This window comes from Dermacentor silvarum, chromosome 6 (assembly GCF_013339745.2).
Source record: "Dermacentor silvarum isolate Dsil-2018 chromosome 6, BIME_Dsil_1.4, whole genome shotgun sequence".
Classification (NCBI taxonomy): Eukaryota; Metazoa; Arthropoda; class Arachnida; order Ixodida; family Ixodidae; genus Dermacentor; species Dermacentor silvarum.
The window spans coordinates 182,238,796-182,491,687 of record NC_051159.1 but is presented as its reverse complement, the minus strand read 5'-3'; the positions used below and the strand labels follow the sequence as shown (position 1 = coordinate 182,491,687).

The window sequence follows — 252,892 nt, the reverse complement described above, 5'->3', positions numbered from 1 at the left end:
AAGAAGTGCGCGTGCTAACCGCCCCGCTCGATAGCTGCCTCTCGCTGCCGTTTTCGCCAGAGCCCCAGCCGCTCCCAATAAACGTCGTCAGCCCCTTTTGAAGACCCGTGGCAAAGTGGTGGAGGTGCGGGGTATTTATCACTCATGCCACAGACTCCTCCTGGGAGCAGAAGCACCAGCCCTGTGTTAGTCCATACTCCCGTCCATCGGACCAGCCGCAGGATCCGGGGACTGCCCCCTGAAGACACCGTAGTGAAGCTGCTTCAGACTACCCCAACCGGTATGGAACGTGCAATGACGAACCGGTATACACTTCAGAACCCACTGGTGCCGAAGTCGTTCCATGGCGACGTCTTCGAAGACGTCGAAGACTGGATGACCGACTTCGAGCGCGTCGCCGAATACAACGAATGGGACGACGCGACTAAACGTAGTAATGTCTACTTTTGCCTCGAGGACGGCGCGCGTACATGGTTTCAAAACCGTGAGGAGCAACTGACGTCGTGGCGCGAGTTCCGCCGTCATCTACTGGACACTTACGGCAGTCCTGATCGCCGCCAACGAGCCGAACGAGCAATTCAGGTCCGCGTCCAACTTCCCAACGAAAGCGTTGCCGCGTTCGTCGAAGATATGACGCGAATCTTCAGACGAGCAGACCGTGGAATGACCGAGGACAAGAAGTTGCGTCACCTGATGCGAGGGGTGAAGGAGCAGCTCTTCGCTGGTCTGGTGCGCAATCCTCCGAAGACTGTCGCCGAATTTCTATCCGAGGCGGTCAGTATGGAGAACATGCTTCAGCAGTGCTCTAACTTTTACGAGCGGCAAGTGAACACGACTACGGACATGTCGACGGCCATCGGAAGCCACAATGACAACCTTCGAGACCTAATCCGCACCGTTGTGCGCGAAGAGATACTGAAGGTCTACGGCACCCCACAAGCCACGGTGAGCTCCATTGCGAGTGTTGTAAGAGATGAAGTGCACCAAGCGCTCCGGTCCACCGTTCCTTTTCCTAACACCGCGCCTGCACCTTCTGTACACCACCGTGCGACCTACGCAGAAGTCTTGCGACAGCCTGCTTCGTCCCCGCCGCCGTTTGTTCAGGCCGCTCATCCGGTTGCACTCCCACCAGCCCAACCGGTGCCATACATCGAGGAACGACGCACGCCTCCACCGTTTCCCCGTGCCGCTTCTCCGGTTGTGCTTCCGCAAGAGCAACCGGTGCATTACGCCGATGATCGACGCATGTCCCCTCGGAAGTCAGACGTTTGGCGCACTCCGGATCGCCGTCCTCTGTGTTTCCACTGTGGTGAGGCGGATCATTTGTACCGCCAGTGCCCATACCGACGCCTCGGGTTGCGGGGCTTTTCCACCTATTCGCCGCCACCCCGACTGGGCCAACGACCTCGGGACATTGAGGATTATCTGGCTCAGCAACGCATGCCACCACCTACCGGGCGGCAGTCACGCTCGCCGTCGCCGAGGCGATTTTCACCATCGCCCCAGCGGTATTCGAGCGGACGGTCGCCAAGTCCCCGCCGGGAATACTAACTACAGCGACCTTTGGGGGCGAGGCCGCTGGCAGTCGACGCGCTGAAGACCTCCGATGGACGCGAGTAAAGAAGGGTACCGGTCCGACATCAACTGTAGCTGAATGGAATGACCGGCTTTCGCTCGACATACCGGTGGTGATCGACGGTTACGCGTTTAGCGCTTTAGTGGATACCGGAGCGGACTATTCTATATTAAGCGGGAAGATGGCGACGTTTCTGAAGAATGTAATTACCCCTTGGCATGGCTCGCAGATTCGTACGGCTGGCGGTCACGTCGTTAATCCACTGTAATCCTGCACAAGAGTTCGAATTCGAGGATCGACATTCGTGGCGAGTTGCCTTGTCCTACGCGAATGCTCCTGCGACGTCATTCTCGGAGTTGAGTTCCTGCAGGAATACGGCGCTGTTATTGACTTACGGGGAGGTGTAGTCACCTTCTCAGCCGACCAAGCAATCGACACAAACGACGACAAACGACGTGACGACGCGCTACGTGTTTCCGCCGAAAGTGTTACGCTTCCTCCACGAGCCAGTGTTCTAGTCGAAGTGATGTGCGGTGGAATGCGCGAGGGTGGAGTGGTCGCAGAAATTAACTTAGCGCATTTACTGACGCAAGGTGTTTGTGCGGCCAGGAGTGTGCTACAGCTTCGTGATGGCCGATCTATGTTGCTAGTCACCAACTTTAGTAACGAGCATCGACACCTCTTCCGCGGTACTTCGATAGCGTTTGCCGAAGAAATAGAACACGTTGCTGAATGTTTTGCCCCTGAACCAGTGAGGCTGGCTGACAAGTCACTGGGCACCGTCGACATTAATCCCGAGTTATCTAACGACAAACAGGCAGCACTGCACGACCTCTTGCTTGAATTCAGGGCATGCTTCGCAAGCTCGTCTAAGGTACGCCAGACTTCGGTTACAAGGCACAGGATCATCACATGCGACGACGCACGCCCGATACACCAGCAGCCTTACCGCGTGTCGGCAAAGGAACGCGCAGCGATTCGTACACAAGTACAAGAGATGCTTGAAGACAGCGTGATCGAACCTTCCAACAGCTCATGGTCCTCTCCGATCGTTCTTGTCAAAAAGAAAGACGGAACGCTACGCTTTTGCGTCGACTAGCTATACCGGAAGCTCAACAACGTAACTAAAAAGGACGTGTACCCACTGCCACGTATTGACGACTCGTTAGATAGACTGCGCCGTGCCCAGTACTTTTCGTCACTCTATTTGAAAAGTGGATACTGGCAGATCAAGGTAGACGAACGAGACCGCGAGAAAACTGCCTTTGTGACTCCCGACGGCCTTTACGAATTTCGAGTGCTCCCTTTCGGTTTGTGTCAGCCCCAGCAACTTTCCAGTGAATGATGGATACTGTCCTCGCTGGATTGAAGTGGCAGACTTGCCTTGTGTATCTTTACGACGTAGTTGTCTTTTCCGAAACATTTGAGTAACATCTTCATCGCCTGCGGCATGTGCTAGAAGCGCTCCGATCGGCTGACCTCACGCTTAAACCAGAGAAGTGCCACTTCGGTTATGAAGAGCTCAAGTTTCTCGGACACGTCGTCAGTGCCAAAGGAGTTCGACCCGATCCCGACAAGCTTACCGCTGTAGCAGCTTTTCCTCCTCCTGCTGACAAGAAGGTCGTCCGACGCTTCCTGGGCTTGTGTGCGTATTATCGCCGCTTCATCGACAACTTCTCGAAGATTGCAGAACCCCTGACTCGCCTTACCAGGGATGACACGCCATTTGCCTGGACGAATGAGCAACAGGCGGCCTTCGCTGAGCTACGCCAACGCATGCAGTCAGCACCCGTCCTGGCCCATTTCGACGAAGAGGCTGACACCGAGGTGCATACTGACGCCAGCAACATCGGCCTTGGCGCAGTACTCGTCCAACGTCAAGACGGCATTGAACGAGTAATAGCCTATGCTAGCCGCTCGCTGTCCCGTGCCGAGGCGAACTACTCTACTACAGAAAAAGAGTGTCTCGCGGTCATCTGGGCGAACACGAAGTTTCGCCCGTATGTCTACGGCCGTCCCTTCAAAGTGGTGACAGACCACCATGCTCTATGTTGGTTGGCGAACATACGCGATCCTTCAGGACGGCTGGCACGGTGGAGCTTGCGGCTACAGGAATTCGACGTCACCATAGTTTATAAGTCTGGCCGCAAGCACGAAGACGCAGACACGTTGTCGCGTGCTCCCACCGAATCTGTCAGTCGACAGTCAGAGGACGACGACGGCTTCCTGGGCGCCCTTACGACGTCGGACTTGGTCAAATCGCAGCGTGACGACGCTGAAATTCGACCTCTCATGGACCACTTAGAGGGCCGTCAAACAACCATACCACGCCATCTACGTCGCGTCTTGACGTCCTTCTGTCTACGAGACAATGTGCTGTACAAGAAGAACGCCCGCCCGAATGATAGAGCCTACCTCCTAGTAGTTCCCAAAGACTTGCGGGACGATATTCTTTTCGCTTGCCACGACGAGCCTACATCTGGCCACCTCGGCCCCTCACGAACGCTTGCTAGAGTGCGCGAGATGTATTACTGGCACGGATTTTCGGCAAGCGTCAAGCATTATGTGAAAGGCTGCCGCGAATGTCAGCGACGAAAGTCACCACCCCTGAAGCCCGCCGGGTTATTGCAACCCATCGAACCTCCTCATAAGCCGTTCGACCAAGTCGGCTTGGACATTCTCGGGCCTTTTCCTCTGTCAACCGACGGCAACAAGTGGGTGATTGTCGCCACTGACTATTTAACCCGCTATGCCGAGACAGAGGCGCTCCCACGAGCCACGGCTTCTGAGGTAGCGCAGTTCATGTGTCACATTGTATTGCGCTGGTGCCCCAGCCACTGTTATCACAGATAGAGGAACAACGTTCATGGCACAGCTCATGGCCGAAATTTTTCAACTAAGCAACACCAGGCATCGAAAGACGACCGCTTACCATCCGCAGTCCAACGGCCTTACGGAGCGATTAAACAAGACCATCACAGACATGATCTCTATGTACGTACATCGACGTCCAGCACAAAACATGGGATCGTATCCTGCCTTATGTGACCTTCGCGTATAATACCGCCGTACAAGAAACAACGCGCTTCACACCATTTCGCCTTGTCTACGGCCGCGAAGTACAGACGATGCTGGACGCTATGCTTCCGTGCCACGACGCCGAGCACGTAACTACTGGCGCCGAAGAATTTGCTCAGCGGGCTGAGGAGGCTCGCCAGCTCGCGCGGCTGCACATCGGTGAGCAGCAACACGCAGATGCACGGCGCTATAACATCCGTCACCGGCAAGTGCGCTACAGTCCCGGAGACCAAGTGTTGGTGTGGACCCCTGTTCGCCGCCGTGGCCTTTGTGAAAAGTTGCTCAGCCGGTATTTTAGCCCCTACAAAGTGCTCCGCCGCATTAGTGACGTGAACTATGAAGTCGTTCCAGACAGTGCGGCGCAAACACGGCGTCGACAACCACCTAGTTCTGACGTAGTTCACGTCGCACGCATGAAGCCAGCCCCCTTTTGAAGACGCGTGGCAGTATTACACTTAGCAGCAAGCACCATACTTTAAGTTATATATAATGTGTGAAAGACACAGTCGCTGTTATTGAGAATGTCGACTCATCCTGAGCGTTTTCCGTTTAGGACAAGCAACTGATCGTGAGACCTCTGGAGCCAGCGTCGTCACTCGTCGAAGCACAGACAGGTACCACGCAGAAGTCATCAGTACGCTGTACGTGTACCCTATCTGCTTGGTTTGACGAGCCAATCAGTCATTTCTCTTTTCTTTTCCCGGACGCTTGCGGAATGTCTGCAAGGAACTCTAAACCGTTAAGATAAACCATTGTGACGCCGCAACCTGCTGCCAAAAGCTAGGGCCCGTACTCGCAAACCTTCTTTTCCGTAAGAGCGTGTCCTCATTGGACGGCGTTTGAGCACCCACCTCTGAATATGAGAACCTCTGTGATAACAATAATATTGCCGCAGAAATGGCCAACCGCTGGCGGCCATTACGTAAGAGCAGCTTTTTAAAATTAAATGCTGGGAGTTTACGTGCCAAAACCACGATATGATTATCAGGCACGCAGCAGCGGGTGACTCCGGATTAATTTTGGCCAGCTGAGGTTCTATAACGTGCAACACGGGCGTTTTAGAGCGCAGCTCAGGTGCCCGTTCCGGCGGCGAGCGTCGGCGTCCTACCTTGTAACCGCGCGAAGCGGGGGATGAAAAAATGCGGTGAGAGCGCGAGGGTGCAGTGGAACCATGAGGCGGACGAGAGTATGGCGAAAGAGCCTGAGAAGCAAATGGTAGTGCCGCGCACGAGGGGCTTTGCGGCGACGATGGCTACGAGATGGCACTAGAGTGGCGCGCGTCATCTGTATGGAAACATGAGCGGAAGTTGTCTGCGGCGGCTGCTGTGCTCCCACGCGACACCCACGCGCTTCCTCTCGCGATCTCCCGATCAGCGAGCCAGTCGCGCCACCCTTGGCTCCGTTTGCAACGTGCCGCACGAGACAGATAGCCCGGGTCAGCTAATATATCGCGAAATGAAAACACGTATACAGCTGCGTTCAAATTTCGCATTAGAGAGCATCGTAATTGTCTGTGAATTTTCGCATTTCGCCCCCATCGATATGCGGCCGCGGTGGCGGGTATTCGATCCCTCGGGCTTAGAACAGCGCAACGCCATATCCATACGCCACCACGGTGGGTGAGCAGTTTTGCGGCAATGGGTTCCATAGCCGGCTTCGATAAAGATCCAATTTGAAAAACTGCCGCACTGCAACGAAATGAAGTTCGCTGATATCACGCTCGAACAGCTCAGGTGATTAAACTCAATCCTGTGCCCTCCATTGGCCACGGCGCCCCTTATTTCTGGCACACAGCTCAGAAACAAGTTGAGAGTTCGACGAAAATCTGTGCAGATCCCTTGTTCACAAGGGCGGTGATTGAAATGTCTCCCTTTGTTGTTCGTTGGCTTTACGGTCTTTTGATGTCGCTGTGCGCTGTGTCGTTGTCAATGTTTTCCGATGTGAAGAGAGCGGGAAATGCAGGAAGCACTTTCAAAATGCCCTTTCATTTCAACATTATTTAGCATGATGAGCTCACCAAACTTGCCCCGGTCGGGCGTGTCATGAAGGACGGTGATGTGCTAATCAATCGTTTCGGTCTGCAGTTCTTGTTTCCGCCGATTGAAGCACGTTGCGTTCTCTTTTGCTTGAATGAAGTGTTATTCGAACTTTCCGTTTACCAGGTTATAGTTCGTCACATCCTCTGCGGAAAGTGAAAACGTGTTGAAGATTTGCCTCACGTGTCGTCGCATCACGTTAGAGTTCGCACTTGAACCTCCGGGTCTTACCTGTTGAGACCGGGGGCGGCTTGCACGAGCGTTTAATAACGAAAATAATTACGAATTTAAAAACGCGCAATAGTGCGGACCACGGTGACCGTGGTGCGGACTATAGGAGTTGTCGAGGAAACATTTAAGGACGCGTTCTTAAATTCGTTAATATTTTCGTTATTAAATGTTCGTGGAATTCGAATATCCAGGTCGGCCATTCTCACGCTAGGTCAAACTTGAATGGTTTGCCAACTTGAATCCCGACAAACTAGCTGATGCCGTTTCGGTTAACACGGATGTTTCGAGCCGGCTGAAGATGATGAGAAGGAGCAGTTTTTCGAGCAGAGCGGGATCCCACTTTTTACACCAAGCGATGGGCTCGGAGAGCGGAAAATTAGCTCCCTGGCTCATGGCGGTGGTTGAAATGTCTCTCTTTGTTGTTCGTTGGTTTTACGGTCTTCTGACGTTGCTGTGTCGTCGTCAATGTTTTCCGATGTGAAGAGAGCGGGAAATGCAGGAAGTACTTTCGAAATGCTCTGTGATATAACAGTTCTTTTATTTTTTAAAGAAAATGTCTATCTTGGCGAGTTACCGCCACCCGCCGTGGTTGCTTAATGGATATAGCATTGCCCTGCTAAACACGAGGTCACGGTGTCAAATCACGGCCACTGCGGCTGCATTTCGATGGGGGAGAAATACAGAAACGTCCGTGTACCGTGCTTTGCGTGCGCTTTAAGGAACCCCAGGTGGTCAAAATTAATCAGGGGTCCCCACTACGGCGTGTCTCATAATCAGATCGTGGATTTGGCAGCCCCAAATGTAATTTAATAGTTACCACCACTTTTCCGTAGCAGGTACGCTAGCTGTCTCTAACGTCTGTTTCTCAGCCTCTTTAATGGGCGAGGATAGCGAAGTCTAAATCAACTATAAGTACCACTGGTTATGTGCCACTGGGTATTTGATGACTATGATAATTATGGGGATTGAAGCGATGAGAAATATTATTACGATGATGACGATAACTAATTAACGGAGAGTTGGAAGGCAGTTCAACCTCTAGTTGACGTCGATCAAACGTTTTCGCTCCAGCGCGGCTCACAGAATACCAAATTAAAACCTAAATAAAGACTAAATAATAAAAATAAATGATAAAAATAAATAATAAACACTTACGCAGAAACGCCACTGGAGTTGTCTAAGTATGCGTAAGCATTATGCCACTTGCTCATCTCCACGCAGCCCGGTGTCATTATCAATCTTATATCAAACTTGATCCGACCAGTATAAACCCTTATCAACCCTTATCCGTCGTTATCAACCTTATCGCTATCGATCCAATCCTTGTCAACCTTTATTTGTCCTTGTCAATCTTCTCGGACATGATCCTATCCTTATGAAATCTTATCGGTTCTTGTCAACCTTGTCGGACTTGATTCGACCCTTATCAACCGTTATCGGTCGTTACTAACCTTATCAGAATTGTTCCGACCATAATAAGCCCTTATCGCTCTTGAGCGCCTTCTCCGTCGGCGTCAAACCATTATCAACCGTGATGAGACCCATAGAACCCCTCATCACTCCTTATCCTCCAAGTTATCATCATCAGCCTGTATTTATGTGAACTGCAGGACAAAGATCTCTGCGATCTCCAATTACCCCTGTCTTGCGCTAGCTGATTCCAACTTGCGCCTGCAAATTTCCTAACTTCATCACCCCACCTAGTTTCCTGCCGTCCTCGACTGCGCTTCCCTTCCTTGGTACCCATTCTATAACTCTAATGGTCCACCGGTTATCCATCCTATACGCACACATGGCCTGTATAGTTCCACTCATACAGTTTCTCACTATAACACCTAGAGGGTAATCTGGCGCCACCGTCTATGCGAGTTTCTTAAAGGGCGATGTGCCCTCATGGGAATGATGGGATATGTGTCTGCGAGGCTTGTGTTGGCTGGTGTTGTACGAAGCTTCGTCTAAAATATGGCTATGGCTACACAAATAACGCGTTCTTAAAATAAAATTAGAGTGTACTAGATTGGGGGAGTGGGTCCAACGGACGCCTTGGTAAGCGCCGAGGATGAAACAAAAAACTTGGAAATTGTGGCGGCGCTGCCGTCGCCTTATTCTGAATCTGGCCAATAAACGTTGGCTCCGGCTGTTTTGGCAGCGCTCATTGGCGGAAGCGAGCTCACGGATTGAGTAGCTGTCGTCTGCTCGATGCACCATCGTTGTTGCGTCGTTTGCATTCTTTCCGCCGCTGTTTTTCCATTTTATTTACAATAGATCGGCGGGGAATAATCTCAGTGTTACCGCCACCGAGTATCCGCCTGTCAAACCTCCATGCAGCTGCGGTAGGGTTTTCGACGCGACAAGCGTCCGGCCGGCGAGCGGGGCCGCTCATTCGGGAGAAAGTGATGGTGGCGCCATCTGGATTTTCAATAAAAAATGCCTTATTGCAGAAGCCTTCGTTGGATCTACTCCCCCTATCTAGTACACTCTAATGCGGGACTGGACCGATGTTCGAAGACACTCTGGCGCCGACTTGGAGAACTGGGTGCCACTCGGTCTGTGCTGTCCTTCAATGAACTTCCTTGATGCCGCTCTACAATGAGTCTTTGACGTCAACTTAGGTAACTAGGTATGTGCCACTGGGCTCTCTACAATGACGAAAGAGATCCTCTCCATTGATATAGCGGATCGAACCCATATCACAAGGGTTCCTCACGAACAGCAACCCGACGCATTGGGAGGCTGCGCCACAATGCACTGGTTATGTGCCGATTTTCCATGGGCGCCTTTCACGCCAACGCTTTAGCGAGCTGAGCCGTGAAATCACTGGGTATGTGCCGCTCTTCAAAAATTGAAGGACACTTTGTAAATTCCAAAGTGTGTTCGGCGAAAGCCTGTGCCCATTCGACTGACTACCGCCGCATGCGCATTCGCTCATTCTTCTTCTGGCGTTTGGTATCGGGGGAATCCACATTCTTGGGGCGCTTCTCCGAACCGCTTGCCGTGGAATCATCACCGGGCCGCTTGGGAGCCATCCGACTAACTCGACTGCTGCAATGAGACGTCTGACGAAGGAGCGTTGCCGCGCGCGCCGCTGTGCCATCTCGTGATTACTGAGAGAGTGTGAGGGGGAGAGGCCACAGCTGGCACCGTTCCGGGGCACGGACGGACGGACGGACGGTCGGACGCCGTGAGTATGAGCCATTAAAGGCTTTCGCCTTAATAAACCTGTCACCAACTTGCTCCACTGAGTATGTACCACCGATTGTGCGTCCAAACGAGGGCACAATTCTCAGCGTTCGCAGGCACCGACACGCCACGCCTCTCGCCTCTGAGTCCACGCGCGTACTTCTCGACAATGCCACTAGATGGCGCAGCGTGTCCAAAAAAAAAAGAAGCGCGAGAGAGGAGCCTGGTTGCCACATGAAGCGTTTCTCATCGCTAGTACGCATTGGCGTGCGATGCATGCATTTCGGAGGCCGCGTGCAAGCTTCGCTCCGGCTGCGCTAGATGGCGCCGAGTGTTCTTAGGGAAACGCGAAAGAGGAATCCCGCTGTGGGACAGGCCTCGTACATAACTCGTTTCGACGGTGGCAATCTTTCTGTCGCTATATTGATGCAATGCTAAGCGCATTACTATCTTTCCTGCACGCCGATGAAACATGAGTAAATGATTTGTATATTTGCTTATGTTCATTCGCTATCTCGTTTGTTCGTTAATTTATTCATTCATTCATCCTTTCTTTTCATTCTTTCACACTCGCAGTTGGGAAAATGCTGCGACACGAGTTTCCAATCACCACCTCGATAACCGACTTGACTATCAGGTCGCCCACGTTCTGCGCCAGCGTGTTCGTCCTCATCAGCCTATCCAGCGTGCTGCTCCTGTTCGCGCTCTTCATGCCCACTCTTAAGAAGCTGTTTGACCGCTGCTCGACCGCTGACTGCAGGCGAGCGACGGAAGAGCTTGAATTGCTCATGGACGCCGAGGTGGAACCGTGCTCAGACTTCTACCACCACGTGTGCAACAAATGGCTCGCCAAACACGCAGACGGCATGGACCTCGCCCACGTGACGCTCTCAGATAGTCTCAAAAACGCGCAACGGTTGCTCCTAGAACAAGATCGCGAAACAGACAATAATCAGTACGGCCTTTCTGCAACTTCCCAGCTTGTCGCTGTGTTCGTGCCTTGCTTCAAATTTATGACGTCATCGGCTGACATCGTAGACAGGAACCTGGTCCAGACCGCCCGCAGCAACCTAGATGTGCTGCTGTCGAGAACTGTAAATGAAGCGTTGCAGAGAGTTGTTCAACTATCCCTGCTTAGAGGAATCTCCACCTTATTCCACGTAAGCGTTGTGAGACATAATGGTGAAAATGCAACCCTGTACATATCTCAAGCGGTACCGTTAACCGAGAAGCTAAAGGAGACGACGCACAGCGCCACTCTGCCACAGTTCTTGGAAGAAATCTTGAACGCTGCCGCTCACGCCCTGCCCGATGCTATTACGGGTGATGTCAGCACCACTGCCTTGCGTCTAATTGACTTCGATAAGGATGTGTACGCCGTTGAGCCTGAAGGTATGCTTGTGAAAATGGCGGCTGTTTCAAACCGCTTGGCTAAGCTGGCTGGAGGTGACGACTTCGTTCGTCTCGTTAACTCGTTGTTGCCCGAAACGTGGAAGCTGAGTAACAACTCACTGGTCTTTTGCACCGGGCTCCACTCCATCGAGTCAGCGCTTGTCTCTTTTCGAGGACAGTACAAACTGGGACTGCTCTATATCTTTGTGCACGTCCTTGTGGAGATCGGGCAGTTCTACGATACCAAGCAGCTCCTCCAAAAGAAGCCCACAGATGCGAAGAATACCTGTCTCGAAGCAAGCAGGGATGTCATGTCACCGCGGTTGTGGTCTGCAGCTTTCAACGCTCTCACAATTCGCGGGAGCGCGGCAGAGCGGGTGGTTGACATGTTCGAACACATCCGCAGGCTGTCGTCGCTCCTGCCGTTGCTTTCGGGCATGGATGAGGAAGAAAAACGACATGTGTTGTCTGCGCTGTCAAGCGTGCAGCTACTGCACCACAACGTCTCGTCATACGCGCATTTTAATGACAGCGTGAGCGTTGGCTCCGTGAACATCTCCGCAGATTTCGGAATTTTGTACCAGCCTCTCAAAACACTCGAGTCATCGCGGCGTCTGGCCGAACCACCTTACATCGAAGACGTTCTTCAGAACCGCTATGCGATGACGAGCGACGCCACCTATCTTCGCCTGCTGAACGCGGTGGTCTTTCCTGTGGCACTGTGGCGCCCTCCCTTTGTGTACTCGGGCCAAGTACCCGTCGAGTTCGACCTGGCCACAGCGGGCACAGTGCTGACGAGAAGCGTGTTCCAGGCCAGCATGCCGTCGGCTCGAAGTGTTGTCACCTGGCGCACAGAGAACGTGGCGCACTTCGTGCACTGCGCAGAGCGCGCGTCGCACCTGCACGGCCCACTCAGAGAGCTGTCGCCAAACCAGGCGCTGGATTTGTTCGCGTGGACGCGGTCGGTCAGGATCGCGCACTGGCTCATGACAGACCACTACGAGGTGCTGCGGAACACGACGACGTCCGAGTATGACCGGGACCTGGCGCAACGGACGTTTTTTCGGAGGTTCTGCTTGTCCACCTGCAATGCCGTCGGCAATAATGACAGCGACGTTGACGCAAGATTACGCTGCCTGTTTCCCATATTAAGCATGCCGGAATTCTTTAGTTCCTTCAGCTGCGTTTTTCCAGAGGCTGAAAACCTACGTCGTTGTCTTGATTTTGAACATCACTAGCATTTATAGCACACCCGAACGCACTAGTGCACCCAATTTTTTTACGCACCCAAGTTTTTTACGCACCGAGTACGCTAAAAGCTAAACCAGGAATGACGTGTTCATGGCACATTGCTGGTTTCGAACTAGTTGTGTTGTGTGCCTGTTATCTTCTAAATCAAGGCTTAAGCTGATAAATTTCTCCTACACTCCGTGCCAATTGTGGAGACTCGTAATCATGTGCTATAGCCTTATAAGAAGGCATTAAGCAAAATGGACGAACAAGTTTATCATCACTTCCTCTTCCAGGGGTCAGGAATTATCCCTGTCCTGTGTCACCGTCTATTTCAAAGCGAACCTGCTGCTTTTCTTTTTTTTTTTTTCTTTTTTTCTTTTACAGCGAAAGCTGTATATGGCTAGGCGAAACGAAAAACCGTTCGTCCCATGTTTCGCTAAACGTCCCCATTGGCTGCGCCGTCAGTTACGTCGTTCTCTACGTCGCACCCAAGCGCGCGCGCCATTGGCAGCACCGTTAGTGACGTCGTTAGCGAACGCGTTCCCGCCATTGCCACGTTGACGCTGCTCTGCCCGCAACACCTCCTCCTCGGCTCGCCGTTGTCGCATGCGTTCGATATCTCGAGTTTGCTCGGCTGGAGTGTACTAGAATATTACACTCTAGCTCGGCGTCGTGGTTAGCAGCATCCGCCCGCCATTGGCGCTTGCGTTCCACTTCGCAATTTCATTGTGGACGTTTCGTCGCAGCCGAAGTACAGTACGCTGTAGCCGAAGCCAAAGTGCCGCCCGAGAAACTCCCGCTGAAAGCGGGCATTGGCCCCGGCGAACGCGTTCCCGCCATTGCCACGTTGACGCTGCTCTGCCCTAAACACCGCTTTCTCGGCTCGCCTTTGTCGCATGCGTTCGATGTCTCGAGTTAGCTCGGCGTCGTGGTTAGCAGCATCCGCCCGCCATTGGCGCTTGCGTTCCACTAGACACACAAATATGTAACCAATAATTGAGAAACGCTTCAACACAGCGTCGGGATTAACCCGCTGCTAAACACCGGGGCCGCACGTTTCAGCTTCGCTGGTTAACCATCGGTACGGAGTGCTTGGGCGGTGTGGTTTTTTTTTTTTTTTTTTGCTATTGCTTTTTTCTCTTGCTTTTAGCTGCTGCTGCTGCTGTCTTGCCAAATAGCGCAGACTTAAAGAAAATCGAATTTCGTGCCCCGATCGTCCCCCAGCACAGCCGCCCGATGCTCTAACCATTCGGCCACAGTCACTTATTTTTTACAGCGAAGCTGTTAAGGGCTCACTCTTCGATGGTCGCGTCCAACAATATAAAAAAACACTCTCATTGGTCGTATGCTATATATGCGAGTGAAAGCGCGCGAGGGCGAGGGACGAGCGCTTTCACGAGGAGCGAACGCACGGCGGAGAGCAAACGCGACGTCCCAGTGGAAGGGGAGCGGCGGGCGAGGAGGGCATAGAGGCACCCTAGACTGTGCGTGTGCGTGCCCGCTCTCCCACTGCGGCCCATGCGCGCTGCCCTGCCGGCCTCTGCCGCCTGAGCCGCCAACTCTCTCTGGGTACCAGCCACTGTACTCTGGGCTCTCGCCCGCCTCTCCCCTAACAATGTCGACAACGGCGTTTAGCCGGTTCCATCAAGTAGCCAGCGTTTTGAAAGTGGTTGTGTGTGGTCACACAAACAACACGCACAACTGCTGTCGACGACGTCGGTGTTTTGCCCGCGTTCGCACCGAACGCGCGCGGCGTTGATGACGTGTTTATGAAGAACGTGCCAACCTTTGCCGTGCAGCCTATGGCGGTGTACCGCAGCGGCCATGGTCCCTGTGGTCAATATATAAATGAAAACCACCGGATCATATATATTTCTCATTCTTTAATAGTTCAAATAAACAATTACACCATCACATTTTAATAGTCATATAGCGAAATACATAATTCCCACCATAGTACAGCTTCGTTGGTCTTTCATCTCCACCCCAGTGGAAGGGCTGACAGTTATTCTTGGTATTTAACTTTTACACGAAAATTTACGTGCCTAAAGTATACGGGGTGATCGTTTTTAGGTTTTACGTAATTTTCAAAAATCACCTGTAGCAGATAGCATAATTCTTATCTTTCAGCTGGATTATTCGAAGAGACGGACCTAATTAATTAGCACGAGAAATCGTAACACATACTCACGAAATTTTTAAAAAATCGCTGATTAACTTAATCTTGCGGCGCATATTGGAATTTACGAATTGTAGCCGGTGACCTTGCAAGACGTACCCACTTGAAATTATTTCCAGGATGACACCAGTTTCGAGATATTATTTCACAAAGTGTGGGACGAAATGATGGGCGTTTTAGATACTTTTGTGGTTCAATGCATAAAAGAGCGTTTTGGTAAAAAAAGTGGAACAGTGCATTTTTACGGCGAGTTTAATGACGCATATCTCCAAACTGGTGTCATTCTGGAAATTCATTCCAAGTGAATACGTCTTGCAAACTCATCGGCTCCAATTCGTAAAGTGCCATATCTGCTGTATTGTAATTAATTTTAAAATGATTAGTGATTTCTTTCAATTCGATGACTATGTCGTCCGTCTTCTGGTGCAAGTATAGTCCGCCTTTTTTTTTTTTTTTTTTTTGTCGGTGTGGTTCCGCCCTTGGTGTCATGCGCAGTACTGCCTGTGGCAAGGTGTAAATATGGTCACATTCTTCTCGCAATAAATTGTTGATAGTTTGCGCTTCGTGTGCGTAAAACGTGTTCCTCCTTTTGCCCATGCTGTTTGCGGGCAATGCTACACGTTCTTATGGAAAACCAACAAGCCCAAGTGGAAACCCTACTATATATAGACAGCCTCTCCGAATAAGACTGTAATTATGTAATCTGCAACAGGCGATTTTTAAATATTCCGAAAAACTTAAAAATGATCACCCCGTATGCACGGGGGCCAGAATAGCCGGAGCCACGTCTGCAAGTACAGAACAACCACTTCACCGTGTAATTAGCAAAGGAAACAGTTCTCCAGAACAAGGGCAAGCAGATGCACTTCATAAAAAGAACATATCAGTCCGGTGAGAAGTCTCCTCGATCAGTTGAAATACTTTTAAGATTATGCCTCAATCGCACGAATACTTCTGTTGTGCCAACGCCAATTAGCTCTCGCCGAGTGTTGATGATGACGATGATGATTTCCATAATACGGTAAAGCCCCTGGAGTTTTTTTTTTTTTTTTCGGGGGCTTTAAACTACGGCACATATCGATCCACCCTGAGGACTGGCCAATAATAAGCGGGCTGTGCAGTTAAAATTAAAAAGAAATTAAGAAATACAGGCCACCGTAAGAGTTGTCACATTGCGTATAGCACCGTGCACGGTTGCTCGAGAGCACGCGCGCCAGTACGCCAAAGACGCAAGAATAAAATGGGCAAATTTATAGCATATATACGAGTAAGCGCTTCACGAAAGCCTTCACATAGATTTCCGAAATGTGCGGTGGAATTTTTTACATACAAGGAGATTCTCAATTTCGGATTTCATTTTTTTTACAAATCAAAAATATTCTAATTGAAAAAAGAAAGGTTGTCAAACTCGCATAAGGGGGATGGTAGGCACATACGGGACGTCAGATATTTTTGCAATTCTCTTAAGTTTCTATACACAACTTTTTTCAATTACAGGCGCTTTGCAAAGGCATTCCTCATTGTGCATACCAAGTTCTATCTAAAAAAGAAAATATTGGGAAAGGTTATCTTATACCTATACATTTTTGTATGTATTTCAAGGAACATTGAAAATATAACTAATGCGATTAGTGAGTTGAAACTTCTGTCAACTATTGCGCACAAGCAGCACTTTTCGTGAACTAAAATAATAACATTCCTATTGTAATTCGCTTCAAAATATAATTTTAAAGATTGACATGGGGATATAGGGACAATTTGGCAAGAAACATCTTTTCATTAAAGAAATCTAATCAAGGTAACATAATGTTTTAGTTCAGTAAATACATTAGGTATATTACAACAATCGGCCAAAATCTCGCGCTGAAATGTTTATTTAGTTGCGGAGGTAATGTTCCGTTTGTCAGCAAAAACACTGTTTTCTAGAAATCGCGTTTAAATTTTCGGTTGTGAACAACAAAGCCCACAACTCACCAGGAACATAATTCCTCGGACCATTTACCAGTCATTCTTTTGCAATATCCTTCCTGGCAATGAATGGATGGATGCAAAACTTTAATAAAAGTCCTGAGGTACGCGGCTCAGCGCGCAGCTGGCCGCTGCCACGTTGGGACAGTCAGGCCATGCCTGACCGCCGTAGCTGCTTGGATTGCTTAGGAGGAATTGAGCTTGACACCATGGGCCTCGCCCTCATGAGCGCAGCTTGACCATGTTGTTGACGCAGGGTATAGCATAGCGGTTTCCGCAAAATATTTACTCTTTCTTCGTGTATGATGAAAAATGAGGCATTCCTGTCTTCTATGTCGCATGTGAACACGACAATTATGTTTGTATTAAAACTTTAATGGCGGATGCACAAACAAGCGCGCTGCTGCCAACGGTCAGCAATGCCATTTTCGGTGAATGTTCAAAGCTCTGAAAATCTGAGATCAATTACAAATCCACCAATCTTTATTGCAAAAGCAAAAAGACAACTTTCTTTTTCATCTTTCTAGCTCTTTTGAAGAAGAAATAGTTGTGTCGAATCGCGATGAAACCCAGCCGATTTTTATAGGGGCGTGCACGGTAACATTGGTGACAATCTGAAAACACTTTTAATTCTCGTTCCGGCATGAAATTTGAGAATGTCATCGTCAGCCAATTTTTATATCCACTGCAGGACGAAGGCCTCTCCCAGTGATCTCAAATAACCCCTGTCTTGTGCTGGCTGATACAAACTTGAGCCTGCAAATTTCCTAATTTTATCACTCCACCTAATCTTCTGCCGTCTTTGACTGCACGTCCCTTCCGTTGGCACCCATTCTGTAACCCTATAATGGTCCACCGATTATCTGCCCTAGCATTATATGGTCTGCTCAGCTCCATTTTTTTACGCGCAAGCGTACATGCCTCATTTCTCAATTCGGTGAAATTATGTTAGTCGCCGCGAGGGAAGCGAGCGCAGGAGGCACGTGCCTGGAGGTGAAGAGAATCGCGGCGGAGCGCGCTAGGTTGACTTCCTCTAGCATTTGCTACGGGTTCTGTGTGCGCTATGGACGTACCGAGTTTGTTTCGTGATAACATCGCCCCGCGCCGTGATCTGTATGTGCGAGTGAAAGTGTGCGGTCAGCCAATCTCGCGCGCGCGAGGGAGGAAAGCGGGGAGAAAACGCGCCGTCTTCTGTCGCAAGCAAGGCACCAGGGGGCGTTCTACTTCGGCGGCTGCATAAAGAACATATATATATACATATAACATATATACATATAAGAACAATGATGACAGAAAAATTTAAAGAACGAAACATAGCATGTGCTCAATCAGGTGAGGATGGACTAGTCAGTGCAGTGGCTCCACTGGCACAAAGCAAGTGGGAAAGGGCAGAGAAGAGGGTTCCTAGTAGCACGTCGACAGGTCCTGATGGCATCCCAATTATGTTGATAAAGACATTGGGCCCAAAATCTAAGAAAGCATTAAGAGAGGCAGTGAGCAAAATGATAATGGACGGTAAAGCCCCTGACGGGTGGAGACTGAGCAGGATGAGCATGATATATAAGGGAAAGGGGGACAAAGCCGACATAAACAACTACCGTCCCATAACAGTGACGTCAGTGGTTTACAGGGTGGTGATGCAGATTATAAAGGACAGACTGCAGGCATGGGTGGAGAGCGAGGAGGTGCTGGGGGAACTACAAAATGGGTTCCGAAAACAAAGAAGGTTAGAAGATAATCTGTTCTCATTGACACAGTGTATTGAAATAGCAGAAAGGGAACACAGGCCCCTATGGCTTGCCTTTCTGGATATCAAGGGAGCCTATGACAGTGTAATCCAAAAGGATTTGTGGGACATACTGGGCACTCTAGAGGTGGAAGATGGAGTAAGAAATCTTTTAAAAGATATCTATAAAAGTAACAGGGTGCTTATAAAATGGGAAAACAAGGTATCTGGGCCTATAGAGATACAGCAGGGGCTTAGGCAGGGGTGCCCTCTGTCACCTCTGTTGTTCATGCTGTATTTACAAGGATTAGAGAAAAAATTAGAGAGGAGCGGACTTGGCTTCAACCTTTCCTATTTCAAGCAGGGAGAATGGATTAAACAGTCTTTACCAGGACTGAGGTATGCAGATGACATTGTACTTATGGCTGACAGCAAGGAAGACTTGCAGAGATTAATGGACATCTGTGGTAAAGAGGGAGATAGCTTAGGTTTGAAGTTTAGTAAAGAAAAATCGGCAGTCATGACTTTTAATGATAATCAAGGCAGCGAGCATAGGATACAGGAGGTTACGCTGGAGGTGGTGGATAAGTACAAATATCTTGGAGTGTGGATAAACAATGGGGCTGAGTACCTAACGGAACATGAAAAATATGTGACGGCTAAAGGTAGCAGAAATGCAGCTGTGATGAAAAATAGGGCACTGTGGAATTACAATAGGTACGAAGTGGTGAGAGGGATTTAGAAAGGGGTGATGGTCCCTAGTTTGACTTTCGGCAATGCGGTCCTGTGCATGAGATCAGAGGTTCGAGCAAGGTTGGAAGTTAAGCAGCGAGGGGTAGGTAGACTGGCTCTGGGAGCACACGGAAATACACCAAATCAGGGGGTACAGGGTGACATGGGATGGACGTCATTCGAGGGCAGGGAAGCCAGCAGCAAGATAGAATTTGAGGAGCGATTGAGAGAGATGGCAGAAAAGCGGTGGGCAAGGAGAGTTTTCAGTTATTTGTACATGAGGAATGTTGATACAAAATGGAGGAAGCTGACCAGAAAACTGTCAATCAAATATTTGGACTGCAGGAGGGGTGCAAACCAGGAACCAGCGGTTAAGAAAAAGGTTAAGGAATCAGAGAGGGGGCTGTGGAAAACAGGGATGCAGACGAAATCAGCACTGGGAACATACCGAACTTTCAAGCAAGAAATTGCCAAAGAAAATATCTACGATAATTCTAGGGGAAGCTCTTTGTTGTTTGAAGCCAGGACGGGAGTATTGCGGACTAAGATGTACCGAGTCAAGAACCAAGGTATAGACACGTTGTGCTGTGCGTGTGGAGAAGAGGAAACGGCTGAACACCTCATACTTTTCTGTAAAGGGCTTAACCCTACAGTGCAAGGCAACGGGGCTGATTTTTTCAAAGCATTGGGGTTTAGGGACAGTGAAGGCAAAATAGACTTTAAGCGGGTAGAAATAACCAAACAGAGGTTATCTGATTGGTGAATAAAATTAAGGCAGGGGTGAAATTTCACCCACCACAAAGTACAAATTATGTTAATAGTCATGGCTAGGTGGCGTATGCCACCGCCCGATTTAAAGGGTTCAGCCTCATCCATCCATCCATCCATGCATGACTACCTACTTCGGCGGCTAAATAGGTTAATAGTATAGTGTTCTAGAATAGGGGTAGTGGGCTCAGATGACGGCGACGCTTGAGGCCCTTGATGTCGCCTCCGAGAGATGGCGCTACAAACATTCTCACCTGAAACGTTTTGCAGTCTGGCGCGTACGCTATGCGGGTTATTTCACTGCATAGCGTAAATCTAAATAAGTTCTTGCTATCTGTATTACCGGAAAGGCGTCAATTCGCATTTTGTGCTATATATATAACTTTGCCATTGTGACTGCGACGGCTCGGGAGGTGTTATCGATGACCTCGCGAGTGCATGAATTTGGGCGCTCGTTCGCCACTAAAGTGGGCAGCTTGCGGTAGTTTGTAGCCGTTACTGTGACGATAATGTGAGCGCGATGATTCGTTTACAGTACTAGTTATCACCGTGTAATCGTCCACTGCGGTCCACTAAGGCCAGCGTCGAGCTAGCGCCGCTCTCATTAGCAGTGGACCGTTGCCCAAGCTGACCGCACTTGGTCAAGTTGCGGACAGTTTTCTTGCATCATAAATGCATATACACGACGTGTGGGTACACATCGCCGGAAAGAAAAACACGGCGCATCTATTTATGAAAAATTGTTTTCCTTAAACTATCAAACAAGCTTATTTCTAATTGTATACAATAATTCGAGCAATCATTTTAGCGAGCAGGCGGCAGTGCTCATTGAGCGCATAAAATTGCTTTTATTTTCGAATGCACTTTCAAGTTCATACATTTTATTAGGAACAGCATCGAAACAAAAACGATGTAAAATATTGTTGCAGCAGTGAAAAATAGGCAAAAAGGAGCCCAACCGAAGAATACTCGAACAACTGCACAGATTCCAAAAATATTACAAAGCTCCCTGTTAGTGCATGCAGGAAATATTTCTGTTTACAACAATAACAATGTATACAAAAAAAAAAAAACTTTTTTTTTTCACAGAGCACACACTAGATCACTTTAAGAGCAAGCTTAAGAATATGCAGTACGGCGAAATGAAAAAAAAAAAAAAAAAAAAAAAAAAAAGCTCTTTGCCGTGAACGACGTGAACGAAGTCCCTGATTATGTAACGCGGTTCAAAGTGCAATTCGCACACGGCACATGTTTGGTCAAGCTTCTTTTCTTCACAGTGTAAGTTCCTTTCCCACTGTTGTCTCCTTGTGGGACGCTGAAAAGAGACGCCGAACCTTCGGCGAGCCTGCCCGGCACCCTGGTGCAAAACAATAATTGCGCCGGCGACTAGGCAGTTTCTTAGCGCACCGTAGAACGAGCACAAAGGATGTCCGAGGACGTTGCAGAGACAAGTCGACGAACGTTGCACTTTACAAAAACAATCAAAATCAAGTCGATTCGCGTCCTCGTGTGCAGACTGCAGCAAGCAAATGGCAGTGACAGGAGCGCACGCGCTGGCACGGGTCTTCAGGTGGAACTAGCTCCAGCGCCCCTAGCGGCCTCCGGCTCCGGCGACATACGCGGCTTCAGCTGGAAGCGTGCGCCGCATAGGGCAGAGAGCACACTACCCAATATTCTAGCACACTGTAGTTAATAGTCATGCTAGGTGGCGTATGCCACCGCCCGGTTTAAAGGGTTCAGCCTCATTCATCCATCCATCCATGCTGCGTATGGCGCGGCCGCGCGAGCCCTATCTTGAAAGCGATCTGCGATGAATGCAACTTTTCCCAGTCAAAGGACCCCCTTCCAGCCAACCGGAACGCCCATGCATTTCGTCGGACACTTTGAAAATTAATATCTCGGAAATGGTTCTGTCCTGAGAATTCGTTCGAAGTGGGTAGACCTTGTGAACTCAGTGGCTATAATTCGTAGATTGGCTATAATTCGTAGATTGAAAGATGCGCCGTAAAATAATTAATTGAAAAGATAATTAGCATAATTGTGTTAATTATTCAATTAGGCGTTTTGATTTCTCGTAGAAGTAATGGCCGCCTCATCGAGTAATTTAGATCAAGAATTATAATTGTGCTGTCCACCACAGGCAATTTTTAAATTTGGTGCAGCTAAAATGAAACGCGGTGCTCGGCAAACCGTGCGGAAACCGTAGCGGAAACGTCTGCACTTGTCGCTTACGATGGCAGCGCCGTCATTGCATTATTATTGGTATGAAAAATTCTGCGGTATCTAGTAGCAATGAAATTAGCGTTACTGTCGCTGTGTGTTGGGGCAAATATCAAAAATGTTTCCTATATAGCTGCTATAACTCTTTTCTAGGCGCCACAACACTCTTGACGATCATCATCGATTTGATCGTGAAGGCTGTTAGGACTCAACGCGCCGAGTTCAGGACCGCATCGAGTTTCGAAAATTGACGATCGTGATGGCCAAGCGGCCCTTATACTGGGTGCGCTGCTGTGTGCCCGGCTGCAACAAAGGAGCATTGCAGAGGGAGCAAGGACGGCCTCTGTCCGTGTTCCGAGTGCCTCGAGATGCTGCGGCCAGGGAGGTGTGGGAGCGGCGGCTCGAACTGGTACCTGGGTCACTGCGGCCTGACAGCCAGCTGTGCGAGATGCACTTTGAGCCCGGCCAGATCTGTCGCGACTACGTGCACGTCATTGGCGGAAAGGAGGTGAGAGGAGAAAAATTATTACCCGCGTCACACGCCACACTTTCGACCGCGGTCGAAATTCTGAATCGCGATCGACTCCCTTCCGGAGCTTGCGCGAATGAGCCAATCGCGATCGAGAATTTCAATCGCGATTGCCTTCCTTGCACAAGCTGAGGAGCTATTCGTGATCGGTGCTCGATCGCGAACGAAAGTGGCCGTGCGACACTCGCCCACGATTTTGTCATAACGCAATTGTGTCGTCACATTCCAGTACGACTACAAAGTACTACTGCTTTCTTGCTTTCCTTTTTGTACAAACTTCGGGTGTGTATAAAGATGGGTAAACACTTTCACTTTCACTTTAATTTTGTACAATAGCGCTTAAGGAAGCACAGTGGACGAGAGAGAAAGCACCATTATACTTACTCTGGCATTAGGAGTACGTACACAACAGTTCTATCGTGCTTCTGCGCAGCAACGACTGTGGAACAGCGTGCGGTTTTGGAGGCTACCAGGTTTATTGCCACGAGTCAACCTCCAATAAACTTGTCGTGTGTGCAGGTCTTCACTTGAACTGTGCTGCAGTGTACTGGAAAAAAGTGAACACAGTAAAATCATCATTAAAAATGTGGAGCTACACAGATTGCGAGAACTTGCGGTCATGAAATATTTCAGTTAGTTCCCAGTCAAATGGGCACATTTAGAAATGAAAGATCATACACCATTGCTGCAGCTACATTTTGACGGGGGTGAAATACAAAAACGCTTGTGTTTCTGTATATAGGTGCACATTAAAGAATCCCAGAGTAATCAGAATTAATCTGGAATTGCCCATTATGATGTGCCTCATAATCAGATCGTGGTTTTGGCACGTTAGGACCCCCCCAAATTTTATTTTAATTTTTTTGCATACACTATTTCCTCCTCGTAGGCGATATTAGGAACTTAATATGAAAACTGTCGGCGAGATCAACTGCGGCTTGGTATCATAAAAAGGTCAAAAAGGTCAGACGATGTACATATGTCAAGTTGCCATCAAGTGTACAAACACTGTTTCGCTACTTTCACCATGGAGTTGCCTGCGCTAATTACTTTCTTTTTAAAATTCATCAGGTGATTAGTGCACGTGGTGAGGTGGTCGAGGATGTAGTACACATGTTGCTGGATTGCCCCCTTTATGCCCAGCATAGGCAGCAGCTATACTACTGACTTCTGCCTCTGGGCAACCACCTATTGGGCAGTACTTGGATCATGACCAGTTACTGGCCTTGAAAGGACAGCTTTCATTGCCGTGCAAGGATTCTTTATTAGCACGGATGTTTTTATGTAGGGAGTCATGTTCATTGTTCTCAATTTGTTTCCTTGCCTTTTTCGCAAGTATGTGTTAGCGTTTGCAAGTGTCCCATTTATCATTTTTAAGCAAATTTCTTTTCAATAGGTGAAATGAAGTAGGCAGAAGCTTGCTTCTTCCAATCTTTCCAGTTACACTGCAATTAATCCTGCCTTACCTATGTACAACACTAGCAGATTAGCCTACTCATGTAACAATCCAAAGCAAACTAGAGCATGGCTTGTCTTGCCACAAGTAAATGGAAGTAGGTAATGTTGCATTTGTGTCAGTGCCTTGTGAAAACATTTGTGAAGTCACAGGATTTATGTGAAGTTGACATTGATGTAATCTTGCATTGTGTATGGAGTGTGGACATATTATTTACCTAGGTGAGGATCCCACGTGGCAGGGCAGCATTGCTACCTGACACTGTACCACTGGCACCTAGTAAACACTGTGAAGAGTGCCCTGATCCCAAAAGGGTTCAGCTAGGCGATGACCCGAACCCCATGGATGAGGATGTGGACAAGCTTTTAGCCCTTCGCCTGCCCTCCAAATACTGGTCCTGCCTACGCTTCCACAACTTCGAAGGAGCTGTGTTTGTCACATCGTCGTTTAATCCTGCCACAGCTGACTTGGTCACCGAGAAGATGGTGGTTGTGCAGTGGACTGCTGATGAGAAGCAAGAAGCAGTGGTGTGTGAGACGTTGGTACGGGGACGTCGCTTGGGGGACGTGGTTGTGGGTGACCTGTGTGCTATCCAACAGGCACTCTGTGTGGTGGACGCATTGCAGCTCTGTGCAGGCGTGGGTAGCGTCAAGTATGTGCTGGAGCAGTTGGGTGGCCGTCTGACGGCTCACTTGGAGCGCAGTCTAGTGGTACATGGAGACACCTACTTCAGCAATGCCTGTGTGGCCACTGTGGAAGCCGTGGGTATGTGTACACGCTGACATGCCATTTGCCATACAGTCAAACACCTTTATAACGAAGCACTTGGGAATTTTGAAATCCTTCATATACACATCACTTTGTTGTAAAGATGGCACACAGTACTGCTTGTAATAGAGCACGTGAAGGAAAGTCAGCTGAAGTAAAAGTTTTTTAACAAGCTTTCAAGCTAAACTTAGTGAAAAAAGTTACTAATTATCTTGTGCACACTTTGTCCGACGTAATGTGTGACCACAGATGAGCTCATGGCATTGAGGTTTGTGACATGCTAGTTCTGCTTATCAATGTGTTCAGCCTGCTGGCTCCTTTTCTTTTTTTTTTTTTTTTTTGCATCAAGGTTGAGATGGAGGGTGAGGGCTACCACAGCTACTGCAGTCTGGACTCTCCTGCAGAGTGTTTGTTGTGGTACTGACCAGCGCTATGCGCAGGCAGCGCTACTACATGTGTTCATAATGAAGCAACTAAATCAGATCTCGGGGACACCTAAATTTCTTCATCGTACAGGCGAATTCAAGAGTGATCTTCCCTGTTGAGACTTTCACAATGCATATAAAATGTAGGAATTCGGTTGGGAGATACAAAGTCCTTGTTATACAGGCCATTTCATTGTAGAGGCATTTGACTGTATGCATCAGTAGCGCACCCAGGATTTGTGCCGGGGGGGAGCAAGCACTTTGCATAATATGCAATTTCCTTGCTTTAGCCAGAGGAATCCAACAGCAAATAAAAAGCCTAATGATTATAATAATAATGACACCAAGGATGGTGACGATGTTTATTTCTTTAGCATTTCACTCAAAGTAATTTAAAAGTAAATGGATAAATACAAGACAATGATAGAGTTTTTGTTAATCAGGAAAATTGGACCTCAAGCCACCTCCTAAATTGTAATGACAATGTGAACAGAGCAATGTGAACAGAGAACAGAGCATTGAAGGTACACGTTAGACTGGTGGGGCTGGACGCGTGGTGTGTGTGTGGGGGGGGGGGGGGGGGTTTACAACCCCCAAAACCCCTCCTGTCGGTGTGCCACTGGTGTGCATCTAATGTAGTATGTCATCTACCGATGTCATGCGAGCAGGTTTGCATCAGCAGCTGCATATCTGACAACTCTACTGACTCTTAGGAGCAGAATTTTGTTTTAGGGCCTTAAACATCTTACAGAAATATTGAAAAAGGGGTAAATAATAAAAGATTATGCATAACATCTGTAACTTTAACCCCACAACAAAAACATACATCACATTTTCGTATTAACTTACATTTTGCATAAAATCATTAAATTGTTTACGTGAGTCTTGAAAAAGTTGTATGTACAATTCAAAGTGATGCAAAACATACCTTCTGACATATATATATAGCTGACACAGTTTACAGTATTTCAATATCCGTTTTCATTAAGATGTTACTAAGATACAAACTAAGAGCATTCAAATAGCAAAATTTCCGAATGAAATACGAATATTTGAGAAAAAAATTACCTTCAAATATAGAATATTTTCTCATGTCTAAACTAAGTGAAATATAAAGTTTGTGTGGAGCTGGCCTGGTAAAAGAACACAAGGCCTAGTTACATTATTTGACACATTCATGCAGTACCGTTTGGAACTCAACGTCCAGTCAGCTGAGGACATTGTAAATGAAAAAAACTCTTAACCTTGCATTCGGCCGCGCAACGCATGAAACAGCGAAGCTGGGCGATCGTGGCCCAGCATTTAGCGGGCCACGCTAAATGTGTTGCGCGAACTTTTCATCTTATTACTCATGATGATGATCATTTCTTTTCGTGCGTCTCGGACTTGCGACCGTCACTGCGCGTTGTACAGCGCAGCTTGCAACACCGACACTGCGTTCCAAGAGACCCGCACCGTGAATGCGTCTCTCTCTCTCTCGCTCTCATAGGTCGCAAAACCTCTTCACCTCGCAGAGCACGAGCGTACGAACGAGCCAGCTGTGGACGAAGATGACGACGCTCGAACACAATCATATGGTTCGCATAAATGCATGTTCTGCAAGCGTGGCTGGCAAGCGTGGCCTAGTGGTTACGATGCTCTCTTTGGGACTGGGGGTTCGCGGGTTCGAATTCCGCCTCGGCAAGGAAAGTTTATTTTATTTTCTTTCTTAGTAGTTTCTTGATACACACCACAAAATACGGCTGGTTAAACAGCTTCGCTGGTAAAACTGCTTTCAATTACCTGATGCACCACGACAATGACAATAATAAATCAGCTCAGTCTCTTCATGTGCACGCAGATCGCTGTGTTTCTTGAAGGAGGGAAGTATGATACTAGAGCCCCACATGTTGTTTTAAAGGGGTGTAAATATGGTGAGACGGGTTAAATAATAAATTGCTTAACCAAAACTGACACAAATTTGTACACAGGCAGCCTAAAAGTGAGGAATTCTTATAGAATAACTGAAAATCATCGAGCTCTGCCTCGTGTATTCATCCAGTACCTGGTGCACACATTGTTTGAACGCTTTCAGGTGCCGATTAATTCTGTTGATTAAAACATATTTTCGCCACATTTCTTGCATATTCAGATTCATAAAAAGTGTACAGCTGTAGAATAGATTAAAAATTTTCAATTCTTTAAGGAGTTTTATCAAGTTTACGTAACACGGACTCCATGCAAAAACTCGCCACAGGAACATCAAGTATGATAACATGAATTATTTCATGTCCAGCAGGCCTGAAAAACACCTATCCAGCCACTTGAAAATAATGCCTGATATAAAACATTATGAAAAACGAAAGAAGTGAACCTGCTACATACGGGGGGACATACTCACACCGAGCAAGAACACCCAATCACATACCGTCACACTCTCTTTGATAAAACATTTTGCACATCTTATTCAAACTTGCACCACTATTTCAACGAGAAGCGTTTCAAGCTGTATGCAACACATTTTAAATTTCATAACCATCTTGGTGCACACAACTGTGTACACAGCACCTGAAACGGTTAAAGGGGTTTAAATATGGTGAAGCTGGTTAAATAATGCTTAGCTGAAATTGACACAAATTTGTATATAGGCAGCCTAAAAGCAAACAATTCTTATTGAATGACTGGAAATTATCAAGCCCAGCCCTGTGTGTTCGTTCAGTAGCTGGTGCCTGTGTGCAACAACCGCAGCTTTTCTGCAGAACTATTTGGAAGAGTCTTTGCATGGCATTAAACTCTCTCTCTCTCAAGTCTACGGTGGATGCTATCCCATACATTTAGGCAGAAACAAATATTCAACAATTTCAAAGAGGTAATTCTTGAATCAAATAGCAGGACTATTTGATTTGTTCGAATATTTGCAGACCCTTATTAAAAATATTTTCTTTTAATTTCCAATTTTTGTGAATGTGTAAAAATTAGATTATCTTCTATCTATATAATGTTTAGGATGAAAAATCTTTTGCTCTTATTCTCCCTTTAAAAGCGTGTGCCTCTGATGTTTGCAGGTGCATCATGTGGTCCTTGCAAGCTGGCCAGGAAGGCTGTTTTGACGAAGAAGTCAGCGCTGCTCAGGAAGAATTTTCTTGTGTCATATGTGGACAGCTCTAGAGACACTAAGTGACGCAGAGATGAGAGACTGTTGAGGCCATGCCTGCAGCAGCAAAGTCATGGACAAGACCTGCCTCATGGTTGCCTTTGCTTGTCATTCTCTCTGCCACCTGCCCAACTGGAGTGGACTGTGAAGTCATGAACAAGAGTGCACGATTTTTGTGTGCTTTGTAAAAAAGATAAAATTGAGTGCTTTGAGAATGTGCGTATTGTTTCTTATATATCGACAGAATACACACCTAATTATTTTCCTGTATTGGTCTGCTTTGAGGTTCACAGATGTCATTACAGGACATTGAAAAAGGCACTTGCAGAGTTATTTTCATCACTGAATGGAGTATTTATGAACACTAATGATGTGTTTAGCTGGCACTGAAAGAAAACTAGTAGTAAACTGTTTTACCTTCGGCCCTGCCTGCAGTTGCACGCGGGAAACAGAAGTGCTTTTCTTATAATGGGTAACCACTGGACCAATTTGAAGTTTGTCACCTTTAACGGAACAGGTTAAATTCTAGTGACTGCTAGGGGCAAATCTTTTTTCTTTTGGGTTCTCAACTGCTTTACAAAAATTGTTGAAATAGGAAAATTTCGAGCAAATAAAAGATTAAGACACTGGCCAAGTTATACCAATATTTTGTGAATACCACTCCAGAAAGGCTTTGGTGAAGATGTGATTGTACATAAACTATAAACTAGTACATTATATTTGTCCAGTTTAGATCCAACAGATGGGGCTTACAGTACTGCAACATCTATGTCTTGAGCCATCCAGTCTCTTGTAACCAACAGGATCAAGCTCCAATTGTCAAGCAAATGTGAATGCCCTGTGCTTGATCACAACAGAAAAAAGACAGGCATTTGAGAAGCACATCAATGGCATGTCTGCCGCCTGTATCTCGCCCACATGCGCAGCTTTGTTCCTTGCCATCACAGAAGGAGCCAAACGTGTTCCCACCAGGTAACTGCTTAAAGGGAATCAGTTTATATTGGTAAAGTACTCCTGAAGAACTACACTTTCGTTGATGTCGCAGTACTAATAGGCTGATTATTGAAGAGAAAATGACATTCAGAGTTTCATTTCTGAATTTTGCACCAAAACCTCGGGCCAGCATGCAAGTGTGATGTCACGGAGTGCAAGGTATTTTTTTGCATATCTGCTATTAACGTTCAGTAAAAGATCTTGAAATTTCTCAAGCTTAAATCTTGCACTTTCATCCTTTAAAACATGATTTAGTATATCTCACCGATAAAAGTTCAACTAGGTCCGAGCAGATGGTGTCAAAATCCACGTCATGGTGAGTGCAGGAATCTCGAGGCAGTGTTGCCACCTGCCTTTCATTCTTGCATCATTTCTGGCTTAAGCGTCTCCTTGCGGTAAGAGTGGCTTTTTTGGAATTGTGAAAAAATGATTTACTAACAGAGCTCGCATAATATTTCTCTTTGGTGGTTCTTTAAGATTAAGTGATCGATTTTAATGCCACAAAGGCAGCACTGGGCCTATCAGAGACTCTACTAGGTCCCATTGTAAACTTCGGTTATATGCTGGAAGTTGTAGAACGCCATTTAGGGATAATTGTACTAAAATAATTTTTCATATGGTTTATTGTTGGAGAATAAAGAAGAAATTGAATGCCCTATTGCCATACTGCCAGGAGGCGAGTGCAACTGCCAACAGAGACACTCTCTCCCTTTGCCTCTGCTAGCCTCGGCATTCGGCGATTTTTCCCTGCCTTCTATACCAGAGCCGAGGGACCATGTCACGTGATGGAACCTCACCTCCCCTTTTCTATATATATATATATATATATATATTTGCTCTGCAGCATATTTCCAGTGGAGGCATGCATGTACCGCATTGGATGAATAATTGCAGCCACGTATCATGGTGAGTGACGTTGCTAGCAGTGCATTTTAAGTAGAGGTATTTGTGTGTGTGACTCTGGCTGGGAATGAAGCTTTCCTGTGAGGGAAGGTGCACAGCATTTGCTCAAAAATTTAAGCTGTTTTTGCAGCACGCAATGTTGTAATACTTTGCATACACAATCGTCAGCGCGAGGTGTATATTCTGTGCTTGTCTCTTTAATACAGCCAAATCTGGTGAGGGGTCCTTTAAGGGCTCAGAATCAATTTCGACCAGCTTAGGTTTCTTAACATGCACCAAACACTCGATGCATATGCATTCTTGCATTTCACCCCCATTGAAATGTGGCTGCTGCAGCCATGAATCTAACTCATGACCTCATGAGAATGCGACAACTGAGCCACTGCTGTGGGTAAGACTCAATGAAAGCAGGCCTCCCTTAGGGTTGCCAGGTCGTTGCTCATTTTGGCTTCGCCCTTGCACCAGATATAATAGCTCATCGACACAAGCAGTGCGTAAAAGTCGAGGGGGGGAGGGCTCAGCCCCCCCTCGGCAAGTCAACGGTAGCACTGCGGCACCCAATGCGGCACCCAAGCGTTGCAGGTGATTTTATTACCAGTAGTGCCTTGTGCGGGGCAATTTTATATCTCCAATGTTTCAATTAAAGATTTAATCGCGATTAATTGGTTGTGTGGCATGAGCAAAAACAGGGAAGTAGGTATTTCATACATTTCCCCGAGGCAGTGCACATGATGGCGGTCACCACCCTTGTCTGACAAGTAATTTTTGCACAGCATCTGTTTCATGAGTCACCTGAATGTAACGCTACCTGCTTGTGAATTAGTGAAGGTTCACGTTGGTTTCTTTAGTTTACCAGTTAATTTCCATTTCTTTAGTTGTGCATTATGAGTGTTTGCTATGTTATACCAAAGACTCGATAAGGAGGAGGGATGTGCAGTCATAGGAGGGGGGAGGAGGGAGTCAGGTGAGCTGCGTATCAAACTCAATCGGAGCTGCCGCTGCGCGCGGTCCGTTTGAGCATGGCCGCTCGTGCCCTGTCCTGTCCTGTTCTCGCGCGCCTAGTGTAGAAAGTCGCGTAATCTCAAGTCCGGGGACATGTTAAAGCTAGAAGCAGCTTGAAGCGTTTGTTCGTCGCTGCTGCCGCTTTTCTTCATGCCATTGTTCCGACAGCGAGATTCCGTGGTAATCGAGTAAGATGCGTTTGTTTGCCTGTGCGCGCAACACCATCCTTGGCAATTTATTTAGTAAGCGAATGTTTAATGAAATTTATACGGCCTATAAAACTGCTAACCTTACTTTTTATACCTTGAAATAATGTAGGTTTGGGCATGTTGGTGCTCTATTACTGCATCTAGCACACAACAGCAAGACAAGGACAGAGTTTAAAACCGTTTAGGTCGTGCAACGCTCGCGTAATACGGAGGTTGTAGGTTTGGATCCCTCCAGCGGCATGTTACCTTTTCCTCCACATTCATTTCCCCTTCTTTGTTCTATTCTAGATATCAATTTCAACCACGGCAGCTGATTTCATCTACACTTTCCTTGGCCTCATTGTCTCTTGGATTTTTATGGCCGCGATTAACAAGATTCGAGCCCCTCGGTTTCTCTTCCTCTCGTGCATATATATATGTAAAACGCACGAAAGATACCTTTACGACGTTTCGGCAGGTGGTCCTGCCTTCATCAGAGTAATCACTCTTCTGACGAAGGCAGCACCATCATAAGCACGTCTAGGGCAAAGAATAGAAGCACGTAAGAAGAATACCAGGATGTTACTGACCTTCTGCCGGTGCCCAGCCTAAGCGTCAGTAAAATCCTGGTATCATGTGATTCAGCGCTTCACTGATGTGTATATGTGTGTGTGTATATATATATATATATATATTGTTCAAAAAATAGATATCATCACTCTTGATGAAGGCGGGACCCCGGCCGAAACGTCAGTAAAGTCCTGTTATGGTTTTCCTACGTGCTTCTATTTTTTGAACTACTTCTGTGCCGGCTCCTGTGATTCTTTGCTTCACTGATATATATATATATAAACACAGGGTGTCCCAGCTATCACGCAGCATGATTTTAAAAAATGAGGAATGGCCGCTCGAGGCACTTTGCGCGGGCTTCTTTCACGCTCGGAAAAACACATTTGTGTAGCACGTATTGAACAACAGAAAGCTGTATTGGGAGTTTTCCATGTTGTTCTACAATTTTCTCATTGACACTTTGATAATTAGGACAGTACTTCTTGAGTTAGATAATTACAATTACCTAATTAAATCTCAGTAACGAAAAAATTACTGGTGGCTTCACCACTGTACTGGAAACAATGCGCACGTTTGCTTCGCGTAACGCCGTTCCTCATTTTTTAAATCGTGCTGCATCTGGACACCCTGTATATATGAACAAGAAGAGAGAGAACTGAGGGGCCCGATTTTTATTAATCATATCGTAAGAAGTCAAAAAACACAGACAGCAAGGACAACATAGGGGAAATCGCATGTACTTACTAATTGAATTATATAAATTCTTGGAAAGAAATGTGGTTGAAAAAAAACTTGCCGCAGGTGGGGAACGATCCCACGTCTTTGCATACGCATGCGATGCTCTTACCATATATATATATATATATATATATATATATAGTGGGTGGGCGCTGCACTGGTTGCCGCCCTATGAGGGCCCCCCCTCCCCTGAAGGGAGGCTTTATGGGCCCATTAACATTTGCGACTAGGTGAGGTCGCGTGACCAAGTTAGTCGCAAAGCGACCAGTCGCAAGTAGTCGCAAATGGTCGCTTTTCTCGAAATGCGATCGTTTTGGGCCAGTCGCTCACTGCTCGATTTTTCAGTCGCGTGACTGCAGTCACAGAACAGCTCAACCAATCAGATGCGAAATAACAGGACGTCCATATACGCTGACGCTTATTTTACGCGGCGATGACATATAAAGCAGAAGTGAACAGCATATCGCGAGACATTTCGGTTTAGCGACTTGTCCGTCGCATTTGTCTGTGTGAACATCGTTCGTCTTGAGTAGCTTTCTGGTCGCCAGTCGCAATTGGTCACGCGACCTCGCCTAGTCGCAAGTGTGAATGGGCCCTATGTCCTGGACACAAGTGAAAGACGATGGCGGGCATGACACAAACAATCCACTAGCCGAGCCTGTGACCAATTGTCCCTCCTGACAAGGCCCTGCGAATAACCTTTTTGTACCAGAACAGCAGACACCAGAAGTATGCAGCAGCACCGTCACTGAATGAGAGGATTGTACTGCAAATAGAGGCTTGGGAATGTATGGCCCTCACTATATTGCGGAAAAAAGTGGAATCCTCTTAATGGCCTGATACTGCTTTGCCAGGTTCTCCCTTCCTGCTCGCCTAGTGGCTCTTTCCTCATATTGTATCTCTTTCTGATTACTACCCCTTTCTCACTTAGGCCAATAAGCAAGCCATCCTTGAGTGGTTTATTTGTTCATTAAAAACTTACCACACTGGCTTGGGGGGGGTGATAGTGATCTGTTACTGAGCAGCAAGAGGTTGTGGGTTCGATTCCCAGCGACAGTGGCCACATTCCAACGGGGGCAGAAAATAAGAATGCACTCATTTCACCAATCTTTTGGGCACACATTAAAGTACCCCAGTTGTTCAAGCACTATCCAGAGCCCCCCACCTATTGGATTCCTTACAGCCTGCGAGTTGCTTTCAGAAATTAAACCCCAAAGTTTAATTTCTCAATTTCACAGATATTTGAATAAAATAATTGGCGTTGATCCTGTGCTAGAGCTTCCGCTGGTGGCTGCACAACAAATTTTCTGCAGCATCGTTGTGACTGACATGCCTTACATTTTAACATTACTTCCTTTGCAAAAAAACAAATTAATACAGGCTTCCTTTCATCAAGCAGAGAATTCTACTGGGTGAACAGGCACACACTTAGCTAATTAAAAGTGCTTTTTTTGACTAGTCCTAGTTGACTGAACAGAGAAGCCTTCCAGTAATAACACAGCTTCCTATCATGCCACCTTTATTCCTCCCCGGGTAAAAAATATATTGCCCTTGAAAAACAGTGCAATTTCAACTGACAAAGCTTCATTATTCAATTTTAAAATTAACTTAGGAAACATGTTGAAGTTACAGAATTAAAGCTGGACACTTTTCAGTCGGTTTATTTAGCATAAATCAAGACTATACTCCATTTCATGCATTGTGTGCCATGCTGTGGATGCTGCCAAAACATTTTGCATTGCTGCATTTGCCAGCAATTATGTGAAATCGTTGTTTAATTAGGCTCAGTAGTGAACGAATGAAAAAAAAAAGTTCGACGCCAGTAATGGGCTGCTTCAGATCACTTTGCTATACATTGCTTTTTTTTTTTCATAAGTGCAAGCATAGGCTGTTAGTATGCAGCGAAGCATATACAGGCCGAGAGCTGCACCTGTTTTGCGGCATCACATGCAATTTACAGCAGAAGTGACAGTTGGGCGAGTTGATGCGACGCATTCATAGTGAAATATGTAGCGCGCACAATAGACAAGGACGCAGGTGGACGCACAAGCGCTCGTGTGTCCACCTTCAATGTGTCCTTGTCTATTATGCGCGCTACATATTTCACTATGAACATGTAATCTAATAAATTCGGTATGACATTCAGAAGATGCCACACAAAGTTCATGTGAGGCGAATTTTGAATTAGCAATAAAAAAATTAATGAAATATTTCAGGGCAAGGTGTCATACCCTTTTGATTCAGAGCTGCATGCTTAAACCCCTTGACCACGAAATACTAAAAGCGATATATTTTGATAAATGAACTTCATGAGTAGCTTTCACAGCATTGTACGCTACATATGAAATGGAGTGCTCGAGACATCTGTTCTCAAAATGTGTTATGTAGTAACTGAGTTGCATCCAAAGGTTTGCGAGGGAGGCTTGTTGTGAATATTTTAACTGGGGCTAGTCTAAGTGCATATTTGAATGTAAAGCTCCTGGAGCTTATTTAATGAACCTGATCATAAGAACTATGTTTTGCTGATGTCAATACTGATCAGCTAAAGATTGATGTATGCTGGCTGTAGCGATTCTGGCTGTGCTGCTCGCTTGAAGTCAGTGCAGCATTCCCATCATTCTTGCTTACCACACAAGCAGCACTACAGCGAAATTAGCAACATTGCTTCTGCAATATATATCTCTACACACAGAACTTATAACGCAGCTAGTATCTCGCTCCTTCAGGCGCTTACACTATGTCGTACGAACTTCATACGTTAATAGACAGTGCATTTATCTTGCTCCACACTGCAGGCACATAGTACAATGGGAACGTCCCCTTCTCAGAGATATGGAACAAATATTTTACTCCCACCAACTCGTGGTGTACGTGGGAGCAGCAAGTTTTCGGTACATTCAAATCAAGAGTAGCACCAGAGAGAACACCCCCTGCTGCCACTCGCAGACGGAGCAGGCTTTAGCCTTCTTCTTCCTCGTCACTTTCTTCAGCCAACACCTGCTCGTCGCGCGGCAACTGCGACGTGAACTCATCCAGCGGCGGCCGTGTCAACCCCAGCAGGAACGCCCGGTGACGTTTGCTGGTGTCCGTGCCTTGTCGCGGTGGTCTACGCTCGTGCAACGGCGGCGCAGCGCTACTTGCCAAAGGCCGGCCACCGCCGGCCAGTGTAGCAGCAACGTAAATCGCCTCGAGACCCGGCACACCGTCCAGACGTCCCACCAAAGGCATGCCCGGCTCGTCGAGTTGCAGCCGTACCGTTAGGCCTTCGTAATATCCTAGCGCCGCACGCAGACCACGTAGGCATACTGTCAGTTCGGTAACGTCACCGCTACACTGCAAGTCGTCTAGTTCAGCAGCTTGGACGCTGACGCTAGTGCGAACAGAACGCTGCGTGTCGGCTCCCTCCAAATGCGTGAAGACGTCGAGCCGATCAGGTGATAGCCTCAGCGTCACTTCAGGCACGTTGATGGGAAAGTTGCCCAGCACGTCGGACAGCAGCTTGGCTTGGCCGCACACGCTTCTCGCATACGAGTCGGCGCGGAACGAGAACTGCAGTTCCTCGTACTCAACCAGCGGCAGCCAGAAGCGCTTGGTAAGACCGCGCCGATAGCGCAGAGCTATCAATGCCTGATCGCCCGTCAACTCGACTACGCATTCTTCTACTGTCCGGTCGAGCGACTGCACGGACCGGAAGGCCAGTAGGCTTGAGCGCGCGCTCAGTTTGCCCCGGTAGCCCTCGCTCCTAAATTCGCTGGTGCCGAAGAAACTCTGTTCAAAGCTGAAGCACATATACGAGCTCCGAGAGGCGCTGAACGCTTTCAATGACAGCGTCCTGTCGTCGGCGATCACATACACTTCGTCGCCGATCTTGGTCAACGTCTGCACGGCGCGGCCGAACAACTTCACATTTGGTCCCGGAATGGTGTACTTCATGGCGTGAAAACTCTACGGTGGTGCTGTCCTGCCTTTGTTGTTGCTTGACCCGATCGTCGTGTGTTTATCCCGTGTCATAATAACTAGTTGAAACTAATTAAACTTCCCGAAAGCCATCCTAAGCGCGGCCAGGCGCTGGCGCAAGTAGGCGCAAGGCATGCAGTTTCGAGTTCCCGCGCTATGATCGACTTCGGCTTGAGTTGGATGGTGTTCTCATCGCAACTTGAAAGAAACTTATTATATTTACAGAAAAGACGTGCTACACGCCATAAAATGGCCCTTCAAGAGTGATGCGGCTTAAAAGAATAATAAGTGAACGCGTCTTTAGTAAGACATTTCATTGGTTTAGAGTTTTGACGTAACCAACGACCAAAGGCCATCATCTGGACGGCAAAAGTTCGTTCTTTATTCTATGTGGACGGGGCTCCTCAACGGGAATGGCTAGGGGGCCCGACCGCGTTGGCAGTAAGCGAAAGCGCGACTTGAATTAAACTTCGATGTGGCAAGATTTATGGCGGGGGCTGCCAAACTTGTATCAAAGCAAGCTCCGTAAGATATTTTATGTCTTGACGTAAAGGCGCCAGCAGCCAGGCGGCCGACGGGCGCCAGCTGCAGACTTCTGTCGATGTTCTAAAATTTCTTACGTTCTACGAGCTCTTTTCAGTGACGATGTGTGCTTTTTAATGACTTACTGTGATTATCGGCAAAAGCGGAGTGCAGTACATCCACTTGAAGTCGAGTGTCACCGCCAAAAATGTTTACGCGCGCAGCGAAGGAACTTCTACGCAACACTATCAGCAGTGTCGACCACCACAACAGGGTAAGCTTGAAGTCAACGTATGTGCTGAGCACGACCTGAGAGATGATCAATCAGACGGTTAGACAAATGTGGGCACCCGACTGCGCGTAGTCCACCAGAATGGCGGAGAAGAATGTAATACGTTGTCTGGCGACGTCGTCAATGTGTTGATGTCAAGACGCTTGTCTGCGAATCCAACAAGGCTTGCTTAAACGCTCGGTCTTGTATATCGCATGGTAGTAGTACGCCACGAGTCATTACCCGCTATAACTACCATAACCTACAGGTGTCTCGGCTTCTCAGAATCTAAATTCAGATTGCGTTTAGCCACAAAAACGCCGGCCCGTATTCATTTACAGAAGGCAGCCTTTCGAACTATACGTGCTGAAAATGACACTCACTGCCGTGTATGTTTGTCTCAAATTGAACCAGCGAAGGTTGTGGATTGACCACTAAGCCCTTTCCGGCCCATCCAGCGCATATATAGCAATACAATTATCTTGTAGGTTGTGACAGCAGCTTGTAATCACACACCCTTGAAACAGTTGTACTTATTCGCAACGCGGAGTGCAAGCTATTTGCACAGGTGACACTGTAAAAGTTCGCATTAATGATTAAAAAAAAAATCACTGAAACTACACTTAACTACAGCATGTGTACAGCTCGTTTTTATAAAGATACAAAACAGTCAAGTGAAATATGAAGCATTCACTGACGACTGTTCCATTATAATTTCAGATAGTTTCAGGCATATTTCAGTGACCTAAACTATAGTGCCTAGAATATACTGGCACTATATACTGGCCAGTATATTCTAGGCACTATACCTAAACAGTTATGTGAGAAAAGGTATTCATTTCTGCACTCATGCTATGAGCGAGACAAATTGCATGATTATACAGCTTGGTGCTTCTAGGTTAAGAAACTGTTAAACTTTCCTGCATGCTTAACCGGCTTAACTTACCTTACTGAGCTCAGTGGCTATGGTGTTGGGCTGCTGAACACGAGGTCGCGGGATCGAATCTCGGCCACGGCGGCCGCATTTCGATGGGGGCGAAATGCGAAAACACCCGTGTATTTAGATTTAGGTGCACGTTAAAGAACCCGAGGTGGTCCAAATTTCCGGAGTCCCCCACTACGGCGTGCCTCATAATCAGAACTGGTTTTGGCACGTAAAACCCCATAATTTAATTTAATTTTTAACTTTCCTCACTCAATGTCATAAATCAGGTGAGGTGATGCCGTACAAGCACTTACTGTGTCGTAAAAGAACGTTCCTAGTACTGAATGTTGCCTCATACTGAAATCATTCACGTGATTTTTTTTTTCTTTTTGTATAGAGCGCAATGAAACACCCGTGAGGGATTTTAGATGACTCCATTCAACTGGAATGTTTTTCAAGTGAAGTTCTAGTGGACATGTTTCTTGATTTGGCTGCACATTGTACGGAAACAGAAGAAATAGAACTCAATGGTTATCTTCAGTGTCTACTTTCTTTGCATATATATTTGTTGCACTAGATGAACATGGCTTTGTGGTGCACAGGTTCTAGAAGAACAGGAGATGTGGCGTCAATGGGAGCTGGAGAAGGGCCTCACCATGATGGTGTCAGACGAGACTCTGCGTGCACGACAGCATCACAGGCGATCCCCCAAGCAGTCCTCGAAGCGTCGCCGGTCCCCCCAGCAGCCACTGCCAGCTGTTAGCAGTAGCTCTCAAGATAGGTCAGTCTGCTTGGCCAGGCCCACTGGGGAAGTGTGCACTGACATGTTTTGGAAAAGCATTGTGCAGTTTTATGAAACTTTATGGCATTTCTTCCCGGCTAAAGTTTGGTGCTTAAGTTTTCGCATAGCTTGTGGCCACCTGTATTGCTGCTGGTGTTGGACACAGCTTGAACCATTGACCCTGAGTGCATAAACTAATGTAGACTTGAAATGTCTACGCAACTTGTATAATGCAAGTATCTTGTTAAGTGGCATGTTTCTGTGCCAAATAAACTGGAAACCAGCATCATCGGGTGCTCATCGAGTGTGCAGTGCACAGATAAGCCACCTACCGATGTTCACTCAAGTAAATGTAAGTTTTCTTTTGTTGAAATTGCTGGTTAAGGTTTCTCTTAGGGCATGACCAACTAATACCGTGTTGTGTTGCAGTTCATTTTAGGTGGGCCTGATTTGCATAACTATACTTATGTACGAAAAATCTTAGGACTAACGTTAAGAGACAGGAAGAGAGCGGTGTGGATCAGAGAACAAACGGGGATAGCCGATATTCTAGTTGACATTAAGCGGAAGAAATGGAGCTGGGCAGGCCATGTAATGCGTAGGATGGATAACCGGTGGACCATTAGGGTTACAGAATGGATACCAAGAGAAGGGAAGCGCAGTCGAGGTCGGCAGAAAACCAGATGGGATGATGAAGTTAGGAAATTTGCAGGCGCAAGTTGGAATACGCTAGCGCAAGACAGGGGTAATTGGAGATCGCAGGGAGAGGCCTTCGTCCTGCAGTGGACATAAAATATAGGCTGATGATGATGATGATGACTTATGTACACATGTGTTAGAGTTAATGCCTTTACAGGTAATCCCTTTACAGAATACCGGAAAATTGGAACTGTGAATGGCAGTAGCATTGCTGGTCACGACATCTTTTGTCACTTTGTCCATCTAGAATGTCCGTGTCAATGCATTTTAAATGTTTTTGTTATGCGAGTGTTCTCATTGAAGGAAAATTATAAAGAACTGCATGTTGACAATTATGTCACTACCAATACTTTACACCAGCAGTAAATGGTGTTAGCTTTGTGTGCTACCAATGGCGGCGCTGCAAACGGCGCTCCCATGACATCAGAGGGAGGACTCGCCTTTGTCGTCTGCTATGCTCCAGCTAGAATAGCTTCATTTTTATGCGTTTGCTCGTACTCTGGCTGTGTGCTCGCGTAGCACGGCGCTCTCCAATCACCATCTGTATTTTTTCCTAGTGTTAGTTTTATTTTTGCCAGCATTATGAGGACAACAAACCTTGTAAATTAAATGTATCTTCCATATAACCGCCCAATGTGATCGCCCAGTGGCTCTGACGTAGTGCTGCTTAGCTCGAGGTCGCTGATTCGACCTCTTCCGTGGCGGCTGCATTTAAATGGGAGCGAACTGCAAACACGCTCGTGTGTACTTAGATTTATATGCACAGTAAAGAACCCCAGGTGGTCAAAATGAATCCTGAGTCCTACAATACGTGCCTGATAATCACATGGTGGTTTTGGCCCGTAAAATGAGAATTTTTGACGTATATTTTTATAGTTCATATAACCACATATGAACTCGTGAATCAGTCGTAAAACATTGCGCTGAGCCAGTAAATGAGAGTCTACGCAGCTTTCGAAATGAAGCACGATCGCAGGGCTTATGCGCAAAATGTTGCATTGACAAAGCAGCATTCTAGAAGAATGTAACTTGGGGTTGCAAATGTAAAGCTTTTCCTGAGAACAAAAGTCTCGTTATATTACTGAGAAACAGTTTACCTTGAACATTAGTGGGGCACTACACGCTATCGTTCTCAATTGCCGGGCATGCTTTGCAGTATTTTCTTGCATATAAATCTGATTACCACTAATGTAGAAAAAAAAGATGTTTGTATAAGTTAGCATAATAGTATTTTTGATCAATGCACTTTCCAACTACCAGAGATAGATTATTTTATAAGCGTAATAATAAAAGTATTATGTTAAAAAAACGCAGAAAAGCTTGTAAACTTTTCGCTTTTTATATGCCCCCCCTCCTCCTCTGTTCTTCTTTTTTTTTTGTATGTTTAGTGGTTTAGCAATGTATTCGGTATAGTTCCCAGCAAACCTAAACTTATAAATTTTCTTGTTTTAGTTTTGAATAAGTATGACCCACTTACAGAGCAAAATATATTGGAAACGGTGATCTAAGAAAAAATTGTCACCTTTGTTACGCGGTAGCATTAGTTATCATCGCTGGACGAATCTAGCCCGGGGAATGTGCATGCTACCCACGGTAGGAGGACTAACATGCAGGGGTGAGCTATGTCACGGTGGAAGTTAATCCTTTGAAATTAAAAATTGTACTGCAGCACAAGACTACGTAATTCTGTTTTGCTCACTAATTTTGGCCGCCCTGGTATCAGACATTCCAGGTTACATTTTACTGCAATGCCGCTAAAGCAGTGCATGCATTAACGTACTGCAGTGACCACCTAATTTCTTGAGAATGGCATAAAACTTCTTTCATTATATGCTTAATGCGTTGGGCAGCAACAAAATCTGAATGTCCATGGCAAACACATTGGGCGACCGAACACGCAGCACACACTGAACAGACACACCATAACAGCGCAGGCACCGTAGCTGAAGGCCAAATCCTGCAGTTCATTGTCAAAAAATGACCGACAAATCATTATGAGTGCACCATGAAAATGGAACAGCAATGACAATAAGCCGTGTGCATACATGCATACGCACGTATGCACACGGAGACTAGCAGATGCCAGGAGCAATCCACACAGAGTGGTGACGACTATTCGGCTCGGTTTCATAGGGAGTCGTGTCCTGGAACATTCCGTACATACTGGTCAAAAAACCTGCAGGCTCTCTTTTCAAAAACTCGAGCAGAGCACGACGGCCGATAGCTTCAAGTTGCCTTCACGTAGCGAGAGTGCGGCACGGCAGCGGAGTCCCCCATTGACGTCACACATGAGAGGGCGCCACTCGAAGATCTCGGGGCAAATATAACTTGGTGTCCTCTCTGCTTAAACTCTGTGCACAAGGTGGAGCTACCAGAGTTGTTGCTGCTGTCCACCTTTGTGCTAACCTGGTTACCTCGTACTCCGCAAAGGGTCTCACGTTTACAGACACGCTCTCTACTTATTGAAACAGGTGAATATATTTTCTGAGAAGCTTTGTTGATTAGATAATTTCACCCTTGTGTTCACACAGTCCAATGAATTGTTTTGTTGACAGTCAGTTGACATTGTGATCTGAAAATAAGCCACTTAGTACTTCTTTGTGACTGTCTGTGTTTTCCTTCCTGTCTGGTCTTATGTTTGTGTGGCACATAGTGCAAGAAAAATGAACTTGCAATATGCACTCAATGTTCTGAAGTGAGCTGCACCAACTGTAAACAAAGGAAAGACGTAAACCATAGTTTGTCATGTACTGCCATGGTGCAGGTGGGGCCACAGTGGCTATCGGGAGCTCTACCCTGAAGAATTCAGCCCCCCAAGACACAAGCGGCATAGACGGTGAGCACCGCTTTTAACTTAGCTGCAAAAAACTGCTGCTTAATGGTAATCAAGGGAACAAGTGTTCCGGCAAATTTATCGATGGACATGAAGTGCCGATCAGTTTAGGCTGATTTCAAAACACTGTTTTCTATTTGACGGGGGGGGGGGGGGGGGGGAGGCCGATTATAGGTAGACAAAATGAGTGTCAAACTTAAGGCTATCTGAATTTTGTGCCCAATCATGATGTCGGCAATGCCAATGGGCCATCAAAGATTACTTACTATTTTTACATATTTTATTTACTTTCTTGCACACATACCTGTTTTGCTGTAGAATGAATTATGCTTGCCCCCAAGCAGGCACTGTGAAAATGTGTGATGTCACTGGGTGCAGGAATTTCAAGGCTGTCACCAACCTCCCTTTGCCTTTTGTATCCTTTCTGATACAGCGAGCCTCGTGTAATGGCAAGACAGTGCAATATGGTAGATATGCTCCACCTATCTACACGCTAAACTGGGCGAAGACAGAGAAAGAAGACAACAAACACACAGTACCATGTGTGTGTTGTTTTCTTTCTCTGTCTGCGTCCAGTTGTGCCGCACATGGTAATAACTTATCAGTAGGCATAAATGTTGACACCAACATAAGCTATAGTAAATATAGTAAATGTATTTCTGGCTTTCTATTTTTCGAAGTGTTGTACATTTCTTAACATTATAGTCTAATGCAATATCATCAGATGTCACCATCAGTGTTGCTGTTTCCACCTATGCTTTGTTAAAGCACATTATAGGCCGACTGTAACGAAATTTCACTTTGGCTAAATTGGTTATGAATGAGTCTATACACCATTGAAGCAACCTTGGTCAAGCCTTAGGGCTGGTAGTTGTACATTTTCTTTATTAGCAGCCTCTAAACAGGACCTAAGCTGACAAAGCATGCACCTGGTGGTTAGGGGCCATGATGCAAGTACCAGCATGTCACCTTTGAGATTAGGCAGCGAGGACATGCCAAGAAACCACGTGTTCTAGGTTATGCATCACTTCTGGCATGCGGTAGTGTCGGAATTTTTTTTTTTCTTTGTTAAGTTTCATTGTCAAGAATGACTATTTTTTTAAAGCTTTTCATGAGGCTAGCTCATATTTCTCATATTTCAAACGGAAAATTTTGCACGAAGGCTCTCTATACCTACACTATCTGAAACTGGATTTATGCAGCCAGAAATTTCTCCGCATCTGGCCTTTAATTTGGCCCATAGCATTTGTGACAGCCTAACTGTGCCCTGGCGTGCAGGTCCTCCAGCCACCACAAGAGGAAGTCGAGTCACCGGAAGTCACACCACAAGAAAGCCTCCTGCCAGGAAGGTCGTCGCAGTCGGTCACGCCATCGTCACCAGCGTAGAGACTCCTCAACCAGCAGTAGCAGTAGTAGCAACAGCAGTAACAAGTCTGACTCCTCAGACAGTGCAAGCAGTAGTGATGCTGAACTGGTGTGGGAAGAACGCAAGACTTGAACTACTCTGGCGTGGCAAAAGGATACGCGTGTAACTGCTACACATGTGGCTCTATATTGCTGTGGCTTGCAAGATGATGCCAGTGCAAGGCTTAGCAAGCCCAGTGGTCTGTGTGGCTTGCTGTGGGCCTGCAGAGTGCAACCAGGTTTTCTTCATTGTTCATGAGAAACAGTGTGCTGTCCCTTCTCTTGAAAGCCCTTCAAGTTTGCCGTTTTTGTTCTCCCTGTGATCGAGGATAACAGCAATAAAAAAAATAATAATAAATGTGCCGTACAAGGTTTGGTTGAGGATGACATAAGCAGGGCCGGTATAATGTAAAACTATTCCAATCTTGTTTTATTCACGTATGCGGCAGCCTATCACCGATGGTTCGTCGCAGAAAAGGCAAAACTCAACAGCCTCATTAGGCGAATACATAAACAAGCACTAGGATTGCCGCAACACGCCAGCACAGACCTCCAGGCTCCTTCTCAAACTGGGATTACACAATACCCTCGAGGCACAACAAATATCACAATACGAGCGATTGGCCAAAACTAAGCCAGGCCGCCAGATACTCGAGAATCTCGGCATCTCTTACCACACCCAACACGGCGACAAACATGACATACCACGCGATATCCGAACTAAACTCACAGTTCCACCGATACCCAAGAACATGCACCCCGAACACAACGAGGGCAGACGCGTCAGTAGAGCCAAAGCTATGACTAAGATTTTTGGTCACAACGAGGAAGCGGTCTTTGTCGATGCAGCACGCTATCGGGACCGTCACCGCTTCGTAGCTGCGGTCGTAGACCACACACACCAATGCAAAGCAAGCGCATCAATCGCCACAAGACACATAGAAAAGGCGGAGGAAGTGGCTATCGCGCTGGCGATAGCTCACACCAATGCCTTGTATATCATCAGCGACTCTCAAACGGCCGTGCGAAACTACGCCAACGGCAGAATCTCCCCTGAGGCATTGCGGATCCTTAATACAGGCAAAACTTATGAGGCAGACAAATGCGTACAAATCCTCTGGATCCCAGCCCACACACCTCTAGATCAACCGGAGTTCAGTCCAAACGAGGTGGCGCACAACGTGGTTCGAGGTCTCGCGTTCCGAGCCGCGTTCGAAGAAGCAGCCACCCGAACGGACACCTCCGCGGTGGTGTGGGAATGGGACGATCGGCTCACTAAATTCTGTGACATTACTCAACATTATCGAATGCAAAGGCGTGAGTATCCACCACCTCACCCCAAGCTCAATCGGGCCCAGTCTGTTCAATGGCTGCAGCTACAAACACGAACATACACGAACCCTGTAATCATGAACCATATATACCCCGAATTATATGCAACCAATCTATGCCAGTATTGTAACACCAGAGCCACACTAGATCACATTCTATGGGCATGTCCAGCATTAATCAGCAATACTGGGGTTGCGGCCTCCAATGAGGGCCTTCGGGCACGTTGAAGACTGCGCTGCTCAGTTCAGGCCTGGACCAGCAACTGTGGGCTATCCAGCAGGCCGAGGAAGCTGCCGGGAGACACGGTCTCTCTGCTGGCTCCTAGGTGGGAACCCAGCCCAGCAATCTGCCAGAAATCAATAAAGTTCTTCTCTCTCTCTCTTACTTTATTCCAAATCGGCCATTAGCCCTCCGTGATAGGTCAAAGCCGTTTTGACTGTTTGATAGCCGTTTGACCAATCACGGAGGGCTAATGGCCGATTTGGAATAAAAAGATTAGAATAGTTTTACGTTATACCGGCCCTGTATGCATATCGCTACATGTGTGGAAGGACCACAACACTGCGGTTAGCGAACTACGCTAACCTAACCTAAACATAACCCATTGACTCTATCTTCCCATTTGATACCGTTTAGACTTGTGTAAGCACCGCACTTTTTTTCTTCACAATTTCGACAAGGTGTGGCCCTTACACGGGGCCAAACCTTTTAGCTTGATCCCGTGTAAAGGCCGCTACTAGATGGCTACAGATACTAGATGCCACTACTAGTTGGGAGTGTGACCCTTACATGAGTCTATATGGGCATGTCAAGTGATCAACAGCGGTAGAACAAGGAAAGTCACTGGAGTCAACGTTTTGGCGAGGTGACTTGTCTTCGTCACGGCTCTGGCGAAGACAGGTCCCCTTGTCTAAACATTGACTACAGTGACATTTCTTGTTCTGTTAGTGTAAAATCCCTTCAAGCCTCCATCTTTCTTTGTTTGTCTTATGTGCATTTGCTATTCTGTCATGTTCCTACATCTTGCACTGCATTTAGTTGAGACAATCATAAATTTAGCGTTTCAAAAGAAATCCGAAGTTTATTGCATGAATGTGCTGTTCATACAGTAAATGACATGCATATCACATGCATCATCATGATGTGTGCATCCACTTGTATTGGAGCCATCATTAGCCACAAAAATGGAAGACGAGTAGCAATGCTGGCTTGAGATTTCTGCGCCAGCTCCCAATGATGCCATCAAACGATTGCACCGCATTCCAAGTAAGTGAACTAAACTCGACAATTTATATATATATATATAAAAACAGTAGTAATAAAAAAGAAAATACTGACCACCTTCTCTGCTTAACAAATGCAACTAGAATTTTTACAAAATCTCTGTCTAGACTGATTTAGCGTTTTTAAGGTACCGCGATACGATGCACATGCTAAATTCTAAGTCCCTGTAATAGTTCCATACTTGCACTACTAAAGAGAAATCTAGTACGTACCTAGCGCCTGTGTGTGCCACAAGAATGGCTGTTTACCTAGCACAGAAATAATAGTCATTGCATGGATTTGCCTAAATTTGCTGTGTGGCCACAATTAGTCTCATGAGTTCTACCATTCCATGGCTTGTTTTGATCAGTGCAAGCAAAACAATTATGCGCGGTGAGCATTACTGTACCAAACATCATCTAGATTTGGTGTCATACTTTCTGAAGTGCTGTTATTTATGCAATGAAATGAATTGATCATGAATTTAAAACACTTAAATGTTACCAAGAAACGTTGAGAGGCTAGCATGCAATACATATGAGCCCCGAAAGAACGAGCTACAATATCGCAGCCATTCCACTCTGTGAAAGTGGGCTACCAGCGGAGCTGTTAAGAAACCATACAAAGATCACTGTGCGAGTAAATAGAAAAATGAACGTTTATTGACAGCGCACAACTCTGCGAACACGCACAATCGCTACTAATAGCGACTCGACCTGTCGAGGTGTCCAAATTGAAGGGTACCAAACGTCTCGAGATGCTGGCTTGCCCACAACAAATTCTTTAGGGTGCTGCTTGTCGATGCATGAATCCGTGACGTAATGGTTTTGATGTAGGCCGCTTCTGTGTTAGAGGTCCTGTGCTTGAACCTTGCCAGCGGATGATTTTAATAATGTTTATGTAATTATTTATTACAAAATACTTTGTTGAAAATGACGAATTTACAAAGTTGCAGAGACATTTCAAGCCAGAAGGACGAACTTAAGGCAAATCCATGTACTTCCCATAATTCCCATGCTGGCTGAATTGCAGCTCCCGTAGACACTAGCGCCAGAGTTGCTTCTAGTAATTATTGTGTGTGTATTGGCTAGTTTCTTAGCTTTCCTCTTGCTACGCCAGGTGTCAGAACATGTCTTACTGGTTTGTATTGCCTCTGCATAGAAGGCGCGGACATTGAAAAATCTATGGGAGGGTAGTCATATACAGCTCTGCTGTAAAAAGCTACAATATGCTTTTTAATGAATGTACTCCAAATCCCCCCCAAAAATTCCATGCCCTACCTAACTCCCGTTATGGCTTAACCATAGAAGCCTATCTGGCTCTCTTTTAAGTAATCTTGGTATAAAATTTCATAACCCATGGACATCGGTAAATCAGTTCTGTGGAAACTCGTAGAACTGAGCTACATTAAGTATCAATAGTTTGGGTTAAATTATATTCAGTTTTACAAGCTGGCAGGACAGTTTTATAAGTTGGCAGAAGATGAATAAAATTTATTTACATCATAAGATTGATAACTGTTTTTTCTGTGCATCTTCTGTGTCAGCGATAAGAGCACTCAAGGAAGTCTCCAAGTTGCCTTTAAATGGCTTAAAAGGTGCGACTTCCTGCGACGTAAAACTGAACTTGAATGTACAGCTCGCACACGAACACCTGGTACAAATGTGCTTGTTTAAGCCATAGGTGTGTTGCCTGCATGGAATGTGACATTTTAATGGCAACAGCCTTTATACAAATCACTCGCAGCTGATTGCATAGGTTTTTCCACGGTTATAGGAAAAATGGGTCTATAAACAAACGCTTGATTCTAGAAGGTTCGAACTTGCGACTTTAGTTGTCAGCCTGGTATCCCAACCACAGCACCATGGCAGTACCATTGAAGTTGATTGATGGTTATATAGTTGGAACACCTTTTGCAGCTGACTCGTGTGGCAAGGCAATGAGATGTGCCACTTTATAATTGCTTTGTGGAAGACTAGAGCATGGCACTACAAGCACTAGAACACTATGTGCGACAGTCAGAAGGCAGATGTGTGCTTTCATGTTTCACACAGGACTAGTGTCTGGTGTTGTAAGCACTGGACTTGTATATGTGACATTGAACAAACAAGGTATAGAATGCGCAACAGTGAGAAGGCAAATTTTTTTGTGTGTGCAGCAAGATCTCTTGTGCGATGAATAATAAATATAAAAGTCAGTGAATCAGGCGTTTCTGTACATCGTAATATGATACCAAATGATACCAAATGCATTGTGAATACTGCATTGTCGAGTGCTCGTATACTTGGAGGAACTGTGGTGGGTGCACCTTGGCTGTTGCCGGTCCATACAGCTAGCTCTCAAAAGCGAAGTCTCATTGCTTATCGTCATCTGTACTCGGTATGTGCTAACTGTACTATTTTAAATAGCCTTCTCATTTAAGTATTTGTAAAGGGGAAATCTCGACTGTCACAACTGAATTATAAGGTTTTTTTCTGCATAAATGCTATGTTGTAATATAGCGACATACTATTGCAGCCATTTTACAAAAAAAATAAAAAATCAATGTATACAAAAATTTTAAAAAACATTATCAGTATGGTATAGAGCACACACAGAGGAATGCCAAGAGACAAATCTTGGAAGAAAAAATATGTAGTATTGAACATACAATGAAGCACCTTATTTTCTGTGTATCACAATGCAGAGAAATTAATTATAAAAAAGATGAGCATATAATGAGCATGCAGCGCAATCAACAAATACACGGCTGAAAGTACATTGCAGAAAAATAAAAAGACTGAGAAGATCCAAAGAAGTAATGAAAGTAAAACCATTACAATAGTAGCCATTCACTCAATGAACTAAGTTTGTGCTGATGCACGTCAAGATTGCATCGTAAAAACAACAGTATAAAAAATCATAACAAATTAACACGATGCCTAGCCTAACTATGATGCATGCGCACTGCTGAAGGTTTGGCTCACCTCACCGTTCTTGAAGACAGCTCAGGACACTGAACACTTCGGAGGTCCGCAGCTGCTTCACAGAAGTAACAGGTGTACTTCTAACCATGATACAGATTGCGCACAAGTGTAGATGTGCATGCAGAATGGCCAGTGCACAGCCTTGACATCGACTTTTGCTCTCAATCTGCTGAACACCAGCGCCGCATCCGCACTAGGCAACAGCACGGACACTCAGTTTAAGCAGCATACGTGCATTACAGAGAAATAAGATGTGCACCATGAAATGTAACGCTAACTGAACTGACCAAACAACCAAATTTGGGGCTTGTCGTTGATCATGCTTGCTTCTCGTGCTAGTGCTGCTTGACCAAACAGCTTTAGGAGCAGTACGCAACGCACCAGGCAGGAAGTGAGGCGGAAGCAGGCGCCGTATGTCAAGACTGAGCTGTAGCTGCTGGGGCTGCTACAGCTGCAGGCGTCTATGTAAAGCTCCTATGTGTGTGAGAGGGAATGGGAAAGTGCAGTGTAGGTGCAAGCGTTGTGCTGCTGATAACGCATCGGCCGCGTGGTTCCGTGCTATTTTTTGTAGTGAGAGCTACATTGGCCGCATTGTTACCGTTTCGCTGTGGCCGCATTGCGAGCTGAGCCGTTGCCTAGCAACTGCCGTGGCGTTTGTGCTTTGCCGGCATTGCATCGTATACTATATAGAGGGGTGGCTTGGTGGATTCGTCGGCAGATATGGAAAGTGAGTTGGAGAGACTGAAAGAAGCCAGGCTTCGTCGTCGGAACAAAACCAAGAGGAGGCAGCGAGCTGAGGAGATGGAGGAAGAAAGAGCCGCACGCCTCGAGAAGCGTCGTAAGTACAATGCGGTCAGGCGAGTGCATTCAGATGAGGATGGTTCGTCGTCTAGTTCGGCATCTCGGGCCAGGGCCACGGATCAACGACGGAATGAAACACCAAGCTAAACAATAACATTAACCGTATCTCTCGCTATGCACACCTAGGCATAACTGAGTTAAGCCACAGCCAATTTTTTTACCCTCTTGATACAGCCGTTTAAGTACGGTGCACGCCGCTTGGAGAGCTGCTATTGCCGTGATTTTAGCAATAGCCCTTTTCAAAATTAACCATACAATTGGCAAAACAATCAGAATCACTTGGACTCAATCGCAAAATTTATTTTTTTGCATAAGGCTCACAGAAATTCACTCGCCAAAATTATACTCAGCTGGAGTCAATCAGCCTGACTCACTCAGTCTCAGACTCGCAGGTCAGTCTGAGTGTGAGTCGAGTCATGAGTCAGTTTGCCGACCTATGCTTCTCAATTCCTGGCTGTGTGCCTAGACTTGCCTAGACTAAGAATTTTTTTCATGTCTCTGATGCTTTGGGAATTTCTCTTGGTTGTGTAAATTTGGGCTTGTTGGTTTATGATCTTTGGGTTGTATAGCGCAGACAAAACGACCACAAAAAGAAGAACAAGACGACACACAAAGTGCAATTGTGCTTTGTGTGTCGTCTTGTCCTTTTTGTATCCGCCGTGGTTGCTCAGTGGCTATGGTGTTGGGCTGCTGAGCACGAGGTCGCGGGATCGAATCCCGGCCACGCAGCCGCATTTCGATGGGGGCGAAATGTGAAAACATTCGTGTACTTAGATTTAGGTGCACGTTAAAGAACCCCAGGTGGTCCAAATTTCTGGAGTCCCTCACTACGGGGTGCCTCATAATCAGATCGTGGTTTTGGCACGTAAAACCCCACAATATTTTTTTTTCCTTTTTGTGGTTGTTTCGTCTGCGCTATACAACCCAAATTTCTCTTAGTCCTTCCACAACTGCAAGAGAAGTTCATTTTACCATAATGCATCCGCACACGAGTTGAAGCTCTGCAACTTCACCAACATTCCACCTATGTGGCAGTACAGTGTGTCTGCTGAACCGGTTGCTGTGCACCACCCATACTTGTTGGCAATTATTGCTCTAATGTTTCACAGTCTTGCAGTTTGTTATAAGGCATATTTTTTAGCAACTTCTCAGTGTAGGAATTGCTAAGGAGTTACTGAAGTGCAGTAGCTATTACAGTCAAGGGTGTTACTGTGTTCCATTTGGCAAACACAAGGTATGTATGTGTAAATAATCTTGTGTATCCTGCTCACCCTGCTTGGACTTCTTGTCCACGGTATTTTTAAAATAAATAAATAAATAATGCATCAAGGTAGTGCATCAAGATGAAGCTTGTTTGATTGCTGGGGCCCAATCAAGAGGTGCTGTAGTGGAGGGTTTTGGATTAATTCCGACCAACCAGGGTTTCGTTACGGTAATCCAAGATATGGTAACAAGCATCTTTTAAATGCGAAGCATTTCTTGCCGGCGGCGTCCACACCCGCACTGCGCATCCTCCTCCCCTTCCTCTCCTTGTCTCATCTCCTATCGGCATCCCTCCTCCCCATCCTCTCCTTGTCTCATCTCCTCTCCTCTCGGCATTCCTCCTCTCCTCTCCGGATTGCCTAACGAATGGCAACACCTGCGGCTCCGGCGCGATAATGCGAAGCACCTTAAAGTCAGCTTAGGTTAGAGGCGCGACGGTAGGCGCTGCATACTCCGCTGGGGGGCGCCACTGTAGCTCGTGGTATAATGACGCGCGCGCTCTCCGCTCCTCTCGTTCTCCTCCCGCAACGCCGCGATGAGTGCCACGGACAGCTCCAGCATCAACGCCAGTGTCAGCGCCGTGGTCGACCCCATGGCTGCTTCGCATACTACTCAGGGTTTCCCTACGGGAATATGGTGTAATTTTTTTCTCATGTTCCCAATGAAGTATAGCGGCAGTAGTGGCCAGGGATTGAATCCAGAAGCAGAAGGACACGGCCACCACGGCAGGTGAGGCTCACTAGTGAACATGGGAATTGTGTTCACAAACATGCGAAAGCAGACAAAATAGAGTTGCAGATGTGCGGGTCTTTAATACAATGATTCCAAAAGTCGCCACAGGTCCCAGGTTACAAAAAGATCATTCAGGCTGATCACATTGATTCAGTTAATTGGACAGTTTAATTGCATAACCATAGTAACACAACCAAAGTGGCAACTCCTACCAGCTCACACGCTACAGATCTGGGTCTGCTATTTACAGATTCATATACTAGCTTATTATACACAAACTGATGTACCGCCTGTTTGTTGGGTTGTTTACTCAGGCTTATCCCACAGATAAGAGATTAAGTAGCAATTGTTCACTTCTCCAGCTGACCTTCTTGTGTAGTTACAAGGCAGTAATGTGCTAATTAACATCAAAATGGCATTTCTACAAGTTGACGCCATCAACTGGCTCAAAAACTGCGAACTATAGTGAATTCTATCTCACTATACTGCAAACCGATAAATTTGACATGTGTAAATATATTTCGCCACATATGAGGCACTGACCACGGTGAACTCTGATGTTTCAATGAAAACCAGCAGGAAGGTAAAATCCCAAAGGCAACAGCTCCCTTGCATCATGTTTATTTCTTGCACTATCATATTCAAATATTGAAACCTTAACCTTTTCAGCATTGGGAGAAAAAAAAGTCAGGAACATTAAAAAATCCCAATTGATATTATTGATGGATACTGTTTGTACACGAAGATGAGGAAACTTTCAACTGCATAGTGTCGATTGATCAATTTTAATATTTTACTGATCTGTCAAAAGTGGACTGTGCTGTGCCTTATGAAACTGTCAAAAAAAGAGTTGAGGATTGGGCATTCTTGAAAAATGGCATAGTCTACGCTTATGAAGATGGCATTTCTAAGCCTAAATTTTGTTAACCTTTCCCATATTGTAGGAAAGGTTGCCACGCGACTAGCTGCTTGAGGCACTTTGCGTGTATTCGCGGGCTTCTTTCACACTCGGAAAAACACTTTTATGTAGCACGTATTGAGTAACAGAAAGCTGTATCGGGAGTTTTTTGTGTTGCTTTACAATTTTCTCATTGACACTTTGATAATTAGGACAGTACTTCTCGAGTCAGATAATTAATTACAATTACCTAATTAAATTTCAGTAACGAAAAAATTACTGGCGGCTACTCCACTGTACTGGAAACAATACGCATTAGGTTTGCTTCGTGTAATGCCGTCCCTCTTTGTTTAAATCGTGCTGCATGATAGCTGGGACACCCTGTATGTATTTATGTGTATATATATATAGTTAAAAAAATAGAAGCATGTAGAATAAACATAACAAGACTTTACTGACGTTTCGGCCGGGGTCCGTCCTTCATCAAGAGTGATGAAGGCCGGCCGAAACGTCAGTAAAGTCTTATGTTTTTCCTACGTGCTTCTATTTTTTGAACTACTTCTGTGCCGGCTCCGGTTACTCTTTACTTCACTGATATATATATATATATATATATATATATATGATACACATAGAACTACTCCTTCAAACTTAATAGAATAAAAAAAAAAGAAATATTGCGTATTTATGCAGAATCTGTGTCATATCTACCAATGAAATATATAGTAACCACAACTCTGGAAATAATTTTCATGAATTTTTTAAAAATTATGTATAGTGCCAACTTGTCACACAACAAACAAAAAGTTAACACATAAATTGACAGGCTATTTTGACAATTTGGACACTGAAAATCAGCGCACAAAAATACCAAGCTGTCCGACTGCTCTTCACTGGCCCACTTTAATGCTTTAAACGAGAAATACATTTGTGTTGTCTGCAAGGAAACCATTCATTTCTCTATCATACGTATGACGTATGCAGGTATGGGTCGTATTGTGGATCAGGGCAGATATTTGTTTCTTTGCGAGATAACTAATTTAGTGGCTGTTGTGAACAGAGGAAGAAGTGCACTATAACCACGCGCACAGGCCAGGGAAACGGGGTTCATCAAAGTAGTCGCACTGAACAAACGTAACCGGCGGACGCGCAGTTGCTTGCGTTCCTTACAGTGGCTAAATAAAATGCTTTTACAGGTGACTGTTTTTAGTGCCATTATTATCATGACAATAAAAATTTAAGCAGTGTCGCAATAAATATTATAGCAAGGGGTCTGCTCTCTTTCAAGAGATAGTGACAACAGTGGCAACAAAGAACTCGCGGAAGATAATGAAGGAGGCATTCTTCTGGCTTGCGCCAATCTGTGTAGGTTTGATAAACACTATGTGAAGCAAAGAATAAAATAAAAACAAATACTCAAAAGGTTCTGGGCTAGGTATTGACGTTACCAATTAGTCAATCGAGGGTGATGAAATGAAATTTCGAGGGAACTTGTAGTAGATGAAACTGCAAGGAAATGCACTCAAGCGGTACAACAAAGTATCAACTTTTTTCAATAGCTCATAACTTTTCGTAGCTTTTCTGGAATTAAAAACGCCCTTCTATATGGTCACAAAGTACACCCGCACTGCACGGTGTATCATATATGATGTGTGCGAACTTTTGCTTACAAAATTGCAACTATGGTTTTCATAGAAAACTGATGTTTGTTTGGGCACATCTAACCTAAGCAAAAGTTAGATTTTTTTTTTACAAGGAAATATGAATTCATGCAGTAAGGGGTTAAGAAATTATGCTGTCCTTCTGGCACCACGAAAAGGCGCTTGGAAAAACAAAGTGCGTGAAATGTGAAATGCTGACAAAATAAACAGGTGTAGCTGTGTTTCTCATTTCCAACAGATGCCGCTACTGTCAAACATATCAGATGAAGATTCCTTCGTCTTGGATTGTTGGCGCATTTTATGTCACACCAATCACAGCACAACATTTCTGTCACTAAATGTTGTGCATTGAATTTCGATCAGACAGGCTGAACACTTTTGTATGCATCTGTTGGAAATGCAGAACTCTGGAAAATCCATGGAAGCAAAACGACAATGATAATGCAATGTGAACTGATGCTTCAACTATGATGGAAAACTGCAAAAGCTGCAGCAGGCATGACTAGCTGTAAACCAACACTCAGTAGCACTGGGGGAGGGAAAAAAAAATGCAGCTGTTGTCTTGCAGGGTCGCCTTCTCTGCCAAACGATGTAGTTCAGGTTACCCACATGACAGTGCATAGCAGGTGGCAGCTCATACAAAAGCAGACTTCCAACCCTAGTCCTTTTGGAAGCGCAACACCGCGTTTGGTGAAATTATGAGTGCTGCATTCTGCTGGCCACAATAACAGCGATGTACAGTAAGAATTGCCAGTAATATTGGTACAATTTAGGTTTATTTTCATTGTGAGAGAAGGGTGCGAGTACTGTACTAGAATTTGAAATATCACTGAATGAGCAATAATATTTTAGAAGGTATTTCCTCTGTCATTTCTTGCAAACCCCAGAAAAAAAGAAGTATGACACCATTCAAGGACAAAAGTTTAAACACCAGCACATCCAGCATCCAGAAGTGTATGGCTCGATTCTGACTTCACAATGCAGCATCAAGTGGACGTATTAAGCTTCTCGAGCCACATGTTAAGGACTAATCTACTCATGTTTTTAAAAAACATGCCCTTGACGAGTAAGGTTTGCGGCAACAACCTTCATGAAAATATTAAAAAAATCTATCTTGTCTTCAGTACAGAAAGGGTTAAGGTTTGTACAAGGCACCGAGGCATGAAACTTCACACAATAATCACTCGGAGGAAGTCTGTTGCTACTGTGCAGGCAAGCACAAATGTGGCTTGTATAGTGGGGACTCCTCCAAGTATCCCCATGACTTCCTTTTTGAAAGCTGAATTTTTATCATCAATATACAGCAATGATTAAGCCTGTAATGCCCAACATAACATATATACTGTATGCTATACTAAGCCTCAAAAACCTTATTTAAGTGCAGGAGACTTATTTAGCACAAAGCCCATAGCTGTGTTTTTGATATGATGGAGTGAAGTTTCATCTGTGAATAGTTAAACCAAATATGAATTACTATGCTTATGAAGCAACAACTCAAATAACATTTAATTTTTTGTACCATAAATAAAAGGGAACAATCTGTTCCAATTTTCTTTATGTAGAACTGTGTTTGGGCATAATAGGGTTACCATCCAAATGCCATCATTTGACTGTTTTCAAAGCTTCTTGGTGAATAAACATGCAGAATATCTTAAATGACTTGCAACAGTAAGTTCATTACTGCTAAAACATAATCCAATTTCATGTTAACTCGAGATACTCTTCTAAATGTGAACCATTAACTGCCAAAAGGAAATGGGCTGTGATTTAACCAGGCAACAAAACTGAATGCAGCGGAAAGCTTTAGCTCCATCAAACTTCAAGATTTTTCTTTTCAAGTACACGTGAAGTGCAGAAGTATTCTCTTCAGATATTTTCGCAGAGCATTTTAGCAGAAACCATGCAGATGCACCCCAATGCCCCCCAATGCTCTGCTCAATTAGGGCAGCTAGAATTCTATGTACCACTTATGGTATGAGCATTGTGTGCTCGCACCCTAGTGCTTCTGCTCAGTGGCTATGTGCAAATTGTTAGGATACAGTGGTCTTAGCGGAGCAGATCTAAAACACTATGCTAAATATGTTTGCTACAGAACTGCTGAACAGATCTGATGAACATTAGTGCCATTTATGAGAGAAAGCTGAATTCTACCCACTATTGGAAGCAGAATTCTTTATTTAGGGTCTCGTATGTCTTACAATGTTTCAAAAGATTGAAATACCTATTTGAAAAGAGTCAAAGCATCAATTGTACAACTCAAACTGTGTACAGAAAAAAAAAAAGAAATAAAGAAAAATGTTGCAATTCTGTAAACTTTATTATTAAGCACTACATTTCATACACAGCAGGCAACGCTTGCATTTGCGACAAAAAAGTGCATCCTATTTGAATGAAATATATGGGTGTGCATCATGTAATTTGATGTAATGTTAAGTCTCATACTTTTTATGTCACAAAATATGACAAAATTATTACATGGAAAGTGTTGTATATCTGAACATATTTACCACCAAATGATGGAGTGACAAGTTTTCGTGACCAGCAGCCACAGCACACGGCTTGCGTTTATGACCAAAACTTAGCATGTCACACACTGGAAGCGCCAAGGTGCACAAATACGTGACCCCTCGGCCACAAGTTGTAGTTGTAATATATATGACATATCTATTCCGTAAAAAGCTCTGCAGATCAAAAACAACCACGCTGCGAAACGCGTGGAGCCTTCTATGAACACACTACTTGCATAGCTTCTGCAGCATTGCCTGCCAAGTATGAAACGGAGTACTATAGTGTTTTTAAAGCTGAGAAATACGACATACTGGCTTGCAGTTTATGTGAAATAATTGCGCTGTTTACACTAGGCTTTAACATGTCATACTATTTATAAATATTCATATAACTCGAAGGAATGCACATTTTTTCTGTTTTGAACATTTGATGCAAGTTACACAAGCTGTTTGTGCTGCGGAGCTATAACTGTTAACTTAATGCTTCAATTCTGAAAAATTTCAATTTTCGGTAGAGAAAGTGAAGGTCTAAATAAAAAAAATTTGCGTCTAACAGTCTGTAGACAAGCTTTTTATTTTAAAAGCAACAAACTTCATAGTAATTGTTTCAGTGGATAACTAGCAAGTGATTTCTCCACTCCCATATACAGGAGCACTCGTGGTTAGGCTACCTACCTCATAAAAAAATTTTAAAAAGAATAATACAAAGCACCAATGTGCTTTCAAGCAAGCCTCTGGCCAAGTCAAATAAAATACATTCACTGTACGTAACTCCAGTGGGGTGGTTGAACAGTGCCAAACTGCCCTCCAATAATTACCTGTGTGAAGCTCTATGCTTCCAGCCAGTCTGGGTTTCCACATTTACCAAAGAACGCAGCCTTGCTGGTCATATAGTTTGCGGAGCCCTGCTTAAGAGCTCATGACCAGGTATTTTGCCAACGGGAGACCACCCCGTTTGATGCACGGCCAACTGGTTTATTTGCTGTCATTAAATTAAAGAGAGAGAGCAGACACATATAAAAAAAAAAATAAGAAGAACTATGTACAGCAGCAGTGGGGTGTCAGTGCCCTTTCCCCTCCTCTGGGCAAGGTATCTACAACTGGCGAAGGGGCGGGCATGCAGTAGGCACTTGTGCTTTTCAAAAATAGACGGGCTGCGCCTGAGCTGGCTGCGGTTCATCATGCGGGAGCTCGTCCTCTGCATCCAGGTCGGTGGTCGGACAGTGGCAGACTGCCTCTTCCAGTGTCTGCACAGCGGCCTCGCGACAGCACTCGGCAGCCATGTCGTCATTGGCCACTGCAATCACACCTGCATAGTGCACCAATTAGCAGGCGCATCAGGGAGTGCAGTTTCAGACTTAAGATTGCAATAGTGAGAACAGCTTGTAGAGACTTCAAACAGCTCCGTCTGTGCTGCACTACACAAAGACAGTGTGGTCACCAGGCTTTGGCACAAGGTCTCGTAGAGAACATGGCCTCATCATCTTCCAAAGGCAAATGAAATGCGTACCTCCATCCTCCTCCTCTGTGCATGGCACCGGCTGTCGGGCATCTTGCAAGCGTGACAGCTCCAGGCGCAACCGCTGTCTCTCTTGCTCCAGCTCAGCAAGGCTTGGCTGCACACAGGCACAGTCTAATCACTCTACAGGCACGATCGTACTGTCACTGTTAGCGCTAGAACAGAGAGTACGGGTGAAAAACTGGCTCACACATTTCATTCCATCCCTGCAAGTTCTACACTTATTGTCTGGCACCACTGCAGGTGAAGCATATACTTCTGATTTATCTTTGACGAAACAGGCAAATAATACCACCCAAATGTAAACTAAGTGACAAAAATTTGATCGGAAATGAGAAATTGGTTTAAAAGAGTCGTGCATACCTGGTCAGCTTCTCTAGCCTTAGTCCCATGTCTGCGCTGTTTGCCATATCGTGTTGTCACGCCAACAAGCCCACTTAACAACCATATTGCAGTGTGCATGTTGCATTCTGCAAGCACAGTAGCCATCACCCTACATATCTGCTTATGCTGCATGTTAACTAGATTTCTGAAACAATGTCAAGCATACCTTATGATGTGCCTAAGAGTTTAATTCAGCTCAAGAATTATTTTTGTAAACTTTCGCTTAATTAAAATGACCCCATGAGAAATAATCGACGGATCTCACGCATATGTGGGAATCGGTTAGAAGCGAAGCTTTCTTTCGTGTTTACTTGTTCACTTCTCTGTAGCTCAACATTCCTCACTCAATGCACACTCTGGTCACATTTTGTTTCTTTGCACTGGGTTGCTTTTCAATCAATGAATCAATCAAATAAATTTTACTTTCCCGCATACATGGTGGATGTTGCGCTAAAAGGTACATAAGTAGATTGACGTGTCCCAAAAGACCCCACAAGGCAAAAGCAATCAAAGAGTGTATGCATAGTACAGCACAATAGTAACTAATACTCGGCAGCCATGAGGTACGGTTCATGCCGACTCCTCTGTTGCCTTCCTGCCTCTTGTCTATTCAGGCACATACCCGGTAGCCCGAGCTGTATAACTGGCAAGACAGCAGCCGCCACCAGCCACAAAGTTGAGGGGAACAGGCAAATATTAAGCAGATTTTTTATCGTGTACTGTAATAATGGCTTCTAATTAGACAGTGTCAGTGGTCCTGGTGACTCTAGAATTATTATACTGTAGGGACGACATCTCTACAGCCACCCTTTACATCAATCCAATATATTGATCTGGAGCTGTGGCCTCTGTAGCCGATTTTAATCCAGGTTGATCACTTTTGGGAATAGTACAGTCCCCCCCCCCCCCCCCCCCCGAACCCGGTTCTGCGAATCAGTAGTTCATTATACGTGAATTCGCCCTTCAAAATGCGCAAACAATAATGACACTAAAGCTGGCGTCAGCAGTTACAATCCAAAGACCACATTGGTCTGAAAATCGGATTTTCAGTTATCTTCATTATTGTGCCTGGCACTTTGCTGCATCTATCTGCAAGTTTCATTGAACACATCACCTAAAGATTGAAATGTGGCATGCTAGTAGCTCTTTTAAGGGGAGATGTAGGCCTTTGAGCAAAGATTTTTTAAAATCTTTATTCTTTGAGGTATAGCACTGGAAACTCATATGTATATGTAATTCTTTGTGCTTATTTCAAATATGAGGTCCATTTTTGTTTATCTCCTTTGGTTCCAACTTTATAATAGTGTCCTTTAAATATTTTCTGCACAGATTTGCAAAATATCTTATGCTTATATTTCTCAAAATAGGGTATCAATGAATTTTGTATGATTCAAGGAATGCCGTAAGACCAACCTTATTGCTCTACCTTACCTAGAACATGAGTTGTGTGGCTTTGAAGTTGAAACTCGAAGTGTTTTTATGGTGTTTAACTTTGGAGTCTTGCAACTCGTGTTCTAGTTAAGGCAGAGCAATAAGGTTGGTCTTACGGCACTCCTTGAATCATACAGAAGCCATTGATACCCTATTTTGAGAAATCTAAGCATAAGATATTTTGCAAACCTACGCAAAAAATTATTTCAAAGAAGCTCCTATAAAACTAGAACCAGAGGAGATAACCAAAAATGGACTACATATTCAACATAAGCACACATCATTGCATATATGTACAATTTTTCAGCACCATATCTTGAAGAGTAACTTGAAGAGAAACCCACTTCCCCCCTTAAAACGGTGCCTGACTGGTTCGATTGATCACCTGCTATTCCGAAACTACAAGTGCAACTGCTGTCATTTTTTCTTCGAGAGCTTGTGATATATATTTGACTATCATGGGGACACAAATGGATTCTGCAAACAACATCTGAGCATTCTAGTCGGACGGAAGCGGGAACTACAGTGGCATGCTGGCATTTTGCAAAGATCTTGCCGTTACAGCTGCAGCATCAGCCACACACACACCGAGAGCAGTGAAGTTGCATTTGTTATGTCACTTTGGCCAAAAAAAGTAAGAAATTCGAAAGCTATAACATCATCATGAACCGTTATTAGCAATAATGTAAACGAAGTGTAAACAAACTGTGATCTCTTGATAATGAGGTAGTAACCGCTGACTCTCTGCAATTTTGTGTGGCAGTGATGTGTTGTGCCATGCTCACAAAGACTTAGGCTGCAAGAATATCGACGGCAGCGATAAGATGGCAATGCTTGAGAGTCCAATTCGTGGTCCAAGTTGTCCAAACAGGCGGAGTACATGCACTGCCGCACGTGCAGTGCCGTGCACCCGGTTTAGATGCGCTTCTGTGCTTCAGAACTTTGCCTGCTCCCACCTTTTACAGCGACCGGGTTTGAAGTGTTCATTGTAACAGTGCAGCTCTCCTGAAAATTTTCTTTATATCGGCAGGGTTGGAAAATAGTAAATGTAGTGAAATGTAGTCATTATAACCAATAGATTGTTATATCTGGAACCGTTATAAGTGGGTTCGTTCGACTGTACTTTCATTTTTGAGAAATGCCCGGCATGAAAACGACAGTAGTGGGATGTGTGCCATTCATTTTAGCACATTCGGTTCATCATCTTCTTTCTGGGGTTTTATGAGCCAAAACCAGTTCTGATTATGAGGCGCACCATAGTGGAGGGCTCCGGATTAATTTTGACCACCTGGGTATCTATAACGTGCACTACAATGCAAGCACACGGGTGTTTTTGCATTTCGCTTCATCGAAATGCGGCCAGCGAAATGCTGCCACCGCGTCCGGGATTCGATCCTGCGATCTCGTGCTCAGCAGCACAACGCCTTAGCTGACTGAGCCACCACGGCGGCTGACATTCGGTTCAGCTGAACTTATCTAATGAATGTGCACCAAAAGTGATAGACAGATACTACATAGACAGACTACAGCTAGAGTGTACTAGATTGGGGGAGTGGGTCCAACGAGGGCTCTGCGCTGAGGCATTTTTAATGGAAAATCCAGGTGGCGCCACTGTCACTTTCTTCCGAATGAGCGGCCCCGCTCGCTGGCCGGACGCTTGTCGCGTCGGAGACCCTACCGCAGCTGCATGGAGCTTTGACAGGCGGATACTCGGTGGCGGTAACACTGAGATTATTCCCCACCGATCTATTGTAAATAAAACGGAAAAAGAGCGGCGGAAAGAACGCAAACGACGCAACAACCACGGTGCGTCGAGCAGACGACAGCTACTCAACCTGCGAACTCGCCTCAGCCAATGAGCGCTGCCAAAACAGCCGGAGCCAACGTTTATTGGCCGAAGATACAGAAGAAGGTGACGGCAGCGCTGCCACATTTTCCGTGTTTTTTGCTTCACCCTCGCCGCTTGCTAAGGCGTCCGCTGGACCCACTCCCCCATTCTAGTACACTCTACTACAGCTCTTGGTCAGGCACAACTTCAGCTTAGGTGCTTTCAGCTGAGGTTTGAAAGCAATAGTTTCCTTCTACTTCCCTAAGGTTTCGTGGTTGGCAGATGGTGATCTAACACCGCAGAGGTTAACAAGAGTTAGGAGGAACAGAGTAAAGAGTGCAGCAATGGTTCGGAGGAAGAGAGGAAGGCATGTGATTGGTTGGCACAGGCAATGATGTCACACACATGAAAGCAGGAGAAAGAGGTGCCACAACCTCTCCACAACGAGGCCACAACCTCTCCACATGAGAAACGCAGCAGGCTAACTGGAAAACCATTGCTGACTTTGAAAATCATCTTCTACAGATTCTGCCAGAATATTTAACTGAGCAAAGCACTCACAGCGAGCAGACTGAGGTAACGCAGCAGTGGTTGTACAGAGGACAGCAGGCGGTGAGGGCATACCCCTGGACGACGAGCTGCACCTACAGGAAGACAATGACCTCAACACAGAGGAACAGGAAGCAACCAAGAAACGAACGGCATGACATCACATTCTATTGAGCATGCCGATACATGAGAATGGTGGCTGTGACTAATAGCATGTTACGGTTCAAAGCACATGGTATGCTAAAGAAAATGGTGTGTTTCGTTTACTAGAGTGCTACTTTTCCCTCTGTTTTTACAGAAAACTATGAGAATACAGTAAATACTTGAAAATTTGGATTTCACAGGACCGGAAAACATGTATGGATTAACTGAATGTCGAATTATCAAGGGTATCAATAAAACAATAAGCAAATGCTTAATACATGAACTATTTACTGAATGAATCAACAAAATGCTGTTTGTTTTTTGCACAAAAGCAGTTCGGAAGCTGCAATTCTTGTCATCTCATGAATGATTAGCGCTTGCAGCAGCCAAGGCCTTCACAATACGGCCACAGCTTGAGCCGAGACAGGCTTTTTGCTACCGCATGCACCTGCCGATTATTTTTTCATCAGTGAGCTGGTCACCAACAGATCGTCCGTCCATCACGATGTAGCCGGTGCGTTTCATCCTCGACAGCTTCGGCCGTGTTTGTGACACTGTGCGTAAAGCCAAACGAAACTACCATTTGCTGCAACCGCTGCGGACGAAACCGCAACCGCTATTGACGCCATCATGGACGGCGAACATTCAGTTCAGAAGGGACGCGGCCGTTACACACACTGAGTTAAAATGAAAGTACTACGTATTTGCCAGAATCGCTCTGGATGAAACTATAGTCGCTATTGACATGATCATGGATGGCAACTACGCAGTTGTGAGGACACGAGGTCGGCGCAGCGTTACGCATGCCATTAAGCGCAAGAATAAAGGCTATAAAGGCACAAATAAGCACAAAGCATTCAAGCGTTCCTGCTGTTAACGTAAGATTTCCACTGATGACTATTGCGATGAGGACTGTGTCGCTTCATTTCGGTTGGACACTAGCACCATTTTTCCTCATCTGTGTCGCACATTTGTGGTGCTCCGAGAGTTGTCCAAATGAACCGATGTGCGGCCAAATGCGTCCGAATTAGCAACAGTTTGATTGCATTAAGTAATGCATGCGCCTGCCAGTACCAGAGCACATGACTGAATGATCCGATTTTCCGAATTAACAATGTTTTATCGTACTTTCATTTTACACGCTGACCCTGACCGTTCAACCTGTCCCAATCCCATGGCTCATTGATTGCATGTCTAGACGCTGCAGTATGACAGACACTGCTGTAGATATATTTCACTGCAATATGTGCTATAATAGATAACAACCAAAACTGTACCATAATCATGGTATGGAATCCATTCGCTGTTCCTCAAACAACAAGGAATGGAAGTACAAGACTTAGTGCAGTCTAATTTGAAGGTACATCGAGCAAGATTTGATGGTACATTGAGCCTGTAGCCACATCATTTTTGCTACTTTCACATTTATGAAAGTACTTTTCACAAAGGTGGCTATATCCTGTTATTTTTAGAAACTCTGGATGCTTCTGTGTGCGCCCTGCGCAATCAAGAAATAAACTCTCCTGTAAGCCACCCTACTTTTTCAACCATGGCAAGTTGAGTGATAGGGAGCAGTATATGTAGCTATCCCAGCGCTACACTGCGTGGTGAAATGTGTTACTTGATACCCTGCGAAGAAGAGGATTCCCAAACAATTGTGTGCCTACTTTCCATATGTACGGTGACAAGCTACACACCCTGAAAGAGGCACTACATTGGAGCAATTGCCTACAAGGCCAATCCTGCCTGTTTCAACATCATCATCCCCAGTACCTTGTCATTCCCACATTGCGCTGGCAGCCGCCAGATTAACAATGATCAATCATACATGCCAGGCTACCAACCTTCAGGGCTTGAGGCAGCAGCAACGGCATCCTCCTCTGTGACGTTCATTGCCTCATTGATCAGCACCGGCAGTTGGTTCGCTGCACCAGACAGATGCAGAACACAATCATCAGTCAGCCTCCAACAAAATATTCTTACACATGTGGCTCGCATAAGACTGAAGACAAGTTACAACTTCTCCGATTCCCAACAATGTCAAAGCTCAAAAGAAGACATCTTTCCAAGTCAACAATTTCATTAATACTAAAATGATTTTATGAGTGCTCAGGTGGCAATTTCACATTTATCTTTGTGCGAATACAGCATGCACTCTCATATTGTGCCCAAATAAATTTCTTTTTCCGCAAGAGCAGATGCCAAATTAACTGGCAACCAGAAGTGCAAACAGAATTGTTGGCCCAACCCCCCTTCCGCCTTCCTCACAGGCAGGAGACACCAAAGAATCTGAGTGAATATATAGATGAACAGTCCGAAAAGGTGAATTACCTAGGGGTGTGTGAATATAAAATTTTCAATTTCGAAGTGAATTCAAATAATGAAAACCAAGTGCAAATCAAATTGAATATTTTTCAAATACGAATACTATTGGTTTTGCAAGAATGCAATTTTTTTCACCACCCAGAGGTACACAAAAATTTGCAAGTTTATAGCACAGTAACTAATATAAAGAAAAATAATGCTTTGCAGTCAACAAAATTGTCTAGTACAACACTTTTGCTTAACAATATCACAACTGCAGTTGCTTAATGTTGTGATGAAGGAAGGACAGCTGCTTGACATGTTTGGGAAGCAGCAACCACCCTCCTGCACATCACAATTCCTTCAGACACCGAAAATAGCCGTTCAATGGACACACTAGTGTCTGGTATTGGCAGGTATCTCTTTCCAAGTTGAGCCAACAGTGGGCAACATGCTTACACCGCCACTCACACGAATCTTCTTTTTGGCCCAACATTTTATCATGCACATACCTTTCAACCTGTCCTTGTGGCATTGAAAATTGCTGCTGGTTTATGAGCATATCAAAGTCTTTCCACAGTGCTCACGTGGAAGAAGCTTTTTCAGGAGCTTTCGTTGTTGAGGACATGTCTCGGTTGCTTGGTGTCTGTGGTACTCAACTACTGTAGTGCGAGTGTCTAAAAACATTGCCAAGCTTGCTACTCGGTCAAATTTGTAGTTTCGAAACGGTCCTTTTAGGCCATTAGCCAGATTAGTAGCAGATGCAGAGGCCTCCACCTGACGGCTGGTGTCCAAATGCATGAAGAGGCACTATTGTGTCGGGTAGCCATAAGCACCAGAAGTGGTGCCCCCCTTTCGACAAGCTTCATTGCATGACAAATAATATTTACCGAAATACAGTCTGCATTCTTCGCCACATGACACGGTGCCGTGTCATGTGGCGCAAAATCTTCGCGATTACGTTTAAACCGCAATTACACATTGGTGTGTACAGTTAAACCTGTAAAAAACGAAATTGACAAATTCCCGAAAAACTTCGTTATAAAGAGGAGTTCGTTATATGCAGGTTCGACACGAAAATTCAAAAAAAAAAAAAAAAAAAAAAGCTTACCGTATTTACTCGATTCTAATGCGCCCTCAATTGTAACACGCACCCGTTTTCCGTTCTCGTTGAAGCACTCATCCTTGGAATGTCACACCAAGTACCGGATGCGTGGACGCGTGTCGTTTCGCACAAGCGCGAGGCATCAGAAACTAAGAGCGAGCGTCACGATGGCGTGTATAGTGTTACAGTAGAACCTCGCTGTTACGTTCCCGGGGGCTGCGTTTTCCCGGCTGTTACGTCAATTTCGGCCGGTCCCGGCACAGCTCCCATAGAACCCAATGCATCGGTAACCCCGCTGTTGCGTCACAACTGTGGGACCGTTCCCGCATCATACGTTGCGAACTGCCATCCCGCGCCGGACCGAGCGGCCATTTTGACTTTTCATGTCACTTGGCTTGGTTGCTTGACGATGGCATTGGCCGCCCAAAGTGCCAGGGGCGACACTTATGGCGTATTTTCAGTTTCCGCCAGCAAAAGTATGGCCCTTGAGATCCGTATTTCCTATCTAAAGATGATGTCTAATGACGCGTTGTGGCCCTAAAATTGGTTTTGGCTCATAGATGTTCCGTGTAAAGTCCAAAGGCGATAACGCCGTCGCCGTGCGCCGTATGCTGTATGTGCGAGTGAAAGCGTGCGAGGGGAGCCGACGACCGCGTCTAAATCTCGCCCGTGAAAGAAAGAAAAGCAGGGAGGAAGCGCGCCTTCTTCCGTTGCGCTCGAGGCACCGGCGAGAAAGCGAGGGAGGAGGGATAGCGGGCAGCGTTGTGCTCTTAACTGCGTACTGCATGGCAGCACGTGGTCACATGGACCGTATCTTGAAAGCGATCTGTGTTGGGGGCAGAGTCTACGCAGTGTAGGTGCGTCGGCTGCTCGTAGCTTTGTGTGTACCGTGTGTTCTCGGCGCTCAGTTTGCATTGAAGCGATAGACAACAGCACGAAGGTCACTTAGCTCGCTTCTCCAGCGGTGCTTAAATTCCTCACGCCAGCGTTTGAGAGCGCGTGTCCACGCTCATCGAGTGTGATGTATTCATGTTTGCCTGTGGGCGCTGACACCATGCTTGTTAATATAGTTAATAAGCGAATGTTTACAAGTGTATACGGACGATAAAACTACTATTTTTACTTTGTATAGCTGTCTACTAATTTTCTATCGCAATAGATACTTCGGCTGTCAGGCGAAACTACGACTTTTTTTCACACATAAGAATTAAAATAATATTGTGTGCAGTTCAACACTACTCCCCATTTCTCAATTTTTCCTGTTTCCCGGCTCTTGCGTTTCCCGGCTCTTACGTTTTTTTTTTACGGTCCCGTGAAAAACGTATCAGCGGGGTTCTACTGTATCCTTACTTCGTATAGCTGTGCACTAATTTGCTTTCCCAATCGCTGCTTCACCTTTCGGGCGAAACTGCTACTTATTTTCTGGCCAAAAATTTGTAAGCATTAAGTTTTGTTAATGCTTTTCTGATATTTGATATTCAATTAGGCATTCCACTTTGTTTTCTTGATTTGATTCGATAGTCTATTCGAAATCTACTATTCGATATTCACACACCTCTAGCTTTTACTAGGGTCATGACACATCCAGATGACGACAAGCAACATAAACCATTTATAGTGCGACCTCCCTGACATGTATGTCCATGGCCCGTGCACCATGACGAAAAAGAGGAGAAAAAATTCGACACTTAGGGTTCACCTTTATGACTGGAACACGATAGCGTTCAAAGATCCCTGACTGGTTCTCATGCTTCCTGGCAACTCCAGCTTATGTAACCGCAATGTTTACCTGCAAATGCTGGCAGCGAACGCTATGCACGCAGGCAAGCTTTCTCGTTCTTTTTTTTTCCCCCGCACGACAGGCGCAGCCGCTGCCGCGGATGTGAGCACCATCTGGATGGTGTTGCAAGGTACCGAGCAGGGGGCGCCTCTCCCACTACAAAAGAGCTCAAACGTCAGCTAGAAAAGGCGTTTGTGTTTGAGTTCCCACGATACAGAATTTGGTTTTCAAATATGGTCAAATTACAATCAGACGATATCATGTCTGCAGGTTGTGTTTAAGTCGTACTTTGGGAAATTTTCTGAAGCATTTGACTTTGAGAAGCTCAATTAGTTCAGTAACGCATATGCGCCATGCGGGGCCCGCACTGTTAAGGATGATTTTTCTCTAACAGACGCCGCCGTCGACACCGGATTTTCTGTGACACGGGTCCTTAACGCTATCGTGTTAAAAGATGTGGCACAACAACAGCCCTTTGAGTGAAACTCTCTGTCCCCTCTCCTCCCCCTATTATGAAGGACTTTTAAAAAGTTGCACCTCACTCCATCTGTCATTAAACCCATGATGAAGGAACCGAGTGGTTCCGCAACAGGCCTAATAAATCCTCTTCTTGGTTGCAGTCACTCTAAATTCCTAACCTGGGGGTAGCATTACTGTGTGAGTTGGTAAGGACCCAGTGCTATGTTAGGTGGCACAGGATCAAGAAGCAGTTTACACGGGAGGCTCTCACCATGATAAGTGACTTGCAGCAGAAGCTCCATGAGGCCCTTCTCAGCATTCATCTCTTCGGAGATCTGCAAGGTGTGAAGACAACGCCATTATACGTTAGCATAGCACAAGGCACTCTGGTGATCATGCCATGAAACACAGCAAATTTGTAGCAAACCATCTTGACAGTCTTGAGAAGCATAATAGACTTTTATAATGTTGCTGGATCATGTGGTGCGTGCTACACATTTTTAGTCTTAACTCTCTTTTTGTGCCCTTCGCTTACCTGTGCAAGGTGGTAGCCAACCTGGGCTGCCTCTGGTTACCTTCCCTGCCTTTCTAAACGTACTGTCTCTCTCTCTTGCCCAGCGTTTATTTTAAACTTTGCAAGTATGGGCTGCACTAATGGTGCCGACTTGCGCATTAAGCAAAAAGCTTTTTCGACCATTGACAAAATCCGGGCATTGAATAGAAATGAACAAAAACTATGCGTCAGTAACAAGAAGATAAACCACGCTCTTAATGGACAAACCTTCTTAGCGTGGGCTCTCTTCTTGTGTGAGAGGATGTAATGCCCAAGTGTCCAAGGATGTTAAGAGAGAGGAGTTCTAAGACTCAACTTCTCATTTAAAAAAAAGCAGGCAGATCCCACGCCCTGTGGGAATCGATGTTATGCGAAGTAGTGCGGGGAGCCTACCAAGTTAACAAAACGACCATGAGAGCCCCAATACGTAGGCGGCTCTTTCATGATCTACATGGCACGCATGTCATGAGTCCCTTTAGCTACACCTAAGACACCTTAAGGCGAAAGCCTTAGTCATACTAATGACTATGACTTCTACCATCATCCTTTAGTGTTTCCTTCACTTAGTGACCACGCCCGAACCCATTTCAGTGGTTCTTGAGTGTTAATCTTTTTTTGCTGAATCAGTCATTTTTGCTCAGTCATGCTCATGACTATGATTTCTACCATCATGCTTTAGTGTTTCCTTCACTTAGTGCTTACGTCCGAAGCCATTCCAGTGGTTTTTGAGTGTTAAATCTTTTTTCGCTGAGTCATTGTCATTTTTGCAGAGTCATGCTCATGAATATGACTTCTATCATCATCCTTTAGAGTTTCTTTCACTTAGTACCCAAGTCAGAAACCATTTAAGTGGTTCTTGAGTGTTCATGTTTTTTCACCGAGTCATTGTCATTTATGCTGAGTCATGCTTAAGACAATAATTTCTACCATCATCCTTTAGTGTTTCCTTTACTTAGTGCCCATGTCCGAACCGATTCCAGTGGTTTTTGAGTGTTGATCTTTTTTCGCTAAGTCACTGTCATTTTTGCTGAGTCATGCTCATGACTATGATTTCTATCAGCATCCTTTAGTGTTTCCTTCACTTAGTACCCATGTCCGAACCCATTTCAGTGGTTTTTGAGTGGTAATATTTTTTGCTGGGTCATTGTCATGACCTACATGACAAGCATGTCATGACGTTTATGTCATGACCTATCACTTATATTCCTCATACACTCCTGTCATACTATGCCAATTTTGGTACCTACCAAGTTAACGAAACGACCATGAGAGCACCAAGACGTAGGTGGCTGTTTCATGACCTACATGCCACGCATGTCATGACATTCATTCATGTCGTGACATATAATTTATGTTCGTCATATACTCTTGTCATAGTATGCCAATTTTGGTACATACAAAGTTAACGAAACGACCATGAGGGCACAAAGACGTAGGCGGCTAGATAGATAGATACTGTTAAAGTAGCAAATGTTCGCCAAGAAATGCTTCGCATTTAACATGACACCCATATACAGTAGAATCTCCGAGATACGAACCAGGATACTCACTCAGAAGTCGATATGCACTCGTTAATATTTTTTTTTCGAGTTATGTACTCACTCACACCACTGTTAACTCACACTCAGCGACACTCACTCAGGTTCCTATTCGTGCCCACACATACTTGCCATTACTCACCTGTATTCATATTCGTTTTGATTCACACTTACCAGCACCCGCTAATACTCACACTCACAGGCATGCACTCATGTCCACTCACACTTGCAGGCACTCCCTCATGTTCCTGCTGGCACCCACACAAACTCACTGTACTTGACTTTCATTAATCCTCAGGTTAACACTTTCATTGATCCTCAGGTTAAGCGGCACTCACTGCTCATACCCACTCACCAGCACTCATTCCCACTGGCACCCATGTCCAACCACACCATTCATCATCCACTGACTTGATCCCAGGTATGTGAAACCAGCGCGCAAAGAGTATGAGTCCATGTACTCATGAGTGAGTATGCTGATCTATGTAGGCTTAGATCCCCAAATTATGCCAAATAGGTTTGCAAATATAGTACAATCAATGACCAATTTTTCAGATGTCATATTTTTCAGACATTCCCGACAATTCAAGTGCCTTCGTGGCACTGTCCCATATCCCGTATAGCCAACGTATAAGGACACCTGAAAGTTCTAACACTGAAACCCTTTGGTGTCAAAATTTTCTGACTTTTTGCCATGACTGCAGATCCAAAATGTTTTTGTCATTGAAAGGAGTTGCTGCTGTCAGCACTGGCGCCGACTTTGCCTTCGTTATCCTTGCTGATGGATTCGAAACGCAGAAAGCACTACCGTAGGTTGACGACGAAAAAGAATGTCGTCATCATCAAGCAAGTTGAGCGCGACCGGTCAGAAGCAGACGTGAGCAAGATGTTCAGCATTGCCAAGCATACGATTTGAGATTTCCTCAAAATGAAGGTGAAGGTAGAGGCAAAAGTTACAATGTTGATCTCAACTCTGCTGTTGACATCCTTTCAAACACATGGAAAGTGGTGACAAGACAAGCTTTGCAACTGTTTTCGCCATGCGGGCTTCATGCTCTGCACTGAGACGGCGACGTCATTCGAAGGTAACGACAGCTTGCCGGCCAGTTCTCTTCCATGGACTTTGTGATCGACTACCTATATGCCGCTGGTGTTGACATTCCCACCGAGATAATATTTGAACGATTCTGCGATGCTGACAATGAGCTCGACCTCTGTGCAGAATTAACCAACGATAAAATCTGTCGATCACTTGTTTGAGACGATCCCGAAAGTTAAAATGAAGAATCAGTGCCTGTGCTGCCAAGGAGCTTTGAATTAATGGAAGCGGTGATGATGCTGCTAACGGTGTACAGTAATGACATGACCCTGGCCAAACTTAAAGCAGATATTATTACACGTGAGTGAAACACTGTGCGAATTGAATTTTTCAACCGACTAGGGCAGTAAGAGGCAGCGTTCTGACTGCAGCTGAAGACTCTAGTTGAAGAGTGCCAGCTACTTTGAACGGCACCCTTCATCAGCATTTGTTTTCCTTTTCTTTTTATCAATGGCAATTTTCAGAGCCATCTCAACGATGCATTGACAGAGCTGCAGTGGTGTGCTACTCAGTCCTTGAGCCTCTCCGTACGGGAAATACCCATGAAATAGTGTTTTTTCTGCATGCATTAGCTTTCTCAGATGTTTTTGTTATCCTTAGGCAGTCTGTAAAATTTGGCATTGACTGTACCAGCCAACACAACAAAAGAGAGAGACCGATGCCCTTCACAAAATATTGTGCGTGTATAAATTCATCCAACAAGGAAAGCAATTATGGAGGTTTGCCATTTGCACTGTTACAGCTGGACTGATATGCGAACTTATCCAGTGGCTAGTTTAAATGTAAATGCTAAAATCGAGCTTCAGAAATGATGCCACAATGAAGAACCACACGGTCCTTTGTCTGCAAAAAAGACAAGAAAACATGCCGCTTGCCTCAGCCATGTGAACATAGTCTTCACTGGGAATTCGCAGAATCTCTGCAAGCAGTGCCTGCTTCTCGGCCAGCGCTGAGAGCACCTGTTGATCCTGGCGCCGAAGTCGCTCTGGAGCAACAAAGGAGTGACCATGGTCGATCAAACACATCAACTGAGATAACATACCTGCACCGAGCATGCAATAACAGCGGCCCAGTTAAAATTTTATTAAACCCCTCCAATGCAAAATTAGTAGAAGTGTGTTTAGGACAGTAGAGCAAACAGTCGTTTTACACTAATTCTTTAAAGTAGTTTACATAATCATTAGTTGACGAGCACTTATAGAAGTGTGATAATGCAAGTGGGAACACTTCTTGTTATCAGCAGTCCCTTGTCATAATGTGATTACCATATTCATCATCACAATAATGCACAGGTTCTGCACATGCCTGAAAAAGACGCTATCCATGTGCTGCTGCAAGACTCCAGTTTTATACTTACATGGATGTAAATGCACAGCTGTGCTTTCCCGGTAAGCAACAGTGGGGGGCAAAAAAGAAACACACACACACAAAGGAAACAGAGAATGGAAGGCAATCTTCAATTTTTGGTGCAGCGCTATGAGGATACCATAATGAATGCTATGTACACAATAACAACTCCTTAGTGCAGGGCAAGTGCTGATATTACTTAGTAATATCAGCCTTGCAGTTGAAGAAAAATTCGTCCTGGTCTGGGACGAATTTTTCTTCAACTGCGAGGCTTTCTTTCGAGGAACCTGGTTGGGTTTCCATTGTAGCAAATTGCTACATTTGGGTGGATGTCTCAGTTTCCCTTTAACGTATGCTCTTTGCACATCTGATGCAGTGTTGGATATGCATAATGCACAAAAATGCAGACCCACCAATGGGAGTGAGCACAGGTGTGGCCGTTTCGCAGGGAGCACTGGGCACTACAACCACTTCTTGGAAATCAACAAGGGACAGGCCACCCTGGGCCACCGAGGGTGTTGCCACTGGAGCACCGGCTAGCACCCCTTGTTCTTTGTCAGGGCCCTCCTCCTTGGCAGGTTCCTCCTTGTCGCCCCTCTCCGACTGTTCTGCCACCGAGGCTGGGGGTGTCGTCTCCTCCTCCTCTCTGCTGCCTCCTTCTTCCTTGTCCGTAGGCACCTCTTCTTCCTCATCCTCATGGCCTGTCGCACCAGTGCTGGAAAAAGACAAGCGGTCACAGCAGAACAACTAGGGTTAAACAAAGGGGCCACTGGTAGTATGTAGCACATCGTCAAGAATTATAATGCAGACTTTTTCACAAGCAAGAGCTTGGATACAGGAAACCCCCCCAAGCTGTCAAATGTATATTACATGACAACATGCTACAGTCGAATCTCGACAATTCGAACTCGAAGGGGCCCGAAAATTTGTTTGAATTAAAGGAAGGACGTATTTTTGAAGTATTCGAGCACCATAGCACGATGCACGAACAGTGCGAGTCGTGAAATATCACGGCGCGCAAGCGCATAGCGAGCGCAACCGCCCACGCTGGCCAACGCTCGGTTCCCGATAACGGCAGAAAACGAAACTTCTGGGAGCGGACGGTGCTGGCATGGCGACGGGCGGGCGCACGGAGACCGTCGAAGGTGAGGGAGGAGGGTGGCAGGGAAGCGGATTTGGCCTCGGCAACTCCACCACTTCGGTGGCTCCCCTCGCCCTCTCTCTCAACCCCTTTGCAGCTCCCTCACCTTCGACTGTCTCCGTGTGTGCGCGCCCGCCGCCGTGCCGGCACCTATGGTACAGTCGGTCCGGCGCAGATTAGCCCGCTCCCTGAAGTTTCGTGTTCTGCCGTTATAGGGAAGTGAGCGTCGGAGCAATGTGTCGGAGCAATGCCGGTCGGAGGTGCCGCCGCGTTATTTGATGCGCTGCTGAGAGCATTGTCGGTCGGCGGTATGTTTGAATTAACCGTAGCAAATCCTTTGGCGTTCGAATTACCGAGCGTTTTCACCCATTGAAATACACATAACTTTAATGGGACCACAGCGTCAGTTCGAATAAACCGGCAGTTCGAATTAAGCGTGTTCGAATTAACGAGATTCGACTGTATATGGCAAGTCAAATGCCACAGCCTGTGTGTAACCTTCCATCAACAGTGGCAAATAGTGCCAGTCTGTTCATGGGCTAATGCCACCACAGCAAATAATGCGCCACATCGAATGGCACACTGAATCAATGAAAGATTGGCAGTTACAGGTTGCAGACTGTGTGTGGCCACTCAAGTGCTTGTGCAGCATGTCCCTGTGATTGTTAACGGACAGGTGCTGTCACGGCAGATGGCAGGCTGCTGCAACTGTCACCCAGACCACTTCGAGATCAAAGGCTTGTGGACTGTCTACACACAGCTAGTTACATTTGTGCCCGTCAGCATACACTAAGGCCTGTCCGCATTAAATGCGACTTACTGCACTGGCATTGCAGATCATTTTCTGCAATTTCAAGTCTAAAGGTCCATTTCAAACCATGTTAGGAACCATGACTAAACATCATGCAGGGATGTGAACTCCAGGCTTCATGCGATTAAACCTTATCATGCAGTCAAGATACAATATGGTTCTGTACAGCAACTTTGGCAAGGGTTCAACTTTTCCCTGCAGTAAGCATCAAGACGTTTGCTGTGCATGAAAGGATGCATGTACTGAGTATTTTCTTTACAGTGACAGGCAATATGTAGCCAGAACAAGGTGTCATGTAGCCTGTGCGCTACCATGAGTCTCCCTATCTTTGGTACAAAAGATGAGTGCAGCAGGCAGAAAACAAGAGAAAGAAATTATGCATGAAAGAGAAAACCCCCATACTAGCACAGCCCACACACCAACGTGACGTGGTCTGTTTCTTACATGCTCTCGTGCTTTTATGTTTTTTCCAGTGCAGATAAGCCATTCTCACAAGAGACTTACTCAAGCACTGTGGGTGTGTCATCCGAAGGTGTCTCAGGAGCGTGCTTGCTTTCGTCATCGCCAGGGGGCACATGTGCACGTGTGGCAGCGACGATGTGCTCTAGCCACCCACGTTTCTCAACGGCCGACGCGGCAGCGAACTCCCACATGGCACGCTGCTCAGGTTCGGTGTCGAGGAGGAAGAATGCACGTGGGTCAGTGGCAACGTCACGGGCATGCAGGTGCCGCAGCCGCATGACGGGGCACTGTAGCATGCGGTCCTCTGCCGTGGCTGTTGGCAGGCTCACGGAGTAGAAGCGCAGTGCCAGCCGCTCACTGCCGTCTTGGCGCTGAAGAACCAGCAATAGATCCTCTAGCAGCACCAGCTGGACATCAAGTGGCTTCTGACGTGGCAGCCGCATTGTTAGTGCACCCTCATGCACCAGTCGGTGCCGCTTGAGGTCAAGATGCCTGTAAACTGGGCTCAGAGGGTGGTTCTCCACCTAAAAGGGATCCAAGGGTGCTTTCCTCAACATACAGTAAACACTCATTAACTCTGATATCTCAAAATATTGATTAAATCGAAATTTTATTCTGGCACAGTGTCAAATGCATGTGTTTTTCACCCCTTGCCTCGAAAAGCTTTTGCGGCAGACAATGGATATCTCAAAATTTCAACTGAGAAAATACGAAGAAATAATTATTACCAAAAGATTTTCACACTTTGTGCACAGCAGAGATATTGCCAAAAAACTGAAAACAGGGCCCTCGATCTTGTGGTGGTGCCTTCCGCTAGATTCTGTGCCACTTTTATCATCCACCGTTCACTGCTGGCCGATCCAAGTGATAAGGCGAGCGCAGTGTCGCTCTGACCACACAGCACAAAAGCGCAGAAAGGAATAGCATCATAAAAGGCATCGCTACAAAATCGCAACCCTGAATTCCGCTGCTACAGCAACTTCCGATTAACTTCCGATTGATCAAGGTTCCACTGTATTTCGTTTAATATGGTAGCTGTAAATTTTCGTTTCAGAAACCTGCCCGATTTGCACATAATGTCACTCTAAAGAACAAAATCCAGCATCATAGTTCTTCCAAAACGTCGCCTCATTCTAATCACCCAGCAATTTGGAAACTGTGAGGACAGCCGCCATTCTTCTTCAAGAGCTTGTGTGATTATTTTACAATCGGTGGGACTTGAATTCTTGAATTCTGGGTACGAGAACGAAGCATTCTAACAACACCTCATAGACAAGTTTTCTACGAGGTGTTGATTCCAGTTGACTGGAAGTGTAAACTAATGCAGTATACATGCTTATACCATTGAAGGGTAGAAAGCACGGGCTTCACAGAGGTGGGCAATTTAGGCGGCATAACAATAAAAGGAATCCATGCACTGAAATGTATGCTAGCCGCAGTGAGAGTTTCACGACAAATTTTCCAGAGGTGGTAGGCATAACTTACCTGTCTAATTAATTCTGTGCACTACTATGAGTCAAAGCTATGTCGTTTAAGCCAATCAAGAGGTATAGCAAGAGAAAGGGCTAGTCCACTAGCTGCTGCTAAACTCCCGAGCGCACTGCCCCAGATTAGCAGAGCACGATGCGTGAGCCTTTTATCTTTCTCCGAGATGCATAGCTGATACACTTTGGCTTACAGAATTCATGGCTGTTTTTTCATGGCTGTTGTTGCATTAGACAAAGTGCGCAAGGCGTAGTATAGGTGCAGAATGCTTCTGCATTAGCAACGGAAGGCCCAACTGTCAGCAAAGTGAACAAGACCTTGTCCAAGGCGCTCTTGTCCAGGCGCCGCTGAAGCTCAGCCAAGCGGTGGGTGTTCTCAGCCTCGCGCACGGCCTGGTTGACGTGTGCCAGGATACGCTTGGAGCACTGCAGGGCACGCTGCAGCTGGGCATGCTCAGTTGAGCCCAGGGCACTGTGCTTGGCCACGTTCTCAATGAGCAGTGGGTACTTGGTCAGCCGCTGGAAGCCTGCCGCAACCAAGTCTTTCAGCTGCAGCCGCCGACACAGCGGGTGCATCTCTGCATCCTGCATGCAAGTAGTCGCCATGTGCCGTGTTGTTCATCAGGGTGGAATGAAAATTATACAGTGCACCAGTACGTAAGGAACAAGCCACAGAAAACAATCAAAGGCCTTGAACTGCCTGATCAAACCAAGGGACATTATCCTTACACACGATACTCACACCTGGACTGATCCTGCCGCAGCCTAGCTAAAGGTCAAGAATACCATGTGGGGACCTATGCAGTACTTACCTTGTCCCTTTGGTCATGGAACTAAAGGGGCACCTAAAAGGAATGTTAAGATGTATTAGTAAATTATGGTTCTAGAATGCTGAAAACCTCATTCATAATGTGAGTATAAAGGCTTGGTAAGCCAGAAAATATACAACAAAATACAAGCAGTGAGGCCCTTTTAAAGTTCTTATACCAGCAGCTTCTTGTGACATCATGAATATTGCAAGCATCACTCCTTGTTTAACCCTTTCCCTACCATAGACGAGCTGGGCTTGTCCACGCTGAAACAAGCGCTTGCGCACAGCTGCCTTCAAGCTACCCTGATAAATTTTGCTTAGTTCTCTTTGGCTTCAACAGATGGCGCAGTAAAAAAATAAAAACACGCTCAAAGCTTGCATATTGGTTGAAAAACGTTTGGATTCTGGCAACGGGGATTTAAAAATGGCGTACTCTGTGCATGCATGTGTCTACAATGGCTCCGCTCCGGAAAAAATGGGGGAACAAAACGTTTGTTTGTGGACGTTTTGTTGGACTCGGACAGTGAAGAAGAAGTTTGGTTCTCCTCCGAGAGTGGCAGCGACGATACTGAACAGCATATCTTCTCGTAATCATCGGATTCTGACGACGACAGCGTCTCGACGTGTGGGCAGTGGACGCCGATAGATGTAAAGAAACCCCCATTGCCGCCTCCTAGAACCGTTTTCACGGCCGCGCCTGGCATAAAGGTACCCGTGACAGAGGATGGAAACTGTGCGTGGTATTACTACAGAAAGTCGGACAATCTCCGCTTTGCAGTGTAGTCAAGCCAACCCTCTCTGCATATCAAAAAATATATATATATTTTGCGTGTATCTTACAAATAAAGTGTCTTTAGGGATATATTTTGGTTGTTTCACGATACGTAAAATTAATTAGGCAAATAAGAAAAATCGGTATTATTGTATTATTTTTGACCAAATATCTCGGTAGGTAAAGGGTTAAATAATTGCTTCTTGAACAAGGAGGACTCCAGAAAATGTCGCAGTTTCGCCCGAAAGGTGAAGCATCAATTGCGATAGCAAATTAGTAGAGAGCTATAAGCAGTAGGGATAGCAGTTTTATCGGCTGCATGAACTTGACACATTCGCTTATTAACTGAATTAACATGCACACGCACGCACAAGCAAACATGAAAAGACTCGATGACCGCAGACAACCACTGTCAAAACGCGGGCGTGGGGAAGAGCGGCCGCCGCAGCGAGTGAAGGTTTGTCAAATTTTTCCCCCGCTGTGCGTTCGCTCTCCGTGAAGGCTTTCTTTCACTCGCACATACGGCGCGCGGCAACAATTTTATCGCCCTTGGACTTTATACGGAACCTCACGGCGACGACGATGGCAGAAATCCATTTGAAGTGTCCATATAATTGCTATCGCCATAAAAGAAAACATACGTATACACCTACATGTACGCACACCCACACACACTAACACAGTAGACTTAAAAAAATATTAGGCTTTCTTGGTCAATTTGATCTTGACCAAAGGTCCCAGCTAGCACCCATACATTTCTATGGGCCAAGACTGATTATTCCGATCCTGAAATTAGCCCTCACTGGATAATTTGAACTTACTGGTCATCATGCACATAGCTATAATCAGTGCTGGCATGCCTAATTGCTGTTCCCTTTATTAAGAGTACACCATACTGTACACCTTGATTCCTAGGCACCCGAGTTAAAGATAGCTTGCTACATTCTCGTTATGCAATGCTAAAAGACTTCCGAGCATGTGCAGCACCTAATTTTCTTGGCAAAAATTTGTAAGCATTAAATTTTGTGAAAATTTTCTCATATTCAATTCGACATGTGTCTTTTATTTCTTCATTCAATTCGATTCGAAATGAACTATTCGGTATTCACACTCCCTTAGTTTATTATAAAGTGCAAGTGCGAGAAGATCCTATCGCACCTCGTGCCCTGTATGCTTTAAGTGCACTCGTGCGCTGTATGCTTTAAGTGCAAGTGAGAAGAGTGCAAGGGTTAGCAGAGAAGGATGGTAGCTTGCTGAGCACAGTGGCACAGCTCGTGGTAATGCAATCAAGCACGTGCAAAAACAATGTGGGGGGGGGGGGGGGGGGCATATTGCCGCGTCTCCTTTTATAGTGTGGCCGTGGCTACGCATAGGCTATCAGTATGGCAGAGAGCATACGCAGTTTGCATGCCCTGTTTTAGAGGTAATCTGCCGTGTTTGCAAGGAGTGGGTGAGCTGAGATGGTGTATGTGGCATTGTGTGCTGTAGTCTTGTGCGTTTACTAATACTGAAGGTTGCATAATCTCAAATTTTGGAGACACTGTGAAGCGAGAAGCAGACAAAGAATTTGCTCCCTGCTGCCAGCGCTTTTCATGATAGGGTCGTCCCACTGCAGACAACAATATCAGTTGTGGGGGCAGACAGGACCTGAAAGCGCCACTGGCTTTGCTCCGCACAGCCGATACGAATATATTGTCAACACAGGATTAAACCGTACCTCTCATTGCAGACTCTCAAATTCAATAAAATGACTTTTTTCTTCCTCATTAAAATTTTCTTTTTTTCCGATTTCCCAATAATTAAGAAAATTTTGCGGCCCAATCCATCAGCGGCTGTACTTATTTTCATAAAAGATTAAAATTTAATATAACGAAATTTTGATATAATGAAGCAAATTGCCGATTTTATTGACTGTTAATATCCAGGTTTAACTGTATCTCTAAATGTGATCACTCAAGAATACCGCCTTGTGTGCTTGGCATCTGGGGCTAATAAAGTGCAAATGGCGACGATGATGCACCACTTTCAATGTGACAGCTCATTTGGGAAAGGAAGTACCTCTTTTATGAAAATTCTTCAGGTCTCGTTTTCTCTGATCGTGATCGTGGTAAAATACTGCAGTTCTCTTTTATAAATTGGGCGCACAGTACATTCACGTGCACTTCTATTTTATTACTTTAAAGGGGCCCTGAAACACTTTTTGAACACAGTAAGAACATGTTGCTGATCAGTTGTAGAGGCTGCTGGGAACATGTAAGCCAAATTTACCGCACTGCATACAGCATGGGATCTGTAATCGTCAAACACAGTGAAAAATCACTGGCTCTCACTTCCGCAATGTTATCATGCAGCATCATCGAAGAAAGCAGCTGGACCCCCCAACGGTATTGGATGATTTCATGATCGTATGAGCATTCTCAGCAATGCATAATTGGCAATTCTGAGTTAAATCAATGAGAATTATATAGCATATATTCCGGTGTATAAGTCGTGGTTCTTTTCTGAATTTTGCGTCGGTGCGTTTTATAGAACGGTGTAACATGTATTTTTTTTCTCCCCCCTCCCCCCCTTCCGAGCACTACGAACCCTTTCGCCGCTGCAACACTCAACTTTAGGCTGGGCCTTTACCCTCTTGGCTTCTCTGCTGTGTAGCTTCCAGCTCGCTAGCGGAGATGAAAAGATAGAAACCGGGGTATCGGTGCAATACCTCCATTTATACTAGTTGAAAGATTCGAAAAAATTTTGCAGCATGACATTCATGAGACCATGTCCTCATAGTGAGGCCATTATGTGATTAGTTATAAAAGTGTTTCAGGGCCCCTTAAGGTCTGTGAAAATTGGGTGCACATTAGATTCGTGGGCACATTAAAATTGTGCAAATACGGCAAGTGACTGACCTAACACTATCGGCTTTGGACCAATGTCACCATTTGTGATCGTCGCTTTAGGGCCAACTTCATCGCATGGCCGCTGTGGCTTGCCAGTGTGAATAAGCCCTTAAAGCAACAGCTGCGCTGTATGTATCGGTTATTCTGCCCTCTAATCACATGGCTACTGGTTCAAATGTTCTGCAATGCTGATGCAAAATGGCTCATACTACTCACAACAAGGAACTGCGCCAGCTTTTGGTCTTTCTTCTGCCTCGCCTTCAGGGCCTCCAGGGCTAGAGACTGGTGCTGGCAAAAGGTAGCCACTGCCTGCTGGAGTCGCTCGCCAGATTCACCATCCAGCTGTGTGGGTACAGAAGGGTACCATTCATCACCACACAGTTGCTCACTAAAAAGGCACACATACAAGGCCTCTCTCAACACACCAAAGTGACTTCCATAACATCCTAAGCCGTCATTCCCAGTGCCAGCAGACACAATTCACCAGAAAAAAAGGGTATGTGATGTCTCTGTGTAATAGCAGACAAGAGCTCATTAGCCGACTGCTCAGAATAGCTTTTGAATAACCAATAGCCAACATGCTTTGTAAAGGTTTGCCTACAACATGTGCTTGCCACTCTATGATGGCATACAAAAGCTTTCGTAAGACACAAACACAAGTAGAAAGTAAGATCTGACTCGTGGCCACTGAAAGCTGTCCCTTTTAGGGGCGAAGCTCCTTAGGGTGTGGGTCTGTCCCTCCTCTGTAGTATGTAGTAGTAGTAGTAGTAGTAGTAGTAGTAGTCGTCGTCGTCGTAGTAGGTAGCCACGTCTACTTTTATGAAAAAAATTTAAAAATTCCGAAAGTTGTGTCCGTAGCGCGGAATCGAACCAGGGACCCCTCGCTTCCGAACGTGCGGCGCTAACCACTACGCCACGAAGCGCACATGGACACATGCACCACGATGACAATAAATACCCAACATTAACGAAAGACAGCGCGTTTCTAACGCGTTTGTGCTAGCGCGTTACGGCCCGTGTAAGAAGCTGGTGTAAGACGCTGTGTCTCCGCCTTACCCCTGTATTCATAAACGCTCCTCGACTTGAACTTGACTTGTCACCGCCCTGGGCAGCGCGTTCGAAACGCGTTGAAGGCAGTGGCAAGTGAAGTTCAAGTCGAGGAGCGTTTATGAATATGGGGGTTATACTCTCTCAGCAGTCATGTGATGGCGTCGGCAAACGCGGTGCACGTTCCGGCATGTGTAAACAGCTGCGTAAGACGCTGTGGCCTCTCCCCCTTACTAGAGAGTACTGCACGTTTCTAACGCGTTTGTGCTAGCGTCCCCTTAAGCGGGAGATGGTGCAATTATAATGAAGGGCGCTGTTATAAAATAGGAATGACGTCACATATGGCGCGTTTCATTAGTGGAAGTCAATCGTTCGATTTAGTGCGGCGAGACTGGGCGAATTACACGGAAGATTCACGGTTTACCGATGATTCCCTCCGGAGCTTCGCCCACTCATCATCATTCACCCCGTGGATATGCGGTGTTTTCTTTTGCATGTGTAGCCTGAGGCACAATGCCCTGAAGAAGATTTTTGCAAGGATGGGCAATTTCACAATGTAATTTGTGAATTATCATTTAATGAAACGTGATGGAGTGACGTTTTGAGTTATTACAGTAGTCTATTAAAACTGACTACTACTGAAAAATTTTAACAAGCTCACTACTGACTTGCGAGTAAACATCTCATGTGGAGATGGCTATCTTGCAGTTCATTTTGTAGATTTTACCCTTTAATGGTCATTGTCATACATGTACAGCGGTGAACAAACGTTAACATGCCTTCTTGGAATGAAGTGCCGTATAAACATGCTGCGGAAGTGCAGCAGCCTTCTGTGACTTCTATAAAAAATTGGCATTGTGGTGCTGCCTTTCGGCATCTATCAAATTGAAAACTGATTTTTTTTGCGTCTCTTTATAGTGTCTGCCACCATGATAGTTTGGGAGTATTCCCACTTCACTCAACGTACTGCTGCATGCCCACCCGCCACTTGTGCACTTCGTAATCTGCATTCTTGTGCAGGTCGTTTCAAGTTAAGGACGTCGGCAAAATCGATTTCTATCTCATTTAGCATCACTCAGCGCGCCACTGCAAAATGCTTGCCCACATGGCTCTCCCGGCAAGCGTAAGATTACTTTGTTTACAGGTGGCTGCTCGCAGACCAGCAATGCTACCACATATGCATCTCTTTTTGCGAGGAGTGAGAGTAGGCATGTGCAAACATTCAATGTTTTCGAATATTCGACTGAATTTTACTCTATTCAATATTCACTTCGGTTCGAATTGTAATATTAGAACTGAACGAATATACAGTAGAATTGCGCTAATTCGAACTCCAAGAGGAGCGGAAATTTACTCGAATAAAACTAGAGTTTTAACTAGGGAGACTCTCCTTTAAATATAGTGCCCGATCAGTTGTGTGGCACATACGGTGTGCAAAACCAAAACCGTGACTGGGATCGCATAGGAAAAGTCTTATGTTTCCTCCATCAGTCCTTGATGACATCTGCTGGAAGAAGCCTAGGTTCTGCAATAAGTCCAAGTGCAATGAGATGGCGCCAATGCAATAAACGCGTGCGGGTGAGCCGAGAGAAATGGTGGCTTGATGCGCGCCGCACTCACGCGTGCCCAGTGTTGGAGGTGCTCACATGGCAGGCCTCGCTGTCGCTATAGGTCCCTGGGGCCTATCATTCTCTAATGATCCCCGTCATTTTTCATTGTTATGGCCCTTGGTTCGAACATGAACTGGAAGCTTCCGCACCGCTGTCTTTGCTGGGATGGCAGTCTCCGTGCGATACATGATAAATATTGAAAATGAAATGGCACGTTTCAAAACATGGGCCCTAGTTGTGTCAAACTCATTTTTAAAACATAAACATAAGTTGTGTGAATATTATAACATTTGTAAAAAATCAATTATGCTAGTTTAGGCATGCATACAACAATAAAACTAGCCCCCCCCCCCCTCCCCCTATATATTTACAAATTTTATAAAAAAAACTTGTCGCTTTAGTGTCAACTAAAAAATTATTTCTTCTGTTTCTGCAGAAGAGGTCGCCACAAACAAGCAGCCATCTACAAAGCCCCGAAATGTCGCTTAAATAAAGCTGTTTCCCTCCTCCTCCTCAAAATAAGTCACTCTGAAGAATTTAAATATGCAATAAAAGAAATATGACTCTGGGGGGATGCTTTTGTTTTGAGAAAATGTGACCCTTCAAAGGGTTAAAGATAGTGCAGGTGATGAACTCGCACAGCACGTTCATCCAGCAGGAATGAGTTTCCTGTTTTCGAAGGACCTCACCCATGAAAGAGCAAACGCAGCCGGCTTGTGAACTTGTCTCACTACTTGACCATGAAACTATGGTGCCACTGCTGTGTTGCTTCGTTTAGGAAATGTCTATACTAGGCCACTCAGTGTGCTTAACTAGCTTTATCAATGGTTCAGCCCATAGTTGACAGCAGTTTTGCATTTCTAACAGATGCAGTAGGCAGGCACTTAATGCAATCACATTAGTACACAAAGAAGACTGCAATGTTTAGTGTCCATCGAACAACTGAGTGGCAACAAACAAATTGAAAACAAAAAAGTAAGTTCCAAAGTTGTTGGTCAAGGTCATGGTGAATTCACTGCTACGCTTTAAAATCCATCTTTACAAACTGCCCTTTTGCTGCCACATCATATCAGTCGAGTGGTTGCCCCATATGGTACATACATTCTGCCCTGTAATCCCAGTTAGGACACAACTTCATGTGCACAGAGACTTTGTCCAAAGCATCGCCCAGTAAAGCACAGGGGAGGGAACCAACCATGGCAAGCATCATCGGGCCAATGTCGCCGATGAGCGGCTCCTGTGCTCGCCGCCGCTTCATGAGGGTGCTGAAGCCCTGGTGAATGCGCAGCAGCTCATCCAGGTTGGGGAACAGCCGCTGCAGCAGCTCGGGGGCCAGCAGCTCCTGCTGCTGCAAGGGTCGCCGAAAGATGCGCTCAAGCACTTTCAGCGTGCGCACGTGCGACCGTTCTGTGTGGAAGAGCTCATTGAGCACGTCCTGCCGCTTTTTCTCCTTGGGCTTGAGCTGCCGCAGCGCTTCGCGGCCCAGAGCAGCCTGCCAGTCTGGTGGCTCCAGGTCCCACTCCAGGTCAGAGTCATCCAGGGGACCCAGCGGGGGTACCTCCCCACGATGCACCGCCTCCCAGGACTGGCTTGGGCTCTCCAAGCTCCTGCTGGCAGAGGCGGCACCCTTGTCAGTCAAGCAGTAATGCATGTTTGGGCTAGGTGGTAGCAGTGTTAGTAACTCAGCAAAAAAGTAACCAATTTTAGCTAACTTAATCACCTTAACGACAACAGTGCCTTCTTGGAGTCTTAGCAACTTTGTTAAATTTCCTCACAGGACTTTGGCTAAGTTCAGTGCCTCGTTCCAATTTTATACCAAAGAAGATAGATGCCATTTGTCATTACTTCTAGAGACTTACCAATGAGCTTATTAGGAAGAGATCTGTGCACATCAAAGCTGCTTTTCTATACAAAGCGCAACCTTGAGATCTGATTCAGTTCTAAGAAATTGGAGGAGATGTTCCCCTCCTTTTCACATTTCAACCATTGACTTCGAGTGATTGGGTGTAAGACCCCTGAATAAGCTAAAGGGAGCAACATTCCCCCTCTCCTGGCCTCTCCTTTTTGCAGTGGTCAATCGCACATAGCAGTCCAATTGGCACGATCATGAGCAACTATCATGGCATTGGTATGGGTAATGGCGTGGACGCTCATGCACGTTTCCGCAGAAATGGCGGAAAATGGCGCCAGCATAACCACGTGGCTCCACTCCACCAACAGGAAGGCGTCGATAAGCCACAGATGTCCTTGCCTGCCCTCACTCACAGCTTGGACAGCAAGATAAAAGAACGTCCCTATCTTCAGTTTTATTCAGGGGGCTAAACTTGGTGCATCTATTCGTACCCCTTGACATGAAATTTACTTTTACAAGTACTCCGAGACCAAGGACACAATGCCCAGCACTGCACCGGCGATCTTCCGCTGACGCCTGCCAAAGCCAAAGTTGCCAATCTGGCACAGCATGGCACAATTTCGTTCATTTTTCCGCTTTAGACGGAATTTGGCAGAGCAACTTGATTGAGTTACAAAATTGTGCATTCGGCGCAGGATTCCCACTCCTGCATTAAGAGCCTTGAATGAAATGACTAACACTTCCCAGGATTCACAAAAGAATATGCTTAGAGCTATTGCTCTGCACTTGATACTGCTGGAGCATATAAATCGAAACTTTGCCACACATCTCCTGCTGACTTGATTGTTGTAACAGTACTAGGCAAAGAAGGCCCTGAGGTTAACACAGGTGCATTAGAATGACATTCTAATATAGCAGCAACTAGCAGCATCAGTGTGTGGTGTGTGGAGTGCACGACACGGTGCAGTGGATGGAGATGACAAGGAGCAGACGACAAGCAGTGCGTGTGCGGAGGCGAATTCCATGCTGGATGGAAAACGACAACGTCGAAGACCGTCCGGCATGTGAACACGCGGCGCAAGAGGAAAAAATGAAAGAAAAAAAGGCATCCAATCGCAAGAGACCACGAAGCTTCGCACGGCCAATGAGCAAACGACGAATCGGCCAGAGCGGCAGAAAAGCGAGGCGCGCTGGCAGAAGAGAGGGGGAGTTCCATCCAGAAAGCGACGCCAGGAGAAGGTCGGCCACCGGACCGGGAGTTGAAGACGGGCCGTCGGGTTCCATACCCGAGCCACCAGGACTTCACCCGACCGGGGCCTCCTGCCAATGCGTTCCTGGGCGTCTCCACTCAACCCGATCGTGAACTGATGCCCGAGGCTGGCGAGCTTCTGCGCCGGTGGGCAGAACGCGAGCAGTTGGGCTTCGGGCCCGAGTTCCACGCCCAGCTGCCTGGACAGAACGCCGCCGCCGTCTATCCATGCTGCCAAGCCACGCTCTGATCGTCTGTTCAACAGTCCAACATACCGACCTTTGGTGAGACCGACGCCGCTTCTCTCGTTGTCTCGTTTCCGTTTCTCCGCATCGCGACTGTAGTACGCACTCACACATGCGGTGTTGCATCCCGAATTGGCAGGGCGCATTCTTTGGTTGTTTCCATTGAGGCAGGCCCTTTCATCAGCGTCGCCCAGACAGCGACAGTGCCCGACACCGACGGTGACGGACAAACAAGCGTCTAAGCATTCTTTGGGTGCTTCCCCCACTGCCACCCCTTCCTCAGCGGCCGCCTACCTGGCGACGCGGCCCGACACCGGCTGAGACGCGATGACAAAGAAGCTCACCTAGAAGCGAGCACAACCACCAACTTCGTGGAATTACTACCGTGGGAACGGCGACGATCTCGGTTTCCCAGATGGCCACGTAGTTGCGGCAAATGCGAAGGCGAGGGTGCAACATTAGAGGCGGAGTTTAGTGAACAATACGACCGCTATGATTGGCCGCATCAAGGTCATCCGATTCCCTAGTCGAGTCAACTAGGGAAGACGACTGTTTTATAAGCGGACACCTTGGGTGCAGTGGAGTGTCCTGACGTGCTCTGATATGTGCTCAGACATGTAGTGAGCCGAGACTTTCAAAGTTCTCCCCCATGAAGTGGGCTTCCATATTTGGAGGCACTGCAAATATGTAGAATAACCCCTTTTTTTCTCGCTATTACTCCCGGACGTACTCATCCCTTTGGCTGAAGGATCACCGGCCTAAACGCTACCCGAGTCCCAACAGCGGCCTGCCTGAACTTGCCTGCTATCATTAGCGTTCTAGCTCTGAGTGTGTTTCTTCTTGCGAGTTTTTCATTGAGTGTTTGTTTTATGGTTTTCTTTTCGTTTTTAGTTATATTAAAAGTTTTGTGTGTGCGTTCTACAACAAACGGCTTTGTCCTCGATGGGGTTCTCGGAGGCTCCACCTAAGCCATTAAATAAAAGAACCTGCATCACAAATTGCCTTGCCACGGCATAAATCTCTGCCATGAATCAGGGATCATAGCACTGCTCACAGGATCCAGAAAGCTGCAATTGTCAACAGCATATCACAGATAGTAAGCAAGAAGGGTAGGGCCCTCACCTGGTGGACAGGCTGGAGTTGGAGGAGCTGCCCGAGTTGTTGAGGTTGGTTGGCTTGTCATCAACGTCCACATCGCTGCATAAAGACACACACACACACTGTGGCCAGACTCCAAACAACTAATCAGTCTGCATGAAATAAAATGCAACTGTCACTATGTGACTGCTTTTATGATGTCAGCATATAAAGAGGTGATTGACATGCTGTGGCCATGCAGCTCACGATTTAACACAAACAATGCTGGTAATTCTCAATCATTGGTCTAAACAGAACAGACTACACAAGCGGTAGCCTGCAGTTTTAAACGCACCTCCTTTTTAGTAAATTGTATCCGTAACTGCTAATGTTTTCGAAGCACAGAATCACAGAAAGAAAAAACTTGACCACAGCCAATGCATCCCTCAAAAGATTCAGGGGATGCTTTGCCATTCAAATCGCTCCAAATTTTTGGTCACAAGCAAATTGAACTTTCTGCAAGTGTCCCACTTTTGCTATCAACTGTACAGGCAGGAACAAAATAATACAGGATCTGCGAGCACCTGACAAATGGCACTCTTGTGCCAATTCATGCTTGTGTGCCTGTCCATACGCTAACTTTTTGCCAGCTTGGTGTAGGAATCATGATGATTGCAGAAGATTACGCTAGGAAAGCGCTGTCCTTTTCAGTATGCAGAGTGTGCAATGCATTGTTGCACGTCACAACGGCTGAAACAAACCCTGTTCGCCTGGCGTTATGTTCTCCAATCATTGCAATTCCTACAGCAGGCTAGCAAAAAGTCAGCGTACGGACTGGCGCATAAACATGAAAGGACACGCGTATGCAATGCGATGTCTTGACAGAAGTTGCTTGCTTCCTTGCATGAGTGCAGTTTGACACACGCTCGCAAATCCCATATTATATTGTCGCCGCCTATACACGCACAAGGTTCTTGCAGGTTGGTTCACCTTTCTTAGTTTATTTCATCATTCCATTTTTCTTGCATTAACGCCTTTTCATACAATAAGGGATTCAACATATGTACACAGCTTACCATATATATATATTTTTTTCTATTCCCATATCTACAGTCACCCAGAGGGCACATAACACAACATGTATTTTTGGCATAACAAAAGTGCAAGAAATACAAAATATGACAAAAAGACGGTCATATGTGAACCAAGTTTCCTAGTTACTGTAAGTTCTTTGTCACTGAAGGGCCCCCCCCCCCCCCCCCCTATTCATTTAACTACAATTAAAAATGTCCAAAGTAACATTTTCCACATTTTATTATACATTATTATCTGTTCCTTGAGCTTTCTCTCATGCAAGATCCCCATGTACCCCTTCTTTCTCAAACTAAACACAGTCCACACAAAAGGTCAAAAGTAACACTACATACTGTACAATGTTCTAGAAAACACATGATATGCGTTCAAGTTTCCACCAGCGGTTGTGCTGTTACATTTGAGATGGCGTACAGTGGTTTAAGAGCAAAGCAAATGCAGAGCAAACCAAGTTCATCAAGAATAAAACAGTGGCATGCACACTTACCTCTTAGACCTTGGGATGTTGGGGTCACTGCGCTTGCGATAAGATGGCCGTGTTTCCCTCTGTGCAAAACAGGATAAGATGCCGTTAGCTAAAACCCCATTTGATGTCGTCAAGACTTTTACAAGCCTGCTCAGCAACTGCTGTGAAATGTGTCTGCAGCTCACTAACAGCACCAAAATTTCTAGACTGCAATCCTGCCAACCCGTGAATTTCGAAGTTCATAAAAATCTGGTACACACGACACCTATGGAGGGAGGGAGGGGGGCAGGTATTACATATGGTTTATTAGTTTGCCTTAAGACTAAGAGGCAGCTTTAGCTTGGGGGCTCCCATCTAAATAAAAAATATCTTGGTATCCATATTACAACAAACTTATCATGGAAGACGCATACAACATGTTACAGCAAAAGCATCTAGCACACTTGGTTACCTAAAACGAAACCTACGTGAAACCCCTTCAACCACTCGTGAAATAGCGTACAGAACCTTTGTTCGTCCTAAGCTCGAATGCTCGATATGATCGTCATAGTTTGGCTGCACTCAAAACACTTTGGCTAAGTGGATCCTCATTCACACATTTAAACTGATTGTGTATAAAATGTTGATGTGTTTGCTTTACCCTTGTGTACATAAAACTGTTGATACATAGTTGTGCAAATTTTTTCTACACATGTATATTTACACATCTTTGTTAGTGTATGCTTGTCTTTCAGTAGTAATGTTTATTACAACCTGCTGTATAACTTGTTCATTTCTTTCACTATGTTCCCTTTTCTGCCCCTCCTGCTTGGTCTTCGGACTGCAATATGTAATAAATAAAAATAAAATAACTCAGGAATATTTAATAAATTCTCTCGAATCTGTTCAAGACTGTGCCGCATGTTTCATCGCGAAAGATTACAGTAGGCATTCTAGTGTTACTGCTATAAAGAAATCGCTATCACTCCCATCTCTTGAATCAAGAAGGACGATAGCTCTGCTTTGCTTACTGCAGAAAATCACTCACAGTCAACACACAACTACATTACCCCTTCCCGACCATTTCGCACATCTCGCCACTTAATAACGCACACAGTTTCCCATGTGTGTTTGGCCACACAAATGCATTTAATAAATCTGCATTATCTCTGCCAATAGCAGCTTGGAACAAACTTCCAAGCCACATTGTTGAAATGAATAATCTCGAATCATTTAGAGAAAGATTTAAAAAAAAATTATTGCATAGTCATGCACACACGTTGTTTCATTTGTACCATGTGACTTAACTGTCGTCATCCTCGCTTCTTGCAAGCAGTTTATAGGTATACGTGTGTTTGCAGTTCTTTGCCAGGATTTTGATGAGCCATGCGCGTTTCTGATCGTCCATAGTGTTGTTGTTCATTCGCTTGATGTTAAACGGTGTCTTTTTTCAGTAGTTTGATTTGTTAGCTATGTTCTCCTGTTTTCACTACATGTTTCTCTTACCCCCCTCACGCAATACTCCAGTTGGAGCCTGTGAGGTATGTGTATAAAAATAAATAAAAATACATGGGAAAGGAGAAATGGTTTTTCTCGGCAACCATTGCACCAAATTTGATAAGGTTTGTTGCATTTAAAAGAAAAGTTATAATCTAGTGACTGTTGGAGGCTGTCAATTTTTGAATGGACATTGTTGTAAATTGCTAATTTTTAAAAAACAAAACTGTCAAGTTGACAACTCATAACTCAGCAATGAAAAACGATATCACAATTATGTAAACTGCATTTAATAGTACACCTAAGCGGACAAAATTGATTTATTATACATGGCTCTCAAATAGACCACTAATATGCGAGTAGGACTTTGCAAAATCCTTGTAAACAATGTAACAAATTCACGTAACATATAAATTAATATATCACATTTATGCATCACATTTGTCCGCTTTGGATGCTCTAACAGATGAAGTTTGCAGAACGGCAGAGCTACGAATTTGTAAACTTTGTGCTTCCATTTTTTTTTTAAACTTATCAATTTTTGAAGCTCCTTTTAAAAATTTGGGCCCTAAATAAAAATCTTGCTTCCAATGATCACTAGAATTTAACTTTCTCTCGCAAGTGCAACAAATTTTACTAAAATTGGCTTAGTGGTTACCTCAGGAATGTGTTTCTGCGTTTTACATGTATTTGAATAGGCGGCATCAGAGTTGGGCCCGAGCTAAAGCTTCCTCTAAACACACATCTTGCATAGGATACATACACACTTTGTTTATGCTTTACCTTTAGATGTAGACCACAAGGAGAAAAAGCTTGAAATAGAGTGACAAGCAACACACTGTTTATAAATCACAGTGACCTTTTCAGCAATTCTGCTGTTGGCTATTTAACCTTCAATAACTTGTCTGAATAAACGTTCTCAAAGCAAGAACCCCTATGGTGCCCTTACATCATCAGAATACTTCCAAGGGTATGTGTGGTCAGAAACAAGCAAAATGTTGAGCGGGTCTTGTGTGCAGTACTAAATATCCGTCTGCAATCATTACTGTGAGGAATTGATGATGATATTTGGTGTTTTTTTGGCGCAAGGGCCAAATGTGGCCAAAGAGCGCCAAGACAATGAATGGTATGTTTGCCATGATCAGTGGGTTCCGATGGTAGGATGCTATGTGGCTGTAAAGGGGCCTAAGAGCAAATCGCGGTATATAAGCGTAAAACATATATCGAATAGAATTATGGCAGTGACGTGTGGAGTGATCTGTGGGTCGTGAATGTATGAGAAGTGGTCATGGTGCTAAAATTAAGGATATAAAAGCAGCACAACGCCTACCGAAGGCCTTTGTGAACAAAGACAATGAGGCACGTGCTTTCTTTAATAAATTACCGCAGCAGTGGCCTCTGCAGAGAGGCCGTGCTACACTGTCACCTGGATAGATAACACGGAAATTATGTATGTCTTTTAAAAACGCGAGAAGTGATTCATATTTAAAAAGAGGTTCATTGCCCAAAAACATAGAAGGATGTAATGGGAGATATTGCCGTGATGGTAATGGAAAATGTTTTTTCCTCCGAGGCTCCAGTTCAGGGCACTGTAAGAGGACATGAAGTACACTGAGTGGCTTGCCACATTCATCACAGACAGGCGGATCGCCACCGGACAATAAGTAAGCATGTGTACTGTATGTGTGTCCTATCCTGAGTCTGCAAAGTGTAACCTGTGTGCGGCGTGTCTTCAATTCTGGTGGCCAATGAGCGAGATGAGGCTTGATAGTGTGTAATTTGTTGCCCGTTTCTCTGTCCCACAGACGTTGCCAGTAGGTCCTGACCTTTTTCTTGATAAAGGGCTTTAGGTCCATTACAGGGACGGCTATGGGTGAAGTGGCAGCGTCTGTATGAATTACTGTGAGGAATTAATCACTGCAGCATTATCACTGTGATCCTGTGGAACCTCAGCAATACATCTACACCTCAAATTTTTTCCTACTTGTACCCGCTGTACGTTGGGTTTCATATTTTTTTCAATATGTCCAACCAAAGGTTTTTGCATAGATATTTTGCAATTTTACAAATATGTTTTTGCAAACAAAATTTATTTTTGATGGAGCATTATTAACACTGCAGAATCCCCAAGTTCGTCAAATTTATGGAAAAATTGAGCAAGTTGGCAATTCACTTGTAGCACAGCAGCCCGCTACCACTAGCCACTAACATCCCCATGAAATCAACAGTGTACTTGAATATCACCACTGTTTAGCACTCAAGGAAATCGGAGTATGAACTATTGCACAGATTAGATATGTAAAGTTGTTTATGGTGTCGCACACAATATTTAATCTAAATGTACAAGCCTTGGCCTTAGTTGTTTTGTCCTGTCATCTGGATAAAAACTTCAAAATGGGAACGATTGGGCATTTACAAAATACAATATCGCTCGATTGTTTTGAAAATGGTTTCCAGGCATAGTCTATGACGAGCAGTCAGGGAGTGCAATTTTGCATTACTAGAACAAATACAATACAGTTAAACCTGGATATAACAAAATTGACAAATTCCGCAAAAACTTTGTTATAAAGAGGATTTCGTTATATGCAGGTTCAGCAAGAAAATTTGAAAAAGAAACGCTTACTGTTTTTACTCGATTCTAACACGCCCTCGATTGTAACACGCACTCATTTTCCGTTTTCGTCGAAGCACTCATCCTTGAAATGCCACACCAGGTACTGGATGCGTGGACGCGTGTCGTTTCGCACAAGCGAAAGGCGTCGGAAACAAAGAGCGCGCGACACGATGGCGTTGTAGCGTCGTATAGTGTCACCTAGTGTCAGGCTAGTGAAGTGAAGCGCAGAGACTTGCGCAGTAACCAAAGAGTGGCGCTGCCAGCGCGTAAAAAAAAAAAAAAAAAGAGAGAGAGAGAACGTTTTTTTTTTTTTCCTTCGGCTACATCAACTGCAAAAGGAGAGTGCCGGCTTGGCGGTCTAGGCCAGCTGCAGCAAGCGGCGGGATCAGGTTTGAATGAAGGGAGGGGGAAAGGTCACGCCCGCGGCGGCAAGATCGCCGGGTCGAGGGATGAAGGCCTGCCTCGCGCACACGTGCGCTCACTCTCGCCTCGCAGTCGCCGTGAATTCGAGCGCACCAAGCGCGCCGCCACCGTTTTGCATTCCGTCGCAGCGGAGAAGGTGCTTCCGGTTGCTGCTCACGCAAAAATGACAAAATTTTGGGCGAAATCTCTACGTTGTCGGCAGGGGCAATTCATTATTTCGAGGGGGTCTCCCGCTGCCACTTCGTTACGTAGAGGTCTCAAATACATGTGCTTCTGTGGAGTAATGGCGGGGAAAAGAAAAACTTTGTTATATCCAGGCATTCATTATATGGAGGTTCGTTATAAGCAGGTTTAACTGTATTATGAATATTTCTGAAGTTAGATGCAAGCTGTCAAGAGATTTATCTCCAAACCACAGAAAAAGAGCATAAGAAAGTTCACGCTGCACACTTTGGTTTTTATACTCCTCTATGTGCGAGTTACATTTGTAATAAGACCACTATACACGCAGGAAAGGATGCTGCTGAATCCCTGCTTTTCAAGCACACACCCTTTAATTATGAAACAGACCCCAAAAGAAAGTCCATATATGACCACAAATCCCAAGGCATACAAATTATGAAGAGTAAATATTGTTGATCAGCTCAAACCATCGCTTGTTTTGGCACAAACTCACACCTCTAATTGTGCGCTGTGACAATGCTCTCCACAGGCGACAGAAAAGCCACTGAGTTATCATGCACATGTGAGAGAGAGAGAGCATTAAGGTGACCTGTTGGTTTGAATTTTCAATCATGAAAGCAAAAATTTCGATGTTTACAAAATCACATAACTGAAAGACCTCTCTAACGGAAAAAGAGAAGACACTAGGGTCAAAAGAGAAACATTGATCCAGTGAGCTGCCATATTCATTCCTTCTTTAACTTGATGTACCACATGGTAGTATCATGCATCATTCTCCTCCAGTGGTGATGGACAACACATGCAGAGAGTGTGTGTGCATACATAATGCCCTAGGCTTCCTTATGAATCCACAAATGAATTCTGGTGTTTTTACATGCCAAATCAGGATTTGATTACGAGGCACGCCATAGTGGATGATTGATACTGACCACCAGGGGATCGTTAGCGTGCCCCCAATGCACGAGGCATGGGACACGGGTGCTCTTGCATTTCACCCCCATCGAAACACACAACCTCATGCTTAGCAGTGCAACACCATGGCCTTAGCACTAAGCCACCACGGCAGGTCTTTACCTGTCCGTTTTATGAAACCAGGCACTTATTAAATAGGGATTACAGCATCCCAGTTGTATTACCTTTGCCTAACACTAAAGAAAGACAAGGAATACATCAAATGCTGCAAAGCATAAGGACTGCAATTTTGTAGCAATGCCTACCACTCAATTCTATGCCACTTTTATCATCCAACATTCGCCGCCGACTGTTCTTGTTGATAACGCGGGCGGGACATCGCTCTGCCCACACACACACATACAGAAAAAAGCTGTGATTTGCTGAGGCTGCTCCAACATTAGGCACAACCCTCTCACGTGATGGGAGGTATTATTCTATGGCGCCACTCGCGGATGACGGTCATGCCAGTGCGTGGGAACACGCGCGCGGCTGAGAATGCCCCAAACCCCCCGGTTTCGAACCCCCAATGTGGCCCGCACACTGTGCTGGAAGGTGAAGGCAGTCACTGCCGGGTCGGCTTTACCTTGTTGTGCCTGGTGTCGGAGAGGACGCGTCGGCCAGCGGGTGGCCGCTCGGCGCGTCGCGACGGCATCGCGGGACTGGAGCCGCCGCGGACCCGCCATGCGAACCCAAGGTCGCGCCCCAAATAGCGCGCCCTGGACGCGGGCCAGCGGCCCCGCTTCTTTCGCCAGGTTCGGCTGCGCAGCAGCACGACAGTGCATGGAAAAGTGCACGGTGCTGCCGCCCTGGCGCGCGGACCTACGGGGGCAGCGCGCGACAACGTCGCAGTTCTTCCAAGCCCTCTCGCCCGATAATCTCAGGAATCGCTGGAGAAGGCACACCAGGGAGAATATCTCGGGCGCGGTGACGCTGTCCAAAGCACCGTTTCAGGGGACGAAAGATGATTGTGATCGGTGATCCGTCGATCTGCGCAATGTGCGTTCGTGGGGTGGTAGAGACGCTCGCGCGGGGAAACGCCGGCACGCGTTACGGCGACCACCAGACACGCAGGATGGAATAGGCACTGCGGTTTTGACAGCTCAAGTGGGTAGGCCCTCGTGATCAGAGAGTTGCGTATAGTATGAAACGCGATTATCTGCACACCGATAATTGCTACGACACTACGTCAAGACCTGCCGGCCTGTTTAAAGTCCCTATATAAGAAAAGTACCGCCATCCTTTGATCAACGCCGCTTCGCTCTCTCCTCCGATTGGACGATGATAGCGCGCGCTTTGACTTCTTTATATTTTGTTTTTCTTTCCGCCTCAGAGCCATGTTGCAAGTCGCTCTGCGCAGCCGCAGTCTACGGCGGCGGCGCGCGCCCGGCCTTAAAGTTTCAACGTGGACTTTCTAGGGCCGCCACCGTCGACCTGCTTTCGCAAGCAAAAAATAAAGAAAAAAGCAAGCGCTTTAAGAGAGGAGACGGCGGAGGAAAGAGTAGATGGCGGTACTTTTACTATATAGGGACTTTAGGCCTGTTGACGCCCTTGAGCCCTCTGGCATGTAACAGAGATCGTGACGTCGCCGTTAAGATCGACGGCGCCAAATGCTTAACGGCCTCCAGCGCTTACGTCACCGTCTGGCAGTCTAGACAGCAATGCAAAAAGAAGCCATCTCGGCGCGATACACCGTTTGCTGCGCGCCCCATCATCGCCGCGCTAAGGAGTGTCGGCGCCAGGTCAAGGATTGTCGGCGCCAAAGGTCAAGAATAAAAAATCTTGTGTTTTACTTGCCAAAAACCACAACCTGATTATGAGGCACGCCGGGGTGGGGGACACTGGATTAATTTTGCCGTGCACCTAAATCCACGCACACGATCGTTTTTGCATTTCGCCCCCATCGAAATGCGGCCGCCGGGGCCGGGATCAAAGCCGCGATCTCGAGCTCAGCAGCGAAACTCCACATATCCACTGGGCTACCGCGGCGGGTAACGCGAAAGCTCACCGTAATCCAAGGCCCACTTTAGTGACAAACGATTCTACTTGTTTGATGTCACCTTAAAAATCGTATAGAGCGCAGTCCGTTATGGGTACTATAGAGTATGGCGGAGCGTATGGTTCGTAGAGCATATATTTGCTCGGTAATGTGTCTCCGCCCAAATGCCGCTAACCACCTTATAAGTATATTCGGTGCACTGCTCCAATACGCGCACTTTGTTGATAGGCGCAAACACAGAAAGGAGAGCCAGGACGCCTTATTTAATACCCCCCGTTTCACCAACCGCATTACCATTCCGAGTCGATGCTAAAAGCGAAGAGGGCAAAGAAAGTGCGTGTTAAAAAAAATCGAATTTAAAAATAATATGGAATGAAAATTGCTATTAACGATTAGTATTGACTTAATATCTCATTCTTAAATTAGAAAATCCTATTTAAGTATTCTTCCCGTTTATACCCACTGCCGCCCGATCGCCCGTAGTGCCGCAATATGCACAAGGAAGGGTCGCCCACCAGAGGCGGAAGAGACGAGAGTTGTGCCGTGTTTACACGCGAACCTGCCCGCATACACACCGTAAGAATTACGCTGTAATGTACTTATATAAACGCAAATTTTGAATGAATGCGCAAAACGGTCGATTTGTTTTTCGCAGCTGGTTTTCTAGCATTTCGTGAAAGTCAAATTGCCCTAACGTGCCCAAAATTTTTTTTTCCGCTCAAAATATTTTGGGAAAATACTGTGCCAGTAATGATTATATATGTATAATTTTTCGGTTTTTTTTTTAGGAGAAATAATTTTTCTCGAGCGCCAAGTTGGCGTGGATTGACCCTACACAAAGTATATGGAACGTGGCGATGCGCCGGGTCAATTATACGTCCCCGATGCTTCGGCGCGAGGACTACGCATCCGCGCTGTTTCCGCGAGACACAGCGCCACATTACGTTAGTTGCCGCAGAGCCGCCGTTACAACCTCGGTCGGCCCGCTGGAGGGCGAAACCGGCGCGGAAACGACCGTACCGAGGGCATCCGTGGCGATTGCCGAGCTCCCGCGGTGGCACTACGGCACACACATCGAGGCAAGCCACGGCGAAAAGCTGCAGCGGCCGGCGACGCGGTTTATTCACGACGAGCCCGCGGGGTTCCGCCCCTAATGGCGTGCAGGGAGGACACGCCCTCCGCGGACGACATCACGGCGGGCGAACACGTTACAACAGAGGAAGGAGAGACGTAAACAGGCCGGCCATGGCGCCAGATTAATTCTGAACGCCGAGTTCCATACAAAAATTACACGATGACAGCGTGGCACTGTAATCCCACTGCGGGACGAGCCTGGCCTCGTGTATCACACACAGCAACAGAACGTGGCTGCAAAAAGACCTGAGAACCGATTTAATTCATCGTGCACTTGAACAAATTGGCGTTTGTTACAGCAACTGCGGGTACTCTGATTGCGACCGCGTATTCGAAACTGCGGACAGCGTTCCGAAGGATTACGAACCTCCGTCCTCGCGGCAGTCAAAGCTCCCGATTTCCCTCCAGTGTGCGTGCAACTCAACGCATTCGAAGGTACCTTCGTAACGTACCCCGGTGGGTACGGCGCAGAGGCGGGATAATGGGTAGCACTGACAGGAGACGAGAACCGGAGCATCTTCAGCCGTGCACCACCTAAGGTTCTGAATAAAGGAAGCGGTTTGACACATCGGCCGTCATCAATAGTTCCTCTCCCGTAGCAACTTTGCTAGAATAAATTCACTTCGAAAAGGAAGGCAGTCCGTGCTGCGAGGCCTTCATTCTTTCAATGAAAAGCTCATGATGATGATGAAATAAACTGTATTAACGAGATAGAGCCGGCGAACATGTGTGTGTCGCCCTCAGGTGAGTGGCTTCCTTAGCCCGAGATGCCAAGGCCCTCGGCTGTTCGCTTCGCTCGGTCGACCAGTCGTCGCTGGTCCGCAGGTTCTCCCACCGCTATACAGTTGACGCTCTATTCAATGGAACCTCCATGACACCGTTGCACTGCCTAACCATATGATATAGCGTATTGTGTATACCGCAGAACTTACAGTTGTATTCGTATAGTGTGAGATTTATCTTGCGCAATAAAGTGGCGTGTGGGAAGGAATTAGTTGGGAGTCTTCGGAGCTGCATGGCCTCCTCCTTACTAAGCGCCGGTTGATATGGTGGGTATTTCCTTCTGTCTAATCTGGAAGTGTTCTAGAATGTGCCTGTGTCGTTCTGGGACAGGCGTTGGCGTACGATCACCTCTCGGGGATGCCTGGTCGGTGTAACCTCAGGCAGCAGGATCATCCGCTATGTTTCCCACAAGGGAATCGTGTCCACACGATATGTATGTCTGGTGGGTAGCGTAGCTTGAGTGGTATATTGAGTGCCACGGTGGAGATACAACCTTTCTGAACATTCCTGCATGCTGCCTGCAAGTCTGTAAAGACTAATTTGTCCCTCATAGGTTGTTGTCTGCCTATTCTGGCCAGTCGACGTCGCTCACTCAGTATTACAATGTTGCTGCAGTGAGCTTTTTTCTTTTTCCTTTTTTTCTGTTCTTTCTGTGACGCTCACTGCGTGCGCCGTCTTGCTCCGACGTATATCGCGCGCTATCTTTCTCATTTATTATCGCGTCTTCCCGCGCTTCCGACGCCGGGCAACGACACTTCAGAAACCCATTTAGGGCTCGCACTACCGCGAGAAACAATGAGAAGACGTTGTGTTTTGCGGACTCGGCCTTTTAAAGATAGCCGATCTCATCGGCCTACATGTGGTCCTGGAAAATGCAAACGTGAAGACCAGACATCCGTGGACGATGGCGTGCCACGGCTTCGGAAAAAGCGGAAAGTATGTATACATGTTAATAAAAGGACTGTGGCCGGCACTTGCCGTTAGCCCCGAAATCAGCTGCACGGTGCATTCGGCTCCCGTGGCGGTTGCTATTAGTCCAAAAGGCAGACGTCTCTGGCGTCGTGAAAAGGTATTGCTCGTGCCCCTACTTGAACGTGTCACGACAAATGAGCCACACATGGGCAAACCGAACAACCGGCAGCTAAATCGCGCGTTAGTGCTATGCGATGGCGGTGTCAGTTCCGTGCGCGTCTGCCGTGCCGTGCCGTGTGAACGGTCCGCGCTTTACATGTCCGCTTTCAACGAAAGGACAGCGGGTGGAGGCGGTTCGGGAAGTTGTAAATCTTTCGCAAAGATCAATAAACAATTTCGCTGTGTATTCCGTGAGTGCGCAAGCCCATAAAGTCATGCGTAGTGCAAGAAAACATTGCGTGGGCGCACCGCCCAATTTTTACTGCCTGCGCACGCACGGTCCTCTCAAGGCTCCGCCGTTTTCGAAAGCGCGCGCTATCGTTTATTGATACGTCCGTCAAAACAAGAAAGCCAAATAACTAACCCAATCGACCTATGCAGCATTGTTCTGTGTGTGCCATCAAACACACCGAAATATTCTGCCGCTGTTTTCAACCTATACACGAAATACTATTGAAAGTTCCGTTTGTTTCCAGCTCGGACAATGTCCGAGTGTTCTGGCGCGCTTTACTTTCAGTATTGTGTTGGCCTGGCATTCAGACATCATCTGCAGTAGTAACTTCCTCAGCAACACTACGTGGCTGCTGAACGACATCCTTTCTTAACTCTTTCGTGGAAATGCCAGCCGAGCTATCTATAAATTCTGACCTCTTACTTTCTAGAGCGTTTCCTTTCCTGTTTATTACAATCACGCTAGTTTTTTTTTTTTTTTTTTCCCACAGTGTGATTGTACCGTGATGTTGGGGGAAAAGCTGCCGGACAGAGCGCACACGCCTGAGCGACACAGGAGAAATTGTGGATTGCGTCATAGATTATATCCAACGTTCTATAGCTACACCGATGTACAATATACAAATTCTTAAGCCTACCGACTTCGACCTGTATTTACTGATGGAACCGAAACCGCGTACAGACAAATTGCTCAGTTCCGTCTGGGCACTCCCTCAGCGCCAGGAATAGAGGACGACTAGAGGACGTCGCACAGTCGACGACTGTCCCGGCTGTGCCCCTTTAGCCCGGCCGTGTGACTGCTCACGGGGGACCCTCATGAGAAGGAAATTCACAGAAGAATAAAATTGGGTTGGAGTGCTTACGGCAGGCATGGCCAAATCATGAATGGGAGCTTACCACTGTCGTTGAAAAGAAAAGTGTACAATCATTGCATTCTACCGGTATTGACATATGGGGCAGAAACTTGGAATTAAGTTAAAGAAGAAGCTCGAAAACAAGTTAAGGACAGCAGAAAGAGCAATGGAACGAAAAATGTAAGGCGTAACGTTAAGATACAGGAAGAGAGCGGTGTGGATCAGAGAGCAAACGGGGATAACCAATATTCTAATTCACATTAAGAGGAAAAAAATGGAGCTGGGCAGGCCATGTAATGCGTAGGGTAGATAACCGATGGACTATTAGAGTTACAGAATGGGTGCCATGAGAAGGGAAGCGCAGTCGAGGACGGCAGAAAACTAGGTGGAGTGATTAAATTAGGAAATTTGCTGGGAGAGGCCTTCGTCGTGGGGTGGACATAAAAACAGGCTGATGATGATGATGCTACTGCATACGGTGGACACTGGCAAGCTTACACCGCAACGGAAAATGGAAAGCCTCGACCGACCGCATGCTGCACGGTGGTGGCAATTATATATATATATATATATATATATATATATATATATATATATATATATACATATACAGACAGCGAGTTTAACATACCTGACCTGACCAACGTAGAAGTGCACACATCTCTGCGGCACACGAACATACTGGTTAATCAACACTGAGTCAAGTCAGGTTTGAATACTGCGGATACAAACTCGATTGAAATGCAGCAAGCGCAGAGCGCGAACATGCCGAAATTCAACGGCGGGAGAGAGCGGAGCACAACACTGATACGATCTACACAGGGAATGCTGGGCACTGTGAAGGATCGGATGCCAGTATAGTACTATTTCCTTTCTAAGAGGTTTTGGTACACAAAAAACAATACGGTGACCGCGCGGAGAGTGAACATGTGTAGGAATCACGTTGAAATCCTTGGTCTCGGTGGACGCAACGACGGCGTCACGTCGGTCACACGTCATTCTTGAACGCGCGCTATGTTTGGCGCACTTTCGTCAGGACGATATTCTGACAGCGTCGTGTCGGTAAGACAGAGCCGCTGTAAAGAAACGCCGCGCGCGTTGCCTCGCCGACCACGAAGATCTGCCAAGCTCGCTGCCTTATCCGCTGCAACGATATTAGATGATCGGAAAGATACACCTCACGCAAAGAAAGCTCATGACAATAGACGACAGACGAAATCAGGCCACGGCATGCACTTGCGGACTCCGCGACGAACGTGTGCCCCTAATGCTCACCGCTGAGTTGTTACCTTGACTAACAAGTACAGGTAACCGGTTTACGGGCATGATCTATTGCTTCGCGCCGCACATATACGTACACTCCCAAAGACAGACACGTATACACCCTAACGCGACAGTTGCGATCTCGATTTCCAGAATTTCCAGCGCGAAGTGTTGAAAGCACCGCTGCAGAAGTACCACTCTTGCTAGCAAGAACGAAGAGGAACGTGCTGCTTTCCACTGAACAATGGGCACGTTTTGGTCCTACTGAGAATGTACGAAGCACACTAAAAGCAAGGCGCACAGTTGGGACCGGAGTGTGTTGTCACACGATCCTACTATTTACCCTCCGTTTCACATGTCGGATTTTGACCAATTCCTTATGGCGAATGTTTCCGTGTATTATGCTTCGTTTCGCTAAAACCATTCAGCCTGTTGCGAGCTGTATGAATGACCTGCGTCAGTTTTTCAAGAGCCGAATTTAACGAGTCGTTCGCACGGTGTCGGGTGCGGTGGCTAACCACGACAGCCAAGGCAGAGGACAGCTATACGAACCGTTTATCGTGTCAAAATAGTTTTTCTTATTCGTTTTCTGATTAGCTGTCACGGCTCTGACCTCCATGACGCTGCGCGATTTTAGTGACGTGGAGCGCACATGCAGTCTTTGTCAAAAGTTTGAAGCCACTGCGTTCGAGACCGGACCCATACCGTCGGAACACATGCCGACGCCCACCATGGACCCTCGACGGTTGAGAGAGGCAGTGCTGTAGAATGTTGATTAGTACACACGTTACTAATGTGACAGAACAACAGTGAGACATGCTGCTGCACACTCCCGTGGGCCGTGCTTCGGAGCGCGGGCTGGAGCGTTGCGACAGCACCGCGGCGACGGACCTTGCCACTCGTGAAGCGACTTCGAAACGTTTTTTACAAGGGCTGTACGCAATACAGCACACTGCGCCGGCGGCGTGGTGGTATCGGTGCTCACCAGGCTGAGCGTCCGGCGCATGGCGACCCGGCGCAGCGTCTCCGGCTCCCCGACCGGCATCGTGGCGGCGGTCCCTAAGAGCGGCAGGCACACGCAATCACTGAGGAGCACCTTCCCTCACTGGTTGGAAGTCGTCGCCCGGGGAGACCGCGAGCGATCTATAGCGCCCGCCGCGCCACCGCCGTAGGGAAGACCTCCCCCATTCGCCCCGCTCATCCTGCCACAACGGAAAGCACCACCTCTCGCAAGCACTTCCAACGGTGGGCGGAGGCTCACGGATAAGCCGCGTCCCCCCAAAAAAACCACTTCGCAGACCTTCCGATTTTGTTTATGCGATGGTCTACTAGCAGCGGTATTCTCGAACCCCGTGTGACCACGTGCACTCCTCCCACATGAGGTTTTCTTGCCCAACGCGAGCAGGGCCATTCGCTAGTCAGTTTGAGTGAGCCCAACCTGAGCGCTTACGTGAAGTCGCTTCTGGCACGGCCAGGTTTAAGCTGTTAAACTGTTTCGGCACGCTGCTTCGACGCGAATCAACAGTGTGCGAGCAGAACACCGGTCCAAATTGACAGCGCGCGTTGACTCAACGTGACCGGACGCTCGTTTAGCCAGACCCACTAGAGTTTGCGTAATTAAACTCGACCCGATTTTCTCTGATATTGCGAAATCCAGGGTTCTTCTGCGAGTACTCGCGGAATCCATATCCAGTGTCCGTGTGTAGCCGTGCGGCTTTTACCTATAGCCACGGGGGAGATACAGAAGCGCATGGCAACAAAAACATTCCGACAGGAGTTGCCTCCCCAGCCATTTCGGTGACATGCTGTAGTCTACACGCTTCGCAATCAGCTGCCCACATTTCGGAACGCTTGGTAGCACTTTCGACGCACTTGTGACAGCAACTCAAAAGCACGATGCGTATGATGGCTCCATAATGCTGCAGTGTTCTGAACGTGCCAGACAAAGCTTATCCGCGACTACGGCTTACGAACCACGACGAACACGGAAGTAAGCAACATGCGTCAAGCTCGCACTTGAATCGCGAGGCGAATGCCTTCTCACCACCATGCACGATCGCATTCAGTAAAGGCACCCCCTTTACTGCTCAATTTTATTATTTCCCAAACGAAAACGTAGTCGACGCATGCATAGTGTATAGGCTCGCCTAAAAAGGCGCATCTTGCATTTCCGGCATTATTTAAGCGCTTAATTCTATGAGAAATGTTTTGTTGCCGCTCCGGTAGTAACAAGGTTTGTCATGCACCTGACCCTGTGGCGGCAGCGCTGTGCCCCACCCGGCGTTCCCAAGCTCGGGGAAGGGAGGAGCTGTCTCTTCAATCTCTGACAGTGATCAACCAGTGTATGCTTCTCACGAGAGCATGCGGCTCTTTTAACAAAGGTAGCGTGAAGAAAAAAATTAATAAAAACGATGCATAGAAAAGCGTTTTAGATTGAAAAGTAAGCTGACGTTGCCAACAATAACCATCATCAATCTCGCGTGCATTTTTTAAAAGGACATTAAAGAGGGGGAAAAAAGTCATCGACGATTACGATACTCCCTAGCATGAAATTGGGGTGACGCGTGGAGTGGGTGACGCGCGGGCGTTCACAGCAGCCGCCGCAGGCAGACTTCCCAAACGACGCGCGCTACTCTGGCGCCATCTCGTAGTCGTCGTCGCCGCACTGCGCTTCGCACGCTATCGCCATACCCTCCCCACCTCCGTTTTCCTTCTCGCGTCTTTCATGCCGCTCCGCGTTCGTTCTTTCATCCTTCGTTGTGCTCGTTCGCTCGGTTACGCCGACGCTCGCGGCAGGAACGCCACGTATACCTGTATTAATAAAAATTATTTTTCTACGATACCAAGAACGCCACTCTTAGCGCGTGAATACGCTTGGTAAGCCAGAAAGGCGCAAGAAGAAAAGACGACTGGCGCCGCTGCCGCCATCAAGTTTCCACACCGAATCGCCTGATGTTACGTATTTTGACGGGCGTCAGCTAACGCCTAGGTAATTTATACGGGGTGATCCTTTTAACGCGACAGCGTTAAGGGCCCCATGTCACAGAAAATGCGGCGTCGGCGTAAGCGCCGGCGTTCGCGGCGGAGAAAATAATTCCGAACCAACCCAACCACGCAGGCCCTCCGCATGGCGCAGAGGCGTTAGTGAACTAATTGAATTTCTCAAAGTATAATACGTCAAAAAAATCGTAAAGTATGACTTTACCACAACCTACAGGCATGATGGCGTCGGATTGTAATTTGAATATACGAGAAAACGTAATTCTGTTACGAGGAAACACAAAAAAACAAACCCCTTTTCCAGCATTTCTATCATTCATACAGCCGCGTGCCCCGGTATGTTACTTGCAGAAACACCATCCAGATGGCGCTTGCCTCCTCAGCAGCGTAAAACGGCAGCGGCGCGCAGAGCGGAAGACAGAGAAAAAAGAAAGCTACAGTTGCCGGGAAGCCTGAAAAGCATTCAGGGATCTTTGAATGCTATCGCGTTCCACTCTTAATTAAAAACATCCTCCAAATTTTTTAAGTTTGCCGGAATTTTTAAAAATCGCCTTTTACAGATAACACAGCTGAATTATTTAGAGCCGGACATGCTCGAGAAATCGAAACACATATTACTAGTATAAACAAATTCGCTAATTAACTTCTTAATCATTTTACGGTAGATATTGAAATTTACGAATTATAGCCGGTGAGATTGCAAGGCATATCCACTTGGAATGAATTTTCAAGATGACGCCAGTTTGGAAATATGCACCACCAAACTCGCCGTAAGAATGCACTGTTCAACTTCTTTAACAAAACGCTTTTTATGCATTGAAGCACAAAAGTAACTAGAACTCCCACGCATTTCGTCCCACACGTTGGGAAATACCTTGAAACTGGTGTCATCCTGGAGATTCATTTTAAGTGGACACGTCTTACAAGGTCACCGGCTACAATTCGTAAATTGCATTATGTGCCGTAAAGTAATTAATTGGAAGGTAATTAGGGATTTTTCATTAATTAGTTGCAAGTGTTTTGATGTCTCATCCTAGTAACGTCCGCTTATTCGAGTAATCCAGCTCGGGGACAAGAATTATGTTATCTGCCATGGGCGATTTTTAAAAATTCCGCAAAACTTAATCGGTATGGGAGGACTACATTGTGTTCTAAAGGGGCCAAAGAAGTTTCGAGAACATTTACCGAGTCAACACAGCCAAAATAGGAAAAAGATACTTTGAAATCCGTGGCGTCTCACTGACATAAATCTGCGTTGGGATTTCCGCGCGAATTTCAAAGAATGGAACTTCGACCTTTATTTTCTCGCCAACAAGCCCAGCTGGTTACTCGAATAATCAACTTCGCGAAATTGATAAAAAGAGTTTTCACAGAATACTTTATCAGTTTAAACTTATTTAGGGTCTCTTTAATGGTGCGCTTCCGGTACTTCCTGGTCACCAAGGGCAAGCGTGAATATATATGTAGGTAACAATCTTACAGGCCCTCGCATGTGCAACCTCCGCAGCTTGACAAGCTCCGAATCTTTTCAAGCCAAGGACGCACCAAGAGCAGTTTCGACGACGCCCGTACAGACTACTTTCAATTGTATACGACACCATATTCTGTCCTGCAGCCGGTTCGCATGTGGACCAGAACGCTGTCGCAGCGGCGTGTAACTATTAGGCGTGTCATACAACAGGCAACTGACGTCAGAGATCGCGTGTCCTTGGCGCAGCCGCGGTACTCAGCCTCGTAGGTGACGGGCGGATGCCGGCTCAAAACATTTCCCCACCAGTCAGTTCACGCCAGCGGCCTTCGACGGCGCGCAAACTGCAGGCGACTGCGCCATCTGGGAGTTTCCGGGAGACCCAACGTGGTGCCAGACTTTTAGGAAGCGACAACCGCAGCCCCGCTTCCATTCAACGCTAAAGCCACCACTAAAATATGAGGGCCATTCTGCACCATACTCTCGCCTCGGAAGAGTGCCCTAACTGCGCCAGCGTGGCAGCGGTGGGAGAAGCCGTACGTACCGCTTTAAAAGCACGACGTACCGTGTTGACGCGAATACAAGAGTCATGCAATTCTAACAGCTGACACATCTTCTGACGACTGCGTTTCCGTTAAATGTAGACCGAATGTGTGCACTCAATGTAATACCAAGCTAGTTTATCTGTAATAGCCAAGGCGAGCCTGGTGTTTTAACAAAAATCGGTTCAAGAACCAGATACATGGGATGCGACGGACCTTGGACACGAGTCACCGACGTCCGAACTGAAGCTACAATATATTTTCGTTCCATGAAAACAAATCATAGAAAGCTGTTCTGCCTGTAAATGTGAGCGTGACCGTAAAAGAGCCGCGCCCTATAGTTTCCAGTGTGTAAGAGTGGGAAAGAAAAGGGAACCCCCTTCCGTTTTCTTTCCCATCCCCATGTGATGGTGCTTGTAGCTGCGTCAGTACGGTACCCGACGGCGAGCGGACAAGGAAACGCGGTGCTGTCCCACAGATGAAGGGAAAGGAGTACAGATAGGGAGAGTTTTTTTTTTTTTTTTTCGTCCAGGCACGTCGTCCCCCATCGACGGGCGACCCGATCAATGGCGCACGTCACGGGCCCGCCGCTGTGGCCTACTACTGCCGGCCGCAGCAGCCGCCGGTGCTTGCGCAATCCGGAGCGCATAGCGCCCCCAGCAGCAGGCGGAATCGTGCTATTGTGCCACGCACGCGCGACGGCTTCCACCCACGTAGGCACGGCCGGCCTCACGCTGCTTCGGCGTGGCTTCCCCGCCATGGCGGCCTCTGAATTCGTTTCAGGGAGAGGGCTGCGCACACGAAATGTTCAGCAGATGGAGGCAACAGCGAAGACGCGACGAGAAACTATAAAGCCTTCGGGATTGGCGAGACTGCTCGGTTAAACCCTCCCCTCCCCCCTTTTCTTTCCGTCTTCGGTCATTACAGGCCTGATGGAAGGCCACCTAATGAAGTATGAAGGGAGTACCAACCATAGTCTGCCCACATGTCAAACAATGAGGGCTCGAGAGGTCAGCTAAGCCCTCCTCCGTGCGTATTTTTCCTTGTCATTACGAGCCCGCCTTTATTGGAAACCGAGTGCCGGCTCGTCTTCTCTCTCTTCTGTCATTATGGCGGCATTCCACAGAAGATGTAGCGGTCGATTGCAGCAAGAACGCGAAGGGAAAAGAGGGACAGGCGGCGCAAGAAATCTAGAAAGTGTTCACCAAGAGAGGTTTTTTCTTACATAATTTACCTCAGTAGGAGGAGGCCATATACATCACAGAAAAATGACTGTCTAAAATTTTAAGAAAATTTGTTCGCTCCATATGATGCTGACAATGAAACCTCAACTGCCAAAAATTTAGACAGAGGAGATGAAGAAAGTCATTTTTACCTTTAAAATTTCAATGTTGCACCCCCACCAGGAGCAAATCAACTGCATAAAGTGTGACAAAATTACTATAGTATTCAAGAGGATTCCTATTGGCCGTCATGCTAAGGTGCACTGCCCGGAAATTTGTATACCCTTGTCAAACGGGCAAACTTAGCGTCACTTTGAGAGAATTACACTTGGCGTTAGTGTTTACCGGAGTCATACGCAAATTTAATGACACTTTGAACCAGTGCACTTTGCCGTAGCGAATATAACTTTGGTGGCGTGCTGCTGGGTGAAAGAGGAAAGTGTAAGGGATAAATGTATAGCAAGCCAGCAGCTTAGCAACGACAATAAGGCGTTTCTTGAATGCACCAATTTAATGAGAGTAGGTGTGTTGCTAATTGAAAATGCAGGGAAAGCAAGGGAACAGCACAAGTAGCCACCTGAAATGAGGCTTGTGTCGGAGGTGCTTCCGTTTGAAATGACGCCCGTGCAATACGTTCGCGTGGTCCCGGCGGAATTCAATGAGTCGGGTGCTTACGGGTTCTGACACATTTCGAAAGAAACCGAGAACGCAAGTCGTACGCACATCTGGGTGACCCATGCTAGGGAGTGACAATGCCCGAGTGGTGGCGGCTACTGCGCGTTCCCTTTTTTTTTTTTTTTTTCAGAATGTGCAGAAAGGTAGCCACTGTTGGACACTACAGGTTTTCTGTCTTTGTCGACCTGTTGGAGTTTGACGTGGCTGAAAGAAGACAGTTGTCACCAAATGCGAGGGAAAATAGGCAGTGCGTGAACCTCCCGATTACCATGGGTTGTCCAGTGTTGTTTCTTTGTGCATGTGCCTTGTTACGATTCACTTTGAGCAGCCATGCCCAGAACAAGTGCAACCGCATGGGAAATGGCGTGCCTAACGATCTCGCTCGTCAATATGAACAGACGTATCCGTCGCGTGGGTCCGAGGAATTTGCGAAACCTGCCGTGCCGCCTTGCAACCAGCTCACCCCGCTACGACCACCAACCCCCGCTACGGCAACCAACACCCGCTACGGCAACCAACCCTCACTACTTCGTCTGGTTTGCCCTGACGTGTCCTAACAAGGCCCTCTGCAGTGGGGGCACGAGAGGAGAGACTCTGCCCCAACGCAGATAGCTTTCAGGATACGACCCGCGCGCCCGCCGCCGCGCAGTACGCAGTTGATGCCAAAGCACAATACAACGCCGCCCGCTATCCCATACCTGCCAACCTCAAGACTTTCAAATTCGTAAACTCGCGACCGGGGGGGGGGGGGGGGGGGGGTGCACGGGAATTCTGCCGAGGAGTACGACTTCAAACACACTTGGAAGTACTGATAGTATCTAGTACTGACGAGGCTTCGAGCACGCCATCACACTTCGCAGCCTCTACGGCTACAAAACACCGGAGTGCCGGAGTCGCACTGCGCCCGATGCAGCAGCACGTCGCACAAAAAAGCGAGGCCCACAAAACAGGTCATACAGTAAAAGTTCGTTAATTCGGATTTCACGGGACCGAAACAAATGTCCGAATTAACCGAATGTCGAATTATCGAGGGTATCAAGAAAACAATAAACAAATGCTTACTACGTCAACACGCTCTTATTTGCAGTATGAATCAGCAAATTCTGTTTCTATTTTGCATACACGCAATGCGGAAGCTGCAATTCTCTCGTCATCTCGCGACTGATTAGAGCTCGCAGCGGCGAAGGTTTCGCGACTTCCTTCACATTGCGGCCGCGGCGCGCGTCTTCATCGGAGACGGGCTTTTCACTAGCGCGCGCACATCCCGTTTATTTTTTCGCCAATGTCGCCGGGTCGCCGCCCATCGCGATGTAGACGGTGCGCCTCTTCCTCTTCCCAACCGCAATCCCTCTCTCTTCATCCTCGACAGCTTTACACTGAGTAAAAACGAAACTATTGCTTACCGCAACCGCTGTCAACGTGATCATGCACGGCGACCTTGCGGTTCTGAAGGCGCGCGGCCGACGCACGCATAGTCAAACCGAAACTACCGTTTGCTGCAACTGCGGACGAAACCGCTGTCGATATCGACGCGATCATGCATGGCGACTACCGAGTTATGAAGGCACGCGGCCGACGTGCGTACCGAGTCAAAACGAAACTACTGTTTGCCACAACCGCAGCGGACGGAATCGCGGCAGCTATCAAGACGATCATGGTTGGTAACTACGCAGTCATGAAGGCACGCGGCCAACGCGGTAAACGCAAGCTAGGCACGAATAGGAACAAATAGGCACGAAGCCTCCCGGCGTTGTTGTCATTCCAGTACTCCGTCGCTTCGTTTCGGTGGACGCACCCGCCGTGGTTGCTCAGTGGCTATGGTGTTGGGCTGCTGAGCACGAGGTCGCGGGATCGAATCCCGGCCACGGCGGCCGCATTTCGATGGGGGCGAAATGCGAAAACACCCGTGTACTTAGATTTAGGTGCACGTTAAAGAACCCCAGGTGGTCCAAATTTCCGGAGTCCCCCACTACGGCGTGCCTCATAATCAGATCGTAGTTTTGGCACGTAAAACCCCATAATTTCATTTTTTCGGTGGACGCTAACGTTGTTTTGGCGCGGTCCATTCATGTTTCGGAGGGTGGCGTGGCTTAGAGCTATGGGCGCGGACCATTCGTGTTCGGAGGGGCGGAAGGGCAACGGGACAGAGGCACGCGAGGCTGGCGATGCGGAGAAGGATGGAAAACAACGCGCGGCGGCGTGGAATGGCTCAAATTTCTTTCTTTCTTTCTTTTTTTTTTTTTTTTGTCTTTTCACGGAGTTCGTATTCCATTCCCTGACGGCACGGACACTGAGTGAAAACTAGAGTGTACTAGTGAAAACGAAACTACTTTTTGCCGCAACCGCTGCGGATGAAACCGCGGCCGCTATCAACGCGATCACGGATGGCGACTACGCAGTTTTGAAGGCACGCGGCCAACGCGGTGCTATGCGCGCCGGCAAACGCAAGAATAAAAGCTTTAAAGGCTCAAATAGGCACGAAGCGTCCTGGCGTTGCTGTCATTCCCGTACGATTTGAACTCCGTCGCTTCGTTTCGGTGGACGCTAATGCCGTTATGGTAGAGTACACTCTAGTTATAGCTCGTTTGCGTCGCACATTTGCGGCGCTCCGCGCTCGCCGAGCACCAAGAGTTGTCCGAATTAACCGATGTGCGGCCAAATAAGTCCGAATTAACGAGAGTTTCATTGCATTAAATAATGCAAACGCCTGCCGGGACCAAAGGACGTGTCCGAATTAACGAGCTTTTACTGTACTCGCGAAAAAAGCCTAGCGAAGGTGACAGGCAAGACGACTAGCCACAGAGGCTCCCATACCGAAACTAGTGTGTACTAGAAGCTTCTAGTACACTCTACCGAAACTGTGCTTGCCGCATCGACCCGAAATCGCCGTCGTCTCTGGGGGCGCCACTTACGTACAGGTGGACCTCTATGTTGAGAGTAACGACAACCAGTGACTTCCAGCCGTCGTCAGGTAGTCCAACAATCCGATGACGAAGGCAACGTCACAGATTGAAAAATCTCCTTACTCTGCAGACAATAAAGATTACGGCGCATACCTCCATCTCTATGCGCCCCTACGTAAGTGGCGCCCCTACCCACCAGCAACGGTGTGAATTTATTAAAAATTTAAAAAACTATTTCGCGAATATAACCACTTTTCCGTAAAAATTGAGCCGACATTCGTAAAATCGTATCCCTACCCCCTCGCTCCCTCGCCGGTGCCTCGAGCGCAACGGAAGAAGGCGCGCTTCCTCCTTGCTTTTCTTTCTTGCACGCGCGAGATTTAGACGCGGTCGTCGGCTCCCCTCGCACGTTTTCACTCGCACATACAGCATACGGCGCGCGGCGACGGCGTTATCACCCTTGGACTTTATAGGGAACATCTATGAGCCAAAACCTACACTGCCAAGCCTCTGCCCCAACGCAGATCGCTTTCAGGATACGGCCCGCGCGCCCGCCGCCGCGCAGTACGCAGTTGATGCCAAAGCACAATACAACGCCGCCCGCTATCCCTACCCCCTCGCTCCCTCGCCGGTGCCTCGAGCGCAACGGAAGAAGGCGCGCTTCCTCCTTGCTTTTCTTTCTTGCACGCGCGAGATTTAGACGCGGTCGTCGGCTCCCCTCGCACGTTTTCACTCGCACATACAGCATACGGCGCGCGGCGACGGCGTTATCACCCTTGGACTTTATAGGGAACATCTATGAGCCAAAACCTACACTGCCAAGCCTCTGCCCCAACGCAGATCGCTTTCAAGATACGACCGCGCGCCCGCCGCCGCGCAGTAGGTAGTTGATGCCAGAGCACAGTACAACGCCGCCCGCTATCCCTACCCCCTCGCTCACTCGCCGGTGCCTCGAGCGCAACGGAAGAAGGCGCGCTTCCTCCCTGCTTTTCTTTCTTGCGCGCGCGAGATTTAGACGCGGTCGTCGGCTCCCCTCGAACGGATCTCAAGGGCTATACTTTTGCTGGCGGAAACCGAAAATACGTTATAGTTGTCGCCCCCGCCCCTTAGGGCGGCCAATGCCATCGTCAATCCACCAAGCCAAGCGACATGAAAAGTCAAAATGGCCGCTCGGGCCGGCGCGGGGTTACAGTGTACTAGAAGGGGGCAGTGGGCTTACTCAGCCGCTCCTCTGACGCAGTCAGCGTCGCATCCAAGAGGTGGCGCCACTGGCAACTTCAATGGAAGCCTTGCTTGCAGACGCTTTGATTTTCCTTGCGTTTCTGGCGGTTCAGTTCGAAGCAGTTCACACTCTTATTTGTTTTTAGTTTTGGCGTACTTGACAGTCTTTACATATCTTGAGCAAGCACTATATTTGTTTAGGCCACATGATATTTGCCATATTAGAACCTTGTGGAAAAGGAAGACGGCAACTCTTGGGCAATTCTCTGCCTATCCTAACTCTTAGACGTTTTGTGCAAAGAGCTCGTCGCTGACGGATGTTGCTTATGCGGAAGGGGCCTTCGAATTTTTCGAATTATCGGGCAATCGTAAAAAAAAATTGAAAACGGTTTCATGCCGTGTCGACCTAATGTAAAATTTTGTCAGACAGAAAACAGTGCGTGCATACTTCCCAGCTGGGCTCAAAAAAAAAAAATCAGGCATGCTAATTAGGTTTGTGCCTTTGCTTAGCCAAAATGAATATGTATATATGGCTTAAATATTTCATTGTCCCACTTTAGTTGTTCCATGCTTCACAGTAGCCTTCTGCATTTATTATTAACCATCATTACGCCGGCACACATTTGTTAAATCAAATCAGGTTTGTTTTTTCCATAAAGAAATGGAGGGAGGCCTGAACAAAAAGTGAAAACTAGTTCACGTGACAAAGGCTCCGGCCTATGCTCATGTACAGTTATATAAGGGTAAGCAAAATGAAGTTAACAGGGCTGTTGCTGACACAAAACTTTTATTTGCAAGAAGTACAGCAAGCCATTGTTTCATGCACTTCAACTCATGTGCAATGGTTCAACTTCAGTTGCTTGGCCCTCTGCCGCTTTCCTGCCTTGTCACAGTTAATTCCTTTCACATAAGAATGCAGACGTGTGACAATGTAAAAACTAATTATTTTAGCTGTGAGGCTAAGAGCGTGCACATTGCAGCCAACTTCGAGGGAAAGCTTACTCTTAACAACTTCCAGCATATCCATAACGCTGTCAGAGTGTAGCTCACTCTGAGAGAAGCCTTCTGTGAAAAGATCCTCTAGAATTTTCACAAAGCCGTACAGCTGACTGGAGGGATAAAGGAGAGGCCTCCTTGGTCACAGAAGTTTGTTAGCCGGGCAAGTTGAAAACTTTCGCCTGGTGGCGTCATAGTGAGCAGCTTTCTGCATTCTTGGCATTTTGTGCTGGAAAGGACAATACACTTCCGCGCAACATAGCCCGCAATGTGGTAAGTGAGCCTCGAGTCGCTTCTGGCCACGTGCTGGTTATGGTCCTTTGAAACCCGCAGGCCTGTGCAATGCTGGGGTACCACGTTTGTGTGGCCTCTGTGGCAGTAGCGCTAGCAGCAGTTTGACTGCACTCATTTCTGTGACCTGATGCTTTGAGAGAGTCAACTTCCAGTAAGGAGGCCAGTGTACCTTCTTCGCAGTTTCCTTCACTAACTGACCTAACTAGACCATAAAAAGAAAAACAATTCACAGTGATCAGGAACTACGTTGGAGTTGAGCACAAAACGTGGCTCGTAATGGAGCTCGCATACTGCGCTCGTGTCGTCCAGGGGAGGTTCTATGGAGATTCTTTTCCCGCTCTTTCCGCCTATTTTTATTCTTCGGGACGCCAAACAAGGACAACTTCGGCCCATCCTTCACATAAACATAGCCTGTTTGGCACCCAGGCGCGTAACAGTGGTTTTGTCGATGCCGCGGCATGGCTCAGTTACTGCAAGGCATACTAATCTCGTGCAGGTTATGTGCGAAAAAAACACTGAAGGAAAAAAAAAAAAAAAAACCCACGCGACACGTCCACAGGAAAAAACAACGCAGCTCAGCAACTCCAACTAATATGATCGGGCACTGGGCGGGCACTAGGCAGCTGCGCCGTCGCACCCACGTTCCATTGAAACCGACGCCAGCGCCGCCGCTCGGGCTATTGGAGAAGCTCATATTTGTGACATTCGTGGAGCCGCCGCATCGCATAGCCTCCGCCAGAGAGTAAGTCCACTGCCCCCTTCTAGTACACTGTGGCGGGGTGGCAGTTCGCAACGTATGATGCGGGTACGGTCCCACAGTTGCGACGCAACAGCGTGTTTACCAATGCATTGGGTTCTATGGTAGCTGTGCCGGGACCGGCCGAAAACGACGTAACAGCGGCGTTTTACTGTAACACTATACGACGCCATCGTGAAGCTCGCTCTTCGTTTCCGATGCCTCGCGCTTGTGCGAAACGACACGCGTCCACGCATCCAGTAGCTGGTGTGACATTCCAATGATGAGTGCTTCGACGAAAACGGAAAGCGGGTGCGCGTTACAATCGAGGGCGCGTTAGAATCGAGTAAATACGGCAAGCGTTTCTTTTTCGAATTTTCGTGCCGAACCTGCATATAACAACATCCTCTTTATAACGAAGTTTTTCGGGAATTTGTCAATTTCGTTATATCCAGGTTTAACTGTATATATGGCGATTGTAAAGGAGGAAGAAGACGCTTAATTCTGCAGCCCTTCAGGGAGCACGGCGCGTTCTGCGCCGTGCTCCCTCGCGCACTTTCACTCGCACCTACAGCATACGTCGCCGCTGACGTCAGCATTTCATCGCCGCTGACGTCATACAGAACCTCACGGCGACGGCAGAAATTCGCTTTGAGTGTCCATATAATTGCTATCGCAATAAAATGTGCAGCATGCTCCACTTTAGCTTGCTGTGCATATGGATGGCTCACGCAAACTGTGACCGTTCGTTACTGGCAAAAGCAGATCGCTACTGTGCTTCAAGAATGCGAAAGGCCTTCCAGTCTGATATGCCTTCCACAAGAAAGTATTGATGACACTCGATCATTTCACTGAGTGGCGCTGCGCATGGGATGCTGAACTGGAGATGCTGTGCCGCTGGGTTTATCTTCTCGAACACAAAGGCTTCCCGCAAATGACCTTTTAGGATTCTGCGAGCGGCCAAAATGAATCTGACCCAAGCCTCCACTTGGACAGATCTTTACATCAGTATGAATTTACCAAAACCACCGCATGCCACATCTGCATTTCGCGGAAAGAGCCACTGCGGCAACGGCGCACAAGACTCGTTGCTGTGTGATTTGCAGCTACTCTCTGAACGTGTTTCATTCATGCATGTACAGTTACATGCCAGTGTGAACGGCCTTGAATGTTCTGAAAAGCTGAACAGCACTTTCGCAACTAACAGCGTGTATGTAGTGTCGGCACTCACCAATACAGAGGCCAGAGGGGAAGGGTCGAGAACGAAGGGAATATGTATCGGCTGCGAGGCGTACGTACGTTGAGTCGTTGCTGTGTGATTTGCAGCTCCTCTCTGAACGAGTTTCATTCGTGCACGTACAGTTACATGCCAGTGTGAACGGCCTTGAATGTTCTGAAAAGCTGAACAGCACTTTTGAAACTAACAGTGTATACGTAGTGTCGGCACTCACCAATACAGAGGCCAGAGGGGAAGGGTCGAGAATGAAGGGAATATGTATCGGCCGCGAGGCGTACGTACGTTGAGTGCTGAGTGGCACGCAGGAGAATGGCGGACTTTTTAGGACAGTCAAAAAGCAAGGACAACTGGTCCCAAGAGAAAGTTTGTTCCGAAACCCGCCACACCAGTCCACCTCTCGTTGCCCACATATGACGATCAGCCGTTTAAATGGCACATATTGTAAAGGACACGTGGCCAGGCACGTTCACGCGCGATTTGCAGTACAAGTGCGCTGATGGCGGCACAGTGTATATCCATAGAGGCTTGTTTGCATCTATTTCTACCTTTTTCAAATAAAACGTGCAACATGCACTTAGACGCTTGCAAGGCAAACCACGGTCTCCTGTCTGGGTGATGCGGGCTTTTAGGGTTAGCATTGCGAAAACCTTTCCGCAGCGCGAGCGACTTGCAACATTCGTGAGCAAAAAATAAGCCTACATTTGTGCAGTCGACATGGTCTTGGAGAAGCAAATGGGTAAGTTCCGGCTTTTCATGATCTCAGGAAACTGTCAGAGAAGTGCGGAGATCTCAGATAAGCTTCACATGTTTATATTTTATATTTTGAATTATCAATATATCGAACTATTTCGCGATTCCCGTCGAGTTCTATATATCCGGGATCGTCTGTATCACTGAATCGAATAGTGAATGCTCGAATTAATTTGATTTGCAAATTGAATATCTACTACTAGATTTTTTGAATATTCATAAATTCAGTGTCGAGACCCTTGCAGTGCCACATGTTGCGTGTGGCGTGGAGCCCTTTGTGCTTATGCCGCTGTCATGAGTCGGACGTCGGCGGTATATGAAAAAGACGACGACGAAGATCGCGGAGCGTTCCGAATGGCACGAGCGCTCGAGGCATGCGAACCGAGGCGTGGTCGAGGCAGAAGCGAGGCGAAGCAGCATTATCGACGTGGCGCTTGGGCTGGAAGGTCACTTCGTCAGCTATGCGCTGGCGACGGGAGAGCGGAAGACCCGGCCACGAAGCTCGTGACGCTGGCAAGGCCCAGGCGCAGCTGTAGTCCTCGGAGACGTCCGGGCGAAGCTCCTAGGACCAGCTGCTGCTGCTCACGGTGGTTCCAGTCTTCTTCCCGAGAATCCCTCTTTGTCGGCCAAGCCCGTTCAACCGATAATCACCGTGAAACCGGGTCGCCATGCCGATCGACATAAGGCGGAGAACGCTTCGCGAAGCCTAACCCGGCGAGTGACAGCCGCCCAAGTGAGCGTTTAACTTGGTTTTCGTCATGAAAGAAGTTCTGAGCACACCATGGACAGGCTGCACTGGCTGACAAAGTAGCGGATTTCGTCACTGCGAGTGTGCCTTGAAGTTGGCCCGATGAGGGGATTGCACACGCAGTGGCCGAACACCGCAAATTGTATGGCGGTACCGCATCGGCTGGGTCTGCCTTTGTCGGTAACAAGGTTTTTCTTCGCGTTGACAGGACCTATCGAAATGGTAACGCGACTTAGACAGGAAACGGCAACAAAAGCAGTGTGTATTTCGTAAAGTGCAAAAGCATGTGCAAAGATTGGGCTGATTAGCCACCAACAGGCATACAGATCATGTTGGATATGCGGCGATAAACATCACCACTGCTTAAACAGCCGTCAATCTAAACCAGAACGTGTGATCTCGGGACAGATCGCTGATTAGCCACCAGTACAAACATACTAGCGGCAAGCAGTCCGCGATGGCTTGCTGCCCACTACCACATCAGTCAGTGGTGAATTTTCATCACGGCAACACTGGCTAATTAGGCCTAATCGGCTCACCTTCGTCAAGGCCGTTTCACATGATGCGATTTTCATCGCACCGGAAGTGCGATTTCCGTCGCATGCCACGAAAATCGCAGTCGCAGTGCCAACTCGGCGATTTTCGGCTGCGACCAAAGCGTCGCAACGTCACAGCGATCGCTACAATTTTCCGTCATAATTGAGCCAAGAGCTATTTCGCGGTCTGTTTTGGAAAATGGCGTCTCGCTTAACAAATGTGACGCGCGCGGAGGTGGATTGCTGAATCTGGTACGTACAAGAAGAGAGAATAAAAAGCTTGTGCCGCAGATTCCATTCTCCCATTTCTATGCATTCGTTGACGCGCTACGTAGCAAACAAAGTGCATTTTCACCTTTGCTTCGTATGCTGTAGACACACCTATGCAAGTTCCCCATACTACAAGGTGTTCGATCCCCACGAGATGACATAGCCTTTTGGGTCGTCACAATTTTAATTTGTTGAGTAGCATACAAAAATTGCAAGTGCAGAGCAGTTTAAATAACTGCAACCTCTGCAAGGGCAAATGACAAGGCAACAAAGTACCCGAAGTTTCAACATTGCGCTGAATGCGCGACTGTTTAGCTGCATTCTTTTCCTGTCGGTTTTCCACACGTGTAAACTTCCCGATGCATCTTGAAAGATTATCTTGCCTCACTTGCTTATTAAATTTGACATGCCAAGCGTGCAGGCTATCATAATGAATTTTCTACGACAGCATATTTAACTCCATGGCTTGAATAAACAGAGTCAATTTGTTTTCAAATACTCCATGCACGTTAAGTTGTATCTTCTCTGATGGAGAATTCTTTTTTTCCTACGCAGAAACCAATAAACCTTGAATATATTGCGGACATTTTGTCCCATTCAGCCCGAGCGACACATAGAAGGCACATGAGAGAACACACAGCATTGAACAACCAGCTCCGAACAGCTGTTTACGTACGTCATGCATAGGAACCGCCGTTGCGCACTCCAAAACAAATTCAACTTCAAAACATTTTATTGCGATAGCAATTATATGGACACTCCAAAGCGGATTTCTGCCATCGGCGTCGCGGTCGCCGTGAGGTTCCGTATGACGTCAATGGCGATGAAATCATCGCCGCACTCCGGACGCTGTATGTCCGAATGAAAGGCGCGAGGGACGCGCGCTTTCACGGGGAGCAAACGCACGTCGGAGAGCAAACGCGCGTTCTGCGCCGTGCTCCCTGAAGGGCTGCAGAATTAAGCGTCTCTTTCCTCCTTTACAATCACCATATATAGAGAGGAAACGCGACATTTTCCGTCCCGTGACAGGCCGTGGGGGGATGGGAGGGAGCCTCCCTCTTTGTTCAATAAAAGTTTTCACCACCACCACCCCCAGAGGCATCGGCAACAGTCACCAACGCCGCGCGCATTCGGTGCAAACGCGGGCAAAACGCCGACGGTGTTGACAACAGTTCTGCGCGTTGCTGGTGCTGCTGCATGTCCATGTTTATACAGCAGATCAAAATACTATCCTTACTCCGTATAGCTCTCTACTAATTTGCTATCGCAATTGATGCTTCGCCTTTCGGGGGAAACTGCGACAATTTTTTAAAATTACAAAACACACATATTATTTCGTCCTAATAAAGAGAGGTCAATTATCGTATAACACGCACGTCTTTTTCATTACATTAAAAGAATTAAGCGGCATGTGAAGCAAAGCCTGGCAGCAAGCAACCCTGGGCGTCACATCAGCTGCATTGCTGAAATCACAATCATGTGAATTGAGCCCTCAAAAAATCACATTGCGACGCGTGTGACCGCACCAATTTTTTTTCGCTCCAGTCGCAGCATGTGAAACAGCCTTCAGGCGTCGATGACTTAAGTTACCGTTTGGTGCCAAATTAACCCAGATCTATTAACAAGAGCTGTGTGACACTCTGAAAGCCAACAAACCACCTCGCAAAAGAAAGCGAGTGCACGGAATGACAACAAAGTTGTTCACGGCGGTCATCTTTGCAGCACACCTTACGGCGGCCTCTTATTCCTGATGCCGTTCGTAGACGCACATTGGTTTCTTTTGTAGCTTTGAGCAACCCGCCGCAAGACTAGCTTTGGATTTACACAGCGGGTGTGAAAGTTTCATGGCCAGTTGCATGCATCTACATGGACAGCAGATGAACAAGGGAGGGCGGTGGGGGCAAGCGTCGTGCGTACTTGCCATGAGCCTCCAGATTTCAGAATCTTTGACAGGTGGCAAATCACGCCGAACTAGACAATGAAATGGCGCGGATGGCAGCTTCTATTTAACATCGGTGCTGGCTATGGGTGGAGCAGTGACAGAGTCTAATGATACGCGGTTCTTTCGTCTTTCGTGCAGATTGGCATTACGGTAACCTAGCTGCCATAAAGACAGGAAAGCCCCTGAGTATTTTGAAACAAAACTGTAAAGCAAAGCTTTCTATGCAATAAATAAAAGATTGCTGCAACACACAGGTCCACTATTAAACTGAGAACCTCATTGATATTCAGTACAACAGAAGGTCACTAATTCATTAGTTTCAGAGAAAAAAAAATCACTTGAGCCTATTTAACAAAAATTGTATTGCTAAAAAAATTTTTTAAATATTTTCAATAGTTGCAGATACTTGACCTGAGCTGTAATCAGCATTGGCATGAGCATTGGCAGAAGAAGGCACCCTGCTCCCCTTGCACGCAAGGGAAGTCTGCACGCTTCCTCCTCACTTTCCTCCCTCGTGCGCGCGAGACTAAGCCACCGTCATCATCGGCTCACCCTTGCAAGCTTTCACTCGCACATACAGCATATGGCATGCGGCGACAATGTTATCGCCCTTGGACTTTATGCGGAACATCACAGCGATGGCAGAAATGCACCTGGACCTGAAGTGTCCATATAATTGCTATAGCAATAATAAATGTAGACCGTACTGTATATCTTGGTTTCTATATACCTAAGTTGCTGATAGCTTGCTATATTCTTGTTATGCAATGCTAAGAGACTCACAAGCATGTGAAGCACTGTATTTTCTTGCCTGAAAGTTGTGATGATGATGATGATGATGTAGAGTGTTTACTGGCGCAAGGGCCAAGTATTTGTAAGCAGTAAATTTTGTGGAGAATTTTGTTTTGAATAATAAATTTAATATTCCGGGGTTTTTTTGTTTTTTTCCGTCACTTGATTCGATATTCGATCCATAATCTACTACAGTCAAACGCCTTTGTAACAAAGTGTTCGGGTCATCTGAATTCCTTCGTTATACAGGTCCTTTGTTGTAAAGGTTGCGACTTGTACTGCTCACAATAGAGTAAGTTAAAGAAGCTTAATAAAAGAAAACCTTTATTTAACATAAATTCAAAAGAGACTTAGTGAAATAAGTCGCTCATTTTATTGTGTGCACTTTGTCCAATAGAATGTGTGACTGCAGCCAACCTTACTACATCAAGGTTCTCAACATGTTCTACGGCGAAACGTAGGAAATGCCAAGGTCCTTTTCGCTCTAGCTGGCTTTGAAGACCTCTTTGGTAGTCACTTACAATTACATTATCATATCATCGTCATTCGCAACACACAGTGATTCCTGGAGTAGTGTGACAGGGCTACTTCTGATATTGACAAGCTCGACAAAATGCATCACTAGTGCTATTGCTATTGCACCGAGGTGCTATTGCTTGCACAAAGCGCACCTCGGTGTCGTCTGCGAAGGGCAGTGGTGGCACCTCTACATGGCGTTCATTCTAAAGCAACAAATGACCCGTCGGGGACGCCTCAATTCCTTCGTTGTACAGGAGTTCACCATGCATATGAAACATAGGAATTCGACCAGGACATAATCGATCCTTCATTATACAAGTAATTTCGCTGCAGAGGCATTCGACTGTATTCGGTATTAACGCACCCCTAGTTTTTTTGCTTAAAGGGACACTAAAGGCAAATACTAAGTCAAGCTAAAGTGATGTATTAGTGCACGAGTATCTCTAAAGCGTCAATATTATCGTGAGTAGAGCCTTAGTAATAGAGAAATTAAGGTAAATGCAGGACACGATTAGCGACTCCCGCGGGACATTCAAGTACTCGCCCGATGACGAAGGCACTCCTCATTTAAATTCTGTCACTAGTACCCAACCACTCGTTATAAAAACATCATTGTACTGTATTATAAGAAGAAAAAAAATACTACTTCACCAGTTCTATTACACTTTTACAAAAAAGAACTAACTGACATTACACAGTTGACAACGACGCGGGTGGTGAAAAGGCTTCGTGTTCGCTCGACTCTGCGCCGCCCGCACTTTTGCGTTTCAGTTTTTCTGTTATCGTGTAGTGTTGCGTTTGTTTGTCTGGCTCGCGAACCTCGCACTAACTGCAAGTAGCAGAGAATTCCACTTCCATGCGACGTCGCGGAATGCCTGAACGGTCTATGCCACTTTACCAAAATCAGCTGCAGCGGCGCACCGTACCGCCATCTGTCGGGCGCCGTTACACTCACCAACGGCAGAAAATGGCGTATGCAACGACACCACTCCTCGGTTGGCGTGGCGAGTGATTTGAATTGCAATAAAGGTATTTGGACCCTTCAGATCCAAGTTTCTCGTAAACTAAGTCTTTTCTTTGCACGAGACAAGCATTTTCAGGTTTCTGGAAAGGTATTTAAACAGTCCACGTCAACTTAGTATTTGCCTTTAGTGTCCCTTTAAGTTGGGTGATCCTGACAATAATAGCCGCCTGTTGCCCAAACAAATGTCAAAAGGGCATAAAAATAGAAAACCCACTGAATTGACAAAATAAGGGACGGGTGTGTGTTGTTGAACAACTAGGTTTCTCCAGCTTGTGATAGGCTCCAAGTCACTTCAAGCATTACCATCCATATTCACAAATGGCTCTGGAATCGAAAAGATCTTCCTCAATACAACCAAGCGAAGTGCAGTGCTGCCCTTTGACTGAGGAGAACTGCTGCTCAACAACATCTTTCAGCAACTCTTTTGAGAAACAGTCCTCCACTCAGGTGACCCTGTCATTCCATTCATTTTAGCTGAGTACAGTAAAACCCCGGTGATACGAACCCGGCTGGTACGAATTTCGGTGTGATACGAATTCGTAACATTCCCCGGCCGAAATACATTGCTCACAATATGAAAAAAATCGGCTGTTCCGAACGTGTTGCTGCGCCGCTACGGATCATACAAACGCATGAGCAACAGCGGCGGTGGCCGAGCCAGCGTGGCCACCGGCACAGACAAGCCGGCACAGCGGGATCTGGGCGGGATCCATAGTCGCCAAGCAACCGACTACATCACGCGGCTGCGCAATCTCTCATTGGTCCCCACGTCGAGCGGACCGGACCATATCGCAGTCTAGCCGATGCTTAGCGAGAAATTAGACGAGGACCAATGCTGCAACGACGACCGCGGCGCAGCCCCGACGGCCAAAATGCTCCCTGCACTCGACTTGCTCAGGCGTTCAGTGACGTGCGAAAACATTCCCAAGATCACGTGCGCGCACTTATATGCCTTTCAGAAGGGGATCGTTGAGGATTTGGATAAGAAGAAAGCATCCCGTTGATACGTTTTTCAAGGGACCGAGAAAAAAAAAAAGAAAAAAAAAGAAGAAAAAAAGCCGCAGTTTCGCCCGAAAGGTGAAGCAACGGAAACGCAGCAGCAGCAGCGAGCGAATTGACCTTTGCGCTGTCTCTCGCTTCAACGCGAACTAAACGTCAAAGGCACAGCGCACACGAAGCTACTGGCACTACGCGCACTTTGTCAACATCGCAGGTCATTTTGAGTCCGCGCGGGCGCGCACTATGCGCACGTCGCAGATCGCTTTCAGGATACGGCAGTAACGGCACCCGCGCGGGTGCGTCGTATCTGCAACGTGCCGGTCGCTTGTTGCAATACGTGACCGCCACATTCAAACGCAACGTAACATGCCGGTACATTATATATTGGCGAAGTATCACGGGGAACGCCCGGTTATTCGAATGCGACAGCGACGACACCCGCCAGAGAGCAAACGCTTCCCCTCAACGCCGCGCGGAGAAAAAAAAAGGGATCCGCGGCGTCACGCCAAGGTCGCCGTTTCTGCGTGGCGCTGCAACACGTGTGTACGTGCCAACGTCTCAGACAACGCTGCGGCTGCAGCGCAGAGGAAAACAACGGCGGAGGCCCAGTTCGGCCAACGCTCGCTTCGACGGCAGAAACCGAAACTTCAGGGAGCGGGCTAAGCGGCGCCGGGCCGGTGGGAGCGGCGGACGCGCACGGAGACAGTCGAAGGTGAGGGGGCTATGAGGGTGTTGAGTGGAAGGGAGAGGGGAGCCACCGAAGCGACAGAGTTGCCGAGGCCAAATCGGCTTCCCTGCCGCCCTCCTCCCTCACCTGCGACAGTCCGACGCTCCTCGCGCGCGCCCGTCGCCGTGTCGCCTCTTCCTCTTCACAACCACAATCTCTCTCTCTTGCCGTGCCTGCGCCGCCCGCTCCCTGAAGTTTCGTTTTCTGCCGTCATCGCGAAGCGAGCGCGGGCAGTTTCGTGGCCTTCGCTTGATATGTGCTTGCGCGCCGCGATATTTCAAAAATAAGTCCTTCTTTTAATTCGAACAAATTTTTGGGCCCCTTCGAGTTCGAATTATTGAGATTCGACTATACATGGAAGTTAATGGGATTTAGGTCGGGACCGCGAAACGCGACGTAGCAGCCGCGAAAACGCAGCAGCGAGGAAGGTATCAATGGGATTCCACTAGTATTAGAAATCTTTTCTGGTAAAAATAAATTCATTTTTCTTGATATTGTGTATGTTTTGATGATACGAATTTTGGGTGATACGAATATTTCACGCGACCCCGCGAGATTCGTATCACCGAGGTTTTACTGTAATTGCTAAAGAACATCCCTACCATCCACTTTCTTGGGTTGAGGCGAAGTGTTGAGGGGAGGAACATTCTAGACTATGTGGCAGTCCTCCAGTGTGTTATCTTTATGGACTGAACAAACTCTAAGTACTCACCCTTTGGCGAAAGCTCTCCGAGCGCCCTACAGCAGTGGCAGAGTTCTTGCGGGACGCCCTGCACAACACCAACACAAGCACCTCAGGACCGACAGGACCGACAAATGGATTTAAGGGACCTCCCATCTTTTATGAAAGGTGTGGAATGTGTTTGGTACTAAATGAGAGCTATCTAAAAAAATTTTTTTGAAGTGCATATTCAGCACACATGTTGTAATCGATCTCATGCAAAGCTTTCATAAAGTAGTTTATTAAACGCTATGCAGTGAAATCTTGTTACTATGAACTTCATATTAAAATTTTTTTTTGTAGAATAACGAATGTTGGAAAGTTCTCCAGCCAAAAGCCAATTGCCTTAATGTAAAAATGTTTCCGTACTGAGAATTTCAAAACACCGAATCTCATTTGAAATAAGTGAAATATACTTTTTCTGTGCTAGCAGCAGCTCAAAATAATTTTGTAACAGAAAATATTGTGTGAATTTGCGTCATACGAGGCCATTACACATTTTGCATGCCATTAGTACCACCATAATCATCAGCATTACCAGCCTTATTGTTATCACCTGCAATAAGGCTGGTAATGCGTATGTACCATGAGTATGTACCATATTTGTACTGTCTCACACATTCTTTTTCGCGCGCGCTCAAGTCTTTATGTAACAGCATATAACATAGGGGCCCCTTCCACAACTCCTGCGAGAGTTATAGGGCCCCACCTTTATATCATACCCAATGTACAAATCTTCATGTGATTAATAAACTCAATTCAATTCAATAATAGCTGCTTCACTAAACACAAACTGACACATCAACGCTGTGAAGACAGGGATTATACCTATTGCATCATTCACAATAGCAACAATTCAACTGTAGTTCTTTCTATCTAATGAAAATGTTTTGATGTCTGTATCCTCTGCTTTTTTTTTGCAACCCAGTTATAACAATTATCGGTTCTAACAATAGAATTTCCTTGGCACATGGATATTGTTATAAGTAAGTTCAACTGCATATCCTCCGAGAAAGGCAGCGTGAGGAAGGTTGTGTCATGATCTTGATGATGGCCTATGCAAAAACTCAGTGTGATGTAGTTGCTCACTGTACACAGCTTTGATTACAGTTTCAACAATGAAAAGCTCTTGTGGAGGTGACAAGCTGCATTTTTTTGCCCTTAGGCCATTGTTCAAAAAGACTATGTAACATGCACACTCATAAAATGTGTTGCAAGACCCCTTAACCCTTTCGGTGTTAATCTTTTTTCGAAGGGGACGCACCCCCAGTGTCATGTTTTTTTCAGATTCAGTGAAACCTCGATATGACAAAGTTGGTAAAATCAGCAATTTGGTTCGTTAAACCGAAATTGCTTTACACTGAAATTTGACCTTTTGTGCAAATAAGTAGGGGTGTGCGAATATCACTGAATCAAATCGAATAGTGAGACCTTCGTGCTTGATGCCGCCCATGCAAGCGTTTTACTTAGCTTTCGGTACAAAAGGAGTGCCGGACTTATTCTCTGCAAGCACACCCCTACGTCGGCCTGACCTACACCACCTAGATAGCACGGGCCTACGCACTCCGATCTATGACGTCATCTACCTGGCCCGAAATTTCCATTGCCAAGGCTGGTGTGACGAAAGCGATGACGTCAAAATCACTGTTGCTTACACGGGAGCATCCGCATTAGATTCTATGGCAGCCGGGCCAGTTAGCATGACGTCATGGATCGGAGTGCATAGGCCTTGTGCTATCTAGGTGGTGTTGGCCTGACGCAGAGATTGCGCCCACACGGCGCGGCGCCGCGTCAGCCGAGGCTGCCTCTGTCGGTACAAGATTCAGCCGGATCGACAGGACCAATTGAAATGATTTTGTGACAGAGACAGAGGGCCTGGCAAAAAAAAAAAACGGCCCGTATCTCGTAAGGTGCAAAAGCATGCGCTAAGGTCGGGCTGATTAGCCGCCGATAGGCAAGCAGATCGTGTTGGATAAGCGGTGACAAACTTCACATCGCTTCAACAGTGGTCGATCAAACCTGCACGCGTTTTCTTGGGTACCATCACTGATGAGTCACCTTTATTAACATATTTGCGGCAAGCATTCCGCGACGCCTTGCGGCCCATTACCACATCGTGAAACGACAAATTTTTTGTCACAGCCGCACTGCCTAGGCCATTAGGCCTAGTCGGCGCTGCTTCATTGGGCACTAGCTACTAAAGTTAAGGTTTAGTGCCGAATCAACGCAGATTTATCTGCCTTAGCCGCGCGACATTCAGAAAGCCAACAAACTGTCTCGCAAACGAAAGCGAGAGGCGGCATAAATATGAGACGGGAGAGAGAGAGTGAAAGCCGCGGCCGCTGTCGAAGCAATCGTGGATGACGATTACGCAATTATGAAAGCCCATGGTCAACGCAGTATTACGCACAGCGGTAAACGGAACAATACAGGCTTTAAATACACAAATAGGCACGAAGCGTTCCAGCGTTGTTGTCATTCACGTACGATTTCAGCTGATGACCATGGCGATGCAGACTCCACCACTTCGTTTAAGTTGGATGCTAGCGCCGTTCTTGCGCTTTTGACACACTCCTCGAGCGCCGAGCTCCGAAAGTTGTCCGAATTAACCGATGTGGGGCCAAATAAGTCCGAATTAACAAGAATTTGATTGCATTGAATAATGCATATGCCGGCCGGGACCAGAGGACAAGTCCGAATTAACCGATTTTCAGAATTCACAAGGGTCGAATTAACGAGGTTTTACTGTAATGCAATGCAAGGAGACCCCCAAGCATGTGCAGCACCGTATTTTCTTGCCAAAAATTTGTAAGCATTAAATTTTGTGAAAAGCTGTTGGATATTCGATTCGATATCTGGTAAGTTACTGATAGCTTGTAACATTCTCGTTATGTAATGCAAGGAGACCCCCAGGCATGTGCAGTACCATATTTTCTTGCCAAAGATTTGTAAGCATAAATTTTGTGAAAATCTGTTGGATATTCGATTTAATATCTGGCTTTCTTTTTTCTTGATTCGATTCGAACTCTACGATTCGGTATTCGCACAACCCTACTGAAATAAGTAAAGTCACCGATAGATTTTTCTTACACGAAAGGGTCCGAAAAATTTTCTGAATTATAGTGCAATCGGAAAAAGCAAATTTAAATGAGGAAAAAATTAATTTCATTGAATTTGGGAATCAGCAACGAAAGAGTTTCATGCCGTGTTGACGATATCTTCACATTGGCGGTACAATCTGAGAGTATAGCCCACAGTGGGTCAATACAGCTTGTGTTGCAACAGTGCTTAAGGCCTGGAATTCAGGCTAGCAGTACTCTATAAATAAAAAATTTAAAAGAACACTACCATGAAAAATTCTGGCAGCGGCAAGTCAATGCTTTGTCTGTGTCTCACTTCAACGCGTCTCCAAAACCCGCAGATAACGCAACCTCGAGTACTAAACGCATGGGAAGACAGCGCACACGATACCACGCTGTCTTGGCGCGTCCCCTCCTTGCACATGTGGCAGATCACATCTAAAACAGGGCGTGTGGGCTGCGTATGCACACAGCCACACTGACAGTCATGCACCGCCACAGCTGCACAACCTGCGAAAACATGCATATCTTGGCTACTTACCCCTTGTCGAGCAGCTCTGCAGCACCACCCACCACGGCAGCTTCGCACTCATCACCGGTTTCTGGACGACTCCGATCTGCACCAATTGTGGTACCTTGCATCAGCCCCTCCACAGGTACCATGGGGAAACGATTAGGGAACACATTTTGTCCCAAGATAGAGTCAATTATGGCATTCTGTCCCATGTCTAAAATTATTTGTAAGCATGAAATAATTCTCAATTTATGCACTCCTGTGTTGCTATAGTAATAAAGTAGAACCTTGTTAATTCGAACTCCAAGGTGAGTACGCGCACGGAGCGCTTTCCTGCTCTTCTAAAGGGGGGAGCCCTGAACCACCTCTCAGGCTCTGTGAAATAACATAGACCACGGGTAGCATATGCTGCAGTGGAAATCTCAGCCAAATTTCGCTGCCGTACGCGGTGTGTGGAGCTCGCAAGCGGAGCGCAAATTCACCTTTCTCTCAAACGCTCTCATTTCAACAGAAGCCATGATCCTCACTCTCTTCTGTGTGTTTTATTACGTAATAAAGCATATTCCAAAAGGCGGCTGCTATTGGTCGCTGTGGTCGGCTACACCGCGGGGTGCCACCACGAGTCCACTGCCTGCTCACTGTGGACAACCGCGTTTGGCTTACGTTTAGCGCGTTATAGGCACCAAAATCGGAAGTCGTGACATCTACGTTAACTCACTGAGGACAACCGCGTTTGGCTTACGTTTAGTGCGTTATAGGCACCAAAATCGGAAGTCGTGACATCTACGTTAACTCACTGAGGACAACCGCGTCTGGCTTACGTTTAACGTGTCATAGGCACCAAAATTGGAAGTCGTGGCATCTACATTAACATCCAAAATGAAATTTGAACTGCGCACCTCGGTGACATTTCGAAGGCGGAGCGTTGTGGCCCCGCCCCGCTCCACTGTAGCCTTCACAGTGCAAGGCATTGAGGAAGGAAGGGGAGTAGAGTGGAGGCCGTGTTTATTGCCAATAAGTCCGCTTCTGATGAACGCATTGAAGTACTTTTTGCGGCAAAGTATTTCTGAAATAGCCTATTTTCACTTCAAATATCTTTCTCCACTTCGATAAAACTTGGTTCAGGGCCCCTTCAACCTGGATGGGAGAGGAGGGCGCGCAAGATTCCCACGAGTCATTTTTACAGCCGGTAGCTAGCAACACATCACACCTTTGCCTTTGCAAGCAGTTCATGGGAGTGAGATATTTTGTATGAAATAACTGTTGCATGGCTTTTGGAGTACGAATTCACTGGAGTTTTTCTCTATTCAAATACACAGGACTATGCCAGGACTAACAGAGCAGTCTTAATTATCCGTCAATTTGAAATAAGAAATTTTGATTTACTGGCATTTCACTGTATTACAGTAGAACCCCGCTGTTACGTTTTTCACGGGACCGTAAAAAAAAAAAACGTAAGAGCCGGGAAACGCAAGAGCCGGGAAACAGGAAAAATTGAGAAATGGGAGTAGTGTTGAACTGCACACAATATTATTTTAATTCTTCCGTGCGACAAAAAGTAGTTTCGCCCGACAGCCGAAGTATCGATTGCGATCAGCTATACAAAGTAAGAATAGTAGTTTTATCGTCTGTATAAACATTTAACATTCGGTTATTAACTAATTAACAAACATGGTGTCAGCGCCCACAGGCAAACATGAACACATTACACTCGATGAGCGCGGACACGCGCAGTTAAGTGCCGCTGCCGAAGCGAGCGAAGTGCTGTTGTCTATCGCTTCAACCCAAACTGAGCGCTGAGAACATGCAGCACGCACAAAGCCACGAGCCGCCGACGCACCTACACTGCGTAGAATCTGCCCCCACGCAAATCGCTTTCAAGATACGGCCCGCGGGACGGCGCGCCGCCGCGCAGTATGATGTCAGAGCACAACGCTGCCCGCTATCCTCCCCCCCCCGTCGCTGGTGCCTCGAGCGCAACGGAAGGAGGCGCGCTTCCTCCCTGCTTTTCTTTCGCGCGCGAGACGCGGTCGTCGGCTCCCCTCGCACGCTTTCACTCGCACATTCAGCATACGGCCGCGCGGCTTCCCTCGCACGCTTTCACTCGCACATACAGCATACGGCGCGCGGCAACGTATGCTGTATGCGCGAGTGAAAGCGTGCGAGGGGAGCCGACGACTGTGTCTCGCGCGCGAAAGAAAGCATACGGCGCGCGGCGACGGCGTTATCACCCTTGGACTTTATACGGAACATCTATGAGCCAAAACCAATTTTAGGGCCGCAACGCATCATAGACATCTTTAGATAGCAAAAGCGGATATCAAAGGCCATACTTTTGCTGGCGGAAACCGAAAATACTTAATAAATGTCGCCCCCAGCACTTTGGGCGGCCAGTGCCATCGTCAAGCAACCAAGCCAAGCGACATGAAAAGTCAAAATGGCCGCTCGGGCCGGCGCGGTGTGGCAGTTCGCAACGTATGATGCGGGAACGGTCCCACAGTTGCGACGTAACAGCGGGGTTACCAATGCATTGGGTTCTATGGGAGCTGCGCCGGGACCGGCCGAAAACAACGTAACAGCCGGGAAAACGCAGCACCCGGGAACGTAACAGCGGGGTTCTACTGTATTATATTGAGTGCCCAGTGCATTCTATTGTTCTGATCTGTGTACAAGAACAAACTATGAAGAGGCAGACTAAACGTGTTGTTCCCACCTGACTATGTTGTGCCCACCAGCAACATTGAATTTATTCTGAATTTACTGACAACTTTGAGGTCTGAGAGTACTAAATTATTGATTCGGCATTATGCTGCCATCTGCTAGCCTCTTAATTAGCTCAGATCGTATAGCGACTACACAGAGAAAGCGTTGGCCCAAGCTTTAATCACTAGTGATATCTTTTCACTTTTTTTTTCTCAATGCCAAGTTTACTCTTCAAAGTCATTGAATTGCCTTTATTCGTAGCACTCCGCTAGAGTCGGGCAGATGGCAATTTTCCCATACCTGGAACTTAATCCACCTTGCAGGTCTCCGCAGAAACTGTCGTATTTACTTAGCTCTGTACAATTATATAGAGAATATGGTGTCCTCAGGTGCCTATGAGTTAATGCGAGTAGAGTATAAAGTCAAAATGAAAATCTGCGAGCATGCTTCTCAGGCTAGGTCTTAGCAAATCATACAGGCAGTGTGCTCACCTGGGTCCAGGGGTAGCACGGCCGGGTCAAGGGAGCCGGTCCAGTCCTCCACGGAGTGCTGGGTGCCCCGGCGAGCATTTGGGCGGCGTGCCTTGGTCTTGATGCCCTCCATGAGGTTCAGACCAGACATGCGATGGTTCTTCTTGGCCTTCTTGTGCCGCAGTGACCCGATGCACTGCTCCTCCACCACCCGCACGCATGTCTTGTGGATATTCATCTCGCAGTCTGCAAATCAGAACCACAACAGCCCCTTTCCGTGTCAGTAGGCACAACTGTCACTGCTCAAGACACACAAAAATCAAGAGTTGGGTGAGCAGTAGGTTTTGGGAACCTAGGGACAAGGCATGCAAGACACAAAATATAGTAGTGCAGTAATAGGCATGCGTGGCTAGCAACTTAGGCATGCCATATAAAAAAAATGCAGACTTGAGCACAAGTGGAGCATCAATCATTTTGCATGATGCTGAGGTTTTGTACTTTGATGGTGGATCAACAGGCTGCACTTTTGTTCGTTTCATTTGCATCACCTGGCACATGCGTTTTCTTCCTGTATACAAACTAGATGCTTTCCCAGCAAAATGGAGCTGCGAATCAAAGTCAATGTTGTGTTTTCCCCCATCCTTTGTCTATTGTGCTCTGCCACTAGGTTCCCAAGTGACAGTGCTTACTAGAAAGTAAATTCTACAGACTAAGTTTAAGGTCCTAGTTAACCAAATTTCTACAGACTACATGTAAGAAACTTGTGAAAGAAATTTCGGCTTTAAGGAGCACTCGAATAGAAGATGGAACTGCATAAAACTATTAAAACAAAAGCTAAAGCTTTGAAACAGGAGGTCAAAATTCATCTGGAGCTATCATAGCCCCTGAGTTTCTCAAACTAGGTGACATATATAGAGAAGAAAAGCACAGTTGAAAGAAGGGCCCATAAGGACGTAAAACTTCCTGTCAAGCAGCAATGGAGAGAGAGAGAGGGAAGGCAGATTGGTACAAATGCTTACTGGTGCACTGGTAGCCCTGGTCACCGACCCCCCAGATAATGTGCTGGCAGTGGTTGCAGTAGGTGACGCAGTGGTACTGCTGTGACTGGAAGTGGTGGCCTCGCGTGTGGATCGTCTGAAACGCAAACTGCCACAGAAGAGAGCTAATTGCAAGCTTCAAGTTGATTTTTCATTACAAAGCAGACACCACTATAGCAGAAGTCTCATTTCAAAATTTTGCAGCATTATGAAACATGTCCCATTAATTCCTGCCCTCCTACATAACCTATTCAAGAGAAACATTGGTTGCAACAGTGACCTATCCTTGGAATTTCAATATTGCTGAATGCTTCATTGTGATGAAAGGCTCTTGCGACAAGCAAATGCTAGCAAGTATAAGCACCCAATCCAAGGCTCATACTGTCCTAGCGTGAAGCTGCAGCTCTGCTCTACCTGTTGGACTTTACGTGCCCATGCGTTATTAAGATGGGTACAGTTAAACCTCGATATGTAACGAACTTCAATACAACAAAATTTTCAATAATAATGAAGAATTTAACATTTTATAAGTTCTTGTTCATAGAACACCATGTATTCTTAACTTCAATAAAAGAAAGCGTGTTTATACATGATTTTAATAAAATAGACTTCTGTTATTTTGACTTCGGTTAATCCAATTTTCGGTTAAATAGATTTTGAACGAAGGTCTCAGCCGGCACCCATGCATTTCTGAGCCCAAACTTGCGTTATTTCGATGCTAAAATTGACCTGCATGGGATAATTTGAATTAGATGAGTCAGCACACATGCACCTGACCCTTATGGTGACTCCAACAGCGATCCCTTAGGTGGTAGCATCTGCTTTGGCATAGCTTAGGGAACAGTGAATGCATTAAACACACGTCATCTCCCATCGGAAATGCTTCATTCCGGCCTGCTCAAGGACGATTTTCAAGCAATAACTGTGGCTCACAATATATGACTACGGTATTTACCAGGTTCTAATGCGAGCCTTTCTTGGGGGGGGAGGGGCGAAAATTGTCTGCTACGAAGATTGTATGCCTTACTGCATAACACGGAACTACTGCGGCAAAGATACCTTTAGGAAACCAACCACCATGGTGCAACACATATTTATTTGGTACCTGCATCGCCTTTGCAGGCATTACAGCAGGGGGGTATACAAATTGCGACGAAAATTGTTTTTCAATTTAAACACACAAAGCGCGGTAAAATTCATCATTAGATTCTACACCTACAATATTTGACGGAAGAGCGTTCCAGTCCCTCGTAGTTCGACAAAAAAATGAGTATCGCAAGGCATCACCTTTAAAAGGAAGTTCGTAAAGTTTCAAGTTATGGTCCCTTCCGCGTGAAATATACGATGGTGGCCTAATATACTTTTCTCTTTCAATGCCTGTTTTAGAATAATATATATTATGAAAAAATTTAAGTCTAAGGTTTTTCTTCTGTCCTTTAAATCCTGCCACTGAAGTTTACGCTTGCTTTCAGTGATACTGAGGTTATTATTGTAATTTCCCAATACAAATCGGACTGCCCTATTCTGGATTTTTTAAATTAACTGACTCACCAGTATAAGGGTCCCAACAAACACACGCGTATTCAAGTACCGTACGTATGTGGGTAAAATATAGTCGTTTTTTCAGTGTACTAGATAAGTGGCCAAAATTTCGACGTAGGAAGCCCAACTTACGTGCCGCCTTTCTTCTAATCTCCTGTACATGCCTGTTCCATCTTAAATCTGAGGTAAACAAAACACCTAAGTATTTGCATTCACTAACCCTGCGTAGGGTAACGCCATTTACTTTGTACTCATAAGACTTATGTGAATGTTTCCTTGTAAAGGTGATGTTTAAACATTTAGAAATGTTAAGTGACATTTTCCATTTGGCACACCAAGACGAAACGCTATCCAAGTAACTCTGAAGAGAAGAAAATTAGACTCTTATTAGACTCTTATTAGACATATTAGACTCTTGCCCATTTTTCTTGCAAGAAAATCGGGTGTGCGTTAGATTTCTACTTTGTTTAGGAGCTGTACCATTATTTAGCTCTATGTTAGTTTTGTACTTCGGACACACAGAAAGCAGGCGGCCTGGTAATACATAAAATTTTATAGCCCCCCTTCCGCATAACAAAAATGTGTTGCCAAGAGTACTTATTTGCATAAAAGGTTGAGTTTCAATATAGGAAAATTTCATACAAAATAAATGCCAATTTTACCGACTTCATTATATCGAAGTGTAATTGTATTACATCTACACAATATGCAGGTACAGCAATTCGCAGGAAAGCTCTAGCAGAAGCACAGACAACACAAGGAACTATGCAAAAACCTTTCTGCACATAATGGTGCCAACCTGATACAAGGCAGTCCACGTCTAACGATACCACATATAATGATATATCGGTTATAACGATGAGTCGACCTAAGAGTATCAACTTCTGCATTAGGGCTCTGAGAAAAAAAAAACCATATAATATAACGATATATTATTCACCGCATATCGGATATAACGTTGAACCTTCTGAGCAGCGTTTTGCAAGGAGAATAATCGTGAAATTTGGGTTCCTAAGTTGCCTGTTCCTAAGACGAGACGAAAGTTTACGCGAGTTTGTATTTGCCGCTATTACTGTGCAGCGCATCTCGCCCGCGCGCCAATTGCGAACGAAACCACGGAGAGCATCGCAAACTGGCGCAGCGTGCACAAGATGGCGCCAGCTGCTTCGCATCCGCGTCGCCGGCGGTCGCGCGAGCGGTCAGAGGAGAGGAGAGGGGGGGAAGAAAATGATAAGCGAGCAGCGCCTGCGAGGCCTACACTGCCTTTACAATCTCCCTCCCTCAACGAGTGCCGCGGAAGGAGTGGCAGGTGCGCCGACAAAGCGCCAAGCTGAGTCTCTCGAGAAGAAGCTGCAAATTTAGCAATAGTCGAAGAAGTACGAGCTCGCGCAGTCGATGATATCGACTAATATGAAAACCGGGAGCACCACCCACGATCATGAAGGCTAGAAGCAGTGGACTATGCCGATCAATGGAAAAACGGGCTTTGTGCGCCAGGACAAAACCCTCATGGGTGAAACTAACACGGTGGAAGCCGCTGACATTACTGAATTCTGGGAGCACGTCGCTACTGACGATGAAATAGGTGGTGCTTCGATGGAGGAGTTTCTAAGTGCAGGTAGTGCTGACTCGCTCTGCGAAGAGATCTCCGCCGAGGCGATCGTTGTCCCGACAGACGGCGGCGTTGTGCGACAGAGGCTGACGACAGCAGCGGCAGTGACGACGAGATTGACAATGGCCCGTGATTGACACCTGACCCCGATGTTCAACCAAAGTGCAATGTCGTCGATCGAGTCGCTCATTGATTTCACGCACGCTAAATTATAGCAGCCAGTGTTCGCGCAGCAGCTGGACGCGATGCACACGGAGGTTGTGAATCCGAAACTTCTGCAAAAGCAAGCGCAGACTTCTATTTCAACGCGTCTAACGATTGAAAGCTATTTAGAGGTATAAATAAACGTTTTGTTTTCCCCCAGCTTCTTTCTACAACGTCGATTTTTTTTACCGCAAGTGGCAAATTTGGTTCCGGGACTTCAAAAATATTTTCGTTTTTTTTTAACGGCAATCCAGATATAGCGATGATCGGTTATAATGATTGGATTTTTCGTTCTTCTTGATATCGTTATAAGTGGACTGCACTGTATACGTACATTGGAACCTTGTTGATACAGTCCTGTTTCGTACAATTTCCCCAGCGCCAACTTTCACGATCGAGAATGCAAAAAATGAGCCCAATACAGTTACGCTTCTTTTATACCAATTAATATGTTCCCAGAAAACACTTGATCGGCACCAATGTTCAGTATATCACCAAACTGCGATTGTATGATACGTGTTCCAGCCATTAGATCCCACGTGAACAAGAAAAGTGTGATGCACGCGCGATCAAGAGCAGTAGGCGTGCGCAACGGCAGCTTCCCCACGGTGCTCGTTCGCCCGTATCACGGGAAAATGTTGCCACACACTCGGCTTCCTGTTCTAATGCCAGCAGATCCCCCTGTGAATCGTCGCACGTCGCCATTTACTGCTATCGTCTCCAACCCTATTGCCATAAGCATCTCCACCTATATGTTTCACTGCGTGTATGGCGTAGGAAGCATACTGCAAGCTTTTAATAGACCAGTAACCCAAACTGCTGCAGGTGGCATGAAGTGAGCGTCATGTTTTGCTCTGGCAGCATCGCATTCCGGCATTGCCCATCAGCTGAATTTCCTTTCAGTTTCGCATCACAAAGCTAATGACAACACGCGTCGCTCAGGCCCCGCCAGCTCCACACTGTGCCTGGGCGCCTTGTGCTGCAACGATTCTTGCCGAGCTTCCTGCCAAAATGCCCTGCCTGAAAATGCTGCTGGCCCAGGCTGCAGTTTATTGCCGCGTGACTGGCCACTCGAGGCACTTTGCGTGTATTCGCGGGCTTCTTTCACGCTCGGAAAAACAGTTTTACGTAGCACGTATGAAGCAACAGAAAGCTGTATCGGGAGTTTTCGTGTTGCTCTACCAATTTTCTCTTCGACACTTTTTATCTAATAATATTTGAGAAGTTCATTATTAATTAAGACTAATTATGTAGTAGTCAGGCGGAATGCAAAAAAATAATCTGAGTATCTCCAAGCAACGGCGAACAACATTACCTTAGTTCTGTCCAGCTACATGGCATTTGCATATTTTCAAATCTTGGTGCATGATAGTTGGGACACCCTGTATACCTTTAATATTCAATGAGCTACCAAATCATGAGTATACTGTAATTTTGCATAGCCTCATTTCAGCTGCTGTTATCTGTGTTAATATTGGATGTGTTTGATCCAACAATATTTCTTACATAAGCCCTTTTTCTAAACTTCTGACCAAATAACTTTGCTGTCAGTCATTAACACACAAGCCTTTTAGAGACTTTCAAGCACTCATTTTTTTTCTGTGTAAATTGTGACCAAATAAATACTACTAATGTTGTTTTTATTATAGTTTATATTAAAACTGGAGAATCACCGAATGCACCCCATGACCCACCTTCTTGTTGCGAGGGAAGAACTTCAGGCGTGACTTTTCACGGGCTACAAAGGTGGGAAACCGCTCAATGAGGGTCACTGCGTTAGGCGTCTTGACGCCAAAGCTCTTTAGAACTGTGGCCAAGGCAGATGCTAGTGCGGACTTGTAGTCTGACAGATTCTCTGGGTCCTCTTTCCTGCAAGAGTACAATCAACATTTATCGCAGCAGCTGCTGGATGGCATGAACAAAGCCTCTTGAGTGCAAGCATTATGTCATGAGGCCCCATTATGTGCAGTCACACCAGAACTCGGGTACGACAAGTCTTAGAAAACAAATACGAAACATGTGATGAATTACATAATGCCATTAAATCAGTAACTCAAGAAAAACAAACATTGACAAAATGTGACAGGCACCTTTTCTTGGTTGTTCTTTTTTCCTTAAATGCGCATCTCTCAGCTATCTCAAAGGATTCGTAGATTACCATTTAACAAATCAGAATTGACTACAAGGCAAAAGCTTTGCTGCCACTAATACCTGTGACCTTTCATTCTATGGTTGCTTCTAATGAAGATTCATGAAAACAAAATAGCACTAAGCTGGCCACAATAAAGCTAGCAGTTCAGCAGAGCATCAACAGGAGTGCCATTGCTGACCGCTGCAGTGAATATAGAACATCTGTGGGCAAATTTGGCGCACCAGAGCTTCAGGTCACAAGTGGTCCAAGTAAACAAGAGAGCCTCACCCTAGCGTCTCCAGTTCGGTGAGCAGCAGGGACTCAACTATGTGGAGTTCAGCGTTCTTGTCCCGTAGTGAGTCGTCCAGCGTCACGTCATTTGGCATGTACAGCCCCGACAGCCCTGCGGCAAACATAGATAGTGGGATACACAGTGCACACAAGTAACCTCCAATCTAACAAACTATGAAAGCCTGCACTGTATGGTTTCCTGTCCACTTTGAGAGGAAAGAAATCGACAAGCAAAGAGCTGCTTGCGCGAGGAATTACCGTAAAAATCTGCGTAGAATATGAGATTTTTTTTCCTGTTATTAGCGTCCCAAACTTCCGCCTCGTACTATATGCGGATCCAAATGAAACTTTCAGTAAAAAAGTTGGGCTCGAAGTTCTGGTTTAATTATCGCTGTGTGGCTATGGCTTGGCTTTGTTATTGCTGTGACTACAGCTTGGCTTCATTATTGCTGCCTGGCTACGGCATCGTTTCTTTATTGTTGAGTTGAATTTTGCAAAGGCTGCCCGAATCGTTTAAAGAGCTGCTTGTGGATTTCCAGTGCCACATTATTTCGTTGCGAAAGTCGAAGAACTTTCAGCTAGGACAAATCAGCAATGCTGACCAAACACCAGTTTATCTGGACATGCCATCACACCTCACCGTGCACGAAAAGGGCTCTAGACAAGTTATGTCCGGTCCCCTGGGAACGAGAAGACACGAGTTACCGTCATGTTGTTGTGCACGGCAGACGGCCGCAAGCTTCAAGCGCAAGACAATGCCGTCTTCAAGCGCAAGACAATGCCGAAAGGCGAAGAGCTGCCGAAAAATGCCATTGTGAGATGCCATGAGAAAGGGTGGATGAACGAGAGTCTCGTGCTCGACTGGGTAAAGTCCATGTGTTGTAGGCGGCCCGGCGCACTGTTGTCGTTCCCGTCCATCCTCGTGCTGGACATGTTTCTTGGCTATTTGGCCAATTCAGTGAGGAGGCTGTTGCGTGATTCTGGCACTGAACCTGTACCGGGATGACGTCTCAGCTGCAGCTGCAGATGTTTGCGTCAACAAGCCCTTCAAGGACGCGGTGAAGCGGTGCTACGCAGAATGGATGCGGTCAGGTGAACCTGCAGTGACGCCGACTGGGCGGCTGAAGCGGGCATCGCCAGCCACGCTGTGCAAGTGGATCGTGGATGCATGGGCGAGCATCCCAGAAGACCTTGCGCGTCGCGCTGAAATTTCAAGAAGTGCGGGATCTCAAACACGCTCGATGGTACAGAGGATGAGTACCTTGGAAAGATTTGTCGGACAAAGAATTGTCCGACGAAAGCGCAGCTGAGGACAACAGTGATTGAACTGCAGAGTCCGATTTAAATAAATGTTTTCCCCGAGTTTTTCTCACTCGGGTAAAACTTTTCGCATCCCAGAAATTTCACCTCGTATTATATTCAGGTTCGTATTATACGCGGGTTTTTACGGTAAGTGGGTGGCATGACCTCTGGTCCCGTCCAGTTTTATTTCGTGCTAATGCCCCTTCATTAGTTCTCTTGCTGAACAATATTGTATTTATTCAATTATAAGGTAGCCACGATTACAAGGCGAGGGCGCAGTTCGGAGACCCAAGAAAAAAAAAACATATATGCATACTAATATAAGGTGACATAGAGCAGCCGACGAATTGTTCAGACTTGGCAGGGATTGCTTGTAATGCTGCATTACTAACACAGCCAGAACGCAAAATGGCGACCATGACATAGGGGGAAAGGGAGCTTCACCACGCGGAGTGCAAGTTATCAGCAAATTCTACCTTTAGGTATGCCTTCATGGCATAGCGGCACGCCCTGCCATAAAGCCACACTAAGAAGAAATTTGCAATGCAGTGAAGCCACACCGACAGGCAAAATTCACGTATATGGCGGGAGGTGACCAAGGTTAAGGATTCTGGGGAAAAAATCTCGCCTTCTATTTGAATAAATGCGGTATACAGTCCAACCTCAACGTAATGAACACGAATACAATGGATTATCAGATGTAATGTAGTAAATCTAAAATGTTTATTTCAGCACGTAACAGATATGCACAAAACGAATATTAGATATAATGAAAATTTTGTGTCAGGTGCAACATCCTACCAAGGTTCAACGTTATTAACTCATGCATTAAAATACCTACCAATGGGGAAGCTTGAGCACTGATTTCCTGCCTAAATATTTCAAAACACACGTACACTGGCTTATGCAAAACCATGATATAAAGGACAAAAAAGGACATACAGTGACAAAGGTAGGGAAGCAAGCAACAACCAACTGCTGATCTCCATTTTAGCACCACTTTCACAGGCACTTCTATCATTTCCGTGGTAATCCTGACACTCACATTGCATACACATTTTCGTAGCATACACGGTGACCACATCATGCAATTAATTCGGGACTACACGCTGTATAGCAGATGCAGCGCTATTAATGTAATCTGTGTGTTCCAGGCCACGCTATGCTTCAATCTTTGTAATTGAAGAGTGAATGCTTGTAACAAGAAGGTGCCCTAAACTAAATCTGACCATGCACAAAAAGGCTTTACGCACACACCAACATCTCAGCACATGCGTGCATGCTGCAACTGAAGGAGACTAACCGATGGTGCGGGTGTTTCGGAAGTCGACAAGCAGGCGCTTGAGCTGCTCCATGGCCTTCTCGCGTGCCTTGAGGAAGATGTCCTTGAGTTCCTCTTCCTCCTGGCCCTGCTGTTCCTGGCTGGTCTGCAGAACCTTGTCTGCAAGGTGGACCACAGGCCACTCTGGTTCTTCACCTGAGGTGGCGCTTCAGCCTTCATTACCATTCACACGTATACAGTCGCCAACCAATAATTTGGAAATGCCTGATTATTCGGACAGCTTTGCAGCACCGCCATTGGCTAACTTGTATAAGGATGGCCGAAATCGTGGACACCTTACAGCAGGCCATTCAATAATTACAGCACGCCAACAAGTTGAGCAAGAAAAGCAATATTTTTGCTTTGATAAGTCGCCAGCCTGAACTAGTGAAGCCTAGTCGATGCAGTAGTTTCCAACCGTCACGAAAAACTACTCGGCGAGTTAAGCTAAGCCAATAAGTTCTAAAGGCTGCATTTGCAGTTTGTTGTGAGAGTACAGCGCATCCAGCTTTGTTTACCCTATTAGTATTTATGCTTTGCATAGCAACACTGTCCTGGGCGACTTTCATTACTATTTTGAATTTTTGGCACTCAGTATCATCAAGCAGCTTCAAGTAGCTTGATGCTTGATGCTTCATGCTTGATGTCTGTGCCGACAAGGGTGACGATTAAGGGAGGGGAAGCAATTAATGTTGTGAATAAATCAGTGATTATTCGTTGCAGTGAGGTCAACTGCTGTTATGTTACCTCGGGACTGAGAGATAATGTGTATGCATTGACCATACTTTTGTCTATCTGTAGTAACATGACTACAGTGAAAATATGGACTAACCAGGTTACAGGCAACGTATGTGCATGCAGAAACGCACACGTTGGCAAGCTTTGTTGGCCACTTTTGAATGAAGTCACTTATTTTCTTGCAAATCTGATATTTCAGACGTTCGATTATTCTGACATGCAGGAAGTCCTCGGCGGTCAAGTCTGAATTATTGGTCAGTGACTGTAGTACTACTCATATAGTGCCTTACGAGGTTTCCTAACATTTATAAGCTTATTAATTACCAAAACAAGCACCTCTGGCTTTACTGAGTGGCTACAGCCACTAACAGAACTGTTGAAACCAAGGCGCATGTCATCACAAGCCATTGAATTATGCAAGCTACTTTACAAAGGCCCAGAACTCAACTGCTTCTGTACGGCAACAACCTTGTCCACTCTATGTCAACGAGTTTCTTGAACTCATCCATTCACTTCAGCGTTATTAGGCAACATATGCTATTCCCCTTACTGTGGTATATGCCGTATTACATCAGCAGCTTTCTCACTATTTGTTGTAAATATCACATGTTCTGCATTAATTTAGGTCTAGTTTCTTTTAACATCAGCTGACATGTCATTAGTAAACATTCGTATTCATGCAGTACATTTGTGCGTGCTGTGTAATGTACCTTCCAATTAAAGCATGCATGAAGGCAGCCATGTGACGCAACAGCCAGCCTTTACAAAAGTCTCCTACACATACAAGACGGAATAATAAAAAATTATGCACAGCTACAGCAGGCCACATGAGGTGCTGCCTATCACATTTACAGCATGTGCACGATGGAAACCTTGGTTTTGCTTCTAGCAGACCAACCAACATACCAATTTCCTTCAGGATGGTCTCGTCGATGTTCTCGATACCAAGAGGCTGCAAACAAAATAAAAGCGGCATAAATCTCACAATTACCTTCCTTGGATCCCATTCCTGCTCTTTAATTAGCAGTGCTGTTGCTGGACTCAGGTTTCAATAAGACTAGGCCTGCTTAATCAAAATTTTGATTCAGTGCCACCTGTTATGGCAAGTCGAGAAGCCATTCTCTACAAACTTGCTACTAGCAAAAGCTTTACACATTCAGATTTCAGCCCAACAAATGTGCAGACTTCAGAAATGAAACTCAACTTCACAACATTAATATTTCAGCACTTCTGTCATCATTCCCGGAAGTTGTCAGACTTTCACCCATGTGTGCTCAAATGTAGCGCAAGCTGCAAACATGGAACAAACAATGCTTAAAAACTGACACTATTTAGTGGTTTTCTTTACAATGCAGCAACACAATGCTACACTCCACTTAACACTCCAATGTTACGATGTTCAAAGCAAGCTGGTATCACATGGTGACTCAGTAGCCAATGGCATTGTCATCACACTCTCCATACCAGCCAAGCATGGTGCCAGGACTTTGTGCTTTGCACAATCTCATGGCACACGTGCATATCCCCCTTCATGCCTTCCCGCATTAACATGCTATATCTAGGGGTGAGCAAATATTCGAAGTTACGAATATGAATAGGAATAGCAAGTGTGTAATATTCGATTCAAATTCGAAAATGAACTATTCAACATATTCAAATACTCCAAACTAACAAGTAATTCACAACAACCAACTGTTTAAGCCTAGTTACTGTTCTCCATCTGCTAAACAAAGGATCGCTAATGTTCAGAAGAGTGACAATGACAAATGTTTTCAAAGAAACGCAGAAATAAAATGGGTAATACACCCTATGTTTAGGGTTTCACAATGGAGGCTTACATCACAGGCTGTAATTTTTGCTTGTGCTCTGTCATTTAGTGTTTTTGGAAGTATAGCTCTGTATATGTTTGATATTTTACGCTACAACCAGTGATGTTTTCCTTGCAACAAGCCTTTTAACATGTGTCTACAGTAGAAAAGCCCTTCAGTAGAGTGTCTTTTTTCGCAATTTCTAATCTTTTTTTTTTTTTTTTGGCAACCAGTCTTTTTGGAAAGCTAGTCATAGAACAGCCATTTTTTTCGGAGTGCTTGTTTGCAACCAGTCTCTATTGAGAGGCTTCTCGCCTATTTTTTAAAAGAAAATCGGTGATCTTGAGTTTAAAATGATCCTTTGTTTCTGATAGTTCTGATAGTTAGCGGTCCTTTTTACACAAGTCAGTACAGGCATGGTATCGAATAATGCTGAAAAACATATTCCTGCTGTAAATATATGCATCTGCGTCTGACTATTCTATATTCGATACCAACTATTTCTGTTTATTTCATATTAAAAAAAAAGTGATATCTGCCCACCTCAAGTTATAACATGTAAATGACCCTTCCCTTGAGCCATATCCAGCATGTCTGAGCAGGGTGCAAATTTTGCCTTGGCAACTAACATTCTATTGCAACAAAGAACCCTGACCATTACAATGATAGCCTAAACCTGAGATTCACTGCAGTCAACTGTCCCTGAACGCTGTCATGCCAACCAACATGCCGAAACAAATAACCCCTTTCTACACCAGGCACGCCCAACTGCCACATGGCAACCCTGATTGCCAATTTTGGAAAGCTGTAGATGTGTAATCATGTCATTTAAACACTTCTCCGAGGATGCTATGAACAGTGTGGCTCATCCCTGTGTTGAGAAACACGGTCGAGCTCTGTGTTGAGCCATGTGCAACCGCTCTATCTCTTTTAACAGCGAAGCTGTTTAAGCCAGCCGTAATTTGTGGTGCGTAGCAAGAAACTACCAAAAAAATAAACTTTCTTGCCGAGGCAGGATTCGAACCCACGTACCCTGCGGTCCCAAAGCGAGCGTTGTAACCACTAGGCTACACAGCCACGCCTGCAGAGCATGCATTTATCCGACTCATATGATTGCGTTCAAGCGCCGTCGTCTTCGTCCACAGCTGGCGCATTCGTACGCTCGTGCTCTGTAAGGTGAAGAGGTTTTGAGCGCTATGACAGCGACAGAGAGACGCATTCACGGAGCAGTTCTCCTGGAACGTGGTGTCGGTGTTGCAAGCTGCGCTATGAAACGCGCAGTGACGACCGTAAGTCCGAGACGTGCGAAAAGACAGTAACAAGATGAAAAGTTCGCGCGCACTTCCTGAAAATGCTGGGCTACGATCGCCCAGCTTTGCTGTTTCAAGCATTGCGCGGCCGAGTGCAAGGTTAAGCATTTCTTTTCTACTATTCTTGTCTCCGTCTTTTCAATTATTTCTCTTTAGTTTATATGTATCTGTATGTCTTTACATATGTAGATCCGTATATGTATAGTTTATGTGTATTGGGCCCTGTAACATTTAAACGCAGTCATTGTCTTTCGCTTTATTTTGCTCCACGCATTGTCTTTATCATGCTTTTTTGTGCTGCTACTTACACCATTCAATTTGTACTGTGTTACACCACACTAAAGGCACCAAGCTGCTTGTGGCCACATATTAAATAAATAAATAAATAAATAAATAAATAAATAAATAAATAAATAAATAAATAAATAAATAAATAAATAAAGTGTCAAAGTGCACAAGTGCACTGTGGGACTTGTAGCACTTTCATGTTCCCTGTTATAAATTTACACCCTTATATTGGTGACAAGATGTTCCTAAAAAATGGTTTTCTCTGTCCATGGTAGCACAAAAGCTCTGCAAGCCATGTCCAGAATGCAGTGGTTTTCGCAATTCGGAGAATGATGCCTCACCGCATTCTGCACTAGGAAGGTAGAGGTGATCTCGTAGGCCCATTTCTTCATTTCCTTGCCAGTGCCCAGCTTGTACAGGTTCGTGATTATCAAAAACAGCTGCACAAAGACACACACACAAAGAGAATCAATACACATTATGACAAAAATAATGCATAGTCTACACTTCCTTTACAAAGTTTTGCATGGGACTACAGACTCCACTAGTTCTTTAACACTAACAATTGGCTATTAAGATTCTCCCTGCTTTACTCACGCTGCTTTATCTGCACTTCCATGTCCAAACATAAGAAGCAAAAACAAACTGCTCTGCACCACTGGCTGAACAGCATAGTTGGCAAACCGAGATGACTAGTGGAAAAAAACAAAAAGAAAGAGGAAAAGGAACAGTAGAAACATAGCACATTACAAGTGCTAAGTTATGACTGAAGGAGTCTGTGAAAACATTCCAATACCCATTTCTTGAGTGAGGTGATAACCATTCAAGATTTTCAAAAGCCACAAAGTGCTCATCAGTTTTTGAACTGCTGTATTTTGTGCTTGTAGACTTTAAAAGGTGGGCTACAAGGAGCAAACTTTCACAGTGAACTTCGCACGGCAGAATTAGACATGGTGGCATGACGCAGATTGTTGACTGGCTCGGCTACATGGAGCGAAAAAGAGGCACACGTGTTCGCCGCCTCTTTGTTAGTGTTGCCAGACTCTATAAACGCGTTATTGTAAAACAAAAAAATGAAAGAAAATATTTTCATTCTATTATCGGTTGTTAACGGTTAAGCAATTTGAGAAACAAGTTTCATACATGTGTTTACAAACGATTGCTACACAAACTGCTCATTATATGCATTACAAGTGACTGACTACTGCGCTATGCAAGGCGCAGTGACGGCCGTAAGTCCGAGACGCGCGAAAAGAAATTACCATAATCATGAGTAATGAGATGAAAAGTTAGGACGTGGAATTCCAGCAGGTATATTATTCCAGATTTTATTTCACTATGCACGTTAACATTCTCACATATTTCATCAAGTAAATAGGCGAAGAGCACAAAAATTACGAAGAGAAAAAAAAAAAAGGAGACGTCCGTCTCCCTTTTTTTCTTTTGTTTCTTGAGCTGCTTCGCCGATTGCACGTGTCAGTTAAGTTCGTTCTCTGTCCGTTGTAATTCTTTTTATCTTTGCAATGCTTCACCATTCTTAATGTTTTAGAAACTAGCCCAATTTTCAGTCATAATCCATTTCACCACAGCAAAGCGCAACAAGAACCGCTGGTGGTGGCAAGTATGAACTGCATTCGCTGTCAATGCACAGCAAACAGTCATGCGCCGTCCACAACCAGAGTTGGGAATCACGAGGAAGAAAAATATACCCTAAAGGAAAGACTGGTACACTGACAAGACGGCAAAATGATGACTACAAATCTGAGTGTTTGCATTAGGTGCTCAAGCTCCAAAGCCGTTACACTTGTGAAGGCAAAGACAGGTGATTCACATGGGAGACGAAGCTCTTGCATATGAACGGCTCCTTTATTAATACTAGAACGACTAGACCATAGCAAAGCAAAGTTGGAAATGTACAGTGCTCAGCGATTGAAACGTGATACTCGGAACACGCGGCTGCCACCGTTCTTTTTTTGCGCCACAAGTGAGCGGTAGGTGATCGCCGTGGGGCTAAATACAGTCACAATGCATCACAAAGGTTTTTGGTTTCACTGTACAATGCATCAGCTCGGTTTCCCTAGCACTTATAGTCGGTGCAAAAAGCACCGACGACCATGTGCTTCGAGTATCGCCTTTCAATTGCTGAGCACTGTATGTACTCTTGCCTACAGATTTTCTCTCAATTCAACAAAATGAATTTTTTAGAGCGAAGCTGTATATGACTCGAATCCCGGGATTCCTTGTTTCCATTGACAGAACATTCGACAGAAAACCATTCCTTGAATTGAAGTGAAAAGTGCCTATCTCCATTGAAAGTATGTGCAAGACACATCCCAGTATTCGTTTAAATAAAGAAAAGCAGAAACACGTGTCAAAACCACATGATAGATGATAAGGCGCGTTCGAACAATTTGAAGCACGTAGCGTTGGCCGTATGCGTTTCCTGGTAAATATTACGGTTGCATAAGCTGCAGTTGCCGGGAAGCGGCAATTGTAGCATACGAAGCAGGGAGCGGTGTCACTACACTTTCATATGAAAAAGAACCCGCATAGCAACTGATTTCATTTGTGTTGTGATAGCGCTACGGGAAGGCCACGCATAATTAGGACTCCCAAAGAGCAGCATGAACACGATGAGCAGCAACGGCAACAGCAACATCAATCTGCACAACAGCATCGTGCTCAGGCTCGGCAGGACGCAGCGGTTCCTGCCCAAGAGGCTCAGCGCAAGCGCCAAGCGTGGCAAGACCAATGCAGCTTTTGCTGTCAATAATTTCATGTAGTGCATTGCTCAATCATTGTCACATTGGTCTATTGGATCACAGCTTCTATGACCAACAACCTTAACAGCATGGATTGGAGCCCAATTTTCTTTTTCTCATTCAAGTTTGCTTTTTCTAACGGCCCAATCATGCGGAAAATTTTGCTGCCCCTTCTGTGTAAGAAAAATCCATTGCCGACTGTACTTATTCGCAAGCGCCGATTTTACAGTCTTCGTTATATCAAGGTTTAACTGTACCTAAATCTTGCATAAAACACCAACTGGTCTACATGACTGATATATATCCCGTTAAAGAAAGTTGTGAGTTTGGAAACAAGCAAACTACCCTGTTTCAACAACACCATTAAACTATCAAAAAGGACTGGCCCCCTCGGACTAGGACGATGCGCGAAAGCGGGACCCCTCGGACTGCACAGGCAGCGTATCATCTTACACCAAGGCTAGGAGCTGCTTCCCCGGCTGAAGCGTGCCATCGAGCACATTCTTGAATACTGTGCTGTCTGGTGCCCATCAGCAACCACCACGTTTTTGAGCACAAGAATAAAAAGTTTTCTTAGAAAGATGGGTTAATGTGTCTTTTGGCTAAACAAGTGGCTCTCACAGGCTCAAATATCAGACACAAGTGACATTTCAGAGCATATACAATCATGTTATATACAGCAGACTTCCGTTAATTCAACTCTGCTTAATTCGATTCCCGACCGAAGGCCCTGGCTGGCACCCATGCATTTCTATGGGCCCAAACTTTTGTTATATTGATCTCAAAATTGGCCTCCACCAAATAATTCGAACTAAACTGATCAACTTCGCCGCAATTCAGCCGTGTTATGTGGTGAGGCATAAAGATATTATTGCAGTGAAGCATACCAAGAATGGAAAGGGGCCACTGTCACGCGACATAGTACACATTTCTTAATTATACAGGCAAGCATGCATTGTCTCCAGTCACAGTACGAGCACCTAGACGCCTAATAAGCATACTGGCAGCCTGACCACTTTCTTGATAGGTAACTTTCTACTTTTCTTGCAGAGAACCATTGTAGCTGTGGAACCTTTGTAGATATTTCCGAAGATATTCATGTATGCCTCCTGAACTACTTGATTATGCAATACCTCTATGACTACTGGTATTTCTACTGAATCAAATGCCTTTTCATAATCTATGAAAGCCATATAGAGAGGTTTATTGTACTCCGCAGATTTCTTGATTACCTGATTGATGACAAAGATGTGATCCATCGGCAAGTGTCAGAGCACCCTAAATAGTTTGCTATTATTACTTTTTGCTACAAACCAGTTCTATTTTTGCACTTGGGAGGTGGATGTGTCGTGATGTCATGATACACCAGCTTGCTTCATTCCTGCGATTGTTGTGACTGCCATATGGGAGCATAGAAAGAAATGTGCGCAGCTCTCTTGTTTACTTTTTATAAGCAACATCATCATATCTATTGTTATTGTTACACAACATGAAAAATTTTATTCTGTGTCATGACCTCACAGTAATGTCGCTTGTGCCAGGACTAGCATTTTCAGTAAAGCTGAGGGGACATTTAAAGCCAACAAAAAAGCGGGGGTCTTTCTAAACGTCCAAAGGCCTGATGGTAAACTAATTAGGCATCTCAGTGCTCATACTCTGACCGGAGACGGCGCATGTGCGTGTGTAAATTAAGGAACACATGCTAAGTCTTGTAACAATGGCACCTTTTCCCGTGTGGTATGCTTCACCACATAAGAAGGCTGTATTGCGGCGAAGCTAACTTTATAGGAACCCTCACCAGGTTGGGCCATTTTGAGCTGACAAGCGCAGTGCATACAATGCGCACTCACGATCGTGTCTGCTACGAATTACAGCACTACGCACCGTGGAAAAAGCTCAAATTTCAAACCAAATGCCGTTTGCCCTTCTCCTCACGGGCGTGCTCTAAGACAGGGAGATGCCGTATACTATAAGCAAGTGCACCTATGTACATGTCTATGCTGTGACATTGCTCATAGTGCCACGCGACACTTAGAGAATTATTCAAGGAAACATCTGTTATTTGTGTAATCTGTTACTTCAATAGACGAATGAATGTTTACAGAAATAATAAAACACAAATGAAATGTCTGCGTGTTTTTGTTTTACTTCGCACAGCAGCGAGAGAGATGTACAGTCAATCCTCATTAATACGTAGTCGGCCGGGAACGACGTCTAGGCATGCACTAAACAATGTACGAATTAACCTCCAATGCCAGTTTAGTGGCTACTTACCGGCCGAAAAAGAACTATGTCACGACGCTCTCAAACACATACAATCAGACAGGCTTCATTTGCGGGTAGGCAGCAAAAAATCGGTGATCTTCACTTGCCGCCGTGGTGGCCTTGCCATGACGCAGCATCTTTGAACTCCATAAGGCCACGAGCCAGTTTGTCCATGAGGCTCCACTTACTAAATTAACAAGCACGGTGTAATGCCGTGTTCAGGTAAACATTGTGGGAATGCGCGACTCTGCGTCCCCTGATGTTGTTTTCCCCACATAGCTCGCGTCTAGCACCGGCGGTGGTCGTAGTGGTTGCGGCACATTGCGAGAGATGGCGCAAGTGTCGCAATGCTAACGCCACCGAACGGCGGGGTGACTTGGGAGAAAAAGGTCGAAGGCTCTTGCTCTTTGGCTGGGGATCGGCGACCAACACGCACGAACGCTTCACGCGTGCGCCGGCCCGCTTCGCGGGACCATCTCGCGAGGCTAAGAGCAGGACACCGGTATGGACGAACACGGATCGTTCGAACGCGCCACCGTTCGCGTGACCGTACACGTGAACCACTAGGCGATGGTGTCACAGCATGGGGCGAACATATTCGCTCGCTGTCGGGTCGAGGTGAGTCGGACTTCCTTGATTTGTCGCACGCCCATGTGAATGTTCTATTGGTTGTAATTCGGCCAGTGTGCATTGGTGTATGAAAGGCACAATAAATGCCCCTTTGATTGTTTACACTGCTGTGTTGTCGTTCCTTTGTCCCAAGAGTATGTGTGAGACCCCACAACATGAACACATCTTACTCAATGGCCGCGGAAACTCGCTGTCAGAACGCTGGAATGAGGAGGCACGGCAGCAGCAGCGAGCATGCCGCCGTCTCTCGCTTCAACGCGAGCTAGATGTCGAAAGCACAGCGCATACGAAGCTACCGGCACTAGTTGCACTTTGTCTGCAGATCACTTTGTAGGTGAGGCCAGCGCGGGCGCGCACGTTTTTTCAAGTCGCAGATTGCTTTCAAGATACGGCGCCTGCGCAGGCCGCCGCTGAAGTAAACCCCTCCCTTTCTCGCCTCCCTCGCCGTGCCTCCCACGTGACAGAAGCGCGCTTCCACCCTACCTTTTCCCCTCGCGCGCGTGAGATTGACCCTCGCAAGCTTTCACTCACACATACAGCATACGGCGCGTGGTGACGATGTTGCTGTGTTTGGTCTTTATATGGAACCTCAAAGCGACTTCGCACCCCCTACCTGCAGCTTCTTCGGATTACCGGGAGCTAATCCCGAAGGCCATGTTTTGTGCGTGGCAATCGGCAGCAGCTGTATGAGCAGGAAATATGTCATGGTGGCCCTGTTTAAGTTCACTATCGCTGGCGACTGTCGTCCGGGTGTCACAACTCGAGAATCTAACGTATGCGCACATGAGATTTTGCCAATTTTGTGCCTGTGCGTGTAGAACAAGAAAGAATAGTACGCACTAACCGTTTGGTGTGCAATGAGCGACTATGGCAGTCAGCCAATACATGAAGTTCAATGGGGGCTGTGGGGGAATCTTCGCGATTATGTATAAACTGCAATTACACATTAAGAGGGGTATGTATTAACAAGGTTTGACTGTAGTACTTCCATTTCTAGGCACGCACTGGTGTTAGGTCCTGTCTTATTTCTGATATTTATAAATGACTTGCCTAATAATATTAGTGTCCCTGTCAGACTTTTTGCTGATGATTGTGTGATGTATAATAAAATTTGAAACAGTAATGATCAGGCCAATTTACAATCTAGTCTGCAAAAAATTAAGAAATGGTGTGACGACTGGCAGATGGAACTGAACGCAGCTAAATCTGTTGTTATGTCCATAACGAGAAAGAAATTTTGCATTTCCATTACAACATAAGTAGTATAACCATTAGCAGAGTCTACAAGCATAAGTATCTAGGAATAACGTTTACTTCTGACCTCAGATGGAATCAACACATTGATGCTGTATGTAGTAAGGCCAGCAAAGCGCTTTGGAGTCTAAGGCGGAATATAAGTGCGTCGACACCTGAGGTAAAAATCTTAGCCTATAAATCCTTAATACGTCCTATCATGGAGTATGCTAAAACTATATGGGATCCCTACACTAAATACAACCAACAAAAACTTGATAAAATCCAGAGGTTAGCATCAAGGTTCATATTTAACAAGTATCGCTACTGCCAATCCCCTACTGAACTTTGTAAGCTTGCCGACTTACCTCCGCTAGATTTGCGTACCAGGTATGAGCGACTGAAACATATTTACCTTATCATAAATGGCCACTTACTTGTCGACAAACACAAGTACTTCAAAATCTCGACAAATGAAACATCCAGACATTGTCATAGCCAGTACATCACACCCCCTCAAGCCAGAAATGACTGTTTTAAGTACAGCTTTATCCCGAGAGGTATTGCAGAATGGAATGCGCTCCCCGACTCTATCATGTCAGCCTCATGCGTTGAAGAATTTTTACAATGTGTACACGATATTCTTTTTGCCGCTAACTAATATGTATATCATAACTTTGTCAAAGGTGTATCTGTTCATATTCTTCTTTCGTATTTTTGGGGGGAATTTGCACAGTGCATAGAATTTAAACTGATTCACATCCCTGTTGAGACGTGTGCAGTTCTTCATTTACTTGCTTTTTTGTTGTCATACTGTATTATTGTACGTGTTCGTATCTTCCACTCCTGTAATGGCCCTTCATGGGCTGACAGTATTATTAAATAAATAAAAAATAAATAAATAATTTCGTCTGCTTGCTCCCATGTCGTGCAGCCGCGCGCGCTAGGAGCGAAACTATCATTTTCTACCGTGTTCCAGCATGCGATCATGATCTGTGATCCACTAGTGTCTGCCTCAGTGTTCGTGTAGCACTGACTTATACCGCTAGTCAGGTGTTCTCGTGCACAGTGCGCAAAATCGAGCGGTGCTCGAAATGGAACAAATGCAACAGCTATCGCACGCGACTGTCAGCGGAAGTGCGCTGTGTAGTAAAAAAGCAAGAAAAGAAAAAAAAAAAAAAAGAAAAAGGAAAGGCCCGTGATGTATGCATCACACGATCCTCCAGCTCCAGTATGGGAGAACGCAGGGAAAGAATTTCACTTGCGGAGGCTAGGGGTAAATGGAGATAAAGCCCCTGGAAAAAAACTTAAGTAGCGCCATTAGTGTCAATGTGCAGGCACCTCCTCTCACGTGCCTTTTGTAGATTGTAAACCAAGTTAGTTGAGGTGCGAAGCCCGTCGAGTGTGGCGCTTGGCCGGAAAGATGGGCTCGTGCAATTATCCCGCTAGGGCACAGCAGGGCGGTGCGGTTCGCAGCGATGTATTGGGAGAGGTTCGAGAGAAGGAAAAATGCAAAAAGGCAACGTTGAGTACGGCAATGGAATGTATGTAGAAACAAGGGGCTTGATTTGTGTCATGCCTGAAAGAGTAAAAATATGCGGTATTCAATCAGTCGATAAACAGAAGTGCTCGCATTGTGTTTAGATGCATGACAAAGCCCCTGAAAAAGAAAGGTATTTTTTTAGGCTCTTTAAACTGAGAAGTTTATGCCGATAGTTCGGTTACGACTTGTTCACTATTTTAGGGGTACACCGTGTCATGGAAGTGCTTGATAGAAGATTTAAGTCAAGTAAACGCTTGCACTGGGAAAAACCATTATCGCAATCAAGCAGGGCCGGACGCGAGTGCGTTTGCATGCAGACGCGCTTAGGATTGACACTACTGAAGGCAGCGCCACTGCACTGGAAACGAACATCCTTGTAAGCTCGGCGTGAGAAATCGCACGGTTTCAAACGTGACGCAATGTTTTTAGAAGGTCGAGAAAGCGCCACCTTGAGTGTCCGCTCGTTTTTTCTTTTTTCTTGTTTACTTGATAGGGGCATGGCGTCTTCCTTAGTTTTGTTGACCGCATCTGAATTTGTTTGCACGGTGGCTCTGCGTGTTTCGGGAAGCCGACCTGCTGTGCTAGTGGTGTAAAAAATTTCCACACTAGCTGAAAAAAGCTCTTTTCAATTCTGCGGGGACCAGAAAATGCTGCCCGGCAACAAGTGTGGCTCCACCGGATCACACGGACTGATTTTGAACCGGGCTCGTCGCAGCTTTGTGATGTTTATGATGGGGTTTGCAATGACCTTATTGAGTTATCGATTCTTTGTCCGATTTCTGGCTCCACTTCTTCTAGGTCACCCCAAAACGAGACATCATAAGTCTCTTGCCTTAACACTACTTAATATTGCCAAAGCAGCACGCGCCGAGGCAATGGAGGCGAAACACTGGTACCATGGGCGCCGGAGACGCAGCATCCAGGCTAGCGAACGCGTGCCAGTCGAGCCCGGATGCGCTCAGTCGTGCTCGCAGCTCTCTCGTTCGTAGTTTCCTTGTGGACACCCTAGTGGCGCTGCTGCAGCTGCCAGGACAGGAGGCAGAGGCGAAGGGGCGCAGTTGGTGCTACTTTAGTTTTTTTACAGAGGCTTTAAGTGGAGACAGTGTCTGTGTTGGCGGTGATGCTCGCCTCCTGAAATCATGGGTTTGGGGCACTGAAATATTTTTATCTCAGATTTCTATCTCAGCTATTAATGAACCAATTTGGAAAATTCTTGCGGTAGAACGCTCACAAGAGGGCACGTAACAACTTCCAGCGTATAACCAAAATTTGCTATGTGGCCTGGTGAGGGGCCCTTTAAAGGAAAACACTGCCACATGAATCAACAGCACGTTTCGGCATTTTCTTTTCTACCTAATGTTTAATTCGACCCTTGCCAGGTAATTTGACCCATTTCAATGGTCCCGTCAGGATCAAATTAACAGAAGTCGATTGTACAATATAACCTTATGCAATACCATGTCCATGTTAGGGTAGATTACTTGCTTACTTGTCCAGAATAAACCAGGAATATGAAATCAAGAGTTTGACAGAAACCTGTCTGGTCAGGAGGAGACACTGCAAGTAGTTGAAAATTAGACACTGACCATAAATATTAGAAATAAAAAGACGTCTTGTCTCCCGCACGGGAGCTTTGTTCACAATCTTGTTAAATGATTTAATCAATTCTAATTCCTGCTCAATGATTCAAATGTTCAATCCTGTTCACAATGATTGTGAACAAGGCTCCCATGCGGGAGCTGAAACATCTTTTTATTTCTATTTTTTTATGACCGGGGTACAACTTTCAACTACTTACAAACAAGGAGTATGTGCAACGCCACACACACAAAAAAATGTTGATTTTGTAGGAAGGGAATGGTGATGCCATCTGTAATTGCTGGTGAAACATGGCACACACTGTGGGTTGTGGCAAATCAGTTCTTTAGAAATCCACTAGGCAGAGGAAGGTTTCATAACAAGGGAAAATCATCCACCCAAGAGTAGCATGAAGCTACAGAAGAAACTGATTGCAGAGCAAGGCCACATTAAGTGACAACTCAAAGCTTGTAGTGGTTTCACAGTGTGGGCTACCTGGTTGATACTTTATAATTGGTTTTGTGCAATTCTTGTCTTCTTCACTGTGGTGTCATCCTTGTTCGCACAATAGTATTATAATAAATAAAATAAATAAATAAATACAAATTGTCTTGTATGGGTTTCCTTTATAGCTTCGTGCTTGATTCAGGTGGGCGACAATTTTGTTTTCTTTGTTTTAAACACTGTTTTCTGCCCTAACAATGAAAGACAGAGCCGTCGTTCCATTCTAGAGACATATACTTTGATTCATTATACTAAACACACAAGGTAGACTAAACATGGTCAACTGCATTCAATGCCCCCAAAGGCCAACGTGCATGCAAAATGCAGAATGACGTACAGCCTAAAGTTGTCCACTCAGAAAATAGCCCCTTAGCACCCATTCAGACACAGGGGTTTGTCCTTAGCCTGTCAGTAGGTGCGACCCGGACGGCCTCACGGCAAGCCCTGCTAGCCCAAACTGCTGGCTTGTTTCAATATTGCACACACTGACCAGGCTGGAGGGTTTCATCTGGCTTGAAAGCAAGTAGTGCAGGAACACAGCCAAGTGAGCAGGATGCCGTAGAAGCTTCCAGATGTTGTTGAAAGGACCATTGTCACCCAACTGCGTCTGCAAAAGCCAGTAAGCAAACATCAACTGCGTCATGAAATGTGTCACGCTCTACTATGGAACATCGCATTTGCTATAATCGACTTCCATTTATTGGACCATGACGGAACCAACGAAATTGATTGAATCATCCGGCGGGCCGAAATAGACAGCATAAACAGAAATAAACAGAAATAAACACTGATACATTTGACACTATTTGTCCAAATCTAAAATGCCCCATAACCCAACGCGAGCCCACTTTCTGTGTGTCGAAAGTAAAAAACTAATGAAGAAATGGCATAAAAGCTCCTAAACAAGGTAGAAGCCTAATGCATAGCTGGTTTTTTAGCAAGAAAAATAGGCTAGGGTCTAAAACATGTTGCACAATTTTATAATAAAGACAGTACTAATAAATTGAAACAGTACAATGGTCACTACATAAGTGGCCACACCACATCCATTGGAAGGACAACTTTAATTCATTAAAATTAGATTTTAAATACATGGATCTCTTAGGGGATTATTGTGTTTCGTCCCGTTATTTCATAATGAAGTTCAAGTGTTCAGATAAGGTAATTGGATGTCAGTGCCAATTCTCATTCTATCTTGACATCCCTGCCTAGCTGCACACCATCACTTTCACTAAAGACAGTGCAGACACGCTTTGATCCTACTATACAGAAATATGCCAAAGGCAGGGACAGTACTGACCAACTCGTTGTCCGAGGTTCGTTCCTCATCGTCCATGGAGAGAATGCTACTCTGCTGCAGAGGCACTCGGCCACCTGTAGGAGGTCCTTCTGGGGGAGTGCCGTACTGCACACACAACAAAACACAACACAGGTCTCACTACAAGAAGCAAATAAGCTACAGCTGATACACGTTGCTTAAAAATAACCTCATAATTTCAGGTTTTCTGGTTTTCATATAGGTGAACAAAACAAAGCACAAGGCTAGGAGTTAGCAGACTGAGATACACAGGAAGCATGACTGCATGCTTCCTTCTGAAAGTTCAGAAAGCAATCAAGTGCACATGCAAAGCTAGTGATGACGTATACCGTAATACCCTGAGAAATGCCCCACCTCTGAAAGAAAACCCACCCCGGTTTCCGGCAAGATTAGCTATCTTTTCCAAAACACCGAAAAATAGCCAACTTCTCCTAATCCCACTGCCCTGGGGGGATGGCGCCACTACGCCCACCCCCAATGGTGACTACGGCAAAAACAGTCAGCTAGCTACTGCCAGAAATAAGGAACAATGCTGACTGGGAAGGACAGTCATCTTTGGTTCGTTCCCCTTTGCTGCAACGGTTTTTTCAAGAACCCACGGACCCAGGTTTCAGCTTTGTAGTCCTCATTTCCGTTTTGGTGTCCTGGAGGCACCGCCAATAATACGAAATAATGAGACTTTGTTACAACAACATGGAAAAAACAACACTCAAAGAAATATAATAACGCCCAGCTACCAGTGACGCCAAGTTCAGCACTACTGCGCCCCATGACTTTTGCAACACCAGTCAGAACCTTGCCTAAGTTATTTGCCCAGTGATTCATTCAGGAAGTGGTGCCCCTGCACAACAATTGCAGCTATCCTGCAGCAGAATCATCGAAAACAGTCTTCACATCCATAGTTCTGTCTCCCTCGAGACTCCCATAAGTGTTTTTATTAAGGGTGTGCAAATACCGAAAAGTAGATTTCGAATTGAATATTGAATCGAATCAAGAAAAAAAGACGAATATTAAATAGAATATCAAATGTCAGAAAATTTAACACAAACCTTTATGCTTTCAAATTTTTTGCAATAAACAGTGCTGCACATGCTTAGGAGGCTAACCACATTACTTTACAAGAACCTTGCCAACTATCAGTAACTTGGGTACCTATGAATCGAGATGCATATTATGCTCCCCTCTTATTAAAGGGAACACAAAATTAGTATACGCCAGCAATGATAACAACTCGGTTCATATACAAAAATATGGAAAATATTTTTTTATCGATGGAATCTGTCAAACAGAATTAAGTGCTTTTTTTCCTTCTGAAGCTGAAGAAATAGCGAAGTTGTCCTGGGATTTGCAGTTTGATAGTGGGCCATACTGCGCCTAATGACAATCTTCTATTGCTTAAAAAGTATTGCTTTCCAGTTTTCTTCCATAGAACAGGAGGGTTTTTCCATCTTTATGGCAGGTTATTTTTGTGGGTTACCATCAGCTCGTTATAAGGCCAATCTGCACGACAGATAAAAGCGGGGAATGTGCATCACGTTACTCGCCACCGCTCCGCATGGTCATCGGCACCGCACGCGTCGATCTGCCTGTATCTGTGTGCGTGAACAATGAACTTGCATATTAGATGCAATCAGCGTGCCTTCCGGTGGGTAATCAGACCGATCTTCGCACATGCTCTCATGCTTTTCGTATACGCTGCTGTTGTACTTCCCTCTGTCCTCGTCGCGTTAATCGTTTCGATCAGTATCGTCCACCTGGATGAACGTTGTACCGATAGAGATCGCGCACTGTTGGTACATTGCGCATGTCAAGGCACCAATCATGTCCGGGTCATTCACCAAAGGCACGGATATTCGAAAAATCTAATATTAGATATTTCATTTGCGAATCAAATTATTCAAACGTTCGCTATTCAATTCGAAATTGAATATTTGAGTATTTGCACACCCCTGGGTTTTATTTCTTTTATGTTTGAATGAATCAAATATTCAACAATTTCGATGAATCCTTCACACGCCCCTAACTTTGAGTAATATATTTAGTGTTGGTAATGTTCCACAGTAAAATGCAATATCAGTGCTGCGAAGATGCAGCAGTTTCAAACACCAGCTGCAATGACAGGAGTCAGTGGTTGCAATGCAATGCCAAGTGGCTGCATCAGCTATGGGAGGTAAGGATGTGGAGCAGCAGAAGGTGACTATTATAGTACAGTGGTTTAGTAGGGCCGGTATTTTGTAGCGATGCCTTTCCGGTAATAATGCCTTTTCGCGCTTATCACGCTTTCTCAGTGGTCAGAGCGACGGTCTGACCACTTACTTACACTGGCTGCTACTTTCTGGCATGTTCCACAACTGCTCTGTGCCAGCTGTTGAGGCTAATGCATTTTTCTCACTACTATCTGCTATGCTTCTCTTTTGCCAGAAACAAGCAACAACTGGAACCCCGTTCTCAGCTCTGTTGCTACGACTTATGATTCTGCGGCCTTCAAGATGGCATTAAATGATATATTTCGTTAACTGCTCCTCTCTGCAATTCCCTTGGCTCCTGAGAGTATGTAAGTAAATAAAGTAAATAATGGTCCAAGCCACTTTTCTTGTGGTGTGGTCCGAAATATGAGTTCACCTGCGAACATCTATAGTTGCCACAATTTGCACTGCTGCCTAAAAAGTAAGTCACAAAGAACTTATTACTGCTACTGCTGCCATGTTCAAACAATAAGTGGGTCCATCAACATCAAATATGACCCATAGGCTGACTTAAACGCTACTGATCTTTGGGGGAAAAAATCCTGCTTTATATTTGAACAAATACGGTAGATTGCACCATTACTCAACAATCATGGCTCTGGTTGCTCTAGCACAATGGTGATGTAATGTTTACACCTTCCACATACAGCTACAGAAGTTGGGGCTTCTGTAGCTCACTTTGAAAATCAGCTATACCATTCTACACCGCCACGTTGCCTCACAAGCTAGCTTGACATCTTGCAAAATTACCTGCAGCAATAAAAGCTCATGTTTGTAGCCGGTAGGTCCCAGAAAGTTGTCAGTAGGTCGAAGTAATGTACTGCACTCTGGGAGATGACGAAACATTACCTGTAGTGGTCGGCCTTCGAGGCTGTCATCCAATCCGGGAAGCTCGCCTTCCAGGAATCCCTGCCAGCGGGGGTTAGCAGCAGAGGTGCAAGGGGGGAGGGGCACTATGTTAGTTACTAGGACAAGCCATGCATTCCTGACACTGTGAGGCAAGTCAGGCTGGCCTACTCAATAAAGTGAGCAATGAGGCAAGTTGGTGAGAGGTCAAGTGCAATTAAGTTTTACAGAACCAAGGGATAAAGTGCTATGCTCAAGTTGCTATTAGCTCCTACAGTGTTTCTACACAGCAAGACACAGCAGTGTGAGGCAGCTAGTTAATGTGGTCCTCGAAAATGTAGCATGGCCTTTTTTTCAGCAAGTGCACAAGGGAGCGTAACGATACAGCTAAACCTCATTAATTTGAACTTCACGGGACTGAAAAAATAAATTCCCCAGGTTAACCGAGTGCTGAATTATCAAGGGTATCAAGAGAAGTTAGAGAACAATAAACAAATTATTACTACATCAACACGCCTTTATTTACTGAATGAATCAGCAAATCCTGTCTCTATTTAGCACAAAAGCAGTGCGGAAGCGGCAATTCTCATCATCTCGTGACCAATTAGCGCTCGCAGTGGAGAAAGCTTGGTGATTTCCTACGCAGTGCGGCCACAGCGCAAGACCCACATCTTCATCCGAGACGTGCTTTTTACTACCGCACGCACATCTTGATTATTTTTTTGCCAATGAGCTGGTCGGCAACAGATCATCCGTTCAGCATGATGCATCTGGCAGGTTTGATGACATGTGGGCCATGGTACGAGGGCGAGTCAGATGAAATTGAGCCAATGTGAATACATGACAAACAAGTTACTTTATTTAAAAGTAGTCTCCATGAGCATTTAGACCAGGGGTTCTCAAGCATGTTGGTCCCAGGGAACCCTGCTAAGCTCCATGAAATGCCAAGGAACCTCCCCCCCCCCCCCCCCCCCACCTAATAATAGAGAGGCTAGGCTTAGCGCGCAACATGTTTGGGGCCAACGGTGGTGTTGCAACACACGTGGTCCAAACTGGGTGCAATCGTTATGAATCAAGAGAAGACAGCATCGCAACCAAGATATATGCCGAGAAAGAATGACAGTTTTCAGTGCTTACCACACAGGGACACTTCATTATAACATTTGATTTCATTTGATTTGATTTGATTTGATTTGATTTATTGACACACATTTTATCACAAGAGATCTTAGAATTAGTGCCGACTCTATTTTGAGTACAGTAAAACCTCGTCAATTCAGATTTCACAGGACCGGAAAAAAAAAAAAAACTGAATTAACCGAATGTCGAATTATCGAGGGTATTAAGAAAACAATAAACAAATGCTTACTACATCAACAGCTTTTATTTAGTGAATGAATCAGCAAATCATGTTCCTATTTTGCACAAGAGCAGTGCGGAAGCTGCAATTCTGGTCACCTCAATACTCATTTATAACGCTCACAGCAAGTCCGCGCCGCACATCTTTATCTGAGACACGCTTTTCACTACCATGCACACATCCCGATTATTTTGTCGCCCGTGAGCTCGTCGCCAACAAATCGTCCGTCCATTGCAATGTAGCCGGTGCGCTTCATCTTCGACAGCTTTGCACTGAAACAAAGCGAAACTACTGTTTGCCGCAACCTCTGTGGACAAAACCGCGACCGCTATGAACACGATCATGGACGGCGACCTTGCATTTCTGAAGGCAAGCGGCCTACGCATGCACGAAATCGCGGTCACTATCGATGCGATCATGGATGGCAACTACGCAGTTTTGAAGGTGCGCGGCAGACGCGTGCACCGAGTCAAAATGAAACTACAGTTTGCCGCAACCGCTGCAGACGAAACCATGGTGGCTACCGATGCTAGGGAGCGTTGCACGTAGGGTTTCTAATCGACGCGATCATAGATGGCGACTACACACTTATGAAGGCATGTGGCTTGCCGCGAACGCAGTATTATGCGCAGCGATAAAAAGGGCACAATTGTACAAAGCGTTCCGGCGTTGCTGTCAGACCCGTTTCACATACGATTTCCGCTGACGACAAATGACAATGTTGATAGATGTGGACTCCTCTGCTTGGTTTCGGTTGGACGCTAGCGCTGTTTTGCGCTTTTTCGTCGTGCATTTGCGATGCTCTGTGCATTTATTTTGTAATCTACTGACGAGTACATCAGCGCGCACGCTATGGGCCCCGATCTACAAACGGGAGAAATGCGCATGGTAGAAGTTACGGCCTCCGAGATTTAAGTGCAAAACCTTAGGCACGCGGCCCGTTTTCGGAGGCTGGGTGGTTACAAGCTGTTGGCGGATTTATTGCGCAGTTTGCGCGTTTCTGTTACGCGCTGTGATGGTGCTTTTTGACACTCTGGAATGGGTAATGGAGGTTCTTTGGATCGAGCGCTCCTTGCATTAGCTGTTTTAGCCACTTGGCGAGCGCGGATCCAGGGAAAATTTATCAGTGGCTCGCAGAACCACGAGGAGGGGCTTGCGGAACCCACATTGAGAACCATGATTTAGACATTTGTCCCACTGACCAACGAGACGCATGATTCCCATCTCATAAAACTCCTTGGGTTGCTGATTCAAGAAGTCTGTAACAGATTCTTTCACGTCATCATTCGACACGAATCTGGTTCCTTGGAGCTGTTTTTTCAATTGCCCGAAAATGTGCAAGTCGCAAGGCGACAGGTCTGGGCAGTATGGTGGATGTTGCAGCGTTTCCCACTAGAACTTTGCCAGTTTTGTGTTAACCACATCAGCAACGTGGGGACGGGCATTGTCGTGGAGCAAGATGACCCCATTCGTCAATTTCCCACGTCGTTTGTTCTTGATCGTGACACGCAGCCGATCCAGCGTTTCACAATATCAACAATCATTGATAGTCTCTGCAGGCTTAGCAAATTCAATCAGTAATGGCCCCCGACGATCGAAAAAAAAAAAAAAATTCAACAGCACCTTTCCAGCGGAAATGATGCCCTTTGGTTTTTTGGGGGTGATGAATTCAAATGTTTCCATTGTAAGCTTTGCCTTCGTGTTTCAGGCTCGTAGTAGTGGCACCATGATTTGTTCTTGGTCACAATTGCAGACAAGAAGTCGTCACCTTCATTGTGATACCGGATCAGATGAGTCAAGGCAGTGCCGAACCTCTACGTCTTCTGGCAGTGGTTCAAAATCTTGGGCATCCACTGAGCACACAAGAGCCGATAACAGAGACAGTCATGAATTATGGTATGAACCGAACCGTGACTGATGCTCACACACTCTGCCAGTCCATCAATGCTTATCCTCCGTTCTTGTCTAATCAATTCATCAACCTTTGTAATTGTGTTGGGAGTGATTCAACGGTTGCTTTGGCGCCGTCTTGGACGGTCTTGGATCGTCTTTGCAACTTTCATGTCCTTCTTTGAACCGTTTGCTCAAACGCTTCACAGTGGCCAATGAAGTGCAATGTTCACCATACACGACGGCAACTAATTTATTTTTGGGAAACACCTTCAGCTGTCAAAAACCTCACGACACCACACTGTTCAACTTTTGAAGCGTCCATTATGTCATGCAACCATGTTCAACCCAGTGTATGAGAGCATTAAAGAACATTTATCCTCACACCTGCATGTCACTTTTGTAAATGAGAGATGCCTGTGTGCGATGCGCATGCCTCGGACATAGTGCATCAAACCATTATTACGTGAGGTGGGTTGGCTCACTTTCATTTGACTCGCCCTCGTAGAATCGCTCTTCATCCTCGACAGCCTCCGCCACATTTGTGACATTGTGTGTGCATTTCAGCGAGTCAAAACGAAACTGCTGCTCGCCGCAGTCGCCGTGGATGAAACTGTGGTCACTATCGATGCGATAGTGGATGGCGACCACGTAGTTCTTAAGGCACGCTGCCAACACGTGCGCCTAGTCAGAACGAAACTACTGTTTACCGCAACCACTGCCGACAAAACCATGGCCTTTGTCAACACAATCATTGATGGCAACCATGCAGTTATGAAGGCACGGCACCAGCGCGTACACCGAGTAAAAACGAAACTACTGTTTGCTGCAACCGTTGCAGACAAAACCATGGTCTCTATAGATGTAATTATGGATGGTGACTGCGCAGCTCTGAAGGCACGCAGGCACTGCACTGTTATGCACAGCAGTAAATGCAAGAATAAAGGCTATAAAGGCACAAATAGGCATGAAGCATTCTGGCATTTGTTCTAGCGTTCCTGTACGGTTTCCACTGACGACCATGGTAATGTGGTCTCCGCCGGTTCATTTCGGTTAGACGCTAGTGCCACTTTTTCTCTTTTCATCGCATACTTGCAACACTCTCACAGCCCATTGGGGTTTGTCCGCATTAACTCTTTCATTAACCCGCCTATAGACCGAAATCGAATTTGATCTAAAGGTTTTTCTATGCGCTGTTAAACATTTCCATGGGAATTCTTCTACTAGCAATGTCATGCATCGTCTGAAATGACGACTAAAATTCAACGTTTTGTCAGATTTGACCACTTTTGGCAGAATAGGTAGTCTTTCCAAATAAAACTTGCCTCTGTGCAACTAGCCAACTGTGTCAGAGTGTGATACAGTTGGCTAGATGCTCCCCATTTCCTGAATAATCAAGCACTACTGTTAGTCAGGGACTACTGCTTAGACAGGGAACGCAGCTACGTCTTAAGAGTTATTGTGTCATGTGACCATCCCAACCGCCCCACCACAGGTGACAATGCTTGCCTCTTCAGAGGTGTTGTCGGCTTCCTCAGTCGTGTCATCACCGTGCCAAGCCTCCATAAGGTCCCCAGGGTCCTGAGCACAAAACGGACAGTTCAACAAAGTCTTCAGCTTCGCAAGTTGGTGAAGCATTTCCTTGCAAGGCAAGGTAACTAGTCACGAACAGACACAGTGCTGTACTTACAAGTAAAGTTAAAAATAATCATTGTTCAGGTACGCAACACGCACACACAAAGCATTAAAGTTTTAAGTACCACAAATAATTACTATAAACCTCAACACAAGGGGAAATTTTTGAACCAGGAAGTAGAAAGAATAAAAAGAGGGCACCTGTGTTTATTGTAACATAAAAAACACCTGGGCTGTGATTTTGTAGCGATTCCTTTTCTGATGCGATTCATTTCCATGCCTTTCCCACTTTGTCACTGGTCAGAGTGACCCTCCACCTGCCGTTATCAATGAGATCAGTGAGCTGTGATTGGTAGATAAGAAGAGTGGCATAGAATTGAGTTGAAGGCACTGCTACACAATTGCAGCCCACATCACTGGTCATGTAGGAAGATGAGACAGATCTATAAAAACGGTTGTACAAAAAAATAATACGAGATGCAAAATTTTTTAGAAGAGCAGGATTTTACAGTACATCAACGGTGATAAAATGGTCGCCGCGCGACGTATGCTGTATGTGCGAGTGAAAGCGTGCGACAATGAGCCCGTGATCGCAGCTCAACCTCGCGCATGCACAAGGGAAAGCGGGAAGGAAGCGTGCTGTCTTCCGTCGCGCGCAAGGCTCCGGGGGGAAGGGGAGGGGGTGCACTACTACGGGTGGCCCAGGCAGCCACACGCACCCGCCGGGGCTGCTGTATTTTGAAAGCCATCTGCGATGGGGATACAGTCCGGCGTGTGCTGCGTTTTCATGGCTTAGTTCGCATTTATGCAAGATGTAGCATGAAGGTCAATTCGCTCGCTTGCTGCTGCCACGCTTCCTCAATATTGCCGCCAGCATTGCGAGAACAAAAAGACGACCGCCACATCCTAACTGTGTTTCAAAAAGCCGCCACACCCCAAAGCAACGCTGGGCCGGTGCTGACATTCGGTGGCTTGTGCGCGAGAATGGGACGACTGGCACGCGACAGGAGGCGAGGAAAAGGAGAACGACGTTCGAAGAAGTGAAGCTTGAGCGACGCTTTTGTTGAGTGTACAGTCTGTTTTTGTTGACGGGCACAGGTTCGCCCAGAATAAATTAGTTTTCATAGAAACGGCTGTCGTAACTGTTGGTTACAATACAGCATTTTGATAGCGAGTTTCCGCGGTCATCGAGCGAGATGTGTTCATGTTTGCTTGTGCGCACGTGACACCATGCTTGTTAATGCGCAAGGAGCTGCGGCAGCGGATGCGCTTTTGCACGCTGCCACCACTACGGCATTCTGCCCGCTCTGCGCGAGGAATGCTGGGCTGCGCGACCAGCGTGGCTCGGCGCAGTGGGCGAAAAATAGGAACGGAGCTATTTATGCGCCAGCAACATTGGAACGCACTCGACGGCCCCAGACACGCCGGTTGCGTCTTGTTGTTGTAGTGTAGACACCAGTTGTTTGCCACCGTAACATCGCAGAGCTCGACGCGCGCACGCGGAGAGCATTCGTCATCTTGGTTAACTGCCAAACTTTTAGGCTGCCGCGCCATAACCAGTATTTCGTCTCCCGCACCTGCACTATAAGCGATACAAATATACATAGAGGGCTATCGGAAAATTAACGGGATTCTGAAAAGACGGTATTATATCTGGTCCCGCATTATAAGCGGTTACGTAATAAGTGGTCGATACTGTATATGGCTCCCCTAGGGAGTCAGAGATGCGCAAAGGTTTGTCAGCTTGGGCTCCAATGTTATGCTGAAAAGCCACTCCTCATGCACGCAGGAGCTGCACTCGCGTCAGTGGCGCTGTCAGCAGCGCAATCATTTTCTTGTTTTTGGGGGTGTTATGAGGAGCACTCTCTCTCGTCACATTAACATGCTTGGTTTTTACACTTGCATCTAAATATGAGTATTGAAAATACAATGCATGCTGAGCACATACATGATGGCGCAAAGTAACAGCGTGTGCGAGTCTTCTCGATTTTCCAGGCTTAGTGTCGAGCCCCATTCCAAACTTCCAGAGAATGGCTGTTTCATTAGGCATGCACGTGATCAGGGCTCAGGGCAGCTGAATGGTGTGAATGCACAAAAATTAAAACCTTGAAACAGTGCTGTTGTGTCTAACAACCCATAGCTCTAGATTTCAGTATGAAAGCTCCATCTGATCCAGGTGTATGCCGCGAGTAAATATGTGTGCTCATCCACTGCCCTGCGCCACTATGTCAATATGAGCAATTCCAGTATACCCATCGCACGCGCATAATATACGTCGCCCACATGAGCTTCATGCAGCAAGGAGATATGTACACGCGGCTACTAAAGATACATGCCCTAGATATCCACTGCATGGAAAAGTAAGTTTTCATGGGTATGTTGATTTTAGCAACATCTGCAGTGACGCGCTTAATTTAAAAGACAGAAGTGACTTGATTCTTACAGTTGGTGGTGCACATGAGATTTCTCACGTAGCACCATGTAAGACCATTCACCGCTTTCATTGCAGTTATTACAGTTCAGCGCGCTACACATCGTCATACTGCCAGTGCTGTCAGCGCATTGCACCACAGTGACTTTGCAACTTACTTAGTCTACCCCACAGTGTTGCATCGCCCGATGGCTGAGATTGCGCTTTTAAAGCATGAATTAAGAGGAAAAGTGAATCTTGCATTTCATATTTAATGCATGGCTCTGAACATAATGCAAGGCACTCTTTTAGGCCAGATAACTGTGTAGTAAAATAAACTTGCATTATACAGGGTTTGTCCGTAAAGTAATGAGACTGCCTGCGGCATGGCGCTGCAGTTGCCAGTAGCGCGCTCCCGGGTGGCGGGATTTGTGGTAGGGGTTCTAAACTAAGTAACGCACCAGGCGGCAGTTGCATCCGAGCTTTGACACAGTGAGGATCTGAAGTGGCGCAAAAGATGTTTTCAAGTTTTTGTCACGGCAAAAAAACATTAAAAATGGAACGTTCGCTGGAGCTGCAGTACTCGATTAAAGTTTGCTTTCACATGGACAAAACCGCTTCCGAGATGCTTGCCTTGGTTAGGGAGGCTTACAAGGACGACGCCCTGTCAAGGGCTTAGGTTTTTCCGGTGGTTCAGTGAGTTCAAGAATGGACGGGAGACCGTTGAAGACATGGCGCAATCTGGACACCCTTCAACAAGTGATTCAGCTGAAAATTTGGCCATTGTTTTTCTCCTGGACTTCGGCCGTCGTTTGAGTATCAGATTAATCGCCGATGACCTCAACATGTGCAAAACAATGGTTCACAAAATTATTTCTGAAAATGTGACCATGCGGAAGGTTTGTTCGAAATTGGTGCCAAAAAGTGTTGAGTGATGAACAAAAACGACGAATTGACGTTTCCCATGAGATGTTGGTGCAGTTGGAAAGTGAACGGCACTTTTTAGACGGCGTGATAACAGGCAACGAATCATGTATGCTCCAAGATTCAGTACAACCCTGAAACCAAGCACCGAAGTTCGGAGTGGCACACGGCGAACTCCCCGCGCCCCAAGAAAGTGAGACTGTCGAAGTCCACAAAGTAAAGGCAATGTTCATTGTCTTTTTTTTTTTCAAGCGTGGGGTGGTCCATAAAGAATTTGTACCTCCGGGACGAACCGTCGATGGCCTTGTTCTACAAAGAAGTCCTTAAACACTTTCACAGAGCCGTCAAACAGAAACGACCGGAGATTGCCGATTGCTGGAAGCTCCACCATGACAAGGCTCCAGCCCACACCGCCTTCGTTGTGACCGCCTACCTGGCCCAGATAGGGGTTGCAACCTTGCCGCAGATACTGTACAGCCCCGATGTGAGCCCGGTAGACTTTTTCCTGTTTCCAAAGCTCAAGAGAAGCCTGAAAGGTCACCGTTTCGACGATGTTCCCGCCATCCAATAGACTGTCACAAAGTCTCTGAAAGAGGTTACAGCAGCTGATTTCCAGGGAGCGTTTGCAGTGTGGGAATCGCGTTGGCAGCGGTATATCGACGCCCAAGGAGACTATCTTGAAATATTTTAATAATATGCACCAATCGGTTCAATAAATTCTTTTTACCAGACCCAGTCTTAATGTCTTATTACCTTACGGACAAATCTTGTATAATACTGCAGATAGAGTGCTTGAAAGGTAACAAGAACATGGTAAGCTGACAGCGGAGTTGCATCCAGTTTGCCCTATTTCTTCCCCCCCCCCCCCCCCCATGTCTGCTACACAGAAAGTCATTGGAGAATGTCATCTTTGTCTATTAAGCTCTCTCAGTCTTTCAACGTGAACACTTTAAAGTGCACACTTCGAGCATTTGACGTATCATTACAGAAGCTCAAACTTGGTCTCTTGCAGCATTGCTGTCTTGCACAGGAAAAGATATTTGCAAGTTTTTGCTATATTCAGAGTTAAAGGACCATGCGCAACAAGACACGGCAAGGTCTGGTAGCCGTGCCATTTCACTTGACCATTACAACATCCTTATGATGATGAGGAGACAAAAGCACACTCACCCTAACAGGTGTCACCGGGGGGTTGTCTGTGCAAGAAGAAGGCACAAGCCCCAGGTCAAGACTGGGTCCCATAGGGGGCTCCTCAACTGGACCTAGGGTGCCCTCGAGGGTACAAAGCAGTGTCTCAGGGCTCGATCGCTGTCGTAAGTGTGTTGGTACACTCTGCAAGGCACAGAAAACGCACAAGGCTCAAGGTTGAACTGAGCGGTAGACAGGGACACGATATTGCAGGCTATCACGAATTCATGCCACATCAAATGAACTTTTTCGGGTGTGTCGACAGTCACATGGCACCAGCTATGAACTTCTACTGAAAATGCAGAACCTGCAACGTACTTGGCATGCATGAATGCAACGTAGTTGGCAATTGAAGATGACACAGACCCCGTGTGAAAGCCCCGATAATTAATGTTTACAGAGGAATAAAAGAGCAGCCAAGTTTACGACAACTCTGCTGCTTGCTTAGACCACAGATGTTGCCCAGGAATATGTGTGCCATAGATATTTTTGCACATCGCTGTTCAACAGTTGCTACAGTCAATGTAGGGGCCGCAAAAATGTCCGAAAAATAGGGCAGTCTAAAAAAAAAGCAAATTGCATGCCTTTTACTGCCCCCAAAGATCAAATCACCACAGGCACATCTGAAATACCTCTGAAGGCCTGCCAGTACACTTATTAGGTGTATCGGTGCTTGTAATGTGACAGGAGTTGGCGGATGCACCCTTGTGTGCTTCACTGCAATACATTGTGTATGCTTCACTGCATAATACCGCTGTATTGTGGCGAAGCTAACTTTTGGAACTCGGCATTCCGAATCAGCGTCCGAATTATCGGGCATGTCCAAAAAGTTGGCCGTTTACTGTATTTGAACCCTGTTTGAGCTCTGCGCAAAGCATGAGCATAGGATTCCCTCTTCCACTAAGCGAATATTCTCCATAGTATCCTGGCCCTCCCCTGACTTACTACTGCCACAAATGTTACAGATGCAGATACATGCAGAAAGCTTAGCAACCAGAGGAGCGAACCATGGCCTCTAAATGTGCCCTCTCAACTATGATGCAATTAGAAAGAACGCTCACCCAAGGGCTGGGTCCAAGTGCATGCGACAGATTCTCCAATGAGGCCGAGCTCGCCAGTGGTCCCGACCGGGGGCGCCCCGTCGTCGTTGGGTGAGGTGCAACATGGAACGAACTCGAGCGTAGCCCCTCGGGGCCTTCCGTGCTCCGACGTGCCTCTATGCCCGGCCGCGGACGTGAACTGGCACCGGTGGCCTCCTGGCCAGAGTTGGAGCCCCTAAGGGCCAACAGCTGGTTCTCCAGGTGAGAAATACGCTTGCGGGCACTCTGCATCTCTGCATGGCTCTTCTCTGACGACGTCTTGCCATAATCCTGCAGCAGTTGCTGAGGCAGAATGGGAAGTGCAAGCGCACCAAATATGTGGTAGCCACGAGACTGCAGAGTATGGCAAATGATTTAAATTCATGCCAAAAGTTGCCCATGTTTCCTCCATCATTGTTCAACAGTCAAGACAAGGGACACAAGACACAGCACAGAATCAGCAATTGTCCCACCTTTTTTAGCCACAATAAAAACATGCTTCAGGACACACAGACACAAAACAGTGCAAAATAAGAAACAACCAAAACACAAATGTTGTCATCATTTGGTCAGGTCAAAGAGATTCAGATTCACATTTTTTACATAACTGAATATGATACTGATAAAAATATTGCAGCGTTCCTTCAGTTATTTCTCCTGTGAACGTTTCTCAGCTTTTTATTTAATTACACTGATTTCTTGAGAAGGGGTCAGCATCTACTAAGTGGTGCATAAATAGGAGCACCAGGTGTACATGTATCAATCTTCCTGCTAGATCACTGCCTGATCTCAGCACACATTTTCTACAGCAGTACCATTTTGCATGAAGTTTAGCTTAATACCACATCTGCGGGCCTTACTTACCAGTTTTGTCTACAAAAAAATCCAATCTGGGTGTTGTCTGAGAAGACCCCACTCAAGACATATTAATTCTACTGCAACGAACTGGTGCTGCCATCTGTCGTAGCTATGGTGAACACCATGCTGTCGCTGTAGCCATGACAAATGGTGCAGTGAAATTGAAGATCTTCGAGTGGCATTGTTGCAGTTGACATTCACTTCACGTTCAACTGGTAAGAAATGCCCGCAAACTTCATCCCAAATGGTATCTGTGCAAAATCTGAGCAGAGATCAGCCAGCGATTTTTCAGGAAGAGTCATGTTCACGTGGCACTCCTACTATGCAACACTCGGTACACTTGCAACAAGAAGCGGCGGCAAGATTCCTTACAATTGTTTTCTTAATGTACTTTCTACAAGGCATTTGGCCGTTTGGCTCATATTTTCTGTAAGTACCAGACAGTGATGATGATGATGACAACGTCTGCAAAACATGCAATACAGTAGAATCCTGCTGACACGTTTTTCATGGGACCGTAAACAAACAAACAAACAAAAAACGTAAGAACCGGGAAACGCAAGAGTCAAGAAACAGGAAAAATTGAGAAATGGGAGTAGTGTTGAACTGCACACAACACTATTGTAATTCTTACGTGTGAAAAAAAGTTGTAGTTCCGCATGAAAGCCGAAGCATCGATTGCGATAGCAAATTAGTAGACAGCTATACAAAGTAAGGATAGTATTTTTATCATCCGTATAAACTCGTAAACATTCGCTTATTAACTATATTAACAAGCATGGTGTCAGCGCCCACAGGCAAACATGAACACATATCACACTCGATGAGCGCAGACACGCGCTGTCAAATGCTGGCGTGAGGAAGCGCCGCTGTAGAAGCGACCGAAGTGACCTCCGTGCTGTTGTCTATCGCTTCAATGCAAAATGAGCACCGAGAACACACAGCATGCACAAAGCTACGAGCCGCCAACGCACCTACACTGCCTAGACTCTGCCCCCAACGCAGATCGCTTTCAAGATACAGCCCACGGGACCGTTGCGCAGTACGCAGTTGATGCCCGAGTACAACGCCGCCCAATATCCCTCCCCCCTCGCTCCCTCGCCGGTGCCTCGAGTGCAACAGAAGGCGCACTTCCTCCCTGCTTTTTTTCGTTACAATTTTTAGACGGGGTCGTTGGCTCCCCTCGCGCGCTTTCACTTGCACATACAGCATACAGCGCGCAGCGACGGCGTTATCGCCCTTGGACTTTATACGGAACAGCTATGAGCCAAAACCAATTTTTGGGCCACAACGCGTCATAGACACCATCTTTAGATAGCAAATACCGAAAATATGTCGTAGTTGTCGCCCCCGGCACTTTGGGCGGCCAATTCCATCGTCAAGCCACCAAGCCAAGCGACATGAAAAGTCAAAATGGCCGCTCGGGCTGGCGCGAGGTGGCAGTTCGCAACGTATGATGCGGGAACGGCCCCACAGTTGCGACGCAACAGCGGGCTTACCAATGCATTAGGTTCTATGGGAGGTGTGCCGGGACCGGCCGAAAACGATGTACAGTAAAAGCTCGATGATACGATCACGGCTAATACGAATTTCCGGACGATACAAATTTTTCTGTGGTCCCGGCCGAGCCCCATTACTTTGCAACGTGCTAGAGAACGGTTCTTACGAATCGATTTTCAGCCTGCGTCAGTTGATACGAATAAACGCCGCCCCACGGACAGCCGACGGCCGCGAAAGAGAACAGCGCGCAGTCACGCGCTTTCTCTCCTTCTCTTTTGGTGCGGAGGCGCGGCGCCGGACAGCGCGGACTCCGCAACTGGGCGCGAAGAGTTTGAAGCGGTGGCGCTTCAAGAAATAAATGCTTTTAACGTACATGTGCCTGAGTGAGTTCACCTCTGACTCTTTAATTTAGCTACAGTCGAATCTCGTTAATTCGAACACGCTTATTTCGAACATACCGCGTACCGACAATGCTCTTAGCAGCGCGCCAAATAACGTGGCGGCGTCTCCGACCGGCATTGCTCCGACACCGCCATAGAGCAAAAGCTCAGGAGAGACCCCTCAATGCCGCGCGCGAAGGAACGGGGGGGGGGGGGGGGAAAGAACCCGCGGCGGAAATTTCCCCCTCTCTCAAATTGCAAGGTCGCCGTTTCTGCATCGCGCCGGAACAAGCGTGTACGTGCCGACTAGAGTGTTCTAGACAACCGTATAGTTTAGTATAGTATACTATATATATAGTATATATACTATATATAGTATATAGTATATAGTATGTAGTATATATATAGTATATATAGTATAGTATAGTATAGTGTGTGCCGGCTGAGTGTGTGCCGACGTCTCAGCCACGCGGATAAAATGGCAGTGAACCCTTCTCCTCTATTTTCTAGTCACATGTTGACCTTACACGCTGCGGCAGCAGCGCAGAGGGAAGCAGCGGCGGAGGCACAGTCGGGCCAACGAAACTGCCATGCCCGCAAACGCTCGCTTCCCGATAACAGCAGAAAATGAAACTTCAGGAGGCGGCTAAAATAAGCTGGCGCCAGCACGGCGGCGGAGTCGAAGGTGAGATGTGCGCACGGAGTCGAAGGTGAGAGAGCTACGAGGGAGTTGAGAGGGAGGGTGAGGGGAGCCACCGAAGCGGCGGAGTTGACGCGGCCAAATCCGCTTCCATGCTGCCCTCCTCCCTCACCTTCGACGGTCTCCGCGCGCACCCGTGTGCCGGCGCCGCCCGCTCGCTCGCTCCCTGAAGCTTAGTTTTCTGTAGCGACCGTTAGCCGGCGTGGGCAGTTTCGTAGCCCGGGCTTGCTATGCGCTTGCGCGCCGCGATATTTCACCACTCGCACCGTTCGTGCATCGTGCTATGGTGCACGAATACTTCGAAAATACGTACTTTTTATTCGAACAAATTTTCGGGCCCCTTCGAGTTCGAATTATCGAGATTCGACAGTAGTTTTAATTGTGTTTCGATGATACGAATTTCGGCTAATACGAATATTTTTTGTGACCCCGTGAGATTCGTATCATCGAGCTTTTACTGTAACAGCCAGGAAAACGCAGCACCCGGGAACGTAACAGCGGGGTTCTACTGTATGTTTCATATAATTTAGACAACTACTTTTGTAAATATTCTTAACAATTTCTTTATAATTTCTGGTATGCAGAAAACAATTTTTTTTCTTGCCAAGTTTCAGTGTTAAGTACGAAGTTTTCGGCTAAATGTCTTTGGCCGACACTGAATGACAGGCAGCAAGCGTCATTTGGTTTAGAGCAGGAACATGGATGAGGAAGAAGAACTCTCTTTTGAAAGCAAGGTCAGAGGAGACAGCCCGATGCAAGATATCCAACTGCAGTAGTGTCACACATGTGACGTAAAGCAAATGAAATGTATACCTATGGTTCACATATGATGACCAGCCGTCTATACAAATTAAAAACGAAGCCTTAGGTGGCTTGGGGTGAAGTCCACTTCCAATTTCCTGCCTGCGATTTTCCCCCTATTGCTGAAAAAATTTCCACTAAATATTTTTTGTTTTTGTTGATTGTGCTTATTCTTGATGAGTTTTGCAGATTTAGATAGAAAATAAACATTATTTCTAGGTTCTTATACGTCTCGTCATTAAAGTGTTAAACATAGTCACTTGAGGTATGCTTAGTGGTGCCGTAAGTGTCCACATCGCTCCAGTTTTTCCTCAATAAATGTAAACAAAATAATTTAGCATATTGGTATCAAATTACAGTTAGTACTACTAGCAGCCCAGCCGGCTGCCAGCTTTGTGCATGCTTGCTTGTCGGTGCTGCACAAGCGCTCTGCTGCCACCCAAAGCTGGCAGGCGGCTGGGGTCATAAGTAGTAGTGACACTATAGAAGTACACCCTATTGTTAATGTTCTTTCCCCAAAAAGAAATTTTGCAGTCAAGTGTGCATAGTGTTAGCACTGCTGAAATTCTGATTGATCAATAGGATTGTACATTCCAAAGCTGCCCAATGGGTTATGAGGGAGAGAGAGAGAATAAACATTTATGTTCAAAACCATTGTCCGGGTCTGCACTCTAGGGTGAAGGCTATGAGAGGTGCCATAGTGGATGGCTTGATTTATCTTCGTTGACCAGGGTTTCTGAATGTGCCCCCAAATCTAAGTGCACAGGAGCCTTTGCATTTTGCATTTATATTAAGCATCATCCATGGTGGCTATGTAACAAGCCCGCAACCCAAGCTACAAGCATTCTGCCACAGCCACCATACTACTGCAGGAATTCTTCCAGGAGTGAGTACAGCACTCACCATCAGATAAGCCTGCTCCTTCTCCAACATCTTCTTGATTGTCAGGTACGAGATGTTTGTGCATTGCTGTTGCTTCTCAGGCTGCAAGAAAGAAATGCCACCTTTTTCAGTGCTACCTCACACCATGAGAATCCCGAGCGATTCCTTCTAGGCTTGTGCTAATATTCAATATTTAACATATTCAATCGAATCTTAGGCTATTTGGTATTTGCTCCGGTTTCAATGACAGTATACAGAATTTTCAAAGTGTTGAAACAAATGAATGAAAATGTGAAAACATACACCAACCTCAGTTTTCACCGACAATGACATTGCCATTGGCACAGCTCATGGCCAGGACAAGCCAAAGACGAGTTCGTTTACAGCCACTGATCAATTTTTTCGAACCTGCTCAATTGTTTTGAGATGCCCAAAGCGTCACCACCTTTTCTACTGAACCAAAGTATAATGGCAGACAAAATTTTGGACACCGTCTGGCATCTCACCCACGAAGAAAGCTGGCACTGTTCAAGTTGTAGGTTGTACATTCACTTTCATTTGTAAGGTGGTTCCACAGCTTTCCAAAAGCTGTGCGGCCACTGCAAAAATACCTGCATCGACTCAGCTCCCAACCGTAATTCTGGACACCAACACCCAGCAAAGTAGCTCTGATTAGGCCCAGTAACCAAGGCAGTGTCATCATGACGAAAATTTGTACTGGCTAGAAGATGGAATGGTGGCAAGTGGAAAACAGTCGCAATAAATGTGCCACTACACTAATCTGTTCGAATTAGTGGCTCATCGGTGATCAGGATAGAGATGACAAACACGAGCTAGACTAAGGGCTGTAAACGTGGTGTTTTGATCTGGGAAGTGACCATCTATTAACTATAGTGAGTATGCCTTCCAAGTCCACCATCCGCCTCTGAATAATGCAATGATGACCAGCATACCCACCAATGAAAAGCTCCGTCATATCGGGTACAGCAATCCACACAGGCACACAAACCAGAAAGCAGCGCAAGTGTGTGGCCTTCAAGGTTCACATAAGATACAGCGAAGCTTACTGCTGGGTGTGTTCAGATAAGGACAGACTAAGGAGGGTCCCGACTATTTTTAGTTTTCAGCAAAAGTTTTATATGAGGTGGGAAAATGTAATAGCCTTAAGATTTTTTGTCTTGCTGCAACAAATTATTAATCAAGAGCCTCTTTTTAAAATTTGTGTAATCATTGTTTCCAACGTGAAGTGTAGACAAGAGCATTAAAGAGAATGCCCTGGGTTTGCTTTTATCCGCTTTTTCATGTTATGGTACCTTCGGCTGATGACACTCTTGCCATATTCAGTGCACTCGCGCGGTGTCGCACGTTCGTCTGGGCGCCACACGTATGGTGGCGCATGTTCGGCTGGGGCAAACACGACACGAGTGCGCGCCACCGTGCCACCGCGGAGATCGACGGTGGAGCGTGGTGTGATCCCGTCGAGCAGCGCGCGGCAGCAGACGACGAAAAGCGGGCCGTTCAGTTCAGGCGCCATTTTGTAGCAGGCAGTTACGATGTAAGCCGTGTCTCTGCGTGTATCGCACAAAACTATTTTTACTGCTAGAATCCAGTAGCTCATCGGTCAACAAAGACCACGCAGTTTATCAGAGCTGCTAATCAGGAGCTCTGATGAGAGCAGCCGTCGAAGGCGAACAATTTCATCACCGATGTAGCGGGCGTCATACGATAATGAGGTACATGAAGCTGCAGCATCAGTTTCGAGAGTAGTTCAGGCTAAGTCGAAGTACATCGCAATTTGCAGGCTCATCCCAGTCCCCAAGAATCATTCGAATGGCAGGAGTCATTCGTCCCTTCATATTTCAAGCATCTGTTATCAATAAAATGCTTGACCTTGTTCACATCTGTAAATCAAATCACGGCGAGTGCAAGTGATAAGTGGCCCATGGAATGACTTTTCGTCTGCTGAACTTCGAATTCGGCATGTATCTGGCAGAGGGCGCTACCGTTGCAAACTGCCGTTCGGTAGCTCGCACGTTCTTCTGGCATGTAGCGAAATGTGAAACTTGGGCGGTGTTTGGCATCATTTCCGCTGCACTGCCACAGTGCCAGGGTGGCTCAGCCGAAGGTACTATTAGTTGTACACTTTGTCTAAAAAAAACTTTCTTGCAGCTTTATTGTCACTATAGTTTTATATTAATCACTTTTCATGAACTGCTTAATCAACATTTCATTTATATCTGGGGTATTACACGCCAAATCCACAATATGATTACGAGGCACACTGTAGTGGGGACCGGATTAATTTCGACCATCTGGAGTTCTTTAACATGCACCTAAATCTAAGTAGTACACAGATGTTTTTGCATTTTGCCCCCATCGAAATGCGGTCGCCGTGGCTGGGAATCGAACCCATGTTGTAGAGCTTAGCAGTGCAACAGCTTAATGGCTAAGCTACCACCGCGGGTAAAGCAACATTTCAATGCATGCACACAAAATGCATGTACACAATGCATGTACAAATTAGGCCCATGCAGTGCTCTAATTCAAACTATGTGTCTCATTGTAATAATGAAATGAAAACCACACTCATATTAAAATCTGAACTGTTTCTTTTTGTTGCAGTAAAGAAGAGTGACTCAGATTGTGTCTTTTTAATCTTTTTATCCATAAAGTGAGTTGAGCTTGAGTTTTCAGGGCTCCTGCATCCATATTCCTACTGCGGTACGTTGAGGTAGCAAGCACGCGAAAGCACGTACAGCAAGTTTCTCAAGATTAGTTGGGGGAACCTATTTCTGGCTTTGATCTCTAATTACATCTGCTATCTGAAATTCTCCCTGTGTACATGAACGATGCGCCAGCCAAGTAGGAAGCACGATGACGCCACTGCAGTGAACGAGCTAGCTGGGCATGTTCAGATGAGGACAGTTGCAAAACGGGTCCCGAATATTTTTCACTTTCATTTAAATGTTTATATAGTTAAACCTGGATATAACGAAATTGACAAATTCCCGAAAAACTTCGTTATAAAGAGGATTTCATTATATGCAGGTTCGGCACGAAAATTCGAAAAAGAAACGCTTACCGTATTTACTCGATTCTAAGGGGCTATGAGAGATGCCATGGTTGTGCATTACTTTGGACCATCTGGGTACACCCATAGCCTAGTACAACAGTTTTTGCACTCCAACCCTATTGGAACGCAGCTGCTGTGGCTGTGAAATGAAGCTGCAAGCTTTTTGCTCAGCAGCAGAATGTCACAGCCACTGAGCCACCACAGCAGGTTGCTCTAAAAATTTCACTAGACTTTTTTTTCAACCAAACTCTCATTGCAGTCTTAAAACTAAAGAGTGCAGTCACATTTCGACAAGAGGCTCGTAAATATGTAAGTACCATCATTTTCCTCAGCCCTGCTACTGGCCGCGACATTGAGTAGAGTAGCCGCCTGGTGGATACCGGCTGAACCACACACAGTGTGGATGGTGCGGCATGTCGTCTGCTAGCCACTACGTGTTTGCATGTGTGCATATGGTGTGCATATTCTCTAGGGACTTTGTGTTTCATGGTTGCAGCGCAGTCATAAATGCTGGTATGCATTCTTCAACAATCTACAGAAGCATTTAGCCTTGTACTGTGGTCTTTGCACGGTAATAAGATTAATGACTGCACATGTCGAGCGCGCATTATGTGATCATTGCAACGTTCACTTGCCACAAATCATTTCAATTTTGTTGTCATTCTGTGTTTTAAACACATTACAAAAATCAGTTTGTGTCATTGAAAATAAATCAACTGGTCGTAGCGAGACGCGAGTGCAGTGTTTCAGCGACTCTTTGTCGCAATGCGTTGGCGATTCCGCATACGTTGCAATACTATAAAAGGTGAAGTGGCGCAAAGATTAGTTAGCAGCAGAAAAAAAAAGGGGGGATCTTTAACACTCATACCATACCACAGGATACACTTGATCTTAGGCATATAATTGCATGAATGTTGCTTAGTGGTTACACGACTAGCCTTTTCTGTGGTGAGGTGTCCTTTTATCCACCCTCCACAAAATCTCTTTGTCTCTCCAGTGAATTATGTCACTTCAGTACTTCTATTCTCTGTTACAAAAGAAAAGTGAAAATAGATAATGTGTGACATGGCAGTTGTTGGATGCAGGACGTGATAAGAGCTTTACTGGCAGCTATTACTATGCGCTTTTCGTGCTGCGTTGTTAGCTTAACACAAGTAGTGGCCATTATTAAAGCGAAGCTTTCTATATCTCAACTGATTCTTCCGTGAGTGCCGCAAACGCACTGAAGAAAAGCCAACTTACACAATGGAACTATCTGCACATCTGCGCACACAATAGAACAACGGCGCACGACATACATATTGTAGAACACTGCAGTTTACATTCGCAGTTGTGCCGATAAGAACAATAGGAACTACAACGCCACGCTACCCAGACGAACTATATATATCTGCATTGCATTACACGCGTCACGCAATGTATTCCCGGCCGTCACCATGGGTAGGCCGCGGGTGCAGCACACTACAGAAGAGGCTACCGTACGCAAACGTAAGCGCGATAGTGCCCATAAGGCCGATCCCATGTATCGACAACGGCACAGCCTCTGACCGTCTACCAGAGCGATCACAAGGCAATACTGTGTAAGTGTAGAGTTGTCCATGAAAGTGTGAGGGTGTGCTTGTAATCAATTACTACATGATCTAAAATAAAGGCTATGCAACTTAACGAAATGTGTCTTCATTTAACTTCAACGTTCAAAAAATACAATCCTATACAAGCTATCAAATTACACGTGCATTGCATCGGGTCGCTCAGCATTTCTTGGGTTCACTGCGTGGTCGTTGGCTTAGGACCCTGACTTTGATTCAGTTTGCATGGGAGAAAGCTTCGCGTTCAACCATTTTTCTTAAAGAAAGGGGCTTTTTCTTTTCTGAAATAAAGAACATAATATTTTGGCCCCCCTTAAAATAATTTTAACTTTTTCACATCACTTTCGTGCATGCAACCATGCCAAGGCAACTTTCTGCTTAAGCGCTGCATATTGCTGCTACTGGAATAAAGATAAGAGTATAAAAAGTAACACGGTGATCACGCTAACACATTGTCACTTGGTGACAGATTGTTTGCTGTACTCAGCAACTGTTTGGACTGACACAGAGAAAGAAAGAAAAAAAAAAAGGTGAGGTGCACAAGCAGTGAAACAGAGTGCACATTAACAGTTCTTTCTTTGGCCACGGCGGCCACATTTCGATGGGGGCGAAATGCAAAAACACCCGTGTACTTAGATTTAGGTGCACGTTAAAAAACCCTAAGTGGTCCAAATTTCCCAAGTCCCCCACTACGGCGGGCCTCATAATCAGATCGTGGTTTCGGCACGTAAAACCCCACAATTATTATATTAACAGTTTTTTCTTTTTTTTACACCAGTGTAAGATATCCAAAAGAGGCTATTAGTTGAGCTGCCCAACACCAATGCCAAGAGAGAAGGCAGAATGCAAACAGAACAGGTACAAAAGGCTGTAAGGAAGTGCTGAAACACGAACTGTGTGGCTGAGAGCCAGTCCCCCATTGAATGGCAGTTTGCACGTTTTTGACATAAAATAGGAACATTCTGTGCATTTTGTGCAACAATGTGACACTGGAGGGCAATATATCATCAGTCAACCGCAATCAGTGCATTTTACTAATATACAATCTGCTGAAATCGCCAGTAGCGAAGCACGGCAGTGCAAATTTTAATGCACGCCGTCGACTGCCTATCTATACTAACGTGGCAACGGTGCTGCCACCTACAGTTACATCCCGCAGCCAATAGCAGCTACAAGACAGGAGAAGAAAAACAAGGACATACATCAACCGGCTGGGGCCCAGTGATTCGTTCCGAAGATTGCTTCGAAGCCAGCGGCTGGTGGCTGGGTGGTGAGGCTGCAGGTGCTGTGCTGGTAGTTACACCACCAGTGTTGTCGTTGGGCCGTTCACCAACGCCACCACCACCAGAGGGTGGCGGTCCGAGCAGGGTGAGTGCTACATGGGCCCCCGACTTGATTAGGTGCACCACATCCTGGTGGTTAGACTGTGTCACCAATGTCCCATTGACCTTGATGATACGGTCACCCTGGTGAACACCCGCTCGTGCCGCTGCACCACCTGCACACATGCCACAAGAACTCACCAAAGCAAGCAACACCAGTTAAAGCACTTGTGCACACCTGCATCCTTTTTACAGGTGACAGCTTGTGCTATGTGGTAAGATGATTCACCTCAAGACATTATTAGCACCTAGTGTAATCCAAATGTTGCCAGTGTAATAAATCCACTGCACCAACTAGGTATACCCTGTAACCTTGTAACTTGAAATCCACAATTGAAGTTGTGTGTGAAGCAAGCCACAACTTCAATTGTGGATTTCTGGCAACAGTGAGAATGCTGACGCATGTGAACGTGTATTTAGTTAAAATAGAAAATGATTGATGGCATTTCCACATTGTTATACAATTTTGAGGTGCGATACCTTAAAGGGGCCTAGAACTCTTTTTCAACATAGTAAAGAAATGTTACCGATCTGTTAACGAGGCTCCTGTGAACATGTGAGCCAAATATTATTGCACTGCATGTGGCAGGGAATTTACAATCTCATGTAAAAAGCAGAGAACAGTCGCTTGCTCTCGCATCCACAATGTCGTCAGTGAGAGCAGTTGGCCCACCAACGCTATTGGCTGATTTCATGATTGTGAGAACATCGTGAGTAATACGTAATGTGATTGCTAATTTTAACGTGATAGCGTTAAGGGCCCCGTGTCGTAGAAATCCGGCGTCGGCGTGGATGCGGCGTCTGTGGCGGAGAAAATCATCCTGAACCACCCCGACCAGCAAGCCCTTCGCGTGGCGCAAGGTGTTGATGCAGGAGAAAATCATCCTGTAGTACCCCAACCGTGCAGGCCTTCTACGTGGTGCAAGGTGTTAGTGAACAAAATTTGAATTTCTGACAGTGAAATCCATCAACACAATACATTAAACACAACCTACAGACATGGTGGCGTTGGACTGTAATTTGAATAAACGAGAAAACATAATTCTGTTACGAGGAAACTCAAACACCCCAAACCCCTTTTCCACCATTTCTACCATACCAAGAGCGGCACGCTCGGGTAGGCTACTTGTGAAAATCTTATCCAGATGGCGCTCCCATCTTCGGCAGGTCAAATTGGGACTTGGCCTGCCCAATGCGTTTGGCAATAGCAAACAATTAATAAAATAATAAAAAAGGTCCTAGGGCCTTAACATGTTAATATAAGATGACTTTTATTGCCCCTAGAAAAACGTCTTCCCAGCAATGCATTTCTGTTTAAAAGTGAAGCCGACTTCAAGGGGATCGGTGTAAGCTTGGTTTTTGTAAGCTGGCTTTCCCACATTTTGAGTTGCAGTGAAGCCTACTAAAAGAAAAATGCGATGCGAACGGAGCCCGATAACACTATCGCGTTCCACTTTTAAAGGTGAAGCTTAAGCATCCTCTAATTTTTGAGTTAAATAAATGAAAAATATATATGTCTGCAATTTTAAAAAGACCGAAAAATTATTTCATCTTTGCACTACACGTAGCTGTGTCTGCTGCGGGTGGCCTTGGAGATGGCAGAGGCGTGCTGCATTGCCTAGTCTAACCGTGGCTGCCACCCGGAGTGCCGCAACGATCCCTTTCGTCGCCGCGACACTTAAGTCTGAACCAGAGCTCCGCCCTTTTGAATTCTCCGCTGTGCAGCTTCCAGCACGCTTGCAGAGATGAAAAAAGAGAGCAAGCCAGGTATTGATGCGATGTACTTCACTTATAGTTGAAGTACATGAATAATTTTGGTGCCATGAGATTCGTGGGATGATGTACTTTAATAGTGAGGCCATTTTATGATTAGTTAAAAAAGTGTTTTAGAGCCACTTTAAAGAATCATTGTAATGAATGCTAGAGAAGGAATAAAAAGGAAACATGTTAAGCTTGCATGGTGGTTGCGTTAGATTTGGGGACTGTGTTATGTGGTCAGCGGGCATCCCAATACTCGTGTATGTGTTGTGATTGCTTCAGGCTAAATTATGTAAAAGATACACCAACTAGCACAACTAAAAACTCTATTCATGTGCCCTGGCTATTACAGGCTACTGACTTGACAGAACCCTTTGCCACAAGTGCTGGAGTATGTCTATGTGATCATTTAATGTCAAATGTTGCACAAAGAAAGTGACACCTCTTGCATTTAAAGATTCTTAAAGGCAAGATTCTCACTAAAGAAAAAAAGCCACTACGACATCTGTTATGCTCACAAATAATTGGCTCGGTCTGTGTCAGTTCATATCGAAGCTATCACCTGTCCACCACATTTAAGTTTATAAGGCAATGAGTATAAAGTTAAATGCTATATATATATATATATAGAAGCTCTAGTACGACATCCGAGGGTATGTTTTATGAGACACTTCATATTTCCATTAAGGACATAGCGATGACAGAGTTGCATAATGACCGCAGTCACATAATTATTGGTTAGTCAAAAATTTTTCTTATTGGTAACTTTCTGAAAGAAAATGTAGCTGTCATGTAACTGCATCAAACTTTTTCCTTTGTTGTTTAAGTTTTGTTCAGATCAGTGACCAAATGAAGCTGAGCCAGGAAACAGACAGCTGTCCGAAAATAAGCCCAAATAATCAGAGCAACATGTAAAGGAAGATAGCCCAAGACAAGCAGAAAATTTAATTCAAGGAATTTATTTAAGTGGTAGTCTCATAGTCTAGCTCGTTACAAGTAAAGCTAATCAGTGAAAAGACACGCACTATGTAATTAGAAGCAGGGGCGAGATCACGCAAGCATGTCGCTTTCTGAATGTTCACTTCGCCTCCTGCGTCACTCAGTAGGCAATGTTCAATTAGTGCTCCCGCCTCACCGCGCTGACGACCGCTGACGAAAATGCAGCACCAGCGACTCACAAGTAGAAGCAAATGTTCGGAAAGCATGATGCTTGCACAATCTTGCCTCAGAGCTAACTGGCAGGGTCCTGAGGTAGTAGGCAGGCACGCACATGCTGATGACCACGTGAGGAAGTCAACTGATCAGTCAAGTGCAACTACCAAAACATGAAGCACTGTCTGACAAGACCAAGATGTAGCTGTACAAGTAAGTAAAAAGGGGGCCCACCTGGCTTGACGGACTGCACAAAAACAGGGTTATCGCCTGAGACAGTTAGGCCATAGCCTTTCTCATCCCGCCGCACGATCAGGCACCGCTGCACCAACAGGACACCTGTGCACACATAGACGAATCCCAGAGGGTATTCCAATGAGACATTGTCTTGGGGATATGCTAAAGCAGCATTTTTATGCTCCAACAAGCAAAGCCTTAGTTGGAGCTTCCTTTCAGCACGCTATTTGCAACTGGCATTACCGTGCATGTAACTAGCAATTTATACAAGGAGAATGCCAGCAAACTTGAAAGTAGAAAAAAATCAAGAAGAAGATACAGACAAAGTGACAGGAAGGTGGCTGTTATCCAGCCACCTTCCTGTCACTTTGTCTACGTCTGCTTCTCGATTTTTTTTCTACTTTCAAGTTTGCTGGCATTCTCCTAGTATAACCATGTACCAACTAGCCCAACAAGCCACTCTCAGTAACTAGCAATGACACACAAATGCAGTTGAAGACACAAATAATTGATTCCATACTTCTACACATGGGTGTACAGCCATGCTAATACTTAACCTGCGCACACTTTAAACACGTTCTTGCTTCTCCTGCGGAATGCGTTGGACATTTCTGGTTGGAGTGCCTCAAATGTGCTAGTTTAATCTGTCTTCCTTCCAAAGTACTAAATGTTTGCTTATAATTAAGCTACTACAGATATGCCTTCACTGCTCAGGTTAAGTCTGATGGTGACTATACATAGTACTCACGTAACAACATTTAAACCTGATGGACTGGACATACCTAATAAAAGATACATATAGAACCAAACCACATTTCCTAGCTTACGTCTACTTTCCAGTTCATGATTCACAAATACAAGTTACAATTAGCAAATTCAAGTCCTCCTTTCTATAGTTAGCAGAACGGAATTGCAACAACACAGTGATTCCCTTGTGCTACCATTATGCTCCAAAATGTGCTTTCAACATTATCAGCTGCTTTAACCACACAGTGCAATGGTACCTAAGCAATGTGCATAACAGCAAAGGAAGCTGACCATGTGCCATAAGCCTGATCTGTTATCAGATCAGCCTTTAAGAGTGGTAGCTTTCTTTCTTGCTCTTTCCTTTATTAAAAATGTAAAAGATAAAGTTAATGCTCTCCACAAATAAAACAATTTCTTTCTTGTTTTCCTAGTGTTTTAGGTACTAAGAGCTTCTTCAGTAATTACACCTCTTTAACACGTCAATGCTGCTGCTTCTTTCTTGCAATGCCCCAACTACTGCAAGCAAGTTCAAAATTTCACAGAGGTTATCAAAGATGATTGTTGAAGTAAGCGAAGCTTCGTGTTATTAGACTGTCTTTTCCACTTCTCGCCATTGTCAAGCTTCTCGTCTTTTGGTTTGACTGAAGCAGCTTCACATGCTATGTCACTCTTCATTGATTGATGGGCCACTCCATTTGAAGCTCTCTGCAGTGTTACACAACGCGTCAACTCACAGCACCGGTGTAATACATGTCACTAAAGTGCGTCCCTTCTTCCACAACCGAGTGCAAGTGTGCATCCACCACTGTGCGGATGACATCATTACAGATGCAACAAATCATTCGGTGTAGTGCTTTAGACGTACCCTCCTCCTTTTACGATGACCTTCACAGAAACAGTAACAAGTTCTCATAAGAGACAACACCATCATCTTAAAAACTTCTTTGCAATGCTAACAATGTTGCCTTTGTCCACTATAGCAGTGCCTGCTGTTTCTTCTAAGATACATGGACAGGCAACATAAGTCTGCTTGGCATACAAAGCCCTGCACAAGTTGCTAGTCATGAATGTTGCATGATAATTTAGTAAATGTTTAGCATGTCCGTCTACTGACAGCACATTGCTGCAAAGGTGAGTTTAACCGTGATGATGGTGGTGGACAAAAATTTTTTCCTTTGCCATGCAGCGAGAATGAAGCAAAGGATGAGGAGATGACCTGACATTGACACGGGTGTGGCAGTGCCATGACGAGGACATAACAGAAAGGAGGAACGAAAACAGCAAACCCTGTTTCGTGCTCTCAAATTGTTAACGAAAAAAAAAAGAACAAGAAAGACAATGACACCAATCACAAGATGCAAAAGTAAGGACAATGTTGGCGGCTGTACAACACTTCAATGATCAGCATTACCAAGCATGTAGGTCATGACAAGGACTGGTCGATTCTTGGGGCCAACCAGAACTCGCATTGTTCGATGTGGAAGACGGGGATGGCTGGTGCTGAAGACCACATTATATATGTAACTTTGAAAAGGGAGGAACCAGCATTTCTTGACTTCACTTTGTCTCATTCTGCTGTACTACCCTTATTGTGTTGACACTCAGTGACACTGCTTCTTTCCAGGTGCTTAAGAAAAGTGGCCAGTGCCGCACCTGTGGAATCCCTCACCTTGGGTATCGTATCCATCAGCAGTATGGGGTAGCTCCTCCCGTTTCGGCAGTGCATCACCCTTGCTGAAGCTGCCCAGCCTGCACACCAGAGGCACATATTTAGCAAAGCCATATTGTAACCACTTAAGTGTTAAAGGAGTACTGACAAAATTTTGGTGTTTGCCTTCTTTTGCTTTGTAGGTAGCTGTCGACTGCGTAATTATGGTTCAAAGTGCCAATTCCATGAGAGCATCACAATTAATTACAGCACCTTTATTTCAACCCCTTCAAAATGTGTGCCAAATGCATTTGTGGCTTTGGACGTGAAAAAGTAGACACACATCACCAAAAGTGGCGGTGGTGGTCCCCTGGTATCACAAACAACTCAAGAGCACACCAGTGTGGTACAGTGGTTGAAGGCCATACAATGACTGTCGCCTAGAGCTGCCAAATCGGCTTTTCCAATTGCATGCTTCTCTTGGAAATGCAGGGAAACCTGCTCTCCCCTCTTGTCTTGTTGAGTGCGGAATGAGCTCAGCTTTTCAGCAGCGCCATCATAGTGAGTGAGTGCGCATCAGTGGTTGTCAAACACATCATATCTCAGTTACAAAAATATTCTTCTATGAACTGGTCACACTAAAGGTAATGTAATTATTTGTTGCTCTCTCAGGGAACTAAGGTTCCATAGTGTGATTACTGGGTTGACAGCTACCCAATAGAAAAATAAAAACAAGAGAAATATTTTCTTGTGCTTCTCACCAATAGAAAAATTGCCCAACTTTAGTAACTAACAAGAGTGACACACTCTGTACTGGGCAGAACTTCCTGTTCATTGTAATCATACTTGGGCTTGCTTTAAGTTAATGGAGCGTGTTTGTGCTCTCATGTTTCCTGCTATTGGAATTTGAGGTATACTCCAATTTTTGCGAACTATGTAAATTTCTCAAGCAACATTCAATGCATACTCATTTTAATGTCCCATCAGAAGTATTGTAAAGGCAACCGAAAAGATATTTACATTGTTGCTCAGCCAAAGGCACTATGCTAAATTATGGCAATGAGTTTTTCATCACTTTTAATCAATGTATTCAACAGCAACAGCCCCATTCCAAACTATATAATTGGATGTAATAATGGAATGGACTAGGACAAATTTCTGAATAAACCATTTAGATTAAATGTCACTTGTTTGCAGCTAATATCAAACGTGCAGCACAGCTTACTGTGAAATGTTTTAAGACGTCTATCCACTTGTTAGGCCAGCTTCATCTGGCCACTCTGGATTTCAAACTGACTATGACCACTTTCCAAATGGTAAACACTCCATGCATGAATGACTAAGCTACACAACACACCAACCAAAAACAAGATCACCACCACCAAGGCATTCTTTATTTCACACAGCTTTATGCCAGGCTCTTTACAAACAGCGAGCGAAGACAAGCACAAACCCTTTCCAGTAAATAACGCACAAGCATCTACGTGTACATCTGGAGTGCCATGCTTCATACAAGCACTGCCGCGATATAAAGAATTCTATACATTCACTTACGGTGCACAAAAGGAAACAGCACTAAAAAGCAAGAGCAGATGATGTGTGCGATGTGCACCAGAACCACAGATGGACATGCACTCTATGAACAGCCCCTTTGTAGCATGAATGGCACCATCCACCTCTACTTCAAAAACACAGTGCACCACTTCACACACACAGCACATGCCACCTACACAGCATTGCCATCACTACTCTTTCCAAACAAGTGAAGTAGGGAGCTTTCCTTGAATATTGTTTTTCTGAAGTCTTAACACACGCACACTTCTACAACACATTCAAATTCTGCAGTACATCCTAAACAGTTTTCTATACTATTCAAGCATCTAATTTTCTTTTTCATTCTAGAAACAACATGATGCCCAACATCAGAAGTTGTCATGTACTGCCTACAGTGAGGGAAGGCCTCGAAAGCTTAGGAAGGTAGGGCTGTTAACTTCCAAGGAAGCCAGTCATGTTTTTGAAATATGTGTAACCGTAAAGTAAATTCATAATGGGAAAGTGGTGCTGGACAAGATTGCCTGTAGTCCTCACCAACCTTATCAGAAATTATCTACTTATGCTTAACATGGTTTACAATGACCTAGTAAAAAAAAATTATTTAAAGGAATTGAACAAAGATTATTCATTCAAAAGCAGAGCCCATAGCATAAAGTGTTGCCGATTATGACAGATGTAATAATTGATGTTGAAAGAAAAAGGTCTGTCATAGCGTGCCTGCTAAATGATAGGTCCCGTACCATCAGCGAAAGCTTTAACGATATCACAATAACAAGCAGCACAAGAGCAGGGCATGTGCACTCCTGAAAGGAAGAGCGCAGCAGATGACGCTTGCACTGAAGAGCGCTTTATGCGTCTATACGTAATATCGCTGATCTCACTGCTTCTTGCCATTAGAAGGTGCCGACACAGCGTGTGGTCAACATTTGCATGATATTGTTAAAAATCTGGCTTGACTGTACCTGATATGGGCTGCTAAACATACTGCAAGCACAACTATGGTAATGAAATACAATATGAAGCACTTAAAATCTAAAAGGCATTTTTGCTTGCAGGTGATTAACAAAACAGAAAAGATTATCATGTCACTATGACTGGAATGGGGGACAGTGTGTAGCTTTTAACATTACAGCAACACACTTGCTGTTGAAATGTCCAGCTTTCAACAGTTGCCACTGTATCCTGCTGAGCAAGTTCTAGCAATTTATTCATGCTCAAACTGCACTGAATAATTTCATGTTATCAGAAGGTTGTGCTTCAACCCATTACAAGGCCCACAAAGATGTGCTGGAATTCTTGTCAACCACAGGACTAGACTCCTGTCTGTAATGCTCATAGTCTGCGTGTGATGTGATGCGTAATGGTGTACCTTCTCTCTCTTTTTTATCTCCTGTTAAGTGAGGTGTGGTGTCTCTTTCAGCAGACAATTATTAGTCAGCTTTTCTTTCTTCCTTTCTGGTGTTTACATATGTTTACATGGTTAATTAATAATAATATTGCACTACATTAGCTATATGGATTGGATATGAATGAATGAATAAATGAATGTGTGTTGTTTAGTGGGGAAAGACCAGGATTGGATATAAAGGGATTCCACATCCACCAATGTAAAATACTCTTCCAAGTCCAAAGCTGCAACTATGTAAAGTGTGGATTAGTAGGCTACTAATTGGCCAAAGAATAAGCCCCCATGTCACATTTTTTTGTTTTCAATTCCAATGTTAATATGCAAGCTTAAATAAAATAAAATTAAAGGTGGTGGATTTCTTAGCAGATAAACTTAGCATAGATGAGGAAGAGTTGCTCAGCTGGCAGTTTTTAATAAAAAGTTATTGAATGGTGACAAGAGTACATGCAAAAACATGGCGAGTTCTGCCTAGACCTTTGAGAAAATATAAAACAAAACTAGACAACATCAAAACAGAAGTCACAGGGCAATGCAAGACAAGTTAGTCTTACATATTAGAATGCATGCACTACCAATTCAACAAGATTACACGTATGTTAATGGGAGTGTCTACATAGAAGTCTTGATCATAAATGACGGTATCACTGCCAGCCACTGTGCCTAAGGACAGGTCTGCCTTAGACACTTCGTGGTGCATTCTAGTAGACAAATATTACCAAGCAGAGTAATGAATACATTACTACCTCAAGCACTATTCAGAAAACTCACCAGAGCAAACACTCAAAAGTGGTTGGCAAAAGCTTCTGCACAGCTTAAAGCCAATGATCTAGTACCACATTGTTTACATTCAGTACTAAGCGATGCGCTGTTTCATAGTGAAATATTTAGCGTGCACAACAGACAAGGACACAGTAAAGGTGAACACATGAGCGCTTTGTGTGTCCACCTTCACTGTGTCCTTGTCTATTGTACGCGCTAAATATTTCACTATGAATCCGTACCAACTCGCCCAACTATCAGTTCTGCCATTGTGCTGTTCCTGATACTAAAATAAATAGTTAAACCACATATCAGAGAGGCATGATTTTTAACTATGCAAGACAATTAGTAAGAAGCAGCACAAACTGCCTGTCGTGTCAGTAACCACATGTGCACCAAAGCTGACATGACTTAGCAGAGCTTGCAAGCGTGTAAGAAGCTGAATGTGAAGTGAGCAACTGCCACATAGTGCAAAAAAAAGAAACCGCCATTAGTGCCATTTGCATTTGAGCAGCAGCATGCAAGTAATGACTGATAGCAACCTATTACCTACTGCCAACAGACACGCACGCACATATGAAAGCAAGGCAGCAAAGGCGAGGCGGTCCTTACCGCACTGCATCTGTGCGCACAGGGCGTCCAGCTATCGATTTGTTTTTTGCACGTGTGCGAGTGCCTGAGTTGTGCCTGTGAGTGGACCGGGTGTGGCACCTAGACAAAACATAAGCGCGAGCGGTCACACAGTAAACTGCCACAACGCTGCTGTTTGACATTCAGGTCCCACCATGTTCGAGCTGTCATGCAAGACAACGTGCTCAGGGCTGGCATATGTATGTGCCACGTGACACAGAACACACTTCTACAGCCAAAGTGGACGCTGGACTCTTTTAGGCACAAACACGAATTTTGAAGCTGCTTGCAATAAGCACAGTCAAGATCACTTAAGAACATGCTGAAAGCTGTTCATTAATACAAGGTATTTCACAAGTTTGGGACAGAACATCTCTAGTATAGAAGAGCCGTTACGTGGCAGGTGAAAGAAAGTAAACAAGAATTTGTCAATTAAAAAACACGGTAGGCAGAGGAATCTCCCAGGTTTCCCTTTTCCTCTTCAGAATAACATGAAAATCAGTTTCAATCTTGGAATGTGATACTGAACTCATGAACACATTTCTACAATTTTCCAACTAAGTTTTCCTGACAAGGAATGAATTTGGTACACTAACAGCTGCCCTGCAGAATGTCAAAACACAATGCTTGCCCATCCAGGGCTGATTAAGGCATGGTCTTTTAACATTTCTTTGCCCATTTCCTTTTACTTTCAAGGCCACGGTATTTTCATGACATTCGTGTAACAGTAAAATGAATCTGTGCATTCCAAAGCGTTTCCACAACTGCTGTGAGACATGTTGCAGTTGCAGGCACCAGATTTAACTGAAACATTAAAAGTGAAATCAAATGAAATAACCCTGTTAAGGTCGCTGCGTGCCGTCAGATTCTACTGTCAGATTCTACATCACAGCTTACGATAGTTGTTTGAACAAAATGTCTGAAAGAAAAAATATTATGGTGCTTGTACCATTTAGAATGTTTCATACTTACCAAACTTAATTATTGACTTTCTGCCTTTCTGCATGATGGCTCATTGCTGTACTCAAGGAAATTGAACATCACCAGCCATGTATCCAGATATTCATTCATTGCTATGCAGATAGAAGATAATTATTCCCTTAAAGCTTTTTTATTAATGATTAATGCAATCTGACTAGTGGCTACTATATACTACAGATATGCTAGTATTGAGCAGTGTAGACATATTGTACGAGAAAATGTTTATTGTCCCAGCACAATCCCATTAAACACCTGCAAGCAAAATTGTCGTAGCTATATCGTGCGTTGAATATTGTAAGCCATAGCATGAAGTAGACAGATGGAGGAGAAAACATAAGAGGTGTGTTCAAAAAGAAACCAAACTTTCGAAATAGCGCGCCAACCGGCAGAGGGAGCGCGCTGCGGCTACTGAGCGCATGTAGCGGCAGGTTTAGACAACAAACTGCCATTTGCCGCATTTCACTCTGACCATTAGTTGGCGAGCTACAGCCGCTGAAGTGAGCACATGAACAAGCTGTCCTTCGGATTGGTGCCAAAGTGACAATTAAGGAATGGGAAGAACAGCGTGTGTGTGTGTGAAGTTCTGCTACAAACTTGGGAAAACTTTCACAGAGATATTTCAGTTGCTTAGCCAAGCATACGGGGAGGACTGTATGAGTCGCACGCAGTGCTATGATTGGTTCAAGCGTTTTGAAGATGGAAGAATGTCGGTCGGTGACGATCTCAAGCCTGGACGACCTTCCACATCCACAGATGATGACCATGTCGAGAGAGTTCGAACTGTGATTCGTGGAAATAATCGTTTGACTGTTCGAGAAGTCGCTGACAAAGTGGGTATCAGCGTAGGATCATGTCATGAAATTTTGAGTGACAAACTTGGGATGCATCGTGTCAGTGCAGAATTCGTGCCGCGTTTGTCGACTGACGAACAGAAGCAGACCCGTGTTGAAATCAGCTAGGAACTACTCGCCGCTGCCAATGACGATGAAAACTTTCTTAAGGACATCATAACAGGCGATGAGACATGGGTTTATGGCGCGGATGTTGAAACAAAAGTGCAGTCATCGCAGTGGGTGGCCAAAGGTTCTCCTCGCACCAATCCGAAGAACAGCTTGCTCATGTGCTCACTTCAGCGGCTGTAGCTTGCCAACTAACGGTCAGAGCGAAACACAGCAAATGGCAGTTTATTGTCTAAACCTGCTGCTACGTGCGCTCAGTAGCCGCAGCGCGCTCCCTCTACCAGTTGGCGCGCTATTTCAAAAGTTCGGTTTCTTTTTGAACACACTTCGTACACCCTCTATCTGTGTGTGTGTCACATTTCTGTATCAAGTTTGCACTATAGTTCAAAATAGGATGGCTTACCAGCACACCTAAACCGTCACACCCTTTGCATGAATAATGCCCCAGAACTTCACTGCAGGTTGTAATTAGAGCTGTAGTGTAGGCGTCTTGGCAAAGATTAGGTCACTTAGGCCTCTTCGGTATGCATGCTAAGTAGACCAGCATTCTTGAATTTCATCCCCACAGAGTGCTTCTGCCTTTTTCTTTTTTTTTTGAAAAGTGAAAGGTTGACATTACAAAACAGTATTCCTGCAGCTTACGCAAGACGACTGGTGTTAACTTCGGAAGTGTGTGTTCTCTGATCTTACTAATCAATTTAGCAAGCAACATTTCCAAATTTTAAAAAAGAAGAGATAAAATCAACATAAAATTGAATCCTCTTAAAGTGGCCCTTCATTTCATCTTTTCAGCTACTGTATCATGTATCTTTCATTGCAAGCATTCTTACTTTTCCATGCTGATGGCACGCAGAAACACCAAGCAACAGTAAGCTATGTGGCTCAAAGCAATACATGACCTGCAGTGGAACTTCAGCTAAAGTGCGGTAGACAGCAAGTGCACAGCTGCTGTGTGCTGCTATGGGCAAAGATGCCAATGCCCTGCTTTGAACCTCCTGAACCTTTATGCAACAGTACGCTGGCATATAGGTAGGGCTCCGTGTTTTCGGAGTTAATGTTTCTGGAAATCCGGAGGGTGTTTATCGGAGTTTATTTTCTGGCGGAAATTCAGAGTTTATCGGACTTTATTTCTCGCAAATCCCCAATTCTCCGAAATTCGGAGTTTAATTTTGCATTATTCTCAATACTCTAAAATCTTAGATGAAATGATATCCGAACACGAAAATATCAGAACACACGAAGCGTATTTTTGTTGTTTGGAAGGTTTCAACGCACAAACACATATACACACAAGCACAAATACTTGAATACAAAACACCTACGTTTGTACATATTAGAACTTTAAAGCTTGTTGTAATAGACGCAATCATACTTGATGAGGTCGTTGTCACTGAAGGAAGCACGCTCCTTTCAATTAATGATTCTCAGCTTTGAAAATGCCCTTTCAACATTTGTGCTAGAAGACTCAGCACGCAGCAAGAAAACACTGGCCACTGGACAGTGTGAAGTCTCCAAAGCGACAGGGGTTCAACAACATTACTGATTAATTAGCTCTGATAGTTCGCAATATCACTCATGAGTTGGCTCATGTCATTAGTTTCAAGAAACGCTAACTTAAAAATCGGCGCATAGGTTTCAAACGCGCGGGGTAACTCGTGCTTCACATTTAGATCCTCAATTTGAACACCTAGCCAAAACGATTCACTGGTGTACTGGAGTGCATTGAAAAGGTTCCTCTCAACTGTCTGTCTCCACTTTTCAGTGACAGAAGCACATTATCCATAAAGGTCTGCGACTGTAGTTGAGCGGTCATACGTCTCTCACTCCGTGCGCGACAAGCCCTTTGTTAAATGTGCGATGGGTGTCATCAACGAGATACTGTTGACGTGAGGTAAAGTTTATATCGGCCAAACCAGCCGATGTATCAATGACTGCTTAGAACATAAAATAATAGAACTTTCAATATAGAACGGAACAGGGTCATATTGGCCGTTAAAATCCGAGTTTATCGGATAAATCCGAATTGTCAAAAATTTTACCGGCAAGTGTTTATCGAATTTTTTTGGATTTATCCGAAAACACGGAGCCCTACATATAGGCCAATAAGAATATGGCTGCATTTTGAACACCCCCCCCCCCCCCCCGTGTGTGACATAAGCTGCCGACAGTTACTTCCACTATTTCCCCCACTTGTACATGCAAATATGAAAGCATTTGTTCCAGTTGTTTTACAGGGTGATCATTTTTAAGTTTTAAGAAATTTTTAAAAATTGCCTGTTGCAGGTAACATAATTCTAGTCCTTGAGCTGAAATAATCAGAGAGGCGGACATTTCTTGCATGAGAAATTGAAACACATATTCAACTAATTAACAGAAATCTGCTAATTATCTTTTCAATTAATTACTTTGTGGCACATATTGGAATTTACGAATTGTAGCAGGCGAGCTTGCAAGGCGCATCCACTTGGAATTAATTACCATAATGATACCAGTTCGTAGACATGCGCCATCAAACTTGCCATAAAAATGCACTGTTGTCCCACTTACTTTAACAAAACGCTCTCTTATGCATTGAATCACAAAAATAATTGAAACGCCCAGGTACTTTGTTCCACAATTTGGGAAATAACATCTCGAAACTGGTGTCATCCTGGAAATACACTTCAAGTGGATACAAATCGTCTTGCAAGCTCACCGGCTACAATTCGTAAATTTTAATGTGCCGTAAAGAAGTTAACTGAGAAGTTAATTTAGCAAATTTTCGTAAATTAGATATGTGCTTCAATTTATCTTGCCGGTAATGTCCGCCACTTCGAATAATCCAGCTCAAATACAAGAATTATGATATTTGCCACAGGCGAATTTTAAAAATTCCATAAGACTTAAATATGATCACCCTGTACAAGGAGGCTGTAGGCATGTAAACTAGATTGAAAGGGATGCTAAAGGGAAAAATATGTTGATCTGTATTATTAAACTGCATATCTACAAAACCAAGACATTCACTCTTACTGCAAGATGATCAGGCTCGATAGGCCACAAGAGACATAAAAATGACAGGTGGTGACTACACTGTATTCCAAAGAGGCCAGAGACTGGACGCGGCAACTTCTGAGAACTTTTACTGCACCTCAGTGGCCCAAATGTGAAAAAAAAAAAAAATACTTTAAAATCCATGACGTCACACTGATGCATTAGAGCTGGAGTTCTTGCAAGAAATTTTTAAAAATTGATATATATGTGTGTATATATATACATATTCTGAAAGTTCTCCCTTCTTTTTTCTCTTCTGGTAATAAGTGACCCGTAAAACGAGCAATCGCAGGGAATTGTGGGGCGCACCGTCTCCCAGCAGCTTCCGGTTCGACGCAGCGGCAGCGGCGGCATGCCCGGCGCCCATGTGTTTTTCTACGTGGTTTCAACTGTCAGTCGTGTGAAGCTTCCCAGTCCGCTTTGTCGACCAGCAATGTCCAGCATTCATGCAGCTGATTTCTAGGTTTGTTCACTCTAGGCGCGACGATGACGAGCCAAGAAAGGCAAGGATACGCTTTTATTCATAAACGAAGTTTGGTTTTCGGTTCAGCGGCCTTTTTTGTTTCTGCCAGGTTTAGCTCTACGACATTTGCCGCTGCTTGGACACACCGTCACTGACTGCTCTGCCTGCGAATCAGACATATGAAAAAGCTATCTTTATCCAATAATTTATCAAGTGTATAGAAGCATTACTTAGAAAATTGAGTGCTGAGGCGATGGCTATTGCAGCCTGGTAAATACTGCCCTGTGATCGTTGCTGCAACCAATATCGTCAGTAACGGTGCAGCTAGCGTAATTAGAAAACGAAGTGCTGAAAATGTTTGGAAACTGCGCGCTGTCAACGGCATTTCTTGGTCGAAACTCGAGGTTTACTCGAAGTACGCAGTTAGAAGTTTTCGCTTTTTTGTCAACAAGATGGCCGTATCGCCAACATATTACGGCTGCACATTACCTCTATCTGTGTTCAAGGAACTAAGGTGGGCTAGTTGGTTACGAGTATTATGTATGTATCTCGCTTTGTCCCGTTTAAATTCGCGGCGTAAAACCATGTTTCATAATACCTCTATATGTGCGTGCGAGTACTGAAATAGTTAGTGTTGCTTGAGTCAATGTTAGAGAAAGAAATATCTTGGGGAATCATTCAGTGTCGGCCCTCACACAGCTCATTGCCGCCTGATTAGTGGCACTGTACGTTCATTTTCTTTTTGTTCACTGATGGTTCAGTTTTGGAAGTGATAGCCATGCCTCTGATGCTTGTGCACAGCTGACACAGCAAGGGATGCTGCAAGGCAGTAGTTACACGAGTTTACCTTTAACTGCTTGAATTTGAGCAGCCAACAGCTGAACAGGCGACCATGGTTTTGCTAGGCGCCTGCAACCGGGTGATCTTTGAGTGTGACCAAGGCCGACTGCAAGCGCATCAATAGGCTTCAACGGCGAAGCGGTAGCGGCGGCTACGCTTCCTCAAACCAGAAACAGCGAACAGGACGCGCATCCCAGAATCCCTCGGTCTTTTACGGGTCACCTATTGACCTCTTACTGCTAAATTAACAAAAATAGTGTTTTGAAAGAAATCAGTCTAAACTGATTCAGTGTTTCTCTTTAGCATCTCACAGTGAACTAAAATTGATCAACTTCCCTGGAAGTGTTAACTGCACAGCCCATTAAAGTTTGTGTTGGAGCAAGTTGGAAATGCAGTAAGGCAGAATTTACTACTAAATCATTTGTATTAATTAATTTACTCCAGTAAAAATCCCTGTAAGTGGGCAAGTGTCAAAGGTAGCCTCACACTACATTCATTGATATGCAGTGAACCCAAAAAGTTCTGAAGCAAAAATGACAGGTTCATACTTGAAAAGTCAAGTGCAACACAACATGGACGAATGAAAAGAAAGTCCTGTTCATGTTTAGATCACTGTGTTTACTATGTTGGCATCTTCAAATTCCTTCACTTGTTCAAGGTATTCCCCGACTGTATTTACGAAAATTCCTTGGCAGTCTATGACACTAGAAGTTCAAGCACAATGAACGCAATGGTAGTTTATAGCTTGTTCAAGTTACTAAGACAGGCCACTATTTTTGACAACTAATAGTGGTACGCTGTAAGTCAGTTGGAGTGCACTTTCACATTCCAACCACCTGGCCAGCCTCACAATAGCAAAACCAGCAAAAGACACCATTATTTGTGAATCATGTAGGTTCCATTGGAAGCTTCGTTGCCTTCTGGCATATCACTAGCTTTGCCATAACTACTGCAGGTATTAATTTCCTTTTTTCAAGGTAACCAGGGTGAAAATTATGTTTTCCCTTGAATTTTCCAGAAAAGGCAAATCCCCTAAATATTCCAGATTTCTTAGATTTTCTCAGATGGTAGACAACCTGGTTTCAATACACTGTGCAGAAAAATGAGACAGGCAGGACATAGCGCACACAACGCTGTGTCTGTCTGCTCCTGTCCATCTCATGCTGCTGCACTGTACGCTTAATTATGCATAACCAACATGCCCAATTTTTCACTCTCCTGTTTACGTCCTGTGCACTTTCTTTTAGTCCGTCTGTGTTGTTTCAAACTACACATGTCAAGTAGCTCACATTTCAGATACTGCACACAAAAATGATGTTTGATGTGTTAAAGTAAGCGTTCCTTAAGTGTTCACATGTGTGCACACTTGGTAGTGTCTTCTTATTCTGACACCCTTTGATTCTCATACTTAAATGGATGGCAAATTAATGTTGCCCCCTATCACACATTAAGCATCATGTACTCATGACGCCTGCGGCAGAAGGGATGTTCCACACCCGCTGCTAAGGTTTGTGAGTGGTGGCGCTGGCTAACACTCCCAGAGTTCTAGTAGTAAAAACATACATACCCCAGAAAGTGGATAGGAAAATGGTGCCATGGTAGCTCAATGGTTAGAGCATCGCACGCGTAATGCAAACACGTGGGATTGTTCCTCACCTGCGGCAAGTTGTTTTTTCATCCACTTTCATTTCCATTAATTTATCATTTCTTTAATCCGATTAGTAAGTACAAGTAATTTCCCTATGTTGTCCTTGGTGTCATTGTTTGTTGGCTTCTTATATCATTAATAAAAATCGGGCCCCTCTGTTCACCTTCTCCTCTAAGCATTTAATGCAATTTGACAAAAATTATTGACAATAAATAAAAATACACGGCAATAGTCTGCACTAGGTTCAAAAATGGACAAGATTAATATTCACGCACTGTTCCAGCCAATGAATGCTAACTGATTCTTCAAACTGACATTTAACAATAAAATTTTTTATTGTTATTACTAACAGGCTGGTCATTGGCCTTCCACCGAAAATGCTGGTGTTTATAATTTACCCATGCATATAAAGTTGATGACTAAAAGCGCAGCAGTTTGCAAACAGTTTATTGTAATATTCATGTAACTTGTAGCTCATATATTTCCCATGTCTAGTGTGTTACCACTATGGCTTGCATGATTTACCCTCCTTGGAATCCACATAATTAATCCAGGCTGTGTAGTCAGTACAAACTCTACGGCGTGCAGTGGAGACTAAAGTTTTACGTACCAAGATAGAGCAGTGGAGCACAATTATTAAAGATATTTATGCCAAGAAACACAAGCAGCTTGCGTCGACAAAAATCGGGAGAATGAAAAGCTCATAAAAGCATCTTATTTTCAACATTCAAACCAACCAGTGTCAGTCAGTACTCTTGTGAACACATCAGCTATAAAAGCTTGGCCAACTCCAGTCACAGGAAAGTGTAGCCCACAATGTTTACCTGAGCCTGTCCATAGTTACTGGTGCCATAGAGCCTCATGTGAACTGCGCCAAGATAACTTCAAGCCTCATGTCCAATCATTTTGTTCATCTGCAGTGTACCTGTGGAGTGACTAATCATGACAGCAGAAGTTACTGAAGGTACTCATATAGCCAGCAATTAAATACATTGTGTAAAAGCAATAAGTAAATGTTATGTAAAAAAGTAATGAATGGATTTGGAATAAGCCATCCTGCAAGGAAAGGTGCCAATAAAAATACAAACGTGTTTTGCTTAGACAAAGTACACAAAATTTATATTACACAACAGGTGACTGAGTAAACTGCTCATCCCAATTCCAAGCATGCTAGCATTGTTCCATACTGGCTCGTAATTGTTTTATTTTTCCTTTTATTGCAATACTTAACTATGCAGAGTCACTACTTACCTAATGTTATTAGCTTCATGCCCCACCCTCACATCAGGTGTTGCAATTATCCCCATATTTTGGAACAGAAACCTGATGAACCGAGGACAAATAAAAAATTCCTGAGCCATTACACTCTGTGAAGGTGGATGACCAGCGAAGCTGTTTAGCGCACAACACAGAGGTGACAAAGAATTTTGAACAAAGGTACAAACATGTTTGTCCTGACCGGTGGTCATCGTGACGATAAGTATCCACATACATTCACTATCACCTCTGTTACTAAGTCTGTCCGTCACGTAAGACGGACATACCCCCCGTAAACACGGCCTCCCCATTACAACGCCGGAATGATGAGTGGCAACGGAGCCAGCTGTGGAAGAAGACGACGACGATGAATGTGTGAGCAGTGGCACTAGTGCGTTCACATGGTTGCGCCAAGGGGCGCCCCTTGGTCGCCTTATCAGGCGCACACTACGTCACGCACTACGTCATACATTCACAGAGACATCGTTTTAGACACAGGTGGGGTTAAACCAAGCTCCGACACAAGCAGCGACATGGGTTTGCTTTTGTTTTAGGAGAGTTTTAGGGGAGAGCTTTTCCGTACAGACACCATAAAATCCCGGATCCTAGCCAGAGACAGCTTCGCTGTAAAAAATAGCTACCCGACATTATGTTACCTTGTTACATTGATATGATTATTGCCACAATGCTTCACAATCACTTTTTTTTTAGTTTTTGTATGATCTTGTATTTCCAGACTTATGATTCCACTCTTGAAGCATAATGCCTCACTTTCCCCTGGACCAAGTGCAAGCAGCACACCACATATGTAGTGGTATAAAAATTCCGCAATGGAAATATTAGACTGTGAGGCAATATTCACAAGCTTTACTTCATAAGGGTCAATAAAGCCGATGCTACATCATCCTAAAAGTTCAAAATACATTTTTCAGTGTAAGGTTCAGGGTCCCAATCGATTGCAGTGCAAACCTTAGGCTACTTTCTCAAATGAGGTGTAGCTTCAGAGCTAAGCCTCTGGAGGTAACTGTGCTGAGCAGTCTTGAGCAAACATACCTTTCGCTCAATTTAAAAGCGCAGCTTCTGCTTGAACTAGCAGCACATGGCAAAGCAAGGCTAACCTCCAAACTTCACCTCCAGGAATTCAATAATAATGTGACATGAGTGAAATTATTTATTTGAGCAGTAAACATGTGCAGATCATTAAAAATATTTTTGAATGTAAATAAAGAAAATGACCATATACTTATGCTTTTACAACCACTTGGCCTAAATAAATTATTGTTCTGTGCTAAGCTGACAGCCTTGACTATTTCCATTGGAATGTTTGTAGGAGCAGTCACACTAAAAAGGAAAGTGTTTTGGCATTTCATTCAGCAAACAGGTGCAGAAAAAAAAATAATAAAAAAATAAATAAAAGCTGTGGTGCATTGTAGTCGTGTTTTTCAGTAAAAACTAAGCTCAGAACATAAAAGAAAGAGCTTGTTCCCCCCCCCCCCCTTTTATACCCTTTGCTTGTCACAGAAAGCTCAAGTTGGAATAATGTAGCGATATTATTGCAATTATTTTCATTTTCAAGATTCATTAGTGGTCTGAGCAGTGCTCTGCTTTTGTTTTCACCAGGGTCAGCTGGTTGGTAGTGGTAGATTAGAATGAAATCGAATTAAGCAGACAGAATCGCTACATTATACCAGCCTAGATTTTGTGTTTTTCTTTTTATGTGTTCGTGTGTGGGTGTATGAGACCTATAAAGAATTTGGCATGTCTGTCAACTAACAGGTTGATGCTAAGAGAGATAACTATGCTGGCACTTTCCTTTTGTTTCTTTGTACATAACAGCAGTGTTTTTGAAGAATCCACACTGTCACTACAAATTGCAGAGGTGATGCACGCATAGCTTGGTGACTACACAATGGCACTGGCTTAAGCATACTGCATAAGTGCTACCTACCATACCTGTCTGAGATTCAAACTATCTTAATGAATCCAGACATATTTCACAAGAGGCTTCGTTCTTGCACTGTGGCCTACATGGTTTGCCACATATTTTTGGTTTCAAGTCAAAAATGTCATTCATAAAATTAGACAGCCATAACTTGTTTTTTAATGGTTGATGAAATACTGCAATGACCAATCTATTACATGCAAAAGGTCATGGCAAAATGATATTTCAATCTAAATAGCAGTTAACAGACATACTGACAGAAGTCATTACAATATAAAACCAAAAAATATACCTCGGAGGTATTTAGGATATTTCTAAAAACTTTCCACCAACATTTTCAATGCTCATGAATTGAAGCCGAAAACATGAACACACAGGTGTGTTGTGGACATGAGCTCAAAAATTTGTAAGTAAACAAATGCCAAATGCAGAAATATGGCTTTAGTCAGCCCAGTCACAGAAAATACATGCACATGCACACAGCACACCCCACTGTTGCAAACCAAGGTGCAAACTGCTAACATCCTTTCAGATTATGTATTTGTGGGTTGTGAATGCAATTAGTACTGCATGTTTTGCTTATCTATATCCACTTTTCTAATAAAAGAAAAACAATGTGACAGAGATCCAAACAAGAGAAGCCCACAGCAAGATGGAGGCTTGAAGCAATGAACAGTGGTCGAACAAGGGATGCCCCAGGCGTTTAGACAAGTTTCCTCGTCGAAATGGTGGCTCCAGCCTGAGGTATCCCTCATTCAAGCACTGTTGATTACCATGTGACAGAAGTGTAATGAGCTAGCGGCAGCTCCTTGATAAGGGTTGTGGTCAACACTTCATGCAAATGTTGACAAACATCTCCAAAAAGTGCTGTTGTGCACAGTAGTGTCACATGCTCTCTCTTATGCGCAAGTTATCTTGAGTGCATGTGCAACTGGGAGTTGAAAAACTAGAAACAAAAAGGGGGGGGATCATGACTAAATTTGGCCTGAAATATTCATTTAAAACTAACATAATTGTACTATACTATAGGAAGACCTGGTGAAACTAATTATTTATGTGCAGTGCCCGATTTCAAGGTGACCTGAATCTCACAACACTTGGAAGCTTTTGTAACAACAGACACTGTCATCAAGCAAGAGGCAAAATATACCAAAGAGGAAACATATAAAAAAGAAACAAGATATGTACCAATACATAAGTTATAAATGCAGTTACCTCAGTTCCTACAGAATTACCTAGGTTAGGAAATTTTGTTCAAATATAGCAAATCTGTTCTTGCTTTGCAATACCTTAACTGAAGCTTCCATGGAGTTTTAGATATGATGGCCTTTCCTGCGTTTCTAGCATTGTTTTGATGTTGGATTTCTTCTAGAAACTTGGCATCTATAGTCATTGTTTAGACCAAAATAACAGGATGCAAATTGAAGTTTTCGTGATTAGAAAGCAGAAACTTTGCCAAGACATTGTACCTACAACACTGGCCTAGCTTTTAACCCATATAAGCCTAAACTTTGACAAGTTAAAATTTAAAAAATATTTTTTTCATGAAAAGTTTTTCAGAGCCTTTAGAATATAGTATGAGCAGTTTCTTGATAGAAATTTCTGTTGTAACTGTTGTGTTGATATCGAGGTGTCCTACAAATAGGACACTAGGCGAATGCAGTCCTTATCAGGCGTAAAATATAAAACATTTCATACGAACTATCCTGCAAAATTTCTTAAAGCATGGTAGTTTTCTTAAGGCAGTGGGAATAAATAGTTTGTCCTGTGGAGTCAGAATGCGGGCGAACAGGCCAAATCAATTTTGTGTTTTCAACAAATACTGTAGGCACTTTTAATGCAATGACTTATAACCATAAGCCTTCTGTTACAAGATTGCTAGACTCCTTGAAATGCAAACAACTCAGCTTTATGAGCGTCACACCTTGCACAACTGGAAGGCATTGTTGACACACACATCGAAAAGCTGAACAAGTAGAGAAGAATACCACTTCTTACCTATATGACAGTGCAGTATATTGCAATATTTTGGTCAAGTAGCTCCATGTTTTTCATGGTATCATTATATCTGGTGATTATAAAATGTTCTGACTTTTTACCATGACATTTGAATTGTTTTCTCTTGAGTGCCTCATAACCAGTAGTTTGTGTTCCATACTATGAGCATTAAACGCGACTACAACATGCTCGTAGCACTTAGTGAGATGATTACCGCACATTCACAATCAATTCGATAATCGAAAACTGGCAGCCATGCTTTGAAAATTACTTGAATGAATAAAGTTTCAATGGTACTGTATAAGTCTTGGAAAAGCTCACCAGAGAAGAGAGCCTGAAAGCACTTCACCTTATCCCGTGTAAGCTCCTATTCTTTCGCTGTGTACAATAGTTTGTCATATATACAAGGTGGCCACTCCATCAGTGAAATGCATCTATTGCAGTCAAGGTTGCGTCTTCATAAACTGGATGGCCACAGAACTGGGTGCTAATAAACTGTGCTCAGATTGCACTTGCGCTTACTTTCTATAAAATTTTGAACATTATGCTGGTGATAACCTTGACATTATCACTGCATTGCAAAACCTTGACTGCTCCTTCAGCCAGAAAAGTGACATCCGGCGAATGGTTCATGCTGGTAGCATATTGATCACTTATTTCCTCATCAGCAGCAGCGTGACTTTCAGGCAAAAGAATCCATACGGATGAGGGCACCTCATTACATGAGCCAGTTTGATTCAAAATTACCTTTAGCCTTAGTGGAGCTTTTTTTTTTGCGAAAGCCTGAGCAAAGAATTTCTTCTCTGAGAAGAAAAAGGAACAAAACAGTTCGTGACACGCCCGAATTCTTGATGATGTTAGTCTCTATTTGGTAGCATGTCTGACACACCCATTACTATACACCCTCAAAATCGCACCCAATCTGCCAACATGTAGGACACCACCTTATGAAGCTTAAGTGTCAAAGCTTTAAATACACAGCATAGATATCTTATCGTATAGGTAAGTTGTCGCTTATGGACAGGTAATCACAATCTCAGCAACAACAAATTATTTTTGCATAAATTTCTTTGTTTTTTTCTGCAGGAGATGGCACCCTTCTTGATGTCTGCGCACACACAATGTTGCATCTTTTGTCACAAGAAAAGGTCTAGGTAAACACTTACCAAAGTTTACACAGGCAATAGTTATCACTTTATGAATACAGGGAGCAGCCTCAAGTTTTTCTATAAGAAATGTGTAGAGTAACGGCGAACAAAAACAGTGTAGTACATGTAGGATACTCGGCATAAATGGGTTAGACATGAGATTTGAACCAGGAACTGTCAGAAAGCAAGTGCTTATCACAGCAGCAATAGCAAGCTGCCAATGTGTACACAAACTGACTTGCCACAGATTGCAAAATGCAAGTGACTGATAGTGCACAAGAGGCTAGGCTACGCATTCTGTCTTGGGCGAAATGGCGGGACATTACACAAACGTTGAGGAGGAAGGACATACAACACAAGTTTTAATTGATTAAAATTTAATTCTGTTTTTTTACTAGACAAAACCACAACCTAACTATGAGGCACGTTGTAGTGGGGGACTCGGGATTAATTTTGACTACCTGGGGTTCCTTAATATGCACCCAATGCACAGTACTTAGGCATTCTGGTATTTTGCCCCCAGTGAAATGCGGCTGCTGAGATTTGATCCCACGACCTCGTGCATAGCAAGGCCATGCCAAAGCCACTACTCCAACATTGCGGGTGACACACAACATAGGTCTTGTGGAGTGCGCTCTTTCTTGATGTTTGAATAACGTTCCGCCATACTACTAACCAAAATGACAACAAGTGATCACAATAAGGATCTGATAACCCCTGCTGGTGTCGTGTTAGCAGGAAGCAAATAAATGATGCAATAGTGGTATGCTAGTGAAAAAAAAAAGGTTGACTGCCAATGTCCCAATGCCTTATTCAATAACTCAGAAAGACTAAAAAGAAATGTATGGAGGCTGCAGACATAAAAGTCACAGTTCCCCCCCCCCCCCCAAAAGCAGAGGTTGACAACGTCAATGAGTGAGCGAAAATTCCCCCATTAACCAACTAACTTTGAATGTGCTTCATTCGTAGATGATATGAAAGTCATTTAATAATTTATCTACTCAAGATTTAAGAAAACAAGATACTAAGCGTATTTTGCAAGACAAATGAATTAAGGACACCAGAATAGCTAAGAAATTGGCAACTTCAAGTTCAGTTTCTACAAACATTCTTGCAAAGGCAAGCTAACAACAGCAAGCACGCCAGTCGAGTTTTCATGATCTATGTGTCATCGATCATAAGAAGTAATCCGTAAATAATGTAGATTTCAGCAGATGTGCCATTTCCATGAAGTCCTGACCTGGCTCTCTTTGAATATTTTTTGTTCATGTTTTCCAAGCAAACCCATGTTTTCAAGTGAGGAAAACGTCAAGGAAGCTGTGATGGCCTTGTGTGGTAGACAGCAGAATTTCTTACAAAGGGTTAGCTAAAGTCACTGAAGAAATATTTTGCAATAACTTTTTTCTGTACAGCTGAGAATCTAATTCATGATATTGTTGCACTACATTTTGCACTGGGAAAAAAAAGATGACGAAGAAGGGAAGAAGGACGCGAACGGACGAAGCGCAAGTCCGTCGGCGTCCTTATTCCGTTCTTCGTCATCTTTTTTTTGCCATAAAACTCAGCGCAACATAATCATGAAGGTACACCAATTAGCCCCTTTCATCACTTCACTTGAGGTAGATAAATTACTGAGCCCCTCTCATACCTCTGTATGCAGTGAAAATGAGCCGCTAGTATGAGCAAGATGTCTTTTGCTAATGCCCTGTTTATTTTAACCATAAACAACATGTTTTCTGACCTCCTTGTTGGCTTTAGGAGCTGTAGAAAGTTTTCCAGAGCTACACAAGCACACAACAAATGATACAGACATCCCAACTACACTGTAGGCATGGTTACTTTCAAGAACTATCTCACTTAAACATTTCTAGATTTAAAATGTTATGCTACCACATGTAAATAGCATGAAGTCAAAGTGCCCCTGGGATACTTATGAAGGTTATTGACATTATTTCTTTTTCCTGCCGTATGCAAGTTTGTAGTAGGCAGTGCAAAACAACACAAGAGGTGGATATTGTTCACCAAGTGGCATAAGTTATACCATAACCAAGTTTGCTCATTTGAACATATTTTTGCAGATCATTAGAGCAGAAATGTCGGGGCTGACATACTTACTACGCAGAAGAAGTATTCTTAAATTTATTTGCCATTTATTTTTCAAGCCTATTGCAACATTTTTGTACCGTATTGTGTGGTGATAAAAATGAGAACTGCCCCCAGAAGTACCAGACCTAATCCTTGACCACCCTTGATTACTTAATTAGGTTTGTTAGTGAAGTGAATGGGTCCATTAGAAGTTACATAAGAAGGTGCCCTACTAGTTCCATTTCCGCTTTTTACCAGGCAGAAATGCTTTTTGCATATAAGACAGCACACATAGCAACCCTTTTCCCTTTGCCTATTGGTAAGGGTGATGAAAAACTGTTTAATGTAAAGGAACAAATGAACAGTACTAGGCAAATACCACAATATTTTGCAGCTACAGCCTAGGAAAATAAAGGGTAAGCATTTTCTCATTTGACCAACTACGCACACTGAACTTTATTAAGTTATCTAATTCCAACCCCTCTAAACAACTGCTATTCTTACTACTGCTGCTGTTACTGCTTAGGTCATTTAAATACGTCGCGATCATGTCCAAAACAGATCAATGTCAAATATTTATATCGTATATGGCCCTCATGCCAATACCTTTACCGTGAACATGACGAACCTCTGTTCACCACGAGAGAAGCCTCTAGTTGTCTAATGACACTCTTATATTGTAGGCGACGCTTGCATGAAACTAGGTAAACCTGAGGGATTCTTCTAATTAAAAACAAAAAATTAACTTTGAACTCTGCGCTACGCAACATAAATAAATTACTCTTCATTGCTGTCGCTGCCAAACATGATGAATGAATCCCATTACAAGGTAATTAAACCACTGATTTTCTAACTGCACAGACGAAGCCTGCTTCGAGTCATGCCAGAAAACATCAGCAGTTCTTGTATCGCCTACCGATTAACCGTACAGAGAACAGATGTATGCGAATTCACTGTTAACAGCAGTGTAAGTACTTAAACAACCGAGTCTTCGAGCATGGCGGCCACGCACACTCGGCCAACGGACAGAAACGACGCTCTGCGGGCCACGGCTGCAGGGCAATGCAATACACACTGCCGCAAGTCATCCGTCGTGCACAACCGTCGCAGGCGCTTTCCACTACTGCCGATTCGCTGCTCGGTTGACCCAGCGACGACACACTGCCCGATCGACAAGGACAGATTAACCAGTCCGTACAGACACGCCCCTGTAGAGTGAACGGAGCGCGGAAAGCCCGCGACAGGAATCGGGGCGCAGTCCTTCCGTTTCGCTCCGCGCCCGGAGCCTCGCGCGTGGGCCGAATTCCGCGTTAGCAGCCGGCGCAGCCGAGAACCCGCTGGGATCTCCATTCAAAGCTGGCAAGACAAGGGTCGCAGCAGCGCCCACCTCAACCCCTCGGGCGACGCGACGGGGCCCCACGGGAGTCCCGTACGCGGGTCGCGGCCCCAGTGCCCCTCGAAGACCTCAGGGTCGCGGGCGAGGGCGCTCTGTGAGAGGAAGCCCGTGGTCCTGAATTGCTGCCGCGTGTCAACAGCGACATCGCTTCAAGATGCCGTGCTCGCCGTCGACGCGCTGACCGACTCGAATGCGGACCTCAGTAGTTAGGCCTAACACGCTCACGTACAGAGGCTCCGGGACTCGATCAGATGGACTCTGTGAGATGCCTGGCCTATGCCAACTCGTTCACAGGCTGTACAAATATTTAACTCCCTGCAGCGACGCGCAGAACGCGGTTCGTCGCGAGGAAAGAACACGGATAGACACACCCTAAAGTCCGTCCGTGCGTCTCCGGACGGTTGCTATGTCCGGCACGATTGTGATGACCCTTCGTCTTAACGCTCGCTTGAGACTCGAACAGATGGCTGGCGTATGCGTATTCCACGATGCAATTCGGCGATTCGCGACAGCTGTCATCGCTCAGTATCGCAGGCATCTCCGTCGACCCCCAGCGATCGTATCCGAGGGCAAAGCTACACACCAGCGTTTTTTGACTGCTGACAGCAGAACATCATATGAAACATGACATTGGCTTACCTGTCGTGCAGGCCGGGAGATATATCCATTATTCCAAGTATCAAGGGTAATCACATAATTCCACTGCACTCACGTCGTATATAAAAACAAACTTTCCATAAACAACCAATGCACAAGCCATCAAGACTAATATGGCTGACGAGCGATGCACGGAATGCACGCCGGGAAATTATTGTCACTGGAGAGATGAAGCCAACTGAAGCAGTAGCTGAAGCCACCGTTACTAGATTACTTTGCTTAAAGAGGTAATCTAGTAACGTTGGCTGAAGCGGCAGAAGGGCTGAATCAGTACAACATGACAATTGATGATTTTTGATAGAAGCCAGTTGTTGCTATGGTATGGTATGGAGAACTTTATTGAATCCTGAAGGTCAACCCTGGGTTGACGCGGGCCGCTCTATAGAATAATTAACTTAAAGTTATGGCCTAAAGTTATTCACTTCTATTATGGTGCAATGAAGCTTCACATTTATTATTGTTGTTAATCGTGTTTTCGTTATACCATTTATCACAAATGTTGATGGCATTAGGATATCAAGGAACATCTATAATAATAGTAAAAACAGCGCAGCAGCAGGAGTGTGCACGACCACCGTTAACAGAACCACAGAGCCGTGTTGTCCATGGTGTTGTGTTGACTTTCCTGGTTCGGTTGAATCACTGGTTTTCTCGGAATGTCTCTCAACTTCACACTCCTGTACAATATTAATTCTCCATACTGAATAAAGTCGCTTCGTGAAATTCAGCTATAGTGGACTGTAATTATGCAAAGATCATAAGCCAGAAGCAAATATTACGCACACCGTTCTATAAACGTGGTTTCAACCTACCCCAGTATGCGCAAAACCATATTTTTAAATTTTCCACAGCAGACTGAGGCATAAAAACAAGTCACCTCACAACAAGTAATCTCACACCATACTTATGCCTGGCATTCTAAAATGTCTGTAGTATAAATTTTGTGGAATCAATAAAGTTACGCAAGCTTTCCTAAAATACGTCTTTCTAAAATTAACTGAACCGAAACCGAATCATTTTGGACTTGCCGCTACTTCGTTCTTGCTCAAATTTTGCAGCAACACCACATGCTACAGTTGGCGTTGTTACTTGCTTTGTTTTCAAAGAAAAAAAATTGAATTCGCCCTCGTTTGCACCGCTCTCATCGAGTGATGTTTAAAGCGTGACGGATATGCCACTTCTGGTCTCTCCAGTATAGCAAGGCATGGCCTTCGAGATTTATTTCTATTAATATGCCGAGGTGCATTTTGACAGGCACAGGCGAATGCAGATTCCCAGTTGTTTCTTGACAAACAAGGCGTGTAGCAGTAACGAGTATTGAACGATTTGAACCACAAAATTCGACCTTACTACAAAAGTTGCAGAATAGATGAGAGGTAAGCGCAAAATCTTTCTGCGATTTTAAGACCATGGAGGAAGGGGGGAAAAAATTTTTTTTTTCTTCCTCCGTCTTTAAGACAAACATGCATGGCTGTAAGGACATTTGAATGAATCCGAAAGAAGCGGGTGGTGTCGGCTTGTCGGTTTGGAATTGGCCTGAGATTTCAGCGAGCTTCGAGTTGGGCTGAACTAGCCCGATTGCAATGTGCTTTGTTTGCATTTCCTTTCCCGAAAACTCTACGCTCGCTACTTTCCTGTCAAGATTGCTATGTCATGCTGATGACGCGCATGTCGTTCATGACCTAGCTGGAAGTTACCTGGAAGTACCGGGCGCGCAGCAGTAAAGAAAATTAAGGCTCGCACAGCAGACAAGATAAACCCCAAAGGATGAAAACTTTCTTTAAGAGTGCAGAAAGCCTCATAGGTGGTGTGCAAATTATTTCTCTTGACCATTGAGTTTCTCACCTTATGAGAAACTCTATGGTCTCCACCATACTATAGATAGTAGAGATCGGTAGTCCAAATCCCCGCTCCATAAGGTGGCGCCCTCTGTATTTAAAATGCGGATCCTTTTATGTTTTTTCTCTCCTTACTTTCTGCGCTTTGCTACTGCAGCTAGAGTGTACTAGAATCTAGTACACTCTAACTGTAGCCTTGCTTTCTTTGTTTCTTGCTTTCCAACTCACCTGTGGCGTTGCCTGCCCTGAGTGAAAAGATTCAGGACCAAGGAGGTTGAAAAAAAAAATTTCTGGAGTAGCACTGCCATGGAGGTAAACGTTTTTTTCCTTCCTCCATGGGCGCTGCTGCTTTGAAAGTGACGCCAGGCCGCCGGCATCTTACTCAGGGCAAGAAGAGACATCAGGGAATAGTGGAATATGGGAAACACCTGCTTTTCGCCTCCTTCATGTTTCAGATGGCTAATTTCGCTGTGAAGATTATATTATATGTACACTGTTGTTTCACAGCTTTTAGGAGCAAATCTGAATGTCGTGGTGCATTTTTTGAGAGTTCTTGATATCAACACTCAGCTAAATATTTAGCTAGAAACAACGACCTTTTATTTTACAATTACCCTAGCCTTTCTTTATATTCGCACAACAAACGCACTTAAGGTTTGCGCGGACTGCAGCCTGCGCGGCACTCTTTCAGAGGTGAAGTCAGGGCAAGCGCTGGCTTCACCCCTGCTGGTAAACATTAACGGGCGCCGCCACTCCAGAAGTTGTTTTTTTTTTTTTTTTTTTTTTCAACCTCTTTGATCAGGACCACTTACTTACTTACTTACTTGCTTACTTACTATCGTAAAGGCTAGTTGAATGCGGGAAAAGCGATTTCGGGAGCCGGAAACACGTGATAGACGGTGGGTTTTGGACACCGCCTATTGAAGTACATAAAAGCATAGCCTTCGAGATCAATTTTCACTACATTCGGAATTGGCCCACAATTTTAGACTGTGCTATATTCAGAATTAGTACAGAAAAAGAGCATAGAAACCCAGATAACCATAACACTACGTTGCACAACACTACCACTGGTAGTGTTGTGTGGAGTGTACTAGAATATGGTCGAGTGGGACGAGCGGCTGGGGCGGCGCATGCTTTGCAGTGAGGCGCCCGACGTGGAAAAATACTGTGGCGGCGCTGCGATCGAACTGGATTGGGCCGCATCAAGGTCGCGCCGTTGGAAATTGCTGGCGATACTGCTCGGCAGGGTCAATCGCACTACTTCGCGCGCTGATATTTGCGTTCAGACCTCTCAAATGGTGTTCATAATCGAATATGACATGTATATATGTCTTAAGAACAAATGCCTTTCTTTCTCTTCATTTTATTTTTTAATGCCGCTCGGTGATTGCCCGTGCATTGCGGCCGCAGTGTCAGCTTTCATTCTACTATGTTATTGTACGGTTCCCTTTGGAGAACAAATATTTTTCTCGTTCTTCAAGCAGCCTGTATCTCTCGTGTGTATTGTTCCGCATATAGTTTTCCATCAGTAGGTCTTGCGAAACGCAAACGGAGAAACATATGTAACCTTCCTGCTTGCCGCTTCAAACAAGTAAAGCATATCTGCCCCATCCGGCACCTTGTACTCAGATTTCTTTCTTCTTTTGGGGTTTTTTACGTGCCAAAACCAGTTCTGATTATAAGGCACGCCGTAATGCAGGGCTCCGGATTAATTTTGACCACCTGGGGTTCATTAACGTCCACTACAACGCAAGCACACGGGCTTCTTGCATTTCGCCTCCATCGAAATGCGGCCGCCGCGGCCGGGATTCGATTCCGCGAACTCGTCCTCAGCAGCGCAACGCCTTAGCTAACTGAGCCCCCGCGGCGGGTACTCAGATTTACGGGAAACATTGTTATTGAAAAAAAAAAAAAAAAACTGCAGCGCAACATTCTATTCAAGTTTCCGCCTTACTCGCTTAACAGAATGCGGAGTAATTGGTACGGGGTCATTTATCGCGGTCGGTGTCATTCTGGTGTCATTCTGGAAATTTCAAGTGGATGCGTTTTGCAACCTCACCGGCTACAATTCGTAAATTGCGATATGTGTCGTAAAGTAATTAACTAAGAAGTTCATTAATGAATTTTGTTAATAAGTTGAATAGGTGTTTCGATTCTCGTGATTCTCGTGTCCGCCTCTTCGAATAACCCAGCTCATCAATGAGAATTGTGCTAACTGCCACAGGAGATTTTTAAAAATTCCCTAAACCTTAATTTCGAACACCCGGTATAGTGGATACGGCGTTGCGCTGCTAAACTGGAGCTCGCGGGTTCAATCCGTCGCGGAATTCGATGGTAACAAATGGAAAACACTCGTGTACTTCTATTTAGGTGCACGTTAAAAAGCCCCAGGTGGGGAAATCTAAACCGGGTGCCTCATACTCATATCGTGGTTTTGCCACGTAAAACCCACAAATTTGTTTGAACTAAAAAAAAAAAGAAAAAAAAACAGGTGGCTGCGTTCTTCGACTTTTTGATAGGAGTGTAAACAAAATAAGTTATTCTCGAGTCTGATTTCCGAGAAAAACATGTTACGCTTATCCTATATTTCATACATAAATGTAATGCCATTCCCAAATGTCTGTCCGCTCAACTAAGCAGCTTGTATATTATAAACGGCTGCTTCCAGTTATTCGACGCACTATCATAACGACAATAATGAAGCAATTAGAGAAACGGCATACCTCACATACACGTACAGATATGTGTAGATCTGCTGCGTTCGTTCAAGAAGATAAGTGTGGTACCCCATGGGGCACCCTGTTTTAATGGGTTGCAAAGATGGTGAGGCTGTCAAAAAAAAAAAAAAAAGTTTTCCTTGCCTGAATCAAGTTAGCTGATTTACAGGCTGCCCCAAAACGGGGCATTTATATTGAATGACAGCTTATTACACTTATTAGCAGGGCTTATTAGCAGCTTATTAGCCGGACTTATTAACACCCCTGCGTTAATTTTCTCAGGAGGCTGCGCCTCTGCGCAACAGCCACAACTCTCCGGCAGCACAATCATTCGGAATAACAGTCCGCACTTGCAAGTTGCATCGGTCTCTCACCTTTGAGACTGCAATAGTGCTGTTATGCGTTACATTCGTACGGAAACGACTATTCGGCGTCGTACAGCATATCAATAACACTTGCACTGACTTGACACTTGACTGAAGCTACCTTTGGTACCCGCCGTCAAGAGTCATGAGCGCACCAAAGCAACTAAAACATAAAACCAAATGTACTACACAGACGTTCTGTGAGAAAAACTGGGCGCCGCCAGCGTCCGCGTAGCGAACGCGCGCTCGCTAGCAGACGACGCGCTTGACAACGACAGCAAAACTGAAGACGACGCGTTGTATAATCCATGCCTGAAATATATATGTTTGGCAAGATGGTGTAAACATAAATTTGCAGTTGAATTAAAGCACTATTAAGAGCGGACTATGCGCAATCGTCCTCGGCGCCCGCAGCGAAAGTACGTTGAATATGCCGCAGAGCGCGTCTCCGCCCCAATCCAGTTCGCTCGCAGCGCCCTCGCACAATTTTTCCACGCGCGGCGCCTCAGCGGGAGAGCGCCGTTCGGCCCACTCCTAGTGTTGTGCAACGTTGATTTTGGAGACTCCATCGAGATCGAGAAGAGTCGCCGCCTGGCGGGAACTGGCTCCATGCGCCGCGCGTCGTCTGCTAGCATTACGTATTTACATGTGCGTGTATGACGTGCACCTTTCTAAAGACAGTCTTTTTTTTTTTTTCGTAGTTGTAGCACAGCAGATAATGTTCAGCATTTTTCGACGATTTACAGAAGCATTTAGCAATGAATGCCCGTGTCAAGCGCGCAATGCGTTGCCGTCGCATCTTCCATTTACCACAATCATAATTTTATTTTCGCTTCGTGTTTAGAGTACACCACAAAGATAATTTTACATCGTTGTAAACAAATAAAGTGGCCGCAGGGAGATGTGGATGGAGCGCTTTAGTGACTTGTCATGATGTGTTGATCCCTCCGCAATCTCTCTGGCACCATGAAACATGAACGAGGTGGCGGGAGCATCGATGGGCAGCAGAAAAAAGCATTACTCATATTGCGCGATACACTTTATACTACGGAAAGTGCATTATGGTAATTGCGATAATTGCATGACGCTCACTTAGTGGTTACGCGACCAGCCCTAATTAGGTATGCCTTAGCTTTTCCTTTAATCTGTGGGTCTGATGCCACTATACCATGAATTCATTTTGCACGCAAGTAAATCCAGGCTTTTGAACATTAATTTTCCGCTAAGAAAGGAAAGCTAGTGTAGGGTAATATGTAAGGATTATGTGTAACACGGCAGGCTCTAGACGCATGGCATGAAAACACTCTATTTAAAGGGGTCTATTATAATTTCGCATGGCCCTTCAGCATGTCCTTGTTAGCAATTGACGGAAGACAGCACCTATTATTAACTGAAATAAAACAAGTTAATGATTTTAGTTCCTCAAATTATTACGTCTTTGTCGCATCGCTGTCGCGCGAGCAACCATGCAAGGGCAGCAATGATGCGTTTTTAGCGCGACGGCGATATCTCTTCTGAAGTAATCTGGTGATCCTGCTGACGTACTGTCACTCTCAGTAGCTTAGCTTCTCTGTTAACACTCATTACCTGTTTGCATTTCACTGCGAATTAAAAAAAAGAAACTGAGATGTATACGCACAATTGGCGATATAGAGTGCGCATTAACTTGCTACTCTAGTACACTCTACTTGCTACTGTATACCTTCGTCGCACAGGGTTGCAAACTTTTTATAACCAGTGCAAGATTCGCAGAGAATTAAGCATTAATTTAGTTGTGCACCAGTATTATCAGAGTAGGCAGAATGCAAGTGAGAGATGCACAAAAAATTAAGCCAGTTCCACGCTTGTTAAATCTGACGAAACAACGGAGCTCTGCAAGCGTGAGTGTACGACGCTCGCCTTCGGACCGCGAGTACCCGGCTTTAAATCCCGCCTCACCAAGAAATTTTATATTGTTTCTTTCATTCTCTTTCTTTGTCTTGATCTGGACTTCTATTTCCCAATTACTTGCAAAAGTTGGTATACAACAAATATCTGAAAGAATAGAATACGCCGCCCGAGTTCCACGATCTAGGATAATAAAAGGTCAGCTAAGCAGGCCAAACTTCTCAAAACGTCCAGTTTTTGTCGTGTTATGCGACCAGGTGGCGTCACTGTATTAGTTTGGTGTTATTCAAACACAAAAATAACGTTTCTAAATACTCCTTTTTTTCGCGTGCACTAATTGAATGGAAGAATCTTAAGGCCAGTGTGGTAGGATGCTTCATCTCTTCGCAAATAATTGTTATTCATGTTTCAATGCTTAACACAAGTGTATAGCAACAATGTTTGTATTGATTGCTTTGTTTTCAGATATTCTGTTCTTATTGTCTTCTGATACATGATCTGTACCACTCTGCTATGTCCCCTAGCGTTGGGTTTAGCAGTGTTTTTCAATGAAATAAAAATATTTCTCATCGTATTTTCTCCTACCGTTTCTTTCGCCCCTATCTGTTTCCCACTGGTGGGTGAGCTGGACACCACCGCTCAACGTTCGGACGAGAGAATAAACTTTTATTATGCTCGGACGACTCCTCGCGCAGCACATCCAGCACGTTCAGAGGAGACGACGGCTCGCAGCTGTTTGCAGACTAGCCATCTCTCTCTCATCAGTCTGTCATGGTCATTGAGCGTCTTATGGTAGGTTACCTCCAATAATTGAAATTCGAATTTTGTATCATTCACGTCAACTGCGTTTTTGTGACACACTTAAATACGCTGGCTCCCGGGGCCACAATTTTGCAGCATTTGCGGCTTATATTGTCTCCAAATACAATACGAATCATCTACTTTGCTTGCATTTTCTTTCTATAACGCCGTGCTCCCGTACCAAGTCGCGAATGGCATGTGCGTATCAGCGTGACATGCATGACAATCGCTGTCCGCGATAGGTCTCGTCGAGCTCCCAGCCCACGAACCAGTCCGGGTTCCAGCTTGGGTGTCCCCATTGCCCATTTGGTGTATAATGGAAGCGCCGTCAAAGTATACTAAATGCCACGTTGATTACTTGCACTGGCATTTCGATTTGCGCAGAGGTGGATCCTTCGATCTGAAATGCCCTGCAAAAAATCGCCCTCAACAAATTAGTGCCCCTAAGTTACCCTTGTTCTCACTCAGCGCTGTGGAGTCATCGTTTGGGATCACTCCTATGCGTTAGAAGAACAACTACGAAACAGCATCGGGTCCCAGATTAGAACGAGGGAACCTTTCGGTAAGGAACGAGGGGAAAATCTGTTGTTTCAGGACGACACAGACACCTGAACTATATTGTGATGCAAAGTGAGCCCTCGGGCACTTGGTGTTCCTGTGGTTCGTTTCGTGATATCTGGCAGACCAGTTATTCATCTGAAACGCTAGAATACAAAGGTGGTGTTCCATGCAGTGGAAGAACCCCGAGGAACACGACGAATGAGTGAAGAGAAACATTGCTTCTGTCTTCGAAATGGTATTTACAACAATTGTAGACGAACTGTGCGCTGACGTATATAGCTCGTATCGCTAATCGGAAGTATTCATAAATGTAAATGTTCATAATTATTGAGGTCACGGTGATTGCCCTTCGTAGAACCGATGTGGGCCGATAGACAAATGTGCCGTTTCGAAATGGCACGTCAGCTCATCTTCTCCACGACAAGCACCCATCGAGCACGCACCAGCAGAGTGGCGAGGTCTGCGTCGACGCAAGGGGTCCACTAAAAGACACCAAAAGAAGGAAAAGATGTTTGAAGACGATTAAATGTCTAGTTGTAGTCGATGACAGACAATGCCTTCCTGGTTTATGAACTGTAAAATTTATTGTAAGGGCCATGCTGGAGCGACAACGTTTCATCGACGTCAACTAGAGGTTAATCGCCTTGCAACTTTCTGTCATAAGCTATCAGCATCACCATCGCGATCATCATCATTGTCATCGCAATCATTACATCGTCACCACCATCATTATCATCATCATAGTTATCACATTCCTAGTGGCACCAGTGGCACATACCAAAGTTGGTGTCAAAAAGGTCCATTGAAGAACGGCACACGCCCAGTGACACACACCCAATGATACATACCGAGTGGCCCAGTGCATGGCACTTTAAATATTTAGACTGCACTATCTCCGGGATCGGTTCACGAAAGAGGCAAAATGTAGACGCCAGAAACAAAATATGCGATACGGAAATGCGACTCGCGAAAGGAGAGAGTGTCTTTGAAAAAAAAAAAACATATCACATAGCTAATCGAACTCATCATGCTAAATTAATGTTAAAATGAAACATGGTCGGCGTACTGCTCAGTACGCCGACCAGAAAGGAGGCGTTAATAAAAGCTTCTCAGAAAATTGGATGACGCTTAAGCTTCGCCTTTAGAGTGGTACGCAATAGCGTTATCGGGCCCCGTTCGCATCGCATTTTTCTTTCAGTGGGCTTCACTTCAGCACAGAACGTGGGAAAGCCAGCTTACAAAGACCAAGATTACGCCGATCCCCTTAAATTCGGCTTCACTCTTTAACAGAAATGCATTGCTGGGAAGATGTTTTTCCAGGGGCAATATAAGTCGTCTTATATTAAAACGTGAAGGCATTTGCACCTTTTTTATACTTTTATTAATTGTTTGCTATTGTCTCGACGCGCGCGCGTGTCCAAAACGTATTACGCAGGCGAAGTCCCAATTTGACCTGCCGAGGATGCGAGCGCCATCTGGATTGCATTTTCGCGAGTAAACTACTCGAGCGCACCGCTGTTATAAATGCTGGAAAAGGGGTTTGTGCTTGAGTTTCCTCGTAACAGAATTATGTTTTCTCGTACATTCAAATTACAATTCGGCGCCACCATGTCTGTAGGTTGTGACGGATTTTTCTGACGGATTTCACTTGAGAAATTAAATTTTTGTTCACCAAAACCTTGCACAAAAGGGAGGGCCTACGCGGTCGGGGTGGTTCGGGATGACTTTCTCCTTTGCTAACACCTTGCGCCACGCGGAGGGCCTGCGCGGTCGGGGTGTTTGGGGACGATTTTCTCCGCCACGGACGTCGACATTCACGCCGATGCCGGATTTTCTGCGACACGGGGCTCTTAACGCTATCGCGTTAAACTCTGAACCGTTGACCATGGCCTCCTGGATGGTCGGCGCTGCGCATATACGGCACATACCAACACAAGGCCTTCGTTAATGTTCAAAGTCATGTGCTAACATTTTCTCTGTGCTGCGCAAATTGGCGCTAACTTACTCGCAAGAGCGTTCTAGCAGATTCAATGCAAGGTCATAAATGTGGGTAAAGCAATTAGAAAGCGTTCGATGACAAAATTTCTACGTGGCAACAGCCAACAGTCTTAATTACGATTCCATGGGGCTATTGGACGTTAACTGGCCGTAACGCACTAACAGCTGGCGCTAGTCCTGTGTTGTCCTTGCATGGACACCACCGTTATTGTTTCAAGGTCAGCAAACTTGCCAAAAAACAGCCACAGCCAGAAACCTTCGCACGGTGCTCCTGTAATGTTAAACTCGTGGTGCCAAATTAAGAAGCCGCAATAAATATGTAGGCGCCCACGTATAGTGCTATTTAGAATGCCGCATGCAGACGGGTTATTTATTTATTTATTTATTTATTTATTTATTTATTTATTTATTTATTTATTTATTTATTTATTTATTTATTTATTTATTTATTTATTTATTTATTTATTTATTTATTTATTATTTATTTATTTATTTATTTATTATTTATTTATTTATTTATTTATTTATTTATTTATTTATTTATTTATTTATTTATTTATTTATTTATTTATTTATTTATTATTGCCCTTACTTCGCTGCCGACGTAATCGCGCTTTCCTGCTGTTCCTTTTCAAACTCCTTCACGGTATCCTCATGTGCCCCGAACGCCTCAGTTATATCATTTTTCGTATTCCACGCAAGATCACCAGAGAACATAGACCTTTTCATGTTGCTGCCTGTCACCATGCACCAACCCTCAACCGTCCACAGAATACAGTCTTTATATAACGCCCACTTTCATGACCTTGATATTTTTCACAACTCACTGTAATTGTTCTGAGCTTTCCGTCGCTGTGTCTTAGTTTCACATATTGTTCAACTTACCTTCTCCTCCTTTTTTTTTACGTATGCATTTTGCGCCTTGTTGTATGTACACTTTTTTTTACAAGATTGTTCTTTTTATTAATTTTTTACTGATATTCCCCTGCTGTATTTTTTTCTTGTTCTCTAGGTATGCGTGCGCCAGCATTTAGACCTCACATGATTGTTCCTGGGTACGATAAATAAATGATTCATTCATTCATTCATTCATTCATTCATTCATTCATTGCGTTCCGTGGGGTGCTACATGACGGCATGCTTCATGCTTCCGAGATAACCCCCAAAGATCAAAGTGGTGTGTACTTTCGACATTTTCTATCAAAATGCTCGTGGACTTCGCACCAAGGCACGTGAATTTTTTTTCCCGATGTCATTTCGTCTTTTTTTTTTCTCCTATTTTTGTTATTTCCGAAACTTGGGTCTGCTCTGAAATTTCGTCCTTGGATTTTTTCCCCACCATATTACAACGTCTTCCGCAGTGACCGGGACTTCAGTGGATTGAAACAAACACGTGGTGGCGTACTTATTGCTATATATAGTTTCACATATTGTGCAACTGCCCTACGCCTCCTTCCTCTTATGCATTCATTTTGCTCCGTGTTTTATGTAACCTCTTCTTTTCAAGGTTGCTTGTTACTTTTATTCATTGAGAGCCCCTGGTGGCCCGAATATTAAAAAAGAAAATCAAATTAACTCCTTCAGAGCAATATATATATATATATGAATTATCTTAAATTATTATTCAGTGCGCTCTATAATATAGTGAAGGCGGAGGTCGCTGTGTGGAGCATATCGTCCGCAATGAACAAATCCTACTCTCACATAATGCATAGTAGAGTTATGCTAAACATGCTAAATGGCGAAGGCTATTTTTTATGCTAAACATGCTAAACACGTGACAATGGCGACGTCACCCCGCCGTGACAGGCCATCAGACTTGGCGGTTGTCGCGTATGTTCACGCATCTGCCACAGTGGTTGAAGCAAGGGGCTTCGCGCGTTCGGTTCCTTGCCCCGAATCAGTGCACTCAGCTAAACCTCCTGCTTCCATTCAGTGGTTTACCAGATTGTGATGTTATACGGTACAGCGCGTATATGTGGACCAAACCAACCATTGTTTGAATTTACGTTTGCGAGAACCTTTTATGTTGTCATAACGGGTCGAAAAATCAAACCTAGCCATTCATTGTCATAAGTACTCCTGTTGCCCTGCGCTCAAAGGTGCCGAGGTGGTAATGACGCACAGGGATCAGTGCACCAGATAAGTTGTCGAGGCGTTTTGCATTACAGCATTATATATATATCAGTGAAGCAAACAATCACAGGAGCCGGTACAGCAATAGTTAAAAACAAATAGAAGCACGCAGGAAAAACATAACAGGACTTTACTGACGTTTCGGCCGGGGTTCGGCCTTCATCACTCTACTTAACACCTATAGGTGTTAAGTAAAGGCAAAGACGGCAGCGCCAGGTTGCCTTGCCGGTATATATAGCTGCACTGCACATTTGGCCAAACTCGTTTTACCGCTGGGGTATATGGACTGCCAAGAAAGCCCTGCTTCGTACCCGAGGACGGCGTCTGTGTCCAGCAACCGTCGCCGGCAGGGGCCTCATCAGCTTGCGTCACCTGGGCAATGCCGATGAACTCCGCTGCTGATGTGGCGGCGACGACTGACCACACAGCTTCTTGTGGGGATTGCTAGTGGGCGTGAGGGCGGCGCAGCAGCGGAAAGCCAGCGCCACTAGCCAGCAAGAGACCGCCAGCACCAGCACTGCCCTGGGAGGGTCCGACTGCACGCACCGCACCCAGTAGCAGACGGTAAACCTGGCATAGATTATTAGCACCAACCCAGTCAGAAGCAATGTTAAGCGGCGCGCAATGTCTATTAGGAAGGGGAGTTCCAAACATTGCTGTAGGTGATATCAGTGCTGTTCGGTACATTCAAAGTGACAATTTCGCAGGACACGAGTTGCAGGAGCTCGATGGCTCGATCGTTCCCCCTGTTCACGACCGGGGTGTATACGCGATGTACCGACTACTGAACGTTTTAACTGGGCTGCATCCTCTACTGCAGCGAAGCTAGTTGAATCGAAGCAATTTCCGAATGCCACCAAAAACCTTTAACAGCACAATAGTTATTTGCAATATAACAGAGACCACAATAGGTAAAGTAGGTTGTCGGCTCCGTGCTCGTTATTAATATTCCAGTTAATAAGTTTGAACATATTTAAGCTGGGACTGTGCTTGGAGCATGTAATATCCAACCATTTGATTCGATATTTCGAAATATTGTAGGATTGTAAACCATATTACTGTTGTGTGACGGCTTGCATTCAAGTCTGCAACGGCTCGATCGCGAGTGGCGGATATAGTTCTAGCTTTCCTATAACATGACTGGCGTAATAGTCGAGGAACCGTTGCAGTGTGCACTCGAAACAACCACGGAGTACCGTAGTCATGCGTTTGAGGTTTGAAATATGGCTTACATTTCGAGCGTACGTGACGACGGCGTCACTTCACTTTTCACTATGATAACATACAGGGTGTTTCACTTAACTTGAGCTAAACATTAAAAATATGAAAATGCTACGTATCTGGACAGAACCAAGGTAATGTTGTTTTCCGTCACTTGAAGATAATCAGATTAGTTTTTCCATGCCGCCTAATTACATAATTAGTCTTAATGAACTTTTCAAATATTATAATTAGATGAAAAGTGTCAATGAGAAATTGTAGAGCAACACGATAAACTTCCGATACAGCTTTCCGCTGCTCAATACGTGCTACATAAAGTGTTTTTCCGAGCCTGAAAGATGCCCGCGAATACATGCGAAGTGCCTCGAGCGGCCAGTCGTGCGGCCATTCTGCGTTATTCCCGGACTTCTTTCACGCTCGGAAAAAACACATTTACGTAGCACATATTGAGCAACAGAAAGCTGTATCGGGAGTTTCTGATGTCGCTCTACAATTTTCTCATTAACACTTTTAATCTAATTATAATAATTTAGAAGTTGATTAATTAATTAAGACTAATTATGCAGTTAGGCGGAATGCACAAAATAATCGTAGCATCTCCAAGCGACGGCAAACAACATTACCTTGGCTCTGTCCAGCTACGCGGCATTTGCGTATTATTCATGTTTGGCCCAAGTTAAGTGAAACACCCTGTATATTACATAACATCTATATGCCCTGCAGGACACAGTGAAGGAGGCCGTATTTGACGAGCACGCCTTACACTAGCCTTCGGCTTGCACAAGTGCATTCTTCAATAACGAGTGTGACTCTTGTGCAGTGCCTTTTAGCGATAGTGTACAGGAAAGCTTTGAATAGGGCCACACAGCGCTCGCAGAAGACGGACGCAGCCTTCACGGACTATTTCTGGAAATGTCCTAGAAAGTTGAAAGAGCTTGTTGGCAAGTTAGGGACGCGTTCTTCTAACTGATGGCCTCTTCGCAACTATCAAGGCTGAAGCTTAGAACAGTTTCTAAATGAAAACTAAAGCTTACCGCGATGAAAAGCCTGATGGCGTCGACAGGAGCGCCGAAGAAAAGGCGCTGCATGCGCGTCAGCGGTCCCTCGTCGTCCACGGGCCGGCAACGCTGAAAGACGTCGCAGTAGCCCAGCAGGTCGTTGCACGAGGCACCCGGAGGAAGGCGCAAGCCGCAGAGCGACGCACGAGCCGAAGGCGAAGCTAGGTCGCAGCCGGGCTTGCAGGAACCGAACTCTATTGCCGTAGACGGGGGAAACGAAGGGTCGTATGGGGAGAAGTTACACAGGCTTGGGCACCAATGTTAACCACTCACACAATTCTATTGCCAGATTAAGCCTATTTAAATTCCGCCATTTCTCTTGCCGTGCTCTCTATAACTAACCCAGTCTCGCCTATATGTCTTTCATCTCATCACTCTCTTTTGCCTACCCCGACTATATTACCTTCCCTTCGCGTCCGCGTTGTTTCTCTGGAGTGGCGACTGCACGGAATACGTTCAGGGTGAGTTATCGACATGGATTTCCCTCAGTGAGAGTGCATCAACCTAATGGCTCACGATACCTGCGCTCTTGTCATGACAAAAACGTGCAGCACTGGTGACCCGCATCAATCGATAATCAAGCGAATAATATTTCTGCCTGTGTTCTAATATATAGGCCCACAGGCTGTGTATTACTTGTCAGCCCTCGGCGTAAAATTAGTGTATACACGCCTATGACCAGCGACGTCAACTAGCAAAATACACCCGACATTAAATCTGGTTCTCGCATAAAAGACCAACAGTTCCCTGCCTTATACTCATGTGAAACGGAAGTCCGTTTCTGCTTTCTAATCTCCTCTAAGACACCACGAAACACTTCCGAAGTGCACCGTTTTTCTAGGCTATAGACTTTACTGTCCGCCATTTTACGTAAACCGAATGACTATGAACATTTGGTGTAGTTGCATGCAATGGAGATTTATTTATTCATTGTGGTTAATGTCCGAAATCAGTCCTTGGGCTATATGAGGGACGCCGTAGCAGGGCGTTCCGTATTAATTTTGACCCCCTGGGGTTCTTTGACCTGTACCTAAATTTAAGCATACGAGCGTTTTTGGATTTCGCCCTCATCAAAATGCGAGGCCGCCGCGATTCCTAGCCGCAACCTAAAGCCCAGCAGCAGAACGCCATAGTCACCGAGCTACTGCGGCAGGTGTGAAGCGGAGATTGTATGCCACGTGGTACATATAAACTTTGAGAAATGTCAGCAGTCTATGTTTAACATTGAGCGATGAAAAATTCGACAAGTCTTCACCGAAGTTCAACGAAGTCTCGGTGCCAATTTTCAGCCTTTACCAATGATATTTCTGTAAATCGTAAAGGAAATGAAAACCCGTTGAAAGGACAATGCATGTTTTTACGAGCTTTACATTTCACGACGCGTTACGACAACTTTTCGTTTGTGGCCCACCACAGTCGCGTGCATACGTGTCGTGCACACACACCGTCTTGGCAGGCGACCAGACAAAGTTGCTGAGAGGAGAACCGGCCTGCGCCGGCCAGGCTGCACTCGCGAAGTCCGTACTTGAGACACACAGATTGCGAGCAGTCGCCCTGGACGCAGACGCGGCTGCCACCGGCGCACGGAGTCATCTCGGCCTTGGCTCGACCCGGTGCGCACGCGGCACGGTCGCCGCTGATCACCGTGGCCGTCGAGGAGCGACAACGAACGCAATCACCGGCAGCCTCCCATTAGCAGAAAATTTTGTTTTCACCTAATGGGACCCGCATATTAATCAGCTGACGCGAACATTTTCCCATTTCATAACAGTATGGCGCTGAATTAACACTCTCTCACCGAGTACTAAGGAGCTTCGCCCTCAATACAACAAAATGAAGCTCGTCAGTACACACGGCCTACAAAATATATAGGGAACTCCGCGCCACTCGTGTACCTATGTGCAGCTCCGAAAAACAAACCATAAATATCGCATAATCTATACGCAGACATCAATAATTTTTCAGTTCACTAAACGATTATGCTGGCTCAAAAGATACCCCTCCTGTGCAACAGCGAACCCTAACGAATGCGAAATTACTGGTTCACTTTTCACATGTCTCAGGTACAGCCGAGTAGCTCCGGAGGGCTTATAATTTAAACAGCCAGGAGAAATTTTTTTTTCACGTTTGTTCTATCTTTAGACAAACTCCAATAACCCTAGTAAGACAAGAGGTTCATCCGAAAGCAAATATAAAATACAGAATATAAAATTATTAAATCCTGTTATCATCAAACAGCAAACACCAATTCGAAATATAAATCTTGATTATTCACACACTGCAAGTTCTAAGACTCCTTTCTAAGGTCGTTTCCTCACAAAGTAGACCTGCCGCGAATATAGGTGAATCTTATCCGGGCTAGAGATGAGCAATGATTTGAGTGGGTTGCTCGATCAAAGCGTGTAGGCAGTGGTTCCTGCGATCATGCACCCGAATTTGCTTTCGGAAGAGCCACTTTTGGTCAGATGTACGTATCACTGCATGCGGGGTGTACGTGAAGCCACGCGGGCGCAGTCTAGAGATGTTTCTATTCGGGCGTGGTACAGAAAAGTAGAGCATTTTAAATTAATTCTGGTCATTTGAAACGAGGGATATGAACCTAATCTGCTGCTGCCTACCATACTGATAACAAAGCGTCAGAGTGGCCCACCAAGCCGGCGCTTCAACCGTCATGCTTCTGTTGTCAACAAAGTTTCAAGGCTGCGTTACATTTTCATAGCCATTAATACCCACGAAAGCAGAACTGCGCCACAGTTATCACCCCGTATCAATAGCCAAAGATCATATACGACGTTGTTACCAGGCTATGTTGTCACCCTAATTGATAATAATCGTTTCTTCTCTTCCTTGTGATAACGTAGACACTGGTAAAATTGCTTTTGTCGGTCTGTAGCTATTAATTCGAGCCTAATCTTGTATAATTTTTGCAAGTATTGTATAATTTTGTATAATCTGTATATATTTTTTGTATTTTATATAACGACGTTTATTATCTGTACTATATTGATATGCTACTTCCCTTTCTACGCAATGCCCTGTGGCGATGTAGGTAAAGCGTAAAAGAAGAGGTTTCGTGGGTTTGGTCTGTACAAGTTGCATGTGGTTCTTTAAACATGTTTCTCGGTATACAATATCAACAAATACTAAACTAAATCAATTAAGTCGGTATGCGTTTAGTTATGTTAATATTCCCGTGTGTTCCCTGGCATTATTAAGCTTTCGGTATCTCTGGCTTATTTAACTCTGTAGTAGATTTGTCAAATCGTTTGCTTATGACTTCATTAAAGGCGAACTTAATTATATAGGGTAAGAATACGAATGCTTTTCATTCGTAAGATTTCTTTGTCATGGACCATCCGCCTTTGTTAATTATGTGTTTGCTATCACGATTGACTGGAGCCTGTCAATCGGAGACGACTGATTCGTCTCCGTCCGTGTCTTTTTGCGCTGCCGCCTTTTCAAGCATTTACAGAAAGAAAGAAAGAAAGAAAGAAAGAAAAAAAGAAAAAAAGAAAGAAAAAAAGAAAGAAAGAAAAAAAGAAAAAAAGAAAAAAAGAAAAAGAAGAAAAGAAAGAAAGAAAGAAAGAAAGAAAGAAAGAAAGAAAGAAAGAAAGAAAGAAAGAAAGAAAGAAAGAAATCGACTGTTTCTTGTGCTCTCTCCGGACAAATCTATACCTCCAGCAGAGCCACCAAACCAAACATAGTACGGCGTAGATCACAAAATTTGTACCCGTTTGGATAATTATGTCACTGAATTGTGTGTCCAATGAACCTGCTTTGTGTCCTCTTCACGACATATTTTTGTTTTAAAGGAGAAAGCGAAAGCGGGACGCGTGTAAAATTTTTGCCGTATACACTTAAGGAGTGAAGTTGGTCGAGATCGATCGCGAGTTCTGCCTTTCTGCTTCGCACATAGTCAGCGATGCTGTATTCCAGAATCAACCGTCAGTGTCCTTGCGACAAAGGATACTCGCATGTGGCCTGCTCCCTGCACTCCGTCTCCTCTGCGCACACGTTGGACAAGTTCTTGAAGCCGCACGCTTCGTCGCAGCACTGTCCGGCCGACGGGCTGCAGAGAAAGACAGGAACGCGGCGCGTCACCAACTTTGCATCTATGTCTCCCGCACCCATCACACTCGTGGGAGATTTCGGAGCGAAGTTGACGTCCGGTGCGCCTATACAAACTTTCTACAAGACGTTATGAACCGGCCACACTAAAGAACCCGTCCACATGTGTTTGGTATGGCAAAAGGCATTGTGATTATTAATTGGGTGTTAAGTGATAGAGTGGATGTACATTTTAAGTCTGAGAAACCATGGAATCTTCGGCTGCTGCTTTGTGCTGACAGCTATGCACTCTAACATCTTCTATAAATAGGGTCTGCTTAGGTAAGCTATACGCACGCGTAAAACTTTTATTTCTTACGACTCAGGTTGCTAGTCTCGAGAGCTACGCGCAAGACCACTTGGAGTCTTTAGAAGCCATTTCAATCACCGCCGCTGTAAAGCTCCGCTTAAAAGTGGGGCAACCCAGCGGCTACTCCAGAATAACAGAAATGGGTGGAAATGGATGAGAAACGCAGTAGAGGACGGCAGATGATTCGGTGGCGTGATGAGATTAGAAAATTTGCGGGCGTATAGGATGGAGTCAGCTGGCGCGGGACCAGGTTACGTGAAAATCTCCGGACGAAACCTCAAATTAAATTGATCTTTAGTTCATCTTCAAAGGAGAAAGGGCGAGTCAGGAAAAAGCTGCTTAGAAACAGCTTGACAAAGCCCGGTCCGCCTGTGTACAGTTAGAGGGCATGAACAACCACACGGTAAAGGCAAAAAATATAAAGTCAAAGATATCGACAGCAAGTGCTGAGCTCGCCCATATAGAATAATCAAAATACGTACTGCATTTCGTACATAGAACCACAAGAAAAAAAAAGGAAGAAGAAATTCACCGACGATTATGGCACTCTCTAATGAGAAATTTGAGCGCAGCTCTATAGGTTTTTTTTAATTTCACGATATATTGGCTGGCGCGGACAATCTGTCTCGTACGACACGTTGCAAACGGAGCGAAGTGCGGTGCGACTGCCTCGCTAATCGGGAGATCGCGAGAGGCAGCGCGTGGGAGACGCGTGGGCGCGATTCACAGCAGCCGCCGCAGACAGACCTCCGCTTATTCAGCGCTTTGTTTCCATATGTGGTATCAGTGGACGCGCTGGCCACATGCCATCGGAGAAAAGACGACTGCGCGCTACTCTGGCGCCATCTCGTAGCGGTCTTCTCACGTTTTTCTTCTCACGCTTTCGCCATACCCTCCTCCTCCGCTTTCCTCCTCGCGATCTCTACGTTACCGCCGTCTTTCACTCCCCCCCCCCCCCCCTCTGCGCTCCGCGTTCGCTCTTTCATTCTTCGATGTGCTCGTTCGCTCGGTTACGCGGAGGGACGATGCCAGCGCGAAACGCAGGAACAGGCGCCCTAGAAGCTGCGCTCTAAAAGAAGACATAAGAGAGCAAGAAATTAATCAGAACAGACAAAAGCTAAAGCAACACGAGAAAAGAGGAAAGAAAGATAAATACAGTGACAATGAATCGTTCTCAGATTACAATACGCATAAAACGGAAGAGCACATGCACTCGCACCATTTTCCCTACCTGTCATAGCAGAGGGGTCATTGCACATGAAACGTCCCAGACCCTGAAAGCGAACATCGCCGATTCTCTTTTTAAACGCTGGGCTGGTTGGCTATAGTTGGCTATTGTAAAATTTCCGGACGCAAGTGCTAGCTCTCTGAATTTTCCACGAAGAAGCAAATGCTGGCAGGAGGGATATTTTTCTATTTTTAAACTCAAGTGTGAGACTAGGTACAATGAAAAATCCTATTTTAGAGTATTCTACTGCCGTGGGTCTTTCAGGTGACGTCTTAGGTGTACATTTTTATGAATTTTCCGCGTGTATTTAGTTCAATAAAATATCAAGAACTTGTGCCTTTAGAAAATGTTTGCGCAAATATTATTAATGTTTCATACACAACATGTTTTACTATTTTTCCCGTTGCTTGTTATTGTCCATGCTAAAAATATTTTAGCATAAACAATATTTTATGCTAAAATATTTTTTACAATCAAATTAAGTACTGCTCCTGAAGATTACTTCCGAAGCTGCTCGAAAGTCACTTTTTGACGATGTTGCACCTGAATTAAGCATTAAGGCCATCCAGACAAATCTACGTGCGATATATCATTATTTGCCATCACCCTTTCAGTTCGCAATCTAGAAATCTTAAAATGAGAAAATTTTGCTTAAGACGAGAAAAACAATTTTGCCAATCTTACCGGTATGTATTACTGAACTGTGTCTTCACTGCAAAACACGTGCGGCCCACAATTTAATTCTAGCAATGCTTGTGAACTCTTAAAAAAATCTAATGTGGGCGCATGCCCATGTTATTTTATGCACGGTAAATGTCAGTAAAGTATCCTTTTAAGCTGTTTGAATGTTGATGCCTCCGCAACTTCGTTTTATGATAATACATTTGGGTGATGAAAGTAAACAATTACTGCTTCGAGGTCGTCGTTAGGACCGGAGAGTTATCAGGCACGAGATATTAGAGAGTTATAGCTCAGTGGGTTTACGCGCCAGCGGAACGAGTGGGCGAGCGGAGACGGCAGCGAAGCGCCGCACGAAAGGAAGAGTTTTAGTTCAGCGATCCCTCACTCGGTTGAACTGAGTAGAGTTACTGTATATGCTCCCTACACTACTTTTGGTAGCATATACAGTAACTCTAGAACTAGAGTGACCTAGAATTGGAGAGTGCCCGGAACGAGCTTCCAAAAGTGAAGCCAAACGACCGTAACGCCGCTTGGGGCGCTGCGATCGGTAGCACACAGCCCGCCGTGGCCGGCCGTGGCTCAGAGGTAGAATGTCTGCTTCCCACGCAAAAAACCGGGGTTCGAATCTCGGCAGGAGACGATGTGTTTCTGTTTTCTTTACTACTTCATGCGTTGATTTTTTTATTCTTTATACTGCTGCTTAACACTTGCTTCCGTTGCTATGCAATGCAACAAAAAGTCAAGCAGAAGCTCAAGGATTAATAACAAAATAACAATGTTTTGCAGTGAACGATAATGTTTGCACCGCCACCTCACGGTAATCGACAAAACTATTCTAACCAAAGCATGGCCTCAGAGAAGAGCACGCATACAAAACCCCGCCGACGCCTGCTTGACAGGCTCCGCTGTGCGCTCAAGGCTCATTCACACTATTGGCTCATTCACAGTGCTGTCGCCAACAGTCGGCTGACCAAAATCGGTGCCGTGTCGGCCTAGTGTGAATGAGATCTTGAGCGCACAGCGGAGCCTGTCAAGCAGGCGTCGGCGGGTTTTTGCATGCGTGCAGTTCTCGGAGGTCATGCTTTGATTGGAATAGTTTTGTCGATTCCTGTGAGGTGGCGCTGCAAACATTATCATGCACTGCAAAACATTGTTATTTTGTTATTATTCCTTCAACTTCTGCTTGACTTTTTGTTGTATTGTATAGCAACTGAAGCAAGTGTTAAGCAGCAGTATAAAGAATAAAAAAATCAACGCATGAAGTAGTAAAGAAAACACAAACACATCGTCTCCTGCCGAGATTCGAACCCCGGTTTTTTGCGTGGGAAGCAGACATTCTACCTCTGAGCCATGGCAGGCTGAGTGCTACCGATCGCAGCGCCCCAAGCGGCGTTACGGTCGTTTGGCTTCACTTTCAATGCATTGAAAATGCAGCCGTTCCGGGCACTCTCCATGTTCTAGTACACTCTACTAGAACTGAGTAGGGTGCCTCGATGCCCAGCGCCGCCGTCCAGGGTGGAGACAACCCCGCTGGCGCCGCCATATTGTGTCACACGAGCTGAGACTCAGCTACGCTTGCGTTCATAAAGTGTTACTCGCGGCGCGCTTCCAAGTGCTTTGCCTTGATGAGGATTTTTTTATCGGTGTCCCATCTGCATATCTTTATAACCAATAGCCGTTAACTCGTCGAAGGTCGAAGACGTAAATGTATGGCGCCGGGAACATGCCCCAAGTTGCCTAATTCAATCACATTTAATATGCCGTGTGTAAGTTTAAAATACGCACTATTTTTTTTTTTTGCGCTTCGATGCTTGGTATAGAAGGTTTGCGACCCCCTGTGTGTGGAAGTTTGTCTTTTTCGCTGTTGTATTTTGGTTTACACGTCACGCCTCCTTTACCGTAGCCAGCCACTCGCGCACGGCGGTTAGTTTCCCTTGCGTTGCGCGTGCTCTTCGCGTTCGTTGCAATTATTTGACGATATCTACGCGCAATTTTTGCTTTTTTTGCCCACAAATCTGTGTGCTGACAGGATTAAGCTGGTGTAAAAATAACTGCGATGTGAAAATAAGGTTTAGTTAGTGCTGTAGAGAAAAATGTAACGTAACTTGTCTGTGTCAATCTTGCGTAGTACACACAAGAAATCAAACGATGCACAAAATACATTTACTTATAATGTCTAGTACAATCAATCATGAAAGATATATGTACATGAAAAATTATATGTACTGTGTGGCGCCTGAAGGTTATGTTTAAAGACGAGATAAAAAATTAATTCGCAAGGTAGGCTCGACACACAATTCGGGATAGAGTTTTTTTTAATTTATTCATTACATGGGGGGGGGGTTCAAGTGAGTACATCAACCTTATTACACACAATATAAATCGAAAACAAGAATGCAAACAAGAAAACGCAACCGCGGGTAATATTAATCAAGATATCCAGCCAGAATACATACATCAGCTACCATCGAATACGTCGTATCAGCCAAACACATCGATGGCGAGTACAGAACATTTCATAAATAACCATTAGAACACTGATAACTACATTGAAAAAATAAACAACACTGCATACATATCACGTACAAAAACCGTAAATGAAACTAAGACAGTCAAATACAGATTAGCAATGTTTTTCACTTCGAAAATATAGTCCATGATGATGTAGGGCTGTTGACTTTAACAGACGGCGCCCATCCTGTCGATTTCCCTCGTACTGGTCCTCTTCAAAGTGTTTCTAAGTACAGGTAAAACAACAAAAGTGATTATTGATATGAAAAGTTGCCTTGTAAATACAGAGAACCCATTACAGTGCTTAAAAATAAATTTTAGCAGAAGCAATGCTGTATTACCTCACTTCACACGTTTCGAAGAAATGCACAGGCTACAACAGACACCATGCCAGAAAGCGCCGAAACTTTTTGGTCCCATGATGCCCCTTAACTCTACTACACCTGGGCTTATACCGTGCACAGGCATTTAAAGACCGTCACAGTACCCACTACGATCGGGAATGAGCACGAATGACCATCGGCTTACGATCACCACGCTACAAATATGTACAAGTCTAAAAAATCTGCTATGTAACGTAACACCCTGAGGTCCGCAAGATATCTCCTGAGAATAGAGAAAATCACAATGCTTCGCTTGCCACGTACACAACAGCCGCTCTCCCCAGAAGAAGCACTGCGTTCTTTAGTCCCAAATAACCAGTAGCGAAAAAAGAAACTTAGGGAAAAAAAAAGAAACAAGAGACACACGATGTGTGCTTCCCGTGAAAAAGTAAAATAGGTGGTTTACATGACGATTTGTAGCTAATATAAGGCTATTTCGCGGCGAAGCATTTTCGTCAGTTCTTAAAATAGGGGTACTACTCGCATAGACTGCGCCGATCAAAACGGCAAAAGCCTATGCGACGCGCGCTCGCAAACAATAGGCTACTCAGCATCGGTGCAGTGCTTAGTTCGTGAGCGAACGTAGATACGTGAGCGAGGATCAGAGAATACTTTCTTATTTAAATGAAAAACACGGTGCGGTAGTCTAAACATTCTTGACACTTACCTCGCAAATGCAGGAGTTATCCGTTGCCTTCCAGTGATCGCGCTTTACTTGGGCTTTCCATCTCTTCCGTCGCTCTGGGTCCCGGGGGAAGCGAAAACAACGCAGTCCTTTACGCGTCGATCCGGCGCACTTGGGAACACAACAGCCCGTCATGTCGACACGATGCACTTGATAGCTTGTCAGTCATGCGGCTGAGCACTGTCTAGCAAGTAGAAGCGTCCGCGAAGCATCCGCGCGCACTGTGCCTCGAACTCAGCACCGGCACCAAGCAATCGCAACGGCTCGCTGTGACACAATATGGCGTCGCAGCGAGAAAGCGGCGGCGCGGGGGCGGTCAAAGGTTGGCACCACCCTGAACGGCGGCGCTGGCATCGAGGCACCCTAGAACTGAGCGCTTTGCTGCGCCACCTGTGGAACAAGATTGGAGTTAGCGTCAGCTCGCGGCCAAGCGCTCGCTTCGTGTTCCCGATCACGGTCATCCACTTGAAATAGTCGCCAAACGGCCTCGTTGCTGAAACTTCTCGCAGTATACAGAGGTCCTCTTCAGTGGTGGAACACATCCGAGGCTTTATCGCCTGCAGCGAGCCAGCGCCGCGTTTGAATACGACGCCGAAGACATGCGGCTGTTCACGAGGGTAGTCGCAATGTTTGTTTCGCAAAGACGCTAGTCCGACGGGGGGGTTCGGGGGTTGTAACCCCCCCCCCCCCCCTTTTGTTTCACCCCTTTTCTTTCCTTGCGCCTTGGAGTACTGCAACTAAGATGCAAGACGCGCAATCGTCTGCACACTTGCAAACGTGCGCAAAAAGTGCATTTTTTGACAATTTCCCGCAAAGAAATTGAAATTAGTGCGGTTTAGATGGTATTGGCAAACTAAGGCAAACTGTCAACCTTCACCCCCTGGCAGAGATCCTGGGTGCGCTACTGCGCTGCGCACGATCCGCTGGGGAGAGGAAACCAACGGAACGAAGGGCCCGCTCCGTAAACACGCTGGCCGCGCCAGCGTACGCACATGCGCAGTGGCGTCTCCGCTCGCCCGCTGGGCCCGCTGGCCCGTAAACTCGCTGAGCTATAACTCTCTATTGTGCACGGCGCTGAATCATTTTTGTAGCGTTAGCTACACTGGCCTAGCCAAGCCCGTTTCGCGCGGCACATCAAGAGCCGTGCTGCGCATGCGCAAGGATCAGTGATGTCACACGGCTTGCGCACCGGAGCCACCGGAGCCGGCACCTCTCGCGTACTCCGCCGCCGCCGCGCGCGACTCACCGCCGCCGGTCTGCGCATTCCAGAGGAGTGACGTCGTAGCCGTGGTAGACGCACTGGCGCCGGCGCGCGCTCGCTGTGCAGTCGCCGTCTGACACTGCGCTGGAGCCGCTGCGCTTCTGACTGGCGTTTGCCAGTGTGGTATAGCCATGGAGAAGGAGAGCGCAAGTGCTTATGCCAGTCGTGTTGACGCTACCAGAAGCTCGGGAGTCTGCATCTATGTCAGGAATGGGATTGCTGCCAGTGAACTGCCAAACGTAGCGGTGCCTAAGGGTGAAGCCTGTGCCGTTCAGCTTGACGAAAGTGGTGTGATAATCGAAGCCGTGTATGTGCCACCGAACAATTCTGTTCGGTGGCACATACACTATAGACGTAGTGGCTACGTGTATACCTAGTCGGGCGGCAAGTGAACTGTGTGGTGGCTGGTGACTTCAATCGTGCTCCAGACTCTCTTTGTGTTCCTTTGAAGGACAAGTTTAACCTCGACTTAGCCAGTCTTCCAACTGCACAGACGACCCAATGGGGAAGCACCATTGATCTTGTCTATCAGAGACAGACAGACAACTCCAAATACTGTGTTGGGGCCATAGAGACGGCAGCGTGTTACTTCTGATCACCGAGCCGTCTTTGTGGCAATAGAGAAGCAACGTGACGTTGAGCAAAAATAAATATACATGTGCCACATAATACGTATACCGCGTGTGTGTCATTGGAGCAGCAGTAAGCATGACAATCAAGCTAATCCTTGACAATCTAGACAACCAGGAAAGCTAAGAATAATCAGCTGAACCTTTGCTAACGCTACGTATATCCTGACATAGCCGAGCTAAGCCACTGCCACTTTTTTTTTTCTAAGTGCAGCAGATCAACAGATTACGAGTTATGCAAGAACCTGAATTATCGAAACTCCGCGCTAACCGTTGCGTAGGGGACATATGCCAAAAAATTTCCTGTTTCTGTGAGTGCCCGTGGGGCTGATCAAGCGCCCTGATCGTTCTGGTGTGAAGCAGCAGAGGAGTAGGAGGAACAACTTTATTAAATACACTAGTCAATGAACGTCGGGAGAGAAATCCTTCTCCCCCGTAAGCAGCAGAGAAGAAATGACCGCGTGGTTATTCTGCTTCCACGTAGGACAGAATCCGGCGAAGTTAGCCGCTATCTGCCACGGCAAAAAAATTCACACCTATGCCGTATTCGCCTACATGACCGCCCTGCACCCACAGTATTAGAAGTGGTCAACAGACGAGCATACGCTGTTTAAAGTGTATTTATATTGATGTCAAGTGACACAGAACGCATTCACTTGGCAAATAGCCACAGTGCATACGCGTGCCAGAAAAATAGCCGTCGGCACATACGTGCTCTGCAGTTAAGGCACAGTTCGGGAGTGAGATCGGCTGTGGATTTCAAAAATGTCTCAAACAAAACTTACTCAAATTAACATTTCTAGATAACAAGCTGAAAGGTTTGCGCCTATAATGAGCTATCTCATGCATTTTTATCTGAAGGGCTTTAATAATTTATTTAGGTCTGAACATCGCCAAAAAGTGAATTTCGCCAAATTCCGAAGCAATTTTCTCAAAAACAATTTAATTTCATATTCGAGCGTTATTTTTACTATAAATCACAGCAACGGGAATATAGTAAATAAAATATTGTGGCTGAAACGTTAAATTGTTTTGCAAGAGAATGCTGAAACATCAAAATTTTTAGCTTTTTTTACTGAGCCAATTAAACGCGGGAAATTTATAAATGTATTCACCTAAGAAGTCGCATGAAAGAACCACGACAACAGAATAGAATATTCTAAAATAAGGTTTAATATCGTAGCTAGTTTACCTCCGAACAACTTTTGCTTCTTCGCGGATACTTCAAGGAGCGCTTACGCCACCAAACATTTTTTTTTTCGAAAATAATACTTGGTGTAATCTCATTCACACAATCACCAACTAGCCCGACTTTTTCCAAGAGAATCGGCGACGGTCACTCTTGGTGTCTGGGACAGCTTGAGGGCCAGCCCTACATAAACCGCGTGACAAACATGTTGGATAGGGAAAAGGCAGCGCATCAAACGCACTTATTTCTTACGTGTGGTCAGTTATACATATCTGCAGGACTAGATACAGTAACAGAGCAACAGAACAACACAAAAAAGATGTCCGTTCTGCAGCGACCAGGTTGATGATGACAATGGTGTTGGTGAATACGATGGCGAATTGTTGTAATTGATAGTTCGCGACCGCGATATTCACGACTATTGGAGGAAGCAAGTGCTAGCTCGGTAATCCATGTGAGCACGTCCTATGTGAAGCAGCGTTCACAGAATCGTTATAACGCGCTCGCACTGATCCCAGATGTAACGCGGTCATCACATGGCTTGTTTGGGTGCGATGTTGGCTATCTTACTTCCTTTTTTGTTTTAATTCTGCGTGAAGCACGAGGAAACAATTGCTAGCGCATGTGATTGTCGCCTATTTATATTAGGACACACAGCTCTTGTTTGGACCTAAACGACAAACAGTGCCCTAAAAATGGCTTATAGCTTCGACTGCAAGCTCAATCCCGTATTCGCGATTAAATGGTTCGACAAAATGCTCCTGTTTATTGAACTCGTGCACTCTTCGTAAACAGTTTTGCGGGTGGCAGAACAGATACAAATTAAGCGCAAGGGTTTCCTCTGAGGAACTTGTCTGTGAAACAAAAACACGGGCCTTCAGCGCGCAAGTTCATTAGCGTTGTCTTCATCGTCGCTGAGCTGACCGTAGTGTGTTGTTCTCTGCATTATTTGTGAACTTCCACAACGTACACAAGCGCTATAGTCCGTCGTCACTGTGCAGCTTTCGTAGCTCACTCATACAATTTTGGGTACAGAACACGTACTCCACAAAAACATTCTGTTTTCAAGCAGCAATACAAGCAAAGCGCGCACCACGCAAAAATTTCCTGACAGCATGCAGCTCGCCCACACTTTCATTAACGGCTGACTTACACCCCCGAAGTCCTTCAAATCGAGCCAGGAGAGAGCCATGAAACGTATACGGCAACCTAATTCTTGCATTGTTGCATTCTTGAGACTTGGTAACACAGCCTCATGCAAGAAAAACTTGGACAACAACACTAGCGGCCGCGGAACTTGCGCGATAGACACCGTACACAGTTGTCGTCATGCATGCGTATACGTGTTGCATTAGGAGCAACTGTCATGGCGCCGACGCACGTTAAAAAGCAAGAAAAGAAAAGGCGCGGTCGGCAGTGAAAGGGCGCTCGCGTGCTTGTTTCTGTTGAAATGGCGCGAGCATGCAGCCACGTGACCCTGCTCGAACATCGAGAGAGAAAGAGATTGTGAAGAGAGGCGCTGTTTTCTGCAGCCCTTTAGGGAGCACGACTCGGCGCCTTGCGACGTTTATAGGAAAACGTGGTTAGCGGTAGATAGCGGTCAGGGAGGCGCCGACCACCTCTCCTCACTTCGCTCGCCGGCAAGACATAAGAACGGCCCTGCCTGCTAATATGTGAGAGAGAACGAAACGCGCATTTCCCGCCTTCACATCCTGGCATCAACGTTTAGACGCTTCCATCACTTCATTTGTTTACCGCAGGTTGTGTGAGAATATGCTTACATCGCAATATTTCTCAGCTAGGATAATTCGGCCAACATGAGGAAGCTTCATAAGAAGAATAAAAAATGGTCGCAGTTTCACCCGAAAGGCGAAGCACCAATTGCGATAGCAAGTTAGTAGAGAGCTATACGGAGTTAGGATAGTAGTTTTATCAGCTGTTTAAACTTGGACATGCAGCAGCACCAGCAACGCGCAGAAGTGTTGTCGACGCCGTCGACCTTTTGGCCGCGTTCGCACCAAACGCGCGCGGCTTTGGTGACTGTTGCCCGTGCCTCTGGGGTAGGGTCGGAGGTTTTCGACGAGATCAGAATGGGACACTTGTCGAGCAGCGTCGGAAATCTGACCCACCTTCTCGCCTCGCTACGTTTTTATATAAATACGCATTTGGTGCCGCAGACTTGGCGCTGAGCCGTGCTCCCTCAAGGGCTGCAGAAGATAGATGATGATAAGTGGTTCTTGAGGGAAAGGGAAAGGTTGGTGCTATCTTCTGCAGCCCTTGAGGGAGCACGGCTCAGCGCCAACGGGGAGGGGTAAGTGGGAGCAAAAGAAGGGATAGAGTGGAGTCGCCATGGCTGGGCGAAGCAAAACCGGCAGGCATAGGCGGCACATATCAGGCCGAGATGGAAGGCCTTGGTGTGCTGCAGAGTCTGCAGGGGTGTTGTGCCAGGCCGGTCAGGCCCGGGGTGGGGTGGGAGGCCGTGAGGCCTTCCCGCTTGTAGAAATGTCCTTAGAGGCGTGCGGAGAGCCCTGACGAGTCAAGGAACTCCACGACGCCTCGAAGTGCAGAAAGGTGGTGTCGGCCGGGGAAGAGGAGATCTTCCTCCTTGCCAGAGGGGAGGCCCAGGCGGTGCAGAAGATAGCGTCAACCTTTCCCTTTCCTCAAGAACCACTTATCATCATCATCATGGTGCCGCAGCTAAACGTCGCCTCCCTCCCTCCCTCCCTCCCTCCCTCCCTCCCTCCCTCCCGTTCCCCCCACGGGCTTTCGCGCGACGGAAAAAGTCGCGTTTGCTCTCTATATATGGCGATTGTAAAGGAGGATCGAGATGCTTAATTCTGCAGCCCTTCAGGGATCACGGCGCAGAACGCGCGTTTGCTCTCCGACGTGCGTTCGCTCCCCGTGAAAGCGCGCGTCCCTCGCGCCCTTTCACACGCACATACAGCGTCCGGAGCGCGGCGACAATTTCATCGCCGTTGACGTCATACGGAACCTCACGGCGACGCCTACGGCAGAAATCTGTTTTGGAGTGTCCATATAATTGCTATCGCAATAAAATTCGTCAGCCCTTCCACTCCGTGAAGGTGGATGATAACGAAGCTTATCGTCCATCGGAGTGGATCACACTGATGAGGGACAAGTTGTTGTCGCACCCCAAACGCTTGCGTTCGATATCTGCAGTTTGCTCGGCGGCGTGGCTAGCATCATCCGCCCGCCATTGTCACTTGCGATATCTTCAAAATTTAATTGCTTCAAAATTAAATCTTTCCGTCACGTAAGACAATGAATGTCTCCCACACCCGTAAACGCGGCTTCCCCGTTACGACGACAGAAGTGAAATTCTACGTTGGAATGATGAGCGGCAACGGAGCCAGTTGTGGAAGACGACGACGAACGCGTGAGCAGTGGCACGAGCGCGTTCGCGTGGTTGCGCCGAGGGGCGCCAACGTGCAAGCTGGGGAAGAAGACGACGACGCTCGAGCCATTGCTGATTATGATAGTTTCTGCGAACAGACACGGACGTTCAGGCTAGACATAGACAAGCTTCGCTTGTAAAAATCAGCTTCGGAGAGAGTTATAATTAAGGAAGCCGCAGCGACGTCTTAAGAATTTAGCCAACTCAAGGCAACCATACTATGGGTTGCCATCGGTACCACCTCACTCAGCTTTTAGTTCTTCAAGCCAATCAGCATGGTACCGTTCGTGCTGTGTCCAAGCGCTTCTAATTGCAATTAACAAAAGGAGGCAAACGCTTATCATTTACGGTCTCTCGTAAATTGCACTATTCATTATGTCTCAATACAATCCCTGAACGCAGCAAGCCCACTGTTGGTGAAAGTTGCTGTAGAGCCGCATCCGGCGACAGAGTGTGCGTGTGCATGCATACCTGCAGACGGCGCCGATGCGCAGAGTGCACCCCGGTGCACCGACAACGTTATGCCTAGCGTGGCAACACCGGTCTGCGCAGTCGGCGTCGTGGAAGCCGCAGTCGCACTGTTCGCCTCGCTCGACAACGCCGTTGCCGCATATGGGCCCGCTGTCAGCTGCGAACACAAAGTGTCACCTATTATTGGCACTCCTGGAAAGCAACCCTGGAAGAAATAGAATAAATAGCAACCCCCGAAATAGAATTCCCTTTTCTGTATAACAGAGCGGAGACGGGCTCGGCAAGCTGCCAGAAGAAATTGAATGTGACACTACTCGTGACAAAACACGCATGATTTGAGTGGTTAGTGAAGCTGCGGAATTGTCAATGGTTGCGCCCCATGAACAACAACCGAGGCTGCAGGACGCGCGTTCATATTTGCCATAGAAACAAACTTTCGATAAAAAATTTGATGGGGGGCAACACCAGTAAGAAAAAAAAATGTGGTTGATCCCTCTTATATAGGAATCGGTATAGAACACGAAAGTGAAACGTGTCTTCACAGAAGTAGTGTAATGTTTATTGCACATTGATATATAATGTCTATTGGTGTTTTGTGGCTAAAGCGCCCTTAGGCGTTGATGCACCCACGCTGACGCCTGGTGGCACGTCTCCTCCATCACGACTACCAACGTCGATGACCATGAGCAACCGTCGTGCATATGGAAGCTGCACTACGCTGCACACGCTAGCACAACGCGAAAGACGAAGCACGTAACTGACACACTAATACAACGCGCAAGACAAAGCACGTAACTGAATCGTCACCGAGTCAAATCAGCGCGTACAGCGCGTCGTAATTGCAGCCTCCGCGATCAACTTCAGAAACATTTTCAGAGCTAATTGCGGAGGCCACGCTCCGCTGTGCTGAGTACGGTGAACGCCACCTAGGTGGCGTTGGTAGTGCTTCTTGATGCCAGCGTCCCTTCGAATGCTGGCATCGAGGCGTCATAGTGCTGAGACCACCGAAGCGTTCACTGTCGGTGCGCGTTAGTGTCATAATGCAGTACTTCTCTTTTCTGCTCGTAGGCGGCGGCACCGCCCCGAGCAAGAGCGCGGGTACACGGAGGAGTGTTAGATATATAAGGCGCGTCTGTGTAGCTCTCTGCAAATGCGTTTGTGGCGCAATGGGTTAAACGCTCGGCGATCTATCGTCGCGGACCGAGAGGTCGTGGGTTCGATTTCCAAATTTTGCATGTTTGTGGAACTTTTTCTTCTGGTTTCTTTCTTTGTATTATGTTCGTGTACATTGTAAGCTGACGTATTTCCGTGACGGAAATACGTCAGTGAAGTCTTGGTGGACCCCGGCATAAAACACTTGCGTGTTAAAATGCACTCAAAGGAGTCTGTCAGTTAGAAAAAGGAAATGGCAGTGTATTTCGAAACGACAGCTGCACTCGCGAAGCCGAACTCGTGGTGTTTTAAGTGGCGCTCTTTGTGCGCTCACCGACAACATGAGGCAGCTCGTGGTTCCTGCAGTATCTCATATCTCATCAGTACCTCATACTTTTCTGTAAGGGGCTTAACCCTACAGTGCAAGGCAACGGGGCTGATTTTTTCAAAGCATTGGGGTTTAGGGACAGTGAAGGCAAAATAGACTTTAAGCGGGTAGAAATAACCAAACAGAGGTTATCTGATTGGTGGATAAAATTAAGGCAGGGGTGAAATTTCACCCACCACAAAGTACAAATTATGTTAATAGCCATGGCTAGGTGGCGTATGCCACCGCCCGATTTAAAGGGTTCAGCCTCATCCATCCATCCATCCATCCATCCATCCAGTATTATTCCATCCACCAAAGGCATCAATCTGCAGTCGTTTCGACACTTATGAAAGCCGTGGTGCATCACGCATCTATTCGCATCACGCGCCAGCCGAAAGGCAAACTCACAGAAGAAGGCCGGCGACGGAAGCATTCTTCTGGCTTGCGTCAGGCTACTGAACACTGCAAAGCAAACTTAGATTTGCATAAAAGGAAGTATTCTAAAGGTACCGGCTTAGCTATTTTACCTGCCAAATTAATAAAGGATTATCTCACAAAATTTTTAACAAACTTGTACTAGATATATACTTGCACTACAAACTTGTACTTGTTCCGTATTCTTTCAATTGTCGATATATTTTTTGCCGGTTTTCTGCAATTCGAATGCATCCCCGTAGGGTCACCGTTAACTGCATGGTGTATCATATACAGTGTGTGTCCTTTTTTAATTTCGAACACTTAAAGAAAGCCTACCAATGTTTCTTGAATTTTTCACCACTACATATGAATTATCTGTTCCGGCGTACATCATTTCCAATAAAGACCAAAGCAGAAGACTAACTAGTTAACCTAATTAGAATAATGAACTTCTCAGAAACTTTACGGCTCATGTTTATATTGGAAAGCTGGAGGGAACCATCACAATACTGTATTTCCGTGTTTGTACATTTCAAAAAGGCTATGTAAACCAAAATAAGTGGCGTCAACTTATCGTTGAAACCCGCCGTGGTTGCTTAGTGGCTATGGTGTTGGGCTGCTAAGCACGAGGTTACGGGATCGAATCCCGGCCACGGCGGCCGCATTTCGATGTACTTAGATTTAGGTGCACGTTAATTAAAGAACCCCAGGTGGTCGAAATTTTCCGGAGTCCCCCACTACGACATGCCTCAATCAAATCGTGGTTTTGGCACGTAAAACCCCATAATTTAATTTTTTTTAAATTTTTTATCGTTGAATTTACCTGTTTGCTCACTCGGCACCGCCAAATGCGTCTCTGCGTCCAACCCCTATGTGACGTAAGCGTGTGCAGTAAAATGAAACTGCTGTCGCACTTCCCACAACTTCGATTGGCGCTGTGCGCAACTCCCGATTCAATGCGTAGTCACTCCAGCAGCAGGGGCCAGACGGACCGCGTTATCGCGCCATGTAGCCAAGCTTCATTTTGCACTACTCCGCTTCGCAGTGACGAATGAGTAAACAGGTAAATTGAACTGTAGCGAAGCGTTGGAACTCTGAAGTGGGTCGTCTGCTCCAGTGCCTTCTAGTAGGTCGTTTTCTTCGGCTCTCGAGCGCCGCTCGTGCTGAGAGTCCGTGTTTGATGTTATAGTTCAGCGGAAATCCGCTAGGTGGAGACAAGTAATTAAAGGGAAACAGACATCCACCCAAATGTAGCAATTTGCTACTATGGAAACCCAACCGGGTTCCTCGAAAGAAAGCCTCGCAGTTGAAGAAAAATTCGTCCTGGTCCGGGACTCGAACCCGGGACCACCGCCTTTCCGGGGCAGCCGCTCTACCATCTGAGCTAACCAGGCGGCTAGCAGATGGCAGGGCGAAGTCGAATTTGTCGACAGCTCGAAGCAAAGGCAAGTGTTTATCAGTAGTGTATTCTCCATAGTCAGAAGCCTGGCTTGCATTTCAAGAATGCGAGCTTCAGAATATTGGTTTTCATGTATTACTGAGATTTTGGCAAGAATTTCTGCGTGTTAATCATTTTGAACATTTTTTTTCTGTAATAGGACCGGGGTTAGATTCAATATCTGCGGAAAGCCTGAGTAACAAGAATGCTATCGAAAAACAGTCACATTTACAACGCACAAACCTGCGTGGACACGGCAAAACTATTAAACAAAGATAATCGCTATGAAAGCCATATTTTCTTTCACCAACCTGCCCAATTAAGTAAGGGTACGTTCGGTGACATTGACACGGCAGTGCTGCCGTGTCCACGGAAGCAGGAGCGTGCAGATGCGCCTTTTATAGCCACAAGCCTTGCTGTCCGGCGATGGTCCCGTGATGTCAGCGTGCCCAAAGATGGTGCGCCGTATTCCATGTCCACGTGTCGATGAGAAGGCATAATCACGTCGAATGGAGATGCGCAGAACGAGTGGTACCCATGAAGCCGCGTCGATTCCGTCAGGCTGCAGGCAGTATACGTCAACAGAGAACGATGCCGCCTCGCCGAAGACGAAGTAGCCAGCGTAAACCTGCACAAGTAAGGGTACGTTCGGTGACATTGTCACGGCAGTGCTGCCGTGTCCACTGAAGCAGAAGCGTGCAGATGCGCCTTTTATAGCCACAGGCCTTGCTGCATCCGACGATGGTCCCGTGATGTCATCGTGCCCAAAGATGGTGCGCCGTATTCCATGTCCACGTGTCGATGAGGAGGCATATTCACGTCGAATGGAGATGCGCAGAACGAGTGGTATACCCATGCAGCCATTGCGCCGCGTCGGGTGCGCCGTATTCCATGTCCACGTGTCGATGAGAAAGCATAATCACGTCGAATGGAGATGCGCAGAACGAGTGGTACCCATGAAGCCATTGCGCCGCGTCGATTCTGTCAGACTGCAGGCACTATACGTCAACAGGGAACGATGCCGCCTCGCCGAAGACGAACAAGTAGCCAGCGTAAACCTGCACAAGTAAGGGTACGTTCGGTGACATTGTCACGGCAGTGCCGCCGTGTCCACTGCTCATATTCTTTATAGTTTACTCATATTCTTAATGATCCAAAACAGTTTGGAAAACATTGAATAATCTGCTTCCACATATTGAACAAAGCTCTGTTTTTGAGGTCATTGATGAGACGTATCACTGACGGATAAGTTTAATCAGCATTTCTTAAAACACGGTGCGTCAGATGCCTTCGATACTGATGGCTCAAATTATAGATCACATATTCCGTGTAGTATGAGTGGATCACTATTTCTTGCACCTACAGTTGAAGTTGAAATAAGTAGCTTATTCGTGAAATTAAAGAATTAGAATTCCACAGCATGGTGATGTGGATGGCATAAATGCAGAGCCAATAAAAGCTGTGGCGACGCATATTAGTAAACCCATGTCAAACATATGCAATTCATTATTGTGTACTGGTGCATTTCTCGAAGAATTAAAAATTGCACGAGTACCGGTAATTTTTAAAGGGGAAGACAGGAACGACACGAACAACTACAGATCGATTTCAGTTCTGCCAATTTTGTCAAAAGTTATAGAGCAGGTTATTAATGACATTATTTTATATTTCTGCACCCAAAATAATCATATAACATAAAACTTTGGAGGACGCTTAAAAGAACACTAAAGGGAAAAACGATTTCTTCTGTATCAGATTACAGTCTCACAATACCAAAAACATCACTCTTACCGCGAGAAGCCGCTTGGTAAGCCAGAATGAAACGAAAAACACAGAAGGCGAGTGGCGACGCCACCTTGAAGTTCCCGCACCAGCTCACTATGACGTCATGGATTTTCACAGCGTCTTCTAGGTCTCAGTTAATTCGTTAGCGGTAATGATTGACTACATTGTGTTCTAAAGGAGCCCAAGACTGAATATGGCAAATTTCGCGAACATTTACTGAGCCAACGTGGCCCAAATACGAAAAATTACTTTAGAAGTCGTGACTTTACTTTAGAAGTGCTGACCGTTGGGGTTCCCGCGCGAAATTCAAAATTTTTACGTTGAGCTTCACTTTCTCCTCTAATAATTGACCTATTGCAGTGTAATTAACGACAGCAGAGATTTGGAAGAATTCTTTATCAGTCTAAGTTGATTTATTGTTTTGCTTTAGTGCCCCTTTAAGCTTCGCCTTTAAGAGTGGAACGCGATAGCATTCAAAGATCCCTGGCTGCTTATCAGTCTTTTTTTCTCGTATATTAAAATTACAATCCGACACTATCATGACTGTAGGTTGTCGTTAAGTCGTACTTTACGATTTCTCTGACGAATTTTACTTTGAGAAATTTCATTTTTGTTCACTAACGCCTGGCGCCACGTGAAGAGCCTGCCCGGTCGGGATGGTTATTTCCGTGAATGACGCCGGCGCTTACGCCGACACCGAACCCGACGCCGGATTTTCTGCGACACGGGGCCCTAACACCATCGCGTTAAAACAGTACGGTTTCTGAAAACACGAGTGTACCAAAACGGCGCTGCTCCACATTAAAGAAACAATAATAAGTAATATTAAAGACAAGCTGCATACAATAGGAATATTTCTAGACTTCAGAAAAGCACTTGATACTTTGTTGCAAGTGTTGCATTTTTCGTAATGTTTCTGCAGTGCTCTGCTGTCAAACGTATATGGGGGCGGGACCCTCGTCAAGCTGTACCTCAGCTTTTAGTCCTGTCTCCTCTTTTTCAATGTGAAAAGAAATAAAAACCATTCATTCATTCATTCATTCATTCATTCATTCATTCATTCATTCATTCATTCATTCATTCATTCATAAACATCTTGTAACAAAAGTTAAATGAGTTTGGTATAAGAGGAACCGCTTTTAACCTAGTCAAAAGCTGCTTAACGAACCGATGACGGTGCACCGACATCATCATTTCAAATCAGCATTGGGTGAAATCAAATTTGGTGTCCCACAGGGATCCATTATTTGGCCGCTTCTTTTTTGTTATACATTAATGATATTCTAAACGTGCCTTAACACCTGGCATAATCACAAATGCTGATGACAGTATGCTGATGTTTTTTTTTTTTTCTGGTGAAAACTTGTGTGCTCTCGAGCAAGAAACAAATGGTTGGCTCAATAATCTTTCAGAATGGCTTAGAGTAAATAAGTTGGAGATAAATATTAAAAAAAGACAAAATACACAGCTTTCCGGCCTCGTAACATGTGTATTGGCCTCGTAACATGTGCACTGATGATAGCACAGTAACAAAATTCTGTGATGAAGTCATCGTACGCTCCACATGCCACAGGTTCCTTGGTGTTAGGTTTGAAGAGAACTTAAACTGGTTCGGTCATGTGGACAGCATAAAAAAGAGCATTGGAATGTCCATCGGCATTGTTAATAAAGCATCTATTACATTCACGATTGAAGAAGCAATAATACTATAGCCTAGTGCATTCATGCCTTCGGTACTGTTTATCTGTCCGGGGTACCACGCCAAAAACTAATGTTGACTAACCTTACAGAAACGCATGATACATATAATTGAGAATTTGAGAATGTGGCCTATAGAAGTCACTCTACTTCGCTTTTCAAGAAGAATAGCATATTAACACTAGGGAATCATATTAACAAAAAATCAGCCATTGCAATATTTCAAGAAAGCGCCTTTTTTAGAAAATACCTTCCGAAGGAAAACAAATATAACAGGAGGCACATAAGTTACAAGGGGAAGATAAGGACAAATTACGGCATTCAAAAGCAATCATTCATAGTTGCAGATTTTCTAAATCATCATTCTGCCCTGCCATACTCACTTTTGTAAACGAATCACGATCTGCAGGAATCCTTAAAAAAGTGAACATGTAGTTTTTGTCGTTTCAAAAATGATTGTTTACTTTGAAACTGCAAATAACATTCAACATTTCTGTTATGTATTGCATGTGCCTTCCATTATGACTGTATGTATTCACTGTATGTAGCTTGCTTATCATTGTGCTTGAGTGTTTTGTGTGCGGGGAAAGCGGACTGACACTTAGTCAGGCATTCGTGCCTTTTTGTCAGCCTCTAAGACAGATCTTTGTATTTTCTGTCAAATAAACATTCAAACGTAAAAAAGTGTTCGATGTAAAAAAATAAAAATAAAACATACTGTATAATGCGTGACAACTGTTACTCGTAAAATCGCAACTATGCACTTCTTTAAAAAATCAGGTTTGTTTAGGCATATTTGGGTTAAACAAAATTATGTCTAATTTAGGAAAATAAAAATTCTTGCAGCCAGGGGCTAAATGTAATGTCAGAGATGCAGAAACTGTACTGGATAGCATAAATGGAGAAGGAGCCAGCTATGGAAAAGAATGCAATTGCGACAAAGCTAAATAGGAACGGGGAATTGTTATTGTTATTCGAAGCACCGCGCTCTAACGTCCGAAGTCAGATCTGAGAACGCGTAGTTGTAAAAAAATTTCAGACGACGACGACTCGTCCATAGCGTGTGCCAATAGTGCAGAAACTATAGAGCATGTTCTGTAAGAATATCAGAATGCCCGTGCAAGGATAAATGTGGAATAATTATGCTTGAACGAGGCGTCAGGTTTCGAGGACTGGCTTTGGGAACTAGTGAAATGCGGCTGAAAGACTTGTGGTAAAACGCAACAAATTGAACTTTCTACAGTGAACAATGTACTAAATTATGAAGCGTAGTATAGTTAAACATGTAAAACACACTTCTGGGGTTTTACGTGCCAAAACCACGGATTGATTATGAGGCACGCCGTAGTGAGGGACTTCGGATTGATTTTTGACCACCCGATGTTCTTTAATGGGCACCCAATGTACTGAACACGGGCGCTTTTTGCATTTCGCCCCCATCGATTTGCGGTCTCCGCGGCCGGGATTCGATGTCGTGCCCTTGGGCTACAGTAGCGCAACGCCATAGCCACTACGCCACCATGGCGGGTTAGTTAAACACTTAAATTCCTCAGAAAGATTAAAACACCCGGCTTAGTGGCATGTGTCATTCTTCCCTTTCAGAGGAAAGCTCACATCAATCATCATCATCATCATCATCATCATCATCATCATCATCATCATCATCATCATAGTTATGATCATCATAACTTCGTTAAATTAATGTCGCTTTTTTTTATTCATTTTTCATCATTGGCGTGCCCCTAACAACACAACGCATCCTCCTCTTCCTTGACGCTCTCTCCTCCTCTTCAGCGCAAAACGCACTATACAGTTCAGGGTAAAACTACGCCAACGCACGCCGCCGCGGTTCACCGGTAAGACCCTGCCAATGACTTTTTTTTTTTTTTTTTGTACGCTGTTTGTCCCTCTCTATATTTTAAGCCTTTTTATGCATCTTGAAGCATGCGCCCTTCCTTTTCGCATAGATCACTGAGAAATACCACGGTGGAATGGGCGGCTCTCGTTGGTTCTATTGAGTTGGATTCGGTGTCGAG

The 252,892-nt window shown here is 45.5% G+C and overlaps 5 protein-coding genes across 14 annotated transcripts; 2 read left to right on the top strand and 3 right to left on the bottom strand.

The window, feature by feature from the left end:
* Window positions 1-22,363: 22,363 nt before the first annotated feature.
* Window positions 22,364-28,953, top strand: LOC119456505 (uncharacterized). The gene is made up of 3 exons (XM_037718334.2): window positions 22,364-22,827; window positions 24,526-25,069; window positions 28,542-28,953. Exons 1-3 carry the CDS (start codon window positions 22,579-22,581, stop codon window positions 28,655-28,657), a joined length of 909 nt encoding a protein of 302 aa, XP_037574262.1. The 5' UTR covers window positions 22,364-22,578; the 3' UTR covers window positions 28,658-28,953.
* Window positions 28,954-34,526: 5,573 nt separating this feature from the next.
* On the bottom strand, window positions 34,527-37,182 carry LOC119456504 (cell cycle checkpoint control protein RAD9A). Its single transcript, XM_037718332.2, has one exon. The coding sequence runs from the start codon at window positions 36,955-36,957 to the stop codon at window positions 35,983-35,985; it is 975 nt and encodes a 324-aa protein (XP_037574260.1). The 5' UTR covers window positions 36,958-37,182; the 3' UTR covers window positions 34,527-35,982.
* Window positions 37,183-37,373: 191 nt separating this feature from the next.
* Window positions 37,374-44,706, top strand: LOC119456503 (uncharacterized protein NKAPD1). Of its 2 annotated transcripts, XM_037718330.2 has the most exons (4): window positions 37,380-37,777; window positions 39,302-39,480; window positions 42,944-43,015; window positions 44,291-44,706. In XM_037718330.2, exons 1-4 carry the CDS (start codon window positions 37,712-37,714, stop codon window positions 44,508-44,510), a joined length of 537 nt encoding a protein of 178 aa, XP_037574258.1. In that variant the 5' UTR covers window positions 37,380-37,711; the 3' UTR covers window positions 44,511-44,706. The 2 variants fall into 2 exon arrangements, with proteins under 2 accessions (XP_037574259.1, XP_037574258.1); XM_037718331.2 differs by lacking the exon at window positions 42,944-43,015 and having other exon boundaries at window positions 37,374-37,777.
* An 8,276-nt stretch (window positions 44,707-52,982) lies between these two features.
* LOC119456502 (rho guanine nucleotide exchange factor 11-like) lies at window positions 52,983-212,676 on the bottom strand. 8 transcript variants are annotated; one of them, XM_049669909.1, is made up of 36 exons: window positions 212,524-212,669; window positions 208,422-208,481; window positions 202,883-202,994; window positions 194,117-194,215; window positions 189,805-189,884; window positions 187,386-187,490; window positions 184,062-184,357; window positions 178,219-178,299; window positions 173,059-173,379; window positions 171,980-172,141; window positions 167,350-167,421; window positions 162,594-162,653; window positions 159,481-159,585; window positions 158,671-158,787; window positions 148,007-148,105; window positions 145,166-145,211; window positions 143,504-143,677; window positions 140,896-141,010; window positions 140,171-140,345; window positions 135,101-135,227; window positions 134,103-134,327; window positions 130,936-131,011; window positions 127,306-127,363; window positions 90,968-91,026; window positions 89,434-89,508; window positions 86,161-86,575; window positions 82,525-82,650; window positions 78,156-78,422; window positions 76,396-76,877; window positions 74,353-74,654; window positions 73,468-73,577; window positions 69,674-69,737; window positions 65,599-65,679; window positions 63,623-63,705; window positions 59,410-59,515; window positions 52,983-59,208 (listed from the first exon to the last, which is right to left on the bottom strand). In XM_049669909.1, the coding sequence occupies exons 3-36, from the start codon at window positions 202,909-202,911 to the stop codon at window positions 59,039-59,041; spliced, it is 4,962 nt and encodes a 1,653-aa protein (XP_049525866.1). In that variant the 5' UTR covers window positions 202,912-202,994; window positions 208,422-208,481; window positions 212,524-212,669; the 3' UTR covers window positions 52,983-59,038. The 8 variants fall into 8 exon arrangements, with proteins under 8 accessions (XP_049525866.1, XP_049525867.1, XP_049525869.1 ...); XM_049669910.1 differs by having other exon boundaries at window positions 86,161-86,572; XM_049669912.1 differs by having other exon boundaries at window positions 143,504-143,641.
* Window positions 212,677-219,825: 7,149 nt separating this feature from the next.
* Window positions 219,826-248,727, bottom strand: LOC119455238 (disintegrin and metalloproteinase domain-containing protein 10-like). 2 transcript variants are annotated; one of them, XR_005192862.2, is made up of 6 exons: window positions 247,685-248,727; window positions 243,997-244,153; window positions 231,097-231,195; window positions 227,103-228,762; window positions 225,159-225,383; window positions 219,826-221,195 (listed from the first exon to the last, which is right to left on the bottom strand). XR_005192862.2 is itself a non-coding variant. In XM_049669908.1 (3 exons), the coding sequence occupies exons 1-3, from the start codon at window positions 247,869-247,871 to the stop codon at window positions 231,072-231,074; spliced, it is 468 nt and encodes a 155-aa protein (XP_049525865.1). In that variant the 5' UTR covers window positions 247,872-248,727; the 3' UTR covers window positions 230,911-231,071. The 2 variants fall into 2 exon arrangements, 1 of the variants encoding a protein (XP_049525865.1); XM_049669908.1 differs by lacking the exons at window positions 219,826-221,195; window positions 225,159-225,383; window positions 227,103-228,762 and having other exon boundaries at window positions 230,911-231,195.
* Between the last annotated feature and the right edge of the window lie 4,165 nt (window positions 248,728-252,892).

Coding starts and splice junctions, on each gene's coding strand:
- LOC119456505 (XM_037718334.2), top strand. CDS start 22,579: ATGGCCAAGCGGCCCTTATACTGGGTGCGCTGCTGTGTGCCCGGCTGC. Junction 22,828..24,525: donor ACGTCATTGGCGGAAAGGAG/GTGAGAGGAGAA, acceptor TTATTTACCTAG/GTGAGGATCCCACGTGGCAG. Junction 25,070..28,541: donor GGCCACTGTGGAAGCCGTGG/GTATGTGTACAC, acceptor TGATGTTTGCAG/GTGCATCATGTGGTCCTTGC.
- LOC119456504 (XM_037718332.2), bottom strand. CDS start 36,957: ATGAAGTACACCATTCCGGGACCAAATGTGAAGTTGTTCGGCCGCGCC.
- LOC119456503 (XM_037718330.2), top strand. CDS start 37,712: ATGTTTACGCGCGCAGCGAAGGAACTTCTACGCAACACTATCAGCAGT. Junction 37,778..39,301: donor GTGTCGACCACCACAACAGG/GTAAGCTTGAAG, acceptor TGTGGTGCACAG/GTTCTAGAAGAACAGGAGAT. Junction 43,016..44,290: donor AGACACAAGCGGCATAGACG/GTGAGCACCGCT, acceptor CCTGGCGTGCAG/GTCCTCCAGCCACCACAAGA.
- LOC119456502 (XM_037718320.2), bottom strand. CDS start 212,552: ATGGATATATCTCCCGGCCTGCACGACAG. Junction 158,788..159,480: donor GAACCTCGGACAACGAGTTG/GTCAGTACTGTC, acceptor TGGCTTTTGCAG/ACGCAGTTGGGTGACAATGG. Junction 76,878..78,155: donor ACAAGAGCGCCTTGGACAAG/GTCTTGTTCACT, acceptor GATCCCTTTTAG/GTGGAGAACCACCCTCTGAG.
- LOC119455238 (XM_049669908.1), bottom strand. CDS start 247,871: ATGCCTTCTCATCGACACGTGGACATGGAATACGGCGCACCATCTTTG. Junction 244,154..247,684: donor ACCCTTACTTAATTGGGCAG/GTTGGTGAAAGA, acceptor TTGTGTTCGCAG/CTGACAGCGGGCCCATATGC. Junction 231,196..243,996: donor CGCATCGGCGCCGTCTGCAG/GTATGCATGCAC, acceptor CTTTCTCTGCAG/CCCGTCGGCCGGACAGTGCT.